The sequence below is a fragment of the Thermobia domestica genome, chromosome 16 (genome assembly GCF_964235325.1).
Source record: "Thermobia domestica chromosome 16, izTheDome1.hap1.1, whole genome shotgun sequence".
Taxonomy (NCBI): Eukaryota; Metazoa; Arthropoda; class Insecta; order Zygentoma; family Lepismatidae; genus Thermobia; species Thermobia domestica.
Window position 1 is genome coordinate 177500568 of NC_137469.1, and position 240083 is coordinate 177740650.

Sequence of the window (240083 nt, forward strand, 5' to 3'; positions counted from 1 at the left end):
ATCACTATCTACCAGATATCAGATTTCAAGCAATTCCATCGAAATACAGAATCCATTACCTTCAGCTTTTTTAAAGAAAAAGTTTAAGGTGTTCAACATACCACAGTTTCAAGTAGTTAAACCGAATTCCAGAAAACCGTTACCTCCTGCTCGTTTAAAAACGTAGCTCTATAGTGGCCAAACGGTCAGTGATGGTTGGTTGTGCCTCTTGAGATTTTTTCTCAGGATCACTATCTACCAGATATCAGATTTCAAGCAATTCCATCGAAATACAGAATCCATTACCTTCAGCTTTTTTAAAGAAAAAGTTTAAGGTGTTCAACATACCACAGTTTCAAGTAGTTAAACCGAATTCCAGAAAACCGTTACCTCCTGCTCGTTTAAAAACGTAGCTCTATAGTGGCCAAACGGTCAGTGATGGTTGGTTGTGCCTCTTGAGATTTTTTCTCAGGATCACTATCTACCAGATATCAGATTTCAAGCAATTCCATCGAAATACAGAATCCATTACCTTCAGCTTTTTTAAAGAAAAAGTTTAAGGTGTTCAACATACCACAGTTTCAAGTAGTTAAACCGAATTCCAGAAAACCGTTACCTCCTGCTCGTTTAAAAACGTAGCTCTATAGTGGCCAAACGGTCAGTGATGGTTGGTTGTGCCTCTTGAGATTTTTTCTCAGGATCACTATCTACCAGATATCAGATTTCAAGCAATTCCATCGAAATACAGAATCCATTACCTTCAGCTTTTTTAAAGAAAAAGTTTAAGGTGTTCAACATACCACAGTTTCAAGTAGTTAAACCGAATTCCAGAAAACCGTTACCTCCTGCTCGTTTAAAAACGTAGCTCTATAGTGGCCAAACGGTCAGTGATGGTTGGTTGTGCCTCTTGAGATTTTTTCTCAGGATCACTATCTACCAGATATCAGATTTCAAGCAATTCCATCGAAATACAGAATCCATTACCTTCAGCTTTTTTAAAGAAAAAGTTTAAGGTGTTCAACATACCACAGTTTCAAGTAGTTAAACCGAATTCCAGAAAACCGTTACCTCCTGCTCGTTTAAAAACGTAGCTCTATAGTGGCCAAACGGTCAGTGATGGTTGGTTGTGCCTCTTGAGATTTTTTCTCAGGATCACTATCTACCAGATATCAGATTTCAAGCAATTCCATCGAAATACAGAATCCATTACCTTCAGCTTTTTTAAAGAAAAAGTTTAAGGTGTTCAACATACCACAGTTTCAAGTAGTTAAACCGAATTCCAGAAAACCGTTACCTCCTGCTCGTTTAAAAACGTAGCTCTATAGTGGCCAAACGGTCAGTGATGGTTGGTTGTGCCTCTTGAGATTTTTTCTCAGGATCACTATCTACCAGATATCAGATTTCAAGCAATTCCATCGAAATACAGAATCCATTACCTTCAGCTTTTTTAAAGAAAAAGTTTAAGGTGTTCAACATACCACAGTTTCAAGTAGTTAAACCGAATTCCAGAAAACCGTTACCTCCTGCTCGTTTAAAAACGTAGCTCTATAGTGGCCAAACGGTCAGTGATGGTTGGTTGTGCCTCTTGAGATTTTTTCTCAGGATCACTATCTACCAGATATCAGATTTCAAGCAATTCCATCGAAATACAGAATCCATTACCTTCAGCTTTTTTAAAGAAAAAGTTTAAGGTGTTCAACATACCACAGTTTCAAGTAGTTAAACCGAATTCCAGAAAACCGTTACCTCCTGCTCGTTTAAAAACGTAGCTCTATAGTGGCCAAACGGTCAGTGATGGTTGGTTGTGCCTCTTGAGATTTTTTCTCAGGATCACTATCTACCAGATATCAGATTTCAAGCAATTCCATCGAAATACAGAATCCATTACCTTCAGCTTTTTTAAAGAAAAAGTTTAAGGTGTTCAACATACCACAGTTTCAAGTAGTTAAACCGAATTCCAGAAAACCGTTACCTCCTGCTCGTTTAAAAACGTAGCTCTATAGTGGCCAAACGGTCAGTGATGGTTGGTTGTGCCTCTTGAGATTTTTTCTCAGGATCACTATCTACCAGATATCAGATTTCAAGCAATTCCATCGAAATACAGAATCCATTACCTTCAGCTTTTTTAAAGAAAAAGTTTAAGGTGTTCAACATACCACAGTTTCAAGTAGTTAAACCGAATTCCAGAAAACCGTTACCTCCTGCTCGTTTAAAAACGTAGCTCTATAGTGGCCAAACGGTCAGTGATGGTTGGTTGTGCCTCTTGAGATTTTTTCTCAGGATCACTATCTACCAGATATCAGATTTCAAGCAATTCCATCGAAATACAGAATCCATTACCTTCAGCTTTTTTAAAGAAAAAGTTTAAGGTGTTCAACATACCACAGTTTCAAGTAGTTAAACCGAATTCCAGAAAACCGTTACCTCCTGCTCGTTTAAAAACGTAGCTCTATAGTGGCCAAACGGTCAGTGATGGTTGGTTGTGCCTCTTGAGATTTTTTCTCAGGATCACTATCTACCAGATATCAGATTTCAAGCAATTCCATCGAAATACAGAATCCATTACCTTCAGCTTTTTTAAAGAAAAAGTTTAAGGTGTTCAACATACCACAGTTTCAAGTAGTTAAACCGAATTCCAGAAAACCGTTACCTCCTGCTCGTTTAAAAACGTAGCTCTATAGTGGCCAAACGGTCAGTGATGGTTGGTTGTGCCTCTTGAGATTTTTTCTCAGGATCACTATCTACCAGATATCAGATTTCAAGCAATTCCATCGAAATACAGAATCCATTACCTTCAGCTTTTTTAAAGAAAAAGTTTAAGGTGTTCAACATACCACAGTTTCAAGTAGTTAAACCGAATTCCAGAAAACCGTTACCTCCTGCTCGTTTAAAAACGTAGCTCTATAGTGGCCAAACGGTCAGTGATGGTTGGTTGTGCCTCTTGAGATTTTTTCTCAGGATCACTATCTACCAGATATCAGATTTCAAGCAATTCCATCGAAATACAGAATCCATTACCTTCAGCTTTTTTAAAGAAAAAGTTTAAGGTGTTCAACATACCACAGTTTCAAGTAGTTAAACCGAATTCCAGAAAACCGTTACCTCCTGCTCGTTTAAAAACGTAGCTCTATAGTGGCCAAACGGTCAGTGATGGTTGGTTGTGCCTCTTGAGATTTTTTCTCAGGATCACTATCTACCAGATATCAGATTTCAAGCAATTCCATCGAAATACAGAATCCATTACCTTCAGCTTTTTTAAAGAAAAAGTTTAAGGTGTTCAACATACCACAGTTTCAAGTAGTTAAACCGAATTCCAGAAAACCGTTACCTCCTGCTCGTTTAAAAACGTAGCTCTATAGTGGCCAAACGGTCAGTGATGGTTGGTTGTGCCTCTTGAGATTTTTTCTCAGGATCACTATCTACCAGATATCAGATTTCAAGCAATTCCATCGAAATACAGAATCCATTACCTTCAGCTTTTTTAAAGAAAAAGTTTAAGGTGTTCAACATACCACAGTTTCAAGTAGTTAAACCGAATTCCAGAAAACCGTTACCTCCTGCTCGTTTAAAAACGTAGCTCTATAGTGGCCAAACGGTCAGTGATGGTTGGTTGTGCCTCTTGAGATTTTTTCTCAGGATCACTATCTACCAGATATCAGATTTCAAGCAATTCCATCGAAATACAGAATCCATTACCTTCAGCTTTTTTAAAGAAAAAGTTTAAGGTGTTCAACATACCACAGTTTCAAGTAGTTAAACCGAATTCCAGAAAACCGTTACCTCCTGCTCGTTTAAAAACGTAGCTCTATAGTGGCCAAACGGTCAGTGATGGTTGGTTGTGCCTCTTGAGATTTTTTCTCAGGATCACTATCTACCAGATATCAGATTTCAAGCAATTCCATCGAAATACAGAATCCATTACCTTCAGCTTTTTTAAAGAAAAAGTTTAAGGTGTTCAACATACCACAGTTTCAAGTAGTTAAACCGAATTCCAGAAAACCGTTACCTCCTGCTCGTTTAAAAACGTAGCTCTATAGTGGCCAAACGGTCAGTGATGGTTGGTTGTGCCTCTTGAGATTTTTTCTCAGGATCACTATCTACCAGATATCAGATTTCAAGCAATTCCATCGAAATACAGAATCCATTACCTTCAGCTTTTTTAAAGAAAAAGTTTAAGGTGTTCAACATACCACAGTTTCAAGTAGTTAAACCGAATTCCAGAAAACCGTTACCTCCTGCTCGTTTAAAAACGTAGCTCTATAGTGGCCAAACGGTCAGTGATGGTTGGTTGTGCCTCTTGAGATTTTTTCTCAGGATCACTATCTACCAGATATCAGATTTCAAGCAATTCCATCGAAATACAGAATCCATTACCTTCAGCTTTTTTAAAGAAAAAGTTTAAGGTGTTCAACATACCACAGTTTCAAGTAGTTAAACCGAATTCCAGAAAACCGTTACCTCCTGCTCGTTTAAAAACGTAGCTCTATAGTGGCCAAACGGTCAGTGATGGTTGGTTGTGCCTCTTGAGATTTTTTCTCAGGATCACTATCTACCAGATATCAGATTTCAAGCAATTCCATCGAAATACAGAATCCATTACCTTCAGCTTTTTTAAAGAAAAAGTTTAAGGTGTTCAACATACCACAGTTTCAAGTAGTTAAACCGAATTCCAGAAAACCGTTACCTCCTGCTCGTTTAAAAACGTAGCTCTATAGTGGCCAAACGGTCAGTGATGGTTGGTTGTGCCTCTTGAGATTTTTTCTCAGGATCACTATCTACCAGATATCAGATTTCAAGCAATTCCATCGAAATACAGAATCCATTACCTTCAGCTTTTTTAAAGAAAAAGTTTAAGGTGTTCAACATACCACAGTTTCAAGTAGTTAAACCGAATTCCAGAAAACCGTTACCTCCTGCTCGTTTAAAAACGTAGCTCTATAGTGGCCAAACGGTCAGTGATGGTTGGTTGTGCCTCTTGAGATTTTTTCTCAGGATCACTATCTACCAGATATCAGATTTCAAGCAATTCCATCGAAATACAGAATCCATTACCTTCAGCTTTTTTAAAGAAAAAGTTTAAGGTGTTCAACATACCACAGTTTCAAGTAGTTAAACCGAATTCCAGAAAACCGTTACCTCCTGCTCGTTTAAAAACGTAGCTCTATAGTGGCCAAACGGTCAGTGATGGTTGGTTGTGCCTCTTGAGATTTTTTCTCAGGATCACTATCTACCAGATATCAGATTTCAAGCAATTCCATCGAAATACAGAATCCATTACCTTCAGCTTTTTTAAAGAAACGTAATCCCGTAGTGGCCAAACGATCAATGAGGAATAGTTTTGCAAATTGAGGCTTTTTCTCAGGATTATAATATCTACAATATATCATGGTTTCAGGTAATTCCACCGATTAAAGTTACCTTCTGCTGTTTTCAAAAATGTGGCCCTGTAGTGGCCAAACGGTGAGTGATTGACGGTTGTGCTTATTGAGACTTTTTCTGAGGAATACAATATCTACAACATATCACAGTTTCAGTCATTTTCATCGAAATCCAGAATATCACTATCTTCGGCTGCTTTTAAAAAAGTGGCCAAACGATCAGTGATTCGCGGTTATGCCCATCAAGACTTTTTCTCAGGACCACGATATCTGCAACATATCACGGTTTCATTCATTTTTACCTAAATCCAGAATGTTGTTAACTTCGGCTGTTTTAAAAAAGAGTAGCTCTGTAGTGGCCAAAAGGTCAGTGACTTGTGTTGGTGCTCATTGAGACTTTTTCTCAGGAACATCATATGTACAACATATCACGGCTTGAAACAATTCCACTGAAATCCAATTTCCGTAAGAATTGTGCAGTCCTTTGTTATTTCGAAGGGGGTCATTGCCCCCTACATCCCTTTTCTCGCAAAAACGACAAAACCCGTATTCCCTACTTTGAAGTCATTTTTGCATCGGAAGAGTTTCGTTTCTTTAATGTGGCCCTTTTAATCAAAGGGATTAATTTTTGAATAGGGGCCCTTTGCCCCCTTAACCTATTTTTCGAAAGAAACAAAAAAAGTGTCGATTTATTTTTAGTCTAGAATATATATGTGCCAAGTTTGAAGAAAATTGGATGAGAAGAAACCTTGTGAAGCTGTCTCCTTTACACTTTCACTTTTTGGACTTAAAGGGTTTTTGCCCCAAAGTCTTTAGTTTGTCTTATATTGATATAATGCATCTGAAAATCAATTCTTTGCTTTATTACATTTTCCTTCTTTCTTTCCTTTTTCCCTTTTTGTATCATACATTCATTTATTATCTCGAAATGATCTTATATTAGAGCTTTATCATAAATTTATCTTTCTCAAATTACTGTATTTTTCTTTTTCGGTAAGATTGTGAATCTAATATTTATTTAATATTTCATCTATTTTATACTAATCTTAGTTTGCTCTATTCTATAACAGTAATTAGATATTAGCTCATATAATAATATCTAGTTAACTAATACATGTATTTTAATTACAACCATTATATTATGCTATTGCCCACAAACATTTCATATATTTATTTGTATATAATCATAAACTGTACTTTTTCTATAACTGGAGTTACATAGCTGACTGAGGGAATAATTAAGAAACTAAATAATGTAATAAATAAATAAATAAATAAGTCCATCATTGACTATTGAGGAAATACGATTGGTTGAAAAACCAACGCCATTTAGCATTGATTCTCATTACTTCTGATGACAAGCATGTTTGAAGAATAAGTGCAGTCAAATGGTGAACATGTTAGATTGCATATGAAGCAAATATCATTCACAGCCAATAAAAATAACAGAAAGAATTGGTAAAAGATTACATCCTGTAGACTGCAGAACGTAACATGTCGTTTAGTCCATTTGCTGGAAAGCGAGGGTGCACCATTCAAATACCGGTCTTTTATTTCATCTTTCAGATTTGATACAAACACTGGTCCGTTTTTCTTCTGACTTTTCAGAAAGAGCATAAGAACCGGTTCTAGATTTTTCTTACATTTAAAAATCGGTCTCACTTTTACCATACATAAAAGACTAACACAAGAACCGGTCCCTATAGTTTCTTGACATCTCAGAACCAGGTTTGGCCTTTTCTTCTTATTCCAGAACCGGTACCACAACAACTTCGTAATATACCGAACAAGTCCTTGAGTCGGTTCCTGAACCATGGTCAAAACGCAGAACCGGTTTTGAAATTGGTTCTTAAATATAGGAAATATGTTGAACCGGTTCTGGGAGCGGTTCTTAAAAATCAGTAACCAATGGAACCAGTTTCGAAAGCGGTTTCTAAAGTTAACAAAACAATAGAACCCGTTCTGAGAGCGGTTTCTACATTTAAAAAGAGAGAAAAAACAATGAAACCGGTTTCGGAACCCGCCTTAATTTTATCATGGGTTCTCGGTTCCTGAACCGGTTCAGAACCGATTCTCGGACAATCACAGCGGTTCTTTTTCTATCCCTGGTTTAAGAACAACTCAAATTATTAATATAAAATATGCCGAAGATTATTGATTTATATCATAGTGAAAGAAATACGTAAGACATTTTGAAACAAACAAACAAAAAGAAAAACGTAGAAATTTCTAAGGGGAGGCAAAGAAACCTAACGTAAACACACGAAATACAAATCATTAGCACGTATTGTTCATGGTTCAGTGATCAAGGCTCTCGACGAGTAATCTAGAGGTCATCGGATCGTAACCAAGGTATATATATACAGGGACGGATCCAGGATATGATCAAGGGAGGAGCTAAACCATACTTTGCCATTTTATCCAGTGTAAACCAGGATTCAAGCCCATTTTATCCAGTGTATACCTGAGCGTCAAGGGGGGCTATAGCCTCCCTTGGATCCGCCACTGTATATATATATATATATAACTTTAGAATTTTTAGTGGCAACGCATAGTGGTTAATAAACGTTTCTGACCACATCCATTATTATTATTATTATTATTATTATTATTATTATTATTATTATTATTATTATTATTATTATTATTAGTAGTAGTAGTAGTAGTAGTAGTAGTAGTAGTAGTAGTAGTTCTATTATATTCAATTAATGCCTAATTTTAATGCAGATAGTTGATATGTTTATTTATAAAGAGCACTAGTTAGATCTAAATTAGAGTTTATTCATTCATATGAAACATTATGTGTAACACCAAAAGTAAATTAGAAGCGGTTCAGAGTTGGCTTGTCAAATTACTTTGCGATAATGGAAAATAATTATTATTCTTATAAGTATCATTATTGACTGAACTATTGGGGACTCCAAAGTCTGTTCACAGACAGATCATTGATAAATTATTTATTTAAATGGTATTAGGAAATATGCTCTTTAGTAAATATTGTCTTGAAAATGTAGGTGTAAGAGTTCTAATTTATAGAATATTTAATCAATCGACGGCGTTAGTCAAGGTAAGTGTGTCCAATGTTGTCCAATGTATTTGTATATGGTGCTATATCGCAAATTACATGAACATATAATTTATTTGTTACCAAATGCCCAATTATTAGACTTCCAAAGTAAAGTTTCCATAAATATAGGGAGTCTTGTAAGACAGTTATGTCCGTGTGTTAGTCTGTTGACAGGTATCAGAACGTAAACTGTATGAGGTGGCGAAAAGCGGAATTTGGAATTGATTCACCGTCTCAAGAACAGGTTTCATCTTCTCGATTAACACTCAGTTCGAACCGGAAGTGGCAGGAGGAGACGCAAGAGATGGGAGAAATGTCTCTATGATATGTATTCAACATGCCAAAAATAAACTTCATTATGGTTTTTAACCCTTTTGAGACCAAAGTATCACTAACGGTAGTGACACTTACTTAATCCTTTCCTGTGTGAAGACTAATTAAGTTAACAGGATGATTTTTTCTATGCCAAATATGGTTGGATCATAGCTTATCCCGATAGTAATTTTCTCCTGAGTATCGAATTTCCCTTTTAAATTTGAACCCAAAATCAAAAACTCGAAAATTTTTGAACTTCTATTTTTCTCTTCTTCTTTTTTCCCTATAGCTTCCTTTGTTTTAGAGAAATCTACTTAGGACTTGCCAGGTAGATAATTCGTATGGATACCTAATTGTTCAGACCGATTGGACCATCCCGTGATCAGTGTTGCCAACTATGGAAATTAAAATTTCACTATTTTGTGGTAAAAATTAAAAATTCTCGAAAATCTATGTTTATAAATTCTTACCTATACGTACGAACGCAAGTCAACTTACGCCGGTCGAATATCAGTTTTTACTGAACAAAAGCAAGTACCGATTGTTACAAATGCGTAATTGGGGGCAATTACAATAGTTTTTTGTTGTAATAACCTGCTAAATAAGCAAAATTTGTGAAAAAACAAAAAATCAAAAAGTGTTACGTAACAAAGAGGGAGGGGTTCTGCCTTGCGTCACGAAGTGTGACCTGACAAGGGGGTAAAAATTGGTAAAAAATAGCGTTACGTAGGCCTAATATTTGGACGATCCTAAATCCAAAACTTTCTTTTACCCACAAAGAAAATAGCATTAAACATGACTATTCTATTGAGGGAACTATTTTAAAGACACCTTACTTAATTAAAGATCTAGGAGTGCTATTTGATTCTAAATTAAGTTTTACTTATCATATAGAAACAATTATTAATAACTTATACTGAAATCTTGGCTTTATTATGAGAATAGGTAAAGAGTTTCAAAACGATGCTACATTAATGAAACTACTTCTGTTCTGTGAGATTGCAATTAGAATATGCGAGTCTGTCTTGGTCATCAAAAGCACTAAAATACATTAATATGATTGAAAGGATAGAATCAAAATTCTTGAAATTAATTGCATATGGAAAACCTCGCATATATTCAAAATATGAGTCATATTCAGAAATAGGAAAACTTCAATATGCACCCATTCAAATAGGTATGGACACGAGCGAGTTCGATCGAGTTTCCATTACAACCCGACTCGACTCGAAAGAGACATCTTTGAGCTCGACTCGAGAACTTGGCTTGAAAAATTTCCTCTAACTCAGCTCGAAACTTGACTCGAATTTGACTAGAGTTTCGAGTCGAGTCGAGCCAAAACGAGCCAAATGGAGTCAAATCCTGTGTGAAGTTTTTCAAGTAATTTCTTCAAGTATAATACATAGAGAATATAATTATTATCAATGATACTTACTACTACTATAACTTATTATTATTATTATTATTATTATTATTATTATTATTATTATTATTATTATTATTATTATTATTATTATTATTATAACAACAGCACCGTGTTCCTAGGTATAAACATAAAAGATAGGCGGTTTGTATCTGAATACTAAAAACTAGTTGACTGCTGACCTCGGTAGTCCCGGTAGCAGTATCCCATCTCGTGAGCAACACTAAATCTATTCCACATTACTACTACTTACATTCCTCATAGTTTTCGCTTTCCAGTCTAGTCAGGAAATGATTTCAAAACCAGTTAAAACAAGCTAAACGAGCGAGTCATTTACCAAACTCGACTCGACTCGAAACTCGACCACAAAACAGTGAATCGGCTCGGAACTCGAATCGAGAAAATTACCTTTAACTCGACTCGAATTTGCTTCGAGTTTCGAATCGAGTCGAGTTTTAGCTCGACTCGTGCCCATCCCTACAATTCAAACAACGGAGAGAACATACAGATCTTTTATTTTTACACAAATTACTACATGGTAAAATTGACTTCCCCAATCTTACTTCGAAGGTTCAATTGCATGTTCTGTCAGATAAAACCCCCGCAGGAAATAGCAGTACATTTTACTGCAGAAAGTCAAGAACAATTATCCTCACTAACAAGGAGACTTACGGAAGTGTCACTCACTGATCTGAATGAAACTTGTGGAGTATCGAAAAATAATCGAACGTTTTTTTTTTTTTTTTTTTTTGTTTCGACAATAATGAAAATTTAAGGGTGGAGACTACCCTTTGAACGTTAGGCGTGGTCACTAAGCATAGAAAGAAACCAATCATTTAATTTAGAAGAAAACATACTGCGAGAGGGTGGGGGATAGGACAGTTGATGCAGAACCTTCATCAGTTGATGCAGAACCTTAATCACCTGTCCTCAACCCCCCTGTTTTCTTCTATATTAAATTATATTGTTTTCCGTCTATGCTTGGAAACCACCTTTAATGTTTAAAGGGTGGTTTCTACCCTTAAATCTTCATCATTGCCGAAACAGAAAAATACGTGTCGGTTATTTTTTGATGTTCTACAAGTATGCAAAATTTCATTCAGATCGGTGAGTGACACTTCCGTAAGTCTCCTTGTAGGTATTCTATATGGAGGATGAGTGCCTCCTATAACGCAATTGAAAAGATATCTGCTATAGATGTTTTTGGAATGTCGGGAACAGTATATAAGAAAAGCCTTTAAAATATATGTGATAATGAAAATGTATAATTTTGTAGTATACAGTAAGCTGGAGTTACTTGGAAAGTTTTTTTTTTTCATACTACCCCTTTGCTATTTATTGCAATTAATTTTTCTTCTTCTTGTGACGTTTCTAGAGCTTAGTCCATGTTACCTTTTCCTGCAGACATAACAAAATTTTACTGAGACTGGAGCCTCCCAGGAGCCCCGCTTTTTGCAACTGTCTGAAAGATGGGACTATTTACAAAGAACCACTTGCAAGATTACACTTTCCTGAGAAGATTGATATGTCACATGTCTATGTTTCTTTCATAATAATGTGTTCCTAGGGTTATTTATTTATTTATTTATTGCAGAACCTTTAAGTTAAACACAATAAATTATTGAACCAATCTAAACTACTATCAGTAGTGTACGCAGGAATTTATTTCGGGAGGGGTCCAAACTCAATATGAGGATATTTTATGTTAAATTTCCTAAAATTGTTCCTAAAATTAGGCTAACTTTACACAAAAGTCCAGATTTCCAGATTTGAAATTCTTTGCTACAAAGTCATATGGAAAAACAACTTGTTCTCTACAGTTGTAGGTAGGTTCAGGCAAAACTTCAATAATGTCATCGTTGTCTGTTCCCTGATTAATATAATCATTTTTAGTATAAAAAAGGAAGGAAATAAAAAAAAAAGGCCAGAGTTTGTCCCAGAAACGAGGTGGAAATATAAAACTAATTCGTCTCATTAGGAAACTTCTGAAATCAATTATATTTAACAGAACCATGTAAAAATCACTTTTCATTACTTAAACACAGGGTCAATTTACAGAAAATTCAAGAAACACAAAAAGGTATCAACTCCTGTGGTAATTTTTAGATCAGTCTATAAATAAGACACAGCACATACGACCATCCACATTGTTTCTTTTAGATTCCTACTTTCCATTGCTCTAGAAGAAAACGACATATCGGTCATAGTTCTCTCATTATTATAAAATATAACACAAAAAATTTCAGTTTTCCAAATAGCCCCAGATTTTTCAAGTAACCCCAGTTTACGGTATATACATATACAGGGGCGGATCCAGGATATGATCAAGGGAGGGGCTAAACCATATTTTGCCGTTTTTTCCAGTGTAAAGTAGGATTGAAGCCCGTTTTATCCAGTGTATACCTGAGCGTCAAGGGGGGGGGGCTATAGCCCCTATAGCCCCTCCCTTGGATCCGCCACTGTATATATATATATATATAATTGTGGGTAAATATATTTCTAGGGAACAACACTGTAACTGGGCCTAGAGCCTGTCGTGTTAAATAAATAAATAAATAAATAAGCGATATTTAAAAATACAGTTACGAAAGAGAAATAAAAGAATTAATTTTCATCTACTTTTGGTATACTTGATCTTATACCTTAGTACAGCCTACTTAAAACAGAAATGATGTGAATCCTATATTGTTTCACTAAAGGAAGAGAAAAAATCCTCTGCAAGAAAGTAAAACTCTTTAAAAATAAAATTTTATTGCCCACAGTTCGTAATAAACGATATGCAAATGTAGCATTATTTGTTATGCTCTATAAAACTCGATTATGCTAAGGAAGTACTCAAACGCGTGCTCATTTCAGTGAGGTGAGCCACGAAGATCAGGGGTCAGATGAAGTCGGAGGCAGCGAAAGTTCCTTACAGTTGGGAAAACCTGATTCAGAGCCAAATTGGGAACAGGAAGATGGGTTACCAGTAGAAGTAGGAGACAAGGATTACCACAACCGGTTTCTAAACCAAAGAAAGGGTTACGAAAGAAATATCTGGCTGCTCGACCTTAGCCACATTCCAGGAATGACATCTCCAGAAACAGAATCATAAATACATTTGTTCTGCTTATGTTTGACACGATCTTCACTAATAAACAACTAAAATAAATAAGATTTAAAAAGTTTCTCCATAACACACAAGAGCCAAGAAAAACGAAATAGCTTTTCCTTCCATATTTTGCTTCCTTATACTTATCGCAATTACTTCACATTAGAAGCTTGTGCGAAAAATAAATCTATATAGCAGTAGTTCTCAACCTAATCTCTATCACGACTCCCACTTTATTACATTCTCTTGCCAGCGGAGCTCCTCCGTGGCTAAGTGGTCAGCGTACGCGCCTTTGGCGTGGGAGACCCGAGTTCGTTTCCCGGCAGGAGCTCATGTGGTTCGAATTCCACGTTAATCAGTAGGTCCACGTCTCATATAGCCTCGCTGCTGAACGGGACGTTAAACTCAAAATCAACTCAACTCAACAACTACTCTTGCCAGCGACCTTCTTATAATTTCTGGTTTGTAATAAGCTTGTGTGGGAGTTTTAATATAGCCAAGATGACCAGACGTCTTGTTTAAGCCGGGACAGTTCCTTATTTTCAACCGTTGTCCCGTTTTTTTTTCTAATTCTCAAACGGGACGCCTAAATGTCCCGTTTTTAAGCAAACATGACCCAGGTGTCCCGTAATTATTATTCAAAATATAAATGGTCAATGCTAATTCTATACTCTTTCTTGCCAACACACATTGGGAAGGTTCAGCCGTGCCTAGAACTTCCGAATATTCAAATGAGAATTGAGTGTTCTGTCGTTCAAGTGGGAATTGAGTGGGCATTCTGAGTGTTGAAGTAGTTAAAAGTATTTTTGGGTAGTACTTAAGTTAGAAATACTGTGTTATCATTCTTACTTGTATATTTTGTAAATTGAAAACACTGCTGAGTCCTAAAATGCAATGTAAAAGTCCATCCCCCCCCCCCCCGTCGCCGATTCGTATTCGTCCCGTTTTTAAAAGTAAAAGTTCTGGTCACCTTGAATATATCTATTGTGTACATCTCACGATATCCATCTATTTCTATAGTAATACAATCAATTTCTTCTATTTAGTGGATACTGTAACTTCACGAATGGATTAAAACCAAATTTGGTCAGCTCATTCATATTACAAATATCGAATCCGATCCGTCATACTGTTTCAAAATGGAGGCCGTTTCAAAATTTTAAAATTTCGTAACTCCCTTAATTTTGGGTGATATGATAAAAAAATAAAGTGATTTCTAATTTTAATTTAAAAAAAAAAAACTTGGACAGTCGTTAAGAAAGTTATTGAGTATTTTAATTTTCGAGAAGCCGAAACTTTGAGTTACCTCATATTGTTGTGAATTTGGTTCTTTGTTGTATATGTGTTCAGAATCATCAAAAAATTCTTTACATTTAAAATTTAGGAAACAAATAAAACCAGACACTAAAAATATATATTAATTGTGGCCAGCTCGCTGAAAAAAAAAAAAAAAACTATTCGCTTATACACATACCTGCATAATTCTGCAAATGACAACAAAGAATCCTAAACAAAAGCAACCTTTTTTTTTTTTCGCCAACAGAACAATTTGTCCATTATTGATTTATCAACAAATGCAACAGTTATTGCGGATTAGTGTTTTCAATTTTAATTGTATTTCAATATGTAAGTTTTGTTGCATTTGTATTTTTCTGGCATTTTAATATGCAGTTCTCATTAGTTTCATATCGTACGTCTTTAACTTAAGTTGATTCTAAACAACTCTGCATTTGTTGAAAATGTTTAGTAGCCCTATTTCTTTTTGTTATTCTTAACTATATATATATATATATATATATGAAGAAAATCAAAATATTCAAAAATATTTTCTGATATTAGATTTTAATTACAGTGAAACCTCTCTAAAGCCGACAGCAGTGGGGAATCAAAAATTGTCCTCTATAGAGAGGTGTCCGTCTTAGAGAGGTTTCGATAATTCTTTTACGTAAATTAGTAAACAAGGTGATATGTAATTACAAACTATTGAAGATAATTTATCAAACCGTTCTCTGACTGGGCATGTCGACATCTGTGGATTCTCCACAAATCGCTTTGAAAGAAATTTTATTTCTAATCCGAAACTTCTCTAACCACTTGTTCGAGACCTTCAAATCTGAAACATCCATTGCTGTTGCTACCTCCAAATTCTTAGCTTTAAGCATCGACCCTAACATAGGTTTTTTTTTTTTTTTTTTTCATTCCGCACTCTACAAAACCATTCACTTGCACACCAACTTTGTTCAAAGCAATGAGACACTATTTTCATTGTCATTTTCACACCACAACTTTATTAACTTGTCTTGGTTTTATATTATCTCAGGTGCTTGTGTTTTACCGATACAAAAATTTTCAGCTACCCTTCGCACACTTCAGTATTCTTCGAAAATTCAATCAATTTGATTTTAACACTAGCGCTTCTCGTGGCATTTCGAAAGCTCACAACAACTTTCACCTTATTGCCTATTTGATGAATAATGACTTAAAAAGATTTCCTTCTACAAATAGAGGCACTAAGACAATATGCGTATACGCGGACAAAAAATACCAAACATGTTTTCTTCTGCTTGATTCCAGCGGAACAGTAGAATGACGTGTCATCCCAAATGGCAGGCAACTGTCAATCACTTTTGATTCTAAAACAGGTTGGGTGGGAGTGGAGTGCAAGCAAAGGATATGAGGTTGCTGTTAAACAAAGACGCTTCATCTGAGTTTCTGAACAGCCAGTTAACGAGGAAAAATGTTATTACAATGCTTCCTTGGTGATACATGTATGCATTACTGAAAATGTACTTTTTCTGTACTTTTCAACTTGTTTCTAGAGAAAGTGTCCGTAATATGGAGGTAAATAATACCTATAAGAGACAGAAAAGACTGTCCGTGTCCGTACTAGAGAGTGTCCGCTTTAGAGAGGTTTGTAAACATGGTTTTTCCTATTACAGTGTTTGGGGATTACAAAATATGTCCGTTATGAGAGATGTCCGCTTTACAGAGGTGTCCGTTAATAGAGGTTTCACTGTATATTTATCTCTTCCGCTTATCTTCGCGACCCTCAAAGCTCTGCTACGTAGTTCTAGATTTATGTTCAGGGTTGCCACACTCGAGACTTGCGATGATGCCAAACACGGGTCTGAATTATGCTAGATTTTTGTAAATTATGCCAGATTTTCAAATTATCTTTCCTAACTAATTTTAAAGACCCGCCCCTACTTATCGTAATTATTTTAATGAAGTGTATTAACTATATTCATGTACAAAGCTCATATGACGCTGTCAGGACTGATAATGAAATAAATTGGTAAATGGTACATTATACGAGAGGAAGGTCGAATTTATGTTTTATGAATGGATAACATTTTAAGAAATATATACACAACATGCCGCTTCCGACACAGCCCTGAAGCATTTCTTTTAGTGTATTACTAACTGTCTTCTGACGCTCAAATCTCAAGTTGTAAATTGAAAGGGACAGAAACATCCCAGATAACCACACATTCAGGCAGGGTTGAATTCAGGGGGTAGCCCGGGGGGAATCTCCCCCCCGAAGAAAATTCATTCCCCCCCGGAGAAACTCCCAAAATTTCAGTCACAAAATGTAGAAATTACTTCACCCAATTATTTGCTTTTCTGTCCGTGTACGTGCAGACGAAATCCGATCTCTCAATATACATATAAATGACGCAGACCCATTCTATATAAATGTTAACATGTAACATCTAAGATAGAATACCAAATAGTGAATAAAACTTGTATTTCTTAACGCTATGACTGAGTTTGGCAGAACATGAAATTGTTAACTGTTGAAGAAAGGTTTGTATTTTAGTAGGTACTATACTCTCGCCCTATATTATATATTAGTAGGTAGCACTAGCACAGGTTGAGATACGAAAGGAAAGATAGGGAAGATCTTTCGATCATTCCATATAATCTCTCATGTCAGCAGACTTCAGTTCTTGAAAATATACAGTTCCTACATTATTTGAAATAGGGCGCCTAAATCCCATTTCTCGCATCGGAAGTAACAGACGTAAATGTGTTTTACGATTGTTAAAGTAAACACATCTTTCTTTAATTAAAAATAATTCAGTTAAAGGGTGAGATTCAGTGGGCGTCATTTAGAGGGATCAGGGAGGAACAGTTATCCCTCCTTGACTAGAGACTTATATAGAATTTATCATATAAGTGATAATAGTATATAAGTGAAAGATTGCTATTGAAGGTGGCCAAGATCCTGCTCAGTGCCGTTCCATGGGGGAGGGGCAAGCGGGGCGACGGCCCCGGGCGCCGAAGTAAGGGGTGAAAAATTCGGGAGGGAAAAAGAAAAAAGAAGGAAAGAAAAACAGAGGAATGAAATACATGTGGACATATATAAAATGAAAGGAAAAAAGTAATGAAAAGTGCTCAAAATCAAGGAAAAGCAGGGTTTACTTTTTAAAATTTTCCCACCTTTGGCGGCTGGTCTGTCGACCTCACTCATATATACGGGGATGCCGTCGTATACTCTCGCGCCAAGCGCTGATTTTCCACGACACGGCACTAATCCTACTGAAGATTTCGTCAACTAAACTATTGATGTATATGCAGTGAAGAAACCAAGGCTAATATGTTTGATTTAGAATCAGAAGTGTGAGAAAGAATGATAACTTTTTATTAAGATATTCCTAAGTATGTTTGTTTTAGGAGAAAAAATATTTCAGTTAATTTAAATCTTTTTAAAAATTTTTACATTAGTAACAAACAGTAATTACTGAATATAGGAAATAATAAAAATAGTTACTGTAAATAGCAGTTAAAGTTTAGTCTAAACTATTTTTGCCAGTCTTTATTTAATGTTTTAGATGAAATCAAACGATTGTTTTCTTAAAATTATAATCTCATTGAATATTTATCAGCAATTAGTCTCAATATTAGGTAAGATGTGTATGTGAATGGAATTGTTAAATATGCTGCTTTCTTGAAAAAAATACAGAAAAATAACCCTCCCCCGAGCAGTTGACATTCCCCCCCGGGTGTAAATGTCTGAATTCAACACTGCATTCAGGTGTCAGTTGACAGTAATAAAACTATGGGTAAGTAAATATGTTTTCTAGAGTCACGTTTTGCTATTTTTGAGCATTTCTCTGAATTCAACAATAAATTACAACCGCGGAAATACTAACTGGTCTCATTGTTCCAACCATCGCTTCAACTAAGAATAATTCCCGACGGTCCTTGAACCATCTAAATTTTCGTTCTTTTTTTGTTCATCAGAGGGAAGAATGAAATTATGCTAGATTTGGCCAAGATGCTAAAGTCAAGATGCTAGATGTTAAATGAATGTGAATTATGCTAGATCTAGCATCAAGATGCTAGATATGGCTTCACTGTTTATGTTCAATATAAGGAAAATGTTATGTTTTCAGGTGCAATACTCTCGGGGCTATTTCAAAACAGTTTGATCTTTTATGAAGATTTGATTATGAAGATTTGATTTGAAGATTTTATGAAAATTATAATGTGAGATCAAACTGAAATATTTGTAGAAACATCTCGTTAACAGCCTGTCATACTAAAAATAATACAAAATTTACTATTTTTTTCTTTTGCTTGTTTATTCATAAGTGAAAAGAGATACTGAAATGCAACTTACCACAATCATAGACAATTTTATTCTACAACAGAAAATATGAACTTGAAAAATTTTCAGTGTTGCCATCCATAGAAATTACAGTGCTGCCAGAATAACATTTCCCCCAAAAATCTAAGTTAAGGCAGCGAATAGAGGAACGAACTCAACTGTATTTGATTACGTATCATATAGTTTTGGTATCCTGTGAACTACTTTTTAAATAACATTACTTAATTTTAATGAGGGGTGTATGTTAAAACCAGAGCCGTAGCTAGAGATTTCGGCGCCCGGTGCGAAGTAGAATTCGGCGCCTTCTATACTCACCACACCAAGCTTATATATATAAGAGAAGCAACTTTTGTTGTTATGCTAAGCTCAATTTTTATCAAGCTGCTTGGATAGACCATTGCAACAGCCAAAAGCGATCATTATGTATTCTTGTACAAATAAGAGCTGTTTCCAAGAGGTGTATTTTGGACTTTTATAAAAAACTTGACAAAACTACCTTTGTTTGGAATACAGATATACAGATCCACTTGGAAATCAGTTATTAAAATTTGCCGTACAACTATTTGTATCATTTCATACTATCGATAACAAATGGAATTTCGATACATTAGAAACTATGTGTTTTTAAAACGTTCGAAATGGGTGGCAGCATTAATTTCCAGTAATAATTGTAAACTTTTGTAATTTTATTCTGTATGCGACCACACAAATAGCATGTTAATTTCGATTCTTTTAATATCAGCAATTAATCGGGCGGAATTTGTTAATGATATACTTTCTTTTATTACTCTTTAGGGTCGGTGGTATGATATTGTTTTACATGTATATGCCCCAACAGATGATAAGGATGACGATATAAAAGACACTTTTTAAGAAGTATCACGGGTATTCGACCAAGTCCAGGAATATCATATGAAAATTCTATTAGAGGATTTCAATGCAAAAGTAGGACGACAGGATGTTTTCGAACCGACTATGGGGAAAGAAAGTCTGCATAAGGAAAGTAATGACAACGGCGTTGGTTTCGTAAACTTTGGAACATCCAAAAACCTTATCGTGAATGCATAAAATTTCCACATCGCGATTTTCATAAACTCACATGAACCTCACCAGATGGAACACACAATCAAATTGATCACATTTTAGTAGATAGAAGACAGTCTAGCATAATTGATGTTCGCTCGTTCAAAGAGAGATTATCGTTCAATAAAGAGAATATTCAACATCTAGAAACGGAGAGGTTTAGTGTTTTTTTAAAACAAATGAGGAGAACCAAGTGAGGGGGAAATATCGGAATGAAGTGAAATAGATTCTCGTTTTTAGACGGTTTTGAGAGGACTAATGTTGAGGATACTTGGGTTCAAATTAGGAACAGCATTAGATTTTAGCAAGAGAAAGAAAGGAGCAAGCGAAAATACGTATGATCAAATCATGGTTCGACCAGGAATGCACCAAGTTAATGGGGAAGAAAAATAAGCGAAACTGCGTTGGCTACAATCTTTGAAAGATATAACTACACTAAATTTCGTTGACATCAGACGAGAAACTTCCAAAATGTTTAGAAGAGAAAGCTTAAATTAATTAATTTTATTAATTTTTTGAAAGCTTAAATTAATGAACTTGAAGATAATAGTAAAAGAAAAAAAGAAATTCGAGACATGTTTAAGGGTGTCAACGAATTTAAGAAAGGGTATCACCTACTGCGTATATATTAAAGAGAGACGACGGAACAATTCTTACTGATAGAGAGAGCATCTTGAATAGATGGAAAGATTTCTTTGACGATTTGCTTAACACGTAGCCGAAAACTTATGTTCATGGGGAAAGGAAAATGCACAGCAGAACCATAAATTTCAGAGCCTGGCCGAGCAGAAGTAGAAACTGCTATAAAGAAATTAAAGAAACACAACTCTCTGGGTATAGAGAAATTCCAAATGAGTTAATTTTAGCTAGAGGGGGAAATTGTGGAACAAGATCATCTCATTCTCCTTATCTGGAACAAGGAGAAATTCCCACAAGAGTAGAAAGAATGAATCATTGTTCCAATTCACAAGAAAGGCGACAAAGGGGATTGTAATAATTATTGAGGCATTTCTTTTGTGTCAACATTCTATAAAATCCTCTCAAACACTTTATTAACAAGATTAAGCCCGTATGCGGATAAAATATTGGAGATTATCAGTGTGGATTTAGAAGAAATACTCGAGACTATGGACGAGATATTTACATTCAACAAATACTCGAAAAGAAATGTTAATACAATACCCCGGTACATCAATTATTTATTGATTTTAGAAAAGCTTACGATTCTATTAGGAGATAAATATTATACAACATTCTTGCAGAATTTGGAATACCGAAACAGATAGTTAGATTAATTAAGATGTGTTTAAACGAATCCCAAAGTAAAGTCCGAGTAGGAAAATTCATGCTCACGAGCTTCCTCGTCAAGAATGGCCTAAAACAAGAAGATGCGTTGTCGACATTATTATTCAACTATATTCTGGAGTACGCTATAAGAAAAATCAAAGATAGCAACCAGGGCCTAGAGCCGAACGGTATTCACCAGGTTATGATGTCTGATAGATTATAGGAGAACAATAGAAAGTAATGTAGAGACATTATTTAAATGCTTGCAGGTTTAGAAGTAAATGCAGAAAGAACTAAATACATCGAACTTAGCTGGGATAGTAATACTGCAAATTTTGGATGGATCAAAGTATCAAATAATATTTTCTATAAAGTTGATACTTTCGGGTATCTAGGATCAATATTAACAGACCAAAATCATATCCACGAAGAAATTAAATGTCGGCTAAAAGAAGGGAATCGTGTTATTATTCAGTTCAAAATCTTTTGTCGTCGCCAATTCTGTCGAGGAATTTGACGATCAAAATATATAGAACAATAATCATGCCTGTTATTCTGTATTGTTGCAAAATATAGTCGCTTACATTAAGGAAAGAACACAAGCTGAAAGTATTTGAGAATAAAATCCTGGAACGAATATTCGGACCGAAGAGGAACGGCAATCGGGAATGGCGGAAACTTCATAACAAGGAACTGCACAATTTATACCCTTTACCAAACATTGTTAGAGTCATCAAATCTAGGAAGGTCATGTAACGAACATGAAAGAAAGTTGAAATGCTTTCAAATTTTTGACTGGAAATCCAATCAGAAAACGTCCATTAGGAAGTAATAGACGCAGATGGAAGGACAATATTAAGATGGATCTCACAGAAAAAGGAATGCAAAGTGGAAACTGGATTCAGTAAGGACAAAAATCATTGTGGAGATTTTATAAAAGCGACATTGAACCTCCGGGTTGCATAGGCCATAGAGTTAGTTAGTTTTTTTTTTTACGGTAAAAAAATATTTTGTGAAATATAACGGAAATTCAGAAGTAGATAGATAAAGCTGATACGTATGCATAGAAAACTTATCCTGGCGATACAAGTAGTTGATGGAGAAATGATCCTAATAAATTCCTTCAAATTGGAAGCATTTCATATGTCAATGAAATAAAAAAAATCACTGGTAGTGATTAGTCTATGAAAAAGATGAAATTCGTTGGGTTAAGTTCTGACCCTTGTAGCCCTACTCTTTGATTTCGAATATGTTATTATTCCCCTTGTTTACCTTCATTTTTAATATTCCAGCGCAAACAACAGCTTGTGTGTATGTCTGTACACTCCTCTCATTTTCATACCTTCATTCTCACAATCGTGATTAATCCGATTGGGTAGATAAGCGTGATTAACTAAGCAAACTCATTACTATCAACGCCGAACACGTATTTCAGACTTTGACCGTTTCCAATTTTGAAAACGCTCCTGCGTACACTATAAGTCATTAATCGACATCTTTTGTATGACATAGTCATTAACAAATCGTATATAATAACTTTCTTTAAGTAATAAGTAAAAACTTATTGTGATTCTTATTGAAAATTGTGGGTTGCGATCGAAGCGAGCAAGAACATTTTTAACAAATATGTTTCTTTGCAAACCGACAATATTGATATAATAGGGGGGCCAATTCTTTTAAGGGGCTCCTCATCGTTTGCTCTTTTCCGACATATTTTCTTTCTTCTTGCTCATTCGGCGCCCCTTTGGTGCAAGCGCCCGGGGCAACCGCCCCGCTCGCTCCCCGGTAGCTACGGCTCTGCTTAAAACTATTTTGTTTGTTACAAACTAAATAGGCCTGTAACTATAATTCAATAGCAGACCTTCTCTTCCCTAGAAAATTGATTTCTAAAGCACAAAACATTTAAAATATTGATTTGAAACCTTATTTAAAACATTTCAAACCCTATTTGATTGTGTAATGAATATTGAATTAGTGTTCTGAGAAGTTTTTTTGTGCCTAGCGTCATACCTGCTTTAAGAGGAGGGAAAACAGACCATACATAGCCAGACGTTTGTAAACTTAGTATTTTGCTAGAAAATAAAACTGTCTGATTGTCAATATGGTTATTGTTTGGTTTATTGAGTTTTATGGCCAAAAGTTATTTATTGTATGTAGACCAGAGGTTCCCAACAAGTTGGCCCAGGGGGTGAGAAATGAAATATTTAAGTGTTACGTCTCAACGGTTATGCCGGTTAGGCTAAAGAAGACGGTGATGATGAGAAATAAGTGAAATGGTGGAATGAAGAAAGTGGGAGGAAACCGGAGAACCCGAGAAAGCCCACGAACGTGGTGTTTTTTCACAACAAAGTCCGCACGGCTAGAGCTGGTGTCGAACCAAGGATCCCAAGCACCGGAGATGAACGCTCTACCACGGAGTCTACTTTTTCAGTGTCAACATGTTGATTTTCTTGTTTTCAACGCTGAAATTAAGAAAAAGCTTGATCATTTGCGGTATTATGCTACAGAGTGTTTCACCCAAAAAGCCGTGATTTCTAGCGGCTACAAAATTTATTTGAATAATAGTATAGTAATATTTATATGTAAATACACAACGACAAAGGATAAATTTTGTTTTACAATGTATTTTTAAGATTCCATAGTCCAGTATAATAATGGCGGACCGTAGACTTACGTTGCAGCAAAAGATCTCATTGGTACCTTGGTTCATTGAATCAGGCTCCCTAGTTGGTCTCCAACGACGGTTCCGACTGGAGAACCATTGTGCATGGGCACCATCCACCAAGTCCATAAGGCGTTATGTTTATCATTTGAATAAGACTGGTAATGTTACAGGACTTCGAGGAAGAGGGGGGGATCCAGATCAACTGTTCGTACAGAACAGCGTATTGCAGTAGTGCGAACAATTGTTGTGAATAGCCTGACTAAAAAAAATAAAAAAAAAATCTCTGCAACGTTTGTCAGCAGAAAATGCAATATTCGTAATATCATGTTGGCGTATTCTGCGAAAAGATCTGCAAATGTTCCCTGCTTAATGAAGATGCTTCAAAACTTAACAGGCATTGCAAAAAGAAGGCGTCTGCATTTTGCAAATCAGTTCAGTGCATTAATTGCTGATGAACCGGACATTACTGAAAACTTGTGGTGTACAGACGAAGCTTATTTTTGTCAGTCTGCTGAAGTAAACAAACAAAATGTAAGATTTTGAGGAACAGAAAATCCTCATGAAGTGGTAGACTCACCTCTGCATCCGGAAAAGGTTTCGGTTTGGTGTGCTGTAACAAAACGTAGCATGATTGGACCTTTCTTCTTTGATGGCTATGTCACATCAGAAAATTATTTGGAAATGCTTGAGCATTACTTCTATCATAGTCTTCATCGTAAAAGGTGTCCACTTCGTCCACAATGATTCCAGCAGGATGGAGCTAAACCGCATACAACAGAACCTGTCCTTAATTTCCATCACACAAAATTCCGCAATCGCTATCCATTGTTTTTTGGAACTGCCTTAGAGTGGCCCCCCTTGTAGCCCAGACATTAACCCTTGTGATTTTTTTATTGGATTTCCTCAAGCAGGAGGTATTCAAGCTTAAACATCGATATTTAAATGCATTAAGAGCACACATTGAGGAGTGTACGGCAGCAGTTAGTCACGTCACCCTTGGTAAGGGTTTTGATAACATGTGCATCAGGGTCAGGAAAGTGTCCAATCATCAGAGTGGACACTTCGAACATGTGTTACATTAAACTTTAGTCTTTCACTTATCATACCATGTAAATTTCTTTTACTATGATCACCAATAAAATTCGTTGTTGGACATCAAAATCACGGCTTTTTCACTGAAACACCCGTTACGAATATATAGTAACCAGCCAGAGCATTATGACTACCTATAAAATATCTGTCTTGTCCACCTTCGGCTCATAGGACAGAATAATGCGGTTTAGCATGGAAACAATGAGAATTTGATGAGTGGCTGGAGGCGTGACGCACCACATTTGTACACACAAATCCCTTGGTCACCATAAATTCCGCAGAGGAATTCGATGAACGCGGATCTTACATTCAATGATATCTCAAAGGTGTTCAATTGGGTTAATATCAGGTGAGTTTGGGAGCCATTGCAGCAATTGAAACTCATCACAATGCTCTTGGAACCAGTCTACAGCGACGGCCTTGTGACGAGGGGCGTTGCCCTGCTGAAAGATTACATTCCCAGCTGGAAATATGGTTGTCATGAATGGATGTACGTGATTACCAATGACCTGCTGATAGCTAGGAGCCGTCAAGGTGAAGTCCACATGCACTACTGGATTCATGAATGGCCATGTGAAATCTTCTCAAACTATAATGGAGCTACCACTCTGGTCGACGCATTTTGAGCAGGTGTTTCCCTGAAAGACGACAGGTTCATATCGGCCATCAATGTGATCAAGGCAATATCATGATTCATCAGACCATGTAATGTTGTGCCATTGTTCTGCGATCCAATGACAACTGGCACGTGTCGATTCTAATAGTTATCGATTATGCCGTCCAATTAACATGGTACACGTGTGGGACGTCAGGTGCGGAGGCTCACGGTGAACTGCATTCTCAGACACCATCATGCTTTGTCCACTGCTACAGTCTGTTGAAGTCTCATATTAATTGTGATACAGATTTTTGTCCTATCCTGTTATCCCAATCTCGAAAGTCCATGACGTCCAACATTTTCATTGAGCTGTGACCGCCCCACTTCTTGTGGTTTGACTTGGCAATGATTCCCCCCCCCCCTATCCCCAACTTTGGAAGATACTAAGCACGGAAGATAGCGAACATAGGACAAGTCGCGCTGTTTCCGAAATGTCATCCCCAGGCGTCTGGCTACCTTATCAACCTCTGACATATCCTTCCCCATACAACGCACAAGCACTACATTGACTAATCGAGTGAGGTCCCTGTCACTGTGTGGCGAGTTGTTCTGTTGTGCACTGTAGCTCTTACGTTAGCTCAACAATTTCGTTCAAAAGGTAGCAGGTGATCATAATATATTTGCTGGTTAGTGTATATTTTGTTGGTTTTTAATTTACTGAATAGTCTCTCGGTGTTGCCATCATTATTGACAAAAGGGAGGTATAATTACAACCTCACATTTCTTAACATCACATAATTTTAACATCCTAATATAATCTTCGAAGCTTAATTGGGCCCCCTTTTGCTCTCGGCCTTCCCGCACTGCGAGCCCTGTGGTCCCGTTAGCTACGCCACTGATAAGGTGACATAATAAGTTCTTGTGCGCATAATGTATTATTTCTCTACACGCTACTGATCAAACATGAATTAGAAAATAGTCGAAATAAACTGAAAATATCAAATCTGGAACAATTGAAGGAAATTGAGTTCTTCAATCATTGTCTCCATTCATTGACTCACTGCAATTCCTCATCAGTCTCGTGATTTGAACATCACGCTTCCTTATCCATATGGGATTTTCCTTATCACACTGATACGTGTGAGTATGGGTTAAAATTAAAGAATGATGAAAAGTTTGGACCTGCCGAAAATTTTAATGCAGTAACCACTTATCTACAACAAGAAGTTACTTGATGTTGAACAGAAACAGTTATTGAGAAATAGGGATGGATAGAACCAGTTCTTGGTATAACCGGTTTTCGGCTCTGAACGGATCTGGTTCTAGAAGATCCGGTTCCGGAACCAGGTCTGGAACCGATTTCCAGTTCCCAACATCCGGTTCCGGAACCGGTTTTCCGGATCCAGGTCGGTAGCCGGTTCCGGAACCGGTTCTGAAAACCGGATACACAATGACTAGTTCCTCGCGGAACTTTGTGGCTATTCCTACTGAGAAACCCTTTGTGTAAGACTAGATGAGATATCAAGGAACGTATGAAGAGGTGTTCGTTATGTGAGTTACTCATTTCTTTCATTTCAGGAAGTGGCAGGGGCGGATCCAGGACGGACTTCTAAGCGGGGGGGAGCGGGGGGTTGTAACACTGCTTCTTAGAGCTACTTTTAAGAGCTCCAAACTCTAGGATGGGTTTTATTTATATATAAAATAAGAAAGTTTCCTCTTCTAGGGGGGGGGCAATAACCCCGATCGCCCAACCTACCCTGGATCCGCCCCTGGGAACTGGTTACGTAAATCCTTATCAAAGAGAAAAATATCTCAAAATGCTTCTTAAGTTGGGGCTGAGGTTTTAAGGTTATGACGCATCAACCTCATTTGAAAGAAGAAAAAATGTCAGACGTTTTTCAATTCGTTAAATTGTATGAAGACGTGAAATAATATTATATATCGAGATATTTTAAGATAAAGTACTGATCACGAACATGTTTTCTGTTATTAATAGTTTAATTTGTCAGCTTACAGGAAGGATTTGTAGCGTTTAGGTATACGTACGAAACTATCAAGTAGTAGACCTGAGTTTGAATCTCATGATGCCAATTTCATCCAATATTATTCTTTCGGTAGTTGTTCAAAATCCATTTCTTCTCATTATTACTTTATTATTATTATTATTATTATTATTATTATTATTATTATTATTATTATTATTATTATTATTATTATTATTATTATTATTATTATTAGTAGTAGTAGTAGTAGTAGTAGTAGTAGTAGTAGTAGTAGTCATAGTAGTAGTAAATGAAATCTTTCAGTTTAACGTCTCAAGATTTTTACACTTTAGGCTAAGAGAAACGGATGATTAAGGCAAGTGAATGATGGTAGAAGAATCGGTAGAATGAGAATGCGGGAGGAAACGGGTGTACGACGAGAAAGTTCATAGGCACGATATTCTCATCCACAAATTTGCTTGGACGGGAATCGAACCAGCGCCACCGTGCCTCCATTAGTAGTAATAGTAATAGTATTTATTTATTATTATTGTTATTATTATTATTAGTAATATTTTTTATTTATTTTTATTATTATAAGTAATGATAATTCCAGCCTCAATGATTTCATGAGTTCAACCTGTTTATACAGGGTGTTTCAAAACAACACCGATAACGTTAGGGAGGTGATTTCTGATACCAAGATAAGACAAAAAGTATAGACCAACCTGAGTGCACAAACCTTCCTTTCGTAGTTATAGGCTGCCGAAAACATAAAATAATGAACTTTAAAGGTCTATATCTCCAATAATATGGGACCTACCACAGTCGGATCAAAACTTCACTTAAGAATTAGTATGTGCCCTATCCAAATATGTATGTTTCAGAAGCCTGCGGAACTTCTGTAACAGTTTTTACAGAGGTAGTTTGTGAGTACTTCAAATTCTATGCTCTTAGCCAAACTCCCTCTATAAAAATTTTTGAGTGAGTACCGCAATATTCTGAAACATGTATTTTTGGATAGGACACATATTAGATCCTATGCCAAGTCTTGACCCGACTACGTAGGTCCCATAATTTTTGGAGTTATGGACCTTTAAAGTTCATTTTTTCAAATTTTTCGGCAGCGTGTAATTCCGAAAGGAAGCATTTGTGCACCCAGGTTGGTGTATACTTTTGTCTTATCTTGGTGTGAGGAATCACCCCTCAAACGTTGTCGGTGTTGTTTTGAATCACCCTGTATAAGTGCATGTTATGTAAAATGTGAGTGGTGGGAGAAATATGTTTATACGTTGTAAGCACTGGCGTCTCTGGCATGTAAAATTTGGGTTGGACATCAAAGGAAGTGTTTTAAATGGTACTACCTAGTCCAACCTGTTTATTAACTTCGATTCCATTTATTACCTTTCTGCTTACTTTCACGGATTCCCTTAGGTATATCAAGAACTTGATTACAATCGTTTCACAGCCTGAATTTTATATGCCAAATAAATATAATTATTATTATTTATATGATATTCTGTCGTTAGTAAATAAATTAAATTAGAATAAAATATTGAATATTTTGTACTTCAAAATATTGGAAGGGACGCGTCCCCCTCGTCCCCCCGTCAGAGACGCCCGTGGTTGTAAGACTTGTAAATTTCAATTACTCGCCACAAACTCAGTTGTATCTTATTATAAAGGAATCCAGTGTGAAGCAGGAAAGCGCAATATACAAAAGTCGATATTGTAGATCATGCAAAAAGAGGAAAGAGAAGAGAAATAGCTGCCTACACAAGGAAAATAAAACTTTTAGTTAAGATAGAAAGCAATAAAAACATTATTGGAGCTATATATAAAACTGTAAACCTCCCATTTATTTCATCTTGTAGTTTGTAATTTGTAAAATAAATTTGTGACATTCAACCTTTCATACAAGCTCACAATTAAACGATTAATGATTATGCTACCTACGCAAGCTGAAAATACCGCAGCCTGTTGCAATTACAATAGGAAGTTACACCAAGCTGTGTAATGAAGGTAATTTTGCAATGTTGAATTCTGAAATCGAATATATATTTTTTTTTTTAATTAAAAATGACTACATGGAATTGCCTACAGTTTATCAACCAAAGACCAGTGAAAAATAATTCTTGTCAATTTAAGGGAGTGGCGAACCTAGAAGAGAGCGCGTGCACCCGATAATGCAAAACATAACTCATTTTTTCGTATTTTAGTGAGACGAACCGGCAAAAATATTATTTCTGTCTTAAGTTAGACCAATAATGTGTTCTCAGTTTATCGTTAATACATAATAATAATAATAATAATAATAATAATAATAATAATAATAATAATAATAATAATAATAATAATAATAACAACAACAACAACAACAAACATAGGTATTCTGCCCTTATTAGAAGGTCACTTGCTGCAACTGAGAAGCTTTCATCCTTTACAGTCTTCCGCTAACCTCTTCGTCTTCACGTACGATTTCTCTATTTTTATATCTTCCATTAATTGTAGTCTCCTTCGCCCGATGGAATGATCATCATCATAGGTATTCTGTCCTTATTAGAAGGTCACTTGCTGCAACTGAGAAGCTTCCATGCTCCACAGTCTTCCGCTAACCTTTTCGTCTTCACGTACGATTTCTCTATTTTGATATCGTACATTAATTGTAGTCTCCTTCGCCCGATGGAATGATCATCATCATAGGTATTCTGTCCTTATTAGAAGGTCACTTGCTGCAACTGAGAAGCTTCCATGCTCCACAGTCTTCCGCTAACCTTTTCGTCTTCACGTACGATTTCTCTATTTTGATATCGTCCATTAATTGTAGTCTCCTTCGCCCGATGGAATGATCATCATCATAGGTATTCTGCCCTTATTAGAAGGTCACTTGCTGCAACTGAGAAGCTTCCATGCTCCACAGTCTTCCGCTAACCTCTTCGTCTTCACGTACGATTTCTCTATTTTGATATCGTACATTAATTGTAGTCTCCTTCGCCCGATGGAATGATCATCATCATAGGTATTCTGCCCTTATTAGAAGGTCACTTGCTGCAACTGAGAAGCTTCCATGCTCCACAGTCTTCCGCTAACCTCTTCGTCTTCACGTACGATTTCTCTATTTTGATATCGTACATTAATTGTAGTCTCCTTCGCCCGATGGAATGATCATCATCATAGGTATTCTGCCCTTATTAGAAGGTCACTTGCTGCAACTGAGAAGCTTCCATGCTCCACAGTCTTCCGCTAACCTCTTCGTCTTCACGTACGATTTCTCTATTTTGATATCGTACATTAATTGTAGTCTCCTTCGCCCGATGGAATGATCATCATCATAGGTATTCTGCCCTTATTAGAAGGTCACTTGCTGCAACTGAGAAGCTTCCATGCTCCACAGTCTTCCGCTAACCTCTTCGTCTTCACGTACGATTTCTCTATTTTGATATCGTCCATTAATTGTAGTCTCCTTCGCCCGATGGAATGATCATCATCATAGGTATTCTGCCCTTATTAGAAGGTCACTTGCTGCAACTGAGAAGCTTCCATGCTCCACAGTCTTCCGCTAACCTCTTCGTCTTCACGTACGATTTCTCTATTTTGATATCGTACATTAATTGTAGTCTCCTTCGCCCGATGGAATGATCATCATCATAGGTATTCTGCCCTTATTAGAAGGTCACTTGCTGCAACTGAGAAGCTTCCATGCTCCACAGTCCTCCGCTAACCTCTTCGTCTTCACGTACGATTTCTCTATTTTGATATCGTACATTAATTGTAGTCTCCTTCGCCCGATGGAATGATCATCATCATAGGTATTCTGCCCTTATTAGAAGGTCACTTGCTGCAACTGAGAAGCTTCCATGCTCCACAGTCTTCCGCTAACCTCTTCGTCTTCACGTACGATTTCTCTATTTTGATATCGTACATTAATTGTAGTCTCCTTCGCCCGATGGAATGATCATCATCATAGGTATTCTGCCCTTATTAGAAGGTCACTTGCTGCAACTGAGAAGCTTCCATGCTCCACAGTCTTCCGCTAACCTCTTCGTCTTCACGTACGATTTCTCTATTTTGATATCGTCCATTAATTGTAGTCTCCTTCGCCCGATGGAATGATCATCATCATAGGTATTGTGCCCTTATTAGAAGGTCACTTGCTGCAACTGAGAAGCTTCCATGCTCCACAGTCTTCCGCTAACCTCTTCGTCTTCACGTACGATTTCTCTATTTTGATATCGTACATTAATTGTAGTCTCCTTCGCCCGATGGAATGATCATCATCATAGGTATTCTGAACTTATTAGAAGGTCACTTGCTGCAACTGAGAAGCTTCCATGCTCCACAGTCTTCCGCTAACCTCTTCGTTTTCACGTACGATTTCTCTATTTTGATATCGTACATTAATTGTACTCTCCTTCGCCCGATGGAATGATCATCATCATAGGTATTCTGCCCTTATTAGAAGGTCACTTGCTGCAACTGAGAAGCTTCCATGCTCCACAGTCTTCCAATAACCTCTTCGTCTTCACGTACGATTTCTCTATTTTGATATCGTACATTAATTGTAGTCTCCTTCGCCCGATGGAATGATCATCATCATAGGTATTCTGCCCTTATTAGAAGGTCACTTGCTGCAACTGAGAAGCTTCCATGCTCCACAGTCTTCCAATAACCTCTTCGTCTTCACGTACGATTTCTCTATTTTGATATCTTCCATTAATTGTAGTCTCCTTCGCCCGATGGAATGATCATCATCATAGGTATTCTGCCCTTATTAGAAGGTCACTTGCTGCAACTGAGAAGCTTCCACGCTCCACAGTCTTCCACTAACCTCTTCGTCTTCACGTACGATTTCTCTATTTTTATATCTTCCATTAATTGGAGTCTCCTTCGCCCGATGGAATGATCATCATCATAGGTATTCTGCCCTTATTAGAAGGTCACTTGCTGCAACTGAGAAGCTTCCATGCTCCACAGTCTTCCACTAACCTCTTCGTCTTCACGTATGATTTCTCTATTTTTATATCTTCCATTAATTGTAGTCTCCTTCGCCCGATGGAATGATCATCATCATAGGTATTCTGCCCTTATTAGAAGGTCAATTGCTGCAACTGAGAAGCTTCCATGCTCCACAGTCTTTAACTAACCTCTTCGTCTTCACGTACGATTTCTCTATTTTTATATCTTCCATTAATTGTAGTCTCCTTCGCCCGATGGAATGATCATCATCATAGGTATTCTGCCCTTATTAGAAGGTCACTTGCTGCAACTGAGAAGCTTCCATGCTCCACAGTCTTCCACTAACCTCTTCGTCTTCACGTACGATTTCTCTATTTTTATATCTTCCATTAATTGGAGTCTCCTTCGCCCGATGGAATGATCATCATCATAGGTATTCTGCCCTTATTAGAAGGTCACTTGCTGCAACTGAGAAGCTTCCATGCTCCACAGTCTTCCGCTAACCTCTTCGTCTTCACGTATGATTTCTCTATTTTTATATCTTCCATTAATTGTAGTCTCCTTCGCCCGATGGAATGATCATCATCATAGGTATTCTGCCCTTATTAGAAGGTCACTTGCTGCAACTGAGAAGCTTCCATGCTCCACAGTCTTCCGCTAACCTCTTCGTCTTCACGTATGATTTCTCTATTTTTATATCTTCCATTAATTGTAGTCTCCTTCGCCCGATGGAATGATCATCATCATAGGTATTCTGCCCTTATTAGAAGGTCACTTGCTGCAACTGAGAAGCTTTCATCCTTTACAGTCTTCCGCTAACCTCTTCGTCTTCACGTACAGTTTCTCTATTTTTATATCTTCCATTAATTGTAGTCTCCTTCGCCCGATGGAATGATCATCATCATAGGTATTCTGCCCTTATTAGAAGGTCACTTGCTGCAACTGAGAAGCTTCCATGCTCCACAGTCTTCCACTAACCTCTTCGTCTTCACGTATGATTTCTCTATTTTTATATCTTCCATTAATTGTAGTCTCCTTCGCCCGATGGAATGATCATCATCATAGGTATTCTGCCCTTATTAGAAGGTCACTTGCTGCAACTGAGAAGCTTTCATGCTTTACAGTCTTCCGCTAACCTCTTCGTCTTCACGTACGATTTCTCTATTTTTATATCTTCCATTAATTGTAGTCTCCTTCGCCCGATGGAATGATCATCATCATAGGTATTCTGCCCTTATTAGAAGGTCACTTGCTGCAACTGAGAAGCTTCCATGCTCCACAGTCTTCCACTAACCTCTTCGTCTTCACGTACGATTTCTCTATTTTTATATCTTCCATTAATTGTAGTCTCCTTCGCCCGATGGAATGATCATCATCATAGGTATTCTGCCCTTATTATAAGGTCACTTGCTGCAACTGAGAAGCTTCCATGCTCCACAGTCTTCCACTAACCTCTTCGTCTTCACGTACGATTTCTCTATTTTGATATCGTCCATTAATTGTAGTCTCCTTCGCCCGATGGAATGATCATCATCATAGGTATTCTGCCCTTATTAGAAGGTCACTTGCTGCAACTGAGAAGCTTCCATGCTCCACAGTCTTCCACTAACCTCTTCGTCTTCACGTACGATTTCTCTATTTTTATATCTTCCATTAATTGTAGTCTCCTTCGCCCGATGGAATGATCATCATCATAGGTATTCTGCCCTTATTAGAAGGTCAATTGCTGCAACTGAGAAGCTTCCATGCTCCACAGTCTTTAACTAACCTCTTCGTCTTCACGTACGATTTCTCTATTTTTATATCTTCCATTAATTGTAGTCTCCTTCGCCCGATGGAATGATCATCATCATAGGTATTCTGCCCTTATTAGAAGGTCACTTGCTGCAACTGAGAAGCTTCCATGCTCCACAGTCTTCCACTAACCTCTTCGTCTTCACGTACGATTTCTCTATTTTTATATCTTCCATTAATTGTAGTCTCCTTCGCCCGATGGAATGATCATCATCATAGGTATTCTGCCCTTATTAGAAGGTCACTTGCTGCAACTGAGAAGCTTCCATGCTCCACAGTCTTCCACTAACCTCTTCGTCTTCACGTACGATTTCTCTATTTTTATATCTTCCATTAATTGTAGTCTCCTTCGCCCGATGGAATGATCATCATCATAGGTATTCTGCCCTTATTAGAAGGTCAATTGCTGCAACTGAGAAGCTTCCATGCTCCACAGTCTTTAACTAACCTCTTCGTCTTCACGTACGATTTCTCTATTTTTATATCTTCCATTAATTGTAGTCTCCTTCGCCCGATGGAATGATCATCATCATAGGTATTCTGCCCTTATTAGAAGGTCACTTGCTGCAACTGAGAAGCTTCTATGCTCCACAGTCTTCCGCTAACCTCTTCGTCTTCACGTACGATTTCTCTATTTTTATATCTTCCATTAATTGTAGTCTCCTTCGCCCGATGGAATGATCATCATCATAGGTATTCTGCCCTTATTAGAAGGTCACTTGCTGCAACTGAGAAGCTTCTATGCTCCACAGTCTTCCGCTAACCTCTTCGTCTTCACGTACGATTTCTCTATTTTTATATCTTCCATTAATTGTAGTCTCCTTCGCCCGATGGAATGATCATCATCATAGGTATTCTGCCCTTATTAGAAGGTCACTTGCTGCAACTAAGAAGCTTCCATGCTCCACAGTCTTCCACTAACCTCTTCGTCTTCACGTACGATTTCTCTATTTTTATATCTTCCATTAATTGTAGTCTCCTTCGCCCGATGGAATGATCATCATCATAGGTATTCTGCCCTTATTAGAAGGTCAATTGCTGCAACTGAGAAGCTTCCATGCTCCACAGTCTTTAACTAACCTCTTCGTCGTCACGTACGATTTCTCTATTTTTATATCTTCCATTAATTGTAGTCTCCTTCGCCCGATGGAATGATCATCATCATAGGTATTCTGCCCTTATTAGAAGGTCACTTGCTGCAACTGAGAAGCTTCCATGCTCCACAGTCTTCCGCTAACCTCTTCGTCTTCACGTACGATTTCTCTATTTTGATATCTTCCATTAATTGTAGTCTCCTTCGCCCGATGGAATGATCATCATCATAGGTATTCGGCCCTTATTAGAAGGTCACTTGCTGCAACTGAGAAGCTTCCATGCTCCACAGTCTTCCGCTAACCTCTTCGTCTTCACGTACGATTTCTCTATTTTGATATCTTCCATTAATTGTAGTCTCCTTCGCCCGATGGAATGATCATCATCATAGGTATTCTGCCCTTATTAGAAGGTCACTTGCTGCAACTGAGAAGCTTCCATGCTCCACAGTCTTTAACTAACCTCTTCGTCTTCACGTACGATTTCTCTATTTTTATATCTTCCATTAATTGTAGTCTCCTTCGCCCGATGGAATGATCATCATCATAGGTATTCTGCCCTTATTAGAAGGTCACTTGCTGCAACTGAGAAGCTTCCATGCTCCACAGTCTTCCGCTAACCTCTTCGTCTTCACGTATGATTTCTCTATTTTTATATCTTCCATTAATTGTAGTCTCCTTCGCCCGATGGAATGATCATCATCATAGGTATTCTGCCCTTATTAGAAGGTCACTTGCTGCAACTGAGAAGCTTCCATGCTTTACAGTCTACCGCTAACCTCTTCGTCTTCACGTACAGTTTCTCTATTTTGATATCGTACATTAATTGTAGTCTCCTTCGCCCGATGGAATGATCATCATCATAGGTATTCTGCCCTTATTAGAAGGTCACTTGCTGCAACTGAGAAGCTTCCATGCTCCACAGTCTTCCACTAACCTCTTCGTCTTCACGTACGATTTCTCTATTTTGATATCTTCCATTAATTGTAGTCTCCTTCGCCCGATGGAATGATCATCATCTTAGGTATTCTGCCCTTATTAGAAGGTCACTTGCTGCAACTGAGAAGCTTTCATGCTTTACAGTCTTCCGCTAACCTCTTCGTCTTCACGTACGATTTCTCTATTTTTATATCTTCCATTAATTGTAGTCTCCTTCGCCCGATGGAATGATCATCATCATAGGTATTCTGCCCTTATTAGAAGGTCACTTGCTGCAACTGAGAAGCTTCCATGCTCCACAGTCTTCCACTAACCTCTTCGTCTTCACGTACGATTTCTCTATTTTTATATCTTCCATTAATTGTAGTCTCCTTCGCCCGATGGAATGATCATCATCATAGGTATTCTGCCCTTATTAGAAGGTCACTTGCTGCAACTGAGAAGCTTCCATGCTCCACAGTCTTCCACTAACCTCTTCGTCTTCACGTACGATTTCTCTATTTTTATATCTTCCATTAATTGTAGTCTCCTTCGCCCGATAGAATGATCATCATCATAGGTATTCTGCCCTTATTAGAAGGTCACTTGCTGCAACTGAGAAGCTTCCATGCTCCACAGTCTTCCGCTAACCTCTTCGTCTTCACGTATGATTTCTCTATTTTTATATCTTCCATTAATTGTAGTCTCCTTCGCCCGATGGAATGATCATCATCATAGGTATTCTGCCCTTATTAGAAGGTCACTTGCTGCAACTGAGAAGCTTTCATCCTTTACAGTCTTCCGCTAACCTCTTCGTCTTCACGTACGATTTCTCTATTTTTATATCTTCCATTAATTGTAGTCTCCTTCGCCCGATGGAATGATCATCATCATAGGTATTCTGCACTTATTAGAAGGTCACTTGCTGCAACTGAGAAGCTTCCATGCTCCACAGTCTTCCTCTAACCTCTTCGTCTTCACGTACGATTTCTCTATTTTGATATCGTCCATTAATTGTAGTCTCCTTCGCCCGATGGAATGATCATCATCATAGGTATTCTGCCCTTATTAGAAGGTCACTTGCTGCAACTGAGAAGCTTTCATGCTCCACAGTCTTCCGCTAACCTCTTCGTCTTCACGTACGATTTCTCTATTTTGATATCGTACATTAATTGTAGTCTCCTTCGCCCGATGGAATGATCATCATCATAGGTATTCTGCACTTATTAGAAGGTCACTTGCTGCAACTGAGAAGCTTCCATGCTCCACAGTCTTCCGCTAACCTCTTCGTCTTCACGTACGATTTCTCTATTTTGATATCGTACATTAATTGTAGTCTCCTTCGCCCGATGGAATGATCATCATCATAGGTATTCTGAACTTATTAGAAGGTCACTTGCTGCAACTGAGAAGCTTCCATGCTCCACAGTCTTCCGCTAACCTCTTCGTTTTCACGTACGATTTCTCTATTTTGATATCGTACATTAATTGTACTCTCCTTCGCCCGATGGAATGATCATCATCATAGGTATTCTGCCCTTATTAGAAGGTCACTTGCTGCAACTGAGAAGCTTCCATGCTCCACAGTCTTCCAATAACCTCTTCGTCTTCACGTACGATTTCTCTATTTTGATATCGTACATTAATTGTAGTCTCCTTCGCCCGATGGAATGATCATCATCATAGGTATTCTGCCCTTATTAGAAGGTCACTTGCTGCAACTGAGAAGCTTCCATGCTCCACAGTCTTCCAATAACCTCTTCGTCTTCACGTACGATTTCTCTATTTTGATATCTTCCATTAATTGTAGTCTCCTTCGCCCGATGGAATGATCATCATCATAGGTATTCTGCCCTTATTAGAAGGTCACTTGCTGCAACTGAGAAGCTTCCATGCTCCACAGTCTTCCACTAACCTCTTCGTCTTCACGTACGATTTCTCTATTTTTATATCTTCCATTAATTGGAGTCTCCTTCGCCCGATGGAATGATCATCATCATAGGTATTCTGCCCTTATTAGAAGGTCACTTGCTGCAACTGAGAAGCTTCCATGCTCCACAGTCTTCCACTAACCTCTTCGTCTTCACGTATGATTTCTCTATTTTTATATCTTCCATTAATTGTAGTCTCCTTCGCCCGATGGAATGATCATCATCATAGGTATTCTGCCCTTATTAGAAGGTCAATTGCTGCAACTGAGAAGCTTCCATGCTCCACAGTCTTTAACTAACCTCTTCGTCTTCACGTACGATTTCTCTATTTTTATATCTTCCATTAATTGTAGTCTCCTTCGCCCGATGGAATGATCATCATCATAGGTATTCTGCCCTTATTAGAAGGTCACTTGCTGCAACTGAGAAGCTTCCATGCTCCACAGTCTTCCACTAACCTCTTCGTCTTCACGTACGATTTCTCTATTTTTATATCTTCCATTAATTGTAGTCTCCTTCGCCCGATGGAATGATCATCATCATAGGTATTCTGCCCTTATTAGAAGGTCACTTGCTGCAACTGAGAAGCTTCCATGCTCCACAGTCTTCCGCTAACCTCTTCGTCTTCACGTATGATTTCTCTATTTTTATATCTTCCATTAATTGTAGTCTCCTTCGCCCGATGGAATGATCATCATCATAGGTATTCTGCCCTTATTAGAAGGTCACTTGCTGCAACTGAGAAGCTTCCATGCTCCACAGTCTTCCGCTAACCTCTTCGTCTTCACGTATGATTTCTCTATTTTTATATCTTCCATTAATTGTAGTCTCCTTCGCCCGATGGAATGATCATCATCATAGGTATTCTGCCCTTATTAGAAGGTCACTTGCTGCAACTGAGAAGCTTTCATCCTTTACAGTCTTCCGCTAACCTCTTCGTCTTCACGTACAGTTTCTCTATTTTTATATCTTCCATTAATTGTAGTCTCCTTCGCCCGATGGAATGATCATCATCATAGGTATTCTGCCCTTATTAGAAGGTCACTTGCTGCAACTGAGAAGCTTCCATGCTCCACAGTCTTCCACTAACCTCTTCGTCTTCACGTATGATTTCTCTATTTTTATATCTTCCATTAATTGTAGTCTCCTTCGCCCGATGGAATGATCATCATCATAGGTATTCTGCCCTTATTAGAAGGTCACTTGCTGCAACTGAGAAGCTTTCATGCTTTACAGTCTTCCGCTAACCTCTTCGTCTTCACGTACGATTTCTCTATTTTTATATCTTCCATTAATTGTAGTCTCCTTCGCCCGATGGAATGATCATCATCATAGGTATTCTGCCCTTATTAGAAGGTCACTTGCTGCAACTGAGAAGCTTCCATGCTCCACAGTCTTCCACTAACCTCTTCGTCTTCACGTACGATTTCTCTATTTTTATATCTTCCATTAATTGTAGTCTCCTTCGCCCGATGGAATGATCATCATCATAGGTATTCTGCCCTTATTATAAGGTCACTTGCTGCAACTGAGAAGCTTCCATGCTCCACAGTCTTCCACTAACCTCTTCGTCTTCACGTACGATTTCTCTATTTTGATATCGTCCATTAATTGTAGTCTCCTTCGCCCGATGGAATGATCATCATCATAGGTATTCTGCCCTTATTAGAAGGTCACTTGCTGCAACTGAGAAGCTTCCATGCTCCACAGTCTTCCACTAACCTCTTCGTCTTCACGTACGATTTCTCTATTTTTATATCTTCCATTAATTGTAGTCTCCTTCGCCCGATGGAATGATCATCATCATAGGTATTCTGCCCTTATTAGAAGGTCAATTGCTGCAACTGAGAAGCTTCCATGCTCCACAGTCTTTAACTAACCTCTTCGTCTTCACGTACGATTTCTCTATTTTTATATCTTCCATTAATTGTAGTCTCCTTCGCCCGATGGAATGATCATCATCATAGGTATTCTGCCCTTATTAGAAGGTCACTTGCTGCAACTGAGAAGCTTCCATGCTCCACAGTCTTCCACTAACCTCTTCGTCTTCACGTACGATTTCTCTATTTTTATATCTTCCATTAATTGTAGTCTCCTTCGCCCGATGGAATGATCATCATCATAGGTATTCTGCCCTTATTAGAAGGTCACTTGCTGCAACTGAGAAGCTTCCATGCTCCACAGTCTTCCACTAACCTCTTCGTCTTCACGTACGATTTCTCTATTTTTATATCTTCCATTAATTGTAGTCTCCTTCGCCCGATGGAATGATCATCATCATAGGTATTCTGCCCTTATTAGAAGGTCAATTGCTGCAACTGAGAAGCTTCCATGCTCCACAGTCTTTAACTAACCTCTTCGTCTTCACGTACGATTTCTCTATTTTTATATCTTCCATTAATTGTAGTCTCCTTCGCCCGATGGAATGATCATCATCATAGGTATTCTGCCCTTATTAGAAGGTCACTTGCTGCAACTGAGAAGCTTCTATGCTCCACAGTCTTCCGCTAACCTCTTCGTCTTCACGTACGATTTCTCTATTTTTATATCTTCCATTAATTGTAGTCTCCTTCGCCCGATGGAATGATCATCATCATAGGTATTCTGCCCTTATTAGAAGGTCACTTGCTGCAACTGAGAAGCTTCTATGCTCCACAGTCTTCCGCTAACCTCTTCGTCTTCACGTACGATTTCTCTATTTTTATATCTTCCATTAATTGTAGTCTCCTTCGCCCGATGGAATGATCATCATCATAGGTATTCTGCCCTTATTAGAAGGTCACTTGCTGCAACTAAGAAGCTTCCATGCTCCACAGTCTTCCACTAACCTCTTCGTCTTCACGTACGATTTCTCTATTTTTATATCTTCCATTAATTGTAGTCTCCTTCGCCCGATGGAATGATCATCATCATAGGTATTCTGCCCTTATTAGAAGGTCAATTGCTGCAACTGAGAAGCTTCCATGCTCCACAGTCTTTAACTAACCTCTTCGTCTTCACGTACGATTTCTCTATTTTTATATCTTCCATTAATTGTAGTCTCCTTCGCCCGATGGAATGATCATCATCATAGGTATTCTGCCCTTATTAGAAGGTCACTTGCTGCAACTGAGAAGCTTCCATGCTCCACAGTCTTCCGCTAACCTCTTCGTCTTCACGTACGATTTCTCTATTTTGATATCTTCCATTAATTGTAGTCTCCTTCGCCCGATGGAATGATCATCATCATAGGTATTCGGCCCTTATTAGAAGGTCACTTGCTGCAACTGAGAAGCTTCCATGCTCCACAGTCTTCCGCTAACCTCTTCGTCTTCACGTACGATTTCTCTATTTTGATATCGTCCATTAATTGTAGTCTCCTTCGCCCGATGGAATGATCATCATCATAGGTATTCTGCCCTTATTAGAAGGTCACTTGCTGCAACTGAGAAGCTTCCATGATCCACAGTCTTTAACTAACCTCTTCGTCTTCACGTACGATTTCTCTATTTTTATATCTTCCATTAATTGTAGTCTCCTTCGCCCGATGGAATGATCATCATCATAGGTATTCTGCCCTTATTAGAAGGTCACTTGCTGCAACTGAGAAGCTTCCATGCTCCACAGTCTTCCGCTAACCTCTTCGTCTTCACGTATGATTTCTCTATTTTTATATCTTCCATTAATTGTAGTCTCCTTCGCCCGATGGAATGATCATCATCATAGGTATTCTGCCCTTATTAGAAGGTCACTTGCTGCAACTGAGAAGCTTCCATGCTTTACAGTCTACCGCTAACCTCTTCGTCTTCACGTACAGTTTCTCTATTTTGATATCGTACATTAATTGTAGTCTCCTTCGCCCGATGGAATGATCATCATCATAGGTATTCTGCCCTTATTAGAAGGTCACTTGCTGCAACTGAGAAGCTTCCATGCTCCACAGTCTTCCACTAACCTCTTCGTCTTCACGTACTATTTCTCTATTTTGATATCTTCCATTAATTGTAGTCTCCTTCGCCCGATGGAATGATCATCATCATAGGTATTCTGCCCTTATTAGAAGGTCACTTGCTGCAACTGAGAAGCTTTCATGCTTTACAGTCTTCCGCTAACCTCTTCGTCTTCACGTACGATTTCTCTATTTTTATATCTTCCATTAATTGTAGTCTCCTTCGCCCGATGGAATGATCATCATCATAGGTATTCTGCCCTTATTAGAAGGTCACTTGCTGCAACTGAGAAGCTTCCATGCTCCACAGTCTTCCACTAACCTCTTCGTCTTCACGTACGATTTCTCTATTTTTATATCTTCCATTAATTGTAGTCTCCTTCGCCCGATGGAATGATCATCATCATAGGTATTCTGCCCTTATTAGAAGGTCACTTGCTGCAACTGAGAAGCTTCCATGCTCCACAGTCTTCCACTAACCTCTTCGTCTTCACGTACGATTTCTCTATTTTTATATCTTCCATTAATTGTAGTCTCCTTCGCCCGATAGAATGATCATCATCATAGGTATTCTGCCCTTATTAGAAGGTCACTTGCTGCAACTGAGAAGCTTCCATGCTCCACAGTCTTCCGCTAACCTCTTCGTCTTCACGTATGATTTCTCTATTTTTATATCTTCCATTAATTGTAGTCTCCTTCGCCCGATGGAATGATCATCATCATAGGTATTCTGCCCTTATTAGAAGGTCACTTGCTGCAACTGAGAAGCTTTCATCCTTTACAGTCTTCCGCTAACCTCTTCGTCTTCACGTACGATTTCTCTATTTTTATATCTTCCATTAATTGTAGTCTCCTTCGCCCGATGGAATGATCATCATCATAGGTATTCTGCACTTATTAGAAGGTCACTTGCTGCAACTGAGAAGCTTCCATGCTCCACAGTCTTCCTCTAACCTCTTCGTCTTCACGTACGATTTCTCTATTTTGATATCGTCCATTAATTGTAGTCTCCTTCGCCCGATGGAATGATCATCATCATAGGTATTCTGCCCTTATTAGAAGGTCACTTGCTGCAACTGAGAAGCTTTCATGCTCCACAGTCTTCCGCTAACCTCTTCGTCTTCACGTACGATTTCTCTATTTTGATATCGTACATTAATTGTAGTCTCCTTCGCCCGATGGAATGATCATCATCATAGGTATTCTGCACTTATTAGAAGGTCACTTGCTGCAACTGAGAAGCTTCCATGCTCCACAGTCTTCCGCTAACCTCTTCGTCTTCACGTACGATTTCTCTATTTTTATATCTTCCATTAATTGTAGTCTCCTTCGCCCGATGGAGTGATCATCATCATAGGTATTCTGCCCTTATTAGAAGGTCACTTGCTGCAACTGAGAAGCTTTCATGCTTTACAGTCTTCCGCTAACCTCTTCGTCTTCACGTACGATTTCTCTATTTTTATATCTTCCATTAATTGTAGTCTCCTTCGCCCGATGGAATGATCATCATCATAGGTATTCTGCCCTTATTAGAAGGTCACTTGCTGCAACTGAGAAGCTTCCATGCTCCACAGTCTTCCGCTAACCTCTTCGTCTTCACGTACGATTTCTCTATTTTGATATCGTACATTAATTGTAGTCTCCTTCGCCCGATGGAATGATCATCATCATAGGTATTCTGCACTTATTAGAAGGTCACTTGCTGGAACTGAGAAGCTTCCATGCTCTACAGTCTTCCGCTAACCTCTTCGTCTTCACGTATGATTTATCTGGTTTTGATATCGTGTTTAATTGTAGTCTTCTTTGCCCCTCCCTCTCTTTCCTGCCACCATATCCTCTAGCGCGTTCCTCATGATACAATTTCTTCTCGACCAATATCGTTACTACAAACTACATAATATTCCCAAATATTAGAGCGGGTAGTATTTTGCGCCCCTTTTGACTCTCCATGCTTCTACGCAAGAACAAAGAGAGAGAATTTTTTCCAAGCCGAAGTTCTAACTTGTGCAAGAAGTTTTAAGAATTGTTTGAGACGTTTTTAGGTATGATGCAGTCCGTCATCGTAGCGCCAAAGTGAAGGAATATAAAAATTTCCAGACTGGCCATATATAGCTCTATCGTCCTATTGAAAAATGAAAGCAAGCGCTTTCAAATTGAATTATACAGAGGATTTACGCAAGCTGTAAACTATACAGAGGTTCTATACTAGTTATGAATTATATAGAAGTTTCATACCAGAAGTAGAATGGGGGTTACAATACAGTAACTTATAATGAAACATGCCATTTTCTCCGGCTACCTCCTTTGAAAATTACTGGCGCCACTCCTATTTCAGCAGGGACCAGCGGCGCAAATCTGTCAACACTGGGGGGACGGGTAAGACCGTTCCCATAATCTTTTTTTTTTTTTTTAAGCGATGTTCAAAGTATTTATGAAATTGAAAAACAATGCTGTGGAGGATCAGGGGAGCAGAGTTGTCTTCAGCATTGAGAAGGCGGCAGATTTGAGGCTGACTCTGGGGGGGAACATCAATTTCATCTCACTTCCCTTTATGGCAATCGGACACAAATCATTACATTTCTCCCCCAAAAACACATTTCAAATCGGATTAATGAGGCAACAGTCCATATCAGTTCCAAATGTCTCCCATATCCCTCCGGGATTTGCACCGGTGACAGACACACGTAGCTATAAACACCTTGTGAATACAGCTGAATAATTTAATGTTTCATCTGTTCTTTCGTTCGAAATTACGAGGCCTGAAGAAACAGGACCCGTATTATATGCACATACTTTTTTTTTTTTTTTTAAGCAATGATAGAAGAGAGGAGTCGGCATAATGATAGAATTCGAATACGAGATTTTAACGGATTTATGACCAACATGACACCTATATACCGGAATGGTAATATTTAAGTATCAGTTAGTTCACTTGTCGATTCGTTCGTTCGTCCCAATCTAATCTGTTCTATCTCTTACAAGGGAAGATCCCCGGTGAGTATCTCATTGAAACTTGCAAAAGTTGGAGAACATGTTGAAAGATTGAAACATGCTTATTCCGACAATTCGCAACGTTGTCGAACAGGAAGTATAAGGATCGATCCCCATTGCCCCTGAAAGTTATGTACTCCGGTCATATATGCCTTGGATGGGATATCAATCTGATACACTGGAACTTGTTTTCTCACGAAAACAAATGTTGCAACCTCTAGATGATAACAGGCGGTGGTGATTATCTCTGGTACGTCATTGATGCGAATCAATGTCAATGGAACACGATACGCGATTCCAAAGGAACACGTTTACGCGGTGGAGAAAAGGGAAACACTGAAACCACAACGAATAAATTGTTTTCTATGATAATGATAATGATGATACTTATTATTATTATTATTATTATTATTATTATTATTAATAATAATAATAATAATAATAATAATAATAATAATAATAATAATAATAATAATAATAATACAAAGGTATTGTTGGGACAGTTCAGTAACGAAGGACTTCGTCCCGTCTTGAGTGTCCTCTAGCACTGCTATGAAGATTTTAAACTCTACAAACAATTATACCTAAGCCGGTATTCGAAGTAGAGACCCTTGAGTAATTGTAGTTTGGCTATTGATACCAAGCAGCCAAACAACAATTACTTTCTTCATCGAGCATTCCTTGTTTGTGAGTTTCTCCCAAACCACAACATAATTATCGTTTCCGCACCCCCCCCCCCTACTCGCCATGTTTAGCTCATGCAGAGTTCTTCCTTTTTCATAAGATGAAGCTAAAGCTGAACGGTCCCCGCTTTCACATTGTAACGTATATATACAGGAACCACCATTTAAAATGTAATGATTAATTTATATTATACTATATTTTACGTTACATCCCAGCTCACAGTCCGTGTAATTTTTAAAATGTGTCAAAATGATCCGATCACGTTAAATCAGGCACGACAGATTATATCACTATTACCTTTATTCTCCAAAACTCCAATAATTATATTTTACTTTTTCAGTTGCCATAGCAACGTTTTAAACAAGCAACTATCTGCTGCTAAGGTAACTACAACGATTATACACATAAAATCAACATATATCTTCAGCTGCTAAGATTAAATCTTATTTCTTTCTATTTAGAATCAACAACATATATACAGTGATGCCAACCTAAACAATATGAAATCCCATGTTGAGAGGCAAAAAATTCCATTTTACGTGTGAATTTCCCACGTTATACTAATTAAAACTATGCTATAATATTAAAAATTAAATTTCTCTGTATTAGTCACTTTTTACGATATCTAAATAAGCCGTAAATTTCGATCTTCTTGAAAAATCCCACTGCTGCTTATTATCCCTTTTCGAGAAAATAAGGTCCAAACCTCCCAGGATATGGGATGTTTCCCACAGGTTGGCATCACTGCATATATATTCTTTTTTCTTCTTCTTCTACAAGACAGATTGTGTACTTTTATGCACCGTTGCCCAAAACCAAGATATAAAAGTAGAAGAAATTACAAAATAGATAGACACTATCGTTGCAACATCGGTGCCGAGATACAGCACAATTCGCCAACGGTTCTGACTTTGTTGACATAGAAGGACTCCGAAGTCACATTCAGCAGTAGCACGAACACTGGAACTGTTTCGTTATTGTCTTGCTGCGCGCGGGAAACAGGCCCGTATCCAGGGGGGTCTAGAGGGGACCGGGTCCCCCTAAATTTTTGCTGGCCCCTAAAAGTTTTACAGTAGGCTTGCAAAAGAACTATAATATGGTGATGAACTATCATATGGTTGGATCAGCCACCCTAACTTGAGCCCCCCCCCCTTCCATTTTTGAGCTGGCTACAGGCCTGGCGGAAGATATATAAGAATGATCGAAAATGACCGATATTAGTGTCGAATCCATAGTTTTTGGGATCTCTAAGTTGTACCCTACTCTTTGCAGAATAGTTACATTTATTTATTTTTACTATTTTACATTATATTTTTTGTCTCGTAATTCTCTGAATTTTGTTTGTTTTATTACCAATTATTATATTCTATATTTTATATTATTTTGGAACAAACATGGCTTGTTTTAAAATTTTATTAAACATATATATTTAGTTTCATAACAAAAAAGAAAAAAAAATGCTCAACACCAAACTTCCATTGTTTATTGTTTCAAACAAAGAAAATCTCCCTCCTATTGTCAATAAATCTCATATTTCATAAACTTCTAAACCATTTTCGTCCTCATTCGTTATTTAGAACAAAGGAGAAGTGTATCTTTATCATTTTACCGCCTAATCTCTTGAACCCTCGTAAGAGGCGCTCCAGCTAGTTTTACTTCATCCAATTGTCGGAATTATCGGCCAAATGTGTAATTGATCTATAAAATGGTCATTGACTGTATAAATTTGTTTCTTTAATTTCATTATGTAATATGCCATTACAGTCTAATGATATTATGTTCTTAATAGGAGGGTGCCCGAAATTTTTTGCACCGACTGTACTTGATGTTTAACAAAAAATTTCTGGCTGTTCATATAATTCGTAATTTTATTTGTTATTCTATTTTAAATTAACATGGGAAACTGTAAAAAATTCATTAGGAATTATAGTTTTGGGAATCAATACCTTTATTTATATTTTAAATTAGTTATAAGTCTTGTATATGGATGTGTAAATGGATTATTACAATTCTTACGGTGTCAGTGCTATCTGAAAATATAGATCCACTATTGGACGGAACTTTCAGACCAAATAACCAATCTAAACTTCGACAGAATTTTCAGGACCACCCTTCACCTCTCTTTTAGATACCTAGGTCCTTCTAAAATCTAGTTTAATCCAGATTTTACCAAATTTTATTCGTTTCAAAGCCCCACCGCCAAAATGCTTAGTTTTGATTGGCTGATAAACCCACGCTATGATATTAGAGCGCAATTATTCCATTCCATGCCGGGAAGTCTTACTGAAGACACTGGATCCTGATCGTCTAACTTAAAAACTCGAAAAGGAGTTAGAAAAGCTGCAAACAAGGTAATATTGGGACTTTATTAACGTCTAAAAATCACTGGAAGTCTTGGGAGCCACAAACTATTAAATTTCAGAGTAAAAACTGGACTAAAAAGCAAAAATAGGAAGCATAATTTAGTAACGCCATGTTGAGCAGATATAGTCAATAGTGGACAGGTTTGTGAAGTGCATCAGTTCGCGAGTTATTCTTAGGGATCCACAAATAGTTTCGGAAAGTGGTGTTTTCCCCTTAAAATACTTTATCCTTAAAATTATTCCTTTTCTAGTTACGTAGGACCTGCCCCACTACCGTTTGTGTTCGTGTATATAGTGGATGTGATTTCTTTTGTATTTATTCATTCGTAACATGGCGGTATTTAATTTCTTTGTAGTTAAGATAGGTAGAATAATGCACGTGTAAATTTACAGTAAGGGCTCCTATCTGACTCCCAAATTGGGAGTACGGCTTCCAGCGGGATGAGTTGAACATTTAGTTTGTTTCCGGGTTCCTGCCCCTTCAGGGCAGGGGTCCTATTGTTAGCTAATACTTCGATATGTCCCCTCAGGGCATTGATTAAACAGGTTGAGTAAAGAATGTGATTTAGTAAATATAAGGGCCAGTTGGCCCTGTTCATTTCTTTCCCTTTCCTTTCGTTACCTTTCATAGAGCCGATTTAACATGGTAAAATATGAATGTTTTCTGTATATATTTATTAGTATAACATGTAGTGTGTAGTATGAATGTGGCATGTATGTGTTCGTAATGTAGAAACATGTTCTAGTAGTAGTAATTGTGGTAGTTAAGTGATGAAAGAGTGTGTGAGATAATTAAATATGGACAGTGTAGTATTTACTATGCGATAAATTCTTTATTATTCCGTCATTAAGTGAACTCATACACAATATTTAATAGTGAACTTAATATAGTATAATAATTCCGTGTACAAGGTCACATTCAGTTGTTCAAGGGTTGATTATATCGTCGCTAGCCCTAGTGTCAAAAGTCAGTACTAACCGCCATTCTTCTGTCGAGGTGCTTAGTGATTTAGATTTCATGAAATTGACCTTTCTTTCCGAAATAAAACCTAGAAGGTATAATTCACAGCCCATATGAATGTACAGTTAGGTCAAGTGACCCAAAATTAATATATTCTGAAAATTTCAACATTCTGCCTAGTCTAGAAATCGAAATATTTAAATAAATAAACAATACGTAAATTTTTAACAGAAGTCGGGCGATATGATGCTAGTTCTTCGCTTTGGAATTATATTAGATGTTCATTTTTCTTCATGGCTGCAGAAGTTCATTGTTGCTGCAGAATTTTATAAACATTAAACATTATCGCAGATAATTCTGTTTTAAGTGAATATACGTAGGATTTTTTTCTTCGTTCTTAATAAAGCTACCAGGTATTACATAGTATTGTGTGTATGGTGAAAGAGTCTTGAGTTCGAGTGAGGTTGTCGTGCGGTGATCGGAATGGGAAATGTTTGTAGTGACCATAGATTTTAAAGTGTTATGATGAAATGCGTATATAGGCTGGGCGTAGATAGAGGAAACAGGGTGTTTGTAAAATATAGCGTCGTAATAAATGAAAAGAAGAATGATTATATGAATATTATATGAATATTAATAAGTATATGAATATTGTAGTAAAGGAATATAGAAGATAGGACACCCATATAGTTAAATGTATAGTAGCCCAGTGAATACTTCGCCACGTGTGGATATATATATATATATATATTGAATAGATACGTGTAGCTACAAACATCTCAGGTTCTGACCCCTGCACCATAATATCACGCGGACCGGAGGGCGATATATAGTCGGACTATGGTAATATTTTGTAGTTTAATGTGTTATAGTAATAATCAACCATAGTAATACCATCTGATAGAATGGGTAGCATCATACAATCGCTGACTAGACATATTGAATAATAAATTATGAAAAGACAATAGTAGCTATAGAACGGGGCTGTAGTGAGTTATATTTTCTGGTCGGTTTTAAAATACAATATCCTGCTCCGTGAGATTTTTTTTTCCTTCACGTTACCTACTCGGGCTAGCTTACAATGTTCATGGAGGCGACAGCTCTGACAGGGTTACAGAATCAAAACAATTAATTATTGAAATTTATTGTCCCGTACCCGGGCATCGACCTCTCCCCCCTTGAGTACATTCGTTTTCTTTTCTTAGTTTTCAAACTAGATAATGACGGAAATTAATTGATGCCTCAGAATTTAGCGCATTCTGCGAAGGGGAGCTATCGGTGAGGTTTGGCCATAGAAATCACCGATCCGAAATTCAGTTTATTTAATTTTTTTTTATTTTGACAAATCACTAATTAGGGATATCTTAGCTATTACTCTAGTTTCATTACTGTCCTAGAACCTTCTTAGTTCTTCTGAGGGGTCGAATATTTTTTCCCCTTACTTAGAGATTTCAAAATTGGGGACGCAGTTACCTGGTCCCTTCCCCCTCTCCTTTTATCCTGCTGGTCTGGGCCGGATACGGGGCTCGGATTTCAATCTTACAAACAAATTCTTGTGGGATTGGGATCTGATGGACACAGAACTTGCATCCTTGGCAGCAGGGCCTCCCTCCTAGTTTACGTATTTAAGTAAACTACCCTCTTTCGGCATATGTGAATATTTTTGGCTATGAGTTGTTATATATTTAAATTCGATCACTCTTCTGTGTAGCGAGTAGTACTTTAATCTTTCTCCTTTCGTTGGCGCCGCTTTCTCTCTCTTGTCTCTTTCTTCCTTCTTACTTCGAGATTTTTTTTAAAATTTTTCAACCTTCCCCCATCCCCGATTTTGAACTTGTTGCTTACGATTTATTTAACGTACAATTCTGATCTGAAATTACCAGCTGAGACGTTGCAAGACACGATTCATGGATAAAGTAGATAGTGATTGGGTCCTCCATCACATTTTGACCTATCGCCGAAATGAACAAAGACTTCGTAGTTGACGACACTTCGATTATGTTCTTTCACCGTCGTCCCTCTTAAGTTTTTTTTTAATCCATTGGTCACTTTCCTTTCTGTTTTGGTTTTCGTTTACCTTGTAGTTGACCTGGGCCCAGAAATTGTATTTTGATTTATCTATGTATATCTTTAGGAATGTTCTATGTTACGTGCCTGCCTCACAAAGTTTTTTTTATTATTTAAGCACGAATTGATTATATAAAAGCTAAAATTTATAGACGCGCGGTATCAGATAAAAAATTCAATTCTTTTCAAATGTAATGTTGGAAGTCATTTGTTTTATTGGACAATGTTGCAACCTTTTCAAAAAATTTATTGTTGGGGTGATTAATTTAAATGTGTGCGCATTTATAATAAATATATATATATATAGAGAGAGAAATGAATACGTCGAGATGTATATGTAATTAGTATGTGAATATGATTTTATAGTAAAAGTATTATATTAAAAGTATTATATGAATATATGTAAGAGCGCTCGTGTCTGTCCCCCTAAACGTGTGTTGGTTGCTATAGTTTACCAGTAAGTTCTCCGACGAATGTAAGAATGTAGATTTTGTTAAGAATACCGCCGTGCACTTAAGTAATTTTCCTTTTCTTTTGAATAAATGTAAATGGTACATTATGTAATTATGTAATGGCATGTACTGGAAAGTAACGGCAGGTCTAAACGTAACTCACATCATAACGCATATTATCCCTGAACTACCAACCTAAAACCATTGTGGAAAGTGCACCTTGAATCCTTCTCACCTTCATATGTATCCTGTGACTTGACCAGTTTTTTTTATCCTCAATTTGAACCTTTATACTCCGTACACCTGCGGGAGATCGTTTTTAAAAATCCGAATTATATACACATATATACGAAAGTGATCTTGAAGAAAGGTCTCATGACGTGTCCCTGTGTTAAATAAATAACTTAAAACTATTCAAATAATAAATTCGTGAATGGACTGTCTAAGAGGAGAAACATTCTCTGGCGAAAGTGATTTTTTCGAAATCCCTAGATGGGTATAAACATCGCAGTGTGCGAGTGCAGATATAAACTGCTAGGAGTTGCAAACTAAATCTAGTCGATGAATGGTTTTTGTAAACCAATAGTTATATATATATATATATATATATATATATATATATATATATATATATATATATATATATATATATATATATATATAAACACAAACTAAGGTAAATGGAGCGAAATGTTCTGGACACTATGAGTAGTGCGTGATCTGTGATTTGAACGCTCAAAATCATTAATATTTTATTACCCGATGTGAGGTAGAGACTCATATAAGTTCTGATACACCAAAAAGTTCTTTTTTTTCTCTTTTCTTTCCTCTTTGTCAATTTTTTTTCAAGTGAAATAAGTGTCTTTTTGCGTATGTCGCAAATCATAATTTGTTTTAGCATGCCTAAGATATGATACATGTAAATAATTTTTTTCCTCTTTCTATTTGTCAAGATGATTGGACATATAAAAATTTACTAAAATATAACCCTATGTACTCCATTAATATATAACCAAGAACTTGTGCTTTTAAGATTTTCGTTGTAATTAATTTTTTTCTTTTTTTTCCACTATGAATGTAATAAACTATTTGTATCTTTGTAGTTAGTTGGTTTCCTTTAAACATATATACACTGTCCTGAGTGTGTGAGCGTGTGAATGCCTGATAGATTTAATTTAAGTAATTTGTGTGATATCATTTGTCATATTAACATCTGTAATATATGTGTCATGTTTTGACATATGTGTTAAGGTAAATAACCTAGGTAATGAAGGACCGTCACTAACGGTTTAAATCGGCTCGAGGAGTGAAGCAAAAATAGCAGGATGAGCCTAAATACGACATCTTTCTTCCAGGAAGTTGAAATTCTTATTGATACGATACATAAATTTATATTGAGTTCATAAGTTTGATTTTTTTTTCTTTTTCTTGGCTAATTCATATGTGTGGTCGATCCTAGAGAACAGGGTTCAGATGCTGGATGGTTATCAATCACCGGTTAGAATAACAGTACAAAGAATGATTTCACTTTTCTCATTTCCAGGTCTAGGTCTGGGCAACCCCACGATCGTGGTGCCTGGAGCTAGGTCTGGATGGTATGAGGGAACATGTGTCTATTCCGAAGCATTCCAAAATTGAGTAATCGTTAATAACATTTAGAATGATTCATCTTTCAACGACTTCCCCGACCTTTTACTATATTTCCGGAATTAGCCAGTAATCTGTTTCTTATTAAAATACCCTATTTCTTTTTCTTTCTTCTTTTTCTACCTCCTTCTTTTACCCTTCTACTTTCTTCTTTTTCTTTTTTATTTCTGAATGAAAGAAAACGGAGTCATGACTGAGAGTAGTCGCTATTGGCACGGTCAATAAGTTGTTTCGATGAGTTTTCTTCGGGAGTCCGATATGGAATAATTAACAATAACAAAAAAGTTTATTGGAATTTACTTTATTGGAAAATAATCATGACTTCAATTAGTAGATGATGTTTCGTAAATCGTCCTCGTTAAAGAGAATTAATTTTAGCGACTTCTCTTCAGTACATTGCACGTTATTATTATTTTTTCTTCGTTTTTTTTTACGTTTTCTTTCAATTAGATTTTCTTTAAAAACTCTAAATTGTGTTTGGCAATTTATGTATTTATAATGCTGTTCGAACGTAAAATTTTAATCTCCACTAGTCGGTTAAGCTACCTGGGTTCAAGAATTCACGATCGCTGTTTGGCGCACTTGGTAAGAAAGGCGCAAGAAGCTTCAATGTAATAATGAAGACCAAGGAGCTCGGTCAATCTAAACTACTTTACTGGCAACATATATTGGTTTCTCAGGACAATAAAATGAGGATATGTTGGTTGGTATTTTAATAAAAACTATGAAGAAATCTCGAGTAAAAGAATAAAAAAAAAACGCATTGAAAAAGATTTTACAATATTGACGTTGTTCCTGTGTTCATTCAAATATAACAATTTTCCTTTCATTATGACCTCAACTATTATAAAATGTACATACTCAATGATGTCTTGTAAAATACTTTACAATATCTACGTTCCTTTCTGTGTTGAATCAAATGTTAATACAACTTTCTTTCAACATAACTTTTTTTTGTTTTTATTATTCCGTCAACTACTATCTGTTCCAAATGACAGATTAAAGGAGCAGTACAAAATTGTTTTTGAAATAACATGTTTAATACTGCAAGGACACGATGACGAAAAATTATGATAAAAAATGTCTACGCTGTTACAGAATGGCACTATGCTTTCGAAAGCTTGAAATTTCCCTCACTAGTAGCAGAGATTCTGAAACTTAACGTAACTTCTAGAAAATTCAAATTCCCTGACTTTTCCAGGATATCCCGCTCATTCGCCACCCTGTATTGCAAGTAATACAATCTCCTTACTAGAAAGAGTAACCTCTATCTTTTCATTTTTAACGTTGATTATTCTTTTTATCGTTTCTTTTTGTTTCATCCTTCCTTAATTTTTTCATTTCTGGTCTCGAAGGGGGGGTCCGGGGGGTTCGGACCCCCCATTAGCTACGTGCCTGGTGTACGTAAGTCACGATTTAAATATCTTTACCTTTCAATGTTTTAAACACTTGATGTATCCAATTAAAATCTCAAAAATGTATATTCAACGCAGCACGTACGCAGGAATTTATTTCGGAATTGGTCCAAGGCTTTTCGGAGTATCAAATTCAATATGAAGATAAATTATTTTAAATTGTGTAAAGATTATCCCTAAAATTAGACTAAATGTACTGAAAAGTCTGGATTTGGGGTGGTTACGAATACCCAGGGTCCACTTCTGTGTGCATCCCTTATTGAACAACTGCATTTTCACACACAAATTATTATTTAGTCCACCTAAATTAAGCGGTTCTCATGGCACATTCTCCTTTTCTGGTTATCTTTCCGCATATGTTTTACTTTATTAGTAACAGTTATATCTATACTGTAGCATGTCACAATGTAGAAATATGAAAGTGTAGAAATATCTGTTTATTTAATTATTTATTGCAATTTCCTAAGGCACTGTTTCTGAAGCTATTTACACCGGGAAGTAGGATCACTTGGTTGTAAATCAAGAAGCATACATGGTGTTTGTTCACTTAGCCTGCTCGCATAACAACTAAGAATAATATTTCAAACTTTAAACTCATATTGCGGCAATTAGGGAACTAGTCTGACTTTTATATTTAGTTGGAACTTACTTTTGACATGGGCGCCTTTCATAGTCACATTGAGAATGAATAAGAAAATTCCAAGCTCAGTTCATCACCAGTGTGGTGAATGACGCAGCTAAATATAGACATTGTTTAGTCTATGACGCAACTAAATATGACGCAGCTAAATATAGTGTGACGAATGACCCAGCTAAATATAGACATTGTTTAGTCTATGACGCAGCTACATATAGTGTGGCGAATGACGCAGCTAAATATAGACATTTGATGCGATACTTCACTGTTTCAACAATAGGAAAAAGGGTAGAAGACAGGTTTTGTCGGAAATTCTCTGGGAGGGGCAATTAAGCTGTCAATCTAAGGGTCTATGGAGTGTTTTAAAGTTGGTCTTATCACTTGCTGATGAATAGTTGCCAACTTATTTAAGATCAAAATGTAAGGGCGAGTTTTATCCGAAATTGTTTGAGAGGGACAATTAAAACTCTCAATCGATTCAATAGAGCTTAAGAAGTGTTTTAAAGTTGCTCTCGTCACTTACTGATGTGTGGTTGCCGAGATGTTCAAGATCAAAGTATAAGGGGAGGGAGCAATGAAAAAATTTTCTATCTGAACGTATTTTACTGTAATTCTTTCTCTTGTTATAGCAAAAATACTTCTCACCGGAGATGTACTTGAACCTGAACCCACAAAATGGGGGTGATGTATATATTTCCTGAAAGCTTGGTTCAAAGCAAGATCAAAACCTGTTACCAAAATTGAGGAGGTCTCATGCATTCCGCTTGGGGGTAGCACTTTACTCAATTTAATTAAAATCTTTAAACGTGTCCGTAAAGTCCGTTGCAACCCCCAAAATCTGAAACGGTGAGACAGATGAAAACAGAAAAACATGACTTTCGTCATTTCAAAAGTACAACGTATTAAAATAAAATAAATTGTCTCCGAGTCCCTCCAACTCAAAATTTTTAAATGGAAAGAAGTGTGAACTTGCATATCGTACGAAAGTTGGTGTTAAATGAAAGCAGATAAATCAAGTCTCGACTCTCTACGATAAGCCTGTGCAAAATAGTGGTGGGTCAAAATATGAACACAATTTGCATTGCAAAGTCTATGGCCACTCGTATGAATCTGAAACGGCGAGATAGGTGTAAAAACGAAAACACGGATATGTCATTATTTCAAAAGTGTAATTATTCAAAGTAAAAAATCATCCAGGGTCCCGGGCAGGGTCCAACTCAAAATGTTGAAATGGGAAATGGGTTCAAGTTGAGTATTTTTTTTTCCCCCAGAAAGTCGGTCGCAGCGACCTCAACAGGTTCTGTGTTAGTCCACACCACGCGGTAGCTCAGTGGTTGCCCTCCCTGCTGGTCTAGTGCTAGCACGTGCGCCTTTGGTGTACGGGGTCCCGGGTTCGATTCCCGGTGGGAGAGCCTTTGTGATTTTAACTGTCCTCGATATTTCTGTGTTCGTGTCCCTGTCGTTCTAAGTAATTGGAGAAAGCAAGTAAAATTAGATATAAGTAGTTTAAGTAAGTTACTGGAACACGTTCGGTGAGTCAGTTGACTTTTTTTTTTAAAAAAAAAAAGTGGTAGAGCGTTCTCCTCCGGTGCTTGGGGTCCCTGGTTCGATTCCAGCTCGCGCCGTGTGAACTTTGTGGTGGACAAACACCGTGTTTGTGGGTTTCCTCGGTGTTCTCCCGTTTCCACCCACTTTCTTCATTCCACCATTTCATTCATTTCTCATAATCACCTTCTCCTTTGGCCTAACCGGCATAACCGTGGGACGTAAACCTCAAAGATTTCATTTCATTTTTTCTTTTGTTCTAGTAACTACTTCTCCTTTCGATAGAAGCTTGATTTTGAATTTAAAATCCCTTTTATTTATTTTTTCAATGTGATCTTCAATAGCTTTTTAGCCAATTACACTGTATAACCCCGAAAATTGGTATCAATAAAGAAGAATTTAGCCTTTATGGAGGAAAGAGAAGATCTTATAAGTATTTTTTTATATATAAGTATAGAAAGAATTACAGTAAAGTTTGTTCAGATAGAAAATATATGGAACGAATTTTGCACACTACAAACTGCTTAGAGTAGAACTTGAAATTAGACAGAACATAGAATCTGTGACATAAGATAACGCTTAGGTAATTTTACTTGAAAGGGGAAGAATGGGGATGGTAATTATTATAACAAGATGCAAGGGCGCCAATCCTGGAAGGGCGGAAGGGGTCCGGCCCCCCCAAAGCTCATGTGAGCCCCCTATTGTATTTATGAGTGTGGAATATTTGGCATAATTTGAGTGCAATTTGTCTTAAAATCTATATATATAAAAGAGAACGCACAAAATCCTTTGTCCGCTCATCACGCTAATACGGCTGAACCGATTTCTTTCATTTTTGGGGGGTTGTTAGGATTTGGACCCTAGATGGTTTTTATCATATCACTTTAATTTTCAATTACCAGTGTCTTGAGATAATTGACCAATCAGGTGTCCATACGTAGAAAAAATCCTTTATCCGCTCATCACGCTAATACGGGTGAACCAATTTCTTTCATTTTTGGGGGGTTGTTAGGATTTGGACCCTAGATGGTTTTTATCATATCACTTTAATTTTCAATTACCAGTGTCTTGAGATAATTGACCATTCAGGTGTCCATACGTACAAATCCTTTGTTATTAGTTCATCATAGGTATAAAAATAAACGTATTTATATGCAACCCGCATGACCCTGTGACTCGGCGGGTTAACATACATGACAGGCGCTATAAATCACTTGAAAGCGAAAAAGTAAAAATTATCTAAGTAACAAAGTTTATTGCGTTCCGGGATGACCGCAGCGAAGCGGGGCGGGTTGGGGTGACCGCAGCGAAGCGGGGCGGGTTAACATAAATGACGGGCGATATAATGTTAACATTAGTGCAATCTTCTATGGTTTTTATCATATCACTTGAAAGCGAAAAAGTAAAAATTATCTAAGTAACAAAGTTTATTGCGTTCAGGGGTGACCGCAGCGAAGCGGGGTGAACGCTGCTAGTCTTCATATAAATATATACCTTCTGCATTTGAATGGGACCTCCCAAATTTACAAAGAAATCGGCGCCCTTGACAAGATGTTCATATCGCGGAATTACTTATAGTAAAAAAAAAAATGGTATTTAGACTTTTCATTTAAACTGTGACTGGCCGTTACCCATTGTTCCACAACAATCTTTTGGCGTCTGCTGCATGCGGTACGCTTTAGAACCGATTTTCAGAATTTGTCTATGGCTCCCTCCCCTTATACTTTGATCTTGAACATCTCGGCAACCACACATCAGCAAGTGACGAGATCAACATTAAAACATTCCTTAGGCTTTACTGAATCGATTGAGACCTTAATTGTCTCTCTCAGACAATTTCCGACAAAACCCGCCTTTACACTTTGATCTTAAATATGTCGCCAACTACTCATTAGCACTGAATCGATTGACTCCTTAATTGTCCCTTTCAGATAATTTCCGACAAAACCCGCCTGCTACCGGGAAAACAGTGCATGCTTCGAAAACTTAAACGGAAATATATTACACGTTTGCGAAAACGCTCAGCAACAGTTCCACGGAAACATGCTGAACCCTCCTGGTGCCTCCATATTTGTGCTCCTGGATTTCTGAATCTGAAATGGACGAATCAGGTTTGGAGTTTCAAACAAGGTACAGAACAGTGTACGGTATTTTCCGGATTTTGTTGTCTACAACGCACAGATTATTGTGTATTTTCTATCCTCATGTGTTACAATATACTAACATTGTCATACACGTAGTTATGTGTTCCCATTGTCTTTTTTTTTTCACCGCTACTTTAGGATATGTAATAACAAGGTAAATACTCATTTTTCACCTCCGTTATATTATTCTGCATTTTTGGTATTCGCCATTTTATGCTCCAAACCACAGAGCGGATGCTACATCACTTTTCTCCATAGGCATATATACACATTTAGGATGTTAATTACTACATTGCACGTTAAATTTATAAGCTTTGTAAGTGAAAACCTATTTTTTTTTTTTTTTTTTTTTTTACTTACCTTGTTATTGCAGAGGGCCCTTTAATAGTATTTCATATAGTAGTTGAAATTGAAAAATGGTACAATATTTCTGCACATCTACCAGCTGAGTTTTAGATCGAGAGAAAATGGCTATGAAAATACTGCGATGTTTAGAAGTTTCTGTAATTTATTTTCATAAATAGACATTACTTGGACTTGTGAAATTTATATTTGTAACTCGTGATTTGTGAGCAAGGAGACTGGTAGTTTAAAGAATTATACTTAAAAAGAAATAGCCTAAAGTTCATTCAACGAACCTTCTGATCCTGATGTAAACATTGCAGAATGGTATTAGTCCGCCAGTCATCAGATGATTGGCTATCGCAGCGCATCTTTCGAGAAGCACATGCTTGTATCCTTCCCGCACGCGGCCATATTGTAAACTGTGATTCGCGCGTAAGATGGGTCAAAGCCACCTTCTACGCATGCGTATTCTCTTTTATTGCATTAATTCAATTTAGTTCTTAGATACAATGTTGTTTCTGTTATTTAACTGTAAGGAAACTGCATTTCTAATAATGAGCCTTAAAAGCAACAAAGACATTGAAAAACAGCTTACTTAACAATGGACTATTTTCTTCTGCCGCATGGATGTTCCAAGGCTCTTTAACCAATAAAATGAAACAATCACCACGTGTATTTGTTTACATGAGGTATTGAACGTTCCTTGAATAAACTTTAGTTTAGGATGTACTTAAACTTTTCGATGCTTGTAATAAATGGAAACATTCATATTTATTTGATACTAGTCCGTTACTATGAAATCTATACATGTTTAATAATTATGTTGTCTTAATTTCGTAGTTACATTGTCCATCATTCTATATCTGCTTCATGTCTGAAAGTAACACCCAAAATGTTATCTTCTTTCTTCACTGAAGTACTAATTTCATTTCTGAAAAAAAAAAGAAAAAAAAAGAAACAGAATTAAAATAAATATTGTTTAAGTGATAAATAATGCCATACTTTTATTCACTAGCAACTTTATTTCAATTAAGAGTCTTCATCCCGGCGAAATTAAAATACTGCTAATTTTACAGCAATTATGTGATATCTTCAAATAGATAAAAGATAATTGAAATATGGAACAAGAGCGCCCTAGACAATATTATGTTGCGTGAGGTGCCGTTATCACAAGTCTCTAGCGGCTTTCCGCTTCCAGCTGTTTAGAAACGCGAAAATAAATGCCGATTTTCAAAATGGCTGGAAATCGAAAGCAGATAAGTGAGTCGTGATAACGGCATCTCATGGAAAATAATATTGTCTAGGGCGCTCTTGTTCCACATTTCGATTATCTTTTATCTATTTGAAGATATCACATAATTACTGTAAAATTAGCGGTATTTTAATTTCGCCGGGATGAAGACTCCGAACTTATGTAAAGGGCAAAGCAGAGGTTAAGAAAAACCTATCCAAGATATATACAAAGTGATCACAAAGTGATCACAAGTGATTGCATGTCTACGTATTCATAGATGGTCTCATTGTATTAATGTTAGATCATGGCAGAGGACAACTTTGTGGCAGTGTGACTATTCTTTACTATTTATTCCAGAGTGCACGCCTGTACACCATCGTTTTTATAACCAGAGTATGATTATCCTCCATGTAAGATGTAAAATTCTCCTCGACATTGCTGGCGTGATAGCAGTAAATGCACGTCGGACAGCATCCTTAAGTTCGTCAACTGTCTTGTAACGTGTGGCAGCAACCTTTTGTTTAATGAATCCTCATAATGCATTGTCGCAAAATGACAGATCAAGACTTCGGGGTGGCCAGTTCAAAGGTGCAGGCAAATGGACAGAAATACGTCCAATCTATGTCACGATCCCTCAATTCGTTAAATGCCTTTAACTGCAAATACTTCTGTATATATTTTTGTAATGTCGAGTATGGAACACCCACGAATGGACTTCTTTAGCGAATTTCCGGCAGACACTGCAGCCTTCACACACGGTTCCAGTCGTATTGATGGTCGTCCTGAGCGGGGCTTATCTTTTATGGAACCAGTTGCAAGAAGTTCTTTTTTCTCCCACCGTGGTTTTGAAGGGGAAGGTTTCTGAAACCTTACAGTGAAATCATGCTGAATATTTGTCATTGATTTTCCTGTATGGTGTCGTTCGCGAGCTCATGTGTTCATTAAGATCCGTTCCTCCATGGTATAAGTGGAGTCATTAGCCATGATTTAGATGTATCTTAGCACCTGCATCAATACGAAACAACAATTCATTAACATCTATATAATACATAGGGGTAACTGGACTTTGTGATCACTCTGTAGATTTCAAAATTTTATATTTAAGGGTCCCTTTTATATTTAAATTTTATATTGAAATTGCAGGTGATTTTCTCTACTTTTTCGACCATTTGTAAAAATTTAACGTAATTGTAAAAGTGTTGGAAAAAGAAAAAGTGTCCATTACAAGTTGAATTTAAGAGGGTTTACTGTAAATTATTGATTTACGTATATTAAGTACTCGAATTGATTTTGCGCAGCTTCAAATATTGTTCGTTAGATCACCATTACATCTTCATGTGCTTTACTCGCCACCAGCGTTGTAAAGACCGCTACAGGACATGCCAATGGTTGCTCGTAGAGTAGAGTAGCCAGGATGTGTGTTCGGAGGGGCTAAGTGCTGTTATAGGTACATATAGAAAAATTACAAACAAAAAAATATATAAACATAAAAATATATAAAGAATTACAAACATCAAAATACCAAGGTACATTGTCGGACCTCTTTGGGAGGGGCGGCCCCTCTGGGCCCCTCCTTCCCTACGCCACTGCTCGTAGCCTTAAATTACCCCATCATCAGAGGCAAACTCCTTGGCCTGAGGTAGATGTACACCATCTTGACCTGATCACTGTTGCCAATTTGGGGGAAAAATCGCAAAATCTAGGGGATTCGACTTCCAGGTTAGCGATAAAAAATAATTTTTCCGATTAGCGACTTTTTTTTGGTGATTTTTGAATGACAATTTGGCGACTTAGTTACAAATCTAGAGACTTTGTGCTGCGAAACAAATAGTCCTGTCGACAGTACTATTAGCTCGAATAGTTCGGATATATGTTTATTTCCCTTTTGCCTATTTCAATCAGCGCAAGTGTTGAGGAGCTGGCAAAGTACGTAGCATTTATCTCCTTATTCCCGCTTTGATTGCCGGTATTTCTTGCCTTCTAACGGGAACCAACTCCAAACTTTAATGTCTTTCAGTTTGCAGAGCTTCCGTTTAGAGACACAAATAATGCATAACCGATAGCAAGCTGATTATCTGTAGAAACTTCAGTAAAAGGGGATAGGAAATAAGGTTTTTCCTGTGTAGACTTTTGTTCATTTTTCGAAACTCATTTTTGATTTCGTTGAAGTGAAATTGACCATAAAGTAAAAATATATATATATTGTACTAAAAGTGAAATTATTATTCGTTATATATGATTGATTTACGTATACGCTTTTCTAGCGTAGATATATTATGCCTTGAATTAATCACATATCTGATATATGGTATATGATCACACACTTGATGAGAGAGAACGAGAGAAAGAAAGACGAAATTTCAGGAATAATTTTTTTAAGCGACTTTTCACCCAAAATTGGAGTCATTTCAGCTCCCATTTAGCTACTTTTTGTATTAACTTGTTGGCAACTCTGCTTCTGATGCGAGTTCAGTGCTTTCATCGAAACAGTAAAACCTACATGTGTAGAGCATACAAATGTCACTCTGCAATATATTATAGCAAAGATATACATAGGAACGGCTACAGTAAACGTTCAAAGTGGTTTATACTAGCTTGAAGGCACAGAGCAATCTCCTACATATTTTTGGTAGCATACTCCATTGTTAACATTGTAGCAGACAACCGTGTTACAAGATACTCAACAGAACTCTGACCTTTCAGCACAGTTGGTTACAATGTAATACAATCCACTTTTATTCTCTATTGAGTCTCTATTGACTCTCTATTAAGTCTAGATTTGTTCCTGTTTGTGTCGTACATTTGAATAATAGTGTATAACACAGACATAAATGCATACATACACAAGGAGGAAGGTAAATGTTTAAAACTTTTTGGACAATAATAAGTACCTATATCTATTACGGAGCAACCTTTCCAACGCATATTTCTCTTTCCGTTTCTTTCTTGTTTTAAATTCTAAGGCCATGTACACTCATATCCAAAGCCATAGGCGCCGACTTGAAGAAAATATTGGGGGGGCCCAAACAATGAATAAATATATAATTATATTCAGCCGTTTTCTACCAACTGCTGGATAAAAGCCCCCTTCCCTCCACATCACGGTCTGGTGTATCCGCTCCGCTGCTAAATTCATGACCTACGTCAAGTTTGTGTAACGCATTAAAAAAAATCAAGTTCAAATTCTGGTAACTTCACTGCACCACATTCATCTTCATTTCTCATATTAGTGTTACCATAGTGTTGGTTGAAGCTTCAGTGCTCTATTAACCCTTTTAGGACTTTTGGTAACTTTTGTTAACATGGCGCACTATTGTCTTTGAGCTCTTATTTAGGTTGTATAACATGTATTTAAGCCGTTCTTTTATTAGTCAAAACAAGGATGGGCCAAAGAACATCACAGATGCATTTTGGAACCGGATGGTCAACTTGGCTGCGCCAAGTGGGGACGGAAGTGCGTGACTTTTTACTTTTTCTAAAGGCAAATTTCAAAAATGTTTCACGCCTTTAGTTTTCACGATATCAGATTGGAATTGTATGTACCTTTGGATATTTCTCAAATTTTTTGAGATCTATACATGAACCCAGGCCCAGGACAGAGGGGCACCAAAGTTTCGAATTTTTTTCGAAAGAACTCATGTTTTTTTCAGTTTTCTTGTTACTGGTTTATAATACGGACAAGAGAGTGGTACCGTAGGAAAGCATGATCTATCCTGAAAAAAACGAGGCAAGAACCACGATCCTACGATAAATAGTAAGGAAGCAGTAGCTGTTTGAGTAAAAGTCTAAAATTTACCTGAAAAAGTAGAAATCCTAAAAGCGTTAAACGCCGATTTGAAAACGGTGCTTTTTATCGAATAAGAAGGCTGTTCCTAATATTGAATTAAAGGCACGACGTAATTTACGACTGAAATTCTTGCTCCTTTTTGGTAATTCTTCCTCAACTAGATTATATTGGGGGGGGGGGGGCGAGGACCCCACCTTTAAATATTGGGGGGGGGGCAAAAGTGCCCTGCCCCCCAAAGTCGGCACCTATGTCCAACGCATTTTTATAAATATGTTGTTGTAGCAATATAATTTGATAACGAATTCGCCCGGTATTTCTTTTAATGCTAGTATGTGTATAATCGGCAAAAACATACGTTTGGCAAATTTCATAACAAAAGAGCAGTAAACAAGAACAATAAAACGAAAATAAAACTTTGTTGTCCATTTAGAAACATTTTGTTTTACACATTCTAATTGTCGTATTTATATTTCTTTTCCTATTAAATTTACCACAAATATTCATTTCTCAATTATACACATAGTATCAGCACTAAAAACACCCTGCAAAATCATTATCAAATTATATTCTTACAACAAGATAGTTATAGATATGCAACAATCATTTTGGACATGAGTGTAATATGTTAACAGGGATGATCTTTGGTAGCCTCACATTCCCCTTGATAAAGCTAGCCTTACTCTGTTTCTACGGTGAAGACGTGTCTACAGTTTTGCTGGGAGAATAGCTTTAGTCTTTCCATGAATGTTCCAGCACAATGTTTCGACGATCACACACACTGCTTTTATTTTAAAAATGATTTAAATAAACTCAGTTATATGGGTAAAATATTACTAATTCTGGGTCCACGCTCACTTCTTCTTCTGATAGGACTCTTTTCTCAGTTAGCTGGGGTCGACTTTTCTGATCGCCGCCTTTCACCTATTTCTATCTTCTGTCATATCCAGTGTGACACCAGAATGAAATATGTCATGTTTAACACAATCTCCTGACCTTTTCTTTGGCCGGTCTTGGGCTTGTTTCCCATCCAATTTTATACTGTAGCATCCACTCAGTGAGCTACGCACTTCAAAGGTCTTTTTCTTACATGCCCAAACCATCTCAGTCCACTTCTATCTATTAAAATGGTACAATAACAATGAAAAGCGTCTTTGTTTTTTGCTAGCCGTAGCCCCTTATTTGGGATGTGAAGTTACTATTCACTTTTGATTTGGGCGTATGAAAAGCGCCTGAGCTCCAACCTATAACTTTAGCTTTCAAATCTTTCATTTGCGGTTACGTGTGATTTCAAGTTTAACAGAGAAAAACATTTTAAGTATTTGTACTTTAAATAGTCGAAATTAGTTAACAATATATTTTTCATAAAGTTTACGATATAAAATTAGTGTTCAAAGCCTTTGTATTTGTATAAGCCTTCTCTAAAATCAATGCACGCGAATTGTGCTTGCATCTTTCGAGTTCTTTTAAACTATATGTCTTGGACGTTTCTATGTTTGTAGTTAATCCTTTCGACAATGAGATCTTGGAAACTACAGGCTCTAGAAAGATGACGTTTTCACTGATCGATTGGAAATCTTGCGCAGATTGTCCAGTTTTAATTGAATATTAAAAAAAAAAACATGGCCATCATTTCTTTATTACATTTTTTTAGGGTACACTGGAAGCGTTGAAATTAAAAAACAAAAGCATCATATCGTATGCGTTATACATTCCACCACCACATTGTTGTATATTGGGGTTGTATATGTCTCAGGCGTTTGTTTCATGGCCAAATAATAATGAAAAAGGAAGGATAACCATTCCTCGAGTCTAAGATAAATCTACATTTTTTTTTTTTTTTTAGTGTTTTGTCCAATGAACACCATATATAACTGACATTATAAAATATTGTATATGTAATGTATTTGCTTATTACATACTGCATGCAAGAAGAAAGAAAACACTGGTCATACATGAATTAGAAACTCCAACCGGAAGTAGGCTCAAATCTTGCAAACGGTGCGAGATATTGAGAAAAAATAATCGAAAAAATATCTCCTTTTTGATACCCCTTGCCGATTTTTTTATCAAGACGTCTTTCACTTGTGTGTGTAAAGGGACATGTACATATACTGTGAAGAATGAGAAGGAGATTTATGCTCATATGCGAATGATGCGCTATGTAGAGAGCGCAGCTTCAGCTAGTTTCTTGGAATTTTTCTACTACTGGTTTCATCTTTACTATCTTCGGATCATTTTTTCTTAGTTTTGTCCTTCGATTTCACTCCACTCGTCTACCGCACCATCTTCATCTCCACAACATGCAACTTCTCTTCTTCTCTCTTCGTCGTTTCCATTCCACTCTGTATAATATGGCATGTCTCACTGCTGTTTTGTAAACTTTTCCTCTGAGGTGTATTGGTACCCTACGGTCACACAATACTCATGGTATTTCCCTCCATTTTATGCACCCGCTTCTAATTCTGTTGTTTATATCTTTTTTTATTCCTGTATTTTCCCACAGTATTGATCCCAAGTACTTGAATTTCCTCGCCATTACCATATTGTATTCTACATCTTGTACTCTTGTGTTCTCGATTAATTTTTTTCCTGAAAAGACAATGTAAATATTCTTTCTTGGGTTCACTAATTCTAAGCTCTTTACTCTCCAATGGTCCTCTTCAGGCATCTAATTTTTCTTGTAGAGCTGCCTTGGTCTCACTCATCACCACGATGTCATACGCAAATAGCATATTGCAAGATGCTAACTCTTCGATAATCTTCATGAGTTCGTGTATCACAATTACAAAAAATATGAGCAAAGACTAGATCCTCGATGAATTCCAACTTTCACTGTGAACTATTCTGTTATTCCGCACGCGCTCTTCGCTCTTTTCCTACACCAATTATATCTTGAATTGTACAGATGTATGTGTTCGGAACCAATTTCTTCAGTGCCCACCAGTGTTGCCACACTTGGTACAATTGTACCAAATTCAACCCTTTTTGTAATTCATCGGCCCGTTGGTACCACGCTGGCATTTTCAGCCCTTTTGGTGAAAAAGTTGGTACAATTCTACCCAATTCAGCACCATTTAACAAATATTTGTCACATTTTCAAAAGTGTCGGTGAGACTTTCCCTACATCTCACGTTACTCATACTGTGTGTTGGACTCTTAAAAAATGCTGTTGAACATTAATTCTGTGACGTTTCATCGCATAACGCTACAAACTTTGTGTGGAAAATTAATCGAACTATACCGGGAAATAGATGGGCGCATCCGCGCCGCGCATGAAGGAGACGAGAAAGAAACAGCATGGTGGAAATTTTAGCTTGAAATCTAGAAACAAAAGAAAAAAGCAAAAGAAAAAAGAAAAACAGACACGTTGAATCAAGTGTTGAATATTCTGGAGAAGACCAGCGTGTGCTCAAGTAAGTCTGTAGTTTATGTGTCGTTTCAAAGATTCTACAAGAAAACGGTTCTACACCGGGTCCTCCTATTTGGATGATTTTAAAAAGTAATTTTTAAAAAGAACACTTTCTTGATTTGGACTCTTCGAAGAGAGGAAGGAGTGTTATAGAACTTGACCCATTTTAGTTTCGTGTTATAGAGCCACGTATTACACTCGTATAAAATAATGAATTCAGCCCTTTTTGTTTCTACTTGGTAGTATTTTTCAGCCCATTCCAGAGCTAGGACTGTGGCAACACTGGTGCCCACCACACAAGATCCCGTTGCACTCTGTAAGTACTTCAATATTCCTTCTGGGATTCATCGTATGTCTTACAATATGTTGCAAATCGTCTAGAGCAGTTCATAGCTTGCAATATTGTAGCTGCTTACTCGCATCTCCTAAAAGAATGTATTCCAATTTGGATATCGTATGGTAATGCTCTTTCTTATCTTAAAATCGGAGAAAGACGAAACAATGGCAAAGAACTACAGTTCTAACGAGTAGCGAGTGCAAACCAAATAAGCGTCTTATTTGTAATTTGAGTAAGTTTCTGCATGACATTAAATCTTTCCGCTCAACTAAAGACAATCTTGCTAATCTAGAAAACCGGGTTAAGAGGCAGTACTCGGTACTTTGTTGGTATTTTTTTTCTTTTCAGCTTATGTTAAAACTTGGTGTTACGGAACTTTAAAACTGTTATATGCCTGGAATATTTCTGAATACTTAGTGATAGTCAAGAAAAATAATCCTGAATGAATTATTTTGAAGTGCGTATGTGCTCTTATCTCTCAAGACGATATTTTGAGAAAAGCGGTTCTCCCAGTTCAGTGTTCTCAGTGTCCAATTGTTTCTGTCTCCACCAAACAGTGTTCCGTCATAGATTCAGGATTTTGTATCAGGACTGTTTTATGTTGAAGATGTTATTTATCCGATGTTCCAGGTACTTCCGCGGTATCATTCGACAAATTCAATTGACATGAAGTCATCTGGTTCACTGGTCTAGAGGCAGATTTTCACTTTCCTGTTGAAAAATTCGGACTGCACTTTTGCTGACAACGAATTTCCCCTGTTGATCCGCATATGTATATTATTGATTTTCGCATCTTTTTTGTTAATACTGTCCAGTTTCTAGGCATGATCTTCGGTAGCCAGTTGTTGTGGTTACCACACTCTCATAAACTGCAAGTACTCTTGTCTCAAGCTTTGAATTTGCATTAGAAAAAATTGTTTGAGGGTTTGAATTAATGAGACAACAATTTATTTCTTCGGAGTTTGTTATTACACCTATAAACTTTATGTTGTTTTCGTGCATCAGAACATTGTTAGACAGCTTTTCAAGGCGGTCTCACATTTCTTTTTACTTAAACGTCTTCACAGTTTTCAATAGTATACTCCAGTCACTTACCACCATTTACTAGAGAGTCTATCATAAGAATGCTACACTGGCCATCACCTTATCCCGAACAATCCTACATGAGAATTTTTGGAATGGAAATAAGGTGTGTATTTTCTTCTTTCAAACCTGTTTTCTTTCTTATGTCAGTTCAAAATGGTGGATGTAAGTCATATCCTGAATTATACCTTTTACTAAAACCTGCTTATATCCTCTTCATAAAGACAAATGATGTGCTCATAAGCGAGCACTCGGTTACGTTTTCCTACAGAAAAGTTTGTTCGGGAAGAAATTAAAATGAGTTGGGTTCACACTTGAACACCATTTGATATATCTTAGCTCCAGCCCAGGGCGATGTTTCAATTCCTAAGGGCCGTGTGCGTGGGTTTTCTCGGGGTTCTCCCGTTTCCTCCCACTTTCTTCATTCCACCATTTCATTCATTTCTCATAATCACCGTCTCCTTTAGCCTAACCGGCACAACCGTGGGACGTAAATCTCAAAGATTTCATTTCATTTTCAATTCCTAAGGGAGAGAGAAAAAGTATACCTGGAAAGAACACAACTCGCTGCCCACTGCATTCAGCATCCAGATTCAGGAACTTGTCTCGCCAATATTTTCCTGATGCTCTACCACAAGTACGAGTAATGAGTACTTCATCAGAGGGTGTTGTAGCCTGTTATACGAAATGACAATACGTAGTTTCTATAATACACAAGAGGCTTTCAGTTCTGGATTATCATGCCATGGATGACATCAATGTTTTGTGGGACAGTATTGTTGAAGGAGCACCGGAGTAAAATTCATCAATGAACGTCTGACGCCAAGGGCGCCGATCCCAGGGGAGACGGGGGCCCGGGCCCCCAAAGCTCATGTGGGCCCCCACATTGTACTTATGAATATACAATATTTGACATAGTTTGAATGCAATTTGTCTTAAAAATCCTCATATATGACTTCTGCATCTGAATGGGCCCCCCCAAATTTACAGAGAAATCGGCGCCCTTGTCTGAAGCTTTTGGAAATCTGCAACTCAATTTTTCACCGAAGCATTAGAAGTGATACAGTTCCTCAAGGATTAACACATATCAAGATGGATTATTGGGGTCATATCTCTCTTGTAGAGGTACTCAATAATTGCGCGATATTTCGATCGCTGTTGTTTGGTCATTCCTAGTGTTGCCACGAGACGAGACGAGACGAGACATCAGGTTGTCTCGTCTCGTCTCGTGCAAAGCATGTCTCGTCTCGTGTCTCGTCTCGGAAAAATGTGCTCGTCCCGTCTCGTGTCTCGTCTCGAGATGTTCTGTCCCGTCCCGTCTCGTCTCGTTTTGTCTCGTAAAAATATAGCAGCATACCATGGTAACGAAAGTAAAATGTAGCAAGCTGCACAATGCTAATCAAGATACAGTTGTAGGTACAAGTTAGAAGAATTACCCAGAACACACAAGACAAGAAATGTCACGGTAGCTACACCGTGAAGCCTTCACCTCTGGTGTATGTGGTAGTCGGTTCGATCTCGGTTAGTGCCATGTGAGCTTTGTGGTGGACAAACATTGAATGTGTGTGGGGACCGCGGTGGCTTAGTGGTAGAGCGTTCACCTCTGGTGCTTGGGGTCTCGGGTTCGATCCCAGCCCCGCCAAGTGAACTTTGTGGTGGACAAACACCGTGTGCGTGGGTTTTCTCGGGGTTTTCCCTATTCCTCCCACTTTCTTCATTCCACCATTTCATTCATTACTCATCATCACTGTCTCGTTTAGCCTAACCGGCATAACCGTGGGACATAAAACTCAAAGATTTCATTTCATTTTTCGAATGTGTGTGTTTTCTCGAAGTTGTCTAGTATCCTACTACTTTCTTCATTCCACTAATTTCCCCATCATCATCCATTGGGCCAAAGTTGCCTAAAGGCCTTAAAAATAGATTCAAATAAGCTCACAGGCAAGGACAAATAGTTTACAAGATAATATATCTCTGCTGTTAGTTGTGTGAGGCTTCTCGACCCTGGCTTTTTTTTTTTTTTTTTTTTTTTTTTTACATTCTGAAACTGAAATTTGTTTCACCAGTTTCAATACACGAATATACAGTAAAATGATCATAGGTACGTAGAAGATGAAGACACTAATGTCAAATAATGCTTACACGACAAGCAAAGTTCGATGTAAAGGTGTCACCATCCCCGACACTACCGTATACTATCAACCCACTTGCTTTATAGTGTCTATATATATATATATATATATATATATATATATCAGAGAGAGAGAGAGAGAGAGAGAGAGAGAGAGAGAGAGAGAGATGGAAAGATACCGTATTTATCCGTGTATGCCGTGCACCTTTTCTGCACAAAAACGAAGTCAAAAAACAGGGTGCGCGGCATACACGAAGAAATGTAGAATTGACTGAGCCACCAAGCATTTAAAATCACGGGGAGTTTTTATTAACCTAATACTGGAATATTGTGAGTAATTTTACAAGAGTAGAAAAGTTTTAATATAAAATGACAAGTTGCAGCTCATCTTTCCTCTTTGCATCAACCGGCCTTTCAAAAGCTACTTGCGGCGACTGTACACTGAATGGATGGCAACTGCAGTGCACGAAACTACGCCAACTGGCCGAATTAAGAAACCTGCACTTCGCCTTTTGTGCGAATGGATTATTAAAGCATGGAATTCAATTCCAGAGGATCTTGTCGTCCGCAGCTTTAAAAAATGCTGCATTTCCAATGCCAGCGATGGGAGCGAAGTCTTTATTCAGTCCGATGCTGATACGTGCTCCAGCTCCTCGGCGACGAAGAAAGCTAGGCACGGGAGTGATTTCTGTTAATAATCACAGTATTGTTGGATTGTCTCTGTGTATAACAATTTTAATGATTAAAAGTAGGATGAAAAATACATTGTACCTTTTTTTTTTCCAGAAAATTGATGTGCGCTGCTTACACGAGTTTTTATTTATTTATTTATTTTTTTAATTTTAACGTTCCAGAAATTGGGGGTAGGCGGTTTACACGGGGCGCGGCATACACGCGTAAATACGATATATAGATAAATAGAGAGATAGATATGTGTGTACACTTTGATTTCATATATTCCAGCCTTTAGGTTTCACAGTGTTAACCCATACTAATCAAAAAACTACTTTCCATTTTAGCATTTTTAGATTTGTTACAATTATTATTTTTTTTAAAAAAAAAAAGCTCGGAAGCAAATAATTTTATTGAGTAATGGAAAGTATTTGATTGAGATTTTATATGTTACTGCACAGTAAGCTCTACTTAAAGTGCCATAGTAATGGGAGCTGAACGACACATCGGACGAAAGAATGCTTGGGGCCAGTCTCCACCTCCATGGTTCAAATCTGTTCCCATAACCGCGGGATGTGTGATACTATATGGTGGTTACCCCGTTTGTGTAACAAACTCATGAGAGTACACCCAGATTAGCTAGTGGTCCAAAAAAAAAGTTGATTTTTGGGTGGCCATTTTGGATTAAAGTTTCTTATATTGTCGTGATCTATTCGCAATCATACAACGTACATCTTCATACCAAGCCGAGCGGTCTGCGGCGATAGACCATCGGCTTGAAGGCCCCGAGTTGAGTCCCGGAAGGGTCATGTGTATGGATTTTAACAGCATTTGTTTTTTCGTATTGTGTCAGGGGGGGAAGTCCTACGGGATAAAAGGATTTCAGTCTGAAAAAATTGGAGAGAATATCCTCTCCAAGATACCTTCATGGGAGTAAGGAATTAGTAAAAAAAAATATAGGATATACATTTTACAGCAGGTTTAAAAATATGGTTTGGGTATCCTATTTCTTTTCTGTTAATTATGTTCTTCAATGTTCGAATTTTGATCATTCTCATGATATTTTCTGCTTTCAACGGAGTTCCATGAATATTATACCAAATGTTCTTCACATTTATCAAGTTCGAAAGGTTTTATGCGCCTGTAAGAAACCATTTTTGAAGATAATTCAGGTCCTAATGAATATTATTCACTAGGAAAGGGAAGTATTCCTCTCCTCTCAACATGGAAGCAGAGAGCCATTTCGCACTATAGTCAGATCAAACATTTCCGCGTAACAAAAGGAAGGCCCCCCTGTAAAACCTCTTCACCTCCAGTGGTATTGTTAGTAACATAAATTTGCTGATAGTAAACAATTTGAAGGGTTCGTCGACAGTATCTGTCCTTTCTTTGTCCTTCGACCGGCTTCCAAACAAAGAGGTGAATTTTACAACATGACTGCTGTATAATAAGTGAGCGATTGGTAAAATGTATAAGTGTGTTTTTATGTGTATGTGTGTGTGTGTGTGTGTGTGTGTGTGAGAGAGAGAGAGAGAGAGAGAAGACAACATTTTAGTTGCAAGATGACATACTTCAATTGCCGTTTTCGGTTCATATAGCAAAAAGAATACCGCAACTACAGCCTGTGATGAGTGTAGACCTTACCCAGTTTTCCAATTGAATAGCTGGTGGTGGTAGTTCGGTTTCTTGACCTTGTAAAAATCTTCCCTGTCTTTGATTTTGTTTGTCAGCATTCCAGCCAGAAATGAAAAAAATGAGAGTCCTCAGTTTACAGCAAGGGGAATTGGGGACAAGACATTAAGGATGATATTCCTGGAAGCTCATGTATCACGATTGTTTCATTCAATAATAGACAGAGGACACTTTTCTATGAAGGCTTTTCAACATGTTTTCTCACAAAGGGGATTTTCCTTTTGCAACCTATATGACCACTGGCAATTTTAATCTTGGCCATTCCTGCCAGCGTTTTCATTTTCGAGACACGAGACGAGACGAGAAATTTCACGAGACGTCCCGTCTCGTCTCGTGTCTCGTCTCGTTTTCGAGACGGGACAAGTAGTCTGTCTCGTCTCGTGTCTCGTCTAAAAGGGTTCTGTCTCGTATCGTGTCTCGTCTCGTGGCAGCACTAGTCATTCCTATTCACAGGACCATTCTGTCAATTTGCAGGGCTTGGGGAAAAAGTAAATAAAGGCTTGTGACGTAAGTGAAAATTCTTTTTCCATCATGATTAATTTTTTGTTCTAGTTTGAACTATTCATATCAAATACAGTTCTATTATGCTAAATATTTAACACAAACGGACATTAATAATAATAATATATTAGGAAACGCACTTTTTAACAAAATAATAATAATAATAATAATAATAATAATAATAATAATAATAATAATAATAATAATAATAATAATAATAATAATAATAATAATAACATCCAGTCCGAAATATTACAATATAATACTTAGTATATTTTGAACAGTGTTCCCTACCTTATATATTGCATAAGGTCGATTCGAATTAAATCAAAATGGATAGAATATATAGACTCAATACCATATGAATAGGTTCTATTGAATTTAATTGAAATGAAATCTTTGAGTTTTAGACGTCCCACGGTTATGGCGGCCAGTCTCAAGAAGACGGTGATGATGAGAAATGAATGAAATGGTGGAATGAAGAAAGTGGGAGGAAACTGGAGAACCCCGAGAAAACACACGCACACGGTGTTTGTCCACCACAAACCTCACTTGGCGCCAGCTGGAATCAAACCAAGGACCTCATGCACCAGATGTGAACTAGAATATGTTTTATTTTCGTCCTTATGTTTATAAAAAAACTCGAAGCCCTAGAAATCTATAACATTCAGGTTTCAATTCTAATACTCTTGGGTCAAAAACTATAATAGATAAAGAAAATTCTTTTATATGAACTCACTGTGTGAAGAACGGGTTCCATCTTTAACCTTATCCATCTATTGTAACCAGAAATTATAAATCTACCAACTTCTGCTTTAATATTAAAACTCATAATTTCTACATCTACTGGTGCTTCATAATACGCACCGAAATCCACTTGATTAAAAGGAAAAAATAACTGAACAATAATTTAAGTTGTCAGTTAGTAGACTAATACGACTTGTAAATGTTTGATTTTACACGTATAAGGGATTTCTAAAAATCGATTAATTATTTTCATTACCACTATGGTGGCCTCACGTAGAGTAGCCAATAACGCGCTATCGCCTTCGGTGCGAGCGATCCAGGGTTCGATTCCCGGTGGGACCACTCGGTCGAAAAATTGTATAACGCTTTTTCAAGCCAGTCATCCTGAATGAGTTTTTCCTGTTTTTTTTTCATTCACACCAGGCAAATGTCGGGGTGGTACCTAACTTATAGGTCCCAGGAGGATTCCTTCCTTCCCCAAACCTTTCTTCCTTCCCTTTCCCCGGATAGTGTGCTTGCCGAGGGACGTCATCCCTCAAATCGTGACGAGCTAAATGGCCATAGATGCCGAAAGCCAAGAAATCTAAATCCTAGATCCTAGACCCTTTACCACTATTTCTCCTTTTATAATCACACTATTGTTTATTTGATCCAAGAGGGCATAACCTTAACAGAAAGAAACTTCTCGTCGTAGCCATCTGCTTCATCTTTTAAAATAAATCCTACTCCAATTCATGTTCATGCACTTTTTCGTTATTTCATTTTGAACAGAAATGGTCAATTCATTTAAGAGTTATTGCTTTTTGTATGTTCTCAGATTTATTATTATTATTATTATTATTATTATTATTATTATTATTATTATTATTATTATTATTATTATTATTATTATTATTATTATTTTGTTAAAAAGTGCGTTTCCTAGATGCAGCTGTAGTAGAAATTATGAAGGGAATGAGATTTTTATATGATATTAGGATAAGAATCTATAAGATCAGTAACCAGCACTGTAGCATTCGGTGCGGCAATTATTGGCCCGATTGCTCCGGTATTAACATAGCATAAGTTATCGGTAAATTCACTTGTGAAAATCCTTTTATACCCAATATTTTATTTTATCGAATATATGAGGGTCGTTCAATTGATTCCGGGACTTTTTCCTTCCAGGTTTAAATGGACGCCTAGGCTGGAGGTTTTGTATGCAGTAGAAACTGGCACCTGTGTCCTGTTATTGGTAGACAGCGCTCATTTTCCGCGCTTCTGGATAGACCGTTATTGAAGATGGCGCGCAACAGTGTGAACGTCTACGTGGAATAGCGTGTTGTAATGAAATTTTTAGTAAACAAGGGTATAAAACCTACTGAAATTTACAGAAGACTTCAGGCTCAGTACGGTGATGAGACACTCAGTCACAGTAAAACACTTGAATATCTTCTTCTTGGCTTAGTGGTTAGCGTACGCGCCTGTGGCGTGGGAAACCCGGGTTCGATTCCCGGCGGGAGCACATGTGGTTCGGATTCCACATTAATCAGTAGGTCCATGTCTCATATTGCCTCACTGCTGAACGGGACGTTAAACTCAATACCAACTCAACTCAACTCACGATATTTGAATGGTGTAAGCGCTTCAAAGATGGCCGTATCTCTATTACTGACGATCCCGTCGTGGTGTATCACAGCCCACGGTAGTCATTCCTGAGAACATTCAGCGCGTGGAGCAGCTGATCCTGGACAAGCGTCGCATAACCTGTCATGAAATTGCAAGGGTGTGTAATCTGTCATCAGAAAGAGTAAAAACAATAATTCATGATCATTTGTTTTTTTAAAGTCCCGGATTTACTTAAACGACCCTCGTAAGACAGCCAGATTTAAAATTCAATGATCTTCAAATTCTTACCTTGTGCACATGCTTTTTCTAATAAACTTTCCTAGTGTTAAATTTGAAGTTGGACATGCATCACAATTATCTTTAACATAGCCTATGTTAACTTTACAAATGCATTTCGCAACTTTACTGGTAACATTTGTAAAAGTGCCTTAGAAAATAATGGTTCAGCTCTAAATATATTTGTTTCCAAGATTGAATCTAAAAGAGTAAATTGTGACGTTTCTTAAGCAGTCTATCTTTTCCTATGGAGTCTGACCTTTATAGTGAGGGGTCTGGAACAAATGCCCCCCTTGGTCAACTCACGGATCAGCTTTGCCTAGTGAAATTATAATAATTCAGGACCTGCAAAACACTATCCAGAGATGCAACTAATTCAATATTTGGTATGAGTTCTTCCCAAAGAGATTTATCAAGGATACTAACGACTTCGTTTAGTGGGAACCTAGAAAATCAAGTAGGTTTTTTTCTAATATTTAGATATTTCTCCAGAGTCCTTGGTCAGTGTAACAGGAATACTAGCCTCCTCGGCAAATGCACTAAGATCCTACTATTGTGCGAAAGTCAGAACATACCGGTAGATCCACCTAATATATGGTATGGGTTGGTTTGGTTTAAATTTTATAAATAAGGAAACAGTAGTTTTAATTAACAAATTCTTTGTGTCAAAACTGTTAATCATAAGTTTATAATTACATAATTAAATATTTCCGGAGTCTTAAAATGAAGGAGAATCAGTGTGCCATATATGCCATCACAAATTACCTCTTCAAGTGGTGTGCACGTGTAACTATAGTGGTGTATACATGTAACTACTACCGAGTTTGAGAGCAAACATACATCTCCTTTGTTGATCTATGTATAGTGATACGTGTACACCACGTGAAGAAATGATGTGGTGTGTTATTTACATAATTAATACTGAAACCGGAAGTGGTTGTAAATTTCTACCACTCCGATTGCAGTAGAGATATTAGATTGGAGACGGAATATATATTGTTGGGATGTTTCATTGAACGCAAGAAACAACTTTTTGCTACTGTACAGTATGTCCGCTTTTACTCTGCAGTGGTCATTGCTAAAATCTGGAAATGGACAATTTTCTAATGCAAGAAACAGCTTTTTTGTTATCTACGGTTTTATTCTGTGACTAACAATGTTTAACCCCAACGTGGTTTATATCTGACACTTCCGGTTTCAGTAAGGGGTTAAGACAGAGGATATTTCCTATTCTTAGAACACTAAATCGATTTTTAAATAAATCACTTCTCACTATCTCTTATCATTTTTGGTCTGTGTAGATCAATACTAAAACCGAAGGTTGTAGTGGACGTCTACTGTTTCCGGTTTCAATACAGAGTGAAGGATATAGATGAAATGTACTATTGGGATGTTTAATCGATTTGCAGAAAACGGCCTCCCCACATATACCGTTTTTGGTCTATAGTGATCAACGTAAAATTGTAATTGTTTATTACTATTAATGTCTGTTTGAATATATTGCCTTAGTAATGGAATTCGATTCCTAAATTTTGACCCTTTCCATACTCATATTTGGTGGTGATTTATCAAGTAATCCTTTAGATGTTTTCGCATACAGCTTCAAGCGCGTTGTTGCCAAACTCACAATTTTAAGAGACTTAGAAAAAATTAAGCATGCAATAATATTTTGGAGAAGTGTACATTGTTCTAGATTTTTATTATGTTATTGATAAGACTAAAAGGAACATAAAGACACATGAAATATTTCTCTTGCAATTAGTTCCGGGTTTACGTACGAATTTACTGGATTATAAAACGAAACGATACTGGTAATATATTATTTGTTTGTTATTGTTTCGTCCATACAATGGATATTTTCTAGCTCCAATACTCTAGAAGATGTGAACATCTTTGCTTATGGGAATCGTACATAAAGTAAAAGGAACCCTACACTTTGACAAAAGGAAGAAATAAAAACAGCTGACAACATAGAACCGAAAGGATTATCAGTAATCTGCCTTACTTTTGCCTCCACACTTTCGGCTGTAGTTCGTGTATGCTACGGTACGCATGCTTTCGTTAGATAGATACTAAAATGCGCAGATAGTAGTATACCGATCGTTTATTCAACACAAGAAATGTGTTTAATTTTTATTTAATTCGTCAAATTAATGTTGAAGCATGAGCTACCCAAGAGAGACTTATTTAAGCGATGTCAAAGAATAGACCTGAGGGCATTAGCTGATAGGAAGATCACGGCAAAGCAGTCAATTCCAAATTTCGTGGAAACGTTGAATAGAAGAGGGAGTACCATGGTGTCTATATACGTAGCAAACTACTAATGTCATTGTCTAATGTAATCCCTAAATCTTTCACATAAGTTCAAAATTCAATTCCCTGCAATTACCAATTGCAAATTTATAAAAGAAAAGATCAGATTTCCTTGAAAAACTTATACCTTGAGTTCTGGCAATATTCAAAGACAGAAAATTATTGTCTGACCATTTAACTAATGTTTCAATATTTTCTTGCAACGTAACTTGATCAAGAACTAAACATTCCACTAAACATTTTTATGTCATCAGCATACATCAAATATTTACAGGTTAACTTTTCAGGTAGGCCATTTATATACAGTAAAAAGAGCAAGGGACCAAGATTGGAACCTTGGGGTACACGAGATTTTATATTATAAATGGAACAAGTATAGTCGTTATATCTAACTCTAAATTTCCTGTTAGATAAATATGAATCTAGCCATTTTATTATGTGATTTCTCAATTTGTACTTGTACAGTTTACGTATTAGTAAATGATGAGGCAATTTATCAATAGCTTTTGCAAAATCAAAGTAAATAACATCAGTCTTACCACCAGGTCGAATAACAGAAAACAGACTATGAACAAAGCGTGCTAAATTGGTAATAACTGATTTAAGATTTAAAAACCCATGTTGATATTTGTCTAACTGATCACAGACAGCGCTATACAAGTAGTTGTACATTTAAAAAAATAGGATTAGCATTCATTATACAAATTGGCCTATAATCATTGATTTTGTTACCTTTAGTCTTGTGTATAGGTATTATGGCTGCACCTTTCGAAGCTTCAGGACGAATATTTTCATTTAAACTCCAATTAAACAAAGATACTAAGACCGGTGAAATTATTTCAGCCACTTCTTTTATAATGGAGACAGGTATTCCACCTATACCAGACGAAGATTTGGTCTTTGAGGATTTAATAGCATCTCTTATATGTTTAGTTCTAATAAGAGGTGGTTTCCTCTCACAGAAATTTTCTGCTGATGCTAAATAATTATTTATATTACTAGTGGTTGGAAGTGTCTGAAAAATTGATGTAAAGTATTCTGCAAATAAATTTGCCAACAACTCAGATTCATTAATCAAAGAATTATTTATAACAATTCCAGATGTAACTGTGTTGTTACCCTTAGATATATATATCTCCAAAATTTCTCAGGATTACTATTTAAATATTATTCCATTTTAATGTAGTAAATACGTTTATCATCTTTCAGTTGAGTCTTAAAGACTTTACGGTAATTGGCAAACAATAAATAGTCTTCATAATTTGAAGTCATTTTATACCTTTTGTCTGCTAAATTCTGATCTTTTAACAAAGAAATAGATTTTTCGGCGTAACAACAATTATATTTAGATATTCTAGGCTCAGATTTCGGAATATTTTTTTTCATAGCCGATACAATTAGTTTTTCAAGACCTAAAGCTACTTCATTTATATCTGGGTTTGGCAAAATATTATACCAATCAGTATTAGCTAATTGTTAATATAGTGCATAATAATCACCTTTAGCTAATTGAAAGCGTTCAGAAAGCTTATTCAGTTTAGAACCCTTGGGCAAAACACAATGATTTCAATCGGATGATGAAAAGAATCAGGATGCACCATGTACTGATTAGTTTTTCTTGATACTGAAGTATCATTGATGATGACAAGATCAAGAGGTTCAAGACACAGAAGGTTTAACATACAGATTAGTGTTTACCCCCAAAAAAGGAAGTATTGGCTGAAACTTCAACTTAGAGTAATAATGTATTCTTGGAAGCTATTGATTATTTAATCCATCAATTTTGGATATATTGAAGCCTTCGAATATCTGTATATTATTTTCAAGAGGATTCAATCTCCCAGAAATGTGGTTGATGTAATTTTCAAAATTCAAAAAGGAAAAGGTTGGTTGAAGATAAACACACGATATTAAAAGATTCTTTGCAGAATTATATTTTAGTTCAATCCACACACATTCGCTTATAAGTTCAAGATCAGGTCTACGATTCACCATAAAGTTTGTTTTGCTTATTACTATGAGAGATTCACCACCTCTTTAACATAACTCTTCATTATATAATCTGTTGATTCTAAAACAGGTATATGTATCCAAGGGCGCCCATTAGGGGAGGCAAGGTGGGGCGCTCGCCCCCCTAAGAGGAAATTATACTTGGGAATATCGAAAACCCAATAGAATTTTTACATTAGTTACAGCAAAATTTGAAACCATATTTGAACCTAGCTTGTACTTGCCCCCCCTTGGAAACCACAACATGGGCACCCTTGTATGTATCCGGTAAATAATCGTAGTCAATAATCGTAGTCTTTATGAATATTGGACAACCATATTTATGTTACCGTGATAATATCATATTCATAGTCAGAAATTGAAGAGAAAAAATCACTACTTTTAGTTCTTAATCCACGAACATTTTGATACCAAATTTTAAGGTTTAGGTTCATCATGCTTAGTAGGAGAATTATGATTAGTAACTTCGCCATAATTCCGCAATCTACCATAGAAAGGACCTATGAGAATACCTGCAGGCCACATTTTAGGATCGTTATTTCGGGATAAATCTGATTCGTTCAAACGAAGAATAACCATTATGTTTAGTTTTCAATCTGTTGCAAACCACTTCTTCAACATTGAGTTCTTTAACAATTCCTTCAACTTCTTCACTAGTAACTAACCGGTAAATCTTGTCACAAGCAGTGCTTTTTTTTAAAAAAATATTAAAACACCAGATTTGAATTACCTAAGCCAAAGCCTACAGTGAGTTTCCTTGGTTCTCTCCGAGAATCTAAGTTCGGCAAGTTGTTAATTTTCCGGATTTGAAACGATTTCTTATTTCTGGATATTACATGGGACCAGAGTGAAGGTGTTAACTTAGAGGATAGTCGTTCATCTTTTTCAGCTTCCCTATTATCTGTTAATTGTGGGAAATGATTTTGATCATTGATGTTAGGAGTCTGTATAAAATCTTGTTCCAAGTCCTGGTTAGAAGTTGAAATTTTACGGCTATACACTTGTTCTCCAATTAACAGATCTCTCAACAGGGTTTTCCCTCATCGATTTAGAATTTCATTTTTAAGTTCAAGAAGATCACTTTTGATTTTGTTTACACTAAACTCAAGTAATTTTGATATCATTTCAATGTTCACAGAGGAATCCTTAAAACAAGATAACTGGTCATCTTGTCTCTGTTCGTTTTCAGAGATACGTAATTGCCTACTACTAGCTGAAGTACCACAAACGGAAAATGTATCTTTTTGAACTCAAGAGTTACCTTTAATTTCACTTAATTGGATATGTTCTTTTTCACTTAGTTATTCAAAACAAGCTGAGTGACATTTTCTTTGACATACATTACATTTAATAGTTTTTTGCTTTCCACATAAGTATATCAATACAATGATTACATTGTGCACAATCATCTGCTAAAGGTGCCATTTAATACAAATATAATAACATTAGTTTTTTCTAAAAACATACAATAAACACACAAAAAAATTTAAAAAAAAATAGATTCCAAATTGCCAAAAAGGAATCTGATCAAAAAATTAAAGAAATCAGCTTCTCGGCCTGCCAGAGGATCTAAAATTACTGAAGACCTCACGACCCAACCTATTACGTTGTGAAGCTTGGGAACTGAGAAGACGGAAGAGTCCCAATAATAATAATAATAATAATAGACATTTGTCAGTATAGATAAAGTAGCATATTGTAAATTGTGCTTGAAGATTATTACGAAATGTTTGCCGCCTCAAAATGCACAAAATATGCATTGTTTAACGTAAGCGGAAACGCTCGGAATACATGCATAGAGCATCATAACTGCTTATATGCAGTTCACAAAAATCCATCATACTCAAAGACAGATGCATGGTTGGTATGCAACGTTCAGATTTATCAATTTTACTTGCATTTTTAACACTTCTCGCAACCTGCGAATTTTCAAAAAACATCATGAAATTTTGTAAAACATCATGATTACGAACACCGAAATAGTAACTGTAAGCACAATAATGCATTTTACGTGAAGGCATGGTCGTAGTTGAAGAAATTTTAGGAAACAGACTAAGCGTAAAGAATTTGTGGCTGCGGCAATCATATGACGTTTTTAGCTAATTTTGAAATTTAAAAAGAGAAGTATTTCCTAAAATGCATACTATAGCCTACTGGAACTGTTATGTCATTTAGACCTTAAAGAGGGGGGCAATTATCTTCCTGAGTTTGATATATATATATATATATATATATATATATATATATATATATATATATATATATAAGGAAAAACAAAAATCTAGTTATATTCCAGAGTAGCAACAAACCTTGAAATGCAAAACTTAAAATGACACTACATAACCGTAAACGAACATTTGACGCAAAATTTCTGCGATCAGAACATTTGGCAAATAAAATAAACAGGTTGACCGTTTACTATGTTATGTATTGATATTCTTTCTTTCGGGCATTTTCCAGGATCTTTTAGTGAAAGAATGGCCTACTCAAAGGTTGTGATAAGAGCAATAACAGTATATGAATAGGGCCGGTATTTTATATGTGCAACACGTGCATTTGCACGGAGCGGCAAAATCTGTCATAACTAAGTTATTTAAAATCAATATTTCTTGTTGGAAACAAACTTCATGACGATAGTGGTTAAATTTACTAAGCTGGCCTGCTATTTAAATACTACATTCATAAATAATGTTTAGGTAGCATTAGTTTATGGTCACATGAAAAGTGCTAAAGCAAATTGTCAAAAAAATCCCAGCATGAATTGCTTGATTGTTGTCAAATACAGCAATTCTCGAACAGTAGCGAACAACTGTTCCGTTTAGTTAGTTACCACAGCTTTGATATGAAAACTAGTTTTGTCTTTGTCACAAACAAGTTCCTTTTCATTTAGTATGGAAACGTAGAAGGAAAATCAAGAAATAAAGATAAAAGAACTAATTGTACTGAAATTGCAAACTGATATATTGAGATTGAAACTCGATACTAGTGGTAGAGCGTTCACCTCCGGTGCTTGGGGTCCCTGGCTCGATCCCAGCTCGCGCCGTGTGGATTTTGTGGTGGACAAACACCGTGGTCGTGGGTTTCTTGGGGTTCTCCCGGTTATTCAAACTTTCTTCATTCCACCATTTCATTCATTTCTCATAATCACCGTCTCCTTTAGCCTAACTGGCATAAGCGTGGGACGTAAAACTTAAAGATTTCATTTCATTTCATTTCAAACTCGATATTGAATTCTATAAAAAGGATCTGTAGGTGTGTTGTTTTAGCTTTAACTAACATAATAGATTATTATTTAAAGAAAAAAGACACAACGAGATTTTATTTGTAATGTTTAGGCCTTTCTGAGTGCGAGTGCACTTTCCATCCCCTTTAGTTGTTCATGATGCAGTAGGATACTTAAAATTGTGACTTTTCAGTTTTGTTCTTTTTGGAGAAAAAGTCGGCAAATATCATTGCAAGGAGCGGCAAATTGCCTAGGGCTGGCCTTGTACATGTATACGGTATGATGTTGAATGAGTCGTTTCTGAAAGATAAAGCTATATTTGAACAGGATATAAGAAAGAAAATGTAGACTCTTCCAGATTTATTTCCTTTGTACAGAAGCACTCTGATATCATGCGGTGTTCAATTACAATAGAGCTAGAACAACATACGTAGGTGAATAAAAGCAATACCTGAACTGTTATACAGGGTGTTACTAAAATTTGTATCTTTTTGGAGAATAGATTCCTTACGTCAAAATAAGAAAAAAAAAGTTTATACGGACTTCTGGTAGGAACTGCATAGTTTCGTAGTTACAGGGTGCCGAAAACGTGAAAAAATGGACTTTAAAAGGTCCATAGTTCCATTACTAGTCGGGTCAAGACATTATTGATGAACTAGTGTGTGGACTATCCAAATATCCATCTTTCAGAACTTCCGGTACTTGCAGAAACATTTTGAAGCAGTCTGTTTGGTAGTAGTTGATAACTCCCTACGTGCCTCTCTAAAAATCAGCGTGCAACTAGTGGAGCATTCTTAAACCCGGATATTTGGGTAGTTCACATACCAGTTCTTCAGTGACGTCTTGACCCGTCTACGATAGATCCCATAGTAATGGAACTATGAACTTTTAAAAGTTCACTTGTTTCATGTTTTTGACATCCTATAACTCCGAAACTATCAACTTTTGGACACAGGTTCATATGAACTTTTTCTAATTTTGATGTGAGGAATTGTTCCTAAAATACTGTGACACATTTTTATAACACCCTGTATATTGCAGTGGATACTGTTTGAGTTCATAGTAAACTAGTTGAATCTATTTGTTGGTCCCATGCACAAAAAAAAAATGCGTGAAATTTAGAAGAAACACAAAGGAAACAAACTACATTAATAGAAGCACTTGCGACATCTTTCCATTATCTTAATGTATGGTTTTTCAAATGGTCTTTATCTGATCCATTCTCTATTCGCAATCTTTGTTTTCTTTTGTGATACATTGTTGCGAAATTTCATGCAAGTTACATTGTTCAAAGTTGCTTTCTGAAGATGTCGTGATTATGTCTGTACGTCTCACAAAAATCATTTCTTAATGCATTTGTTCCAGCTAAAATGTCATATTTAACTGTTTCGTTCTTCGTATAAAAAAAGTAAATTAACCTCTATTGTACTTCAACGCTCTTCATAACTACGTATTTCTTTTTGATTCATAGCAGTATATGAGGTTCTGTATCACTGTGAGAATTGTGTTTTTGCGATACGTCTAAGAAATTATAGTTTTAATTCGTCTACATTTCATTTTCCGCCCTCTCTTATGTTAAGCAACGAATGGTTCCGCCTCGAACTTTCACATCTTCATCAACATCGTTGTTAAGTGACACGTCGTGACATGCGTGACCCCCTTTTGAACTCTTCCCATCCACTAAGAAACTATGTGAGAAAAAAAACTCTGTCTTTGATTACAATAATAACACTGTTAGTAATCGAAGTATTTTCAACAACTAAATACTTATACCACGAATTGGATCTCAAGATGCCAATTATTGGTTTTCCAGTTTTATGACTATTGAATAACGTTTGTGTTCTCTATAATTTGTTTCTATTGATTGGCATAAACTATTTACTTTTGTGATTAAAGTTATGTTTACTTTATTCTTATCAATGTGCAATAAACGAATAACAATTGATGATAATTTAACATTTTGGATGACATTCTTGTCGTAGTAGTCAATTTAGAAGCAAACAACGAATTACATGATAGTTGTAGTTGCTTCACAATTTATGCAGATTAATACGCTATGTCCGACGAGAAGATATGAGATACGTTCGTTTCGTTTGTTCGAGACTACATGCGAACAGGGTTTAATTATTTTTTATTTAAAAGAAAGAGAACAAAACATGTATTTAAAAAATGAAAAAGATGTTCAAAATATTTTAAACATTTTTTAAAACACACACGAAAAAAATTAAAACATTTTGAACAGTTTATATTTTTGAAAATCGTGTAATAACTTATTTGTTAAGACATTTTGCTCTTTACTTGCAACCGACCTTTTTATTTATTTTATCCTGGTTAAGACTACACTGTGTTGGATATTGAATATTTCAGTGTAGATCAGTAATTCTCAACTTATTCATATCACGACCCCCTTTTATTACCTAACCTGTTGTCAGAGATTTTCATAAGTACTTTCTTGTTTGTAATAAGCTTTTTACGTACATTATAAAATCTGCCTACTATGGAAATTCCACACAGTCTATTAATATACATGATGAATAGAGCAACCCACATTATGTTTTATTTTTTGCTTAATTATGCTTTATTTTTTCCCCCAAATTATGCTTTATTAAGCTTTATTGTTAGTTTCAATCATTGTTTTACATTAATCGTGTATAATGTATATTATTTATTATACATTAAATATTCAAAATATCTGGATTTATTTATTAATATTTTATGCAAACAGTTTCTTTTATATTTAATGAACTTTCTACTTAATGCACTGTAAAGAGATTTACTTTACTCGAGTCAGTTTTTATTTAATCACTTGTGTGCGCCTTAGAGGTGCATATATACAGAAAGGAAAAGTAAAAGATGCCACCAAAAAATACAAAAAGTCTTAAGTTCAAGAGGTACACATAACAATATAGTGTGTAGTTCTTGTGCACTTTTTGTGCATTTCGAATCATCATACATAACTGCGCAGTTACACTTAGAATAAAACTATTGTTTAATCATTGTTGGCGGAAAGTTTTCTTCTTTTCCTTTTTTCTTTTCTCTACTTCAAAGGATTACACTGAAAAGTTTACAGAAATAAAAATAAGGTTTGCATTGTTGCATTGTAAATATTGGTTTAAAAAAATATTAATACAATATGCTAAACTTGCAGTTAAACAGAATTTTACAAGAATTGTGCTATTTTATTTTAAATTATGCTTTATGCTTTATTTTCTAAAATTATGCTTTATTATGCTTTTAAAATTAGTTTCTTCTGGACCCTTAGACAACTAGAACCATATTCAAGGTACCAAATATATGTGTAAATAGCTATTACGCTTTTTATGCTTTTGGGTTGCTCTAATGATGAAACAAAAGTCCTCGTTAACCTTGTGAGTTGAAAACGGGTTGAAGGAGAACAATGAAACTTACAAGTAGTCTGACACATCAGATGGCACTATCACGCATCATGGGGACCATCTTTCACTAATCTTCGAAATTTCAAATTACATGATTTAAGGCTAAAATTTTACCAAAAGTATGCTTGTGAGGTTATTTTAACCCTAAAATGAGTCATTTGCGAGTTACTGCTTCTGAAAGCTTCCTAATTATATCCTTAGGGGCTAAGCTCCCGTTTTGTGTTACATAATGCAAGGCATTTCTTTCAGTTTTCATGGAACCTTGCTAATACTTCAGGTAACAGAAGAAAATACATTTATGATTGTTTGTGTAAGATGTGTGACATCCGTGATTCTCGTTTGATACCAAAGGACCGGGTACTTCAAGATGTTCAATGACGGATTTAGTGATCTGGGAACAGATCATCGAAGTACTGTCGGACACTCATAGCGTAATGCAGAGGCGCGAGATGTTGTTTAGAAATATGTTGAATCGCAGTCAAATTCTATACATTTTTTTTGTAGTATTTGACTCTAAATTGAGTCATACAAAACATCATTCCATTTCGAGAATGACACAAAAATCTAGGAATCCTGTAATTATACTTCAATTGTTTTGAGAGAGTTCAAGTTCTGTCAGTTGAATTCCTAATTATACTTCAATTGTTTTGAGAGAGTTCAAGTTCTGTCAGTTGAATTCCTAATTATACTTCAATTGTTTTGAGAGAGTTCAAGTTCTGTGAGTTGAATTCCTAATTATACTTCAATTGTTTTGAGAGTTCAAGTTCTGTGAGTTGAATTTCTAATTATACTTCAATTGTTTTGAGAGAGTTCAAGTTCTGTGAGTTGAATTCCTAATTGTACTTCAATTTTTTTGAGAGAGTTCAAGTTCTGTGAGTTGAATTTCTAATTATACTTCAATTGTTTTGAGAGAGTTCAAGTTCTGTGAGTTGAATTCCTAATTATACTTCAATTGTTTTGAGAGAGTTCAAGTTCTGTGAGTTGAATTTCTAATTATACTTCAATTGTTTTGAGAGAGTTCAAGTTCTGTGAGTTGAATTCCTAATTATACTTCAATTGTTTTGAGAGAGTTCAAGTTCTGTGAGTTGAATTCCTAATTATACTTCAATTGTTTTGAGAGAGTTCAAGTTTTGTGAGTTGAATTTCTAATTATACTTCAATTGTTTTGAGAGAGTTCAAGTTCTGTGAGTTGAATTCCTAATTATACTTCAATTGTTTTGAGAGAGTTCAAGTTCTGTGAGTTGAATTCCTAATTATACTTCAATTGTTTTGAGTGAGTTCAAGTTCTGTCAGTTGAATTCCTAATTATACTTCAATTGTTTTGAGAGAGTTCAAGTTCTGTGAGTTGAATTCCTAATTATACTTCAATTGTTTTGAGAGTTCAAGTTCTGTGAGTTGAATTTCTAATTATACTTCAATTGTTTTGAGTGAGTTCAAGTTCTGTGAGTTGAATTCCTAATTGTACTTGAATTTTTTTGAGTGAGTTCAAGTTCTGTGAGTTGAATTCCTCACAATTAAACTCAAGAACTGGTTCATATTTAATTTTGGAGGTAGAAATGTATTCTACCACTTTAGAAGACGAGAGAAGATACCGAGATCCTTCTCAGTAGTTACTAAAATTCTAAAATTAGCGGTAGTTTAATTTCGCTGTGGTGAAGACTCTTAACACAGTTCTTAAGAATTAATATGATAGTCCAATCAATGAAGATGGTGTAGAGGACATGCTCGGGAACAGAATTTTTGATTTTAGGGCTGTGTTTGAAGTAATTAGTAACATACTAAAAGTTCCCGTGCCTATGAGGTGAGCGGGGGCCAGGAGGGGCGGGAGAAGATAAGCTTTTTCGGTTTTCGCTTATATCTTGAAAACGGTGCGTCGTAGCGAGAAAGTTTTTATGTTCCAAGAGAAAGATGAGATTTTTTTTACAAGATGGTTTCTATTCCTTTTTTCCCTATTTCTAATAGTTTTCGAGATATCTGCTTACGAAAATTGCAAATTTTCACAAATCGCTTTTCCCCTCACTTTTATAGACAAACTTTGCCTTTTAGCACCTCATCCCTTAATTTCAGCGAAGTCTTCAGGAAAAGAATTCGTAGAACTAAATGACGTATAAAGGCTAAAATTACTCGACTACAGTACTGTTCATGTTTAATATCGTATTAAAAAAGTGAAAAAAATGGGAAACTAGCGAGAAAAGTAAATGAAATGCGCATTGATTTAGCTTTATTAACCGAGTTCAAAGAACAGTCGCTTTCATTGTTTGTAACAAGAAATTTTTGAAAGGGTGGAGCTCCTTCATGGCAAAGGGTTACCATACGCGCCTTTGGCATGGGAGACCTGGGTGCGATTCCCGGCAGAAGCTCATGTGGTTCGGATTCCACGTTAATCAGTAGATCCCATCTCATATGCCATCGCTACTGAAAGGAACGCTAAACTCAAAATCAACTCAACTTTGCAAGGTTGGACAGAAGAGGGGAATTTTCCTTTAAAGGCATTGCTCGAGTCCCATTTGTTTTTAAAGGGGTGTGACATTGTTAAAGCATCTTTTTGATTATAAGAGTGCTTTTATATTTCCTGAGAGTGATTCACTTTCGCAATGACTAACGGTGAGAAGTGTTTTGTGTGTGATGGAGACATCGTTGAATCAGCTGATGACGTTTCAAGAGTGTCAGAAAAGGGAATTCGTTTCGCTTATAAAAGCAAGTAAGGAAAGGAAGGACAGCAAGAGCTCCCAGGTATATGGTTTGAAATCCCTCCTAGTTCACACTTCAAACACTTTTCAACATGTTCAATAACGCACTTAATATTGAAAATACCTAATATTTTGAAGAGGCACAGATAAACATTATTTGAAGGTAATTGAACATTGACCCTCATTGATTTCAGTCTGAAAAACTACGTCTCTGTAGACAGTCTCAAATAAACTAAACGCCATGTATTACATAAAGTTTATTCTTTCCGTGCTAAGACAGGGAATTTCAGCTAGTTTATAAAATTAAAGTGAATTTCAGATTCTGTCTGATCGCATAACGCAATAAGTATTCAATCAATTTCAATGACATTTGAAATGATTATGAAATCTTAGAAATTCTAAGGATCATATTATATTAGACCTCTGAAAGTGCAAATTCTAAACGGGTCAAAAATTATGGGAAAAGATGAGCGTTTCAGGAGCCAGTCAAATAAATAAGATGAAACTCGGTATATAACATTTTCATTAAAAATAAACGGACCCGTATCGCAGTCTCTTTTTAAAATTCCGGTTTTAAATCGGGAGCGGAAAGAGAATACCTTATCCAAAAATATGAGTGGTGAAATATATAAATGAGCGTCTCAGTGTGAGATAATGGTAAATTACATTTTTAACTCTCGAGTAAGCTGGGAAAGAAAGTTCAACATCCCCATGAAATTCAATGCAAGAACACGTACCTAAGAAGGTTCCTAAGACAATTTGTAAGAAATGAGCAAAAACGAAAAAGATTCTAATTGGGTAAGCATTTATACAGGGTGGTACTAAATCACCGACAGACTAAAGAAGAGTAGACATTAAACTAAGCAAAATGTGTCTAAAAGACCGTCTACATGCCGAGGATCTCACGAAACTGGAAAAATATCACTGTCGGTCCAACAGATTATACAGGGTGGCGCAAAAGTAGGTATACACCCCTGCATTGATCAAGCATAAAGTTGTGGTGTATGGGTTTATTTCCTTCGGCTCTTCCAAGCTTAAGATGTAGGTAAAAACACATTAAGGATAAATAATAAAGAAACATGGATAATAATAAGAAATGGTATAGAATGCAATTAGTTGATCAGTACGGTTATGTATACCTACTTTTGGGCCACCTTGTACGAAAAGTCGCAGCCGATAATGCAATGTCGTATAAGTGGGAAGGGAGAGTCAATGCTAACAGGAATTCCCACAGTCGGATGGCAATTCCCGACAATGACAGATATCTGACACAAAATTGGAACAAAAGAGCTGTAAAAAGCGTGGTACAAACAGCAATAAAGTACGGATTCCTGGGACCAGCGTAAAATCATACGGAGCCAGAAGGAGGGATTAGTCATCTTACTGAGACATGTAATGTTATCCCTGCTCAACCAATACATGTAACAGGAGAAATGTAATACTTGCAGGCCGCAAGGTCCAATGTTGCCAGCCAGAAGCAGAAAAGAACGTAGATCTGGGCCGGCGTATGATAGCATATGCGTTATGAGCAGTACGGGAACAGAAATCCAACGTTAGAAATAGGATGTGACATGGGAACGCCGGATGATTGGAAGGTTTGTCGGAACGCAGCTGTTAAATTATTTACCTCGTGCCTCATGTTCGTAAGCGGGCGCTAGGAGTCGCTACAGTAGTAGTAACTATGCGTAGAGGAGGTAGTTGAATTTGAGAAATTGCAACGTTTGTGCGTGGGCAAATGACCCGATAGAGTTTCCGCAATAGACTGGCACACTTCTCACGTATTTATGATCGAACGGCGATAGGAGAGATGATATAGCATGACACGCATCACGATAAAGCATAGGCCTATCATTTGACAATTAATTTGACAATTAATTTTGAGTAGAGGATGAACACCTGCAATTGAGGAATGTATACTCTGTTACATTCAAAGGGATTCGACTGACAGCCCGAGATGTGTGGCCAGATCTCCTAACATTAGTCATCTTTCCATGATGTCCTACATGAAAAGATACAGAATAAAACAAGTCCTAGTGTTTTATTGGATTGTTATGTATCACACAAAGCATTTTGTTGTTGAGTCCAATGGGATCACCAATAATTTCGTATAATGCGCTTGCCGATGAGCTAAGTGACATTTTATTTAGAACGGACATGTTACTACAAGATCTGATGTATCAGAGCAAACTACAGCTTCTATAAGAAACTATAGTTTCTGGAGGAGACAGCACAGAAAGTACGATCTACGTGACTAGTGCGTGATGGGGTTCCCCATTACTTTACCAAACATTTCACTGGCATTTAGATCGAACTATTCTGGCACGTAAATAGCTAAAAATGTTTCTCGATCATTTGTATGCACGGTCGTTAGATTCGAAACAACTTGTTCACAGTTGCAGTTTCGGTTGTACTATCTTTATGAGCCTGTCCCCATAGTATTTCAACGTACTCACTTCGGATGTAATATCCTGTTCTTGTAAAAGGATTCCACAACCAAAACAGCTCGTATATCCTATCGCACCTTGATCCACAACTACGTTTTAATGTTTGCGATTGGCATTGGTTAGTAGCCGCACGTTAGTGTTGCATTACTCCTCTAGCGTGTCAGGGATGGTAACATGTCGTGTCTCAATAACATGAGTGATCCTCTTTTCTGCCTCCATGTGTTATCCTCATTTTTAGCCCAGTCAATAAAGGTTTTTGAAAGGAAAAAATTTGGGTAAAGCTGATTTTCTCCCAAGTGATAGACCACTATGAGGGGAACATTTTCCCAAAAGTCCCCGCCCCTCCCCCTGGAGCTTCTCCCCCCACGCCCACTCAAAGTAAAAAAGTGGGCGTTTTAGAAAAAAGGCCATATCTTCAAAACTAATGGACATATTGACATACTTCTTCTTTTCTCGTAATCTGTGAAATGTGCTCTACAATTTCGTATTCCTTAAAGTTTTTCATAAAAGTAATGGTTTCTTGGCAATTTTAACCTAAAGAGTAAAAAATGAAAAAAATCGCCCGCGCCATTTTGTTTTTCCTCTTATATTTCCTTAGTGAGTTGTGATATGGAAAAATGTTTCAAATAAATCTTAATGAGCATAAAATTATCTTTCCAACGGTGTATATATTGTGGGGGTTACTCTTAAAATTAGCCACGTAGCGAGGTAAGTTTGAAGACGAGCGGGCTCAAATTTTCGCCTCAAATATCAGTCACTATGTTTTATTTCGAAAAAAAAAAGACAAAGCTTTTTGTTTTTCAAATAATAAACCACTGCATTGTTAGAAAAGCATTTTTGTTTAGTTCTGCCTCTTCTGGGAAGTTTTAACCCTTACTCTATCCCCATTACCATTCCAAATTTAAAAATAAGTGTTTCTGACATATCTCCAAAACTATTCAACACACTGATAATTTTCACATTCTGTTTTATTCTTAAAAAGTGATAAAATTATTTTATTTTCTATTTTTTTATAAATCTAATAATTTCTAGATAAACAAATAAACTATAAAAATTTGAAATATTTTGTTTGCTCTTCCTTTCTCTATTTTTTGCCTTGGATCTCCTCGGTCAATTAGCATATGAAATTATAACATTTTTTATTATGTTTACATCTTAATTTTGAGCATGTCCCCTATGCTTACTGCAATATTTTCAACTTAATCTTCCGTAGCTATACAGTATACTATTAATTTTCGGATGATGATTCTACAAGTTCTTCCTCGGAATAGAAATGTGAATTTAGGCAAGACAGCTCACTACAGTGCTCACACATTGCAGAGCAATCTATTTTAGTTATTTTACATTTACAGTATTGGCCACATCCTTGCTTACACGAACATGATATTATGTACAGAAGCTCGTCTGGTGCAAATGGATTGGATGTGGGAATAGGTTTCAATGTATTTTTGGAGCGTCCGTTTTCTTTAATTAATTCTATCCTCCAATCCCATTCTGTGTCAGGAAGTTTATTTCCTAACCATTTCTGTACTTGCAAAAATACTCTGAGCGAATGTTCATTACACGCTTCAGAAGTTGGAGGTAGTTTGGCCAGGTCAAAGTTAGATCTTAGTGAACTTTTCTTTGTCAAAGACAAAAATCTGTGGTATCGGCCTTCATTCAAATTTGAGTATTTTCCCAAACCATACAAAGCCAAAACTAATTTTTCACCTGTAGATAATATTTCTCCTTTAGATTTTGAAATATCCAAAAACACTCTGGCCCAGTTTTGAAATTCCGGTGATTTGAGCATATCTATTACTTTTAATTTGCCCATACCATAAGAACACGATGTCGTGTCACATCCTGTAAACGCATGACAGAACAAAAGTAGTTGCCGGCAATCTCCAAACTTTTCAATGTTTCGATCCTGAAGTACCGTGTGTTCGGAGTCACACCACCTTTCTCTTTACAGAAGTAAACAGAAGCACTTCCTTTCTCAGGGGACAAAGCAGTAAGTAAGACTACCAGGTCAGTATCAGATCCTACAACAATAACATTTGAAGCAGTTTTCAACTGTTGAATGGCCGTCATTACAATGTCAACATCTGTGTCTTCCTCTGCTGTAATTACAGTCAATCCCCGTTTCACGAGTTCAGACCCCAGAGCCAACGATAATCTCTTCTTATTGTTTCTATTACCTAACAACTCGTCTTTTCCCGTGGCACAGACTGTGTTTCGACAAACAATTATGTCTTGTGAAGATTTTTTTTCGCCGCTCTCCTGTTTTGTTCTTCATTTTTCGTGGGTAACCATCAAAAACAACGATAGATTTTTGACAATATTTATTAAGAACATGTGTACAATAGTTCTCTAAGACAGCTCCAAAGGTACACTTTTTTGGCCATGGCAGATGGTGAAGAAGAAACCCTCCGTCTACAATATATGTTGCATCCTTTACATCTAGTTCTTCGATGATTCCTTCTTCAAAAACTTTCATCAAGGATGATTTTGTACCTTTTCGAAGAGAAACTTCGTCAAACAGAGCTGGTGGGCGTACTGCCAATTCATATTCGAAATATGTCTTTAATTTGCTGGCGCTATCACACACACAATATCCGATTAAAAAGCTGTTGAGAATTGATATTGACCTCTTTTGATCTTACTCTTGCTGACCTGTGCTGCCTGTGTCTTCACCATATCTTTTCTGTGCAGTTTGAGTTCTTCGAAATTTTTACCTTTAATTTTGTTTATGGTAGACAAACCGACATCGTATGCTTGATCACAGTTTATTGAATCATCACAAACCCAGTGGCCAAAGAGACCAGTTCACCAGACAACTTTGTAAAAGGATTGTGTTCTTGTAGCCAAGCTGTAAACTTCTGTAAGTCTGACAAGTCTTTCTTCTTTCTGGATTCTCGTAGTTCAACGTGCTGTTCGCTAAACTGCATTGCTGTTCCGAAAAAATCTTCTACAGCCTCATGGACTTTGAGAAAGAATGGTGTTCCAAGTACCCATTTTGAAAGAGTATTGTCAGTAATGCCACGGCCATGTGTCAGTCCTCCAACAGATTTCATGGGTCGCATCAAATCTTGTTCTATGCACATATCAGACCACGTTCCTGACCAGTACTTGCCTTTCCACCTAATAGTGAAGAATCCTTTCTCCTTAAAAAGAACTAGTTCTTGATTTGTGAGTTTTGATTCAAGTTTGCACATCTCTTGTGCATACAAGTGGGCGGATTTAGCATAGGGGACATGTCCGGCAGCATGAAAATATGGGAGCATTTGAATTATTGTATTCAGATGTAAATCCCAGTTTCCTGATCGTTTTGCAAAGATAAACAGCATTATAAGGTTTGAAGGTGCCTTTGTGTCAATTTCTGCTGGTTTTGGACAAAGAAAACAATCTTTTCTAAAGTCAAATTTCACTTCCGAACTCCTAAAAACCGAAGATGCCATTAAAGATGGATTACTTTCGCATTTATCTGATTTTCTAATAGCAGTGTTAATACTCGAAGGTCGAGTATAATTTTGCCTGCATCTTTTATGAACTGTAATATTTTGTTTTTCTTCCAACTTTTCATGAAGCCCATCGTTGAGCTTTAAGCTACTTTCAATAATAGTTTTCAGCCCCTTTTCAACTATTACGGTATCTCCTTCCAATTCATCCCCACAAATAATACATGATAAACTTGAACTGGCCATTGTCATCAAAAATAGAATGAAAGAACTATTTTTCTTTTATTATTAAACAGCTTTAGATGGGAAATCTTTCCTGCAATATAGCACAAAGTATTTCACAGAGAAGCTGAACACAAAAACCTAGCTCACCAGTTGTTATGACTCAACTGACTCGTTTGTTCTTCACGAAGTCTGATGAAGATTGAGTGGAAGGGGGCAGTGTTGCCAACAACGTGAACAATAATGTCACTACACATACAGCCTACATAGTCTAAACATACTGCAAAAGTCAATAGAAACATTAATTTTAATAAAGTAATGCTCATTTGGTCATTTAACCACATTAAAACTACATTTTTTTATATATATTTTCTTATTAATACCAAAATCATATGACACAACTACAAAACTTCATTTTTTGGATGACGCTCATTTTTAACTTTAGAATGGGAAGGCAGTAAGGCGGGAGATCCAGAAGAGAGAAGGGATATCACGAAAATGCTTTTCTAACAATGCAGTGGTTTATTATTTGAAAAACAAAAAGCTTTGTCTTTTTTTTTTTTTTTTCTTTCTTCGAAATGAGACATAGTGACTGATATTTGAGGCGAAAATTTGAGCCCGCTCGTCTTCAAACTTACCTCGCTACGTGGCTAATTTTAAGAGTAACCCCCACAATATATACACCGTTGGAAAGATAATTTTATGCTCATTAAGATTTATTTGAAACATTTTTCCATATCACAACTCACTAAGGAAATATAAGAGGAAAAACAAAATGGCGCGGGCGATTTTTTTCATTTTTTACTCTTTAGGTTAAAATTGCCAAGAAACCATTACGTTTATGAAAAACTTTAAGGAATACGAAATTGTAGAGCACATTTCACAGATTACGAGAAAAAAAGGAGCATGTTAATATGCCCATTAGTTTTGAAGATATGGCCTTTTTTCTAAAACGCCCATCTTTTAACTTTGAGTGGGCGTGGGGGGAGAAGCTCCAGGGGGAGGGGCGGGGACTTTTGGGAAAATGTTCCTCTCATAGTGGTCTATCACTTGAGAGAAAATCAGCTTTACCCAAATTTTTTCCGAACTTTGATGTTTTTTGACCTTCATTGACTGGGCTATTTTCCAGGAATCACTTCTGGTGCGTATGTACGAGTCCCCTGTTCATAAATTGCCGCAGTTTGTGGATCTCAGCACGTTTTGTATCAGTCTTTTTCTCCATTTTTGCGTTTGATATATGTTTTACGTTGGGAAACATCCATTTGACTGTGGAGATTTCCGTTGGGGGTTAACCACTCTCTTGCTATATGTATGTCATTGCATTTTCTGGTGCGATTTTCTGTGTAATATCTTGGACCAACAGAGATAGGCTATCTTTCCGGATTTGTGAGATATTCAGCGTTATGTAATGCTGATCCTGTAACAGTTTCGGAAATGTATCATCGTCTTCGTGAAACATGTTTTCTTCTTTGATATGTATGTTTTATTAAGAGTCTTCATCCCGGCGAAATTAAAATACCGCTAATTTTACAGTAATTATGTGATATCTTCAAATAGATAAAAGATAATTGAAATATGGAACAAGAGGGCCCTAGACAATATTATTTTGCGTGAGGTACCGTTATCACAAGTCACCGTAGTGGCTTTCCGTTTTCAGCTCTTTAGAAACGCGAAAATAAATGCCGATTTTCAAAATGGCTCAAAATCGAAAACAGATAAGTGAGTCGTGATAACGGTATCTCATGTAAAATAATATTGTCTATTGCGCTCTTGTTCCACATTTCGATTATCTTTTATCTATTTGAAGATATCACATAATTACTGGTGGAAAATTAGCGGTATTTTAATTTTTCCGGGGTGAAGACTCTTAATACGTGTGGAATATGTCGTAAGTTATAACGAACAATATAAACGTGTATATACTATTTCGTACAACCAAATGATAGTACATACGTTAGATTACTTTTTCGACATAGTCTCCATATTGGCTGAGGCATTTATTACGTGACTTCGAAGATTAACTCCTGGGAAAAATCCTGACTTTGTGTGTTCATCCACGTTGTCACGAAGAGTTTCACTTAACCGTCTGAAGAGAAGTGACGGTCTCCTTCAAGTGCGGGAACAGATCAAAGTCGCTTGAAGCGAGGTCCGGGCTCTAGGGAGGGTAGTTGATGATGTCCCAGCGAAATTGTTTCAGCAGCGTGGTGGTACTGTGGGCTGCGTGCGGGCCCGATTTTGTCCTGAATGAAGTTCTCGACTCTCTCCGTGAGAAGTTCTGGCCGATCCCTCCTGATTACTTCTCACAATCGTGTCAATATCTCACAGTATTCATCAGCGGTCGCTGCGCATTTTCTTTTTCAAACACTCTACGAGTATGACACCGGCACTGTCCCAAAACACTGTGGCCATCACATTCCCGGAATGACGTCACTTTCAACTTCTTTCTCTTTGCAGAGAAGGGGTGTTGTTACTCCTTTGATGACTACTTACTGCTCGGGGTGTAAGTACGGGAACAAACTTTCCGGTACTGCAGAATATCGTGCATAATGTGAGGACAGCTTCCGAATGACATTACTAATTCCGCCATCAGATCCTGTAACGTGATCTTAGTTGTCTTGAGTCAGATCCTCAATGCGAGCTACATTCAAATCTGTTGATGCCGTGATGGGTCTGCCATTATGTTCCTCATCGGTAACGTTTTGTCTAGCAGTCGCAAACTTTCCACATCATTCTGTAACATGCTGACGAGACATTACAGTCTCTCCGTAAACCTCTACCAGCTGCCGGTAAATTTCAGCGGTGGTTACATGTTTCGCCCAGAGAAATCGAATAACTGAGCGAATTTCTTCGCGAGACCAATTTCTTAAACGAGTCCCGACATTTGTGTTTACCTACAACTAGTGCCATAAGTGGCGGGTGGCTGAAACTCTGCACAGTTGCCAACTCCATCTATTGAAACTACTGCACACTCCTAATTCCTTTATAACAGACAAAACTCCAGAGTCTTAGTTTCTCATTCCCTCTCGTATATCACTCAGAAATATCGGTCTTGTAGTCTTAGTTTCTCATTCCCTCTCGTATACCACTCAGAAATATCGGTCTTGTAGTCTTAGTTTCTCATTCCCTCTCGTATATCACTCAGAAATATCGGCCTTGTAGTCTTAGTTTCTCATTCCCTCTCGCATATCACTCATAAATACCTATTCAGGGCCGTTCTGTGGGTGAGGTGATTCGTACAATTGCCTAAGGCTCTGTTCTTAGGAGAAAGGACCTAGATCCTTCAAGAAAAGTAATAATTCAGTTTTAGGATTCAAAATGTTTAGAGATTCAAAATATATCATTTCGTAAGAGATGTATACTACTATGCAACTAAATGCAATCATAGAGGAATAAATGTACTCATTGAAGAAACAAGAATTCAAAGTTGGCGCAAAGTATTTTTTTTTTCATGTCAGGATAGATTTATAAGATACATCATAGACTCCAATTTACTTTAATTCTATAGACTTCAGAAATCGAGGGGACGGCGTTCTACCTATTCAGTAGGAAAAAGGGGCGAACTTTTAAAATATAACATATCACGGTTATGCATTTTAGGCTAAAGAAAATAGATTATTAAAACGAAATGACCAATTATGAAAACATGATCGGAGGAAAATGTGGGAAAAAGCGAAGAATCTGGAAAAAACCCACTTATACGATCTGTCCACAACAAAGTTACATGTGCTGGAATTATACCAGGGACGAAACTTTTTGTGACGACATAGTAGACAAGAAAGAGCTCTTCCAATAGAAATGTATACATTTTTCGAGACAAGCCAGCGTCCATTTTTGTGTTGTAGGCAATTCCACTATGGCATTCAAACCAGAGGTGATTGCTTTACCATTAAGCCACCGTGACACAACCTATTCTTTAAGATTTGCATTATTTACACACTTTTCTCTTACACTGTATACGCTTTCCTGGATCTTCTTATTAGTGTTTTCTCCTTAACTCAAAAGGAGACTTATGGAAGTGTAACTCACCGATTTGAATGAATTTGCATACTTGTAGAACATAGAAAAATAATCGACATCGAAAAGTTTTTAATTTCGGCAATTGTGCAGGTTCAAGGGTATGAACCACCCTTTGAACGTTGGGGGTAGTCTTCAACCGTAGACAGAAAACAATCATTTAATGTAGAAGAAAATATACTGCCAGGGGGTTTCTAGGACAGTTAATTCAGAATCTGACGCCAAAATTACAACATTCAAAATGGAGTATCCAATATGGTAATTACAATTACAAAAGGTCTTCTAATTTTAAATACTCTGCACTTAGCCAAAATAATTATAGTTGGCAGGGCTTACTGCGAGAAAGTTGCAGATCGATTTGAATCTTCTTTCTGTAGCTACTTGTTTTAACTGTATTCTTGATTAAAGTGAGTTTATTTACTTCTCACTATTCGGGGTGCTTACAGGAGTTTCAGTAATTGTAATCACAATATTGGATCCGCCAGTTTGAATTTTATAATTTTGACGTCAGATTCTGAATCAACTGTCCTAAATTTCCTCCTCTGGTAGTACGTTTTCTTCTACATTAAATGATCGTTTTCTGTCTATGTTTGGAGATCACTTCTAACGTTCAAAGGGAAGTTTATGCAATTGAACCTGCACCATTACCGACATAAAGAAATACATGTCGATTATTTTTCCTTTTTCTACAAGCATGCAAAGTTTCATTCATATCGGTGAGTTACACTTCCATAAGTCTCCTTGTCAGTGATCTGCATTTCCTTATTAAATGAAGAAAAGTTACGAATAATCCATTATATAATAACTGCAATTTCCGGTAACATTATTGAAACCACTCAATTTGCTCTTTCTAGACTCGTACCTCACACAAAAAAAAAAAAAAAAAAAAAAAAAAAAAATGCAAAAAAGGCTCTAAAAGTTCTATTCTTTTATGTAATTTTATGTATACAGTTATTCCATATTGGTTTTACTTTAATTCGGTATTTATGGTTTTTCAGTATTCCGGTAGTCAGTCTATTGTGATGGTTTTAGTTATGATAGAAGGTTCAGCGTCATTTGGTAAAGTTCGGTTATTGGTTTCTAGGATAAATCAATCCTTTTTGATATTCAAAACATACTAAAATCAATCTGAATCCTTGAAAAATCTCAGTGGTTAAATGGGAGAAATCTTGTTATATTGTATTTAAAATCTTAATGAATTTATATATTTTTTTAAAAGAGGAAGTAAAATCATTCTAATGTTAATATAATAAGTACATAATTATCTCTTATTTTTCATTATTTTATATATTTTTAAAATTTCTCTCAGAATGCTGAAACACTCAAATACCAACATAACGTTGTAGTATGTCAATTGAGTGGTAGCTGCTCAACCAAATTTGGACTCGACGCATTGAGAATAACAACATAATTTTTGTTTTGATTATCTATGATTGAAAGTTTTGTATTTACCTCTTATCTTCCTGCAAACTAAATACTCTTTTGCAGTTTAGCTTAATACAGGGCTAGCGTAAATGATTCTTTCATTTTGAAAAGGCTCTATTTTCAAAAGTACTGCATGTACTCACATGAAACATATGTGAAAGAACCACAAACTCACCAAGTTTATACACCCTATACAAATGTTCAATATGTGCCCCTTTGGTGAGACGACACACGTCTAGACAATAGTCGAGCTCATTTCGTACATTTTGTAGCATAGTCCTGTCGATTGTTTGCACTGCAGCACTGATGCGTTCTTTGAGCTCGACTAAAGATCGCGGTAGTGGGAGTACGTAAACAAGATTCTTAACGCAACCCCACAGGAAGAAGTCGCAGGGCAATAAATCGGTAGATCTGGAAGGCCAGGGGAAGAAAGCCAGGTCATTCTCACCAATACGCCCAATCCAGCGATCCGAAAGTTCATCGTTTAGATAGTTACAAACTGGGTTATGCCAGTGATGCGGTGTCCTGTCTTGTTGGTGTGTTGGCCTTGTTTTCGTAACCTCACTACCGCAATAATTAGTCGAGCTGAAAGAATACATCAATGCTGCAGTGTGGACAATTGACAGGACTATGCTGCAAAATATATGGAATGGGCTAGAGTATCGTCTGAATGTGTGTCGTGTCACCAAAGAACACGTAGAGTTTGTATAAACTTGGTGAGTTTGTGGTTCTTTTCATATATGTTTCATGTGTGTGCGAATAATACTTTTGAAAATATAGCCTTTTCAAAACGAATGAATCATATATGCTAACCCTGTATATCATGAGTCCATTGATCCTTTAAAAAACTCAAGAATTGAAAATCAAATATTTTCTACTGAATTTGTGGTATTACACGAGAAGTATATCCGAAGCATTAGCTCTGTGTTTCAGTCGGATGATAATACAGAGGCTTTGTCATTCTCTTACATTCATGCTGACTGTGAAAAGGTTAGCCAGCGAGGACTAAGATACATGGAAATGTTCCCTTCTTTATTGATTATGAAATAGACGTTCTCATAAGAAATAACAACAAGGAAGTTAGATTTTGATAAAACGTTTCGGAGATTGCGCAGTCACGAGACACGTGGAGTGGTGGACACCATTTTGTATAGTTTGGAGCTTCTCGTCCAACTTTTCTTCTCGTCACACATTAGTCAGCTTCTGCAGACAAAGAGAAGAAAAGAAAAAGGAAGAGGTGATGTATAAAGGCTTGATGAATCACGACAAGGAAACAAATGGCATAGGTGCGTGTTTGTTCTCTGCGATGTGTTCATTCAGCAGTGGCTGAGATGAATTTAATATTCATTTCAACAGACAACTATAATGGGCAACGCTTAGAAAATAGAAAAGGATACAGGCTACTAACCCATTATCAAAGGATGAAATCGTGTTAGAGTTTTCAATGGAATAACTTTTCACATCAATCACATATTGAGACGAACTTCGTTTCCTTTCGTGTATAATGAAACATCTTGCTGAGTGCATTAATTCCTTAAGGTTCTAGTGCACTATACATGTATGATTACATCACAGAAGCGCACAAAAGTTGTGGAGAAACGAACGTTGTATTAATTAAAACAATTAATGAAAATTGTCTTATTCTATAGTCCAACATAGAAAGAAAAACAGGTCGTGAAAGCTTAAAAGTTGTTTCGTTGCATTTTCCATTCTATTTACTTAACAGTAACTTAATATTAAAACTTTCTGTACCCAGGCATTCATTTCTGAACCTTCCAGCAAGGCATTGCTAATATTCCGCAGTCTACTGTTACAAAAGTATCGACCTTAATAGACAGAGTAGTGGGGCTAGGGCAGGGGGTTACATGCACAGGACCGACACGGCATAGGATCGACACGGCATAGGATCGACACGGCGTAGGATCGACACGGCATAGGATCGACACGGCGTAGGATCGACACGGCATAGGATCGACACGGCACAGAACCGAAACGGCACAGGATCGACACGGCATAGGATCGACAGCAGAACTTTCATACGATCGAAATAATAAAAAATACATTATTTTATAATTACGCAATATTAAGTAACAATTATTTTCTCAAGGATATATAGGAGAGAACCGTCATACGATCGAAACGGCATAGGAACGAAACGGCGTAGGATCGACACGGCATAGGATCGACACGGCACAGGGCCGACACGGCATAGGACCGAAACGGCACAGGATCGACACGGCACAGGACCGAAACGGCATAGGATCGACACGGCACAGGATCGACACGGCACAGGATCGACACTCTGTAGGGTGGTCAACACTTTCTGAAAATATCAATATCGCATATCCCTCACCTTGAATTTGTGGATATAAAAAATTGTAAGGATAAATAATTCTAAATGGTCTATTTTTTAAAAAATTATATATATATATATATATATATATATATATATATATATATATATATATATATATATACAAATTGTATAAAAATATTGTGCGTAATATATCCATGCCGTAATAAATACACCTTTAATTTTGTGATATTAAAAAAAATACGCTAAATAACTCCAATAGTTGATTCGAGGTTTTCAATACCGAATAAATAATATTATTTGTCTGATATTTTTATAATGCTGTAATTTTTTATGTATACTAAGTTGAAGTATGTACATGTAACTGCAATTTTAAAACTGTAGGCTTAGAATTTGCGTTTGGATTTTTTTTTTTTTTTAAGCGAAGCAATGCACCTATGTTAAGTTGCCTCCTTTCAAATTTCGAATTGAAATCGGAAGCCAATCGTTTGTTTTTCGTTTGTTATTGACTTTTTTGAAGAAAAATAGTAAAAATCGTATCTTTCTTAAAACATAAAGAGATGTTTACAAAATGAAGTTGGTATATGGCCAAATTTACCCTTGTTCCTCCACTTAAAATTTTGATTGAAAATCAAAATCAATTGTTTGATATGCGTATGCTACTAATTATTTTGAAAAAGAATAGTCTGTTTCGAAAAACATACAGAGTCTTTTCAAGAGAAATGGGTGATGGAATTTCATATTGGCTCCACTTTAAAGTCTCGAATCAAAACCGAAGCCAAGCGTTTCTTATTGGTTGATTTTAAGAGCAAATCGCTTGTTTCGAAAAAATAGAGAAAGAGATTTACAAAATAAATTTAGAATGTGATCAAATTCAATCTGATTCCTTTACTTACAAATTTCGATTCAAGACCAAAATCAATCGTTTGATATGGATTTGTTGTTGCTTGTTTGGAAGAAAAGTAATTTGATTCGAAAAACATAAGAATATAATTAAGAAATAATGTTGATGAAGGTGATTTGTTTCGGGGCGGTTTGCTTATTTTGAAGAAAAAATCACTTGTTTCAAAACAACCAGTAAAATATATCTATTTCCAGGATACATTTGGTGGTCAACTTCATACTGTTTTTTCTGCTTTTAAATATCGATTCAATACTCAAGCTAATAACATGTTTTCCTTTCTTATTGATTGGTTTGAAGAGGAAATAGTTTGTTTTGAAAATTATTAAGAGTCATTTACAAAATAAGGTTGGGTGGGCCAACTTTTTGGTGGTATTTCAAATTTCGATTTAAAATCAAACTCAATCATTTATTTTTCGTTCGTTATTGATTGTTTGGAAGAAAAACTAAGAACCATTAAAGAAATTTTTATAGTAAAGGTGGTCACCTTCACAGGGTTCCTGCACTTCAAATTTCGTTCAAAGCATAAAACGGTTAAAATAATAAGAGAAACACAATCAGTACTCTACGCAAATGTTTAGGGGGTTCAGGTGCTTTAGGAACACAAGTTTATAAAATATATCAAGTGTTTATATATATAAACGTGCTAATATGATAAACGTGCTTAATTTTGCATAATACCTTGCTCAAGGGGGGTTTCAAAGTCCTTAATCCCTTTACTTCAGTACGCCACTAAACATCAATTATAAGTCATTCGTTATCCAAATTGTACTTCTTGTACTGATTCAATCCTTAATTTTAAAGTTCAAAATTATATGAGCACTTATTATGCTATTGGAAAAGAGCACATATTTTACGACAGTGCAAGGTAGTTTCTTGTTTTAACAATTGAAAGAAAGGAAAACACCAATAAAAGTAATAATAATACCTGACACGAATTCCGATAGTAAATCATATTTTATTATCTTATTTGAAACTTTGAGAAAATTGAAGCTCTACACCGAATACAAATTGGATAATAAGCAATGCTTTATAATTGCTTGATAAATTTCAAATTGAGAACAAAGAGAGTGATACTGTTTAAAAGATAGATTGGATAAAAACAAGAATTTTAGGAATGATCTAAAAAATGGATCAAAGTATTATGATCTTGGCTAATATTAATTTTTGGATCAGTTACCATAAAATATTCGAACGGTCTCTAAATCGAGTTTTCTCCAGATATGTAGTTTTCCAGGTATAAGGAGTACAAGAAAAATTTCGATTAATTAAATATTTTGGATTTTTTTAATAACGGGCCACAAAATTTTTGGACGGTCCCTAAATCGACTTTTCATATTTTTTACGCAATAAGCATATCTCACTGAGTTAAGTGATATCTTGGGTTGGGTTACACTATATGTAGTTCTCCATATATAAGACATACAATAAAATTATTGATTGAATGAAATATATTGGACTTTTTGGATCAGGGGCTACAAACGTTTGGACGGTCCCTAAATCAAGGTTTCGTATTACTTTCGGAATAAGCACATCATGCTGAGTTAAATGATAGTTTTGGTTTGGCTGCACTATATGTAGTTCTTCAGATGTAAGACGTACAAGATTTTTTTTTTTATTGAATGAAATATATTAGATTTTTTGGATCAAGGGCAACAGAATTTTTGAATGGCCTCTAAATCGAGCTTTCGTTTTATTCAGGCACTAAGCACATCATACTGAGTTCAGTCATAGTTTAGGTTTGGGTACACTATATGTTGTTCTCCAGATATAAAGCCTACAAGAAATTTATTGTCTGAAATATATTGGATCTTTTGATCCAATAATAGTCCTTCATCCTCCATTTATACATTAAGAAGTAACAGTATAACGTGTACATTACGTGATACACTTTGTATTTTATGGTGTGATGTTTAATAATAAATTATTAACAGAATACCCGTTCTTCGCACGGGGAGAATAGTTTCATTTTGAGCATAAAGGGCAATGGAATCTGAGTATGGATTTAAACTGCATCGGGAGTGTTACTGTTCGTCTGAGTGATCCAAATACTATTTCATCGACACTAATATCGGTATTATTTTTTATCATTATATATATAGTGTGTAACTTCATTAATGTAATGAACGTCTGGAGGTGATTCCTGGACTCGGAAGAAGAATTTAAATGAAACGAAGTCTTTAGCTTATCATAATTATAACTTCTATGCCAATAGTAACGGATGATCAATCAACGGCTTCCTGTTCAACTTAAGAGTGTGTAAAAATGAGAAAAAAATAACTTTGATCCAGAGTAGGTTTATAACGACTGTGCATAAGACAGTCAGGGGCAAAAGATCATGTACGATGAACTAGAGTATAAGGGATTCTTCACATAACAACAGTGATTCCCACAAATTATGTGAATATAATTTGAGCCAAAGTAAGCTAGATTAAAAGATTTCCTCCCCGTAATGCGTAAATTCGTGGAAGATAATAACTACGAGTACAGAAGGAATGAAACTCGACGATACTCAAGGTTTTGCGCGTGTTGCACAAGGAAAGAAAGAAATACAATTTCAAATTATCGATTTATTCTGTTTCGGAGAAGGTAGGATAACTGAAATACTCAGAGGTACCTTGTACAGTATTTGTGCAATGCAGTATGTGTACACGAGACAGCTATGAAGAATAACAGTTCACAGTCTGATATTGTCGACCGTTGACCGCATTGCAAAGATGACATCGGCGAAGCAAATTTTTCCGCGTGTGATCAAGCACATCTGAAATTTCGTAGATGATTGCCGCAGCTATATTACATCGAGCTACAAGTTCTTCGACTGTCGTGGCCGGAGTTTCATACGTATCCCCGAAATAAAAAATCAAGCAGCGTGAGGTAGAATGAACGAGGTTGTCATAACACAGGTTTTTCTCTCCCAATCTGGGAATGTTTCATTTAGGTAAGTCTGCATATTCCTGTCAAAATGTGCAGGTGTACTATCATACTGAAATCACATCTGCTGTCTTATCTTCAAGGGCACATGTTCTATCAATTTTGGGAGAAAATTACGTAAAAATAAAAGATACGTACTCCCACACAGGCAGACCGATAATAAATAAGTTCCTACCACAAAATTATCCACCACACCACACCAAATTTCTGCTGCTGATCGTTTACTAGAGTTGCATGTGGGTTTTTACGCCATACACATGATAGTTTCAAGACGGTTTTGATCATTCGACGTACGCTGTCTTCAAGTTCAGCTGTCCATATGGGGCTATTTCCTCCGATTTCACGTACGAGAAACCGAAGGGACCCCTCTCTCGAAGTCGAATATGGAGGCGTGGAAAAATACAAGGAAAGTTACTCTCTTTTGAGGGCGACGGTCACGATATAAACGCCTCACTTCTGGGCTATTGCCCTTTGCTACTCCATAAATGAGTTGCATATCTGCCAGCTCGTGGACAGGGTAATCTTCCATCGCGCAGGCGTGTACAGGTTAACACAATCAATTTTACTTAAACACCAACGTCTACACTTTTACACGACCTTAAATACCTGGACACAACCCTCTACCGTTGAACACAACATTTCCCATCCTGTTATACAGCAATTACACGTGTAACAGTAGAGCATCTGACTATGTATATCACTCACAAGTTGCGTAGATGCTTATTACAACTTAGCCATGCTAACTGAAGCCATTCCACAATAAAACTTCAAGACAGCCTTCTGTAAGCCACTCGCAATTGGCACACAAGGGACGATAGTTCCGTAGGTATTCCTCCGTGTAGGTATTCCATACAGCTCTAAGGTATGTACATTAGAATGTCGAAAAAAGACTATCCTTTTTTTAAAATGTACTTTCAACGAGCTTCCTTTGAGAAAATTTCTCCGGCAATGATAAAATCAAAATGTAAGTGGTCTACACTAGGATAGTATTTTGGTATATTCACAATAGCAATGAAGTTTTTCATAGCTCAAGGAAAAGTTGAGGTTTGCCAACTCGAAGGAAGGGGAAAACGCCATCAAAAGTATTCCTGGGAGAAGATTCATCTAACGGATAAATCAAGTATACTATTCCAGCGCACTTCTTGGTATCGTTATGCAACGTGTACAACATCCCTTGTTTCTCCACTTTTGTTGCTTCTGTGCACAGAAGTACCATATTCCACGGAATTACATATTACGAGGAAGAAACCGTTTAATGCAGCTTACTTTTGCCCCATATCTATTCACACAATATTTGGAATCCCTGGGTCATGTGGAGAATTCCTTGTACACTCGTTCATCACATATGATCTTTGCATTTTTCGATGTTATATTTATTTACATGCCGCCTGACTGTCCTATGCACAGTCGTTTTAAACCTAATCTGGATCAAAGTTATTTTTCCTTTTTCACACACTCTTGGACAGGAAGCCGTTCATTTATCATCCGTTACCATTAGCCTAGAAGATATAAGTGTGATACGTTAAAGACTTCGTTCCATTTAAAATCTTCTTCCGAGACGTCATTATGTACTGAGACAAAATAGATGAATCACACATGTGTATCTCTCTTTCTTTCGAATTCTGAGTGTTCTTCTAACTTGAACGATGCACTATTATTTTTTAATGTTAAATCTTGTACTTGATTGATCATTTCTTCATTCAACGTTTGATAAAATACTCAAAGGAATACTCCAGTTTCTTTGGAAGTCATCCTTGCATCGTCACTGTACACTAATCGAATCTACGACTAAAAACAATGGACATTCTTTTGCCCGACTTCAATCCGACGTTTTGTTCATGAGTTATGGCGGTTTATACATTTTTCCGACAAATTTTCGGGTGTTACACCCAGGTTGTTGTATAGTTTTTGTTTTATTTCGGTGTCAGGAATCACCTAACGACGTTTGTTATATTAATTAAGTTACACCCTATATATATACGGGCGCCATTTTATGTATTAAAAAAACCAAATTTGTTTAGTAACGTCAATAGCTAAACTATGTAAACGTATTTACTAGAGAAACACTTTTTAGTTCTTGTAATAATTTTCTCTCAAACAAACTGAAGGTAAATATATACCAATAAATCAATACAGCTATATTTTAGAAAATGAAATGAAATCTTTGAGTTTTACGTCCCACGGTTATGCCGGTTAGGCTGAAGGAGACGGTGATTATGAGAAATGAATGAAATGGTGGAATGAAGAAAGTGGGAGGAAACGGGAGAACCCCGAGAATATCCACGCACACGGCGTTTATCGACCACAAAGTTCACTTGGCGGGAGCAGGGTTTGAACCCGAGACCCCATGCACCAGGGGTGAACGCTCTACCACTGACCCACCGCGGCTCCAGCTATATTTTAGAAATACAATAGGCACTGATTTTTCGAAGACTGCTCTAATACATAGGAACAATCAAATTTGTAAATAGAGAGTTTTCTTTTTAAATAAAACAAACTGAATTGCTTAAACTGCGCTATATCGATTGGTTTCAGCATCTGATTTTTTAAAAATAAATAATTAGCAGCACGAAAAATTCCTATATTATCTTCGAAAATAGACCTACATGTTAATTGCTTTACTGGCTTTATACATTTTTTTTTTGAAAAAGTGATTGTAGGGGAAGATGGGGCTAGTTGCAACAATTTTCAGGTCTGTTTTTTTACTCGAAAATTATTATAGATATAAAAACTATATTGAGTGTACTAAAAGGTACATGCCTTAACTACATACCATAAAAAGAGAAGTGCAAAACATCGAACGGCAGTTTTGATAGCATCCACTTTTTGAACTAAGTCCGACTGTTGACACTTGCCCCACCCATGGGGTAAATTGCAACATCATCTGGGGTAAGTTGCAACAATCGGACTTGATTCAGAAATTTAATGCTATCAAATCTACAGCTTGAACATCGCTTCACTCATTTTCACTGTGGCAGTCAATGTCTATAAACTATACAGATGTAGTACGGATTTCTCTCGGAACACGACCAATGAGACCACTTCTCACAACATAAACACTGTACCTAGTCTTCTTCTGTATCCTGTTCTTCGTACGGTTCTTCAGAAACCAAACAGACGACTTAGAATAAATTCTTCTCAGCTGATGATTTTACGTTTTCGGTTGCTTTTAGATGCTTCTTTTTCATTTCGAAAGTACTTTTTTCTAGAGTGTCTGTGAGAATAGCACATCTCTTCCTTTTCCGAGCTGTCAGTTTTCTAGTTCCAGATTTTGGATAGAACCATACATGTTCAGGAGATCATCTGAAGGATTCTACACTATCTTCTTAGATGCATTTGCAGGTGATCCATGAAGCTCACTTTGACCTGCAGTCTGAAGTTCTAACTGAGAAGATGAAAGGAAACAACTACTACTGGGCACTGCAAGCAATAAGCCATCACTGTTGTCCTATAATAATAATAATAATAATAATAATAATAATAATAATAATAATAATAATAATATTCGACAGGCCATCTGTCTATAATGACAATTTAAAACTTTATTTTTAAAGAAAGAAATGATTAAAAAGCATTCTATTAAGTATCTAAATCTCATATGTATTAATGTATGCAGGTTAATATCTGAGTAATAAAGCTATCATTATTAATTTCCTGTGTATAGTATCCTAATTTGTAGTTTGTCCAGTTTTTATATACGTGACGAATCACATTAGAAAGAAACTGATCAATTATATAATGACCTCTATAACTATATCTTAAAGTTAGAAATAATATACTTACAAGCAGAGCACATAAACAGGCAGAATCTTTATTAAGCCTATTACTAATATTACATATTAATATTAGCAATAATAATAATGATAACTAAATTCATGGCGCAACAGCCTTTAGAAGGCATGGACTTATGGCACTCATTTCTGTGGGGTAATGTGTTTATAGGTCTGCACGGGCTCGGGCTACTATGATAACCGTAATGGGGTTAGCCATACTGAGAGCTTTATACAGTTCTACCTGAGTTAGAGCGGCAACGCCGGAATCTGGTTACAATGAAGGATTTATGGTAGGGACAAGTAAACCCTTAGATCTTTACTTACTATATATATATATATATATATATATATATATATATATATATATATATAGATATAGATAGATAGATAGATAGATAGATAGATAGATAGATAGATATAGATAGATAGATAGATATCATGTGTTGCAAAATAAGTGTTACAACTCTTGAGAGGTGACTCCTGCCACTGAGACAAGAAAAAAAGTTCTCTTGAACTTTCGGCTATCGGACATAGTTTCAGATCTACAAAGCGTGGAAAAATGAGTTTCGGACGCCAATAGTTCGGAAACTAACCAACATAAAGAGGGCGGGTAAAAAATTCACTGAAGAAGTCATACCTGCTCCATTGAATTTTGCATGTTTCACAATCCTACCATGCACGCGCAAGGGTTCCCCAAAGGAACGTAGGGAGTCCCGGATAATCTTCCAAGTGAAACTTGGTCTAAATGGATATGAATTGATAGGCTTGTACCAGGTAACAATAATTCGTTTGTATTAAGTCGATATCTGGAACAAATATAAAATGGCGGACACCATGCCCGTTGTGTGTGGTTGCATAATCGCCAGGTATGGATGCCGGACAACAGTGATGTTCTGAGTATTAAGTATAGCGAATTTGTACTCAAATGCTCTAGAAAGACATCTGCAGTGTCGGTAGAGCATAACAGTGAAGCAGGGTGATTCAAATGTGTGGAAACACTTTACGAAAAATCCCCAGAATGCACTCATACTCAGTAAACGTGAGTTCAAATCGTCGGAAATGTAAGGATTAGCGTCAAGAACATGAAAGCCATTGCCAATTCATCAATAATATTCCCTCAAACTGATGCAATGTGATGTGCACGGTTGCATACCAATAAGGATGCGATAACTGAAGCCAAGTTACTTTACATATATATGATTGTTATTAGTAAGAAGATAAATAAGAAAATAATCAGGCAGTATATTATAAGGAAAGAACATTAATGATCATAACGAAGGATTAGGTATAGAATGCACGATACGTATGATATAGTAATGGGCGTGAATGATGTGGCGAGATGCATACACAGGACAACACGTGGGTGATATTAGTTAGACAAATGAGCTTATCTTTAGCCTAGAGGCTGCTCTATTCAATGATGAAAATGAAAGAGTCCCATGTTAGTAAATAATGGTAATCACTGTGCTGGAAATGATGGGTGAATGAGAGGAAGATGTTCATGAATGACGTAATCGGCGATGATAAGTAAAGAGGGATCTAACGGTGGTAGATTATAGGAGCGAAAGTGGAGAATGATAGTAACGGTGAGGTGTTGGGTGAAGTGCTAAATAACGCATTGTATCCTGAAGTAAAGGATGTCGGTTTTCGAAACGTCTGGTGATATATGTTAGCCGAAGTTTTCCAAGAAAGTATTGTAAGGTCGGAAAGGTAATTTGGCGGAGTGTGCAATTAAAACAGTTATCGTGGAATATGAAAAGAACACGAGAAGCTGACTTCCAATACGAGGCCGAAACGTGTAAGTAGCCAGTAATGAAATTTAATGCATAAATGATATTTTTACTCTTAAAACAATTCTAAGCGATATAGCCCAAGGCTTATCCTATGTCTGGCGTGTTATTTCAAATCATTTTGCTAATATGATAATCTTTGTAAGTCAAACAAAATATCTATTATTATTTTAAACTCTGTTAAACTAACCTTTGTGACACACAGAGTTTGACCCTGGTTTAGCAGATACACAGTAGTGACCAACAGATTCCCTTTTGTTGTATGTATACCTTATGTAAATAAACTATCATCATCATTATATATTTTCTCTCTTATTCCATTTTGCAATTGTTAAATAAGATTAACAAAAGGTTGTAAGAACTAATAGCGTTATATTAACAAAGGTTCACCAAGTAGTTTATAAAATAATATCGTCCTTATTTGTAATGGAATTGCAGGGGCTTATCGCCCAGCCTTGTTAGGAAGAAGAAGCATATACAGTTTATTGCATTGCAGATAGCATACCCTACAGGGAAATAAAATCATAGGTCACACTCTATCACTGTACTACCAAACCAAACTAGTAATATTCCAAGACAAGAACCATTGTCTTGTTCTAAAAATAACACTAGACTAGTAAGTGATAACACAATACGTGTACAGAAACCAATACATAGTCATTCAGGGTATAGCCAGCAAGTTTTTCTAGAGGGCCTTCATTTTTACAAACTAAAAACAAATCAAAAGTTTCTTTCAAGATTATGAAAGAATTAATAACACATAGATACATATGTATTTCAGAAGTACATATTATTATTATTATTATTATTATTATTGTTATTAATATTTAGTAGTAGTAGTAGTAGTAGTAGTATAGTAGTAGTAGTAGAAGTAGTATATTTCATATATGCTACATTTCTGAGACTTGAGTCTTGAGAGTACGTGAAGTTTAAATCAAAGGTTATGTTACGGACGGCAAATGATGGCTTAACACCAAAAACATATTCTGGCCGGGACCGGAGGTTAGTCTGTTTTATGTTTATTAAACGTGTTTAATAATTACAGCAAATGAAATATGTTTATAATAGAATGTGAAAGAATACAGTTTTAAAAGAATTAAACTACGTCAACATGTTAAAATAATTAAAAGAACCTAATTAATCAGCCACTTTGTACTCTCGTTTGCTTAACTGGATGAACCGAGGCCTAAAGGAAAAAGAGTTTTCTGCCCAAATCTCATAAGCAGTGGGATATTTTAATATTATAGAAACTGACTCTCCTTTCGCTTAGAAGTGTAATTTTCAAGACGCTGAAACATATAGTATTTTATTACTTTTAGTTAAAACTTCAAATGCCGAGTTTCACGCATCTAGCTTAAACAAATCCTTCCTTAATTTATTTACATATTTTCTGAGTAAGTAATGGGGAAATCGAACATAAAAAAATGTGCTCCCTTTGCTCTTTCCCTTTTATGTGTTCAATTTTTAATTTTCAATTTTCAGTTTTTTTTTTTAATAGGAAAGCTTATATGCCAAGTTTTATTTTACTAGCTTTAGAAACTTGCGAGATACACTACCCTTTAAAATAATCTTACCCCACCCTTTTTACGACACTTATTTCCAAAAATTCTTTCTTATGTACTGCTTTTATAAGAAAATTATATTTTATAACTAAAATTTATCGACTCTACTTGTAGTAGTTTGCCCAAAAATCACTCATCTTTACTCTTTTATATAAGAGTACAGAAGATAAATACAGTCAAACAAATGGACTTCCATGAACAGTTTCCGATTTCTTATAACTAACTTATTCGTACATTTCCCACAAGCTGTGGTTTTAAATTTACGCTCTGTCAAGGTCCAGGTTTCAAAAAGGAAGTAACTGGAAATACAATAATATTATGTATTTATGTACATGTGTAATATGTATAAATTTATTGTCTTATTGAAGCTTTCGTAATCTGAAAATAAACTTTTGATTTGCTTTTAATATATAAAAATCAAGCTCCCCTAGAAAAAATTGCAGGCTACACGCCTAAATGACTATGTAGTAATTTCTGCAAAAATGGCACAGGACCTAAAATTTAGGTCTAGTGCCTATATTTTTAGGACTTGTGCCGTTTAGAACTTATGAATGTCACCCAATGTATTGCATAATAAATGTTCTTTGTTCAATTTTAAATCTACTGCGTTCTTTATGTATACCGTTGGTATTTAATGTTCACTCGTGAAATGTCTAGTGAGCTTTTGTCTTAATTAAGTAAACTTTGGTGGATTTTTGTCTTACTCTTAATAAAATTCGCTCCACACAGTATATATTGAAATTCTGAATGTTTTCTTGCTTTCAGAAGTCTGGTAAAATATGCTTTTTAAACATTTTTTCAATTTTTTATTTATTTATTTTTGTTTTAGGAATTTGTCTTGGGATTCTCGTATCTCCATTCGAAAGAAACGAATTTCTTAACTAATTATGTAATTAATTCTTAGAATGAAATAAGTTGTATTATGTAATTCACGTATAAGTGCAGAACAGATAGTGATAATAATAATCTTAGTAGTACAAATATAGTTGTTATTGTTGGAATTAGCTACGTTCGTGACATTATTGCCAACTATTTGCTGCATCGTCGCAATTTCGTGGGGTGGATGGCGAATTTCAGAACTAAAGCAAGTGAATGAAAAAGGCACAAGACCTAAACGGCACAAGTCCTAAAAGGCAGAAGTCCTAAACGCCAGAAGTCCTAAAAATCATATCGCGGCACAAGTCCTAAACGGCAGAAATCCTAAAAATCATACCGTGCCACAAGTTCTAAACTGCAGAAGTACTAAAATTCAGGTCTAGTGCCTATATTTTTAGGAGTTCTGCCGTTTAGGACTTCTGGATGACACCCGACACATCATGCTGCCTCAGTGATGGTTTGGTGGGGAGTGAGCTACTCAAGCACAACCCAGCTGTATTTTTGCGAACAAGGTGTTAAAACATCTGCCAAGGTATACCAGGACACAGTGCTAACACCTATAGTGTAACCACTATCTGCTACCATGTTCCCTGGAGAAAGGTGGACCTTCCAACAGGATTCCGCTCCAGGCCACACAGCGAAACCAACTTGGACTGGCTGGCGCGGAACGTCCCTCACTTCATTTCTACCACTGATTGGCCTTCTAGCAGCCCGGATCTTAACCCGTTGGACTACAAACTTTGGGCAGTACTTCAGGCAAAGGTCTGCCATAAACGGCATCCATCTGTCGACAGTCAGAAACAATCTTGGCCCGAGCAGTGAACAATTTTCCTATGGACAGTTTTGGGTAAGTTACATGTAAAAATGTAACGCGTTACAAGTTACTTTACTTTTTCCTAAAATGTAACGCGTTACTTGCCCCCAAAAAGTAACTGTTACTTTACTTCGAAAGTAACGCGTTACTTTTAGGTCTGAAACTTAGAATATGTGAACAAATGTTATCACTTCAATTTTCCGTACTACTATTACTATCGCTTTTATTATTATTATTATTATTATTATTATTATTATTATTATTATTATTATTATTATTATTATTATTATTATTATTATTATTATTGCCCTTTCTGAATTGCTTTATGTAAATGCAAGGACACATTTTTACTTGACAGCTATAAGTTATGAATATTTTCATATAAGGTAACATTGGCTAAAATGCCATACTGCGTTACTCGTACGGATGGGCTAGGGTAACCAGACGTACTGATTTTCGCAGTACAGTACTGTTTTTCAAAGAGCTGTCCTGCGTGTTGCGAAGATGTCTAGGAAATCGAGAAATATCCTTCTTCTTTAAAATGGCCTGCGAAATGTCCAGAGTTAATTTATTTGCAATATCTTAATGTTTCATTCTTTATTCACAATATTTTGAATCAAACACACTCTTTTCCTGAATGATGAACCGCTGTGTTTTTTAACACTCCTCAGAAGACTAGGGATGGAGAACAATCAACAAACCATTTTTTACAATACATCGCTTTTACTGAGAAGGCCTTGTTGAGATATCGGTAAAGTAGGAAAGGTTTCTTATTGAACTTATGACAGTGATGCTAACCAAGTTAAATAGAAGTTCCTTTGTGCCGGTCTAAATTTTCTTTCATTTCTTAAAATAATACCACGCTTCGAAATTTATTATTATTATTATTATTATTATTATTATTATTATTATTTAGCCCAACACGAACTTTGACTGTACGTTCATAAAATAAACCAATTTGTTATTCATCAAAGCATTTGGAGTTGTGTTTAATTCCTTTAATAATTTTGTTCAGTGCTTCTTCTTAACAAAAATGTTCATTAACTTAAGGTTAACATTAATTGAAATAATGATATGCGTATTGCCGACGCAGTAAGATATCATATACAGTACTATTTTACTTGTGTCCTACTTTTCGATTGTTAGAATGTGGTCATCCTACGATGGGCACGAGTGAGTACGAGCGAGTATTCTTTGAAACTCGATTCGACTAAAAACAGACATCTTTGAACGCGATTCGAAAAATTTCCTCCAACTCGACTCGAATTCGGGTCGAGTCGAACCAAATCTGGTTTGTAGTTTCGAGTATTCTCTTCAAGTATCTTGCATAGACAATATAGGTTATCAATGATACTAGTACTACTACTAGTACAACTTTTTTTATTATTATTATTAATAATAATAAATAATAATTATAATTATAATTATAACAACACTGTGTTTAAACATGAAAGAAACGCGGTCTGTGTTTGAATACTAAAAAACTAGTTGATTGCTAACCTCGGTAGTCGTGAATTCTAGGAGTCAAGGATATTGTTCACGAGCTTGTGAATTTGGGTTGAGGGTTTAGGTTGAGTATTCGGGCTCGAGCCAAACATTGTTAAAAGTTATAGGGCACTGGCCAAATATCTTCAAAACTGTTCGGCCCGGGTTTACAATTGTAAACAACTTGAGCAGCTGGGCTCACAGCTCACTCACTATGGACCCGAACCGAGAAGTGAGCCGAGCCAACAGCTCACCGAACCGTGTCAGCAAGAGCCTTCGGCCCAGATGAGCCGAACCGAGCAGATGGTTCATCCAACCAAGCCAGCTCGAGCCGATGGTTCACCCCGAGTGAGCCGGCTCGAGCCATCGGCTCAGTTATTACTTCCCAACTGAGCTTCTTATTAAAAAAGTCTCTTGTGGTCTCGATATCGAGACGAGAAGACATGCGAGCATGTTTCCTCTAGTGAGCAACATTAAAAGTATTCCATATTACTACTTAGCTTACATTTCTCATGGCTTTCGCTTTCTAGTGGAATCAGGCCATGATTTCAAAACGAGTTAAAACGTAATAATAATAATAATGATAATAATAATAATAATAATAATAATAATAATAATAATAATAATAATAATAATAATAATAATAATAATAATAATAATAATAATAAATATAAGTATTCTATACATATAGAAATGCTTTTGACCAAGCACACAAGAAATTATATTTTGTCCATTTAGCACTATCATTCTTTTGTCACTCACAATTATTAATATTCATATAGTAAATATCTTATAATTCTTATATTTTAAAATCAATTGACAGGTCTCTGATTGCTTTTATGAGAAATAAATATTTGGTTTTATAGATACTACGCAGTGGGGATGATCGTGCGTTGTTTCGGTCCTATGCCGTTTCGGTCCTGCGCCGTGTCGATCCTGTGCCGTGTCGATCCTGTGCCGTTTCGTTCCTATGCCGTGTCGATCCTGTGCCGTTTCGGTCCTATGCCGTGTCGATCCTGTGCCGTGTCGATCCTATGCCGTGTCGGCTCTATGCCGTTTCGATCGTACGTATTCTATGCATATAACTTGCACAGGCATAGAATCGACAGGAGTTTATAATTTGTAAGAGCAAAGATTAAACAGATAATAAAAATATTATTTTTTAAGGCACATGATTAAAAGTTAAATTATTTCAGAGCAGCGGCGTGAGAGCAAAACGGCACAGGATCGACACGGCATAGGATCGACACGGCATAGGACCGAAACGGCACAGGATCGACACGGCACAGGACCGAAACAGGTTTCTGAGCTGAATTGTCGGTCGTATGCCGTGTCGATCCTGTGCCGTGTCGATCCTGTGCCGCATCCCCAGGGCAGGGACTTACGCTAGGGGTGGGTCATGGGGGTTCGGACCCCCGAAATTTCGACTTTTGTGTAAATTTAGTCTAAATTTAGGGGTATTTTTAGAAATTTTCAATATAAAATACCCTCATATTGAGTTTGGATCCCTCCCGAAATAAATTCCTGCGTACGCCACTGGGCTAGGGCAATCAGAACCAACATTTGTTACTTATCTAATCAGGAACGAGTCCAGAATTGAACCTTGAATCTGGGGATAACCTATATATTTCTTGAAAAGGTTTGTCGAGCAAGTTCGAAAACAGGTTCAATTCCTTGCCCGAAACCGCACCCCTTGAGGGTTGAAAATATATATAACTATTTTACCTTTATGTCCTATATATCAAAGTACTCAGCATGACTTATAAATTAAGAATATAATATGCACTACCCCATTATATCCTATATCAAGGTAATAAAACCAAAAAATGTTATTTCACTATAAATATTCTATCTTAGTTGACCTATAATGTTGAGAAAAGCATATCCATAATATCCAGTCAACAATAAGTCATTTGATATCGTGACTAATGCGACTCATTGTTATAGCTAGATGTGACACATTCGGTGTACGTATTTCAATTTCTATATTTTCCACTATTTCACCCATATACTTTGTCAGACCAGTACGTTCATTATATATTCGCCAACTGCTCATCTAAACTAGTTGTTTAATAGGTCACTAGGCCCAAAAAGTTTCAATAGATTTTGAGTTACTAATTAGGTGAAAACTAGTCGTGGTGGTAATTTGGGCTCATTTACTCGATCCGAACAGCTCTTTCTTTGTAACTATAAACCCGGCCAGTTTCCCTTCAGGGTTTATGCCCTCTAGTCACCACAAGGCCCGGGTAATGAGAGGGAAGCACTCCGGCTGGATATTGTTTGTCGGAGCTCGGCTTTAGTTTTTGGTTATGTGTGAGAGCCAAGTAACTCACACATTACGGTTCCTGCAAGATGGTGCTCCCAGGACTTGGCCTTTGTTTTTAAGATGTGAGGGCCGCGTAACTCACACTACCTCACGATCACTCTACGGTGTAATAGTGAGGTTCACTAATGTAGGATATTAATAGTAAAATAATCATCTTGATATAGGATATAACTGGATAGTGCATATTATATTCTTAATCTGCAAATAATGCGGGGCACTTTGACATATAGGATATATAGGTCAAATAGTTCTATACGTTTCCAACTCTGAGAGGGTGGGGTCACTTTCGGGCAAGCAATTGAACCCTGATTTGGAACTTGCTCGACAAACCCTTTCAGGAAATATACAGGTTATTCCCAGATTCAAGATTCAATTTTGGACTCATCCCTGGTAAGAGGGGATCGGAGTCGTTTGTAACACTTATAAATTTCTTTCGGTGTGGAATACCTGGGTGTGGATTCCTGGTGTTGACTAATATGGTTCGGATCCCATGATAGGCCTCGGTGCTAAAAGAGACGAAAGACTCCAATCTAACCAACCAATAGTTATAATTAGGGATTCGAAATGTATTTATCCCGTGATTATTCATTTCAAACTCAAACCTATATCGTTTCTTGCTTTTAAGATTTGTTTTTATTTCGTTCATCAAATCAAAAAGTTCTTAGAAACAAATAATGCAAATCAGATTGAATAATAATGGAAACAACATGGATGGCTGCTTTTTTATGTACATTTCTATGTATAAAAGACGTTCTGATTGGCTTAAGCTATTCTAAGGAAGGATTTTTTAAAAAATCGACACAGGAGAGGGGTGAGATGAATTGGGGCTGCAATTGTTATATTCAGTTGATTGTTCATAAACATATATAGGCTACATAGAAGAATTAAGAACATTAAATATTCAGAAACATAATATGCGCAAAGGTTTTTAGGATTTTGTTAAAATTTTGTTGTTATCGTTGTATTTGTTTAAATTTAACTTTACTCACATTACTATTGTACCATATCCAAGACTTAATGGAATTGCGTAACAAATCGGGTTCAGTCCGAGAAGTGATAGCTATTGCTAGCAGTGATGCCAATTTGGCCCACTTTTGGCTAAATTTAGCCTATTTGGAGAGGCATTTAGCCATACAAATCTACAAAATGCTTATAGCCTTAAATATAGCTTATTTTGTATAACTCCTTTACCACTTTTGCCTTTTCTATTAACCGTTAAATTAATTCTAAAATTTCTTTTTCTTTGAAAATAAAGTGTAATCTTATTGGCCTTTTTGTAATTGTAATTGGCCTTTTTGTCATTATATATTATCGTATTAATTGATTTCTCTAGAGAGAAGATATTTTATTACGCAACAAACATTTGTTTTTCAATCTTCTCTCTCCTTACCCACAGATTTACAGCTACTTAACAATACTTATCCACTCAGAAAAAAAATAATGTCGCTCCCGTTAACGGCCCTGTTATTTGCTACTTTTTAATTATTTTAATTTCATTTAATTAAAGTTTTCTAATATAAATTTAATAGACTGTTCGGTTCTTCAAGCTACAGGGATTGCTTTTGTCTATTAAAGGAAACAAATGGGATATATAACTAACTTGAAAACTCTCAATGTAATCTTGATGACTCATGTGGATGTACGGAGATGTAAGGTATATTTGTAAGGATTATGATCTGCCGAAAGAAGTACGACTGCAAATTGAGACAATGGCAGTCTACACAAACACAACCAATCTACAATCCAAAGATGATGCATTCAGTTTCAGTGCCTCGGCTAGGGATGGTATCAAGACGATACGATACGAGACTTTGTACAGTCTCGGTCTCGTCTTGGTTAATAAATAGCGGTCTCCGTCTCGTCGCAAGTCAAAAATCGACGTCTCGATCTCGGTCTTGTCTTGATCTCGTCCCGAAAGTCTCGAAATAAATAGTGTGAAATTAAAATGGTGAAAGTATTATTATCGTACAGTCTGTCGTTCTCGTTATTTTTGGCTTTCATTTTTGACTTAGAATTATGGTATGGTGTACCTGTTCATGGCTAATTTGCTAGCGCTAATGCTTTCCATGCGTGTGTTCCAGATTAATTCATCAGTGGGTATATCATACCTGGGATAAAACCCTAGTAGTAACCCATGTTTCATTTTCAGCAACAGACTTTGTCTCATATAGCCTCAGTACTACCTATACAGTTAAACTCTATTAAATTAACTCCAGTACTATACAGTAGTTTATTTCCTTCCTTTGAATCAGAATTGTTCAATACCTCCTAACGGATAACGCAGCCCATAGCAGCATGAATATATTAATCGTACCGAAATTGAAATTTTAAAATTTTTCATTTATTATCCAATACATTCTGCTTTGACTGTCATTTTAAAAACAGAATGTAACGTTCATTATCTTAACAAATAGGGTAAAATATTACTACAATATATTCTGTTTCAAATTGATCAAATGCTTTATTAGCGCTTTACATATCCGTGCTTAATTGACACTTTATAACACCAACTTCCTGAACGTTGTAGTGGGAGCTATGACACTTACCTTTGCTGTATGTGGTCTCGGGTTGGATCACCAAACACGTTAGATTCAAAGTCCGATGTTTCGCATAGTTCGCGTCTCATTTTAAGCACATTCTGTTTCTTATAAAAGTTCATAAACTCGTAATGCATTACGTAAGCATATATCCAGTGCCGTAACATAGATTAAGCTTATTCCTGAGCTCTCAGCGGCAGTGCTTAAAGTGACATCGGATGAGGTGACGGTATGGAACAAATATGACCACTTAGGGCAGTAATTAGGGATAGGCACGAGCGAGTTTTCTTCGAAATTCGACTCGACTCGAAACACATCTTTGAGTTCGACTCGAGAACTCGGCTCGAAAAATTTCCTCCAACTCACTCGAGTTTCGAGTCGAGTCGAGCCAAAACGACCCAAATTCTGTATGTTGTTTTAAGTACTCGCTTCAAGTATCCTACATAGACAATATAAATATTCTATTATCAATGATACAATTTACTACTCTACAATTATTATTATTATTATTATTATTATTATTATTATTATTATTATATTTATTATTATTATTATTATTACAACACCGTGTATAAACATAAAAGATAGATGGTTTGTATCTGAATACCAAAAACGAGTTCGGTAGTCCTGAAGTCTAGGAGGCAAGGACATCATTCATGAGTTTCTGGATTTGAGTTCCGGAGAAGCAAGTACTCGGGCTCGAGCCTGAATTTATTAAAAGTTATAGGGTGCAGGCCAAACATGTTTAAAACTGCTCGGCCCGGGTTTAGGGTTGTCAACGGCTCGGCTCACAGCTCATTCAGTATCGAGCCGAACTGAGAAGTGAGCCGATCCAACAATTCACCCAACAGAGGCGGCTTGAGTCCATGGCTTATTCCAACCGCGCCGGCCCGTGCTCATGGCCCACCTGAGCAGAACCTAACCTAGCTGATGGTTCACACCAACCGAGCCGACTCGCGCTATCGGGTTAGTCAAACCGAGTCGAATCGAGCCGATTGACTCATTTTAACCGAGCCAGTTCGAGCCGATGGCTCGCCCAAGCCGAGTCAAAGCGAATTGGTATCTCATCACAACCAAGCCGGTTCAAGCCATCTGTACAATTGAGCCGAGTCGATGGCGCATCCCAACCGAGCCTACTCAAGCCATCTGCTCAATTGAGCCGAGCCGATGGCTCATCCAAACCGAGCTGGCTCGAGCTGTTCGCTCAGTTGAATCAAGCCGAATCGGTTGACATCACAACCCGGTTGAGCTTCTGCTTGGGCTCAAAATTCAACCGTACAGGTCTCAGCTTTGATGGTAAGAACTACAGTATATACTTATATTGATGCTCACAACATTTGAGGCTGTCTCATTATAAAAAGCTATTGTCTTCTTGTTATCGAGACGAAACGAGATGTGAGCAGTGTCCCCTGTCGTGAACAACACTAAAAGTATTCCACATTACTGCTTACATTTGTGGTCGCTTTCCAGGCTAATCAGGCCATGATTTCGAAACGAGTTAAAACGAGCTGAACGAGAGAGCCATATATCAAACTCGACTCGACTCGAAACTTGATCTCAAAACCAATGACTCGGCTCGAAACTCTACTCGAGAAAATTACATTTGATCCGACTCGAATTTGAGTCGAGTTTGATATGGGTCGAGTTTTAGCTCGACTAGTGCCCATCCCTAGCAGTAATTTTGACAGAACCCTAAATAGCATCTCTACTCCTGACATTTTTGCACCATTTTCGAATTTAAAAATCTATAGAAAGAGAGACAGAGAGTGAGTGAGTGAGGGCTAATATGTAAATGTTTATGTTCCCCACTATCATCAGCCTAATAGAAATAAATATTTATAAATCAATGAATATTGTTTTCCGTTGTATTTCATTGTATTGTATTGTATTGTATTCCATTCAATAATATGAAAACTTTGATTATGCTAATCATCACAATATTCGATAAATAATTACCAGCACATAATACAAATCCAGTGAACAGAAACATGTTTTGTGCAGCCGGTTTACAATGTGAAAAATTAATTTTCTGTCAGCTCAAAGCGCAAAATTCTGATACTTTCTACATAAGTGTGGACCTCTAAAAATATACAAAACACATTGTACAGTTCGTAGCAAAAAAAACTGCAACATGAGCATATAAGTATATATATTGTGAAACTACGCCTAACAGCCCAGGGAATCAACATAACGTCTGAGTGGCATGAATCACGCCAGGAGAAACCTCGGCGTCGTCCCATGCACACTTATTTTGGAGCAAAAGACTTCGTCCTTTCACAATAAACTTACATGCTCATGTTGCAGGTTTTTTGCTGCGGACTGTACATAGGCCTACTTTAGAACACGAATAGAATATTTAAACTATTTTTACCAATCTAGCTTCTGAATCTTAAGTTACAGTATCTGCCACAGTTTCTTATAAGGTCCATATTCCTTCTTTTCTCGTTGTGACATCTTAGAAGATGTCAATTGACAGTTCTGTAGTCTGCACTGCGCCTTTCTTTTCGTAACCAAGACAACATACGGCTCAGGATTAAAAAAGCGTAGAAGGTACATTTTTTGTACACGCAAACTACAATTTAAATCAATTATTTTTTACCGGTATGCAATACCGGCCTATTTTGTAGAGATGCAAGGGCTCGGAAAAAAACCGGCTTTTTTGGAAAAAAACTCGGTTTTTTCTGCTTTGCTTTTTTGCTTGGGAAATTTTGGGCTTTTTTCAAAATTCTGCTTTAAATCGATAAAGCAGACTTTGTTTCGCTTCTCTATAACACAGAAAGTCATTTAATTAGTGGTTGATGCCGATAAGAATATAAAACCTCGAAAGTAAACCATGAATTTCGAAAAGATATTTTAAACAATTTTACTTCAACATTTTTACATTATGAATTCCAAAGGATTAACCAATGTATATAATAAACACATTTTAACCTCCTATATCTATACAAAAGTAAGCAGAGTTGGCAAGAACCATCGTTGTTTCTGAAAATGCCAAAAACCCGTTTTGGGGGGGGGGGGCAGTTTAAACCAGGCTTTTTTGGGGTTTAAACCAGGTTTTTTGATTTAGATATTTTGCTTTATGTATTTGTATTACATATTCACAGAAATAAGTTTGTTTCGCCTTGGTGTTATTATTCAACAACGGGGTTATGCTGGAAGAGGTCCCATAAGCTTAAAGAAGTCCGGTCAGTAAATTTCTTAAATTGAGAAACTCCCGCCCTAGCCATCGGGAAAATCCCGTCATTCTTTTAAATGTAAAACAATAACGGGAAAATCCTGTAAAATTTAATTTGCATGTAAAATTTAAAGGTCAACGTATTATAATCAGTACGCTAAAACTGAGTGACACACAATCATAGTCAACGTCTTGCGAATAAAATCAGAAAAATAAACACACTGCTGAACAAGACTGCATTTATTTAATATAAAAACACATTTACACGTGACGTTTCGATCTTCTATCCAAGATCCTCATCAGACGTGAGTGTACGTCTGATGAGGATCTTGGATAGAAGATCGAAACGTCACGTGTAAATGTGTTTTTATATTAAATAAGTGCAGTCTTGTTCAGCAGTGTGTTTATTTTTCTAAAACTGAGGTATTAAATTACAAATTTAGTATGTAGATATCATTGAAAGTCCAATCCAAGCTAATGTTGGAAGCTAAGTAGGTAATCGATAAATTTTACCAATTTTAATCAATATATTTAAGCAACCTTTGCTTCTTTATAAAACAACAGGCATGCAGAAATATATAATTTGGTTTCGTTTTGTATGTTTAGGCTTAACATCCTTACGTAATACCGAGGTTATCAAGGAGAAGACTTTCGCTTAAAGTGACATCCGAAAGAGTACTTGGTTTACACATGAAAGAAGGGTTGTGGTTCGACCGACAATTGAACATGGGACACCTTGATTAAAAGGTGAAAAGGAAATAAGACTAATGCAGATGGTTTGACATGTGAAACGTCACTATGAAGTTCACACGATTCGCATTTTTGTTCTTTTAATTTTTTTAGTTTAAACCAGTTATTTAAAAAAAAACAGCTGGTGTAAACGAGCCAACCCTAAGAGTAAAAACTTCTTTCAAAAAATACACAAATAACTAGCAAAATTGTATGTAGTATTTTTACTTCAAAATATTCCATACCCTCTTTTTGAAACAAAATAAAATTAAAATAAAACATAAGAGAAATACTTAGATTTGTATGATACAATTAAAGGCTGCACATGGTTCTGTATATTCTTGAAATTCTACAGTCAAGTTTTTTATAACCACCATCAAGGGCGCCCATCAGGGGGGTTAAGGGGGCGCTTGCCCCCCCTAGAGGAAAATGTACTTTAGAATATTGAAAATCCAATAGGATTTTTACATTAGTTACAGCAAAATTTGAAACTATTTTTGAAACGTCGCTTATACTTCCCCTCCTTGGAAACCACAACATGAGCGCCCTTGACCACCATCACGGTTTACCCAGTCCTCAAGTTTTCTGAATTTTTAACAAGAGGGATTCAACATATCATTACGGAACAAAAAAAAAAAAAAAAAAAAAAAAAAAAAAAAAAAAAGACTACGGAATATATTTAAGTTAAGCTAAATACAACTGCACAACAAACGTGACTGAGTGGTTGGCTTTTGCGCTTCTATCGGGAAGTCCGGGATTCAACCCAGCATTCGACCATTCTGACAAAGCCTTCCTTCATTCCATCTGAGAATGTAGAAATAGTGCGTGTACTGGCCGACTAGGAGTGTAGGAGTTGGCCGACTTCCTTTCTTATTGTTTTTAAATCGTTAGTATTACTAATTACCAGCAGTGACGGTTTTGCGAAGGTTAGAGGATCGGTCTTTCGGACTGAAGCCTGTTCTCCAAAGTTGTGGAATGTCTAAAACGAACGAAATATCTATTAGTTATGCCTTTACTCATAAACTTTAAGCTCCCGTCAAATAAAAATTACGAATGTTTAGAAAAACTAAACATTAGTAGTAAGAAAACCCCTCCCAAAACACTTTTTTAAATTCGCCACTGATTCTCAGTATAAAATGATCTTCAAGGTTGTATCCGGAAGATTATTGCTAAACATATAAACGAAACGAAATATTAGTTATGCCTGTACTCATAAACTTCAAGCACCTCCCAAATAAAATTAGGACTTTTTAGAAAACGAAACAATCATAGAAACCCCTCCCAAAGTACTTTTCTAAATCCGCTATTGATTATTTGTATAAATTGGTATTCAAGGTTGTATCTGGAAAATTATTGCTAAATCATTGCACAACTACAGTATAACAGAAATGTGCAAATACGGTTTGACGGACATATTGAAAAACGTATGCTTTGACGGATATAGAAAAACGTAAGTTTAACTTTCGTGCTAGAAGCTGGAGTACTAAGCTCTTAGAAATGAAACACGGATGACAAACTTAAATGATCTAGAGAAGGAAAAAAATGTCGATAACTCAAAAGTTAAAATAAAGTTAAATAACCTGTAAAATTGCCCTCAAATACTACATTCTTCATGTTAGCTTTAATTCGTAAAATATGTGCTCCATCCATCTTGATGGTGAATTACAGAGCTAAATATGGCATTCAGGTCGTGGAAATCTTATCTAACTATAGAATATACTATAAGAAAGCTATTTGGATAGAAAAATCATGAACATGAAAAAAGCCAAAATTTCCAAAATTCTCGGTTTTTTTTTTCAAAAAAGCCGGCTTTTTATCGGCACATCAGCAGTGGATTTTGTTTCAGAAAAGGCTTGGGGAACGAATAAGAAATATTTAAGTTCTACGTGCAATGCAAAAGAAAGAAAAAAAAAGATCAGAAATTTATTTCGTGAGGGGCTTGAGCCTGATAACCACCACCCTAAACACGCCACTGTATATACATCAGTCAACCGTTCACATATTATCTAACACAGCAAACAAAGTTTGAGTAAAGGCAATTTTAATAGCTATTAATATCAATATTCGAGACGAGGCCGAGACTAATCTGAGTCTCGTCTCGATTTATAGAGGTCTGTCTCGGTCTCGGTTCTTGTCTCGGTACATAAAAGTCCAGCTCGGTCTCGTCTCGGTATATAAAAGTCCGTCTCGGTCTCGGTATCATGCCTAGCCTCAGCTAGCTGCGACGTCATCGATGATGACTTGTTTGAAGTCAACTGATAATATGGCTGTTGACTCTCACAAATCTGATGATTTGTTGATGGATTTTATTATAACTTAAAATCATGTATGTTGCTTGTTAGTCTTCAGCGAATAAAATTCAACATTTCAAATTTTACTATAACTCTGTTATAATCCTACACACAAAAAGGGATTTAAAATCTACAATGTGTCTTATATGTTAGCAGCTCAGAATCTAGCCACTTTTTGTGTAAAAAAGCTTATTTCTGAAAGCCATCTAGAATATTTTCTTCAGAGCTTGTTGGCAATATTGATTGCTAGAGTTCATTTTTTGTAAGCATTATTATATCTGGGATTATTTTATCCGCAAAATATCCTTTTAGACATACATATATTACAAAGTACGATTGTACCATTGTATTTGTAATGATATACTGTGTACTAGTGTACTTATAATGTATATTAGTGTTAGTGTAGGCATTGGTGTTTAAAACTCCTAAATATAAATGTTAGTGTTGCTAATAGACATGCAGTGACCGCAGCGTAGGTCTGTTGTTGGTTGTGTGTTAAAATAAACTCCGTACTACGTGAGGAGCAGTAGGATGACAGTGTGCAGTGAAATGAGTAGGCAGTGACAGTGATAGTGTAAAATGGTTAGAATCTCTGATTTCCAAAGAGGGTAAATTGTTACTGCTCAGTTATGCGGTGACAAACATGATGAAAGCTGCAAATATATTAAGTGTTTCGCGAGGGACAGAGTTTAAGTTAATGAGAACGTACAAAACTTACGGCAAAATAACATCTGTGAAAAGGGACACTGGTCGGAAGACAAATTTCAGTGATTCGTCTCAACAAGCGTGAAAGCAAATTGTCTGGACTTAGTAATTTCAAACATGTGGGTCATCGTTGACCTTATTTCAAATCACGGGAATCTTCACACGTGTTGTCGCGTCAGTGTCCGTTATTATAGGGACATTTTAGAGCTCCATATAAACCTATGTTCTACATATGGTAATGATGTCATATCCTAGGATGATAATACGCCCATTCACGCAGCTGGACTTCTGATGGCATGGTTTAAGGAATATCGGGATGAAGCTGAATGTTTCCTCTGGCCTGCCCAATCTCCAGATCTGAACATAATCAGACATATGTATTACATTTTGTAGACACGAATCTGGAACAGGCATTCCTCAAGCAGAACTGATTGATGTTGTGATAGTTGCTGTGCATACCAAATTAATTTGTTCATGAGAAAATATATTTATAATTGTAAGTCAAAATATTTATTTTTTCACAAGAAGCATGGAGAATAAATAGTATTTTTTTAATCAGCTAGCGGGACCATCAGAACAAAACATCAACTGATTCTGAACCTATCCTGTTAACAATCTTCCTAATTAGAACATACAGAATGAAGTTGCATGCTCACGTTAAAAGCATAGCTTTTGTCTTAACTTTGTCTCTCTTAGGTCCACAGATTTCCGGCTCTAACTTAGGCCCTCTGAAAATTTCGCATATTTTTTGCTAAATCATCTCTGGTAACGTAGAGGCACTCAAAATGTAGAACACAAGTCAAAATGAACCTTCAACAATCATTTTCAAAAAGTTGAGTCAAAAAAAAAAAAAAAAAATTGAGAGTACTCCATTTTTTCACTTCATAGCGCCATATTTCAAAATGGTGGCAATAAATAAAAACACTTTATCCTCGAAAATATTTTCTAATGTGTTCTCTCATAACTACGCAATAATAAAGTTCTTATCTTAAAATGACCTATTTGTTATAATAGTTTAAAATTTCAGAGACTAGTTTGGCTGGCAGTCATATTGATGACGTCATATCTCCATTGCCTCAGATGGGATTCCTTGGAACTTTTAGTATGTTCATATAGATATAGTAGAATTGATGCTGAAGATTTCAGCTTGTTATTGCAAATTTCCACCTTTAACCCTATTTGGAGCTAATTTTACTGGACTATTCAGGGTAGTATAATTATAGTGTGATTTACTTTTACGATGAAACATACGTAATACGAAAACAAGTATTTGTATTTTATTTTGTACTAGCAGCGTTCACCCCGCTTCGCTGCGGTCACCCCGGAACGCAATAAACTTTGTTACTTAGATAATTTTTACTTTTTCGCTTTCAAATTGCAGTAAATGTTAAAATTATAGCGCCTGTCATTTATGTTAACCCGCCGAGTCACATGGTCATGCGGGTTGCATATAAATACGTTTATTTTTACCTATGATGAACTAATAACAAAGGATTTGTACGTATGGACACTTGAATGGTCAATTATCTCAAGACACTGGTAATTAAAAATTAAAGTGATATGATAAAAACCATCTAGGGTCCAAATCCTAATAACCCCCCAAAAATGAAAGAAATTGGTTCAGCCGTATTAGCGTGATGAGTTCACAAAGGATTTGTGCGTTCTCTTTTATATATATAGATAGATGTGTGTGGGTCTGTGATTGAACAAGAGTCCATATTCTATATCTCTTGACACTTTAATTGCATTTGCTTCTAACGTATATCGTAATGGAGAAAGAAAAAAAAGTATAGATATTACGTAGTCTTCCATATATGAATGTGTTACTAGATAATTTGTAACGTGTTTGTGTGTTTTGAAGAAAGTCTTGTATTTGAGGTGAAGGACTGATTCTTTTTGGTCATAAATATTGTTTGCTTTATTTTGTTACGCGAATGAACATGCCAGTAGCACAGCAAGGTCTCATACATATTAACTCATCTGGATGTCTGGAGGGCAGAAGACGATACTCGTTGTTAAGAAGGCTGCCAAAATGTCAAGGAAACATTGTGACCAAATTTAAATTCTAACCAAGTAGCAAACACATTGCTCACATCTTTCTCCGTTAGATAAACAATGGAAAATTAAAATATAAAAAATAAATTAGAAAGTTGTTAATTTTGTCATATAGTTTTATATAGAAATATATGCATATGGACCAATAAGGGCCCGGCCCTAAACAACTTTATGTGTCTCGGAAGTAGAATGGACTGTTAGGTGTTTATTAAAACATGTTTAATAAAGCAAATGACGCAAAACTATAATAGAGTAAATAGAAGAGCCCTTTCTTCACACTGGAAGAGAGGCTCCATCACCACGAAATTAAAATACCGCTAATTTTACAGTAATTATGTGATATCTTCAAATAGATAAAAGATAATCGAAATGTGGAACTAGAGCGCCCTGCACAATATTATTTTGCATGAGATAACGTTATCACGAGTCACCTAGTAGCTTTTCGTTTGCAGCCAATTATAAACGCGAAAATAAATACCGGTTCTAAACGTCTGGAAATCGAAAGCAGATAAGTGAGTCATGATAATGGTATCTCATGTAAAATAATATTGTCTAGAGAGTCCTTCTTCCACTTTTCGATTATCTTTTATTTGTTGCAAGATATCACTTAATTACTGTAAAATTAATGGTATTTTAAATTCGCCATGACGTGGAATCTATATAGAGTGGAAAGAGTACTATAGAAATTGTTTCCTTTCCCTATTAAAAGCTGAATTGTTGCAACATGTATTCTCTAATTTTTGACTAAGAGTTTAAAAATATCGAATCCCTCTCCTCTATCTCACATTTGGCAGTTTCTCAATAAAGAGTCGAAATTCGTAAGATAGAATTTGCTCTCTTTTCCTTATTTAAGAGCGGAATTTTCTAGAAACAGTGAAACACTACTTCAGTTATTTTGAACGGGAGGCTTACATATGCCAAGTTTTATCTTCCTAGTGTGAAATACTTCATTCTTCGAAAAAAAAAAAAAAAAAACATTTCACCTTCCTTAGAATATATATATTTGGTCTAGGAATTAATTCGTGCGGGTGGACAAGAGATGGCGCAACGAACAGAGCGTCCCACAGTTCCGTGTATCCACACATGTGTTGCAAACCCCTGTCATCGCGTATCGTTCGTAGTATAGGGCAGTGGATTAAAGCGTCAACACCAGTTTGTAGTTAAGTGAACATGGCGCAATTTGTGCCTGATAAAGTGTTTTTGCGGGGTGTCCTGCTGCATTACTTTAACATGCAGAAAAGTGCGACTGAAAGTCATTGTATTTTGGTGGAAGTGTATGGTGACCATGCTCTAGCTGAGCGAACGTGTCAGAAGTGGTTTGCACGGTTTAGAAGTGGTGATTTCGGCTTGGCAGACCAAGAGCGAGCTGGACAGCCAAAAAAATTTCAAGACGAAGAATTGACAGCATTGCTCGAGCAGGATTCGTATCAAACGCAGGAACAACTTGCAGCAGCATTAGGCGTTGATCAAACAACAGTCTCCAAACGCTTGAAAGCCATGGGAATGATTCAAAAGATGTCACATTGGGTTCCACATGAATTGAAAGACAGAGACGTTGAAAGACGAAAAACCATTTGCGAATTGCTGCTTCAACGCCAGAGCAGAAAGGGGTTTCTGCATCGAATTATTACGGGTGATGAGAAGTGGATCCATTACGAGAACCCTAAACGAAAAAAGGCCTAAGTGAAACCAGGTGAACCAGGTCCATCACAACCAAAACGAGATATTCACTGTGCAAAGGTTATGCTGTGCATATGGTGCGATATGAAAGGTGTGGTGTACTATGAGCTGCTGCAACCGGGTAAAACTATGAATGGAGAACGTTATCGACGACAATTAATGCGTTTGAAGCAAGCTCTGGCCAGAACACGACCAGAATGGGAGAACAGACATGATAAACTTATTGTTCAACATGATAACGCTCGCCCACATGTCGCAAAACCGGTCAAAACCTATTTATAAAATGTCGGATGGGAAGTTTTACCCCACCCGCCGTATTCACCAGACGTTGCTCCTTCGGACTACTACTTGGTAGATTGCATGAACAACGATTTGATTTGACAGCGGTTTACTTCTTCAGAAGATATTGAAACATGGGTCTCTGACTGGATCGCTTCCAAGGATGAGGACTTCTTTCGCCACGGAATCCGTACATTGCCTGACAGATGGGCGAAAGTGGTGGCTAGCGATGGACAATATTTTTCTTAAGGTATTTATGTATTTTGTGTTTGTACTACAGCTTCAATGTGTGCGTACCAACCGCACGAATTAATTCCTAGACCAAATATTTTAAGAAAAATCCTTTCTTATCATTTGTTTTCATGGCAAGATAGATAGATAGATAGAAAGGGCGAGCGAGCGAGAGGGAGAGAGAGAGAGAGAGAGAGAGAGAGAGAGAAAGAGAGAGAGAGTACTTGAAGTATAGAGTAATCAATTATCTAGTTTAATTTACGTATGAGTTCTATGTCCCATAATAATTGCGTCTTTGAAGCTAAAGTTGACGAAGTAATTTCTTTATACAAAAGAATTCCTGAGTGAGTAAGCTACTGACTGATCGACGCTCAGACGAAACTGCTTAGATTAGAAACTTCAAACTTGAATAGGGCATAGGGTTTCTGATATAGGGCACTACCAAAAAAGCATATTTGAAAATTCGGCGAGAAGGAGTAGTGAGAATTGAGATGGCAACTATTAAGTAAAATGTTCATATCTCCGATTTTATGTAAAGTACAGACAGGAAATTTCGAATATGAACTTCCCATTTAAAATAGACATGTGTTTCAAAATTTCTTAATATTGAACCTAGAAGCGAATACCAAAAGTTGGGGGTTAGTATTGTTATAACAGGATGACCATTTTCTCGGAATCTTTTAAGATTACCTATGTGTTAACGATATAAAATTTGGCATATTAACTCCTTATGCAGAACAAATTTGAAAATTCGACAGCGTTTCTGAAAATTCCGTCATGTCAATATATAAAAATGACTTCGAGGTTGTCAGTCTCATCATCAAATGAAAACCTCAAAGAAATTTTTATCCCAGTAAGCACTTCGATCAACATTGCTTTTTATCATTTGACTTTGATAGATATACGTATTCGAAGGGGGAAAAGGGTATAACATTTTTGCAAGGAATAATGCCATAAACGTGTTCTTGCTATGCGAGAAACCGAAAGTCTGAAATGCGAGATACGAGTCCGTAGGCTGACCAAAAGGGATTTGAGGTTGAAGTCTGTAGCAGCTAGCAAAAGGCTAGTGAATAATAATAACTTTTTCTTTCTTTCTTTCTTTCTTTCTTTCTTTTTTTTTTTTTGGATTAAATGTTCCAATATATTTGAACAAAATTTTTTCTTGTACGTCTTATATCTGGAGAACTACATATAGTGAAGCCAAACTCAAACTAACACTAACTCAATATGATGTGCTTATTCCTTAAAAAATACGAAAGTTGATTTAGAGGCTCTTCAAAACTTTTGAGGTCCCTGATCCAAAAACTAATTATTCGGCAACACAACTTTCTTGCAAGCCTTATATCTGGAGATCTACATATAGTGTAACCAAACCCAAACTATCACTTAATTTAGTATGATGTGCTTATTCCGTAAAAAGTATGAAACTCAATTTAGGAGTCGTTAAAAATTTTTTTGGCCTCTGATCCATAAACTAATTATTGGCCAAGTTCGCAATGTTTTGATCCGTTTTTTTGAATCATTCCTAAAATTCTTGTCATTTTTTTTAAAGTTGTTTCTTATGTATTTTAATAAACGCTGCTGCGCGCTATCGATAACAACAAATGTCTATGATAAGAAGAATTAAATACATATTACTTTTCCAGTAATGAGACCTGCAATGTGTGTTCGAATAAATTTTGTAACTACATAACTTCACCCTTACAGAATGACATTAAAGCGGTATTCATTCTAGCATAGGACAGAATTAGCCATATTTATTTGTTTCTGACTTGAAATGGACATTTTTGTAAAGAGGAAGTAATTTACGTCTAGGTAATGTTACAAACTGAACCAAGCTTCATGGCGTCACAGGTCACGAAGAATTATTTGCAACCAGGCGGCTTTTACTTTGGTGATGTGTAGTTAGTGTATCGGCTCCCACACTATTAATTGTAGCTTATATGGAAAGCCAAGAATCTATACTTAAGTTGCTTCATGAGGTAGATTCTACAAAATTTGTCTCGGTTACTGGAAATCGAACCCGAGACTATGAGTACGAAAGGCTCAAATGTTATTGATCAATCTACACGAGAGCGCATTATATTTAAATCTTTAAAAATTTTTTATAAGCAAAAACTGTGATACAGGTGTAGTATACCAACTGTTTTCGACTGAATAGAATTTATTTGGATTTCTTTGTAAAAGTCAAGTTTACGTAATTTTGTTAGGAATGAGTTTCAGTTTTTTATTTAAAGTGTTATGCACATATTCAGTTATGTTTATTCTTAACTGTTTAAACTGAACAGTTCAGAACACATATTACGTATATGTATTTACTAACACTTCATATTTTACTACTATGCGCATAGTTATTTACTAACATCTATACAAACACATATAATTTATAGTACTTTCCAAGAAAACCCTTTTGGTTTGTGTGTTTATTTATCAAGGTAATTAGATATTGAGGAAGATTTTGAGGCCTACTCTTCTGCATTACTGTCCCTTTCATTTGTTGTATTTTTTTCTCATTTATGAAAATTTTCGTTAAGTTGTAAGCCTAAAGAGAATACGCGAACTGCAGAGTTATCAATTTTAAGAAAAGGAAGGGAAAAAAGAGATAAAGGGACAAAGATATACATTCCATTAAATATTTTTTTTTTATATATTAGTAACTAAAGAGGCTAAAGGGAAAAATCTTTTTTTTTTAACGTAATAAAGTGAAAGACCTGATGGAAAATGTGCTCATAGTCTTTTATTAGCTCTGCTATGTTACATACTTGTGTTCGTAGTCTCTGTGTAATTTCTGATTGGTATATGTGTTAATTCTATTAAGTAATTTCTGCTATGTTAAAATAGAGGTTGAAAAAAGTGGTCATAAAAGAGAACTAATACACTCCCATTATTGTCTGTTATGTTAGTAGTCTTTGCTATGTTACATAGGAGTGCTGCTAAAATATACTTTCCTAGTCTCTGTGTTCATAGTCTTATGTAATTTTTGCTATATTAAAATAGGGGTTGAAAAATGTGTTGGTAGTCTTATGTAATTTCTTCCATGTTACGTAAGGGTTGAAAAAAAGTGCTCATAAGAGGGAATGAATACACCCTTAAAAAGGGGTTGTAAAAGAGAGCGAGTTTTCGGGGTGTTTGATTTTGCATGGTTGGGTGGTAGGTGGATCATGGCGTATCGTGCGACACTGGACTCTCGAGTAGTTCGGATCAGGCGGGACCTGGATTGGCCTAGTATGAACCAGATCGGGAATTTTTCCACTACTGACCCGACAAACTCGGTAGCAGACTCGTTTACCATTAGTCGGGTCGAGTGTGATGGTACACTCATGTCCAAAATGACTGTCGCATATCTATAACTTTCTTCTTGTAAGAATATAATTTGATAATGATTTTGCAGGGTACTTTTAATACTGATAATAGGTGTATAATCGGGAAATGTATATTTGTGGTAAATTTCATAGGAAAAGAATTATAAATACGAAAATTAGAATGAATAAAACAAAATCTTACTAAATGGAGAAGAAAGTATTATTTTCGTTTTATTGTTCTTATTTACTGCTCTTTTCACATGAAATTTACCACATACATGTCTTTGCATATTATACACATACTAACATTATAAGAAATACCGGGCAAATTCGTTATCAAATTATATTCCTACAACAACATATTTATAGACATGCGGCAATAATTTTGGACATGAGTGTATATACAAATCAGTGACCAGATTTGACCGAAACACCATGAAATACCGTTGCACTTGTACATGGAGAGGTTAATGAAGGTACTAATGTATTTGTAATAAACACCATTTTCTCCTCTCATATTCTCTTCTCACTAAATCGGTATTTTTCTTTCTGTCTTGATGAATACATCAGTATGTGTGCCAAAGCATTGCACTAAAATATAACTTCAATGTATAAGAGAATATAAACGAATGATAATCGTAGAAATGAAAAGCTTTACTTTTCCATATGAGGGGTCGTCAAAATTTAATTGATCGATCCTCTAAAACTTGTCGAAGAGAATTTCCCTTATTCCGAACAGTGTTATTATAAATCTTTTCAAAACTACATTATTTTTAAGTATGTGAGGACAAGTAATAATGAAAATATATTTAAAATAGTTGGGACATGTTACTTTGATTAAGAAATGTCACAGTGACAATCAAACATCAAAGTACTGGAAACACTTAATGCACTACGAAATTCGGTAGAAGTGCTAAACAGTTCATAATTTCAGCTGTTTCAGCTGCTCGTTGGAGTCTGTGCGGGTCGCGTAGTCAGTCCAGGCACCCTGAGTCAGCGAGTCTGTCTGGGTAGCTACAACACTCCAGTCAATTCAAGTCACTCCGGGTCAGTGAGTCCGTCTGCAGAGCTACAACTCTCCAGTTAGTCCAAGTCACTCTGAGTTAGCGAGTCTGGGTAGCTTGAACACTTCAGTCAGTCCAAGTCATTCCGGGACAGTGAGTCTGTCTGGGTAGCTATAACTCTCCAGTTAGTTCAAGTCACTGAGTCAGCGAGTCTTTCTGATTAGCTAGAACTCTCGAGTTAACACAAGTCACTCTAGCTCAGCGAGTCTGTCTGGGTAGCTATAACTCTCCAGTTAGTCCAGGTCACTCCGGGTCAGACCGGGTGTAAGAAGCGAAACCCAGATCCAAATGACTTGGATAAATGTCATGACCCAAGTGATCCAGTGTATGGAGGTAAAGGCTCCATACATCGTAGTTTCATTATTCATGGATGCAATGAAGTCAGTACTACGCTGTGCTCTCGTTCACTTCTTTAGGCACTCATTTCAAAGAGCTGAATAAACAGTCTCACTTGAAAGAAGTCAAAACGACAGAAATACCCCTCTCCCAGACAAGATTTAACACAGGCTGTCCAGTTGCTATTGGCAGAAGTCTTTTCGATTAAATTACGAAGCTCTTGCTGAACTTAATATTAGCACGATAAGTGTTATTATGTTTTAATAAAGGAACACTATGCGTAAAACCGGAAATGAAGAAGTAACATAAATTGACATTTTCTACTTTATTAGATTTTATTATCTGGTATCACTTACCTTCCGAACAATTACATAAACAATATTTTACCATATGGGATGTTTTAATTATTATAGTCAGTGTTTTAAAATTCTTGTTGCGACATTTGAATGGTAAATTCACTTACAAAAGGAAAACGCAAATGTCTTTCGAAACTAAAGTCATAATTGATTTTATTATTTTGTTCAAAGCCTCGGAATATGTTGGAACAATAATCTTTGGCACCATGAAGCACAAATATTGATTTGCAACAAACGGTGTAGAGAAGATTTTAGAGAAGTTCGTGCTATTTACTTCAGAGCGTTAAGTAACAATTCCTTACAACCATATTGACATATCGTTGATAGGAAGAATAGATCGAGACTCTCCATTTTTTTTGGCGGGGGGGGGGGATTCACTTTTGTGGGAGGCTATGCTCTGCAGATATTTATTTTGCCGCTTATTTAAGATATTTACACTGAAAAACAAAATAGCGTGAATCTAATTTAGAATGGCTCCTGAGACAACTATGCGTTATTCTTGCAGACGAAATGTAAATAATACCTAAATGATTCCTTTTATAAAATCTGTAACAACGGATGAGGACTGCTTACAGTTAGCATCACTGAATTCTATACATTTCAAATCATTATTTAGCTACTGTTGCTTTCTTTTAAGCAATAATAAGAATGCAGTGTATTTCTGAATCCAATATAACTCCGAATCCAAGACGTAAGACGACCCTCCATATTTTAAAATAAGGATTTAGAAAGAACAAGGCTAAAGCGGTAGTTGAGGAAGAAAATAAGGATAGAGGCTAATGGAAGTTCATAAATCTCTTCTGTCAAGAAAGCTCCTTATCATACGTCCTAGAACAAGACGACACCATATTTTTGACTACGAAATTTAAGCAAAAAATTACCCCTTGGAAAATAGGTAATAATAATAATAATAATAATAATAATAATAATAATAATAATAATAATAATAATAATAATAATAATAATAATAATAATAATAATAATAATATAGTAGAAGTGGTAGTAGTAGCAGTAGTGTTAACACTATTATTTCTCAAAATTCAAATATTTTGATATGCCATCTCTAAAATTTGACAGTTTGAAAGGTAATCAAGAAAGTTCTGTCGCTGTTTCACCCACCACCTCCGAACATCGATATGTCACCTAAGATGTGCTTGGAAGATCAAAAATAGTCCCAATCAGCATCAATGACCTTCTGGCAACGTTCTGGGAGGTCATGGATTCCATCGCTGTAGAACTTGGTAGGCCGTGAAGCGAAGAAGGTATCAAGCACATTTTGCACCTCTACTAGGAATTTGAACTGGCGTCCTTCAAGGTGATTGTCTAAGTAATGGAACGGGTGATAATTGGACGGTGCAATGTTCGGGGAGTATAGCCGATGCCATACAGTTTCCCATCCGAGGCGTAAAATGGCGTCCCGGGCCATCCTAGCCACGTTGTAATGTAACAGGAGGGCCCCTGTGCGATTCAGACGAGCTGGCTCCAGAGGTTTGAGTTTTTCTTGAACACGGCTGAACTGCTGACAGTACACAGTTGCATTGATGCTCTGATCAGCTGCTAGCAGTTCCCGGTGCACGATGCAGCGAGCAGTCCATCAAAAACACACGAGGACCTTCTTCTGGTGCAGTGCTGGTTTCGACTGTTTTGGAACCGGTTCATGGGATGCTAACCAATGATGACGGCGCCATGCAGCTTTGCACAGGACCCATTTCTCATCACATGTCAACACGCTGTCCTTCCTCAGACGAGACAGGAAAGAAACACAGGTGTCTTCTTGCGTTGCCTTCTGGCCCGGAGTCAAATCATGTGGAAGCCATCGACCTAACTTGTAGTGCTTCCCAAGTTGATGAAGGTGCTGGCGATGGTTTCTCCACTCACACTGAATTGTAGTCCCAATTTCTCAAATGTCTGGCCACTGTTCGCCTAAATTACTCTCTGAAGATCTTCATTTTGTACATGTGTTGGTGTTCCGGCGCGTGGTGCATTTTCGAGTATTTCATCACCGTCCTTAAACTTGTTAATCCCCCGCTGCACTGTTCACGTAGACACGAGAACCTCACCAAAGACCTGGCATACAGTACCTTCCGCCCTGCTGTAGCGGCGTTTGACCCCAGTTTGAACTTGTACAGCATATACGCAATTATGGCGCTCTGTAGAGGTCGCATGTTCACTCTGTCCTTACCCAAGTTCACGATGTAACTGAATTACCACAACCAAGTAGTAAATTGTATATACCCACATCAACAGCTGACCTTCGTCTTATCTCCATTCGCATTCAACTGACTGTGTAAAGGCCAATTCAGACACAGACCTCCACAAAAAGCGACAGAACTTTCTTGGTTACCTTTATACTAATATTGAACTAGCAGATGGGCGTTTGCTGCAGTGTTCGTAAGTTTTCTTAAAAGAAGTTCCCTCGACGGACACATTTTTTTCTTATCTAATTTTCCCTAGTTTGTTGAGTGCCTAATTCCTAGGAAAGTAGTTGTGTGATAAGATATATTAACCCCTTACCGCATGCCGTGCCATATATGGCACATACCCTTCTTCACTTTAGCTTTTTTGTGATTTATCAAAGGCATCAAATGACTGTTTTGTCTGCTGTGTGAGATATTGACGTGTATGAATAAGAGATTTTGGTGTCGTCTGGTATGTTCTTTGTGAGTTGTAAGTGTGTCATATATGGCACGTACTTATTTCTCGTCGGAATTAAGTGAAAAATCTAAAATGTAAGTTTTAATTCATTTTTCAAGTTCCCACACAGAGAAAAATCCGTTCTCCGGACAGCGGTATATTGTACAAATATACGGTATCCCCTTGCTTACTATAAAAATCAGTACGGAGCATACGTTATCCGTATGCTACATGCGCACGCACTGCCCTTAGATAATACATCATGCCGTTGCAGAATGTCTGACATCTAACAGTTTTCCGTATATCACATGCATATAATTAGGTCACATTCCTCAGCTATATGTTATATACGTCCATTTGTATGTGAGATCCTGACCACCTACATTGTTTCAGACGGAAGGTACGTATAGATGGAACACTTATACAGAAAGTTTTATAAAACATGCGTTTCCTGTTATACGTCTGCTGAATGTTAAGTAAAAAACTACAGGAATTACGCATGTAACCTATCTTTTTAAATACGCCACCTACAATTTGTTTCTCAGTGCATATCAGGATTTCCAATAGTGATTTTTGTTTTTTGCTGAAAGAAAAAAAATCATGCAGAAAAAGGTTAAGGGAAGTGCCAACTATTTTTGTTTTATTCATTTGCTTTTTTGCTTCTATTCTTTACTTTTTTCTTTCCTTTTTATTTTTTTTTTATTACAGTCAACAATGGGTGTAAATTATGCTACTTTGAACACACAGACATACACAAACTCTTGCTATAATATTGGTTTATTTCTGTAAACAAAGAAAACTTTAAGGAATTATATTTTCAGAGTGAGCACGAGAATTTCCTGATTTTCACGTTTTGTCGAAAAATTCCATTTTTTCCCTTTTTGCTACATTTACCTACGAAATTTCCCTCAAACTACGAACACTGGGTTATCGTTGTTTTCCTTATCGTTTTAAAAATGATTGAACCCCGAGTTTCATTAATGGGAGGAGGAAAGTTCAATCATCAATGTTTAAATCACTTGGGAACATAGGTAATAAGTATTTTTATTTTATTATAATAAACCTTTATTTTCTATAATTTCTTGAAGAAATCAGGACGTCCATACCTGGTAACCCCACGTTTCTACAGAACTTGAAATGAAAAATGAAATCTCTGAGTTTTACGTCCCACGGTTATGCCGGTTAGGCTAAAGGAGACGGTGATTATGAGAGATGAGTGAAATGGTGGAATGAAGAAAGTGGGAGGAAACGGGAGAACCCCGAGAAAACCCACGAGCACGGTGTTTGTCCACCACAAGGTTCACTTGGCGGGGGCTGGGATCGAACCCGGGACCCCAAGCACCAGAGGTGAACGCTCTACCACTGAGCCACCGCGCCCCCCTCTACAGAACTTGTTCGATATTACTTAATTTGAAAGGGATTGAGGATTTAGATTTCTAGGTTGTTGGCTTCTAGTGTCATTTAGCCTCTCATGCTTGAGGGACGACGTCCCTCGTCGAGCACACGATCCGGGGAATGGGAAGGAAGGAAACGACCTACAATCTACATTTTTTTCCTGTTAGGTACCACACCTGCATTTGCCTGATGTGAATGAGAGAAACCAAGGAAAATCTTATTCAGGATGGCTGGCATGAAAAAGTTTTTTTTTTACACTTTTTTGACCGAGTGCCCCCACCGGGAATCGAACCCGGGACCGCTACTTAATTTGAAGTTGCAGACCAATTCATTGATTGATTTGTATCTATGACTTTGTCAGCTCTTGTGAGGTTTCTCTGGGTGGGTGGGGGGATTTTTCAGGGGGCCGAAGTTATACAAACTAAAAGCAAACCGAAAGTCTTGCTTTAGAATATGAAGGCATTAAGAACAGGCATAAACTATATATATATATATATATATATATATATATATATATATATATATATATATATATATATATATATATATATATATATATATATATATATATTACTCATTGTAGTTATTACATTTTCAATACCTAAGGAGTATTATTAGTAATGATATGAAGTGTGAATGTGAAATAAAATGAAGGATAAGAATGGCGGAAGAAGCCTTTAGGAGGAAGAAAAGTATGTTTTGTGGGATTTGGATAAAGAGTTGAGAAAATACTCATAAAATGCTTCGTGTGGAGTATTGTACTGTATGAGACAGAAACATGGAAATTACTCAAAAATGATAATCATGGACTGGAAGCTTTCAAAATGTTTGTGTGGGAAAGAATAGAGAGAATTAGTTGGGTCGAACGGAAAACGAATGACAGAGTGTTTGAAATGCTGGGAGAAAAAGAATTATTTTAAATATTATTAAGAAGAAAAAGTAAAAATGGTTGGAACATTGGCTAAGAAGAATTTGTATCATGAGGGAAGTGGTGGAAAGATGGTGGCAGGAAAGAGAGGGAGAGGGCGAAGGAGACTAAAATTATTGGACGAAATCTAAACAGAAAAATCGTACGTGAAGACGAAGAGATTAGCGGAAGACCGTGGAGCATGGAAACTTCTCAGCTGCTCAACTGATCTGCCAATAATATCAGACTATCCTTGAAGATATTATTATTATTAATTATTATTATTATTATTATTATTATTATTATTATTATTATTATTATTATTATTATTATTATTATTATTATTATTATTATTAACAATGGTTTTGACACTGACAAAATTAGAATCTAAGGTTGTAGGAACTATGAAAATAAACTATTCATAGGGAAGAATATTTTCGGAAGCCCATTTGTTTGACTTACCTTTTTTGTGTATAAATAAAATATACTGATCACCTTACTGGACTTTGTCACTCTTATTTCTTAAAGTAAATCAGGTTATGCTGGAGTTACAGTTGAAACATTTATTTATTTATAAATACAGACAAAATTATGCTTCCGAAAGACTTCATTCACACAAAAATCAATCTAAAAAATAAATCGATATATTGCATCTAAAATATATAGGCATATAAATAATTTTCATTTTTCTCCTGTATGCTATCTATCGCAGTTGTCTTTTCATTTTTCGTTTTAGTGAGAACTTTCTTGTTCTCATCTCTCAGTATGGCAAATCTTCCTCGTCTAGTTTGCTTATTTTCTCTTTCAGTCCTTTGCGCTTTCGTTACTTCTCTTGTATTTCCATTTTTCTACCTTCCTTATTAGAATTTCCCAAATATTTCGACTTCTTCCTTGGTATTATCTTTATACGTGTCGTACGTATGCCTCTCTGGCGTTGCTGATTTGTAGTATAATTTGTTGTTCCACTTTATTTTCTCCATTTTCTGCTAAGGTTTATCTTCATACTATTCTTTCTCCCATTCCTTAACATTTCCTCTCCAATTCAAACATTCTAGCTCTGATCCCTTCACAATTACGTACCTGGTGGCTCAGTGGTAGTTCACCTCCGGTGGTTGGGGTCCCTGGTTCGATCCCAGCTGGCGCTGTGTGGAATTTGTGGTGGACAAACAACGTGCTCGTGGGTTTCCTCGGGGTTCTTCCGTTTCCTCCCACTTTCTTCATTCCACCATTTCATTCATCTCTCATCATTACCGTCTGGTTTAGCCTAACCGCATAAAAATGGGACGGAAAACTTAAAGATTTAATTTCATTTTTTCAAGACACACAAAACTTTGAAACACTCAACTAAGCAATATCTACGTTATGAAAATTGCGAAAACAATACACCAAGGTTTTGCCAATGCTGTTACTACAAAACTGAAGAAGATATACAATGTACAGGCCGTATCCATTGAGTTTTCCTTGATGGGGCCATGTTTTTAACAAGGAGGCTAAACTTCTACAAGCAAACCGAAGAACATTTTTCATTATGTGGAAGCAACCCTTTCGGGATCATGGGTTTTTGGGGTATTTTTTTAGACTCTCAGTCAAGCAGCTACTGCATCGTCACTATTTATCCTAGGATCATGGTTAATACCTCATTCTCTTCAGAATGGAGCTGGCTTTCAAATGGTACTACTTGCATGCCCATACCATATACCAGGAGCGGGAAAAAATGATGTCAAAGGGAAACTTTCGGAGGGAAATTTTTTTCACACTTTGGGCCCCCCTGAAACGGCCCTGTGTGAACGTAACAATCTAAAAAAATCTGATAAATAGTACTTGGTATACTGAATGTGTGTGCCAAATTTCAAGTTTCTATCTTGAATACTAAGGGCGGGAGAAATTTTATCTAAAATTCCCATAATGCCTCAAATTACCGCAAAACACTATGATCTCAGGTAAAAAATTTCCTGAGACATCCCTAATTACCCTAGGGTCATGTTTCGCCCATCATTCTCTTCAGAATAGAACTACCTTTCAGGCGGTATGACTCACGTGTCTCCATCATGTATCTAAGACGGGAAATTCCCGAAAAAAGGGATTTTTTGGTCTAAATTTCCCGTTTTCAACTTTTAGCCCCTCTGGACCCCCCTGTTTTAACGCATAAATCTGAAAAAAAATTGTTAAATACTACTTGGTGGACTGAATGTTTGTGCACAATTTCAATCTTCTAGGTGCAAAAATAAGCCCGCCAAAAATATATATATACCAACAATGCCCCATATTTCCCTATACAAAAGTATATTTTGATAAAAATTCCCTGACACATCCCTAATTACCCTAGGGTCATCTTTCGCTCATTATTATCTTCAGAATAGAACTGCCTTTCAGACGGTATGACTAACGTGTCTCCATCATGTATCTAAGGCGGGAAAATCTCGAAGAAAGGGATTTTTAGTCTAAATACCCCTTTTTTCAACTTTTAGCCCCTCTGGACCCCCCTGTTTTAACGCAGAGATCTGAAAAAAAATCTGATAAATACTACTAGGTAGGCTGAATGTTTATGCACAATTTCAATCTTCTAGGTACAAAAGTAAGCCCGCCAATATATATATATATACCGACAATGTACCATATTCCCGTATACAGAAGGATATTTTGTAAAAAATCCCTGAGACATCTCTAATTACCCTAGGGTCATGCTTCGCCCATCATTCTCTTCAGAATAAAACTGCCTTCCAGACGGTATGACTCACATGTCTCCATCATATATCTAAGGCGGGAAAATCCCGAAAAAAGGGATTTTTGGGTAAAAATATTCCTTATTTCAACCCTTTGCCCCTCTGGATCCCCTCCCTGTTTTAACTGAGAAATCTAAAAAAAAAAAAAAAAAAACATCTGGTGAATACTACTCGGTGGACTGAATGTGCAAAATTTCAACCTTCTACGTGCAAAAATAAGCCCGCCAAAAAATAATGAACATAGGCTTAATAAATGAAAATATATATTTTAGAATTATGACGTCATCACCTCCTATGTCCCGACGCAGGAAGGTGTGAAACCATACGTAAGGTCTTATACAATGCCTCTGGACTTGAAAAAAAAAAAAAAAAAAAACCGGACGAAAAAGCTCAAATAGGAGAGTTATAACGCAATGTACCATGAAACACCCGTATGGTACAAATTGTACCATATGATCCCGAACCCTACATAAGATTTCAGTAGCTTACAAATAAATTGTTTTCTTAATATTTTTAACTGGAAACCTAATCGAGAGAAAGGCCATTAGGAAGACCCAGGCGCAAATGGGAGGACAATATTCAGATAGATCTCGCAGAAATAGGAATATAAAGTCAAAATTGGATCCAGTTGGCTAGGGACAGAAGTCAGTGGGAAACTTTTGTAAATGTGGAATTGAACTTCCGAGTTTTATAGGCCATGGAGTTAACTAGGCATTAGGGTGGGCCGAAATTTTTTTTTCAGATATTCAGGATTGAGTAGTTATCAAAAGTTGTGCATTGGTACGAAATGAAGCCATGTCAAATATGTTGATTTTAAAACAATATTTAACCGGGCCCCCGTGGCCCTAAAGTGCCTAATTTTTTGTTCAAATAAAATGATTTTAGGTAATAAGAACATTTTACCGGACAATACTATTAATACATAAAACATGAAATACGTGGTTTCAATGTACGCAAATAACTATTAAGAGCTTAACTAACTTTCATAACTACCATATTAACACAAGAAAATCCTTCGTGTTGAGCCCAGCTCAGAACTCTCAAACTTTAAGAGAATATCCCTTTTTCGCATCTGGATGCAAAATGCCCAACACTGGCTTTCCGAAGGCGGCGCTTACATTGCTGAATTCAAATAAACTAGAGCTCATATTAGAGACAAATGATGAGTTGCAATGTAGATAAAGCAGAAACCCATAGGCTCAAAAGAAAGCATGACACACAGATCGATTATGATGCTGCGTTACCAAATAAAAGAGTGTTACAATCGTTAGCCTCAATCCCGCACTTGGAACATACATTAAATTCTTCCGCCCCGAATTCAGACGATGAAGAGTTCGCATGGAGCTATCGTTTATAGAATAAAATCTAAAGTAAACCTAAATAAACAATAGTGAGCCCTAAACAAATGAATACCGCAAAAGGTTTAACAGGTGTCTCGAATAGATCGGCTGCTAAAATTGTATCCGTTGTTTTAGAAGATATGAATTTACTGAACAAAACTAACCAAGACAAGGTAGTAGACAAAAACAAAATCCGTAGGAAACTACCAAAAAAAGAAAAAGAAAGAGAAAATAAGAAACCGTCTACAGTGTAAAGCTACTAATTTTAAGGGTCTATTTTGATGGCCGAAAATACCAAACTATAGTTCTAATTGACAATTGCAGTAGGCAAAGCACTGAAGAATATGCGGATTATATCGATTTGACCGATTGGTCAGAAGTAATAGTAACGAAACCTCCAATTTTGGCTAACGTATCAATAGAAGAACCAACCGAAATGATTGTGGAAAAGAGGAGGTTTCACAGTTTACGTTCCCCTTCCACACAGGCTGTGGAGAGGTGAGTAAAGGTAGTAACAGAATCTTCTTCAGAAATATGCGGTAGTGTTGCACAAGACGGTTATATTCGCGCAAAACTGGAAGCACTAAAGTATTTACCAAGCTTCGAACATAAATCTCAATATTTTGTTCCAAGATTCAACTAAGGAGCTTTAAGTAAGAGGAAGGTGGGTGGGAGGAACTCGCTGTGTAGCCATCTCCACGTGGTGAGTTCTGGGCTGGTTTGGTGTTTGTTGGTCAATTTTTCAATCTTACCTTATGTATTTGTGTCCGTACTATTATATCTACTAAATACCAATCAGACGAAGAGCTGCACATCAGATCAGAACATTTAAAATCCTGGGGTCTAGTTAAAGTATTAGGAATCTTAACGAATTTTCTATACATACTAAAATAATGGTATATATATATATATTTTTTTTTAAAATAACACTTTTCGGACCTGCAGGTCTGGTGAAATATTTTTATCTGCTTCTGTTTTGGGGAAGAAACATAGCATTATACAATTTTTGCACAGTACTCAAACTTAATTTTCTGAAAACAAATATTTCAATAATATTTTCACTACTCACAACCATATTTTTTCAGCATTAACGTTCTTTCGGGCTCACGGGGCTCGGTTACATATCTTTTTATCCGGCTCTGTTTTGGCGTTAAAAACATGACATTATAAATTTTGCACGGTACTCAAACTTAACTTGTTAAAAAAATATATTTCAATAATATTTTCACTATTTACAACTATCTTTTTTTTTAAATAAACGTTCTTTAGGGCCCCCGGGGCCCGGTTAAATAACTTTTATTCCGGCTCTGTTTCTGTGAAGAAACATAACATTATACAACTTTTGAAACTTAACTTTTGAAACGGTACTGAAACTTAACTTTCTAAATATATATTTTAATACTATTTTCATTGATCGCTACTTTTTTTTTTCAAAATTACCGTTCTTTCGGGCCCCTGGTGCCCGGTTAAACATTTTTTATCCGGCTCTATTTTGGTGAAGAAACATAACATAATATTATACAACATTTGCACGGTACTGAAACTTAACTCTCTAAAAATATATTTTAATAATATTTTCATTGGTCGCTACTTCTTTTTTCAAAATTAGCGTTCTTTCGGGCCCCCGGGGCCCGGTTAAATATTTTTTTATCCGGCTCTATTTTGGTGAAGAAACATAACATAATATTATACAACATTTGCACGGTACTGAAACTTAACTCTCTAAAAATATATTTTAATAATAGTATTTTCATTGGTCGCTACTTCTTTTTTCAAAATTAGCGTTCTTTCGGGCCCCCGGGGCCCGGTTAAATATCTTTTTATCCGGCTCTATTTTGGTGAGGAAACATAATATAACATTTTACAACTTTTGCACGGTACTCAATCTTAATTTCTAAAAAAAAAAAATAAATAAATAAAAAATAAAAAAAAAAATAAAAAAAATAAAAAATAAAAAAAATTCGGCCGTTTTCGGAATTCCCGTTAACCTACTAGGCATGGTTAGATGAAGCTAATGTCGTTTTTCAAGAATAAAGTACGTATCTTATGTTAGGAGGCTGAAACTTGGCATATGAGTTTTCCATTTAAAATAATTAAGCATATATTTCAGTATTTTCCGAACTAGATGAATTTCTTTGAAGACACCTCATTTTAAAAATAGAAGGTAGGAAAAATATAACGAAAATGTCGGTGTTGTGAACTTAAAATTTATTTCTACATAAGAAATAAAATCTTTTAACGTGCAAAGCTATTCGTTAATAACTGTGTATAAAAATTAATTTATTAAAGGTATTTAGCATACTTTGCAGTGACGGTATGTCTTGATCACTGAGAAAGCAGAGGTGGTATGCCTTCTTTACAGTAAAGCCAGAGGCGGTATGCCATACCACCGCATACCGTCTCACTTCGACCACTGGTTCTACATCCTCATATATATTCGCATCCGGAGGATAATCTCTGAAATCAGTGAACTATTGTTGAATATTATCATCAAACGCATTAAACAGCCATGAGGAAAGTAACATTTCCTGCCATCTAACGGATATAACTAGAACTACGTGTATATGAAATTCACACCTAAATTCTTTCGTTCATGATCACAATATTACTTTTTCAGGAGAGGAAAAGAAGTCAGCATAAGCTCTTAACACCCACAAAGTGTTATGAGATATGACCTAACGCACATTGATAATTGCACTCAGACATTAGTCTATCTAGCAGTGACAGTTCATGAGGGAAGAAGCTTCATTAATTACAAGCTAAAGGAAGAAAGCTGTATACAACAATTAGCACATTAGGCAGTCTCGGACTAGCCAGGGCCGGAGTCCCTACTGGGGCCCCACCCTTTACTTCATTTTTTTTTAAATATGAATTTTTAATCCTTATGTAACTATCTAGAATATAACAAAAAGGATCACGAAATTCCGGCCTACATCAGATGCTCGTCACTGAGTATTCCCATAGACATAAGGAAGATAACTGTAGATTTAACTGTGTCCAGAAGGGCCTAATACCTTATGGGCTAATTCTAGAAGGTTACTGAGAAGTATAACAGAAATAGCATTTAGAAAATATGGCATATTCGTCATTTTTCCTTCAATTACAATCATTATAAATTGAATTTACAATAGAGCAAACAGAACGGGGCCCGTTTTCTACATTACAGTAATTGAATTTATGTTATCAGTAGGGCTGACTGACCTCATTTAACAACTATTGAACCTGTACTTTTGTATTTCTTAACCAAAACACGGGACATTTTAGCATTGCGGCAAATTTTTTTGGGACACGGGGACAGAAATCTGAGAAAGGGACGATCCCGTATTTTATGGGATGTATACGAGTCCTACTGTGGGGCCCCTAAACTATTCTTCCAGCCGGGGCCTCGGTACCCAGTCTGACACTGACATTAGGGCCTTCTTCCCTCAGCTCGTTGTGATTTTGAGCGATGTGACTCAATCAAGAGCCGCTATACCATAACCAAACGGAAGATTTTTTAGTCAATAATGTGTTAGAAACTTAGGAAGGCCAAAAACTGACTAAGCACTCTGATTCTTCGACCATGCAGCAAAACGTAAAGCAGAAACTTTATATTGAGAGGAAAAAAAGTTAGTTTTATTTCACATTCTGAAACTTCAATAGACTTTAAAATTATCTGAATCTACCCGGATGGAAGTGCGTCAAAACAAGTTTTAGCTTACTCGGAACTGGAGCAATTTACAAGAAAGAAGCGTATTTCAATATGGCAAAATTGAAGGGGCAATAGCAAAGTTACGAATTATCACGTCAGTTACGATAACAATTGAAACCGATAGAGTACTACGTCTAGACAATACGTCTAGCATTAATAAGGCAATAGCAAAATTATATTACTCCATTAACATTCATTAATGTTACCTTACATTAGTATAATAACTACGTTATTTGATTTAAAACCTATAGGGCACACATGGAAAATTGAAACTTTGGCACACATATAGAATATGTAATACAGGAAGGCAGCCATGCCAAAGAGAGGGCGTAACCCTCTAAGAGGCCGGAGAAGTATTTTTTTTTTTTTTTAAAAAAAAAACATCCTCCTGATACGAAGCCATTTCTCTCTTATCCTTTCACAAAAGAAAGAAAGAAAGAAAGAAAAGAAAGGCAGAAATCTCGAAACTAAAAGTTTCTTCATCTAAGGAGGAAAATAGCTGCACCATCTGATTAAGTAAACTATAGTATACTTCGTATAGACATGGAAACTTGAATTGTGGCAGAAATGTAGGATTTGTTGCACAAATAAAGGAAAATTCCGAAAAACTGAATTTTTTCCTGTCCAAGGGGAGGGGGAGGAAGATAATAAGGCAACGGGAAAAATAAGGATTGAATATTGTTCACAATTTTAACTTACGAGCACAGTAATGGCCTATATACCATTCCAAAGCAACATCATTCCACAAATACTTTACAAAAAGTATCGACATTCAAAATATAAGTCTAACAATAGATTCAAGTTGTCATACATTTATTATTTTGTTTCGCCAGAAAAAGAACAGATATTTTAAAGAACGCCAAGTTCTAGTGAAATCTAAAATTCTGGGAAATGAAATTCCCAAGTTTAATCCTGAGAACAACTTACCAAGCAATCAATTACCGGTGTGAGCTCATATGGTTCGAATTCCACGTTAATCAGTAGGTTCTGTCTCATATGGCCTCGCTGCGAAAACCGACGTTAAACTCAAAATCAACTCAACTCAACTCAACTTACCAAGCAAAAGCCTCACAAGACGATACTGTATGAGTTTAGTTCTCAGCACGAAAGTTACAAATTCAATTTTCCAATGTTCATGTTTCTATAGAGCTTAACATTGTTTAAGAACATTTACATAGTAGTTTACAATTCGGTTGAAGAGTTGAGTTGAGTTGACTTTGAGTTTAACGTCCCTTTTCAGCAGCGAGGCTATATGAGACGTGGACCTACTGATTAACATGGAATCCGAACCACATGAGCTCCGGCCGGAAATCGAACCCGGGCCTCCCGCGCCAAAGGCGCGTACGCTAACCGCTTAGCCATGGAGGAGCTCAATTCGCTTGAAGATAATACAAAGGATAATTGGAACTAATTACAGTGAACTTGAAACTCAATTGCTAAATAACACACGAAAATATTTTGACATGGCTGAAGCAAAAGTGTATGAGCATTAGGAATATAAATAAAAATGTTATTTTCACTTGCCTCAATAATTTTACACCCATTAAGGAGAAAATTTACAGGTTAAAAATTTGAAACGACACCAAGTTCTATTGAAGTAAAGTAGTAGAGAAATAAACTGGGAAAGGAATATACTCTTAATATATTGAACGTAATCTTAAAGTATTTAATCTGTATGAAAATATTTCTATATTTATATTTCCACTGTGATGGGCAGTGTTAAATAATACATTATTACCATCTTGTTTGAACAGACGGATAAACATCATGAAGAAACTTATTCTTGTAACACTGATTCCATAATTAAGCACCAAACCTCGTTACCCATGACCGTATTTGCTCTATGGAGATCAATATTGGAACGGGAAGCAATAGTAAATTTCTTGCATTTTCAGTTTCAGTAGAGAAATAAAAGTGTAGGTGAACCGTTTTTTTAATGATCTACGGACAGATAGACTTTCCACAGTTATGCATAGGACGTAGTTTGGCAGTCTAAATTCGAAGAAGTACGAAATTATGAAGGTAACAATTCAATTTAGCTTAAAAAGTGAAGAAAGGAAGATAATAAAAGCAACCAAAATAATATATATCTGATGTATTATGTCTTTGCTTTTAACACTATTATTTTTCACATTCATTCTCAGAAGTGTAATCCAGACTTGAGTAGAATGAACCGTCTTCTCTACATAGTTTATTTTATTAAGTCTTCTCGGCTGTCAGCCAGGGAAAAATATTGACATCCGACATTTCGAGTGCAGACATTGGATTCGAAATGTCGGATGCCAATATCTTCACCTGCCCAATAGCCCGAGGAGACTTTCTGAAATTTCGTCGCCAGGAAAAATTCAATTTTTACTGTATAGTTTAGTTTAGTATCAGTTCGCACATATGCGAAGTGATTTTCTTATTCTGAATCCTGAGTTATCTAATAATGCTTTTGACTGTAAATAAAACATTGTTTTTAACGTCTTGATAACAATAACATATCATCACTCATACAACAGTAATGTACACTGTACAGTATATTTTTTGTATTTAGATGCGTAATTATGAATAAAAATAATGTTTTTAAAATATATTTGGCCTTATTGATGTACTAAAGTATACTTATTTATCACATTATTCAATATCAATGCACATGTTTAATCAATTATATATATTAACTAATTTCATTATGGGTTGGATCGTTGCAACGACGTTTATAGGTACTATTTGGATATACCTTCCATATAAGAAATGCAGTATTAGTTATAACCATTCTTTGCGAATTGCTGTTCATCAAGAGCTTGCTATTAATCAAAGTAAATCTGGAAATGTTTAGTAAAGAACAGGGATATAAATTTTGGTTAAGTTTTATGTAAGGAATTCTTCCACTTACGTTAGAAGGAACTATGTGGACTTATATTTTCTTTTCCTGGAGATAGTCCCAAAAAAATGATTATAAATATTGTGTAACCCATAACGTGACGAAACAATTTTCCTTCAAATCTATATAGTGTGTTGTCTGTCTCTTGGAAAGAAAAATGTTTAAGGTGGTGCGAACAAAATTATTTCAAAATCCACCTCATGTGCCAATTTATAAAATGGAAACTTAGAAACATTGCTAATGTAGTTATCATATCTAATATGTTTGGAAATTGCCGGAATAGGAACAAAAAATCATATTCTTCATCCACGTAACGTTATAGAAATAAAAGAACCTCGAGGGATGCTGCTTCATTAAAAGATTTTACCTACCAATAAGCACTATGGATTAGGTTTCTCTTATAAGCTAGGTAATCTATCTTGAGCGAAGTGACTGCATGCACGTGAGAGAGTACGATCCTAGGATGGAGCATGCGCCAGTGGAACTTCCCTACTGCTGTCGGTAGACGTTCCTATTCCAGCTCCCGACTTGTGTGAAACACAGTGATAAAGATTTTGAATGCACAGGGCTTGGCGCCGATTGAAATCCGTCGGCAGCTGTGCCACGTCTGTAGGCCTAACGTCATGAGCAAACAGATGGTGTAGACAATTTGCAGTAGGACGCCAAAGTGTGCATGATGAGTTCTGTAAATAACCCACGTTTTATCCCCTGTGATGATCTGGTCCGGAAACTCTTCTCCGTCATCGTGGTATTATTGTAAAAATGTCAATGCTGATACACGTACCTTGCTTTGTGTTCTGGAATCAGTTGCTTCGACACTTTATCACTGCTCGCACTCATACGCGGCGGGAGCTGGAATAGGACTGTCCATCTTTAGCCACTGCCATGACGCTAATGAGAGCACTACCCAAGTTCCACTGGCGCATGCCCTGTGCTAGGGCCTTACTCTCTCAATTTCACTAAGTCGCTTGGCGCAAAATACGATTTCCTAGCTAATGGGACGCTTGGGAAAGTTACTTTGTGGATGCACCTCCTATATATCATTTGAACGAAGAATGCTAAGTTCTTGGAGATTCTTGGCAGTTGAATGCCGATTAGAAGCTAGATCTCATTGAAAAGCCAAGACAGCGTCACAGATTTCCACAGACCATCCTGCGACTCGCCGTCGTTGATCGCCTCTTGCATATTCTGGTATACAACAATCGGCAACATCGATCATACAGGGTTTTCATAAAGTCTGGACGGATTTAATTTGCTTATAATTTTCATAAAAATGCTCATAACTAACTAACTAACTAACTCTATGGTCTATGGAACCCGGAGGTTCAGTGCCGCGTTCACAAAAGCTCTCCACTGACTTCTATCCTTAGCTAATTGCATCCAGTTTCTACTTTGTATTCCTATCTTTGCGAAATCCATCTTAATATTATCCTCCCATCTGCGCCTAGGTCTTCCTAATGGTCGTTTTCCTATAGGTCTACCAGTCAAGACTTTGAAAGCGTTTCTACTTTCTTCCATTCTAGCTACATGACCTGCCCACCTAAGCCTCCTAGACTTGACGACCCTAACAATGTTGGGTAAACCGTATAAACTATGTAGTTCCTCGTTATGAAGCTTCCGCCATTCCCCATTCTCGTTCCTCTTGGGTCCGAATATTCTTCTCAGGATCCTGTTCTCAAATACTTTCAGTCTATGTTCTTCCCTCAGAGTAAGCGACCATGTTTCGCAACCATACAGAACAACAGGCATGATTATCGTTTTATATATTTTAAGCTTCAAATTCCTCGACAGAATTCGCGACGACAAGAGATTTTGAACCGAATAGTAACACGAATTCCCTGCTTTTAGTCGACATTTAATTTCTTCGTGAATATGATTTTCGTCTGTTAATATTGATCCTAAATATTTGAAAGTACCTACTTTATCAAAAGTATTATTTAATATTTTAACGCCTCCACAATTTGCCGTATTACGGTCCCGATGCACTTCCATGTATTTAGTTTTCTCTGCATTTACTTCTAAACCCATGTCCCTGCAAGCGTTTAATAATATCTCTGCATTTATTTCTATTGTTCTCCTATCATCCCCTATTAAATTTACATCATCAGCATATGCCATAACCTGGTGAATGCCGTTCAACTCTAGGCCCTGGTTGCTATCTTTGATTTTCCTTATAGCGTATTCCAGCACAAAGTTAAATAATAATGGCGACAACGCATCTCCTTGTTTCAAGCCATTTTCGACGTGGAAGCTCGTGGACAAAAATTTTCCTACCCGGACTTTACTTTGGGATTCACTTAAACATATCTTAATTAATCTAATTAGCTTTCTCGGTATTCCAAGCTCAGTAAGAACGTTGTATAATGTTTCTCTCCTAACCGAGTCGTAAGCCTTTTTAAAATCAATAAATAGTTGATGTACCGGGGTATTGTATTCCCACTTCTTTTCGAGTATTTGGCGAATGGTAAATATTTGGTCGATAGTTGATCGATTTCGTCCAAATCCGCACTGATAATCTCCAATAATTTCATCTGCGTATGGGGTCAATCTTGCTAACAGAATATTAGAAAGGATTTTATAGGATGTTGACAGAAGAGAAATGCCTCGATAATTATTACAGTCAGTTTTGTCTCCTTTCTTGTGAATTGGAACCATGATTGACTCTTTCCACTCTTGTGGCAATTCTTCCTTGTTCCAGATAAGGAGAATGAGTTTGTTGTATCTTGTTCCACAATTTTTCGCCTCCAGCTAAAATTAACTCAGCCGGAATTTCATCTACACCCGGAGATTTGTGTTTCTTTAATTTCTTTATAGCGGCTTCCACTTCTATTCGATTGGGTTCTGGAATATACGGTTCTGCGGTGTGTATCTCCTTTTCTCCACGCACATTAGTTTTTGGCTGCGTGTTCAGCAAATCATCAAAGAAATCTTTACATCTATTTAAGAGGCTATCCGTATCAGTGAGAACTGTTCCGTCAGATTTCTTTAATATATAAGCACGAGGTTGATAGTCTTTCTTAAATTCGCCGATCCCCTTATACATGTCCCGAATATTTTTATTTTTACTATTATCTTCAAGTTCCTTAATTTTAGCTTTCAAAAAATTCCGTTTCTTTGTTCTAAAAGTTTTGGAAGTTTCCCGCCTGATATGTGCGAAATTTTGTGTAGTTATTTCATTCGGATTTTGTAGCCACCGTAATTTTGCCTGTTTTCTCTTCTCTACTAGTTTAATGCATTCCTGGTCGAACCATGGTTTGTTCCTACGTATTTCCGCGTGTCCCAATTTTTCTATTCCTGAACTTTTAATGCTTTCTCTAATTTCAATCCAAGTATCCTCAATACTAGTGCACTCCGAGTCTTCTAAAACCGAGAATCTATTCGACACTTCAATCTGGTATTCCTCTCTTACCTGGCTCTCTTCTAATTTCTTTAAATTAAATCTCTCCGTTTTCGGACATTGAGTATTACCTTTATTCAACGATAATCTCTCCCGTATTATTGCTGCTACCAGGTAGTGATCAGTGTCAGAATCAGCCCCTCTAAACGACCGGACGTCATGCTCATAATGAAATCTAATAAAGTGCAAACGGTAGCGGAAGGATTAAATTTTTAGTTGGCAATACTGTTAGATAAGCGGCAACTCTGAACACGTTGAGAGAGGGAGAGGGAGGGCAAGGGTCAGTTTCTTACCAAGTTCCATCCATTGTTGTTTTCATTGTTGTTTCAATGTTGACTGTTAAAAGTAAGTTGTAAGCTGTATTGGTGTGTGTGTCTTTTAAAGAAATAAATAAATGAAAAACTCCTCTGAGAAGACTATCTTTTTTACCTTATCAAAGATGGCGTCGGTGAAAGAGAAAGCGCAATGTGTTCTGTGGTACGCAGAGCTAAAATCACCAATTCTGGTGTGTCGAAAGTTCACCAAAGAGTTCAAAAAGCTGGCACCGACTGAGAGTGCAATCCGAAAGTGGCATGCTAAGTTCTTGGAGACAGGAAGCGTCCTGGACCGTCCTCGAAGTGGGAGGCCGCCAACATCGCCTGCAACAGTGAGCAGGGTAAGGGAAAGCATCATCAACAGGCCACAGAAGTCGATTCCTAGACGGTCCATGGAACTCGGAATTCCACAGACAACCGTGTTTAAGATAGCCAAGAAGACGATCAAGGCCAAAGGTTACAAAATCAAGATAGTCCAGGACTTAAAGGACAAAATCAGGGCGTCTGTGGCTGTTATTTTGGATCAAACACGGCGGAACGCTGTGAGTGGATTCCAGCGCCGCCTACGCGAATGTGTGGAGGGAAATGGCGCCCAGTTGGAGGTGTGGCGGTGAATGAACTGAGCTGGTGCAGATTACAGGTAAAAATTTAATCCTTCCGCTACTGTTTGCACTTTATTTGATTTCAATATGAGCATTTTTATGTAAATTATAAGCGAATTAAATCCATCCATACTTTATGAAAACCCTGTAGTCTGTTCAAATAGTTCTACAACAGAACATACAAGGCACTCATCAGGAAAATGGAACCCACTGAGCTCTGGAAATGTTGGTCATTCAACATATAGACCTTCAGTGATATTTGTAAAATAATCACTACGTCAGAGATGTGGATGCATTCTCCGTGTGGGGGATCTCGTAAGAGAAACACTTCACATGAAGAGGTCAACGTACACGTAGGTAGCGGCTCCGGCAAAACATTGCATAAGACTATTGTCGTTAAGAACGATCATCTCAGTCTCAGCAAGGAGTTCCATTATCTTGCGGCCTCATCATAAGTTCGAATGGATTTCCATAGGCGATGGTACGCATTCACATCTTCGAAATTCAACTGATAGTTCTAATAATTATGAAATTGAATCATATCTACTGGCGAAGAGTTTCTGCAAGATAAATATAGAACATAGGTGCTGTAATCAGACGAGGAAAGAAAGCGCTAACCAAAACTACTTATTACCTGGAGTTTAATACCTCGGGAATGATCATGATTGAAAACAGCGATGGCTAAGCCACCAACACTGCGACCATAAGTATATTAATCACTCTACAATTGTAAATCACGTAACAAGATAAAAGAGACGACTTCCTAGCAAACAGACACCTGTGATTATGAGTGAATAGATATCAGTTATTTCAATATCTCAGAGTGTCAGAGTGACTACTGAAAGCGTTAAAGTTTCATTGAAGAACCATTATATTTAGAAATACTAACGTCTACCTTGTCTCGTGACCAGTGATTGAAGTGAGGCGGTATGCGGTGGTAGGCCATACCGCCTCTGGTTTTCAGTAATGAGGACATACCGTCTCTGTTTTTTTCTGTGATCAAGACAATATTTAAATAACCGATATGTTGAGTCAAAATCATACCGCCTCTGCTTTTTCTCCCTTCGAACACTGCTCGTGACTCATCCACTGTCCACCCAATATTCATGTGTTAGTCCTCCACTACATCTGATTTCAGTTGAATTGAATACAACTTGAAAACTGGTGGCTATTTAGTTTGTTCTGAGAGAGAATAGGATCATTAAGACAAAGACGAATGTCCTGGTTTAATTTGTTGCCAGCAAGGTATGTTGACTGATAAAGAGGTGGGTTAAATTTAAGACATCGCTGCTAACAACAAACTGTGACATGTGCTTCTGGTAGCTACTGGGATTTTTGGTTATGTACTCTTACATTAAGTAACCGGTTAATGAGTTTGACAGCTGTCTCTAATATAAGGTTTGGTGTCAGAAGCGACAATCGTTTCATCTTCTGTGAGCTCTAGGTTCTATTTTTCTTTTTTAAAAACTGGAAGTCTCTATACCAAACATGACTATCAGTCTCATAATTAATGCAATACGACTTGGTTGCTACACACGGAAATGCATCACGACTTTCTTAGCCAGACATACAGTACCAGCAAAACTAAGAGTCAGTAATAGAGTAACCAACAAATCTGACTTCTTGCTTTTAATGCTAGCTACATCTACGATATGTGGGTCAGGCAAGTTAAGTTTGATCTATTCTTCAGTAGCGTTTACTAGATTCCAGTATGAAAGCACTTAGTTCAGCTGAACGGGAACGGTTCAGACTTTTTACACTAACGAAGTCTCATTTCGTAATTTCCTTTGTCCTTAACTTGTCCGGATGTATATGTAATATTTTTATGCATAAAAAATGAAATGAAATCTTTCAGTTTTTCGTCCCACGTTATGATAGGAAATGAATGAAGAAAGTGGGAGGAAACGGGAGAACTCCGAGAAAACTCACGCACATGGTGCTTGTCCACGACAAGTTCCACTTGGCCCGAGCTGGGATCGAACCAAGAACAGTACGCACCAGAGGTGAACGCTGCACCACTGAGCCGTCGCGGCCCTTGTATATAAGAAAGAAACAGAACATGATTACAACTCAAACTTTAAGATTCTGCATCCCCACTATCAGTATTCTTTCCTTGAATTACAAGGTGACCGAGTACAGGAATCTCGATACTATCTTCTCAAAATTTCCTGTACTGGATTGAGTTTTGATTACGCTCACATTAGATTTGGATTATTCCTAGGAGACGGTGAGTCTGGACTCGAAATGACTATACGTAAACTTTACCCACAAAAGTAAGTTTATTTAAAACATTTTAAAGATGAATACAATGTGTTGTCACCGCAATACCACACCGGAGAGTTCACAAGAACTAAAGAAATTCTCCTAGCAATGTTGTAGTCACACCCTCACGTAGTAACGGTGTGGAGACGATGTGATCAAGGAGAATAAGAAGTGATTAAAGCACCTCCCGTGAAGAAACATATAACCTCGGAGTAAGAAAACGAACGAAAAAAATGATCTGAATTAACCAAGCACAACGCTCGCAAACCCGAAACATATAACAAATTGGAATAGTGTGACTTTATTCAAACATAAATTATGTATATGTTTGATGTGCTATGATTGATGACTTGCTTATAAGGCCTGTATTCCTGCCAAATAGCATGACAGTCGTAGCATACACACATTTCCTGATAAAAGACTTCACTTTTGGAAGGCGTGACATTAGAGTAAGGACGACAAACGTACCTGCAAGATGATGGAGCACCACTTCACTGTACCAGACTAGTATCCCAGTATCTGAATAACATATTTAGTCAAAGGTGGATTGGCCGTTGCGGATCCATTAACTGACCTCCCAGATCACCCGACCTAACCCTATTAGATTTCTGTTTAAGTGGCTGGTTAAAGGGGGATGTGCATGCTACAAAGGTGAATACACGTAAAGAACTTGTCGCTCGCGTCACCGACGCTGTTGCCCACATTAAAGCCCGCCGAGACTATGTTCGACGGCAACACAACACACTCTCCAACACGTTGACAAGTGCACTGAGATGGGTGGGGGGACTTTCTGAAGACTTCTTGTAGGGTGGATCAGTCATCTGCCCCACCATTATTCTGTCCTCAACAGCGTGTACACAGCATTTTGATAAGTAAGATTTACACTTATCTTCATAATCATTCCTGGATGTGTGTAGTCTTCAACCCTCTGTAGTTCCATAACGATCGAAAATCGGACACATGTTCATAGGACTTTTTCGGTTTATTTTTCCATGTAGAATCACCTCATAGATATGTGACATTCCTCCTAAATCACCCCGTATATATATTAAAGAGTTTGATACAAAACGTTGGGCTCATACGTAATGCAAGAGGGAATAATGCACATCTACTTCTGTCAGAGGAAGAAGCCCATTTTGTTCATCCTCTATCATGTTTTCCAACAACCACCTGCAAGCTTGGCAGCGATATTTGGAAATGAAAGGGCATGAAACCTATATGCAGATGAATTGTGATCAAATGAGTGGTAAATGAAGTTACTTTCTGAGCATCCCTTTCCCTACGTTGAGGCACCGCTGAATCGTCTTTCAAGTATAACATATTCAGTATTATTGGTTGTATTAACATTATTATTTTGGTGTTTTCAGTTTCAGCTTCGATGTATTGAAAAATAATCAAAATTTTGTTTATAAACCTGTTATTTCATACATAAGAAATAACAACACATAATTGTACACATACACAAACATACATTAAAAACCAATATTTTATAATTCAAATTGCCTAAAGTACTTATTTTTAATCAACTTACTCTCTTCCCAGCCCAGTGATGTTAATTCTATGTTCAATTCCCCAATGTTTAAGGCATCGTGGAGTACAGAATGTCAACAAGCTTTAATAATTCGAGTATTTACGATTACATGTACAAGTGATTAACATGTATCAGGTTGTAAGTAGAAATATTCTTACCTTTCGAAGACGCTTTACCTTTCTCGCGGTTAGCAGCCACCGAAAATACATCATATGGCATTGGCCTTTGGTAAATATCTGAAACATAATTATACTGTGTAATGCTGATATATATACATGCACGGTTTATGTCTAAAGTTTAGAAAATAATGGAGAAAGAAGTCATTTTATATTTTGTTTCTAACTGATACCTGATATTATAACACCTTCTATAATAACAATAATGGATTTGTAATGCTCATTTACTGTCTTTCCTACATAACGAAAGTTATTATACGAGTACAGTGCTCAATCTTTCTCCGTAATATCAACTTACAAGGAAAACACAGTTTGTATATGAACATTTTGTTTATTTCTCCAGTGAGACGTTAAAATGCGTACTAGTGTTATAAAGGGTATATACAAGTTGTCCATAAAGTCCGTTGCCACCCAGTGTACCGTCGAAACGACTGCGAATATAAGAAAACGCAAAACACGTCCATCATTAGTTTAAGGGGCGTGAGTTTTGAGCTATAAAAGGTCCACTCCAGACCCCCCATATAGCAGTATGTGGGATCAACTTAAAAATCATCTGAGATCAGTTACACAGATATCTCTTTTTCCATCTGTTTTCTTTATTTCTTATTCTTGTGTCTTAGCATATATGAACCTAAGATGGCAGAACTGTTACCTATGTAACTGTTGTCAGACGATTCAAAGGTTTACAACAATATTATTGTGACCGATTACAGAAAACATAAAACACTATTCGTTACTTGGCATAAGTCCCAAATATAATTTGCAAAGCTTTGCTCATATTAAACGATAAATACCAATGCAAATTCTCTCAGGTAGTAATTAGCTATTTCTGATATGCTCGGAAAGCAATGTCTGGGAGCTGAATTAACACACAAGTAACACGCTAAAGTGGTAGTCATTTTGTGTTATTTCAACACCTCATTTTTGCTGTGTACCTACCAATTTACTTCGAAGTTTTCATAGCCTGAACGCGATGGGGCATCTGTTTTTCACTCAGCGAAAGTAGTACCCATCTTGCAAAAACACAAGGCTTTTTCAGGTCTTCCTTAATAATTACGTGACAGCTTCCTACACTAACATTCAATTTAGAAGCTAACTCACAAATCGATAAACGTTTATCTTTTTTCAAACTGCCTTTACTTTCACAGTGTTCTCAATATTCAGTGGTATTGATGGACGCACCCTTCTTATCTTATTCAGCATATTGTTTTTATTTACTCCATGCCGTAGGCGTCGGAGGAGCACCGATGGACAACTAGAGATAGCTCGCCAAACATTTGCAGCCCCGCAGCGACGATCCGCGGTGGCCCCAATTCCGTTTTGAAAATTATACCCACCAGCTGGAGTGACGCGACGAAACGCTAATGAACAACAAAATTACTCCCCTAAAATATGTTAAATCGCCTATATGCGTAATTTGTTACATTAAGGACAGTCTAAAAAGCACTTTAAAAAAGTAAAATACGTAAACGAGGGCGAGGGAGGGGGCGCGTGCTCTACCGACTTGTCTACGGAGGCGATTGAGGTAACGTCACTTGTAGAGACAGAAATCGTTGATGTATTTTATAATTTAGCTAATCACAGTGCTCCTGTAACCGTGTATATTCGACGATAACCGTTTGAAATGAGATAAAATCCTTTCGTCATGTAATTTCATAAGAAAATGACGCTCGTCTATTTACTTTATTTCATGGCACTCCCATATTCACTTTCAAATGATGGGCTACAGTTGTCATCTAAATTCATACAATATATTCCAATACTTGTCTTTGTATTTAAAAAATCATGAGTTCTTGAAAATATACTATTATATGAAAAAAATATATACACTAACCGTTACTGTTTTTCAAGAACTGTGGATGATAGAGCAAATAAATGTAAAATTAATAAAAAAAATATATGCACTCATCTCAAGATTTTTCACTTCATGATGTAGAGGCAGGGGTTATTCTTGACCCCTGAAGCTCACTTTAGGAACAATTGGCCAGGTAAAAATCATATATAAAAATAACCGCATGAACATGACTGGCGATAGTTCGTGTTTGTCCCTTCGCGATTCTCCGCGACGAATCGAAGAAGTGCGGACCAAAATGAAGCCCTCGCTGCTACGTGGTGGTAACTTCAATACTCCGACTCTAGATATCTCTTTCGACTCGACGAAACCCAGCCGCCAGTGGCATACTAGGGCAGTCCTTTGACGCGTCGCTATAGCGACTATCAACATTTACCGGCAAGTGGGCCACTATGTGTTGGCGATGTTTACGGCATGGGATACTTAAAACGCTACTAGTTACTCCCGCAAGAATCGTAGTTATCAACGCACTCTTCTCGCTCCACGGCTCCAACTCCTCCCACAGCATACGAATGGACTGCCAGTTTCCTCAAGAAAAATCGGTTTCTTGGGCGTGGGCGGAGGGTTAAAGGGAAGTTATACGAGTATTGACAGTGCATTTTGGAGGACTCCGGGAATAGTCCTGACATCTTGAGCCTCGGTCAATAGCGGTTTTCGTCAACGCAATGCAAATTTTGTGTTTTACCAAGACCTAGATCTAGGTTTTACAGTATTTTATGATAGTCGGCATAGCTGTTATATTCACTTATTTCATTATTTGCGTTAGTTTGCGAAGGCTCTTACAGACTGAGGCTCCTTCATTGGCTAATCATCTATTTCAGGGTTCTTTATTACTAGCACAACTTCCACTTACTGTACAACTTATCCAAAGCAAAATGTAGGGACACTTCATGCAGCAAATGAAGATAGAGATGTACGATCGTTTTTCCGTAATAATAAATAATAAAATAACAAAAGCCTTTCTAGTGAAGAGTAAATAATAATAATAATAATAATAATAATAATAATAATAATAATAATAATAATAATAATAATAATAATAATAATAATAATAATAATATCACCAACTTCATCAATCAATACGAAAGTCGAGATATTTTAAAGTCGCTACAGAGCCACTTCGGGACCGGCTCATTTTCTCTGAAGTCGGGATTGTCTCGACAAAATCGGAACGGTGGTGAGTGGTGTACGAGTTATGGTAGACCTACCTCTTATAGGAAATTGAAAGAGTTAAACATAAATTAATTTTTGTCGTGCCATAGAATGGTTACAGAAGAAAGCTTAAGTGAATGAGAGACTGTGAAGGTAATTTTCAATAACAAAATCTGAAACTAATTTTTTTTTCGAGTGTACTAAACAATGTGTAAAATAAATAAAAAGTGGTGCAAAATAGAGTCAGAGGAGGCGATTAAATTTGTACTTTGTGTTTTGAAGTAGTGTTCTGTTTAAGTGTAAAAACTGAAATCAAGTTAATAAATTGTTCACTTCCGTTGTGATATTGTGGGCGAAGAATGGCAAAGCAAGTTTTAGGATGGGTTTCTATTCACAATTACTGTATTTTAGAAAAAATTGAGGTTTTAAGTCCCAAGCTTATGCAGCTTATGCTAAAGGAGACGGTGATGATGAGTAATGAATGAAATGGTGGAATGAAGAAAGTAGGAGGAAACGGGAGAACTCCGAGAAAACCCACGCACACGGTGTTTGTCCACCACAAAGTTCACTTGGCGGGGCTGGGATCGAACCCGGGACCCCAAGCACCAGAGGTGAACGCTCTACCACTGAGCCACCGCGGCCCTGTATTATAGAAAGTTTATTAAATATAAATCATTCATAGTTATACTATAACGAAAAACTAGAAATTGTAAAAATGGCAAGACCAACTTGTGAGTTAACTTTATCTAAGGCTGTAAGAGAACAACACCGTGAGTACACACAACATTTTATATTATGTTCGTATGAGAAGTATAATTAGTTGTGTGGTAGCTCTAAGTTGTCTAAAATATTTTGTTGGCTGTATTCGTTATTCAGCAATGTAAATGAGTAAATAATTTATTTATAGCAATATTATTTTCAAATTACTACATACTTTTATGCATTATTGTTATTGTTGTTTGTTTATTTGTTTGATGGAAATGTTCCTTTGCAGCACCGAGGCTACATGAAACATGAACCGACAGGCTAAGGTAGAATCTGGTACATCGTAATGTCTCCCACCGAGAATTCAATACGGGAACGTGTGCAGCAAGGGCTCGCGCGCTAGCGATTAGATCTGTAGGGAGGACGTAAGCGTAACTAGGCCCCAAGCAATTACTAGTGACTCCGAAGAGGGAGAGCTTGTATTATTATTATTATTATTATTATTATTATTATTATTATTATTATTATTATTATTATTATTATTATTATTATTAATGTACAGGTGTTATAAAGGATAGCTGTAGCCCAAGCCATCAAACCAGTATACGCCACTGCTTTGATCTACTAGCGAATTGAAAGTTAGCACTTACTTTCAATTTTATATTTGTGACAACCTTTATAAGGAGGTATGTATTGGACTGGAGGTACTTCACTTAAGATTGCATGTTCATATACTGTATTGATTCGTATTCTGATATTCTTTTATAAAGTGCTAAGCTAGAGGAGAGGATGAGAAGTGAATTAAATGGTGGAATGAAGAAAGTGGGAGGAAACGGAAAAATCCCGAGAAAACCTTCACATATGGTGTTTATCAACCACAAAGTTTACTTTGCAGAAATTGGGATCAAACCAAGGGCCCCATGCACCGGAAGTAAACTCTCTACCACCGATCCTCTACAAAAAATATGAAGATTATATTTCAAATAATTAAAAATACTTTTTCTTACCTTGCATGTTATTTTTGATAGGCTTTGAGATAGGTTTTAATTTAATTATGTCCCCACTTCTCAGAACGGTTTTGTCTGTAAAAGGAAATAATAATAATTTTAGATTTTATTATCATTTTGTGTAACAAGGCAGTTTGTTCCCTGAAATTCTTTAATGTAATTAAGTGTCTACTTTCTAATACGAAGGAAGCTTATTCTAAATATAGTGCTTAATATTTCTTAAATGAAAACAGTTGAAGATAGAAAATTCTTTTGTACGAGGAACGTTCCCAAAACAAGTGTACTAGGGCCCTCAAGGGCAGAGGAAATCTGTTACTGCTATGTTGGCAACACTGCCGTATAGCTTAGCTCTTACTCTTTACAGCGAGCCAATTCACGCGTCAGTACGACCACAACTGTGGCCGGTGGCCACAGTAACGTCTTCCGTGAAAGATGTAGATAAAGTCTGCCTCCAAGTGCGAGATTCGCAGCGTTATCCGTTATCTCATTGTGAAGGGAAATCTTCGTGTGAAGTTTTCAACGAGATCAAATCAGTTTATGATGATGGAATGGTGTCGTGAATTTAAAAACGGTCGTACTGATGTGCACGATGAGCAAAGGAGTGTAATACCGTCTATATTGACTGATTCGATTGTTGAGAAAAGTGAGAAAGATGTTCGTGGCGACCACATATTGACTTTAGATCAACTTTCGCCGATTGTCCCACAAATCTCCAAATCTCTGCTGCATGAAAATCACACAAATACTCGTATTTTATAAACTATGTGCAAGATGGGTTGACAGACCAGCACAAATTGAATCGAATTGCAACTTCCAAAGAGTTTTTGGAGCGGTATAAACTTGATGATGATTTTCTGCACTCTATTGTGACAGGGGATGAAACTTGGGTTACCCACGTTCACACTATCATCTGTTCATCTCCCTGAAGATGCACATGAGTGGTAAAAAAATTCAACTGACGAGGAAGTGGAGGTAGAGGTGAAGAATTGGGGAAAAGAGGTGCGGCAGACTTTTTTTTACCAAAGCATAAAATAAATTGATTCCTTGTCTCACTAAATGCATTGAGAGAAATGACGACTACGTGGAAAATTAGTTGACGTATGTACTAATGTAAACATGCAAAACTTTTGTTATAAATATATTTTTTTGAAACCTACAGAAAACTAGTAAACTTATTTTCTGGACGTGACTCATGAGCCTACACTGATCTGCTCTCTCTATCTCTTTTTTAAGTAGCAGCAGGGAATGTTTGACATCATAATGAGCCATTGTCTCGGGAGCTAGAGGAAATATAGGGTCTGAAGTGGCATCTTCTCATCTGAATTTTCTGCCCGAATTTAAGCTGTAGAAGATTCATTTCCAACTTCATGCAATGCGTTCTATTCTCAGTGAAGCACAGAAGAAGCTGATGCGTTGATCAGGCAACAACTGTGAGAGGCAAAGAAGAACACCGATGGTAAGCTAGTGGTGAGCCATAAACCATTTGTGGATCCTTGATTATGTCAACACTGCCGACACTCCTTTACAACATTTTCTCGCCTCCTTCGCTCCTCTTGTTTCTCTGAGTCGCTAAGCACGTTTCAATTAAAATAATACTGTTCCACATAATTTATCTAATATTTTAGGTGGGACTACATAGTCACTTGAGTAGATAAAGAGTACCCGATCTCTTTCTCCTGTTACTGAAGAGAGCAAATGGAAAATTAGGAAAAGGGGAGCTGAACTACGTTATGATCAGGACTTTTTTCATTCCCATGAAAGGCAAGGTGAGCATACTAAAGCTTCTCGCTTATATCTTTTAAATCATATGATTTCATTTTTCCTGTTATTATTATTTTCTTTTATTTCGGAAACAAGATCAAACTGTAACAGCCAATTTATACAACGTAAACTAACAAAAAGAAGACGTACTGAAACACAATTGAGAAAGGACGCAGATAAATCTTCAATAGTTCTATAGTAATGCTAGATGAATACGCTTGAAATTTATTAATGTGAAATATATTTATATATTATTAATATATTAGGATATTCGCTAATTTCTAATTTGTTACTTTCGGATTATTCCTAATTTCTAAAAAATATAATTATGATTCTCTCTAACGTACCTGGTCTATCTCCTGGAGCACCCAGATTGATTATTTGATAAATTCCTTCAACATTTGAGAACCCACTTGCAAACGGAAATACTGCAAAATTAAAAATAACATTTAGTTCTTATGCATATAGAGATTAGAAAGCCAAGCTTTGAAACGTAAATTCTATACTTAATACAAGTATGGTAGTTCCAGTTTTAGATTTAATTTCAAGTTAAATCTATTTTTTCATTTTAGTAATATAAGTTCACGGAACATCATAAAATACGAATTAAGTTTACTTGTAAACAAATGTATGCAAAGAATTGAATCATGATATAAACACACTGTTATACAATCATGTGTGTAAATTCGTCTTATACCCTGGTTACAGCTTTTTTTTTTTTTTAACCCAATTAGAACTTATTATGGAAGCTGGCACAGGTACTCTCTTCTTGCTTCCTAAATTCCGAAATGTGTTCAGGAACTTCTGGATCCCTGACTCGAAATAGTTTTATTACTGCACGTGGCTTTACGTCACGTCCACGAACTTTTAGAGTATCAACCTTAGCAAAGTTCCTGATATAAAATATTAGGTAATTTTAAAGAAAGGTCAGTTCAGTCCAATGGTACTCAGGAAACAAACAACGGAAGACCTATGTCAGTTGTCATCATGGACGTAACTAAAGATCTGTACTCTTCGTTTATCAGACTTGAATTTAAACAATATTCAAGTTTAGGACTAGTAAAATATTACTAGCCATCATTAGTTCGTCTCTGAATAATAATCCGCATCCAATCAGGGCCATATCAGGATTTGAGCTGAATGGCAATCAAAAGCACAGAACTGGAATGTTCACTGTCATCAGAATCTGCAAGGTATGTGTCTCAGAAATCTGTTTGTACTAAGCTTTTTTCAGTGCAAAAAATAATTCAGTAATAGACACTTTAATTCACACTCTAAATTATTTTTTTTTTATTTTTATAAAAAGGCCTTGTGTCCATCTTAAACACAAATTAAACATAACTTTCTTACAAGTCTGTCTAATTCTTTATTATAAATTAACGAGATTTCAGTTGGAGTAGTAGTCTGAAGAAGGAAGTGATATACTTCCGAAACTGTAACATTTCTACCTAATTTATAATAAAGAATTAGACAGCTTTGTAAGAAAGTTATGTTTAATTTGTGTCTAAATTAAACTATTAAAACGCTTCTAAGTTAGGTTTATAATATTTCATTGTTATACCCTGGCAAATACCCAAACGTAGAACCTAGATATAGAATAATTTCATATTTCAGCACAAGAAATGTAAAAAAGAGTTTTAAAAACATCGATAAAAATCCGTTGAACTTTGTACCCGTTGGTATTCGAACAAAATTCGTAGAGAACATAATCGGACAATAAGGGTGTAAATTTATATGGATCATTATCTGTGTGCAATGCTATAGTAATGCCTACGATGCCTTTTGTTCGAGTTCACAGAATGATAACCTGCCAGTGGTGCATCAGTGACAAATGAAGGTTTCTGCTACAAACGTGATCTCTCAAGTCGTGAATAGACAGAGACAGTTTTCGGGTGCCTTATATGATTGAATGATGACAGTCAATGTGTTTGGGCCATTCTGTTCTCTGCCAATTAATTATTATTAATTTTCCTAACAGCCTTATATTCAATTTTTGACAGTGTCATTCTGTATGTAGTGCCAATTTTTGTGTACAGATCAGTGTTGCAGACACGGCAAGCAAAATTACACACACCTCCGTCCAAATTGCACAATTTTACACACAAGCTGTAAGACAGTGCACACAGCATTACACAATACATAACTATCTATCTATATGTATATTATGTCTAATGACGTACATACCTATACGTACACTCATGTCCAAAATGATTGTCGCATATCTATAACAGGTTTGTTGAGCGAATATATTTGGATAATGATATCTCAGGGTACATTTAACACTCTTACTATGTGTATAATCGACAGAGACATGTATGTGGTAAATTTCATGTCAAAAGTTTTGTAAATAAGAACAATATAACGAAAAAAACTTTTCTTGTCGATTTAGCAACATTTTGATGTACTCATTCTAATGTTCGTATTTATAATTTTTTTTCTATGAAATTTAGCACAAATATACATTTCCCGATTATACACATAGTAACAATACTAGAAGTACCTTGCAAGTTTATTATCCAATTATATTCGCACAACACGACCGTTATGGATATGCAACAATCATTTTGGACATGAGTGTACTTTGACCAGCCATTCTTCAGGGATTCAGCGCTTGTTTTATTATTATTATTATTATTATTATTATTATTATTATTATTATATTATTATTATTATTATTATTATAAAACCGTAACCTTCCCGCCCATTGTCCCTTTCATTTTACTTTCAACCATGCGCAACGACTACGTGGATGCTCCAGAGCTCCGGCACCCACATAAATGATGTTGTGGGTGCGGCGCACCCACAAGATTTTTAGCTTGAACCCGGGTTTGAACCAGTTTCTCTTGCGTTTAAATCAGTCGTGTTACCGACTGAGCTAGGGCAGCCCCAATTTATCCTTATAGTACCGATATATTTTATTTTCTCACAGCACAGGTCTTTATGACAATGTTCATAAAATATTTTAACTAAAAGTAAATCAAACATCGAGACTTCCCTGAAAACATATAGGCTAATATGACCCGCCATTGATATGCACCCACATAAATCTTGGAAAGTCTGCGCCATTACTTTCAACGTACTTAATGTTTTTAATTGGACATCGGCCACTCTGTCGTTCATCTGTTTGCAAAATGGCATTTTCTTCACAAGTGGTAAGAAGACAAGACTTCTTACCACCTCCGCCTCATGTTTTGGCCAACATCGAGGGTCAATACACATTCATTCACATTGCTTGCTTGAACAAAGCGTCTTTGCTTGGGGATGTCATGACACCTGCCTGCGTTAGTTATTTCCCACTTAAGTCTTTCGCGCCCCTATTCTTCGTCTTCCTTCTTCTCTATCTCTCTCTCTGTCTTCATTACTTCGAGATTTTTTTTTTTTCAAATTTTTTAACCTCCCCCCCCGGTTTCTGAAACTCATGAAAACATACAATATTCATATCACTTATTTCGATCGTATGTACTAACTGAGACATCGAGGGATGCAATTCGTGGAGGTATTGCAGCACATCTCAGGACCATTTTCGCGATATTCAATCCACCACGGGAGAAACTGACGAGAAGGTACACTATACTTTCAGATTCCTAGAAACATTTGTTATTCATTGATCGTACAAATTATATCCATTGATTACTGATTTCTGGTTTTTCTTTCTATTGATTGGTCATATAGTGTGTATGTATTAGTAGTTTGGGCCCACTAGTTTCGAATAACATTGATTTTTTTTTCTGTATATACATCTATATATGTACTTACATAGTTTTAAAAGTTACGTGCCTGCTCTATTCGTTGTATTTCCACCTCTTATGTCAACTTATTAAATAACACCAACTATTTCTTTATACGCGGATCTTTAGTGAATTGAGAATGATTATTGATTATCGGGTTTACATATAAAGTACAATATTGCAACCTTATGAGGGAAAAAAGTGAATTTTTATAGTCAGGGTTTTTGTTTTGTTTTTGAGCCAATAAAATATGAATACTTATCGAATATAAAAAGGTTATGTAGATATTAAATGTCGACGAAATACTACGATGGATATTAAAGTGAAATTTATTATATTGAGTAATATGAATATATATATATATGCGAGTATGTATGTGAAGGGCTCGGTATTTACCCTGGTTGTTTTAGGTTGCCATAGATTTTTGACACCCGACATTTACCAACTATTTGTGATATATAGTATTACCGCGTAAATTGTAATAAATGACATTTTGTTGAGTTGTTATTAATGTTTGTAACTATTAAAGTTGAATATCATGTTAAATACTGCATGTAAATAAAACAAGTAGCAGGTCGTAAGAAAAGTAAAAATAACCCTAATCCTTATCCACATTTATTTTGCGAGATCATAGTGAAATTAGTAAGCTACGAAACAGTGTGCCCCACCAACGAATCCTTCTATCAGTAAACCATGAAACAAATCCTTCCTCTACGATCGGAAACCTAACTATACAGAGACTAGAATCTTTTGACTACACGATCTATACTAGGAAAAAATTAGTGATCTTAAATTCAATGAACTGAAATTTGGTTAATAATTTAATGTGAATACAGGAATATGGAAATATGTTCCCAATGTCTGTGACTGGATTCGATAATTTTTCTTTAATCTTGATAAACTTTGAAATTTTATATCAAGTGCGTCAAGTGACGAAATGAGAAATATAAATATATATGTGATATGAAGCAACTATTTGTCTATAGTTAAAACAAAAACAATTAAATACTCTCATGGACACAAATCACAGTGCGTAAAGAGAGTTGAAAAAGGAGTTATTATCGACGTGAGAACAAAGACTCATAAAATTGTCGAAATGTCTCCTCTTGGGACAGAGACTCAATAAAATGCTACTAAAGTGTTTTTTTTAAAGAATGATTAACCAATTATATTTTTTTTCTTTCTTTTGCCCGCAATGATATGTATTCATTGCACTGAATCTTAAATATATTGACCTTTGAATTTTTTTTTTATTTTTGTCTTTGGTCTTTTGTCGAATTTTTTTTAATGTAATCCAACTTTTAATATATCTAGAAAGAGAAATGTGTTATTTGATCTTGTTGAAAGTAGTGGATTTCTGTGCATGCTTATGAAACATTCTTTTCATGTATTAAATTTTTCCTGTTATGTCAAACTAAGTTTTCTTTTATTGAAATGTAATAAATGTCTATAGAAATGTAGTTAGGTTAGTTTAATTCAACTAAATACAACCTGAAGTATACATTGTCCTGTATGAATGTGTGTGTGAGTGAAATGTAGGTTTAGTATTAAGTGCACCAATTATTTTGACATATATGTGTGACTTATTATAATTAATGGTAGCTAGCAATTAAAGTCATTGAATGTTAATACTAACTTAATTTAAGTTGGCTCTATGAAGGAAGTAAAAAGGACTGAAGTAGCCTGAACAAATGATCATCATGGGAGAACTGTGAAAGTCAAAATCTTCGACAAATATGTGATACTCTGATTTTTTTTTCTTTCCCTCTGTGGTCGATTCTAACATGCCATCAACTTCGTCGTTCATTTTTTAAATATTGGATATTAGTCTAGAACTTCTGGAAATATTGAATAAACGGTAAAATTAAACTTTCTCATCTATCTCAGAGCTAGATTGGGATAATTCGGTAGTTGGGGTTAAATGGATCTAGGTCGGGGATGTATGGGTTAACATGTGTCTACCTTTGATTACCTTAATACCAAATATTCACCCAATAGCTATTGGAAATGATCCCAATTCGATAATTATTCACTTTCCTTTACCATATTTCTCAAAATATCCAGTAACAGTTTCCTCTTTATCACCTTCTTACTTTACCTCTTTCCTCTTCTATCTTCCTTTTCCTTTCTTCATCTTCTTCTTCTATTTTTAATAAAACTGAAAAGGGGGTCGTGACTGGGAATTCTATATGTAATAAACACGGTCATGTATTTATTTATTTTATTTTATTTTCTTTAGAAGTCCGATAAAAAGTTTTCTCGTTTCGATCGAACCTAGTATGTTCGAAATTAAGAAATGGGCAATGTATTCCAATGTAATTAGACATAAGCTGATAGCTTCATGAATATCCCCACCAGGGGTGAAGGGTTCCCACTCACGACTTATTCCGTGCATCACATTTGTTGCAGATTCTTTCTTCCCTCAATCAGTTTTAGATTGACGAGCCGTGACGGGATTCGTTGTTATGGAAACGGTGGTTTCTATGGCAACGGCCCCCCTTTTTTCAGTTTTAGAGTGGCGACACGTGACAAGACTGTTGCCATGGTAACGCATGTTTACTGTGGTAACGGATCTGAAAACGCTTATTGAATAATACCAGTTATCATGCCAATCAGTTTGAATTGGTGAACCGCGACAAGAATGGTTGTCATGGCAACGTTTGTTCCCATGGCAACGGATCTCAGTTTAAATGGCGACTGATAGATCTGAATTTTTTTTAAGAATGTCAAAGAGTGAGGTTTAAGGCATGTTGAATTGATTAGAACATTGAAATTAATAAGAGAAATTTTATAGTCAAGTGGGACAAGTAGAGTCGTTGGCTACTTTGTCATTTTTGTTTCCTTTTCTAAGGGGGAAAAAGAGAAGGAGTGTCAAAATTTTTCTAAATTAGAACTAAACGCTAGAAGGGTTTCAAGGAAGGAAAGAGAATGGGAGTCCTTTAATTCATGAATAATACTTGTCTGGATAGCGAATAAGTATTTTATAGTATATGTGTATTTTTGATATATATCTTGTCTTTTGTAAAGTGTAAAGTGTCTCAAAGCTATGGCAACAAAAAAGGTTGTTGTGTCACAGGGCGAATGTGAAGTCACGTGCACTCAATGCACATTAGATGAAAAAGAGAAAAGATCTCGCGCCCCGCGGAGATTAATAAGATGCACCGGTTGTGGACTAAAATGGATCCATTTTGCTTGCTCCAATTTGGATGATACTGCTGAAAATGCAGAAAAGGTTCAAACCGGCGAAATAATAAAATACTGTGAGGATTGTGAAAAGGACCGAGGCCAAATATCTCCAGCGGAGATATCTGACCTCGACGATGAGGAAAAGAATGGAAATCACAGTGATTCTCGGGATCAGACGGCAAACCCGAAGGAAGGAATGTCATCTGGAGGGTCTGACACGTCTGCATTAATTCGCCAGATGATGGAAATGATGCATGAAAAATTTTCTAATATGAACGAAAAATTCACTAACATGGAAGTTAAAATAGATCAGAATAGTGCAGATCTGAGGCGTGAGATAAATCAGAAGTTAGATCAGAATAATGCAGATCTGAGGCGTGAGAATGCAGAAATGAGACGTGAAATAAATGAAAAGTTTGATACCTCGAAACGAGAGACCGATGCTCGATTCGAGGTATTAAACAATAAATTTGACCAGATCTGTTTAGACTTTGCTTCTTCGATTAGCAAATTGAAAGAGCAATCGTTTACTGAACTAGAGCAGGTTAGATACCAGGCCCAACAGTCTACCGAGCAGCTCAGAGACGAAACAAATAAAAAATTAAATGAAATAGATGTAAGGTTTGAGAGTACAAACAAAAAATTTGGTGACATCGAACAAAAGGTTGAACAGCAGCAGGCTGAAATAAGTAAATTAAATGTTGTAATATCTAACCTATCAATAGAAACCAAACTAGAGTCGGTTGATCAAAGGATTGGTCAAATTCAAACCGAAGTAGACAGTCTTAAGGGGAATATTACTAAATTGGAAATCGTCAAGTCTGATATCTCCTATCCTTTTCCTGATAGCGATTCTCCAGGGAAAATTTTCCCAGAAACAAGTAACGTCCAACCGGGAAAGAGTCAAGTGTTGCCTGATGCACGGGACACAGCAATGTATTGTCCCCCGCATCAGCCAACCTCGAAATCATGGTTGAGTAATTTCGATGTACCGATGCAGTCGAGTGTTGTGACTACAACAGTCACTAGCGTAAATGCTCACTCTACCTTTGGAATGGTACAGTCTTACAGCGTGCTGCCAGGAGGGGAAAGGAGATGTGCCGGACCGTCGGTTACTGCCGTGGTGGGTCCTAAGTTCGAACCTTACATGGTCAACACTAATTATAAAACCTCTCTTGGTCATATGGGAGCGTTCAGTTCAGTGACCACTCCGTCGGTGGCAAATCCGGTGACAACCCCAACCGCTCAGGATAACGCGTTGATTCCAATAGATTCTTTTCCTGCCCCGTATAGTATGAGCTCTAAAGTTTCCCTCCGGGATATTGAACGTTTTCCCACTTTCGATGGGAACATTACTAACGGGTTACCTCGAGTTTTCCTGCGGAGACTGCAGCAATATCTAGACATGTACAAACTTACTGATGGGGAACGCCTACAGATAGTTGAAAAATGTTTGATCGCCGCTTCGGGCGCATGGTTTGCCTCTGTTAAATACCAAATCCGGACGTTCAGTGATTTTTTGATTCTTTTCAAAGAAGAGTATTGTAATGAGCACATCGAGCGGCTCCAAAAGAGAAACTTACAATCACTCCGGTATGATCGCTCCAAGTATGGGTCCCTCTTGGACTATGCTTGGAAAATCATTGAACTATATTATCAGATAGCTGAACATCCCTCTCAGGCCGAACTGGTAGATATTATAGTTAACGCTCTTCCACCCGATGAGTCCCGGACCATAGCGTCCCACTTGTGCCAAACGGTGCGAGAAGTCACCTCACGTTTAGCTGCCTTGTGCGGCAAGGAAGTTGGTGGTCCACCAAAACGATACTTCGCCCGACAGGCAAAGATTCTAAAACCGACGAAGACGAAGGTAACGGCAAGTTGCCAGACAGATTTCCTGAGTTATACCCAAGCTGGATCTCGTTATCCTAGTGGGTACGGCTCAGAAAACAACAATAATGGCCGGCGACTATTTAGGAATCGGCCCATGTTCAACAATCGCCGGAGTTATCGTCCCTATGACCGTACCAACATGGAATCGAACCCGGATAGGGGCGATAACACCAGGAGGAATTTTAACAGGACGTACGGAAAAAGGGAGAACGGTAATAGTCAGGGCAATAATAATAACAATAATAGTAACAATAATGTAAATCGACCCCAGAATTCAGTCCCTTCGCAAGTGCGTGGTAACGGTGAGCTTAGAACAATATTAAATGGCAGTGATAGACGGGAAACTGCGGCTTAATGTCATCAGATATACTAGTCGACGGCTGAAGCCTTACGAATTGTCTCTGTCGATTTCTCAGTTATAACTTCTGTCCGTTCTATTGCTATATGAACACTACTGAAAAAAAAAATATCGGAACTCACAATTTTCGAAATTTAAAGATTTTCAATTGTACAGAAGATAAACGTAGTGAATTACTCGCGCAATACCCCAAGTAGATATAATATACTGTCCTAGTGAGACTGGTAACGTTTGAATGGGATGAATGAGTGTGTTAAATTAACAAGCATCAGTAGTTAGTATTTCCAATTAGCAAAATTTTGTTATTCTAACAAAATTTTGTTAATGGGCCGGGGAAAACTGTAATGTACCATTACAGTTGAGAGTAATGGCAACTTTTTTTTTACGCACCCTGTACCTAGTAATTTTTTTTTATTCAATTTCGGTTTAGTTACACAATTTATTTACTCTCTTTACTTCGAATTAAATATAATGAATCGAAAGGTTTCATTAGTAACCATATTCCCACTGAATAATATATTTTATTTATATTTTGATTAAGTGTAAATCCCATTTTCGGATATATAAGTCGAATAGTTACAAGGTTTACCATTCTGACGTCATACCGAAACATAGTTCTGTCATTGGATATAAATTTCCTTAATTTCAGACCAATGTAGATTTTGGCCAGGTACCTAATCTTTCCCTCACCCCCTCTCACTAGTCCATAGTCACTTTCAGATCCGGTTATATCTGGATTTGCCAAATTTCTATTTGCTTTGTAATTTCCACGGCTAAAGTTTTCGTTCTGATTGGAGGAATTCTCCTACCTCTGGCTTTTTCGGCGCAATGTTATCAGAATAATCGAAGACACCTTACGAGGCGCAGCTTATAATTTCGCCTACATATCTGCGGTAAAAGGACTAGGATTTTAATAGAATTCAGGTAAAAATCTGATTTAATTTCATAGGTGAACATTGAAGGCTGTGTAGGAGCCCCAAAAACAGGGAAAAAATCTACATTTTTCGTAAAGAAACAATAAGTTAGTGAAACATCCAGTTCTGTTTACTAGGAAGCCATGTTTGCTGCCTATCTAGAATAGACAGAGTGAAAGAGTGACTTTACTTTTTTTTTATTTCAAATTCAATTAGGGATTAGGGAAATTACGACCTGTTTAGTGCATGTTGTTCGTGTATTAGGTAGATGTGATTTTTTATTATTTATTTAGTAATTGCATGTACGTAGTAGGTTTGATAGTTGTAATGTAAATAATCATAATGGCAGCTTAAGTTAGCTTAAAAGGGCTCCTATCCCCTTTTCCAAATTGAACCAATTCTAGCGGGGGAATGGGTTAGTTATTATTTGTTTTAAGGCCTTTTCCCCTCTCAGGGGAAGGGTCCCTCAATAAACCTCGTTAAGGTGCCCCCAGGGCATCAATCTTTGGCAATAATTATGTAAACAATTGGTCAGGTCAATTGGACCTAGGGTTACCTTTCTCATTTTGCCCCCCTTTAAGTTTAATAGAGCCGACTGTATATACCAACAAGGGAGTATTTTTCGTCAACATGCATGTAATTAAATGGTGCATGTTTGGTTTAGTTAGTTGTCTTTATGTATAGTACTAACAGTGGTGTATGTAGTTAGTAGTTTTGTGTGAGTGTGTGAATTTTCGGTTAGGACAGTGTATAAATATGCGTTAAGTTAGTACCATTTGTCTAACTCGAAGTATACTAAACCGGAGTAAATATTAAATTTCTGATTAATGAGTACAAGTATATATTTCAGTACACGGTAAATTATGCCTCCACTACAGCGCCATTGCGTCCGGTTTCGCTAATCAATTGTTTGTTGACATTACGACATCGCATGACTTAGTGATTTAAGTTGTTTGATTTTGGCCATTTATTTCTAAATTACATCCCGTGGACATGGTTTTCGGTTCAGATGAGTATACATTCATATAAGATAGCATGAGATCTTACTGTACTGAAAATTTCAGCTTGCTAGGTCCAGTAGTAACTGAAATATCTACTGAAATAAAGAATACCTATTTTCTTAATAGAAGTAAAGCCCATATGCTGTTACTGTTTGTTTCAAAATGTAGTATTAAATTCTCTTTTCCCGTGGCTGTAGAAAATTCCATTGTTGCTTTAGTTTTATCAGCATATCAGAAATAAAATCATCGTTGACAATTTAACTTTCAGTAAATACACGTATGATTTTTTTTTTTAAACTGCGAAGTAAATACAATTTGGGTGCTTCGAAACAAAGAGTACGTGGATCGATGAATGTTATCGTGTAGTAGTTTGAGCGTGATAGATTGTGATAATTATATATATTTATTACTGTGTAATGTAAATATGTGTATGGCCTGCGTGTAAAATGTATGAAATAGGGTGTCTGTAAAATATTACTTCGCGCGAAAATTAGTAGATAATGAATGAATGTAATGATATATTAATAATATGATATAGAATATGAATGAGATGATGACACCTATATTTAAATGGATAGGCCTAGTGTATGTTATATAGTGAAAATATGAATACGTTTACGAAAAAAAAAAATCTCTCGCGTTTTGACTTCTACACCAGTACATTCATCCAACCGAGTTTGCTACTTGAATAGTAAATTGTAGTTGGGAATTGTGTGTTACTTCGCATTTAAGTACCTCATAATAACAGCCCCGGATCTTAAGCCTTTCAATAGATAGGGTAGCATCATGTGGGAATTACTTCTAAAGGGTGACAGAAATGATAATTAAGAAAACCAACTGCTATATCCTGTGATCATCTAAAAGTACAGGTTTCGGTCATTTGTACCTTTAACATTCATTGCCTCTCCGAGATTTTTTTTCGTTGCTTACCTTATTTATTTATTGTGCAGTGTTCATATAACTCAGTTCGGACTATCCGATTAAATCAACTGCTACTAAATTAATATTTATGTCATTAGCGTACCCGGACGTCGACCCCTAGTCCCCTTAAGTATTTTCATGTCTTTTCTTAGTTTAATTAGATGAGGGAAATTAACGACGTCCCAGACTGTGGCATGTCTGCGCGGGGTAGCCATCGGTGATGTTTGGTTATTGAAATCACCGATCCAAAATTCAGTTTATTTAATTTTTTTTATTTTGGCAAATTCTCATTAGGGATATCTTAGCTATTACTCTAATTTCATTACTATTCTGGAATCTTCTAGTTTCCAAGAGGTCGGATGATTTTTTTTCTTTTGAAATTCTAAATTAACGCCGTCTCTAACCTTCCGGAGGATTTTCGGGACCCTGCTGGTTTGGGCCGGATACGGGGATCGGATTTCAATCTTACAACCAAACTCTTGTGGGATTGGGATCTGATGGACACAGAACTTGCATCCTTGGCAGCAGGGCGCTCCTTGAGTCTACGTATTTGAGTAGACCACCCTTTTGGCATGTTAAGAATATTTTGGCTATGGATTTTGTTGAGAGCGAAATTCGACTTTTATCTTTGTAGCGTTAGTTATTTCCCACTTAAGTCTTTCGCGCCCCTATTCTTCGTCTTCCTTCTTCTCTATCTCTCTCTCTGTCTTCATTACTTCGAGATTTTTTTTTTCAAATTTTTTAACCTCCCCCCCCGGTTTCTGAAACTCATGAAAACATACAATATTCATATCACTTATTTCGATCGTATGTACTAACTGAGACATCGAGGGATGCAATTCGTGGAGGTATTGCAGCACATCTCAGGACCATTTTCGCGATATTCAATCCACCACGGGAGAAACTGACGAGAAGGTACACTATACTTTCAGATTCCTAGAAACATTTGTTATTCATTGATCGTACAAATTATATCCATTGATTACTGATTTCTGGTTTTTCTTTCTATTGATTGGTCATATAGTGTGTATGTATTAGTAGTTTGGGCCCACTAGTTTCGAATAACATTGATTTTTTTTTCTGTATATACATCTATATATGTACTTACATAGTTTTAAAAGTTACGTGCCTGCTCTATTCGTTGTATTTCCACCTCTTATGTCAACTTATTAAATAACACCAACTATTTCTTTATACGCGGATCTTTAGTGAATTGAGAATGATTATTGATTATCGGGTTTACATATAAAGTACAATATTGCAACCTTATGAGGGAAAAAAGTGAATTTTTATAGTCAGGGTTTTTGTTTTGTTTTTGAGCCAATAAAATATGAATACTTATCGAATATAAAAAGGTTATGTAGATATTAAATGTCGACGAAATACTACGATGGATATTAAAGTGAAATTTATTATATTGAGTAATATGAATATATATATATATGCGAGTATGTATGTGAAGGGCTCGGTATTTACCCTGGTTGTTTTAGGTTGCTATAGATTTTTGACACCCGACATTTACCAACTATTTGTGATATATAGTATTACCGCGTAAATTGTAATAAATGACATTTTGTTGAGTTGTTATTGATGTTTGTAACTATTAAAGTTGAATATCATGTTAAATACTGCATGTAAATAAAACAAGTAGCAGGTCGTAAGAAAAGTAAAAATAACCCTAATCCTTATCCACATTTATTTTGCGAGATCATAGTGAAATTAGTAAGCTACGAAACAGTGTGCCCCACCAACGAATCCTTCTATCAGTAAACCATGAAACAAATCCTTCCTCTACGATCGGAAACCTAACTATACAGAGACTAGAATCTTTTGACTACACGATCTATACTAGGAAAAAATTAGTGATCTTAAATTCAATGAACTGAAATTTGGTTAATAATTTAATGTGAATACAGGAATATGGAAATATGTTCCCAATGTCTGTGACTGGATTCGATAATTTTTCTTTAATCTTGATAAACTTTGAAATTTTATATCAAGTGCGTCAAGTGACGAAATGAGAAATATAAATATATATGTGATATGAAGCAACTATTTGTCTATAGTTAAAACAAAAACAATTAAATACTCTCATGGACACAAATCACAGTGCGTAAAGAGAGTTGAAAAAGGAGTTATTATCGACGTGAGAACAAAGACTCATAAAATTGTCGAAATGTCTCCTCTTGGGACAGAGACTCAATAAAATGCTACTAAAGTGTTTTTTTTAAAGAATGATTAACCAATTATATTTTTTTTTCTTTCTTTTGCCCGCAATGATATGTATTCATTGCACTGAATCTTAAATATATTGACCTTTGAATTTTTTTTTTATTTTTGTCTTTGGTCTTTTGTCGAATTTTTTTTTATGTAATCCAACTTTTAATATATCTAGAAAGAGAAATGTGTTATTTGATCTTGTTGAAAGTAGTGGATTTCTGTGCATGCTTATGAAACATTCTTTTCATGTATTAAATTTTTCCTGTTATGTCAAACTAAGTTTTCTTTTATTGAAATGTAATAAATGTCTATAGAAATGTAGTTAGGTTAGTTTAATTCAACTAAATACAACCTGAAGTATACATTGTCCTGTATGAATGTGTGTGTGAGTGAAATGTAGGTTTAGTATTAAGTGCACCAATTATTTTGACATATATGTGTGACTTATTATAATTAATGGTAGCTAGCAATTAAAGTCATTGAATGTTAATACTAACTTAATTTAAGTTGGCTCTATGAAGGAAGTAAAAAGGACTGAAGTAGCCTGAACAAATGATCATCATGGGAGAACTGTGAAAGTCAAAATCTTCGACAAATATGTGATACTCTGATTTTTTTTTCTTTCCCTCTGTGGTCGATTCTAACATGCCATCAACTTCGTCGTTCATTTTTTAAATATTGGATATTAGTCTAGAACTTCTGGAAATATTGAATAAACGGTAAAATTAAACTTTCTCATCTATCTCAGAGCTAGATTGGGATAATTCGGTAGTTGGGGTTAAATGGATCTAGGTCGGGGATGTATGGGTTAACATGTGTCTACCTTTGATTACCTTAATACCAAATATTCACCCAATAGCTATTGGAAATGATCCCAATTCGATAATTATTCACTTTCCTTTACCATATTTCTCAAAATATCCAGTAACAGTTTCCTCTTTATCACCTTCTTACTTTACCTCTTTCCTCTTCTATCTTCCTTTTCCTTTCTTCATCTTCTTCTTCTATTTTTAATAAAACTGAAAAGGGGGTCGTGACTGGGAATTCTATATGTAATAAACACGGTCATGTATTTATTTATTTTATTTTATTTTCTTTAGAAGTCCGATAAAAAGTTTTCTCGTTTCGATCGAACCTAGTATGTTCGAAATTAAGAAATGGGCAATGTATTCCAATGTAATTAGACATAAGCTGATAGCTTCATGAATATCCCCACCAGGGGTGAAGGGTTCCCACTCACGACTTATTCCGTGCATCACATTTGTTGCAGATTCTTTCTTCCCTCAATCAGTTTTAGATTGACGAGCCGTGACGGGATTCGTTGTTATGGAAACGGTGGTTTCTATGGCAACGGCCCCCCTTTTTTCAGTTTTAGAGTGGCGACACGTGACAAGACTGTTGCCATGGTAACGCATGTTTACTGTGGTAACGGATCTGAAAACGCTTATTGAATAATACCAGTTATCATGCCAATCAGTTTGAATTGGTGAACCGCGACAAGAATGGTTGTCATGGCAACGTTTGTTCCCATGGCAACGGATCTCAGTTTAAATGGCGACTGATAGATCTGAATTTTTTTTAAGAATGTCAAAGAGTGAGGTTTAAGGCATGTTGAATTGATTAGAACATTGAAATTAATAAGAGAAATTTTATAGTCAAGTGGGACAAGTAGAGTCGTTGGCTACTTTGTCATTTTTGTTTCCTTTTCTAAGGGGGAAAAAGAGAAGGAGTGTCAAAATTTTTCTAAATTAGAACTAAACGCTAGAAGGGTTTCAAGGAAGGAAAGAGAATGGGAGTCCTTTAATTCATGAATAATACTTGTCTGGATAGCGAATAAGTATTTTATAGTATATGTGTATTTTTGATATATATCTTGTCTTTTGTAAAGTGTAAAGTGTCTCAAAGCTATGGCAACAAAAAAGGTTGTTGTGTCACAGGGCGAATGTGAAGTCACGTGCACTCAATGCACATTAGATGAAAAAGAGAAAAGATCTCGCGCCCCGCGGAGATTAATAAGATGCACCGGTTGTGGACTAAAATGGATCCATTTTGCTTGCTCCAATTTGGATGATACTGCTGAAAATGCAGAAAAGGTTCAAACCGGCGAAATAATAAAATACTGTGAGGATTGTGAAAAGGACCGAGGCCAAATATCTCCAGCGGAGATATCTGACCTCGACGATGAGGAAAAGAATGGAAATCACAGTGATTCTCGGGATCAGACGGCAAACCCGAAGGAAGGAATGTCATCTGGAGGGTCTGACACGTCTGCATTAATTCGCCAGATGATGGAAATGATGCATGAAAAATTTTCTAATATGAACGAAAAATTCACTAACATGGAAGTTAAAATAGATCAGAATAGTGCAGATCTGAGGCGTGAGATAAATCAGAAGTTAGATCAGAATAATGCAGATCTGAGGCGTGAGAATGCAGAAATGAGACGTGAAATAAATGAAAAGTTTGATACCTCGAAACGAGAGACCGATGCTCGATTCGAGGTATTAAACAATAAATTTGACCAGATCTGTTTAGACTTTGCTTCTTCGATTAGCAAATTGAAAGAGCAATCGTTTACTGAACTAGAGCAGGTTAGATACCAGGCCCAACAGTCTACCGAGCAGCTCAGAGACGAAACAAATAAAAAATTAAATGAAATAGATGTAAGGTTTGAGAGTACAAACAAAAAATTTGGTGACATCGAACAAAAGGTTGAACAGCAGCAGGCTGAAATAAGTAAATTAAATGTTGTAATATCTAACCTATCAATAGAAACCAAACTAGAGTCGGTTGATCAAAGGATTGGTCAAATTCAAACCGAAGTAGACAGTCTTAAGGGGAATATTACTAAATTGGAAATCGTCAAGTCTGATATCTCCTATCCTTTTCCTGATAGCGATTCTCCAGGGAAAATTTTCCCAGAAACAAGTAACGTCCAACCGGGAAAGAGTCAAGTGTTGCCTGATGCACGGGACACAGCAATGTATTGTCCCCCGCATCAGCCAACCTCGAAATCATGGTTGAGTAATTTCGATGTACCGATGCAGTCGAGTGTTGTGACTACAACAGTCACTAGCGTAAATGCTCACTCTACCTTTGGAATGGTACAGTCTTACAGCGTGCTGCCAGGAGGGGAAAGGAGATGTGCCGGACCGTCGGTTACTGCCGTGGTGGGTCCTAAGTTCGAACCTTACATGGTCAACACTAATTATAAAACCTCTCTTGGTCATATGGGAGCGTTCAGTTCAGTGACCACTCCGTCGGTGGCAAATCCGGTGACAACCCCAACCGCTCAGGATAACGCGTTGATTCCAATAGATTCTTTTCCTGCCCCGTATAGTATGAGCTCTAAAGTTTCCCTCCGGGATATTGAACGTTTTCCCACTTTCGATGGGAACATTACTAACGGGTTACCTCGAGTTTTCCTGCGGAGACTGCAGCAATATCTAGACATGTACAAACTTACTGATGGGGAACGCCTACAGATAGTTGAAAAATGTTTGATCGCCGCTTCGGGCGCATGGTTTGCCTCTGTTAAATACCAAATCCGGACGTTCAGTGATTTTTTGATTCTTTTCAAAGAAGAGTATTGTAATGAGCACATCGAGCGGCTCCAAAAGAGAAACTTACAATCACTCCGGTATGATCGCTCCAAGTATGGGTCCCTCTTGGACTATGCTTGGAAAATCATTGAACTATATTATCAGATAGCTGAACATCCCTCTCAGGCCGAACTGGTAGATATTATAGTTAACGCTCTTCCACCCGATGAGTCCCGGACCATAGCGTCCCACTTGTGCCAAACGGTGCGAGAAGTCACCTCACGTTTAGCTGCCTTGTGCGGCAAGGAAGTTGGTGGTCCACCAAAACGATACTTCGCCCGACAGGCAAAGATTCTAAAACCGACGAAGACGAAGGTAACGGCAAGTTGCCAGACAGATTTCCTGAGTTATACCCAAGCTGGATCTCGTTATCCTAGTGGGTACGGCTCAGAAAACAACAATAATGGCCGGCGACTATTTAGGAATCGGCCCATGTTCAACAATCGCCGGAGTTATCGTCCCTATGACCGTACCAACATGGAATCGAACCCGGATAGGGGCGATAACACCAGGAGGAATTTTAACAGGACGTACGGAAAAAGGGAGAACGGTAATAGTCAGGGCAATAATAATAACAATAATAGTAACAATAATGTAAATCGACCCCAGAATTCAGTCCCTTCGCAAGTGCGTGGTAACGGTGAGCTTAGAACAATATTAAATGGCAGTGATAGACGGGAAACTGCGGCTTAATGTCATCAGATATACTAGTCGACGGCTGAAGCCTTACGAATTGTCTCTGTCGATTTCTCAGTTATAACTTCTGTCCGTTCTATTGCTATATGAACACTACTGAAAAAAAAAATATCGGAACTCACAATTTTCGAAATTTAAAGATTTTCAATTGTACAGAAGATAAACGTAGTGAATTACTCGCGCAATACCCCAAGTAGATATAATATACTGTCCTAGTGAGACTGGTAACGTTTGAATGGGATGAATGAGTGTGTTAAATTAACAAGCATCAGTAGTTAGTATTTCCAATTAGCAAAATTTTGTTATTCTAACAAAATTTTGTTAATGGGCCGGGGAAAACTGTAATGTACCATTACAGTTGAGAGTAATGGCAACTTTTTTTTTACGCACCCTGTACCTAGTAATTTTTTTTTATTCAATTTCGGTTTAGTTACACAATTTATTTACTCTCTTTACTTCGAATTAAATATAATGAATCGAAAGGTTTCATTAGTAACCATATTCCCACTGAATAATATATTTTATTTATATTTTGATTAAGTGTAAATCCCATTTTCGGATATATAAGTCGAATAGTTACAAGGTTTACCATTCTGACGTCATACCGAAACATAGTTCTGTCATTGGATATAAATTTCCTTAATTTCAGACCAATGTAGATTTTGGCCAGGTACCTAATCTTTCCCTCACCCCCTCTCACTAGTCCATAGTCACTTTCAGATCCGGTTATATCTGGATTTGCCAAATTTCTATTTGCTTTGTAATTTCCACGGCTAAAGTTTTCGTTCTGATTGGAGGAATTCTCCTACCTCTGGCTTTTTCGGCGCAATGTTATCAGAATAATCGAAGACACCTTACGAGGCGCAGCTTATAATTTCGCCTACATATCTGCGGTAAAAGGACTAGGATTTTAATAGAATTCAGGTAAAAATCTGATTTAATTTCATAGGTGAACATTGAAGGCTGTGTAGGAGCCCCAAAAACAGGGAAAAAATCTACATTTTTCGTAAAGAAACAATAAGTTAGTGAAACATCCAGTTCTGTTTACTAGGAAGCCATGTTTGCTGCCTATCTAGAATAGACAGAGTGAAAGAGTGACTTTACTTTTTTTTTATTTCAAATTCAATTAGGGATTAGGGAAATTACGACCTGTTTAGTGCATGTTGTTCGTGTATTAGGTAGATGTGATTTTTTATTATTTATTTAGTAATTGCATGTACGTAGTAGGTTTGATAGTTGTAATGTAAATAATCATAATGGCAGCTTAAGTTAGCTTAAAAGGGCTCCTATCCCCTTTTCCAAATTGAACCAATTCTAGCGGGGGAATGGGTTAGTTATTATTTGTTTTAAGGCCTTTTCCCCTCTCAGGGGAAGGGTCCCTCAATAAACCTCGTTAAGGTGCCCCCAGGGCATCAATCTTTGGCAATAATTATGTAAACAATTGGTCAGGTCAATTGGACCTAGGGTTACCTTTCTCATTTTGCCCCCCTTTAAGTTTAATAGAGCCGACTGTATATACCAACAAGGGAGTATTTTTCGTCAACATGCATGTAATTAAATGGTGCATGTTTGGTTTAGTTAGTTGTCTTTATGTATAGTACTAACAGTGGTGTATGTAGTTAGTAGTTTTGTGTGAGTGTGTGAATTTTCGGTTAGGACAGTGTATAAATATGCGTTAAGTTAGTACCATTTGTCTAACTCGAAGTATACTAAACCGGAGTAAATATTAAATTTCTGATTAATGAGTACAAGTATATATTTCAGTACACGGTAAATTATGCCTCCACTACAGCGCCATTGCGTCCGGTTTCGCTAATCAATTGTTTGTTGACATTACGACATCGCATGACTTAGTGATTTAAGTTGTTTGATTTTGGCCATTTATTTCTAAATTACATCCCGTGGACATGGTTTTCGGTTCAGATGAGTATACATTCATATAAGATAGCATGAGATCTTACTGTACTGAAAATTTCAGCTTGCTAGGTCCAGTAGTAACTGAAATATCTACTGAAATAAAGAATACCTATTTTCTTAATAGAAGTAAAGCCCATATGCTGTTACTGTTTGTTTCAAAATGTAGTATTAAATTCTCTTTTCCCGTGGCTGTAGAAAATTCCATTGTTGCTTTAGTTTTATCAGCATATCAGAAATAAAATCATCGTTGACAATTTAACTTTCAGTAAATACACGTATGATTTTTTTTTTTAAACTGCGAAGTAAATACAATTTGGGTGCTTCGAAACAAAGAGTACGTGGATCGATGAATGTTATCGTGTAGTAGTTTGAGCGTGATAGATTGTGATAATTATATATATTTATTACTGTGTAATGTAAATATGTGTATGGCCTGCGTGTAAAATGTATGAAATAGGGTGTCTGTAAAATATTACTTCGCGCGAAAATTAGTAGATAATGAATGAATGTAATGATATATTAATAATATGATATAGAATATGAATGAGATGATGACACCTATATTTAAATGGATAGGCCTAGTGTATGTTATATAGTGAAAATATGAATACGTTTACGAAAAAAAAAAATCTCTCGCGTTTTGACTTCTACACCAGTACATTCATCCAACCGAGTTTGCTACTTGAATAGTAAATTGTAGTTGGGAATTGTGTGTTACTTCGCATTTAAGTACCTCATAATAACAGCCCCGGATCTTAAGCCTTTCAATAGATAGGGTAGCATCATGTGGGAATTACTTCTAAAGGGTGACAGAAATGATAATTAAGAAAACCAACTGCTATATCCTGTGATCATCTAAAAGTACAGGTTTCGGTCATTTGTACCTTTAACATTCATTGCCTCTCCGAGATTTTTTTTCGTTGCTTACCTTATTTATTTATTGTGCAGTGTTCATATAACTCAGTTCGGACTATCCGATTAAATCAACTGCTACTAAATTAATATTTATGTCATTAGCGTACCCGGACGTCGACCCCTAGTCCCCTTAAGTATTTTCATGTCTTTTCTTAGTTTAATTAGATGAGGGAAATTAACGACGTCCCAGACTGTGGCATGTCTGCGCGGGGTAGCCATCGGTGATGTTTGGTTATTGAAATCACCGATCCAAAATTCAGTTTATTTAATTTTTTTTATTTTGGCAAATTCTCATTAGGGATATCTTAGCTATTACTCTAATTTCATTACTATTCTGGAATCTTCTAGTTTCCAAGAGGTCGGATGATTTTTTTTCTTTTGAAATTCTAAATTAACGCCGTCTCTAACCTTCCGGAGGATTTTCGGGACCCTGCTGGTTTGGGCCGGATACGGGGATCGGATTTCAATCTTACAACCAAACTCTTGTGGGATTGGGATCTGATGGACACAGAACTTGCATCCTTGGCAGCAGGGCGCTCCTTGAGTCTACGTATTTGAGTAGACCACCCTTTTGGCATGTTAAGAATATTTTGGCTATGGATTTTGTTGAGAGCGAAATTCGACTTTTATCTTTGTAGCGTTAGTTATTTCCCACTTAAGTCTTTCGCGCCCCTATTCTTCGTCTTCCTTCTTCTCTATCTCTCTCTCTGTCTTCATTACTTCGAGATTTTTTTTTTTTCAAATTTTTTAACCTCCCCCCCCGGTTTCTGAAACTCATGAAAACATACAATATTCATATCACTTATTTCGATCGTATGTACTAACTGAGACATCGAGGGATGCAATTCGTGGAGGTATTGCAGCACATCTCAGGACCATTTTCGCGATATTCAATCCACCACGGGAGAAACTGACGAGAAGGTACACTATACTTTCAGATTCCTAGAAACATTTGTTATTCATTGATCGTACAAATTATATCCATTGATTACTGATTTCTGGTTTTTCTTTCTATTGATTGGTCATATAGTGTGTATGTATTAGTAGTTTGGGCCCACTAGTTTCGAATAACATTGATTTTTTTTTCTGTATATACATCTATATATGTACTTACATAGTTTTAAAAGTTACGTGCCTGCTCTATTCGTTGTATTTCCACCTCTTATGTCAACTTATTAAATAACACCAACTATTTCTTTATACGCGGATCTTTAGTGAATTGAGAATGATTATTGATTATCGGGTTTACATATAAAGTACAATATTGCAACCTTATGAGGGAAAAAAGTGAATTTTTATAGTCAGGGTTTTTGTTTTGTTTTTGAGCCAATAAAATATGAATACTTATCGAATATAAAAAGGTTATGTAGATATTAAATGTCGACGAAATACTACGATGGATATTAAAGTGAAATTTATTATATTGAGTAATATGAATATATATATATATGCGAGTATGTATGTGAAGGGCTCGGTATTTACCCTGGTTGTTTTAGGTTGCCATAGATTTTTGACACCCGACATTTACCAACTATTTGTGATATATAGTATTACCGCGTAAATTGTAATAAATGACATTTTGTTGAGTTGTTATTGATGTTTGTAACTATTAAAGTTGAATATCATGTTAAATACTGCATGTAAATAAAACAAGTAGCAGGTCGTAAGAAAAGTAAAAATAACCCTAATCCTTATCCACATTTATTTTGCGAGATCATAGTGAAATTAGTAAGCTACGAAACAGTGTGCCCCACCAACGAATCCTTCTATCAGTAAACCATGAAACAAATCCTTCCTCTACGATCGGAAACCTAACTATACAGAGACTAGAATCTTTTGACTACACGATCTATACTAGGAAAAAATTAGTGATCTTAAATTCAATGAACTGAAATTTGGTTAATAATTTAATGTGAATACAGGAATATGGAAATATGTTCCCAATGTCTGTGACTGGATTCGATAATTTTTCTTTAATCTTGATAAACTTTGAAATTTTATATCAAGTGCGTCAAGTGACGAAATGAGAAATATAAATATATATGTGATATGAAGCAACTATTTGTCTATAGTTAAAACAAAAACAATTAAATACTCTCATGGACACAAATCACAGTGCGTAAAGAGAGTTGAAAAAGGAGTTATTATCGACGTGAGAACAAAGACTCATAAAATTGTCGAAATGTCTCCTCTTGGGACAGAGACTCAATAAAATGCTACTAAAGTGTTTTTTTTAAAGAATGATTAACCAATTATATTTTTTTTTCTTTCTTTTGCCCGCAATGATATGTATTCATTGCACTGAATCTTAAATATATTGACCTTTGAATTTTTTTTTTATTTTTGTCTTTGGTCTTTTGTCGAATTTTTTTTAATGTAATCCAACTTTTAATATATCTAGAAAGAGAAATGTGTTATTTGATCTTGTTGAAAGTAGTGGATTTCTGTGCATGCTTATGAAACATTCTTTTCATGTATTAAATTTTTCCTGTTATGTCAAACTAAGTTTTCTTTTATTGAAATGTAATAAATGTCTATAGAAATGTAGTTAGGTTAGTTTAATTCAACTAAATACAACCTGAAGTATACATTGTCCTGTATGAATGTGTGTGTGAGTGAAATGTAGGTTTAGTATTAAGTGCACCAATTATTTTGACATATATGTGTGACTTATTATAATTAATGGTAGCTAGCAATTAAAGTCATTGAATGTTAATACTAACTTAATTTAAGTTGGCTCTATGAAGGAAGTAAAAAGGACTGAAGTAGCCTGAACAAATGATCATCATGGGAGAACTGTGAAAGTCAAAATCTTCGACAAATATGTGATACTCTGATTTTTTTTTCTTTCCCTCTGTGGTCGATTCTAACATGCCATCAACTTCGTCGTTCATTTTTTAAATATTGGATATTAGTCTAGAACTTCTGGAAATATTGAATAAACGGTAAAATTAAACTTTCTCATCTATCTCAGAGCTAGATTGGGATAATTCGGTAGTTGGGGTTAAATGGATCTAGGTCGGGGATGTATGGGTTAACATGTGTCTACCTTTGATTACCTTAATACCAAATATTCACCCAATAGCTATTGGAAATGATCCCAATTCGATAATTATTCACTTTCCTTTACCATATTTCTCAAAATATCCAGTAACAGTTTCCTCTTTATCACCTTCTTACTTTACCTCTTTCCTCTTCTATCTTCCTTTTCCTTTCTTCATCTTCTTCTTCTATTTTTAATAAAACTGAAAAGGGGGTCGTGACTGGGAATTCTATATGTAATAAACACGGTCATGTATTTATTTATTTTATTTTATTTTCTTTAGAAGTCCGATAAAAAGTTTTCTCGTTTCGATCGAACCTAGTATGTTCGAAATTAAGAAATGGGCAATGTATTCCAATGTAATTAGACATAAGCTGATAGCTTCATGAATATCCCCACCAGGGGTGAAGGGTTCCCACACACGACTTATTCCGTGCATCACATTTGTTGCAGATTCTTTCTTCCCTCAATCAGTTTTAGATTGACGAGCCGTGACGGGATTCGTTGTTATGGAAACGGTGGTTTCTATGGCAACGGCCCCCCTTTTTTCAGTTTTAAATGTGTCAAATTGAAAACAGTAATGCATATTCCTCGTTTTGTCTTTGTCGCGAGAAATATCTTTGATGATATCTGTAATGAAAAATTTTTGATGGACAACTTAGGGAGGATATAGTAAGTGTGAGTACTGAATAAATTAATTATGGAAACATAATGAGCATTCAACTTCATAAATTAATTTCCGTATATATCAGATGGCAAATAAACTAAATTGTAAAGAGTCAGCATTTATTGACGAAGTTAACTCCAATAAGGACGATGTAATATCATCGGGCGCAAATCTGTCTTCAACATTGGGGGAGACGGGTAAGACCGTTTATATATATAAGCGATGTTCAAAATATTTATGAAGTTGAAAAACAATGCTGTGAAGGATTAAGGAGCACAATTGTCTTCAGTTATTTGGGGGGCTATCGAACTGGGCTCAAGATCCCCCCGAAATAAATTTGTAAGTTTTTTGCATTCCACGCACAACAATAATCCTTCTTACCATTTCTAAGAATGTCATTGGCTTTCAATTTTCTTATGCTCTTTGTTCAGAAATAATGCTGCATTTGTCAAATTTCATTCCATGTAAGAACTACGTCCTTTTGTTCTTTCTTTCGTTCTTTCTACTTTTCTGTTTCTTTTTCTTGATGTTACTTTCTTTCATATCGCTTATCATACTTTATCGACCGTTGTCAGTTGTGATTCAAGTCGGACGTCATCAGTAACACCGAAACTAAGAGGAGTTGATAAACTAAACTGGTGTTCCACACCAACTTGCGCGGATATCAACATGACAGGACTTCGGTTATTATAACAAAGGAAAAATTATATCGGTTAGTTATTTTTAAAAGAACGAAATCAAAACGGAGGAATAATTAGCCCGGAAAATTAGGAAGGCCAAGAGGATGCTATCTTTTTCTTGTATGAATAGAATAAAGGTTAGATTCACTCCTAAATGTTTGCATCATATCATATAGGATTTATCGATCTGCAATTCTTGCCATTATAACTTCAATTTATGCATTAATTAAAATATATTTAATTCTCAAACTCAGGTGGGCAATTGCCAACTTCCTTCCTTGCGTTGGACATAGCCCCTCGAAACAAAATCCTAAATACGTCATTCGTTGTCTTCAACATTGGGTGGTGGGCAGATTTGAGGCTTATTCTAGAGAAGGGACATGAAACTCATATTACGGTAGATGAATATGATTCCTGAGGTGAACCTGTTGTAGAGTATATTATATATTAGGCGATGTAGATGAAGTAGTAGTTATATAATCAGTATTACAAATCATTGCCGTGAACACATTCTGGAATCTGAATACATGCATATTTATAATTGGTATGTTTCTAATTAGGCATCCACAAAGATCAACGTTAAAATTGTTTTATAATAATATAATAATATAAATAATGACTTCCCCAAAACTATTAAGAAAGAATATCAATTACATATGACGCAACAATACTCGTATTTGAGCAAAATTATGATAATCTCAATAACATTACAGGAATCGTTACAGAAAACTGACGTATGTCATATACTCTTTAGTTAACAGATGTAACCTTAAGATTATGGAGAAAAATATTCCAGCAATTGAATTCTTTTCCTTGCTTACGAAGCATCCTCTCTCAAAAGAAAAATTGGGACACGCGGAAATACGTAGGAACAAACCATGGTTCGAACTAGCAGAGAAGAGAAAACAGGCAAAATGACGTGTGCTACAAAATCCGAATGAAATAACTGCACAAAATTTCATAGACATCAGGCGGGAAACTTCCAAAACTTTTAGAACAAAGAAACGCGATTTTTTGAAAGCTAAAGTTAAGGAACTTGAAGGTAATAGTAAAAATAGAAACATTTGGGACATGTATAAAGGGATCAACGAATTTAAGGAAGGCTATCAACCTCATGCTTATATTAAAGAAAGCTTATGGAACAGTTCTCACTGATACAGATAGCATTTTAAATAGATGGAAAGGTTTTCTTTGACGATTTGCTTAACACGCAGCCAAAAGCTAATGTGCGAGGAGAAAGGGAAATACACACCGCAGAGCCATATATTCCAGAACCCAAGCAAATAGAAGTAGAAATCGCTATAAAGAAATTAAAGAAACCCAAATCTCCGGGCGTAAACAAAATTCCGGCTGAGTTAATTTTACCTGGAGGCGAAAAATTGTGAAACAAGATACACAAACTCATCATCCTTATCTACAACAAGGAAGAATTGCCACAAGAGTGGAAAGAATCAATCATTGTTCCAATCCACAAGAAAGGCAACAAAACTGGCTGTAATAATTATCTAGGCATCTCTCTTCTGTCAACATCCTATAGAATCCTTTCAAACATTCTATTAGCAAGATTCACCCCATACGCAGATGAAATTATTGGAGATTATCAGTGCGGATTTAGACGAAATCGATCAACTATCGACCAAATATTTACCATTCGCCAAATACTCGAAAAGAAGTGGGAATACAGTAGCCCGGTACATCAAGTATTTATTGATTTTAGAAAGGCTTATGACTCGGTTAGGAGAGAAACATTATACAACGTTCTTACAGAATTTGAAATACCGAGAAAGCTAATTAGTTTAACTAAGGCATGTTTAAATGAATCCCAAAGTAAAGTCCGTGTAGGAAAATTTTTGTTCACGAGTTTTCACGTCGAGAATGGCGTGAAACAAGGAGATGCGTTGTCGCCATTATTATTCAACTTTGCCCTGGAATACGCTACAAGGAAAATCAAAGATAGCAACCAGGGCCTAGAGTTGAACGGTGCTCACCAGGTTATGCGTACGCTCATGATGTAAATTTAATAGAGGTTGATTTGAGAGAAAGAAATGCATAGAAAACTAAATACATGGAAGTGCATCGGGACCGTAACACGGCAAATTATGAATGCGTGAAATATTAAATAATACTTTTGATAAAGCGGATACTTTCGAAAATCTAGGATCAATATTAACAGACGAAAATCATATTCACGAAGAAATTAAATATAGACTAAAAACAGGGAATTCGTGTTATTATTCAGTTCAAAATCTCTTGTCGCGAATTCTGTCGAGGAATTTGAAGCTTAAAATATATAAAACGATAATCATGCCTGTAGTTCTGTATGGTTTCGAAACATGGTAACTTACTCTGAGGGAAGAACGCAGACTGAAAGTATTTAAGAATAAAATCCTGAGAAGAATATTCGGACCCAAGAGGAACGGGAATGGGGAATGGTGGAAACTTCATAACGAGGAACTACGTAAATTATACGGCTTATCAAACATTGTTACGGTCATCAAGTCTAGGAGGCTTAGGTGGGGAGGATATACGGTATAGCCAGGATGGAAGAAAGTATGAACGCTTTCAAAGTGTTAGCGGTAAGACCAATCGGAAAACGACCATTAGGAAGACGTAGGCGCAGATGGGAAGACAATATTAAGATGGATCTCGCAAAAATAGGAATGCAAAGTAGAAACTGGATTCAATTGGCTAAGGATAGAAGTCAATGGAGAGCTTTTGTGAACGTGGCATTGAACCTCCGGGTTCCATAGGGCATAGAGTTGGCTTACGAAGCATGAGTAGATGCAGTAGATGTACCCCACTATGGCTGAAATTTGATCCCTCCCGTTCTTAGAATTCGGTATCATTTCCTGGAATTGGGAGGCAAGTTTCGACAAGCCTTTAGTTGCTATGGTCATAGCCTTTTACGGCTACCAGAGAAGTGCGTGGGAAAATTTTGGTTTATCTGAACGTGTATGAGAACAGTTTGTTGTTATGGTGATAGTCTTGGATGGCTTTATCGTCTTGGGTGGTCATACTCTTGGAGGGATCATAGTCCTATCAGTTATCATGATCGAAGCTTCATGATTGATTGATTGATTTTTGCTTTTCGTTATGTATTGAATAGCTAGATGCTCTTGGCCTTCATAGTCTTGGATGCTCATACTGTTGGCCGGGTCAGAGTCCTATTAGTTATCATGATCGAAGCTTCCCAATGGATTGATTGATTGGTTTTTCGTTATGAATTTGAATCCCAAACCCCTCCACTTCCTCCTGCGAAGAACGTAAGGGAACGTTGTTACTATGCTCATACTCTTGGACGGCGAAGCTTCCCAATTGGTTGATTGATTGATTTTTGCTTTTCGCTATGTATTGAATAGCTAAATGCTCTTGGATGGATGAGAGTTCTATTAGTTATCATGATGGAAGCTTCCCAATTGATTGATTGATTGATTTTTGTCTTTTCGTTATGGATTTGAACCCCCACCAAAGCACATCCACTTCACTCCCTCCTGCGAAGAACGCAAGCGAACGTTGTTACTATGCTCATACTCTTGGACGTCTATCACGTTCGAAGCTTTCCAATTGATTGAATATCAAGTTCGAAGCTTCCCAATTGATTGATTGATTTTCGTCTTTTCGTTATGTATTGAATAGCGAAGAGCATACTTAATGTCTTAAAATATTCAATGCTTTCTCATCGAGAATCGAACCTGTACACTAAATATGTTTTCATTTTGAAAGCTCTCTCATTGAAATTGAACGCAAGACCAGTACTTCACGATTTAGAGTTGAATTAATTCTTGCATAAAAAAAAAAAAAAGAATTTCATGTATTGATTTTAGCGTAGCATATGATATGCACATTGTTCGAAGCTCTTCATTTCGAAGCACTATAATGTTTTCAAGTGTTCAATGATCCCTTTCTCTCTCTATCATCGAGAATCGAACCCGGACCAAAGTGGTATTAAAACATAAATAACAACCATAAAAATAAAATTTAAAAAATACAGCATCATATTATTATTATTATTATTTTGGGAGTGAAAGTGAAGCAGACAACTAATCTTGATTGTAGCTTCGCTAACTTATGAAATAAAGACTTTACACAAAATTCTACTTTGGTAGGGAGCTGGGATCGAATTTGGTACTTCATGATTTTAAAGTTGAACTAGTCCTTGCATGAAAAAAAAAGAATTTCACTTCGTTTTCACGACAGAAAGGATCGAATGACTTTCATGTCTTAAAATGTGTAATGTTTTCTCAACGAGGATCGAACCAGCAGGACACGGGAATCAAACGCAAGACCTGAGAATCAAACGCAAGACCTGTACTTCACGACCATTGAGTTGAATTAATCCTTGCATGAAAAAAAAAAAAAAAGAATTTCACGTATATAGCACATCGTTTCACGACAGAAAGGAACGAAATAGAAATATTTAATGCTCTTTCACTAAGAATCGAACTAGAGTAAAATAATATATTTGTCTTTATTTTTTAGTCTTTGTCTTTAAAAAAAGAATAAAGTTATAAAGTGTATTTATTCATAGTTGTTTCGTGTGTGATAAAGAAACCAGATTCTACAAACAGACACAGACAGTCATACATATATATATATATATATATATACAGCAGCGTCAAAGAAATGTGTTTTCCCAGTATCTTTTTTTTTTCTTTGTCTGTTGCTTCGTATTCAAGAGAAGAGAAGATTAGCTTATCGAAAAGCAAAACACAAACCTATCTACCGCTTTATTAATCAAGCGATGATAAGAAAACGTTGCATTGAAGTGACAAAATGTCAGTGAACACCGGCTGACGTTTGTCTGTCTGTATGTAGCATATGCTAGGAAGAGGAATAGACCAATGAGTCATTGTGTCCCCCTAAATTTAGGAAAGGGAGCCGCCATAAGACTGGTAATTAGGATATATGTATAACACTAGTAACGGAACTTCTTGGTTTATTTTTAATAATAATAATAATAATAATAATAATAATAATAATAATAATAATAATAATAATAATAATAATAATAATAACTTCCAATTTTAAGTTTCATGGATATATTGACTAGACTGAAGAAGACGGTGATGATGAGAAATGAATGAAATGATAGAATAAAGAAAGTGGGAGGAAACGAAAGTACACCGAAAAAAAACCACGCACGTGTTGTTTGTCCAACACAGAAAGTTCACTTGACGGAGGGAGCTGGGGGTTTGAAACCAGGACCCCCCCCTCAAACACCGGAGGTGAACGCTGTACCATCAATCAACGTACACTCAAAAAGTGGGAGGAAACGGAAGAACTCCGAAGGAAATCCACGCATACGGTGTTTGTCTATCATAAAATTCATTTGTTGAAAGCAAAAGTTGAACACGGGGAAGGAGGGCTTCATTTTCAACTCGGAGACCTATGCACAAAAGATGAACGCTCTTGTTCACCAGAAATTTCACTTGTTGTTAGCTAGGATCGAATTAGGGATCCCAATGCACCAGAAATATTCGTTCGAGTCGAATCATAGTTTTACGTCCAATTTTTAATTATGTCTGTTAAACTAGTAATTTTGTCTACCAGAAAGTTCACTTGTCCGGGGCTGGATTACAACCTGGATACACCATACATCAAAGATGAGCACTGTACCATTGATCCACTAGGGTCCCCACCTGCGATGAGAGAGAGAGAGGTCAAATCATAGTTTGACAAGAGAGTCAAAGAGAAAAGTCTTAGATACAATGTTGTCTAACACCCAAAGTGAGTTTTACGTTCCACGATTATGACTGTTAAACTAATGATTTTGAAAGACGGAACTTTATGATGTGAATGATGTAATAATAATCATAGCTTGTGTGTCTTAAAATTTTGATAATATGTCTACTTGTTTCTCCGTTTGTCTATGTATCTGTAGTACGTGGAGTCCAGACGAAGCGAAGATATGTGTGTTTTAGCAAATGAAAATAGTATAATCTGTGTGGGTGGGACAAGTGAAAAGTGAGTTTTACGTCCTACGGTTACGTCTACTAGGCTAATGAAGGAGAGGTGATAATGAAAAAATGAATGAAATGATGTAATGAAGAAAGTGGAAGGAAACTGGTGAACTCCGAAGGGAAATCGACGCATACGATGTTTGTCCACCACAAAGTTCATAGGGTACGAACTGGGATCGAACGAGGGACCCCCAAGCACTTAAGGTGAACGCTCTATCATTGAGCCACCGTTCCCCATGGAACGAAAAAATGAAATGAAATCTTTGAGTTTAACGTTCCACGATTATGCCGGTTAGGCTAAGTGTACTATGCTATTGGAAGACGAACGAGGGACCCCCAAGCACTTAAGGTGAACGCTCTACCACTGAGCCACCCTGTCCTCTGGAACGAAAAAAATGAAATGAAATCTTTCAGTATAACGTCCCACGATTATGCCGGTTAGACTGAGTGTACTATACTAATGGACGGCGATGGGACAAGTGAAAAGTGAGTTTTACGTCCTGCGGTTACGTCTACTAGGCTAATGAAGGAGAGGTGATAATGAAAAAATGAATGAAATGATGTAATGAAGAAAGTGGAAGGAAACTGGTGAACTCCGAAGGGAAATCCACGCATACGATGTTTGTCCATCACAAAGTTCATAGGGCACGAACTGGGATCGAATCATGGACCCCAGCACTTGAGGTGAACGCTCTACCACTGAGTCACCGTGCCCTCTGGAACGTAAAAATGAAATGATAAGGACGGTTTTCCGGGGGCAGTCAATAGCATCTTTTCGTTAAGTTGTAAAGGAAGCAGGGAATTTGTGGTCGCTAAAATTAATAACAAGTATATAAAAAAAAAGACGTGATTTAAACACGGGACCTCATGCACCAGAGGTAAACACTCTACCACTGAGGCACTGAAGTTAATTTCATAATTTTCTAATGTTAATAAGAGTGAAATCTAACGTTAAATACACATACACAAGTCAACGAACTGAGAGAGAGTTTCTGTATCTGCAATGTCTACTTGCAAAGAGCAGAAAAATAAGATAACAGAACATGTTTTGTATTTCAATGTTGTTCTCCAGCTGTCGCGTCAACATTATCTTAGGTCATGGTTTCAGACAACACGAAGCGAAGATATGTATGTGTGTGTGTGTGTGTGTGTTTTAGGTAATATTAAAACAGTGTTTGAGATCTAAAACTTGACAAAACTAGTGTTGCTTATACATCTCGGATGCCGTTACTCATGTACACATGATGTTGATTGATTTTTGAGTTTAACGTTCCGTTCAGCAGCGAGGCTATATGCATCACAAAGTTCACACGACGAAAGTTAGGATTGAACCAGAGACCCCAATCACAGAAGGTGAACGCTTTACCACTGATCCACAGAACCCCACGATTTCATCATGGGGCACAAATCTTCAAGTTAAAACAATTGACTATTCTCAAATAAGAGAACATTTCTTCATTTCTTTAAGTGGATCTAGGAAGTTGAACTTTATACAGTTTTCTCCATATTATAGTCTAAGCTGTATGTGATATTACTTTAAAAGGGCGAAAGTAGTTAAAATATTCCCTATTATTATCATCAATTTCTTCTAAAATGCTCAGATTCCCGTCATAGAATTCGTATACTAGCTATGTACACAGGCGTGCATTAAGAAATTTTTTGTTGGGAGAGGTCCAAGCTTTGGGCGACGGGGCTCAAACACTACAAACCTCTGTGTAGTATTGAACGCGTATTATTCTGCACTCGAAAAGACAATAAGTACTATCTAAGTGTATATCTTTCTGTCTGTCTATCTGTATGATGAGCATAATCGTGGTACGTTAAACTGAAATATTTTCTTACGTTTCGAACGTAAGAAATATGTGAAAGTTTGTGTGTGTGGTTCAGTGATAAAGCAACGACGTATTCTTTCAGATGAATACTTAGAATAGTAGAACATTGTTCCGCAACCCCCCGTGCATGCGGTCCCTAGTTCGATCACCGATCAAGTAAGCTTATAATATTTTATTACTAATTGCCGCCCACTGTGGTCGACTTCCGAACATAGTGTCCGTGAGTTTTCATGGTCTACTTATATATTTTTATTTTACTAAGTATTCATTCATTCATTCATTTGTCTTAATCATTCGTCTTCCTCAACATAATGAGCATAATTTATTACTAATTGTCGTGCACTGTAGCAAAGTGCATGCAGTCCCTAGTTTCATCTCCGAACATCATGTCCGTGAGTTTTCATGATCTACTCATACATTCTCATTCTACTAAGTTATAGCAAATTCCGAATTCGTTATCTTTATTTTTTTTAAAAGTAATTAACTGAAGGTGTGATGATTGACAAAATGAGGCACGGATCGCCATTAAGTTCCAACAGGATGCATACCAAGAAGCTTCAGCATTTGAAAAACGAAGTACTGATTTTAAATCCTTTACCACTGAACCACCATACTCCTCAAACCTAAAATGTAATAGGTTTGTACATCATGTAAAGACCCTCGGAGAAATAAAGATACGCCCCCACAAATATACCCTTTCTCGGTAAAAGGACATATGATTAAGACGAAAAAATAATAGTTGATAGAATGACAATGTAAATAAACGTTATATCACAGAGTTATCATGCATCCTGAAATTCATTGAATTTATAAGTAGAAGAACAATACACGTACTAGAAAGAAAAAGATTCATGTTCTTCTAACCTGACATAATTGCTTTAGAAAAATAACAAACATAAAAATAAAAAATACAGGAATGAACAAAGTAGAAGTAAACAGGTGAACTAATGCTCACAGTTTTTGTTTATCACAATTACCTATTAACATGAACTCGGATTGAGGTAGGAACAGATTGCAAAGATGTGATCTGCACAAGAGTAACATTGTATATTTGTTTGGAAATTTTACACTTTAATAAAAGTAAAAGTACTTCACGATTTAGAGTTGAATTAATCCTTGCATAAAAAAAGAATTTCACATATATGGCACTTCGTATTGATTTTAGCGTAGCATATGATATACATTGTTCGAAGCTCTTCATTTCGAAGCAATATAATGCTTTCAAGTGTTCAATGCTCCCTCTATCTCTCTCTCTCTCCATCATCGAGAATCGAACATTTGAAAAAATGAAGTACTGGCTGTAAATCCTCTATCAGTGAGACACCACACTCCTCAAACCTAAAATGTAATAGGTTTGTACATTATGTAAAGACCCTGAACAAATAAAGATACGTTTCACAAATATGACCTTTCTCGATAAGAGGTATCAGCGTATAGAATTAAATGGGATGAAAGCATGAATTTCACAACAAATTTTATCTACAGGGAATTTAAATTCCTTTTCTTTTTATTTTAATATATGTATATATACACAAATATTTACAATTTTCTTTCATTTTTCTTCATTTTGGCTTTTTATGGTAGTCCAAATATCACTTCACCTTTAACCATTTCTTTTCTTTTATCATTTCACTTTGGTTTCGCATACACTTACCCTCTAAGTCTCATTTTACCCCCAAAATCGTTTTATCTACACTTTCTCTTTCTTTTTTTCCTTTTGATAAAGTTCTAATAGCATCACATTGACACAATCATCGTATGTGTGCCATCTTCTTTTTATCAATTTATTGTTTGGACAGACACTAGAAATATAGTACATCTTTTTGTTTCCTCTTCTTCTGATTTTATCTTCACAATACCCTACAATGGTCATTGCAACACTACGGGGGAATGGCATCATCTTTTCTGGAAATAAAGAAATACAAATTTTTATTATCAGAAAATATAAACTAATCTTCAAAAAGTACACTTATCTTATAGCAACATACTATACTTATAAAATTATTTCTTCCCGTAATGAGAAAGAACAAGAACGAGAAATAACAAGTATTCTTGACATTCTTTCATTGTATGTACATTTTCTTATACTCTGTTCAAAATAAGAAACGAATTGACATTTAGACAAAAACTGTTACTCTGTTGCCTCATAATGAGTATATCACTGAATTGTCCTCTTAAAATTATTTTCCATTAGAGAGGGTAAAGTTGTAGAGGATGCCTTAGTGGCCTACTCATGATTGTGACAACAGAATAACAGTTTTTCTCTAAATGTCAATTCGTTTCTTAATTTGAGCATAGTATAGTATAAAAACAACACCTATTCATTAGTTTTCTTTTCTCTTAAGCAAATACCACACGATAACAGTAAATATCACATCTTCATGCAATTTAATTATTAATTCGAAACTCTAGTTTAGTTCTTGAAATACTACAATAATTATGACTCACATAGCACCGATGTTGAACAAAACGTTAAACTATATTTACTTAGCACGAAAAATCAAAATTAACTTTTTTACTTCCATCCTTCCTTCTTTCTTATTTTTAAAAAAGAAATTCGTACAGTTAATACTATAAACTATCATTTTTTACCAACGATATTCCTATACTAACTAATAGTTTTCTCTTTTTTTAAAGCAAATACTATAAACTATCATTTTTTACCAACGATATTCCTATACTAACTAATAGTTTTCTCTTTTTTAAAAGCAAACAACCGTACCGGTGAATATTGCAACTGTATACATTTGACTTATACTTGGAACATCTGAGTTCAATTCCTGATAGTAGCTTATATCATTTCAATTCCCCGTTTGAATCTTGTAAATATAGGTTTACATCTCATACATCTTTGGTATTGAATGTTATTAATATCTTTAACGAACCGCAGTAACCTATTCGTGCAGTTTGAATCTCTAATGATTGTATCTTGCAAGAAAAAAGGTTTTACGAATAATGTATTCTAATGAACAAAACACCGTATCTATAGGTTTTTCTTTATCTTAACTTAAAAATAAAAAGAAGCAAATGTTTCACCTAAAAGAAATAAGTAAATATTAATATTATCATACATATTTTAAAAGACGAAAAGCAGATATGGATCTTTTTTTTTATCTGAAAGAAAGATAAAACTTACCTATTCGTAAAAGAGAGAGAGTTGCGTCACTGCTCTTTGATCAGTGTTTCGTCTTCGATCAGATTTGACCGTAGAAAATGTTGCTTCAGGTAGTTTTCAGCGTCTCTTAAAGACGTATCCTCTTTTTTAAAGTGTACTGTAAAGAAACAAGAATAATCAGTTACTTTACGCGGTGAACATGAACTTGTTTCCTGGAAGAAAAACAAGTAACTATAATTGCAACACTAACAATCTTCATATTTTAAGAAGATATAAAAATCCTAAATAAAACAATACCTATCATTAATTGTCTTTTCTCTTAAGCAAATACCATTTGATACCAGTAAAGATCGCAATTTCAGTCAATATGCAATCTAATTATTCATTCAATAACTCCAGTTTACTTCTTGAAATACTACAATAATTTATGACTCACATAGCTTCGGTGTTGATCAAAACGTTAAACTATATTTTCTTAGCACGAAAAGTCAAAGTTAACTTTTCTTTCCTTCCTTCTTTCTTATTTTTTAGAAAAGAAATTCGTACAGTTAATACTATATATTTTTTACCAATGGTATTTTTTATCAATATTCCTATACTAACCAATAGTTTTCTCTTCTTTAAAGCAAATAACCGTTCCATTGAATATTGCATCTGTATGCATTTGACTTATTCTTGTAACACACGAATTCAATTCCCGGTGGTAACTTATATAATTTCAATACTGCGTTTTGAATTTTGTAAAAAAAAGAAGCAAATGTTTTACCTAAAAGAAATAAGTAATTATTAATATTATCATACATATTCTAAAAGACGAAAAGCAGTTATGGATCTTTTTTTTTATCCGAAAGAAAGCTATAAAACTTATTTATTTGTAAAAGAGAGATAGAGAGAGAGAGATGATCTTTGATCAGTGTTTCGTCTTCGTACCTGTTTGATCGTAGAAAATCTTGATTCAGTGTCTCTTGAAGACGTATCCTCTTTTAAAGTGTACTGTAAAGAAACAAGAATGAATCGTTAATTTACGTGGTGAACATGAATTGTTCCTTGAAAGAAAACAAGTATTTTATTTTAAATAAAAAGTAATTATTTATCTGTTATTGAAAACAGATATTTAAAACTTACCTATTGCTAAAAGATAGATGCGTCACATTCCTTTGAGCAGTTCATATTCTAACAGGTTTAAACGCAAGATAATCCTGTTTTCATTTCTTCTTCATATATATATATATATATATATATATATATATATATATATATATACGCATAATGTTGAGTAAAATACTATATATAGTTGCATATACATGGAAAGGTAAGGGAAATGACTAAGTGCTACCTTTGAAGTACAGTGAAATAATGAAAAGCAAATGAAAAGATAAAAGAGGAAAGCACAAAAGGGTTTTGAAAGTAATTATTTTTAAAAGTACAGAAATCACCTTGCATTTCCTCAGGGTGATAATATTGGCTTCTTGAGGAGTTTTGTAGAGTGCAGCAGCGCTCCTCACCCGCTGCTGAAAATTAATTACTTTCAAAACGAAAGTTTAACATTAAAAATGAATGACACCATTAAAAGATTGAAATCTATTGTACACGCTCATCATCATCATTGTTAAACATCGCAAGTTTACTTTTTTAATGAATGAACTACATACGTGTAAAGATAAATATTAAAAGTGAGAAGTGTTAATGTGATGATCTCACATCAAGTGACGTAATGCTGAACAACAAAAGATAGCATATATGTATAGAAAGAAACACTGACCTATCCTATATACAGAAGGAGTAGCAATGTAATATTCTGTGATATAATACATGATGCATTCTTACATAGCTCTGTACATGTTGACATTAGGTCCGCAATTTGAATTACACTATTAAAGATGTGCCTACACTTATATCCGGCTAATCGTTTCTGTAGCTATATCTGACTACCAAACTTTGAAAAATTGCACAAATCTGAATTTTTTTTCAGACGAACCTTTAATGCGAAAAAAAAGTTGCATCACATAATGGTCAACAAGATTTGATAAGTGATGACACTACGGATAAAAAATATCTATATCCTCCTAACTCTAACATTTCCTTAAGGTCAATGCTAGCAGGGTAATGTAAATCAAAAACCATTGCTGATAACGGGGTTGCGTGTACAAATTTCTAATTTCGATATCGTTTTTTCTAAATATAATGGTACATACTCTTTAAAGGAACATAAGATACCATAATTCCCTTGGTAATACTTAGATTGTGTAAACAAAGTAGCTGGAATTCCATCCGTTTGTAGTTTAGAAAAATGAACTGAATAGTTATGTACGAAGAACTTCATTTCAAATTCTATTTTAAAACAAACAAGAAAAACGTAATTCAAATGATAATACGTATAAGAATTTAAATAATCACTATCTATAGCAATTAGATACCACTTTAGAGTTGATTAAATTCCCCATTCATTATCAATTCTTTGAAAAACTTAGTCTAGAAGGCCTAGGTTTGATTATATAAGACATAAATCTACAAATCAACGTGGAATACGTACTACATTATCTATCATCGATAGTCGAAAAGCACTGAAATAATAATCAAAATCACTACTATTAAACTATATAAATACTATACTTATAAAATGATTTCTTCCCGTAATGTTAAAGAGCAAGAAATAAAGCCCTACATATACTAGCAGTAATAGTAACTAAATAACTAGCTACCGAATATATAATACAATGCTAATCACTATATTCGGGTAAATATTACATTTAAAATTCATTCTATTCTACAATAATCAGAATATCTCGATGCTATACGAAACATGAATCTACAGATTAACTTGTAATCCAAACATTCATTATCAATTTCTTTGAAAAACTTAGTCTAGAAGGACTAGGTTTGATTATATAAGACGTAAATCTACAGCCTAACGTGGAATTCAATCTACATTAACTATCATCAAGAGTCGAACTCAGGTTTCCCATAATATAGACACGCACATCCACGAAAAACAATGAAATAATTAATTCCAATACTAATACTATCTACGTTACGAAAATATCACTTAAATAAGCACTGAAATAATAATCAAAAATCACTACTATTAAACTATATAAATACTATACTTATAAAATGAATTCTTTCCGTAATTTTAAAGAGCAAGAAATAAAGTCCTACATATACTAACAGTAATAGTAATTAAATAACTAGCTATGGAATATATAATACAATGCTTAATTAAATAACTAGCTATGGAATATATAATACAATGCTAAACACTATAATCAGGTCAATATTACATTTAAAATTCATTCTATTCTACAAGAATCAGAATATCTCGAGGCTATACGAAACATGAATCTACAGATTAAATTGGAATCAATCAAGAGTCGAACTCAAGTTTCCTACACAGAAAATACGTGCTCTAAGTGATTTGACGCGAATATGTATTGTTTTCAGCAAGTAGTGTCAAAGAACAAGAAAATAAATTCCTACATATAATAACGTAATAGTAAACTAAATAATAAACCTGTATAACTCAATGCTAAACACTATATCCAAGGAAATATTATATTAAATTGCATTCTATTCTAAAAGAATCAGAATATCTCCGACGATATATCAGACAAAAATCTGAGCCATATAATCTTTCTGTACAAACGAAAAAGAAAGAATTCTATAATTGACAAATTTTCTTTTTCGCATTACTAATTTCAATATCGTTTTTTCTGAATATAATGTTACACACTCTTTAAAGTAACATAAGACTCCATAAATCCCTTGGTAATACTTAGATTTTGTAAACAAAGTAGCTGGAATTCCATCCATTTGTAGTTTAGGAAAATGAACTGAACAGTTATGTATGAGGAACTTCATTTCAAATTCTATTTTAAGACAAACAAGAAAAACGTAATTCAAATGATAATACGTATAAGAATTTAAATAATCACTATTTTTAGCAATTAAGTATCACATTAGAGGTAAATAAATTCCCCATTCATTATCAATTCTTTGAAAAACTTAGTCTAGAAGGATTAGATTTGATTTGATTATATAAGACGTAAATCTACAGCCTAACGTGGAATTCGATCTACACTAATTATCATCAAGAGTCGAACTCAGGTTTCCCATAATATAGACACGTACATCCACGAAAAACAATGAAATAATTAATTCCAATACTAATACTATCTACGTTACGAAAATATCGCTTAAATAAGCACTGAAATAATAATCAAAAATCACTACTATTAAACTATATAAATACTATACTTATAAAATGAATTCTTTCCGTAATTTTAAAGAGCAAGAAATAAAGTCCTACATATACTAACAGTAATAGTAATTAAATAACTAGCTATGGAATATATAATACAATGCTTAATTAAATAACTAGCTATGGAATATATAATACAATGCTAAACACTATAATCAGGTCAATATTACATTTAAAATTCATTCTATTCTACAAGAATCAGAATATCTCGAGGCTATACGAAACATGAATCTACAGATTAAATTGGAATCAATCAAGAGTCGAACTCAAGTTTCCTACACAGAAAATACGTGCTCTAAGTGATTTGACGCGAATATGTATTGTTTTCAGCAAGTAGTGTCAAAGAACAAGAAAATAAATTCCTACATATAATAACGTAAAAGTAAACTAAATAATAAACCTGAATAACTCAATGCTAAACACTATATCCATGGAAATATTATATTAAATTGCATTCTATTCTAAAAGAATCAGAATATCTCCGACGATATATCAGACAAAAATCTGAGTCATATAATCTTTCTGTACAAACGAAAAAGAAAGTATTCTATAGTTGACAAATTTTCTTTTTCGCATTAACTTGGGAACAAATGAATTAATCTGTTTTTCTTGTCACGTTATCTTTGGAATAGTCATAATTTGATAGCTTGTCAAATTGGTACTGTAATAGGAAAAGAAATTTTCTCAACTGAAGAATACTTTTTCTTAGCTGTCCGTACGTTAAGTGATTACCCGTGAAGATGTATTGCTTTTAAGACAAACAAGAAAAGGTAATTCAGATGACAAATTACATTAGCCATGTGTTACGTTTTTTGAACAAATCTGCGAAAGCGGATAGGTCTATCAGTGTAGTATTCTGTGATATAATGCATGATGCATTCTTACACATTTCTTCACATGTTGACAATAGGTCCGCAATTTGAATTACACTATTAAAGATGCACCTACACTTATATCTGGCTAATCGTTCCTGTAGCTGTATCTGATTACCCACACCTTGATAAATTGCACAAATCTGAAATTTTTCAGATGAACCTTTAATGCGAAAAAAAGTTGCATCACGTAATGGCCAGCAAGTTTTGATAAGTGATGACACTACGGATAAAAAATATCTATGTCCTCCTAACTCTAGCATTTCCTGAAAGTCAATGCTAGCAGGGGTAATATAAATCAAAAACCATCGCTGATAACGGGATTGCGTGTACAAATTTCTAATTTCAATATCTTTCTTTTCTGAATATGATGGTACATACTCTTTAAAGGAACATAAGACACCATAATTCCCTTGGTAATACTTAGATTGTGTAAACAAAGTAGCTGGAGTTCCATCAGCCTGAAGTATAGGAAAATGAACTGAATGGTTATGTAATAGGGACTCCATTTCAAATTATATTTTAAAGACAGACAAGAAAAGTTAATTCAAATGAGGAATTACAACGTGAAATGCTAATACGTATAATAATTCAAATAATCACTATCTATAGAAATTAGGTAGCACCTTAGAGATGATTAAAAGAGAAAGAAAGAGAGAATAGCAACTATGTTTTATCTTACTAAAACGTAGAGTTTCAGTATGCTGACAATCTCTTCTAATACACAGATGAGCACAACACAATTCGTAAAGGTCTACTTCACACACTTCACTCTGTTCAATGGTTTTATTCTACATTCGTATGACGTCAAATAAAAACGTCACACGAAATTTAATCATTTCAAATATTACATTTCAATACAACCGTTTCTTCTTTCTTTTTAAAAATAATGATTTAATGTATACTTACACCGCAGCGACATGACGAAGCACTCACCTATCTGAGAAAGGAGCCTTACGAAATTTCACAAGCCCTAATCAGAATTTCATGTCTTTCATCTCTACATTCTTCAGGAAATGTCCTAATCGAAGAACAAATATATTTAATTACATCAACAAGAATAAACTGATACCAACGTGATTAAATGTACTCAGCGAAAATAGAATTTCTCACAAACACACGAACAAAAAATTCATAAATCCCATATATACATTAAAGGTAAACGCAATCGCAAAGCAATACGATCACTTATATCTGAAGTCAAAAATAAAGCAAGTTTATTATGATAACTGTTTTCAAGAAACATATGAGCTTTTCCAAACGAATAAAATCTCCCCACCTCTCCCCTGCTACATTTAATATCCTTATTCAATTTCATTTCCTTATTCACACACATTATTTGATAGATGTATCAAAATATCATCTTTAGTAAATCTTATCTATTAACAGACTTATTTTTCATTACACAAACTCAGCGTTTTCGCATTCAGATTACACTATCTTCAGTCGCACGTGAGTATGTTCGTATGTGAAGCCGACAACAAACATACATGTAATCTCAAATGCTGTATACGTTTGAAAATACGATATTCACGATTCATGCAATGCGATATTCCCCTGAGCAACTAAGGTCTATTCGATCAAAGAACAGTCTGCAAACAAATTCTATTCCCATGAACACTTACAAGTGAATTCGTGAGAATCCCAAGACCAAATTAGATAACGTAAATAGTTCATAACCTACAGACATTTCGTGGGGGCGTAATCTTTTGTGCTATGGGAATGTTATAGCGCAATATCTCATCACGGCTTCAACTTAAGTGATTTTAATTACTTGTCATGTGAATATCCATATAATACTTTTCACATGCAATACAATCAACCCTGATGATTTGAGCATACACATTTTCTCATCCTACGTTTTTAAAACATTATGATATGCTATGAGAAGTGCTTCCGCTACCAATACGTTTTAAAAACATCCATGAACCACAACAATCGTCTTATCAACTCAATTTCCTGAGAAGGTTCCAGACGAAAATTTTCCAGCCGTTTCGTGAGAATAAGATCAGGTCACACTCCTCAAAACTCTTCGCAGAAAACCTGGGAACTTCTATTCTTAGCATTACAAGATGGATCTGGGGGCTGAGGTGGGGAATCTAGCTACCCAATACAAGACGACTAGAAAAAAATACGATAAGTTTTTTTAAAAAAATAAAATCTAATCTATATGCGAGGCACTGACATTCAGTGAAAGAGTGTTCACCTCACGGTGGATTACTCCATGAAATTCTTTTTTTCATGCGAGGATTAATTCAACTCTAAATCGTGAAGTCTCGCGTTCGATTCCGATGAGAGAACTTTCAAAATAAAAGCATATTTAGGGTTCTGATTTGATTCTTAGTGAAAGAGCATTAAATATTTCTATTTCGTTCCTTTCCGTGAAGTACTGGTCTCGCGTTCGATTCCGATGAGAGAACTTTCAAAATAAAAGCATATATTAGGGTTCTGGTTCGATTCTTAGTGAAAGAGCATTAAATATTTCTATTTCGTTCCTTTCTGTCGTGAAACGATGTGCTATATACGTGAAATTCTTTTTTTTTTTTTTTCATGCAAGGATTAATTCAACTCAATGGTCGTGAAGTACAGGTCTTGCGTTTGATTCTCAGGTCTTGCGTTTGATTCCCGTGTCCTGCTGGTTCGATCCTCGTTGAGAAAACATTACACATTTTAAGACATGAAAGTCATTCGATCCTTTCTGTCGTGAAAACGAAGTGAAATTCTTTTTTTTCATGCAAGGACTAGTTCAACTTTAAAATCATGAAGTACCAAATTCGATCCCAGCTCCCTACCAAAGTAGAATTTTGTGTAAAGTCTTTATTTCATAAGTTAGCGAAGCTACAATCAAGATTAGTTGTCTGCTTCACTTTCACTCCCAAAATAATAATAATAATAATATGATGCTGTATTTTTTAAATTTTATTTTTATGGTTGTTATTTATGTTTTAATACCACTTTGGTCCGGGTTCGATTCTCGATGATAGAGAGAGAAAGGGATCATTGAACACTTGAAAACATTATAGTGCTTCGAAATGAAGAGCTTCGAACAATGTGCATATCATATGCTACGCTAAAATCAATACATGAAATTCTTTTTTTTTTTATGCAAGAATTAATTCAACTCTAAATCGTGAAGTACTGGTCTTGCGTTCAATTTCAATGAGAGAGCTTTCAAAATGAAAACATATTTAGTGTACAGGTTCGATTCTCGATGAGAAAGCATTGAATATTTTAAGACATTAAGTATGCTCTTCGCTATTCAATACATAACGAAAAGACGAAAATCAATCAATCAATTGGGAAGCTTCGAACTTGATATTCAATCAATTGGAAAGCTTCGAACGTGATAGACGTCCAAGAGTATGAGCATAGTAACAACGTTCGCTTGCGTTCTTCGCAGGAGGGAGTGAAGTGGATGTGCTTTGGTGGGGGTTCAAATCCATAACGAAAAGACAAAAATCAATCAATCAATCAATTGGGAAGCTTCCATCATGATAACTAATAGAACTCTCATCCATCCAAGAGCATTTAGCTATTCAATACATAGCGAAAAGCAAAAATCAATCAATCAACCAATTGGGAAGCTTCGCCGTCCAAGAGTATGAGCATAGTAACAACGTTCCCTTACGTTCTTCGCAGGAGGAAGTGGAGGGGTTTGGGATTCAAATTCATAACGAAAAACCAATCAATCAATCCATTGGGAAGCTTCGATCATGATAACTAATAGGACTCTGACCCGGCCAACAGTATGAGCATCCAAGACTATGAAGGCCAAGAGCATCTAGCTATTCAATACATAACGAAAAGCAAAAATCAATCAATCAATCATGAAGCTTCGATCATGATAACTGATAGGACTATGATCCCTCCAAGAGTATGACCACCCAAGACGATAAAGCCATCCAAGACTATCACCATAACAACAAACTGTTCTCATACACGTTCAGATAAACCAAAATTTTCCCACGCACTTCTCTGGTAGCCGTAAAAGGCTATGACCATAGCAACTAAAGGCTTGTCGAAACTTGCCTCCCAATTCCAGGAAATGATACCGAATTCTAAGAACGGGAGGGATCAAATTTCAGCCATAGTGGGGTACATCTACTGATGCCTAGGCTGATACTACAAATAGATGAAATGCGCATTTACTGAAAAGATGGGTTCTACTGACATTGAGTAGTCTATATACTCTTTGTGTTCTAGGGCCTAGGGGAGAGGAGGAGATAAGATTTCACATCAGGTTACGTCACGCATAGTCACACACCTTCATTTTCATTAAAAATGGAAAAACCAAGAGAAACCAATTTCATCTCAGCTTCCTTTGTGGCAGTCGGACACAAATCATCACAATCCCACTTATCTGCAAAAATCACTTTTCAAATCGGATTATTGCGAGAGCCTCCAGTTCCAATGTTGGGAGGACATGTCTCCTCATTTCCCCGGAATTTGTGCCCGTACCTACAGCTGAGACAACTTTCCAGCATGAGGAGAGGGGCATATCCTCCTCTGGCATTCTGTGCCCAAGTAGCGGAAGTGGAATTAATACATATTGATGAGACTACTAAACGCACTACAGCACGAAGTTCAGTTTGAAATACTGCAGAATACGATTCGTTTTAAAAGAAATGGAAAGGCCAAGAGAAATCAATTTCATCTCACATTCCTTTGTGGCAGTCGGTCACAAATTATCACACTTACCCCAGAAAGCACTTTTTAAGTCAGATTATTGGGGGGACAGTCCCCGCAGGTCCAAGATTGGCGGGACGTGTCCCCATCGACCCCCCAGGATTTGCGCCAGTGTGTAATATGTGTGTCAGAAAGCTAATTTAAACATGATAAAATTTATTTTGAACAGCTTAGCAAACCATATAATGCAACACGTAAGGATTGAAATCTTAAAGTCAAAAAGAAAAGTACAGGTGGATGATGTATTACATTGATAAAAAATATTTGCGTACAATGTAATAGAAGCACCATTTCCAAACCTACACGACATTGTTGTTTAATTAATAATATCTAACAATACCCCAATAGTATTAAGGCTACGTTTTCTCTTATCTGATCTACAGCCCAACACTTTTATGAATTTTTGTAATTCGCTAAATAAGTTGTTAAATTAGAAGAATTTGAAAATATTACTTCTCGGTTATTTCAATTCTGTAGGTATTAATTGGTTTAACGAAATGGCATAAACTAACCACTTTTATCAGAAGATAAAAGCTGAAAAAAAGATTAGTTAGTTTCAATATTTAGCATAAAACAGTACCAGTCTTGGAAAGTAACGTAACACAAGTAATGAGTTACTTGTAACGCGTTACTTTTTAATTAACGTTTCTTAGTAACCATTATATTTTTTTCCAAAGCAACTGTAACGGTAACGCGTTACAAATTTTTAAGTAACGTACCTAGTTTGCGTTACTTTTTTCGCGTTACATTTCGGATGAGTAACTGCAATGTATGTATTTTTTTTCGGAAGGAAATTTTTGTTTCCTGTAAGTGAATTTCCCAGAAAGGAACAATGGCGCATGAACTACGCATGTTGGTGACCGATAGTGGAAGATTTTGACATAGATGAGTTCCAAATCAATATATTCAGTGAATGAAATACGAGTGCAATCGTACCGGTAGTCTATTTTACTTTGATTGGTGTTGTTTTATAAAGATGAAGAACGAAAATATTTTACCGTTCAAACATTTGAAAGAATATTTTTTCTTAAAACCTGAGGATGATGGAGGATAGTATTCGCGGTGGCTCAGTGGTAGAGCGTTCACCTTCGGTGCTTGGGGACCCAAGTTCGATCCCAGCTCGCGACGTGTGGACTTTGTGGTGTACAAACACCGTGCTCGTGGGTTTTCTCGGGTTCCTTCCGTTTCCTCCCACTTTCTCCATCTACCATTTCATTCATTCCTCATCATCACCGTCTTCTTTATCCTAACCGGCATAACCGTGGGACGTACAACTTAAAGATTTCCTTTCATTTTTTCTAAAGCAACAGGCTGCTGATTAATTTTACGCATCCCGATATAATTCCAAAAACATTGTGATTGGCGGTTATTATGATAAGATATAAGAATATGTTGAACATGCTACTCTCAGAATATTTGATATTCAAATAATCAATTATTTGGGTGTTTTAGCTTGTACTAAAAATTAAATTATGTACTGCAATTTTGAAATCAAGCTTTACCACTTGAAGAAACACGGAATAGGAGGATTACTGTGTGATGCCAATATAAGATGTAGTCGGGGAGCGTTTTGGTTTGGTTAGTCAGGGAGGAGAGCGCTAAGAAGAGTTCTTGCCCCAGGCGACAACTAGCCTAGTTTGGGACGCTGCCCCCAAAGCTGAATTTAAATTCAAATTGAAAGTCAAATGCCTTTATTAAAGTGGGCGAGATACTGCTAACAGCAAGGCATGGACTAATCGTAAGTACAAATAAGCACATCAAATCTGAAATAAACATTCTTACCCAGCAAAAAGTGAGGTGTGGAAACAACGCAAAATGACTACCACTTTAGCGTGTTACTTCTGTGTCAATTCAACATAAACCACATCGCCTTCAGAGCATATCAGAAATAATTCGTTACTGACTATGAGTATTTCCTTTTTTTTTATTGTTTTGTATGAGCAAAGCTTTGCGAAATATAATTCGCATTTACAGCAAGTAACAAATAACATTCTATGTTTTCTGCGATGGGTCACAATGGTATTGTTGTAAACCTGTGAATCATCTGACAACATTTACACAGCAGTGCTTCCATCTATTTTCTTTATCTGTTATTCTCGTGTCTTAGCAAGTATGAATAGAAGATGGCAGAACTGTTGCTTATGTAACAGTTGTCAGACGATTCACAGGATTCCATCAATATTATTGTGACCGATTACAGAAAACATAGAACATTATTCGTTACTTGGCATAAGTGCCAAACATATTTCGCAAAGCTTTGCTTATATTAAACGATAAATACCAATGCACATTCTCTCAGGTAGTAACGAGTTATATCTGATATGCTCGGAAAGCGATGTTCTTGGTGCTTACTTAGCAGCTTGACGTACCATACGTCACAAGCTGATTTTTGAACCAAGCATAGCCTAGCTGGGAAGTGTTAACGTGCCTTCTATGACATTGTGTTGCATACGCACAATCGAGACCAGCACGCATACGCTCTCACTCGGATTGAGAGTGCTTCTCAGTACTGGAGGGTGAAACTTATTTATCTTCTGTGTTACCAGGATAAATCGATCATAGTTTGAGTTTCCAATCGTGATTTAAGCCACTCGATTGCCTATTATTGCAATTCTTTGGGATATTACTGGTCCGAGAGATCATGCATCGCTTGCCTCCGGTAGTTAAGGGCCCAGACCCGCCACCTCCGGGGGATAAGGGGAGGGATCCCCGTCAACAGCGCCGTAGTAGACAGCTTTCTGAAAGCACTATCGGTTCCGTTGAAAAGCGCTCTCGCTCTAAATCACCGCACTATGTTGCTCTTTCTACCAACATTGAGGAACCTATGCAATGTTCGTCTAATGCAACCTCTGAAAACAATTCAGGAACTAAAAACCTAATTCCTCCACGTTTACCCGTTTATTCATTTCTATTCACGGATTTCGATCTCAAATACAATAATTCTCGGCTTATTTTCAACCAAATAGTTAAGTACCTTCCAAGAGCTAGCGTCAAGCAAATAGTCTTCACCAAGAATGGTGTCATTATCCGATCAGAGGATGGGAACTTTGGAACTACATTACGAAACAAGGCTAGCTATGAAATCTTTGGAAAAAATGCCAAGCTGAAACAGCTTACCAGTAAAATTAAGCAAACACCTCCGCCACCAAAGACTCCAATGTTATCTGTTGTTATCCGTGGTGTTCTACCGGAAATCACTGATGCAGAAGTACTGGAAGAGCTTACAGCTGAAGGCATTCCTGTCGACAAATGCATTCTCATCAGAAATCAAACGGGACCTACATACATGGTTCGTGTGCTAACCTCCAACAAATCGTCTACTGATACCCTCCTTCAAGAGGGAGCGTACATCTTTAAGAAAAGGCACAGAGTCGAACCGTCACGTACTAATTCACCCTTGCCTATTCGATACTAACGATGTCAGACTTACAACTCGCACGTGACAGCAAAATGTCCTAACATCCCTAAGTGTGGTTACTGTGCTGTACACGAGACTAAAGACTGTCCAAATCACCAAAAGCCTGCTCACTGCTCTGTATGTCCTGGGTCACACCCTACATACAGCTACAAATGTAAAGCTAAGCCAGCCCCACCAGCAGATCGTCCTGAACTCACAGTGCCATTGCGTACAACTGATCCACCAGTTCAAGCCGACCAATCAATCACTTCCGGTCTTACAGTTGAAAGTTTTCTTCGATATTTCACGCTTGTTCTACAAAATATTTTTCCTTTTCAAAGACAGTTCATTCTTGAACATGTCATTGCTGCCGCCACGAGCATTTTCCATATCAATCTGTATGCCACATATTCAGGGAATTATGTACACTTTCACATATCTCCGAGAGAAACTGCTGTCTAAGTCACTAGCTTACTACATTATCATGGGTTTGGCCTTCTTATTTATGAACATACGGTCATTGCCGCAACATAAAGCTCTTTTTGAACACCTGCTCTTAGAAGAAAATATTGATGTTTTCGCTTTGAATGAAACTGCTTTAAAATCAACAATGCCATCACGATTTCCACGGTATCAACTCATGCGCTATGACTTTTCACAAGATAATGTACGAGCGCAAGGTGGAGTGGCAATTGGCATAAATAATAAATTATCTTATCGACAGCATCAGACTCGGCTTCCCTACCGACTTCCTGAAAATCTTACAGCAACTATCTATCTACCTAACATAGCAATTACGATAGCAATAATATATGTACGTCCCGGACACGTGATATCACTCGAGTATTTTACACATTTGTTTCAAACATACAAGCATCTTCTGATACTGGCAGTCATCAATATCCATAGCCGTTCCGAGAGGGAAAAGACTCAGTTTGCAGACCATATAGCACTTTCCTTACATGGTCACATATATCCCCTTTCGAAGCACACCAGACCAAGTAGCCAAACTACACCGGATGTTGTTCTTTCTACCACTTCACTCATAGACAGGTGTCATATCGAAGTCTTGGATTGCATAGGTAGCGACCATTTACCGGTGAAAATCACGATCAACGATGTACGTAAAAATGTTTCTCAGACAGCAGCCGAACATACCATATATTTGTATGACAAAACTAACTGGCATAAATATCGCTCCTATATTGACGCTGCATTAGAAACTGTACTACCACCGGATACAGAGGAGAATTTAAACACAACCTTAAGCACACTCACGCAGGTCACTGCTACTAGCGCACACGACAACATTCCCACTTATCACGGTAAAATATATCAGCCTGTTTTGCCTCCGCAATATTTGCACTTAGTAAGAAAATCTCGGCATTATTATAGACAATATGAGCGCACTCATAATCCTGAATATCTAACACAGGCACGTAGATGGCAAAGAACTGTGCACAATTATATTGTCGCCCATAAACGCTTGACGTGACACAAAACATGCAGTCAGTTGAAGGAAGAAACTCATCCCACACGATATTGGAAAAAGTTTCATCAGTTGACCGGACAGCAGACAACAACAAGATATCCACTGTTCCGAAACAATGATCCTTTGCATTCAGATCAGGATAAAGCCGACGCATTTGCCTCTCATTTACAAACTGTGTTCACTCAGCCCGTTGGTCAACATGACGATAGTCCCAGATTCTCAGAAACTACCATCGCTCGCCTATTACAGCCATCAACTACTCACACCTTAGATGAGGATCAACCGTTAACATTTTCTATCACCCATGACGAAATACAGACGAGTATCAAAGGAAAACGCAACACAGCGCCTGGTTTTGATAAAATATCCTACCGACTTATCAAAGAATGCTCAGTAAAGTTTTTTATTCTTCTCGCAGCTATTTATACTTTTATTCTCCGTACGGGATATTACCCAGTTGAATGGAAAGTCTCTAAAGTTTGTATGTTTCTAAAACCGAACAAGCCGCCACATTCTGTCAGTTCGTATAGGCCAATACAACTGACTGCGACACTGGGGAAAGTATTGGAAAAAATTCTTGTAAAATGCTTACATCAATATCTGCATGATCGTCAACTCCTTCCAATTTTCCAGACCGGTTTTCGACCATCATACAGTATTAATGACCAGTTGCTTCGTTTGACGACCACTCTCGTTAACCAATATAATAGATCGCTCCCATCTTGTTTAATTTTAATGGATCTAGAGAAGGCATTCGATCGAATTTGGCATTACGGTCTATTTTACAAATTGCTTAAATTTGGACTACCACTGACATATGTTAGAGTAATTTTCTCATTCATACTGAATCGAATCGCATATGTATGTATCAACAATACCATCTCCCATCCCATCTTTCCATACACAGGAGTACCTCAAGGGTCCAGCTTGTCTCCTCTTCTATACATTTTGTACGCATCAGACGTACCAGTACCTGCTCCTCCAACTTATTTATTCCAATATGCTGATGATACTGCCTTCCTAACTCTTGGAAGAACTATACAACACATTAATAGAAGCTTACAACTCACAGTTAATCAATTTCTTGCGTGGTGTACGAAATGGAAACTTACTGTAAACGAGGAGAAAATTCAAACACTTTTCATCATACCACCTAAATGCCGCAGTAAAAAGTTCACCGCAACCCTAACCTGCTAGATATCACTGTTGGAACACACCGATTAAAACCGACTAACTCAGTGACATATTTAGGAATAACATACGATAACAAACTACAATGGACTGCCCATTTCCAGAAACTTGTGCTTAAAGCAAAAAACAGACTACAATTGCTTCGCAGGCTCGTAGGACAGCATTGGGGGCTAAATTCAAGGCTGCTTAATAACACTTATAAAGCGCTCATGCGTAGCATACTTACATTCGGACATATTGCTTGGTCCCCAGCACAGTCTAGATTCTACAATAGGCTCGAAATTATGGAGCGCCATGCAGTGCGCTTAGCATACCGTATCAAATTACCATATCCTAACCGAGAACTATACAATCGAATAGACTTTCCACCACTTGTAGAACATATCTCACTCTTACGTAAACGATACATAGCCAAATGCCTAGAATCTCATAAAGATATTTTTCTGGACACAATATTCATAGACTCAGAGCAGGATTCCACTTTCAAATATTGTCATACACCGTTAAGTATATTGATCACACTTCACGTAAACAACCTTCCTATGGATCACTTTCATCGCAGATTCTTTCAACGTCAAATCATTCATCAAGCCATCCCTCATCTTTTTCCATAGCTGCACAGTTCTTCCTCAACAATAATCTGGGCTCCCCATCTCTACATCAGTCTTGAGCCGCCCCAAGACAGAAGCTTAACATGCATTCGTTTATATTAACCATTTCATTGTGTTGTGGCGTATAATGCTCTTTCATCTCATCAATCATGCTAATATATTTATAAAAATTCTAATTATATTCAACATATAATATTATATATCCTTTCAGTTTATCTTTTCATTATTTTTCTCGCTTATTCCTTGTTTATAACTTTTTCATATTATATCTTTCGCAATGCTCAGTATCTTAATGTTTATTATATGTGTTCATGCATATTGTTCTATTAAGCACTTTTGGTAGTACTTGTTTCTTTTCGCACGTATAGTTTTCATTATATCACATTGTACAACTAATATTATTTATGTTTGCACTTGTTTACAGCACATCACATGCCGAGAGAGAGGGCGTAACCAGCGGCGTAGCGAGCATTACAAGATTGGGGGGGGGGATGAAACTTGAAATTGCCAAGTCTTGATTTTAAAAATGCCAAGTTTGATAAATATATATATATATATATATATATATATATATATATATATATATATATATATATATATATATATATATCAAGTGTTTCGAAAATCTTAGTCTCACTTTTACCAACCCTGCGGAAAACTTCACAGCAACCTTCTTTTCATATTCGCCCCATTCCATGCCCCATCCGAGATACGAATAAGAACAGCCCCCTGTTCCGAGTAAAATTTCACACCTCAACTCAGAATCACTATCATCTCCCACGATGCACAACTGTTAATTTGACAACTTATGGCTAGTTTTGATAGTCTGCGCCAGTCAGTCCTCACCAGAAATGCGGAGAGTATTTTTCTCTTCTGTCCTCCAGTCTCCTCCCACTTCGATTTCATAATTTCGCACTCTGATGAAAATTATTAAATACCGTCAAGAAAAATACTAATATATAACCTCCCTTTTAGGCGCCCCTCCAACCACAAGCCCGGGGCACGTGCCTCGCTTCCTCCCCCATGAGCTACATAAGTAACATACAATGATTACGTAATGCTTTGGCTTATAAATACTATAAAGAAAGGAAGAATTGCAATTTTTGTTTTACTTTCCGAAAGAACCAACTACGTGATTAAAAATAAAGTAGGAAAGGCAACACATTTATATGAAAATGAAGTGAAACACACACCGGTCTATGCTTTCACCCAGCAGACGTATTGTTTGGCCCCCCAAAATGTGACTTTTGGAATCATGCACTTAGGTTCATAGCGGAAGAGACAGAACGACTTGACTCATCCATTGTAGCTTTCGTCCATCGAACATTTCCAGAAACCTACTGTGCCCTCCTGTGCCGTAGCATGGAAAATCAGCAGCCGGAGCGAGAGTATACGACGGCGTCCTCGTACATATGAGTTAGGGCGACAGATCATCCGCAAAGCGCCACCATGGTTGGCGCGAAGCGTAAGAAAATTTTCAAAAATAAACCCTGCTTTTCCTTGATTTTGAACACCTTTTATTACTTTTTTCCTTCCATTTTATATATGTGCACATATATTTTCCTAACATGAGTAACATTATAGGACCATTTCCTAAAGCAGAAAGAGGATTTAAGTACATACTAGTTGTATTCCAAATAATTTTTCCTGTCTCTCTTTTTCTTTCGTTCTCTTTTTTCATTTTTCTCACCAATTTTGCGCCCCCTTTCTTCGGAGCCCGGAGCTATCGCCCCCCGTTATGCAAGGCACTGATGATAGCATTCCCAAAACACACTTTTGTTCAGTTCTCCCTACTCGAAAAGCCCTGTAAATAGAAAGTCTTACTGCAAAACAGAACTGAAATAAGCTATTCTTGTCCTCTATATTAATATGATCACCTTTTGTTTCAAAGCGAAAGGTTTATTCACACACAAAGCATACACGGTTACACAATACAAAGTATATTCACTCTCGTCACTCTCATATCTACTTCCCTTTGACACTTTACTATTAGAAAAAAACTCTTAAATTTGTCAAATTCACATACTATACATAGTAAAAGGTTTATACTAATAAACCTGCCATGTTTTCTTCATGCGAATACGGGACATCTTAGATCCCCTTCCCCCCAAAAACTTCCCAACAAAATCCAATAAACTGTACCTCTGGTTATGAATAACAGTATAATAGGCCGCGATGGCTCAGTGGTATAGCGTTCATTTCTCGTGCATGGGGTCCTTGATTCGATCCCAGCTCTCTTCCAGTGAGCTTTGTAGTGGAAAAACACCGTGTGCGTCTCGGGGTTCTCCCGTTTCCTCCCACTTTCTTCATTTCATTCATTTCTCATCATCACCATCTCCTTTAGCCTAGCCGACATTTATTTTTTTCAACAATATAATAGGCGGAAGTTCCCTAAGCTGCAGCTACTTTTCTCGTCGTTCCCTGCAATTAACTTTACGGACTGAAGATGTTTACAATCCAACTACAATAAAAAAAATGCCTTAAAAACTTAAGATAATGTCTTATAAAAATGCTTTACAGAAAAACAATATGCAAATGATTAAAATCGGTGATACAATCTACATTCAATATTCTTCGCGCGTTTTGAAATATTTATTTACATGGTAGTATTTGCCAAAATTACGTTTGTCAGTTTAATCTGATGGAAAGCTGATTTTTCTCCTTGTGGAGTGTATAATTGTCAGGACCAGATTTACATATTTCTAAGCCCTGGACCAAGCACAATTCTGTGCCCATAACATCTCAAAAATATTATAATTCTTGTTACTTTATTTAATGTCTCTCTGAAGAAAAAGTCACTCATCTTTTCTGTGCTTGTACATGTAGAAACACTCAAAACCATCTTACCTTTTTTTGTTTTTTTTTTATGTTGGAGAGTGTCCGAGTTTCCACCAGGTACAATGGAAAAAGCATTGTTGCAAATTTCTCTCGCTATCAAGTCGGACAGGGTGTTGTGATAACTTGATCAAAACTGTTAGATGATACACTTTATCGTTCATTCACATTATCCTAGCCACTTTTCGAATAACTAACTTTTCGAATAAGCTTATATTGATAGCAGAAATGGGACGGAATTAAAATATGGGACATTTGTCTGTCCCGACTAAATTTATTGGGAAGAGGTATTCTCGGGGCCAAAATCGGGACTGTCCCGTTTTATACGGGACGAATGGTAGGATTAATACTAACCAGTCACTACCTAGTTCTTGTTTTATTAATATCAATTCTTCCAGTCACTACCTGTTGCCTTGTATACGCTCTTGTATCAAATGCTTTTGCGTCAATTCTCTACTTGCAACTGAAACGCCTCTTCTGTCTGTCTTTGCATGCCAACTCTATTCTGCTTTTGTCATTGGTACAATTCCCGATTTTCATTAAAGATTCTTCAAAATGTTTACGAATATCAAATGAAGAAAAGTGAAGTGTAACCACTTGCAACAAGTAAAGAAGCTTTAAACGAATAAATCAATTTATTTCAAGATAGGTAACTACACAAAATATATGCCAAGTCTATAAAAGAACTGGTTTTACAGCAACTGGCTACCTAAGAAAATGTTAAAGCGAATAAGTCAATTGAACAAAACGGCATTCTTCAAATTGCCAACTATGTATTTTAATTTGCCAACTTGCCAAGCGATTGGTAACTTTGGGGGGGGAGGCTCCCACCCTTTACCCCCCCTTAACGACGCCCCTGGGCGTAACCCTCTAGTGGCAGTTCCATATGCAAATAATTGATTATTAATACCAATGGAATGAATTATGCCCTACAAATAAATAAATACTACACCATAAAAAAATCCTATAAGAAAACCCATTCCTTGTTCAACCTAAAATTTTCCTCTCAAAAAAAAAAAAAAAAAAAAAAAAAAAAAAGCTTGGTGCTGAATTAACACACAAGTAACACGCTAAAGTCGTACTCATTTTGTGTTGTTTCAACACCTCATTTTTTACAGTGCATATACTGCACATCCAGAAAAGAAATATTCATATACTAAATATCGAAAAGTTTAAATAATGTGAATACTTTAATATAAAATGTTAATGGACAAAATTGCCACTTTTAATACTATCGGCACCTTATTTTAAACTTTACCATTACCTGTGAACCGTTTCTTGCGCATCATCTCATCGTAATTCTCAACTTCCTCAGCGCAAACAAAGAACAATCCCATCTGTAAAATAATTTATTTATTATTTCTAAACAGTACAGAAATTCTGTTTTTGGGTGCTTTTTGTAAATAATAATAATAATAATAATAATAATAATAATAATAATAATAATAATAATAATAATAATAATAATAATAATAATAATAATAATAATAATAATATTGTAATATATGTCTTCCCTGATTTAACCCCTTAGAGCCGGAATCATGCAAAATAGTTCGAAAGCAATATTCAGTTATAAATTCTACATGAATTAAAATTACTAAAGTTGGATTTACTGAAAAATATGTGAAAAGTGTTTTACTACTATGTATTTCCATTGTGTTGCGAAAAAAGTGTCTAATCACATTAGTACACTTTCTAGAGAATTATTTGTTGCAAAATGAGCAGCATTACGTTCCAGAACCCTAGGAACAATCGTAAGTGTTAGACATTTTGTTATATGCTAAGGACTTTTTCCAATAAAACGATATATGAAACTAGCAGAGACGCAGAAACACGTTTTCTGTTCTCGCCAAAATTCTTATGTTTAAGGAAGTAGACAAAATAGTAAATAAATTGCAGAGTAAGCAAGGACGCGTTGAGTGGATAGTCTCAAATTCCCTGCAGTCGGCATCGGTGGCCACCGCTGCACATATACTCATAGAAGGACGCACTAACAGCATGTCGCGAATTCGAGACAGTCGTCGAAAAGGGGTTAAAATTCAGGAAGAAATTTTCTTTCAATTATGGAAAGATGAAAATGAGAATTAACTAAACGTAAGAGATATTGGAATGCTCGGATAAAATCAAGTCGTATCCCGAGTTTTTCTTCTTTCCCATACAGTCTTTTCATTTTATATTTTTTTTTAAATAGAGATTACCTACTGCGAGTATTGTACTAAATTCAATAATTCTATTTTCTCGACAAGAGAAACATAGCAAGTTAACTTTTCAAAAGTATTTTACATATAAATCTTATGTTCTTTATTGAATCTGCTTTCACTTCTTAGTTTAAATGTGTACGGATTGATTTAAAATAATGATTCTATTAAGAAGTTCAATGTATTTCGTATACAGGGTGTTTCAAAACAACACCGACAATATTTGGGAGGTGATTCCTGACACCGAGATAAGACAAAAAGTATAGACCAACCTGGGTGCACAAATGCTTCCTTTCGGAGTTACAGGCTGTCGAAAATATATATATAAAAAAAATGAACTTTACAGGTCCATGGTTCCAAAAGTATAGAACTTACCGTAATCGGGTCTAGACTTCATTTAGGAACTAACATGTGCACTATCCAAAAATACATGTTTCAAAATCCAAAGGTACTTCCTCAACAATTTTTATAGAGGTAGATTGTGAGTACTTCAAATTATATGCACGTAGCCAAACCCCCTCCATAAAAATAGTTGCATGAGTACTTTAGGATTCTGAAACATGGTCTTTTGGATAGGGTACATATGAGTTCCTAAGTGAAGTCTTGATCCGACTACGGTAGGTCCCATTGTTTTGGAGCTATGGATGTTCAAAGTTCATTTTTCATCTTTTCGGCAACCTGTAACTCCGAAAGGAAGCATTTGTGCACCCAGGTTGGTCTATACTTCTTGTCATATCTTGGTGTCAGGAATCACCTCCCAAACGTTGTCGGTGTTGTTTTGAAACACCCTGTATATTGTGTTTTTGTTTAGAAACACAAAAGAATTATATTTTTTATATACTGATGAATATCCTTCCTTTTAGTGTTTAGAAAAATAGAAAGTTATATAATGTCTGCTAAATAAACAGTTCAGTGTTCAATTAAAGCTCCAAAGACGAGAAGAAATCCAATAATCACCCTGCGGCGTCAATACGCTGTGCACGTCAATGCCGCTGAATAAAAGTAATCGCGTCTCGCGAAAAGGAATCAGAGAGACCATTACTGACGATCGGCCAACATTGGCGTATATGACGAGACCACTTCTCTGAACAATTGTGTCTTAATTCTCTCGTTTGTTAGTGTTTTAAGGCACTTCACTCCAGAACATTTGTGAAACAATTTGCATAACGCCCTTCAGGATATTGAAAGTCCTTCGTTTGATTCTCAGAATTTAGACAACACTCTCTTGATGCCGAGACCCTCAGTCTGCTCGCACTAACTCTGAGGTCTAGGGTCATCATAACTTGATGCCAGGGTGCGAAGGAAAATCAACTGGTATACTTTAGCCACTTTGCTGTTACGGAAGCATATCTTTCCGGATTTTCTCAGTTTAACAGAGACACAAACTGCGAACCGTTGAAACTTGGGCTATGACAGTGCTAAGTTGATTCTAATATATTTGTTCGATATTCTACAGACTGCTCCACAACGATACACGTGAGTATGGAAAGGAACTTAATATATATTGTACTGCATTTGCTAACCCGCTGTCGTTGGATTTCCTAAACTACAAGTTTGAATTCTCTCGAGAATTATTGGGTTTAGGCTAACCATCTTTAAAATCGGTAGGAGTATTGATTTGTACAACCATTCGGAAATTTGCCCTTTGCAGCTTTGCTTAGCTCCTTGTACTGACTTATTAATTCAATGCCTAATCGTGAATTTAGAGCTGACAACTGTTTTGTTCGCTACATTCCTTCTGATCATTTCAAATCTCGCAAATCGGTGTTGACGGCGATTACTGACAGAAATTTCGTGGTTCATTTTTACTCCGTATTTGAGATCAAGGAAACCGTAGGCGGTAAACGCCTCATTATATAGCATCAACTAAGGCTTGAAAAAGTTTTTTTGTTTTTTTTAATTATTTCTATCCTTAAAATTTAATACGAGGAAATAGTTTTCTTTATAAATAATAATTAACGTTTTTTTTAAAGTGTAAGGGAAGAAACAAAATAATATCTACACTGAGAAAAAAATTGTAGGTGGCGTAGTTAAAAACATTAGTTACATGCGTAATTCCTATAGTTTTTGGACTTAACGTACAGCAGACGTATAACTGAAAACGCATGTTTTATAATACTTTCTGTATAAGTGTCCCATCTATACGTACTTTCCGTATGAAACAATGTAGGCAGTCAGGATCTCACATACAAATGGACGTATATAACATATAGCTGACGAAGGTAACATAAGTATATGCATGTCATAGACGGAAAACTGTTAGATGTCAGACATCCTGCAACGGCATGATGTAACATCTAAGGGCAGTGCCTATGTAACATACGGATAACATATGCTCCGTATTGATTTCTATAGTAAGCAAGAGGATACCGTATATTTGTACAATATACCGCTCTCCGGAGAACGGAATTTTCTCTGTGTAGCCTTTTGAAATTTAAAACTTCAATTTCCAGTAGAAAGACTATGTATACAATGTAGTACGGTAAGAAATAAACCAAAAATTAAATTCAGAATGAATCAATTTTCATAGTATCATAGAAGACATGCACAGAAACAAAAAGTCATATTGTCAGTTACGTTTGTGGCATGCATTTACTTCGACGACCTTTCTAGTTTCACATTTCTTGAAGTGTAAGTATGGCAATTGCTTCTATCTTTTAATTTTTTAAAGGTGTCTCCTTCTATGTTATAACAAAAGCTTTACTATTTTTTCCTCCCTGATAAAGTATTTTTCTCTTCTAATACCCTAGTTAAAATATTTATGTAGACAATATTTTATTTATTCTAGATGGGTATTTATTTTCAAAACGGTTCTACGATAAGGGATCACTACCAAACATACGGCATATACCTTATTAGCACTTATTGTAATCTAACCAAAACCATAAATAACGTTTCTGCTCATTGAGCCGAGGTGACTCAATATAAGGAGCTCATCACTTTAGCATGCGGTTTCTGGTTCTAACCCAGATCTCGGCAACTAAACTTTGTGGTTTACAAGCACCAGTGCGGGGATTCTTCTGTTTCCTTCCATTTTCTTCATTAAGCCATTATTATCCATTCCATTATAACAATCTTCCTTATTCTTGGTGCTCAAATCTGGGACGTTGAACTAATAAAAGAGACTGAGTTTTTGAGTGTACTATTTTCACTCTTACGTATACAATGAAATTAAACAATGAAGTTTGTCTTTAAGTATCGCAGATATTCCTATATAAACATATTTACAGACAATGATTATGTAATTATGAAACTTTCTGTAGGAAATACGCTACTCGCATGCATTAGAAATATAATAGGAAAACAGTATTTTCTGATTTCGGTAATGTTTGAAATCTCTATCCTTTGGCCGTACAGGAAAAATTAATGGAATTGGCTGCTTAACTACATAATTAAAATCTGTAATTGTTACTGATAATCAAACATACAAATCATTATCTATCTGATGTTGGTAAATCATAGTACGTAGGCTGATCAATACAGACTTATCATCAGTGTTTATGAGGTGAATACAACAGCAAGGCAAATAAAACGAAACACGTCTGTATAGTGGAACAAGTGGGACAATAGATTAACTCGTCGTTACACGCACCCGCGGCAAATTGCCGCAGTTTTACAAAAACACCTGCACTTTCCTTATTCTTAGACAATAGGGGCTGAGGGGCCGAGTTATCCCCTACTCACCTCACCTCTACCTGACCCTGACCGGTTTTGCCAGTCACGCGCATGGTTCTGGAATGGAAGGGTGTGTATTGGTCACCGTGAGCAAATTGCTAACGGCGCGTGTAACCACGTAAAGATTGTTGTGAGCAGGCTGCTAACGGGCGTGTTCTAGTGTTAAGTGTTGTATTTTAAGGGCCGTTTGCTCATTTTTTAAACGTGTTGTTTGAAGAGTAGAACAACAGGTGGCACTAGTATCATACAAAGCTGCAAAGAACAAGTATATTGTATTACTTTTCACATGGCAGGAGGACGATGAGATTGGTGAAAGTGCAGGTGATGCATGCAAACCATCAGTTACCTTCTACAACAAAAACAAATGTGGTGTAGATGTCAGTGACGTCATTCAAAAAGAGTATAGCGTATCGAGTGTATCAAATCGCTGGCCACTAACAATGTTTTTCTTTGAATTGAATGTTGGTGGAATAAATTCGTTTGTTATTTGGAAAGCCAACAACATGGGAGATAATGACTTCAACAAGCCTGCAAGAAAATACTTCCTGAAATCACTTGGTCGACAACTTATTATGGATCATGCGCAAAGAAGAATAGCTGCAAACTATCCAATCGCAATGCCAATAAAGGACCGGCTAGTTGAAATATTCCAACTTCAGCCAATTAGACAAGAACCGCAAGCAGCACCTGATCAGCGAGGTCACAATAGAGTTTGCGGTATCTGCCCTCGTAGAAAGAACAAGAAAACTACTGTCTTATGCATCAACTGCAACACTCCGAAATGCAAGGAACATTAGACCATCATGTACAAACCTGCACCGATCGTGGCCAAGGACCAGCTTTAAACGATAAGGACGGAGAAGGTGACATGTAAATATACGTTCTAAATTTCACTGGACTAGTTTCATAACATCACTGTTCTAGTACATTAATGATGTTTTTGTACATTTTTTTGTATTTGTAATAATAAAACGTGTGTCAATATGACGGAGAAAATTTCCTATAGCCCAAATAGCTAATGCGGCAATTTGCTAACAGCGCGTGTTCTGGCGTTACTCTGTAAATCCAAGAGTGCAGCAATATGCTAACGTGGCGTGTTCTCGTGTAGTAATTGAAAATTCAAAAACTGTGAAAACATAACAAAAATTTTCTCAAAATCTTTAGGTTAATCCTTTTTAGGTACTGAAAGTGTCTATAATAAGCTAAGAAGCCAAAATTTCATAGAATAAATTTTTCACTCTCAATAAAAATGTAAAAATACAGAAATTAACTATCAAAACTTGCGTGAGCAAATTGCCGTCATGGCGTGTCCTAATGTTACAATTGGGGGGCGTGTACTGACGTGTTAAGCAAGTTTGAAGGCCATGACGTCAGGAATGTGACCTTGGCAGCCGTTAAAGTACATGTAGTTTCAGTTTCGCATAAGGCAACACGGAAGTGGCTTGCGGAGATCAGTACTGAAATTCTGCACTGTTCTGCGAAGATGAACGTTTCGTGTATACCCCATCCTCCATATAGCCCTAATTTGGCACCTTGTCACTTCTTACTTTTCCCAACTTTGAAGAAGCACTTCCGGGGACGGCGTTTCGCATCTTCAGAGGCAGTGGTGGAAGCTGCGGAAGCGAGTTTGAAGAATCTGTCCAAAATTTACTTCCAGAATGCCTTTGATGACTGGCAAAAACGTTGAGAAAAGTGCATTGCATGTAATGGAAACTATTTTGAAAACTACCATCAACATTTGGATGATTAGTACAGGTAAGTATTTTTTATTGATTTATGGTCATTCTTTATTGATAAGCCTTCGTAATAAATCATAGGAGAGTTACAAACTAAACCAATATTTCCTATCAGCATTAAAACCATAAATAAAAACATTAGTGGCATATACAGTCATATTGATCTACTAGTTCCTTGAATATTATTATATTTTATAGATCTTGACCTTCAAGGGAATCAAGCTGGTTTTGTTTGTGTGTAAACTATAAACTTACTTTTCAACCGCAAGCTTGTGTTAAGCGGAAAATAAAACTATACGTTGATTAAATATCGCTGCTATTAAAAAGAAAGAACATACCAACGTCTGCAGGTGCAACAACTGAGTAGAGAATTAATTTGCTATTATTATAACATTTTAAATGTAAATTGCCTTCATATTACTATGATTCTTTTGTGAGAGTAAATTCTTACCTGGATTAGAAGTAATACTTTAATTGCCATATTGTAATGAACAAGGAACGTATGACAATATTAACGTAGAATTGAATTTTCCACTTGTAAGTGGAAAGAAAAAAATACAGTTAACATTTTAAAAGTATTTCACATTTTAATCTTACATTCTGCATTGCGTATGTTTTCACTTCTTAGTTTAAAAATGTATGAATTAATTTAAAATATTGATTCTATTAAGAAGTTAGAAGTGTTCATAAATATTATTGCTTACTTTAGAAATACAAAAGAAATAAATACTCATGAATGTCTTTGTTTTTAGTGTTTAGAAAAAATAGTATTCATTTCACAAACATTAATCAACACTCATAACAAAGATGAATTGTATCAACACTTTTTTTCTTTTTTTTTAACGTTCAACATAATAAGAAACATTTAAACTTGAGGTTTCTGTTAATATGTTCAGCATTACTTTTTGCTGGGATTAGTATAATTATAAAATGATTTTATTAATAATATTTGTTATATTCAAACTATTATACTGATTTTTTCCTTGTTAATCAGTTAATGTTATATACAGGGTGTTTCAAAACAATACCGACAACGTTTGGGAGGTGATTCCTGACGTCAAGATAAGACAAAAAGTATAGACCAATCTGGGTACACAAATGCTTCCTTTCGGAGTTATACGCTGCCGAAAACATGAAAAAATGAACTTTAAAGGTCCATAGTTCCAAAACTATGGAACCTACCGAAGTCGGGTCAAGACTTCATTTAGGAACTAGTATGTGCCCTATCCAAATATTCATGTTTCGGTATCCTGCGGTACTTCCGCAACGATTTTTATAGAGGTAGTTGGTGAGTACTTCAAATTGTATGCCAGTAGCCAAAGTTCCTCTATAAAAATTGTTGCGTGAGTACCTTAGTATACTGAAACATGGATTTTTGGATAGCTCGCATATTAGTTCCTAAGTGAAGTCTTGATACGACTACGGTAGGTTCCACAGTTTTGGAGCTATAGACCTTTAAAATTCATTTTTTGATGTTTTGGGCAGCGTATAACTCCGGAAGGAAGCATTTGTGCACCCAAGTTGGCCTATACCTTTTGTCATATCTTGGTGTCAGGAATCACCTTCAAAAACGTTGTCGCTGTTGTTTTGAAACACCCTGTATAATCTTACAAAGTTGTAGGAATTATTAAGAAGTGACACAAGGTACATTCGCGAAATGTCCATTTGGGATTTGTGTAAAATTGATTCAAATGCAAAGTTCTTCGCGGTCCAATGTGTATTATACTAATTTTAGCGGCCCATACCGGTAATTTTCATATTTATATGCCTTCATATATCCAGAATCCAATCATACACCACTGTTACACTAGGACACAAAATTACTTTTACTTTATCATTATATTGCGAGCGGTGATAATGATTAGAAATAATGTAAGTAAAAGGCTAATAGTCACAGCAAAAAAACTAGTCTTGCAGTTACTATTAGCCTTTTACTTACATTATTGCTTTTACTTTCTTTAGATGTAACTGGGCATGAAGGTGGGCATATGCAAAACAAATTGGATCTAGTACTGTTTATCTGACACATGTTACCCACCCCGGGCGCCATCTTGGATCCACTATATTCGGTTCAACCTTTCGGTTTTTCAAATGGGAATAGTTGCAAGTAATTAATGTTTCAAATTCATGTGCAATTTTCTCGAAAATTCACTGATGCATTGAATTTTACCTTAGCTTGTACCGTCGCGAATAGACATTGCACAGTAATATGAGTTACGTGTACGTTTTTGATGTTGACAAATCAAAACAGTGTCAACAGTTAGAAATAACTGGAAAAGTACTGTAGGTATAAACAAACTATTTACAACATTGGTGTCATAATCTTATTACATTTTTATGAGTGACTGTTATTACTTTCATGTTATACTATAACAAGGAATTATTATGTTACGGTCAAAATGCCTAATGTAAATCCAGATACGACCAGATTTGGGTGAAGACCTACCATTTCCGTATTGACGTCTGTGTGTTTGCATATACAGTATGTACGTTCAGAGAATATTTCCTCAACGATAAATCACTTTTAAAGATGGCATATACACACGGGGAGCTGTACAACTTTCTATTTGGTTAAATATTAGTGGAGTGCCTGACATTTAATATGTAATGCGTTCCAAATGGCAGAAGCGACGGTAAAATTCTCTATACTGATGAATTTCCGAGAAAATTGTACATGAATTTGATGTATCACTTGCATCTATTCCCATTTGAAAAACCGAAAGCTGAATCCAATATGGAGGATCCGAGATGGCTGTCGGGATGAGTAACATGTATCAGAGAAGCAGTACTTGATCCCATTTATTTTGTATATGTCCACATTCATGTCCAGTTACATCTAAAGAAAGTAAAAGCAATTTTGTTACCGAGCGTTACAGTAGTTTATGATTGAATTCCCTTTCTATATAAAGACTGATATATATATATATATATATATATATATATATATATATATATATATATATATATATATATATATATATGCAAATTACCAGTATGGATCGCTACAATTCGTTCAATACACATTGGGACACGGAAAACTTTGCATTTGAATTAATTTTACACGAATCCCGAGAGGACACTTCGTGAATGTACTTCGTTAGATGCAGTTTCGTGTTCTTTCTATAACGAATAGAAAATAGAATAACGTTTAGAAGATGTCTAATATATCATGTCAGTGTTACTTAAGTAATAATTAGACAAATAGGTATAATTACTCCAATTTAGAACTGAAAGTTATTATTAGTATTATATCCTTAGAGACCTAGTAAGACAAATTACATTTGGCGCAGAGCATCCGACAGATATCGCGGTATTTCATTCTTAATAGCGGTAGGTTCCGGTGAAATCAAAGAATATAAAATAACAGGTAGACCCAGTTCGCGTTTAGCGTTCTGATTGTCTCCCTCTCCATGACATCTTGTGGAGGAACTTTTGCCCACCTTGAAACAGTATACCAACTACCGTAATTACGTATGCAATATTTCACTTGGTCTCTTGAACGTTACCTCGCGATACCCAAGGATGTTATAAAATATAGGATCTGCACAAGTGTATCTTCATCTTATTAGGTAACTGAATGACCGGCCTATATACTATGTTGGCTCAAAACATTGTGATCTTCATATGTAGACATGTAGTGTGTCTGTCGTTCATTTTTGTTTAAGTCGTAGTTTCAGATGTATACAATGGTTACATGCTACACTTATGGGTGTATACATAGGAATAAGAAGAAAATAGTCGAAATAAGCTTTTACAGGTAAGAAAATCACCAATCATAGGATACATATGGCTGTGACGTATGACTTCACGATTTTGTGATGTGGATAAATCCTCTATTTTATAACATCCTTAGCGATACCTCCATGTGACGTCACCGACCGCAAAGTATCCAGGGAAAAACGAGAGGAGAAAGGCTGAATCGAGAGTCTCCTGGGTGCAATTCTAGCTCAAGAACACAAACTGCATCGAGTTCACTTCTTAATAATCTGTAAGAAGCATGTCCATATATTCATAACATTTACCATCCAACATCGTTGTCCTCTCAACTGAGCCGAGACAGATATAAGGACGGACGTTTATAAATTGAGACGACTAAGACTCAACATATCGAAACTTTACCCGAGACAAGGTCAGAAGAGAAACTTGTATTTTAAGACGAGACCGATTAAAAACCTAATGCAGTCTGGAGAGTCTTGAAATCGTCTCGAATACTAACAGAACTCACTGAAATGTGATTGCTTTTCTTTTCTTGCTCAAAATTCATCTTATATAGTTTTTTCAAGATAGTAGCACGGTTTCCCGTATATATATATATATATATATATATATATATATATATGTGTGTGTGTGTGTAATATAAATATATATATATAATTTTTATGTATTTTAATAATAACAATATGTTTATTTTTATTCCTGTTCCAGTCATTTAAATGCCTCAAAGATCATATTGCCAAAATATTCCGATAACTTAATTTTGTGTAGCAAACCTTTGTAAGTTTTCAACTTCGTACTTACAGAATTTACAGTTTCACTGTGCTATAACTGTGCATGTAAGTACTGGAACGTACAAAATTGTTCTGAAATTAACAATAAAATGTTCAGGTTATAATAGAGTAGGAGCAGGTATTCCAAGTTAGGAGAGGGCAAGACGATGCACAAAGGAAAGATATTACATGAAACCAGAGAATTGGTTAAATCTGTCATGATGTAAAGTAGTGAAACATTCCTAAATAACAGCTTAATCACATCTATCCCTTTGGTCATTAAGATACCTATAGATGACAAACTTAGGGAACGTTTCTCCACCATCAGCAACATAAGCTAGAATATGAATGTGAATTCCATCTAAAAATTACAACTTATCAAATTATAAGTATTGGAAATGTAGCTCATACGTATTTGTAAATAATAACTCGAACACAAATATTCATTTTTAAAAGTGTACCAGAAGAGGATAGGTAAAGTTACAATAATAGCAAATAATCTGGCGTTGTCACTAGATGTTTCAACGTATTTACTGTACCTTCTTCGATGCATAATACTCCATTCTCTCCTCTCTCTCTCTAGCTCGTTATTCTTCCCACAACTCTAAACGATATACCCCGAGAAACTCCAACCATCCAGTTTTGTTTCCCGGATTGAGGCCTAAACCACACCTCCTGATCTCCTCAATACCAAATATGGTCAATCAATAAAATCTAACCTCCTCATAACACCGTGTTTGTGACGTCACATAAGCCAATACGTTTGAGAGCAGAAGACCTCACAAGCTGGGAAATTCGCCTCATAATCCTGAGTTGTACTTTCTAAGGAAATCCAAATGTGAAGCTAGATCTCAACAAAAAGGAATAAACACTAAATACAAACTTAAAAATAAATGCCGACGTAATTACCTGACAGTGTCTTGTAGCTGAAGCAATCCATTGAGTAAGCTAGACGAGTGTTAAGTGATCGCTTGAAATATTTACAATTTAGCTGGACGTGAGCAATGTCCTCAAACGCACTATAGTGACACGGCCAAGAAATGAAAACGTAGCCAGACACAAGTAGGAAGTTGGCAGATTGCACAAAGGTAAGGTAACAAACAAGGATATTGACTCGTTATAAGTTAAAGGAATCTGCTATGGCACTTATTTTTAATAAAACAAAAAGGTATACAGAAATGCTTCCAGGAAGCTTGAGACTACATAATTGAAGTTTCCGATGAAAGGAAAAAATAATCCAGAGAAGTAGATGTTTTGAATTCAAAAATCCGTCGATGGAATCGAACCAAGGACCTTCGACGTGTAGTATCGTATCAGTAGTGTAAATTGGTGGGATGTTTGGATTGGAATTTAGTGTCGTTTTCAATATTGAGGCTACATCAGACATAAGTTTAAAGTTTAAAATGGATCTAAACCACCACAAAGTGTTCAAATGTTTTAGTGCTCTCCCACCGGTAATCAACCCTGGGAGCTCGTGCACTAAAGGAAGAGGCCGCGGTGGCTGAGTGGTAGAGCGTTCACCTGTGGTGCATGGGGTCCGGAGTTCAAACCCTGATCCCGCCAAGTGAACTTTATGGTGGACAAACACCGTGTGCGTGGATTTCCTCGGGGTTATCCCGTTTCCTTCCACTTTCTTCATTCCACCATTGTATTCATTTCTCATCATCACCGTCTCCTTTAGCCTAGCCGGCATAAGCGTTGGACGTAAATTTTATTTGCATTAAAGGAGTGCACGCTAGCCACTAGATCATAAAAAGTGCAAAGTACAGGAGTTGATTGGTGAAAGCTTAATGTCCCTTTTTCAGTTATATTTAATACAAAACATATTGCGTAAAGAGGGTTCTCAATCCTTATTCGAAAAATGAAATCTCTGAGTTTTACGTCCCACGATTATGCCGGTTAGGCTAAAGGAGACGGTGATTATGAGAGATGAGTGAAATGGTGGAATGAAGAAAGTGGGAGGAAACGGGAGAACCCCGAGAAAACCCACGAGCACGGTGTTTGTCCACCACAAAGTTCATTTGGCGGGGGCTGGGATCGAACCCGGGACCCCAAGCACCAGAGGTGAACGCTC

General features: G+C 36.3%; 1 protein-coding gene and 1 long non-coding RNA gene across 2 annotated transcripts; both read right to left on the bottom strand.

Moving 5' to 3' along the window:
* Positions 1–59588: 59588 nt before the first annotated feature.
* Positions 59589–234130, bottom strand: LOC145672844 (uncharacterized). Its single transcript, XM_081741996.1, has 6 exons — positions 233974–234130; positions 227178–227250; positions 170271–170351; positions 168163–168237; positions 163429–163506; positions 59589–60374 (listed from the first exon to the last, which is right to left on the bottom strand). Exons 1-6 carry the CDS (start codon positions 234001–234003, stop codon positions 60352–60354), a joined length of 360 nt encoding a protein of 119 aa, XP_081598122.1. The 5' UTR covers positions 234004–234130; the 3' UTR covers positions 59589–60351.
* LOC145673516 (uncharacterized) lies at positions 204906–209401 on the bottom strand. The gene is made up of 3 exons (XR_014128779.1): positions 207502–209401; positions 206593–206728; positions 204906–205361 (listed from the first exon to the last, which is right to left on the bottom strand). It is a non-coding gene; the product is annotated as an uncharacterized LOC145673516 (long non-coding RNA).
* Positions 234131–240083: the final 5953 nt, after the last annotated feature.

Excerpts from the sequence above, each read along its gene's own strand:
- LOC145672844 (XM_081741996.1), bottom strand. The coding sequence starts at position 234,003 with ATGGCAATTAAAGTATTACTTCTAATCCAG. Across the intron at positions 227,251-233,973 it reads AAGTATTACTTCTAATCCAG|ATGGGATTGTTCTTTGTTTG; the intron begins GTAAGAATTTAC and ends ATTATTTTACAG. Across the intron at positions 168,238-170,270 it reads TGCTCCAGGAGATAGACCAG|ACAAAACCGTTCTGAGAAGT; the intron begins GTACGTTAGAGA and ends TTCCTTTTACAG.